Below are 288,358 nucleotides of genomic sequence, written 5' to 3' on the forward strand. Positions count from 1 at the left end.
ACTCTCTTCTGGAATCTTTTAATCCCATTCCCCATCCCTATACAGAGTAGCATGCCAGCGGTTATATACGCGCCGGCAAAATTCTCTGTTTTTCTAATAAATAGCCCTCTCTCTCTCTCTGTTTAAGAGTGAACTCGAAGATGATGAGTTGCTGGCATCCCCTTTAAAACGGAACGGCGACAATGCTCCCCTAGCCCGCTTGAATTAATCAGGTATGCTATACATGCTTTTCATTCTAGCGTTTCTCTATACATCTCCTTAATCGTTTTTTTTTCTTCCGCTAAGCGTTTGTATCTACCGTTACCTATGCCTGCACACTCTTAAGCAAAATTACACCCTTTTGCCACACAACAATGATTGTCATCTCTCTTGTCCGCATTTCCTTTCTTCAACGCGGCGAGCCCGGTACTTTCCAGTAACGAATGGCATGCGCGTTATCAGCATGACATGGCATTCCTGACAGGAAAGTAGCGGGCGCGGCGTTTTCAAGAAACGAAACGCAAGCAAGGCAGATGACGATTATTGTTGTGTGGCAGATACACCACAAAGGGTGTAACTTTGCCTAAGAGTGTAGCGGATCCTGTCGTATCTCTTCTCTGTTTTTATTGCGATTGCAATTGTATGGACACTCCAGGCACATTTCTTCCGTCGGCGTCGCCGTGAGATACTGTATAATTGCAAGGGCGACAAATTCGTTGCCGTGCGCCGTGTATGCTTTATGCTGGAGAGAAAGCACGCAAGGGTGAGCTGGTGGCGAACGCGGCTCAATCTCGTGTGCGCGAGCGAAAAAGGTGAAAGTGGGTGCCCTCTCCTATCGCACGCGAGGCACGGGAGGGGGGGAGAGGGGGGGGGGGGGCGTTCTTCTCCGGCGGCTGCTGCTTACGGCGCGGCCGGGCCGTATCTTGAAAGCGATCTGCGACGTGTCCAAAGCGCGTGCCCGCGCGGGCCTCATCTTCAACGCGATCTGCGATGTTGTTTGCAGAGCGCGCGTAGTTACCGCAGCTTCGTATGCGCTGTGCTTTCGACATTTCTTTCGCGTTGAGGCGAGAGATGAACGAAGGTCAATTCGCTCGCTGCTGCTGCCGCGATTTCTCACTTCACCGTTTTTACAGAGTGTTTCCGTGATCGTAGAGCGAGATGTGTTCATGTTTACCTGTAAGCGAGTGACACCATGCTTGTTAATTAGTAATCGAATGTTTGCAAGTTTATGCGGCCGATAAAGCTACTATCCTTACTTCGTATATCTATATACTAATTTGCTATAGCAATCGATGCTTCGCCTTTCTGGCGAAACTGCGACTTTTTTCTACCAGTACTCCAAACGTCTCTTGCTTAACTCGACTGCTGACCGGTTGATGCCTTCCAGCCACTTTAAATCCAATCCCTTCTGGAAGACGCACGTTACCTACGGGTCTCACTGGGTGGATACCTTCTGTTAGAATCGCACCGCTGGCACGAGTTGTTGGGGTCTCGGTGCTGACGCCCGTTATTGCCAATGGGTCGCAAGCCCCAAGGGTAGCGTTGGCCTGGCGGCCTGGGGCACTGGAAGCATCCGAAGGTCCCGGCAAAGCAAGAGAAGACTGGTAACAGAACAACTTGTTTATTCTAACATAGCAAAAGAGCGGCCGGTCAGTTCGACCGAAGTGGAGAGACGGGAGAGCACGTAACTCAACAGTACAAATCGGAGCCTCTCTCCTGGCGTCCGGGGGCAGCTGCTCTTATACTCTCGGCGTCGCGGTCCAAAAGGGAAGGTCACGGGATGAAGGTCACGGGATGAAGGTCACGGGACGGCGGAGCATGAGCCCACGACGGCGCGCACGGTCGAGCCGAGAGACCTGCTGAACCGAGTGCAGTGACGCATCGCCAACCCGCCCACACGACGGCGCGCACGGTTGAGCCGAGAGCCTCCAGGCTCCTCATTCGGGGAACTCCGCTCCCCGGCTGCCGCGCTTTGACAAGCGAGGGCACACACACACACACGCACACATGAAGACACGTGGCACTGAAACACGCCTGGACACGCTTGGCGGGGAAGCGTTGCGGCGGCGTCGCACGGGCCAAAATGTCCGCCGCTTTGAACGAAGCCCCGGCGTCCGTTGCATCCGCGCCGGCATTACCGCGCGTTGTAGGCGAAACGTAACAGACCGCCCCGCCGGGGGAAGGAGATCCCGATGGTCAGGGGACTGCATCCGCTGTCCGGAGGGATGTCGCTCGATGATGCTCATAACCGAAGTCGGGCGTCCTTTGGCGTTTCTTGAGCGCAGCGCACAGAGAAGGCCTCGTTCTCACGTTCAGGTGCACACAGGACACTGCAAAGTGACTTCGGGAGAGTTGACATTTTTGTTCTCGTTTCCGGCAAGCGTTAGAACTACGCCGAAAGTCAACCGCTCAGTCAGCAAGCACGGCACAACCCTCACTAAGCCCTGCCAGGCTCTTTCCCCTTTTATACTGCTGCCTAGTTCCTTACAGTAGTTTAGCAGCACTCAGAACGCGTCCACAAATCGGAAAATTGCACTAGAAAGCACATCATCCCTTTGAAACACTACACAAAAGCAATAGGTTAAAAATCCTGCCTCAGGAAGAAAAACATCAGTAACAAGCAATTTTGAGGCTGATTCCCACGTTAGGGGCTTCGACTTAAGCCATCGGCGTTACCGTTGAGACTCCCCTTTTTGTAACGCACCTCAAAGGAATATTGTTGCAAAGCGAGGCTCCAGCGCAGGAGGCGGCCATTTTTGGGAGAGATGGTCTGCAGCCATTGGAGAGGGCAGTGATCCGTTTCAATGATAAACCTCGAGCCGGCTAGGTAACATGACAATTTCTGAACGGCCCACACGATACACGCACACTCTTTCTCGGTGGCGCTATACGCCTGCTCACGACTCGTCAGCTTACGACTAGCATACAGGACGGGGTGTTCTACTTCTCCATTTTCCCGTTGGCACAGTACAACGCCCATGCCTCGCTCACTAGCATCACACTGAACAACGAACCCTTTTGTGTAGTCGGGCGATCGTAGCACAGGCTGGCTTGTTAGGGCGCTCTTTAGGGCGCTAAAAGCTCTTTCCTTCGTCTCATCCCAGACGACTGTTTGCGGCTCTGTCTTTCTTAGAGCATCCGTCAAGGGAGCCGCGATATCAGAGTACCTGGGGATGTACCTCTGATAGTAGCCGGCGACACCTAAGAACGACCGAATATCGGTCTTCGTGCGCGGTTGCGGGAAGTCTCGCACAGCGGCCACCTTTATTTCAGAGGGGCGGCGACGACCCCGACCAATCACGTGTCAGAGGTAGACAACCTCGGCTTGTGCTAACTGGCACTTGGGAGCCTTGACTGTCAAGCCCGCATCGCGCAGGCGGATTAGCACTGCCCGCAAGTGCGCCATATGCTCAGGCCAGGACGCGGAGAATATCGCTACGTCGTCTAGATACGGTAAAGCGAATTCTTGCTGTCCCCGCAACACTTTATCCATGAGGCTTGAAAAGCAGTATGGCGCGTTCTTCAAACCAAAACTCAAAACTTTAGGACGGATTGTCCCCATTGGTGAAATGAACGCCGCATACCTACTAGCCTCTTCTGTAAGTGGAACCTGCCAATAACCCCTGACGAGATCTAGGGTGGAAATAAACTGAGCGCTACTCACTCTCTCAAGGCGCTCCTCGATGTTAGGGATCGGATAAATTTGATCCTTAGTGATGGAATTAAGCCTGCGGTAGTCGACGCAAGGACGAGGTTCCTTGCCCGGTACCTCAACTAAAATCAAAGGGGAGGTATAATCACTCTCACCCGCTTCAATAACACCGAGCTGTAGCATTTTCTTTACCTCAGCCTCCATAATATCGCTCTGGCGGGGTGACACCCGGTACGCCTTGGATCGTACTGGCTCTGGGGAGGTAAGTTCTATGTCATGAGTAAGGACAGAAGTCCTACCAGGCCTCTCAGAGAACAGACCTTGAAACTCTTGTAAGAGCTGGTGTAGTTCGGTTTTCTGCTCAGGCGACAGCGATGCTTTACTTATTAAGTCACTAATGACTTGATCGGTGTCTTTCCTGTTCGTCACTGAGCCTAGTCCCGGAAGCTCGACCGGAAGCTCTTCTAACTTTCCCGCATCGGGAATTTCCTCTCCAGTATCTGGTGCCTTTAACGCTACAGGCTCAATTTTATCCCGTTCGGGCGTGCCCTGAATACCAGCTTGCTGCGCCTCTGACCCTTTTTCATCGTTCAACAACGTCGGTCCCGCAACTACCGCCTTTGCAGCGAGCTCCCGAACCTTCGATCTGGTTAAGGCCTGAACGCTAGCCTCACCAAACAAAAGCCCCTTCTCGCGCAGGAGGTGATCGGACCTGTTCGAAAATAGGTACGGGTACTGGGGGGGCAGCATAGATGACACTGCGGCCTCCGTCTCAAGTGCTCCGAAAGGTCCTTCAATAAGCACTTTTGCTACCGGCAGACACACGCTATGAGCTTCCACTGCTTGCTTGATCCATGCGCACTCGCCCGTGAACATATCGGGTTCTACGTAACAGGGGTGAACGACATCCATCGTAGCTGCGGTATCGCGAAGCACTCGGCACTCTTTCCCGTTCACGAGGAGGTCTCGCATGTAAGGCTCGAGAAGCTTCATGTTCTCGTCAGTGCTGCCTAATGAAAAAAACACGACTTTTGGTTTTGTTTCTGGGCACTGCGCCGAAAAGTGTCCCGGCTTCTGGCACGTATAACACACGCGCGCTTGCCTCGTCTCGAACCGCTTTCTGCGTTCGGCTTCGGTTGCCGCCGTCTCCTTACGTTCGGTCGGACTGCTTTCACTCGCATCCGCACTACGTGTATCCCCCTTTGCTCTCATGGGTGTGAACTTCGGCCTCTCAAACTTGGAGCCAAATTCACCCTTTTGACCGTCCTTAGCTCCGCGAGCCCGACGCGTCACAAACTCCTCGGCTAGCTCAGCGGCTCGAGCCACCGTACTAACGTCTGGCCTATCCAAGACCCAGTACCGCACGTTCTCAGGTAACCGACTATAAAACTGTTCTAGCCCGAAACACTGCAGAACTTTCTCGTGGTCACCAAACGCTTTCTCTTCTTTGAGCCACTCCTGCATGTTTGACATAAGCCTGTAGGCAAACTCTGTATATGACTCACTCTTGCCTTTCTCATTTTCCCGAAACTTCCGACGGAACGCCTCCGCTGACAGCCGGTACTTTTTTAGCAGACTCGATTTCACTTTGTCGAAATCCTCTGCCTCCTCTCTCTCCAAGCGAGCGACTACGTCGGCCGCCTCGCCGGGTAGCAAAGTGAGCAAGCGCTGTGGCCACGTTTCCCGAGAGAACCCCTGCTTCTCGCACGTTCGCTCAAAGTTAACCAGGAACAAACCAATGTCCTCTCCAAGCTTAAACGGCCGCATCAGGTCAGTCATTTTGAACAATACTCGTTCTCCTGCACCGTGTGCCTGACTTCCATTACGAGCGCGTTCCATCTCTAACTCGAGACGCTTCATTTCCAAAGCGTGTTCACGCTCTTCTTTTTCTTTCTGTTCTATTCGTTCACGCTCATCTTTCTCTTTCTGTTCTTTTCGTTCACGCTCATCTTTCTCTTTCTGTTCTTTAAGTTCACGCTCATCTTTCTCTTTCTGTTCTTTAAGTTCACGCTCCTGTCCTTTTGCCGTCTCCCTCTCCTCAATGGTCTCAAGGCATTCCGACAGCTCGTCATCCTCAGCTTCTAACTCAAGAATAGCCCTTAGCAGTTCTGGTTTTCTGAGTTTGTCTGAGACATCCAGACCCAACTCTCTCGCAAGCTCCAGCAATTTCGGTTTGCGCAACGACTTCAAATCCATGGCTGCTCCGAATGCTGCTTTCTCTACTGCCTACTATTGTCTTGCCGCAAACTAACCCGGTAGCAACGACAACCACAATTACCAGCTCTGTTTCTAACACTAACAAAAGCCTGGCAAAACTCAGAAGAAGAAAGTCCCGCACTCACCAAACCTTGCAGCCAAGACTTCAGCGCAGTCGTTCCGCTGCAGGCAACCAGTCATCACACAGGGCTCGTTGCGCTGCTCCCGGATGGTCGTTGTGCTGCTCAGCATACAGTCAACCGCATCTCTTCGCTGCTGGCCTCCGTTGTCGCGATCCCACCGCTGCCACCAGATGTTAGAATCGCACCGCTGGCACGAGTTGTTGGGGTCTCGGTGCTGACGCCCGTTATTGCCAATGGGTCGCAAGCCCCAAGGGTAGCGTTGGCCTGGCGGCCTGGGGCACTGGAAGCATCCGAAGGTCCCGGCAAAGCAAGAGAAGACTGGTAACAGAACAACTTGTTTATTCTAACATAGCAAAAGAGCGGCCGGTCAGTTCGACCGAAGTGGAGAGACGGGAGAGCACGTAACTCAACAGTACAAATCGGAGCCTCTCTCCTGGCGTCCGGGGGCAGCTGCTCTTATACTCTCGGCGTCGCGGTCCAAAAGGGAAGGTCACGGGATGAAGGTCACGGGATGAAGGTCACGGGACGGCGGAGCATGAGCCCACGACGGCGCGCACGGTCGAGCCGAGAGACCTGCTGAACCGAGTGCAGTGACGCATCGCCAACCCGCCCACACGACGGCGCGCACGGTTGAGCCGAGAGACCTCCAGGCTCCTCATTCGGGGAACTCCGCTCCCCGGCTGCCGCGCTTTGACAAGCGAGGGCACACACACACACACGCACACATGAAGACACGTGGCACTGAAACACGCCTGGACACGCTTGGCGGGGAAGCGTTGCGGCGGCGTCGCACGGGCCAAAATGTCCGCCGCTTTGAACGAAGCCCCGGCGTCCGTTGCATCCGCGCCGGCATTACCGCGCGTTGTAGGCGAAACGTAACACTTCGCATTACATTAGGGTGTGTTGAGTGGTCTACCGATTTTTGTTGCAGCAGACACATGCCTCATCTTGTTGCGAATATTTGCTCCGGCATTTGTTTGTCCTTAGTCAACCTGGGGCCCTATAACGTAAAACTATTCCAATATATTTTTATTCCAATCCCCTGACGTCAAATTTGCGTAACCGCCTACGCAAGCATCGGGCGGTGACCTGCAGTGTTGTCTGAATAGACCAATCAAACGCTCTCCTCGTTCATAGGAGCTCACTTTTGTTTGCTTGAAAAACGAATAACATTGCCTACACTGAACAGCTTGTCCTATCTAATTGGCTGACAAGAGGCGAGGAGCACGCTGAAGTGGAGAGCGATTCAATGGGTTCGAGCCACTGCACTGAAAATCGATAACCGGATGAAGAGGGTGGTGCCGGCGTCTGCGATTGGTCCGCTGTCCCTTACTTAGCTTGCGGTGGTTGGTCGAAAATCGCGGCGGCATGCAATGGAAACTTAATAATGGCGCTAAAACGGTTCCTCAGCAAAGAAAAATTGGCAGAACGAGGTCCTAAACGTGCCGAAAGTGCTCGAAAACGTTACACGGCCACACAAAATGTTTTATTATACGCAAATAAAGCCATGCTCTCCGGCAGGTGCAAGTAGCCAGTGCCTGAGCGATCGGCGGCTGCCATCTTTTATTCCTTTCGGAACGGGGCAGGCTGCGGCTATCAGAAGAAAATTCAGTTTTGTTCGCCATATTAGTGCATCTTTAACGCGTACACGTCACTTTGACGCGTGAGTTTTTGCGGTTTTGTGACGTCGCATGACAGGCATGTGAAGTGGGTGCAGCCCGAAAACTTTTGGCCAATAGCCGAGGGTTTGTGGCAAAAAGGCGTCCAATCAGAAATAACTATTCTTCTTTTGTTCGGTCAAATCATGCATAATCAGTGTGTACACGTCATATCAGATGGGGAGCTATCGCGGTTTTCGTGACGTCGCGTGACAGACAGGTGAGTGGGGGTGGTCCAAGAAAGTTTTTGACCAATCGCGGAGTGCTGATTGCAGAATTGGAATAGAAAAGTTTGGAATAGTTTTACGTTATATCGCCCCTGCTCGAGCCTCATATAGCAAGGCGCCCCCTCTGTGCACCTTTGTGTTATCGTACAGGTATTCCCTTCTAATTTATTTCTTCCCATTCTTGTATATCTCCATGATCGTTCTTGTTTCCATTCTTTGCATCCAATTCACTGTCTCTATTTCTCTCACTTTGTTTTCGATGACTCCTGGTTTGATTATTCGAGTGCTCTCGGGCGCGACGACTCCTACTGGCGATTTTCGCTACTGCTTCCGGCACCAACGCGCCATTTGACGAGTGTAATTTCACTTCGGCATCCGCTATCGCATTTCGCGTGCATTGGGGCGATGTCAACTTCAGGGATTTATGTCTATATTTACGGTTTTTGGAGCGAACTTGGGGGATTTAGCGTCTTTATGTATATAGCTATATAGGAATTTTCGAAAGAGGCTGGCATCTGTTGGCATATAGTTCCCAACAACGGATTCATGCACGTTGTACCGTATATTTTGTAATCATACGTGTTTATTGATAGGGGAGGCACTTGCACCCTCCCCCCGCCCCTTCTGTCAAAAGAGAGGGGGGGCAAACACTGTCATTCGCCCCCCCCCCCCTCACTTTTGAAAGCAGGCACTTTCGGCTGCACGAAGAAAAGTCCTACAAAACCACAGCTGAAGCTACATTTTCTTTCTTAATATAGTGGCCACGCAAATAATGTTTCTTTTATACTACGTATCCCCTTCATGGGTAACAAGGATTGTCTTTTATGCCTTCTCGGGACGCGCTGAAGCAGACGACCCGTAGGATTCGTCATACACGCTCGCATTGCGGAGAAGGCCTGGCGCTGGGCAGTTACCGTCCTAACAATGAACAGCTTGCGCTACTAGCATCATGCCCACGTTCTTGCGACCGCTATATCCGTATTTGGAAACACAAACTGCTTGCTATATTTAACCTGCAGGCGAGGGGGAGGTCTGGCTGAAGTACTGTAATCAGCCGCGCCCAACGACTGGTGTGCCTTACGGCATGAAATCGTTGGATTATCAACTGCTGGAAAACTGTTGAATCTCCGTCCAGAGATAGCCTACATAGCGTTGCAGTCTCAGTATCTTATCACCATCAAAAATGTAATCAAACTACTTGCAAGTGCAACTGCCGAATTTCATTGTATAATCACTACTGACATTGGTCAAAATCAAAATGACATTGGCCGAATATGCAGAGCCATTTCGATAACAATAGAACACTGACTTGACTTTTTCCTAAAAGGATGTGTCACTTCTGACTTTGTCGATTTGTCGATGTGTTTCTAAATAACAGCTACACTATTACTTGTTTCCTGACAGAAGCAAGAACAGCAGACATCTCATATTTTGAAAAAAATGAGAGCCACCTTCTAGTGACATGTTCAGAAAATGTGAATTATGTAGGTTTCTTCGCTCTGAAAACAGTTACTCAATACTCGCTTTCTACCAATTCTTATGGGTTATGCACGACATTTAGTTAGTTCCCCTCTGTATATCCTCGTTAATTAAACTAAGCGGGATACGCCGTTTATATTTGTTCGAAGTATACGAAGCAATGCTCTAAGTGACGAGCGATAAATGTTTATTCTGTGTAGGTTCATTAGAGTCATTGTAGAAATTTACTCCTTCCAGAGCGTTCTACGGCGTCGTACTGTCATTATTCGAAATGTTTCCCAGACTCCTAAAACAACAGCACGATATACGGACTTGAAATTCCATGAAGATAAGGATAATTTTAAGCGCAATGCGTCGCATAACTTTCACTTTCCTGCTTTAAGTGCAAGTGTTGCAGATGATTACTAAACCCTCGTTTTTTCATGTGTTTCCGTGCGTCATACAAGATTCGTAGTTTCTTTCTCCGCTGTCCTCGGTGAGCTAAACAAGGCAGCTTGTTTATATCTGGAGAAAATTAGGGGTATGCTATGGGTAATACGTAGGTAATGTTCCAAATGAGTTGGTTAAATACGCCTTTAGGGAGTAGAATACACATGCAAGTGGTCCATAGCATTATTAGTCTTCATTACGAGCGGCGTGAAACTTAGACGGCTGCGCTGGCATAATTACAACTACAACTGAGGTAATATTTTGCAAACATAGGGGTAAATTTACGCCAAGCTAATGTGCGATGGTAAATGTGTTGATCAAATCCAGCTTTAAAAAAATGTAAGCAGGTATTCGAAAGTATCACGCTGCTGTTAGTAGCATGGGTTTTGCAATGTCCCAAGAGAACTCCGCTGTTCACATACATTATACTTTGAAGAAATAGGCAGCATTTTAAGTGCAATGTGTCGAGTTGTTTCAACGTTTCTGGCTTAATTGGAAGCGTTACGAAGAATTATTGAACCCTCTTTGTTTATTTTCTTACTTTTTCATGCGTAATATATTAGATTCGCCTGACGTACTCACTGAACTAAAAGTGGCAACTTCTTTATGTTTGGTGACTGTAAGGACAAAATAATTGGTGATGTGTAGGTAAAGTTCAACATAGACGGATAATTGAGGCTTTCGCAATAAATTACGTATGCAGCCATCTAAAGTGTTATGAGCGTATCTAACGCGCGGGACAGAATTGAGCCTGCTGACTTAGCAGAATTACAAAAGCCACCAAGACCACATTTTGCGAAAATTGGTGGTACGGTGCGGAAGCTCTGTGCGAAGTTAAATGCGGTTGGATCAAACACTGCCTTTGTGTGTCAGACTGCCTGTTCAGAGAGAGAGAGAGAGGAAAGGGGAAAGGCAGGGATGTTAACCAGAGGGGAAGACCCTGTTTGCTACCCTACGCTGGGGAAAGAGGGGAGAGGGAGGTAAAGTAATAACAAAGTAGAGATAAAGAAAAAAAGGAGCATGGACATCAAATCACAGTCGGTCACTGTCGCCGCATACTGTCACCGCACAGCACAGTAGCACTTGCAGCACTATAAACATCTGTTCAGGCTACAGCGGCTTGTCCAATTCTGTTGCCCTTAAAATCTGCAACAGTGCCCTCGTCGCCCTCTGTTGCGATGGCTTGTGATGGCGGCATTTTAAGACAAGTTCCTCTGTTAGAGGTCTTCGGTCAAAGCGCGCTATCGCGATTGCGAGCGATCGTCTCCGTAAATTATAGCGAGGACAGTCACAGAGAAGGTGTTGAAGAGCCTCCTCGTTTCCACAGTCATCACACGAGGCGTCGTCGGCCCATCCGATTCGGAAAGCAAAAAGCTTGGCGAAGGCCACCCCTAGCCATTTTCGACAAAGCAGGGTAGCTTCGCGACGGCAGGCGTAGAGAAGAGTCTAGGTTGTGCAGCCGGTTGTTTTCAAAACTTCCTGCGTTCCACAAGGCGAACGTGATATCACGGTTGAGCATTCGAAGTTTTCTAGCGGCATCTGTCCTTGATAATGGTATCGGCTCCTCTTCGTCGCCTTGAAGAGCCGACCGAGCAGCGTTATCGGCGTGTTCGTTCCCTCTGACGGCGCAGTGACTTGGAAGCGACTGAAATGTCACGTGGTGTAATTTCTCAATCAAAATATGGATTAGTTCTCTAATCTCGAATACCAGTTGTTCGTGTAGTTCACGTCGCACGGCTGATAGCAAATACTGCAGTGCTGCCTTGGAGCCACTGAATCTTGACCATCTTCGAGGTTGTTCTTGGCTGACGAGACGAAGTGCAGCGCGAAGAGGTGCAAGTTCCGCAGCCATCGGTGTCGTTGGGTGACATGTCTTGAAACTGGTGGTGGTGGCTTTCACTGGGAAAACCGTGGCTCCAGAGGAAGACTGGAGAGCTGCCGATCCATCAGTATAAGTATGTACGTGGTCGGCGTACCTCTCGTGCAAAAGGAGCAGGTTTATATTTCGTGAAAATGGGAGGAAGGGTCATAGTAAGTGGAATATGCGACAAAATTTTTATTTTCCTTGTCCCAGTTAGAAGTGTTGCAAATGATTACTGGAGCGTCGTTCTCCCCGCCCCATATATTTATGCGTCATAAGACGTTCCTACTTGGTTGCGGCGATGTCCTCGGTGAACTAAACAATACATTTTGTTTGTTTGGCGAAAATAAAGGGCGCCTTATCGGCAATATGTAGGTAAACTTCAGAGAGAAGGGGCAAATTATGACATCTGCAGTAAATTACGCATGTATCTATCTTATATTTATTCGAACTACGGAGCACTGCACTGAGTATCCTGGAATGTTATCCATTCCAACTGTTTCCATTCCAACAGTCATTAAGCTCATTTTCATGAGCTTAATGACTGTGTTTTACGCACAAAGCAGAATTTACCCCGCTGCTCTGGGAGAACTGTGTACTCGACCCGTAGCAAATCTATGGGTTGAGCATATAGCATATCATATCATAACAAATGTTGTGGCAAAGTAACATTTGTGTTGATGAATTACTGGCTTCTTAAAAGAGAGAGAAATGATGCATAGAAAAGCAGGAAGGTTAACCAGGGGTAGTTCCGGTTCGCTACCATGCACAGGGGAAGGATTAAGGGGTGTAAAAAAAAGGAGAGAGAGTTGAAGGGGGAGATAGAGAGAGAGAAAGAGAGACGAGCACAAATAAACAACTATGGAGCGGTAGGGGGCGGCGTTCTTAAAGTTTATCGTGAAGCCCCGTACACCGCAGGAGCCTTAGTAGCGCAAGTAAGGCTTTCTGCGCGGATGTTCTTTGGGAGCATTGACCTAAAGCTTTCAGTTCTGATAGAGGACGATTGTCCAATTGGTCCAGTGCTCTGCACGTCACTTGTCTCTGGGCGCTATATCGCCGGCAGACACAGATAATATGTGCGAGCGTCTCATCGCTGTTGCATGTGTCGCACGGGGGGGCTGTTGGCTATTGCAAGAAGAAAAGCAAGCAGGTACCCGGGAGTTTCTTTCGGGGGGGGGGGGGGGGGGGGGGGGGAGGCAACCCAAGGTAACCTTTTTATGCAAAAGAGGGAGGGGGGGGTACCTTTACTAGTAAAAATGTGAATAATGCCCGCCGTTCACCATAAAGACGCGTAAACCCGCAAAAGGGAAATGGAATGAGTTGTATCTCAGAGGTACGCCTGTGAGATACACCTCTCCTTTACTTGGCAAACAAGGAACCGCATCAAATGTACTCGAGCAAGAAACAAATGCAGGAAGAACACTGCCAAGAACAAGTAAACAAGCAAAATTGTAAAATAACGATTTCTAATAGCGTTTTTTGAATTAGCTCTGGAAGAATTATAGAGAAATATGTATTTCCGGAACAATCACAGTTCTTATGGATCCCTAGTTTACTGCTTTACGAAGTTAAGCGCCAAAACCGACTCGTACTGTTATTTGGTAAATTGTGTAACGATGCGTGGCCGCCAGTCCCGTACGACCGCGTAGATTGCAGGACGCTGCGGTTCTAGACGTACTGCGCCCACCGCGGTAGCTTAGAAGAACACCCACATAACCACAGCAGAGAAGTGGCTACGTCAGGCGGCTCGACAGATAATTGTAGAGGCGTCATTAAAAACACACGGAATCATTCTCCACTCCCCGCGGCATCTTGCCTACTTCCTTTTTAAATGAATAGACGTTGATCCATAAATACTTTCCCAAACAACGGTTAAATTTGTTAATTTCTGCTTCTACTTCCTGTTCGCCTCGGCTCCCTCCCCTAGTACATCGCTTAACTTTTCAAATCCTTGCGACAGTTGTTTTCAGTTGCCAACTTTGCACGAAAAGTGCTGTACTATTAGGGAAATACGAGACGAGTTAACGAGTGACATTGATATTGCTTATGGGTTTAACGGTTATTGCAGGGTTTGATGATGGACGATGTTTAGCATGATTTTATTTTCCACCTTATCTAACCCATATCACGGGTATATGGTTCCGAGCATCTGCCAACGTCACGGCCAGCCGTCCCTCGAGGAAACAATGAAACAAAATGAAAAGTTAAACGTGTGTGACGTTCTCGTTCCACGAGCATACAGACCAGCTTCACACGAACTGAATCTTTATCCTGGTCCCGGGATCGGTGTAAACAAAGATGGCTGAACTAACAAAGCGCCAGCGATGAGCGTTACCGTTGCATTAGATGGTGACAACTGAACGCAGCTCGAGTTATTCACGCGGGCACCAAATCGATGAGAAAACTAGCCTTCAACCCCAGGAGATGCCGGTAACTACCGCCACCCAAAAGGAGTGAAAAAGGCAGCACAATGCCGAACAGTTGTGAAGTCTCAAGATTGATTTGGTGGCGCTTGAGGAATGTCTGTGAGGAGTGGTGGAGGAGCGGGGGGGGGGGGGGGGCGCTATGCCGCCTAATTTAGGCGGGGAGGCGCTGTCCTGTGTCTCTGTCACGTCCCTGTCTTTTTTTGAATTGCGCTAAAGGCTTTGGCATTATGAGTTAAGTGAAAGATTGTGATTACGTGTTCAAGACGGACGTCAGAGTAGCTCAAGGGAAGGATACCGAATGCCTGCCGTAGAATTCCAGCGCCGGTCATCAAGAAAGGCACTGAAGATGTGATAAAGCGGACTCATGCAGTACTGCGTAGCTGCAGAAGGAGACCTATTCGGACATGTCCACAGGCAGCAGCTGATGTTTAACGGGGCGTACTAATAAGGACACACTGAAATCCGATGTCGTTTTTGTATTTTTTGTGCAGGCATCTTGATTGCCAAATCGGTTCATTTAGAAGTGGCATATCTTCTTTCTTGAACGCATCTGTTTTGCATTTTCTTTACACGTGGGTCGCTTCTCAGTCTGTTTGTCTCGATTTTATTTCTTACCACGAAACTGTTTTGGTATAAAACCGTCACTTTAATTTGGCTTTGGTCCGAAGCAAGTATCTAGCGCGAAATGCAGCTGCGCGCGCACTCTTTCTATGTGGTGCGAGCAGAGCCGGAGTTGATGTTCGCCTCGATGTCAGTGAGGGAAACTTGAAGGTGTTGTGGATGTCGCGAAGTCACATTACAGTACGCAAGCCAGTGACGCTGATTGCAAATGGGTTAACTGTTTATTAAGATAGAATAGGCAAGCGATAGAATGGAAAGTATTTACACGGACATCAAACTACGAGTCAAATGTTAGAATTCTGGTCTTCTTTCTTAGCCGAATCTCCACCGAATCCTCTTCCAACGGCCCCGCACGTACCTCAAAGCATCCCCAGCAACCCTCTCGCCCCATCGTTCGTTCAATCACACTGCGGTACGCGCAGTGTGCACACAAGGAGGCTCCAGGGCGACACTATCCGGAGTTCCAATACGTCAAGGCCGTCGCCACACATCCTTTGCAGTGCAACGAGTCTCTTCTCTCACAAACAAGCAAGGCACACTCCCCCGCAGAAAACACTTCCACGCCCCGTTGGGGCATCTGGTCCGTTTGTGGAATGTCTCGGCATGGTGCGGTTCAGCGGCGAGGGTTTGACTTCAGAGCCAGCGCACTGCTTCCGCGAACCGACACTATGGCGGAAGCCCGACTCACAGTCAACCCGCTTACGCGCTCTTCGTGAACCGCGGGTCCCCCACCCCCGATGGCTCCGCCGCCGTCTTGGTGTCGAATCACGCGTCTCTTTTGACCACCCCGCGCGACCCTTGCATGCAGCCGTCCGCGCAAACAACGCCGAACTCCACTGCCGGGTTTTTGAAACAGGCTATGCCTATTACACTGATTTTCGCGTATTGCGCGCGGTGAGAGCGGCGCTTTGGCCGCGTTATCAAGGGGCTTTTGTTATCAATGTGATCAGTCGGTCTTGAGGGATAAATAATAAGTGTGCCATATAAGAGGAAGGAATAGCTGCGAAACGCGAGACCTGCTGTTGGTGGTCCTTCCATACCATTATCAAGGGGATGCGCTATCTCTTCGGGTTTGCAACAGGCAATGCAGTTGCTTTCAATCAGCCTATTTGAGGGCGCTGCTTTATGATGCGGGTGGGAGCGCCGTGGTATTTTCCATATATCGTGAGGTTTCTTTGCCAGTCGGAAAAAAATTGTACGCAATTAGTACGTCGCTGAAAACACCGCAGTTAGAAGTCATTTGGGTGTGTTTACAAATGCCCCATTCACACTTTCATAATTAGAACAGTCCTTCTCAAGGTAGATAATTAATTGCAATTACCGAAAACGTTCTCAGTAACACTCGAGTAACACTACTGCTCTTTTTGTAAGTCTTGGTGCATGATAGCATGCAGAACCCTGTATAATTCACTCAGGAACCGAAATGAGGCCGAGCTGGGTTCATTCGCAATCAGCATCAACAGCAGTTATGCGCAGCAGCAATTATCCTCGGACTCACAAAAAAAAAAAGAAAGAAATACAGAGAGAGGCTGCAGTTTCGCCGGAAAGACGAAGCAGTATTATAGTGATAGGCATGTATAAGACAATTACACAAAGGAAGATTACGCCACGGAGAGACGCCAGATTTTCGGTGGTGCGAGAGGACTCAGGCTGTGAAACTGAACTGTCTCCTATTATGAGGTCTTGTAAATTCTCATATTCTCCGACAAGTAACAATATATATATATATATATATATATATATATATATATATATATGTATATATATGTATATATATAAAGCTCGGTTTCTGACTGGTACGTTGAAATAAATTTACGCTTCTTTAAAGAGAAGCTGAAGGCTTTTCCAGAAAAAAATGAGTGAAGAGCTGTGCGTAATTGTTTTCAACCCTCCGAATTCGAATATTGCATCGAAATTGAGCGAAAGAAAGCGCAAACAGATTTTATTCCGACGAAAACTGCAGCCGCAGACTCGGGGCAGCTCGCGCGCCTCGTATCCGCCTGTGATTGGTCGGAAGCCTCGTGACGTCAACAATGGTGTTCGTCCGGACCGACCGCTGCGGCTACACATGAAGCACGGTGCAAGGTACTTTGGCGCTGTTGTTTTGCTGAGACGGTAATAGTAAATTTCAAGAGCTTGCGTTTCTCTGAGGAGTTCGGCGTTGCTCCCTACATGTACGAGCCGATTGCGAGGATCCGGCCTCTCCAGGAAGTAAAAGATGCTGGTAGCAAGCAGTGCTTTCGATGCGAACGAAAGCGAAGTGTTAGCATCTCCTCGTGTTAGAAATGTTCTTTGATGAGTACGTTTTCTGCAAAGCTGCATTCAGCGATGTAGTGAGTTCGTTTCCGGGCAAGCAACTGTACTGTTATGTTCCTGCATGCCTCCTCGTGGAGCGCAAGCGGGGATGCGATCGTCGGCATTTGTGCGCTGCCCCAAAGCTGTCGGCAGTCTACACAGACGGTTTACATGCGGGAAAAGTTATCCGGCTCTTGTAGCCCGTGTACTGACCTTCATCAGCGCGCCATCCGCACGCTACTCGTAACCGGAGCCGCAAAGGCGGCGAATTCCGCCGGCTACGTGAGACAGCCGGTTTCTCTCTGTGCGCGAGAGAAGGGGGAGTGCAGCGTCCTGGCGTACGCCGGCTTTCAAACAGATGCAAGCTTTACACTTGCACTGCGTTATGGTAGCTGCATGTAGGCTGTTTCACAACGCACGTGCGAATAGAAAATTACCGGCGGTTTGCGATGAAACCTGCGTCAAGGGTGGGAGGTAAACACGCACCTTCCGTTCAGCGTGCTAACACGAAGGAGCTAGCAGTAAATTAAAATCCAGGTTTGGACGAGTTCGTGTATTCATAAGGTCTTCAGGACCAGTACCATCCGTCCGGCCGCGCCCGTACCGTCTTTGTGCGTTCGTTGCCCCGACCTTTTCGAGCTGCGTTTAGAAAGCCTGCTAGCAGCAAGCCGTACCCTTACTCATTCACGCATTATTGATAAAGTCTGGTAGTAATCGTCGTCACGGAAGTGTTTCGAGCACAGCACTGTTGTTCTTGAGCGCTTGAAATTCTTTCGATTAACAGCAGCCTCCCACTTAGCTGAAAGCTTCTTGTCTTGCGGGAAGTAATGGAACATCGAAACATCGTCGCGCCCACTGGTGTTCGTGCAACCGTAGGCTGCACAGAACGCCGGCATGATCGGCCCACCACTTCAATTGATGCTGCGCACGTGAACTACCACTCTATATGCACACACACAAAGGAATGCTGGGTAGAGCGAAGCAGACTAGGACGGCATGCCATAGAATAAAGAGGCACGTACGCAGAAACAAGCACGGTCACGCACGGTCGCGTAGACTGCGAAGGAACGGAACACCAGTGTTGACGTCACTACGCCGCGGTTTCCGGTCTCCGCTGGCATCGTCAGCGTCAGCAGCAGCGCGCGGCGCTCGACGGGGGGCGGAGCGACAACGCAATTTTAGCCGACGATTACGTCGCTCCTAAGTGAAAAATCCCTCCCCCTCCCCGAATTTTACCTGCATGGTTTATAAGGTTCCCGCATCCGTATATGAACGTCTTATTGAATTCGACAGACTCTTCAGCATCCCTTTAAGTGCACCTATGCATATACATATATAGTGAGAGAGAGAGAGAGAGAGAGAGAGAGAGAGAGAGAGAGAGAGAGAGAGAGAGATGTCAGAACTTTTGCCAGTTCTGGTACGCCCCTGTTGAAGTCTGTGCAGCAGAAACTCTACCTATACGAGTGCCGATATTTCGCGTCCTAACGCCTATACGAGCGACAAGCCGCTGCAGCTTACGTTTGGAAGCGCCTGCCGAAAAATCCGCCATCGTCGTCGACGTGCTGGGGAACGGTGTAACCCAGATAGAGCGGCCTCCTCGTCGGAGCTCCGGCAGGTGGCGCTGCGTAATCTCTGGAGCTCGAGTACACGGTGCGGAAGAGAGGAGAGCGCGACGGGGGCCTGCCCAGCACGGGGTACTCCCGATCGCGGATCAGGAAGGACCAGGGCTTGCGCCGTTGCTGCTGTTCGCCTCCCGTACGATACTCGTCGGCTTTCTCGTCTCGCGCGGGCGGCGGGTGCCTCCATTCGGCCTTCGGACGCTGCGATGCACGCTGCCTCTTGCAGCAACCGCAGTGCCTCTCGCACAAGTGGTTCACGAGCAGAAAGACGTGCTCCAGGAACTCGAATATGGTGATGGCCGACACGCCGATGTAGAGGCCCAAGCATCCGCCCAGGTCGGCGAACAGCTGCGGCAGCTGCGGCAGCGAATGGCAGAGAGGCAGGCCGTTAAAGGATCGCGTTCCATACAGCTGTACTGTCGTTGCGTAAAAAATGCATATGCCGCTGCTAGAGAGATTTATAGCCTATAGCGGAGGCGCACCAGCGTAGACGCATACCAGAATGTTGACGGACGCAGACGCGAGACGATGAAGAAATTAAATAAGATCTAGCTTTGCAAGCTTATAGTAACGGGCGCTCGTGCGAAGCGCGCCATTATAATGATGATAACGAAGGTGTGTTTATTTATATATTGTTGGCTCGGAGGCCCGTTATTTGGTGGTCTGGTAATGGGGGGAGTTTTGGGATCGAGGCGCCGGAGGAATTGCGCGTCGATCCTCTTGGTGAAAACCAAGAGCGAGTCCCAAGATGGGCCTGACAGAATCCACGGATTCGTTCGCCGGCCTAATCCATGCCCCGTAGGACGAGACTAGCGTGGCTTGCAGGTGGCGCTGCCGCAGCTGAGCGTCGCTAGAGTCATGTAGCGCTAGATTGGCGCTGACACGCGCTCCCAAGAGGTCGAACATGAGTGTGCGCATCTGTTCTCCATATATTGGTGCACGAACTCTGTGCCTTTCGCGACGCGAATGCGGCCGGACGGTGCGGACGTAGGGTGCCCACGTCTCGAGGCGTTGGTCTGGTGTCAGCGACGACAATGACATCCCACGGGAAATTTCGGGCGGAACGGAGGGGAGGGAGGGGGAGGGCAAGGTTGATTTGTCCTCTCCCATGAGTAGAAGTATACTACCCTGACTTCTCCGATGAAGCACGTACGCTCGCCTGTTAGACACCTTGCTACACTTCGTTAAGTATATTTATACTTAAAAACGCAGAGCCTTTATTGCAACGACACTGCGTATTCTATTTATTCGCCGCCGCAAACGTGTAGACAGAGGCATAATAACCAAAAACAGTTTTTTTTTCTGACTTTTCAGACTATATTTATAGCCGAAAAGTTACATCACCAGAATAAAAATTTATTAAAGAGAAACAGTCGCAGTCAAAGCTACTAAGTTGCTTACACTCTAAGAACAGTTTACACCCTTTGGCGTGCCCCTTCTGCCACACAACGATAATCGTCATCTGCCTTGATGCGTTTCCTTTCTTTAACGCTGCGAGCCCGGAACTTTCCAGTAACGAACGGCACGCGCGTTATCAGAAGGGGCACTCCAAAGGGTGTAAACTGTTCTACGCTGATAACGCGCGTGCCGTTCGTTACTGGAAAGTTCCGGGCTCGCAGCGTCAAAGAAAGGAAACGCATCAAGGCAGATGACGATTATCGTTGTGTGGCAGAAGGGGCACGCCAAAAAGTGTAAACTGTTCTTAGTGTAGAAGCACTGTGCGCTGCTTCTCTCGGATACGCCCCGGTATTCTGGTATTCGCCAACGCTATAGTGCACTGCCGTTATGCTAAATCTCTCTAGGGTCGTTGCGACTTGTTAACTTTCGCCGGATTACAGTTTCGAATTCTATGTGTTTGTTCCTCTTCAGCCAGGTGGTAACCTTATAGCCACGTCTGAAGCCGGCGCTCTGCTATCGTTGCTGGCAGCCATATGGCCACCCGGCGCGTACAAATGCCGGGACTGCATGAAGCCCCTAGGGGACAAATTTAAATAAAGAAAAATGCTTTCAGCAATGCCGGCATTGTGCACCTGCGCTCCCCCACATTGCCAAACTGCTCTGCTTAATGTCACGTCATTCGTAAGGGTTGATTTTATTTTCGATAGCTGTGTTTCAGCTATCAGTTCATTTGCAGATACACAACCACCCTGAAGTATACGTCTCGGCGCTGCAAATGTCGCGCTGCTCAGCTTGCATTTTTTAACGGAATCACTAAGTGCATTTGTTCACTGCTGGCGTATGAATTTCGGCTTTAACTCTATACGCGTGTGCTTCTTAAGAAATAGGCCATGAAGGTGACTCTGCACTTATGACGCAATTAGTATTGATAGGCTTATACATTTTTTTAAATATTGTCACGTTGCCGTGATGGTATAAAATAACACACTGTGAAAAGCACGACTTCAAAACGTTAACTTTTTACTGGGCGAACGTGTGCCCAACAAAACAAGTGGCAATCAAAGCGCAACGATAGCGGCCAGGATGGTCGGCGATCGTCGAAATTTGCGCTGCGGGTCAAGCGCGTAGGCTTTTATACATGTCTATAGTCGAAGGTTCCAGCGTAATTTAATTGCATGCCTTCCAGAAAGAACAACACTGTTCGCGCCGCGCATACAGTCTCATCGCACGAGGTTCGGCGAGAATATACACAAGTAGAATCAACGATAACGTACGGGTAACTCTCCAAATCATGCAAATAGCCGTGTTTGCTTAGACGCTATGGTCGTCATCATCAGCCTATTTTATGTCCACTGCACGACGAAGGCCTCTCCCTGCGATCTCCAATTACCCCTGTCCTGCGCAAACCGATTCCGACTAGCACCCGCAAATTTCCTAATTTCGTCGCACCACATAGTCTTCCGCCGTCTTCTACTGCACTTCCCTTCTCTTGGTATATTCTGTCACCCTAATGGTCCAACGGTTATCTAATCTGCGCATTACATGACCTGCCCAGCCCCATTCTTTTCTCTTAATTTCTATTAGAATATCGTCTATACCCGTTTGCCCTCTGATCCAAACCGCTCTCTTTCTGTCTCTTAAAGTTTTGCCTTGCATTCTTCGTTCCATCGCTCTTTGCGCGGTCCTTAACTTGTTCTCAAGCTTCTTTGTCATTCTCCAAGTCTATGCCCCATATGTCAGCACTGGTAAAAGACACTGATTGTACACCTTCCTTTTCAATGATAATGCATGGAAAGCTTCCAGTCAGGAGCTGACAATGTCTGCCGTATGCAATCCAACCCATTTTCATTCTTCTTTGAATTTCTTTCTCATGATCAGGGTTTCCTGTCATTAATTGACCAATGTAAACGTACTCCTTCACAGACTCTAGAGGCTGACTGGCAATCCTGAACTCTTGTTCCTTTGGTATGGTATGGTATTCCTTATGCGATGGCGCACACCCACTGTGGGGGATTGACCAAGGTTTGGGTGAAATTAGGCACTTGGTCAAGCTAACTGGAAGAAACGTACAAAAATAAAATGTTTAAGGATTCAAGACAATCTCTTTGTAGCAATTATAAATTCCTCCAGGCTTGAGCAAATATCCCTGTGGCACTTTCCGAGAGAGGAGGCTCCTAGAGAAAGGATATTTATTATTGAAAAGCTTAAACCAAGCTGTGTAATCCTTGATTCTAAAATATTTTTTTCTTAAAGAAGTAAAACGGCTTTGCCAGGCTATTCATCATTGTCTTTGTCTTCTGCATATTAATCTTCAACCCCACTATTACCCTCTCCCTGTTAAGGTCCTCCATCATTTGGTGTAACTCGTCTGCATTGTTGCTGAATAGAACAATGTCATCGGCAAACCGAAGGTTGCTGAGATATTTGCCGTCGATGCTTACTCCTAAACATTCCCATTGTAATAGGCTGAATGCTTCTTCCAAGCACGCAGTGAATAGCATTGGAGAAGTTGTGTCTCCTTGTCTGACCCCTTTCTTTATAGGTACTTTCCTGTTTTTCTTGTGTAGAATTAAGGTGTATGTGGAATCTCTGTAGATATTTTCCAGGGTATTTACGTAAGCGGTCTGTACTCGTTGATCACGCAATGCCTATAATTTTTCAGTTCTTTAACGTCTCCCTTGTTTGTGGATTAGTATAATGTTTGTATTCGTCCAATTTTCTGGGACCCTTGCAGTCGATAGACACTTCGTATAGAGAGCCGCCAGTTTTCCTAGCATTATGTCTCCTCGATCTTTGATTAAATGGACTGTTATTCCATCCTCTCCTGCCGCTTTTCTCCGTTTCATGTGTTGCAAGGCCCTTCTGACCTCTTCTCTAGTTATAGGAGGAGTTTCTGTATACTGTTCATTATGGTTTCCAATAGAGTACTCCTGAGTCCTCTGGGTACTGTACAGGTCAGTATAGAATTCTTCCGCTGCTTTTATTATACCTTCGAGGTTGCTGATGATATTACCCTACTTATCTTTCAGTGCATGCATCTTGGTTTGTCCTATGCCAAGTTTTCCTCTCACTGATTTCAGGCTGCGTCCATTTTTTACGGCTTGTTCAGTCTTTCTCACGTTATAATTTCGAATATCACTTATTTTCGTTTTGTTGATCTGTTTAGACAGTTCCGCAAATTCTGTCTTATCTCTTGAGCTCGACACTTTCGTTCTTTATCGTTTCTTTATTAGGTCCTTTGTTACTTGGGACAGCTTGCCTACTGGTTGCCTTGGTGCCTTGCCTCCCACTTCAATTGCTGCCTCTGAAGCCAACCTCGTTACGGTTTCATTAATTACCTCTGTTTCATCATCATCATCATCTCTCTGTTCTAAGGCTGCATATTTGTTTGCAAGTACCAGCCAAAATTTGTTTGCTTTTATCCTTACTGCCTCTAAGTTCACCTGTTTTTTTTTACCAATTTTATTCTTTCTCTGCTCCAATTGAGGTGAATCCTAGCCCTTACTAACCTATGATCACTGCACTTTACCCTACCTATCACTTCTACCTCTTGCACTATGCTGCTTTCGGCAGAAAGTATGAAATCAATTTCTTGTCTTGTTTCACCATTAGAGCTTTTCCAAGTCCACTTTCTGTTGCTACGTTTCCTGAAAAAGCTGTTCATTATTCTCAGCTTATTCCTTTCTGCGAATTCTACCAGCATCTTTCCTCTAGCGTTTCTAGAATCGACGCCGTAGTTGCCAATTGCCTGTTCACCCGCCTGCTTTCTCGCCACTTTTGTATTGAAGTCACCCATTACTACCGTATACCTAGTTTACACTTTTTTCATCGCTAATTCAACATCTTTATAAAACTGATCTACTTCCTCATCGTCGTGACTGGATGTTGGAGCGTAGGCTTGTACTACCTTTAATCTATACCTCTTATTAAGTTTCATTACGACTACTGCTACCCTCTCGTTAATGCTGTAGAATTCGTCAATGTTGCCCGCTATGTCCTTATGAATTAGAAATCCTACCCCGTATTGCTTCTTATTAGGGAGGTCTCTATAGCAGAGGACATGACCATTATTTAGCAATGTGTAAGTCTCACCAGTTTTCTAATCTCACTAAGGCCGATAATATCCGAAACAATGTCTGATAGTTGCTAAAGGAGTCCTGCTAAGCTAGCCTCACTCGAGAGGGTTCGGGTATTAAACGTCGCAAAGGTCAATTTCCATTGGTGGGCTGTCCTGACCCAGAGGTTCTTAGCACCCTCTGCTGCGTTACAGGCCCGACCGCTGCCTTGGTCAGGCGCTCCGCAGCGCTGGGAACTGAGGGCCATTGGTTAAATGTAGATGTCGTCAGGCAGGTTGTTGCCGAATACTGCATGAGGGAGGCCAACTCCTGTTCTGGTGAGGGAGTGTCCTTGTTCAAGCTTAGTGAGCCTTCCTAATTTGGTTGTACCTGGATTAGTATAGCCCCACTCGCTCTCGGCAACTTTCGCCGGTGTCAGGCGTCACTCCAAGCCTGCAAGGGCTATCTATGGGGTTGGGCTGCTAAGCACCAGGTCGCGGGATCGAATCCCGGCCACGGTAGCCGCATTTCAATGGGGGCGAAATGCGAAAACACCCTTGTACTTAGATTTAGGTGCACGTTAAAAAAACCCAGGTGGTCGAAATTTCGGGAGACCCCCACTACGGCGTGCCTCATAATCAGAAAGTGGTGTTTTGGCACGTAAAACCCCATATTTTTTTTTTCAAAATCATACAGGCGCGTCTTGCTCTGAGCGATAACTTTAAACTGTTAGCGGTTCAAATGAAGTCCCCCGAAAAGGGGTAAACAAGTGTACACGTGTCAATATCGCCTTCTCCCATACGAGCTAGAATCTCTGGTACTTATAGGCGTACAGTTAGCAGTCATACCACAAGGCCTGCTGAGAGACGTTGCGAAATCTTTAATAGCCAACCCTGCTAGCGCCTCTCACAAGAAGAAGGGCTACCCGTAGAAAAATCACAATTGGAAACTATTCATTAATGAGTGAAAGTGTTTGGCACTACACAGTCATGATAGAGTGAATTGCAAAAGTTCTATTTTTGTTTAATATATTCACTATAGAAGGACGACTTGCGTATTCCAGAGAGTTGTGATCACAGATGTTTCAGAAAAAATCATAACGTTATCGTATAACTTTTGAAATGCGTTTGCATTTGCAGCGGCCATTGCCTCGCATCAGGTGTTCTCGCGCGCCTGGTCATTAAGAAACGTTTGCAGAACTACAAAGTTTCAAGGTTTCGTGTATAACGTGCCGTCGTGCCAGATATTAAGTTTCTTGGGAAAGCACGCGCCGTTAACGAAATGAATCATCGTCACTGTTCCCCGCATTTGCCACATAGGCTCAATAAGTGGAACACGCATGGTAATAGTACGTGACCGGTATATGGCGAGAAATAGCTAGATGGAACTTACAACAGATGCATTGAGGCTTGGTCTCCAAACTGAGATCCACCCACTTCCTCACACCAAGAATGCTACGCGCAGCAGGGTGTGGGTGTAGGCCAGTTGGTTATTCATGATTTTGAGAAGTTAACGCAAGCAAAACACGAGACTTGAACAAAGGGACAACACGAACCGTTTCGCGCCGTCCCTTTCGTCAAGTCTCGTGGTGTGCCTGCGGTAACTTCCCAAAATGAAGAATGCTACATTATTTCCGCACTAACAGTCAAGATTACATGATTACCTGCCTTCATCACCCATGTATAGGACACTTATTCTGCCGAGAAGATCACGAGACCTGCACCTTTTTATTTATTTTCTATTCTTCTGCCCATATTCTACAGCCTTCTTTTTTTTCTTTCGTCCTATTACCTGCAGATTAGCCAATATACACCAGCTCGGCATTGAGTTTCGATGATGATATTTCTCTTTCGTTCGAATGCCGCAATTGAAGTAGCGGGTTACATGCTGCACTTTGCATGCGAGGCATTGATACGTTGAGTGCGGGACATTTAGCAAATACATAGGGTAGTTGAGGTAGCATAATACAGTTTTGTCTTATTTGGGCAATTGGCCGAGGGGATTACGGTGAAGTGCGGCTCTTTGGTAGGCGGTCGTAGTCACGAACTTGATTAACATAGCAATGATAGTGCATATTTGTCTATGAAATGTTGCATAAGGAATGTTGACCTCGATTGAGGCATTTAAATGTAAATATTATTCTATCACTGTGCGAGGATGGAACCGCTGTGCAAGAGGCGGGAGCAACGTCAAGCTGCGGTAATGCGGCTTTTCTACTCTTCGCTTCAAACTTGGCAATAAGCCTAAACTTCAGCTGATGTTTGCAACGGGAGAGGTTCTTCCTTTTGCACACGGCGCGTCCACACGGCCGACTGTTTAACGAGATACTAAGATGCAGTGCTGCAAGGCCAATACTACATTGTGCTTTGTGAGAATGAGATGGAACTTAGATACTTATTATCTTACGGGGTATGCAGGAAGATCGCGGACGGAGAGGTAGTTCATTTCCTGGATATATATGTGCACCCTCATGAAGTTGCCCCTGTAATGACAAAAGCGGGAGAGAAACACTTCAAAATATATATAAAACATATTTATCTCACTGGTGATTCTTCGAGTCCCCATTCATGCAATCATGAAACAAATAGCCAAACTTTTAGTTCAATTGTAGGGTAGCTTCTCAAGCGATCGGAATTAATGGCGCAACGGTCTACAATGTTTGTGTGCTGTCGTCAAACAGTGCTTTTCAGAGAAAGCACGTAGCCATTTCATTAGATGCCACCATAGTGGCGTTGGCCATCCCGAAGATGGCTTTCTTTTCTTTTAAATCAGTGAGCACTTCCTGGCGCCACCCAAATGTGAGGTGTGATCTCTGACGTCGTGATTGCAACTTTCCGACAGCAAGTGCTTGGCTCGCAGCTATACCTGGCACGGCCCACCTGAGTCCCCGTTTTGTCGGGTTCTGGACAGACATCGAGCTCTTAGCAAAAAAAATCCTATATAAGTATGGAACATAGCGGAATACATTCCTTATGTGCTCGATTTGCAACATTGCGCGTTTGAGTAACTGCCAGAATGCGTGCTGTACCTTCTCTACGTGCACCCAGGAAAAAAACAACAACCTGATCATTCTCCGCTTTTCGGACCTACCAAATTTGGTGACATCGTCATTTTTTCAAAATTTGGTCCTCCACTGCGGGATATGAAGTGACGTAAGCGAAGCAACACATTCGAATGTGTGCGGTACCCAAATGAGGATGTGGACACAAACTGATTACGGCAACGTCAACCAATAAGTCATGAATATATACTTCGTCCTTCTACCAAATTTGCACAGTGCACCTCCAGTTCTTGAGTCAAAGCATGGTGTTCGAAGCAACTTCCCTGAATGGCAAATGCTCTGTCCGACTTTTCTACGCAGATTTGTGGAATTTTAGAAGAGTGTATCATCGTATACCCATACACCATACCCGTCAGTCAGTCGACTGACCTGAAGGCTAGCAGTTCGTCCAAGAAGGAGCGGTCATTGGTGGTGTTGAGCACCTCCTGCCAGCGGATGCCAGCGTCCTGCATCCTCTTGTTGAGCAGAGGCCACCTCTTGATGGCCCACGCCTGCTGCCGGAAGTTCGGCCACTCCGATTGGGAGGTCGTCAGGTCGTACCGCACCTCCCTGTAAACGAACACAGCTCCCAGCTATATATATATACATACATACATATATATATATATATATATATATATATATATATATATATATATATATATATATATATATATATATATATATATATATATATATATATATATATATATATATATATGGGAAATCTGCGCGCGGCTAGTACTTACGAACGCTCTGTGGGAATTAACTATATGTGGCGAGCGCGTGAGACGGTTACCTTACGCGGTAAATTCAAGTTCGAGCTCTATTCTAGTGCTCCTCTCGTAGACGAAACAGCCTCCGTTTGAGAGCAAGACGATAGCCTTGAACGTATCAAATCATATTGCGCTCCCGAGAAGGCGGTAGGACGGCACGAAAAAACAAAAACAAGAACGAGCCCAGGTTCGTGCTAAAATTTGGTTGTATGCCAAAGCCAGTCCTTCTTCTACCTCTGCTATTGTCTACATTGCTCGATATTATAAGAGTACACGATTCTATTGCGTGCCAGCTTTAGTACAATTCGGCTAGAACGCACCGTTTCGTGGCTTCAATTACTCAATAATTCAGTCAGACTATTCATTCCATGCTTAATGGCCGACTAATTACCAATTAGTATCAGTGCACACGGTCCTTTGCAAACACTCCAATGTTTCTTTGATATAAGTTCCTTGAATATATATATATATATATATATATATATATATATATATATATATATATATATATATATATATTCGTCAATTCCGGTATGCCAAGTCCGCATGCGTAGGCAAAATAATTCAGTCGCAACAAACTGCCGCTGCATATGGCATGCGCCGCAAGCTTGTGGATATCTGTGTCCTCGAATATATTCTAGCGCCTTGCTACTGCAATTAGGTATTTGCGAAAGAACAAACGTTCAGTGCTTTCAGCTCCTGTTTTCTGATTTTCAGCCAGTATAGAGAAGGTATAGGTGCCCATGTAGCAAACTTCCGACCGCTTCCCTCGAGAACAACAAGGGCCTCAGTTCACGAAACGTTTTGGGCACTCCCGAATAAAGATCACTTGCGACTGGACATAACGAATGCTCAACCATGTCTTATGAAACATTGCAACTGTAATGCCAGCGATCTCAATTTCCCCTTAGGAGGAAGTGGAAATGGGCGGAGGGCTTTCAACGCTTAATCTTCAAGGAGGACCCGGAGTTGTTCCAAGTGCTCGATCTTCAACTCGTGTTCTTTCACGATGCCAGTTTTCAGGTCACTTCGTGAATCGCGTTTGTACGCAGGTAAACAGACGTTCAGGTGGAACGGCTTGCGACTCCCTTCTACATTGTAGAAAAACCAGTACAACACCACCACCGCCATAGCCTGTAAACACCAAATATAGAGACAAAAAACGAGCGCAAGGATTTACTTACACGCATTCTGGAAGGCAAAGCGCCTTGCACTGCTGGCCTCCGCTGGAGGACGTGTAGGACCGCAGGTAACGTGTACGGCACCGAGCTGTAAATGGATTTGTGGCCCATTAGCTGGATTCTATGAAACATAACTCAGAATAGTGATAACACGAAACGAGATGTGGTGGCTAACGTTCTAATATTTCCTCTTTGTGGTTATCCGTCACTGTTGGCGATCTAAAACTGCCCACTTGCTCTACGTCGCGTATCAAATCCGTGTGCAAGGAGACGCAGTTACGGAACATCGCACGAATGTTTACCATGTTTGCATGTCAGTGTGTCACGCAGTCGCAACTCAAGCTGGCATTTATTGATTTTCTTAAGAAGAATTGTGGAACGTCGTGCTGCGCACGATATACGCGCTGAAAGGAAATGATTATCACCGCAGCTTACCTTGAGTGACGTTGCAAAGGTCACAAGGGGCCCGTCCGGAAGTCGAAAGTTCGTCGAGGCAACCGCATGTTCGAAGCAGTGCCGCTTCGCGGCACAGTGTCTGGCAAAACTGTAGAACAAGGAAGAACAGAAATCACAGACACTTCTGAAGAAAGAATACGCGCACAGAGCGCTAGTAAATGCGCGGAAGACAAAACGGCAGGCCTTCAGAGATGGCATGCAGCAAGCTTTTCCGCGAGTGACAAATGTGTGGAACTGTTAATCTATTTATTTTTGCTCTAAAGCCACGCACCACAACAACTTATGCGGGTTTGAAGCTGTCATCCGATGGTATATGAAGAACAAAGCGTGTGTTCGGCCAGCACAAGTAAGTTGCCTGACAATGAAATTCTGTCTCAGACAAGTGTGGTCATATTGCAAACCAGGGCACTGGTCGCACTTACTATTTCGATATCAATTATACGGACACCACATTCGGCTTACGCACCGTGTCATGCACCGTGTGTTGAAGGTCACGTGACCGACTGCAGGTGCGAGGCCACCATGGCATGGCGCATCGTGTTTATGCGTGCCCCGTGTTGGAGATCACGTGATCTGCCGAGTTTCGAAGGCGCGCACCACAGTGCGATGGTGAAGGCGCGCTGCCGACGCTTCCCATCACGCTGCGGTGCTGCCACTGCAAGTGCTCGCAGTCATCGAGTTCACTCTCTTCATGCGTGCCTTCGGGCAGGGGGCACCGTGCGTTGGTAGGCGATATCTTTACTTGCAATTTATACTGTACATAAATCTTACCCTTACTTCGTGTAATATTAAGTACCTTGCTATCGCTGTCCATTATTTGAACTGCGACATTTTTGTTTTTCGACAGTTACAGGCCTAACTAAAAGCCTGACCGAAATTTCTTGTCTCTTATTACAGTCCTTCACGATGATCGACATGCCCTTTGCGCCTCAACAGGGACATGTACGGGCCGTTCTTCTAATAACTGCCTTTGATGTCACATATGTACATCTGTGCGCCCCCTCATATCGGTCTGCACCATTGAACCTTCACAAGTGAAGCACGAAACTATCTTGACAGTGAAAAGGTGACAAAATGAAGTCCTTGTTTACGTCGAACGTGTAGATGGAGCGTTGAATCAGGTCGTCGAGGCCCACTTCGCGGAGGTACGGTGTGATCCTGCTATCGTTGAAACTCATGCTGCATCCACGATATGGTTCAGGCAGCCTCTCGATCTTGCGCTGCACACAGTTGCATGCAGTGAAAAAAAAACGAGTTACTGTTAAAGCGGCAAGTCTGAAGTTAGCCGAGGTGGAATGGCACCAGGTGGGCATTGCGGTAACATTTGATAAGTTTGGGGACTGTAGCCTATCTCAGCGGATATGTTTGTGACTGCTGAGCGCGTATCGTACTGCCCACATACATGCATTTGTTGAAGCAACGGCATGATGCAATTTAAGGGAAAATAATTTGCTCGCTAAGTGAATGTTGTATCAATAGCTCGGATAATGTGTGTGTCATTGGGTGCGGACACTTATGGTCACATGCATGACCGAATTCTGGGGTTTCACGTGCCGAAACCACGTCGTAGTGGGGGACTCCAGATTAATTTTGACCACCAGGGGATCTTTAACGTGCCCCAAATGCACGGAACACGATCGCTTTTGCATTTCGCCACCATAGAAATACGGATGCCGCGGCCGGGACTCGATCCCACGACCTCGTGCCTATAGCAGAGCAGCACCATAGCGGCGGGTTATGGTCACATTAAAGCATCTCTCTGCCCACACTACTCCCATAGAAATTGCGCGGAACTGTCGCATATCGCAAAACATATACACGCATTTTGCGACACATGGGTGAACGAGCGCTCGCTCGCTCGCTCACTTGGTATTTGCATCTTTCCAGGTATAGAGAGAGGTGTTGTGCGATTTCCGTAGTAGCAAAAAAAAAAAGAAAAAGAGAACAGAGGCGAGGCAGTGGAAGTTAGTGCGTTTTATAACAACAACCAGAAACACTTCTAGAAAAACAAACGAAATCTTTGATTGACCTGCTAGAAATCTTTGCCTTCACTCATCCAAAAGCATTATACACTACTACATTGTGCTTTAATCACCCGATATACTACTGAAGTCCAATTTCATAGTCTTGCTGGTCCCTCCGATGAATTTCAGTGGTCCACAAAGTTGCATGGATAATTAAATCAGCGGTGTCAAAAAGCTATTCGCTTATTAGGATAATCAGCTTCGATGGTTTCTGCATAATTTTTTGTTGCAGCTACACATTAACACCCTGACGAAACCGAGAGGCCCCTAGAGCCAGACAGAGGGGGATAAAGAGAAATGAAGGATAGGAATGCCATGATGGTCAACCAGACGAGCATATGGTTTCCTACCCTACACTGTGGGTAAAGGAAATTGGGAACAGAAAGAGGAAGAGAGTGAGCACCAGGCACCAGTGATCGCAAGTCGGAAAACTGCATTGGATTGGATTGGATTGCATTTAATGGCCTCACCCTTTGTAACAGGTGGGCATCGCCGTGAAAAAGTGGCGATATATATACAACGCTGGTAAGCACCCTCTTGTGACTATTTCTCTAACCAAAGCACGTTAGACACATTTTCGTGTTATATGAGTGTTCTTTTCGAAGCAAAATTAAAAAAACAAAGAAAACGGAGGGTGCGTGTTAACGAATACGTCGCTGCCGAAAATTTACACCGGAAGCTATGTATAGAATATACAGTTACTGCAATAATAACTAATCTCTCTGGTTAAATTTTGCGCCACCGGGTAGCGCCACCAACCCGACCGCTCCCGTTAACGTCTCCAGTAGCCCTGCGTTCCGCAAAGGGCGATACGTTTACGGTCAAGCTAAACCTTCCTTAGCCGTGGCGCTAAATGTTTAGCTTGACGCGGAAAAGGAACGCGAGAGTAATACCATTCTTATGCTGATGTAGCTCTTGCTCCCAGGTGTGAGTGTTATTCCTCCCCGTTCAAGGCTGGGCAGCGTGCCAAGCGGGTGAATCAGAATCCGAGCTCCAAACTCGGGCGAGATTATGTCCAGGTACTCGCTGCGCTCGATGTTCAGGGTTAAGCGCATTCCTGCAACGAACGTAACAAGAAGTCTCACATTGAGGTAAGCGTGCACACTTACTTGGGCGTCATAGGCGACACTATAAAGTCGCCTCGAAGTCTTGATACACCAGGCTTTTCCCAGAGCGGTATAAATATGTTCAGAAATCATTAGAAACGAAATATTGCAGACATTATGATAATCAACAAACTTGGATGAATATTTGCTATTATATCGAGCGAAGAACATTTGTTTTCCGCTGCCCCTTTAACCTTGTGTGTAATGAATGACTACTAGTATATGAGTTACCATATTTACCCTTGTAAGACCTGCCCTCGAGTAAGGCCCGCACCTGCGCCTTGGTGTGTGGAAAATTTTCAGGAAAACTTTCACTGAGCGTCACGCGCATACCAACGTGCCGGTTTATTTCCCCAAGCCGCTACTAGATGGCTCTAGTTCCCCTGCCAACCGTGGCATTATCGCCATGACCGAATCCCGTACGGAGGCGCTGAAGTAACTGAGGGCGAACTGAACCCAAACCGCAACTTTAGCCGTCCACTGTGATGAAGCGGTGCTTGTTAGGCCTAGCCGTCAAGTTGGGTGGACGGCAAGCCGTTGTGATAAGTTCACCGTTAAAATACTTGTTCGAGCATGAGATCACGTGCACGGGCTCGCTTGGTGGCCACGTTCGTGAAGCAGTGTTTGAGTTCGCGGGTGATCAAACAGCAACTACCGCGAACGCCTATACTAAGTTCGTGCGCACCCTCGTTGGACGGAATGGCGTAAGACCCCGGTGCGGACATAAGGCCAATAAAGTTCCAAAGTGATTTTGCGCAGCACAGCCTAAACTGACAGTGTCGTGGGACCAAAATCGTGTGCGCGGCATGCGCTATTCACATGGTGAGCCGCGACGAACATCGCGTTTGGGTGATGCGTGAATGCGAAACGCATCCGCGGGTTTCAAATTTTAAATGAATGTTATTTTAATGGAGCAGAACAGGGAGCAAAAGTTTGTAAGCAAATATTATGCTCTGCTGGCGCTCTAAAAACAATAAGATCGATTTTATCATAGCAATTAGTCTTTCTTTTTTTGAACTGCCTAGTTATTAAAACCTTGACAGGGGAACAGCGAGTGTGGGCCTTACACGAGTAAATACGGTATTTTAAAACTAAGAACCTCTCCAAGTGCCACGCGGTGCCCGTTTATGACTTGGCATGGGCATGAGTTTTGAAGAATGTCAATTTTTCAATACGCGTTGTAGATTTTGTCACAAGTTTGGCTTACGAAAATGTACAAAGTAGATGTCGCCACAGCTAACTCGTATTACGTGTGATTTCCCTTGGCGATGCTACTTTACTTGCAGTTTCTTCTAGGAAATAGTGAATGGTATACACTTGGCATGCTATAGCGCATCTGACAAAATAAAATTTGCTGCTCTTATACGCAGGGAGAGGCTCTAGACACATGCGGGTTGTGAAGTTTTGTGTCAGAATTTCAGGTGAATTAAGTTGAAGGAACTTCAATCGATTGTTTCGTTCAAGGAAACTACGGCATGTACAATTTGTCTATTCACAAAGAGGAGGCCCCACCCTGCTGTAATATTTCGTTGAACTTGAGTTTCAATTTAAAAAAATGCGTATGGCGGGGTGTTGATGAACCGAAAGCTTTTAACTTGACCCCCCGCATCCCCACCCCCACACCCTCAGTAGCGAAAAACTGATGTACAACAGCAATGCCCGCGCAAACACGACTAAGGGAAGAACATTTAATTACAGGCGTAGTAAAAAAAAGTACAGCAACATACTGTGAAACGAGTCGCTACGAAAAAAAAAAAGGAACACATTTTTAAACCTAGCCAAGGAAAGCAGTAGAAACCTATGATCAGGGCAAAATGAAATATGCATCATTCATTCAGTTGATTTTCGACTGAGGGCTATTTCATTCTGTATAGTGCTCGCCATGGCTCCTACCCAAAGTCGTCGCTGGTAACACATCAGCCTTGAGTAACAGTCATGGGGAACGCTTTAAGCCGTTTGTACAGGATAAAGTTAATCTCTCTCTCTTTCTCTCTTACCCAAAGTGGGACCCGTCTTCCGAACTTTTCGCATGGAATCATTGGCCAAGCGGATCGTCTGGCAGAGTCCGTATCGAGGTGAAGGGTATGCTTCGACACGCAGGATCGAATGGCTGCAAGTCCACACATTACACGGTCAGCAAACGACATCTGGCTTCTTGTTATTTGTTCCCAGCACCCGCCATTTTCTCGCTCGTACCCTGTGGAGCTGCACCTCTTAGCAATGCTCAAAGGAGAAAAAAAGATGCTCAGGGTAAACTTAAGGAATAATAGAGCGCCGGTTGACTGAGGGCGGCTTATCGCTTAAATGCTGTGTTAGGTACCCGCGCCAGCAAACATTCTCTAAAAGGTACGCTTTGCCGACATCGAGACTTCACTGAGGAAACGGAACGGCAACTGATAAAACAAATAGCGCACGTCATAATAAATTATAAAAACACTTCTGAATTTATCTCAATTTGTAGGAAGATAACAGCTCTTGTGCGGAATGTCGCCGGCTACAAAATGGGAAGGCGCTCATGGCATAAGCATTCCGCAGAACTTTTCAAGGTTTGTTATGAACACACAATACAAGATAACCTCTATTTGTCTTGTTCTATATGTACCAACAGTATCAGCTATACAAGCAGGGCTGGGGTTTCTGAGCTTCTATAAATATGTGCCGACTAGCGTGAGAACCAGGCACGTACCCAAGGGGGGGCCCCGGGGGGGCCCGGGCCCCCCCCCCGAAATTAAGTGGCATACCCCCCCCCCCCCCCCCCCCCCCCATCTGCCCACGCCACCACTCCTCACACACATTCATAAAGCGCCGACAAATCTATCTACTCGGCAGTCAACATTTTGCTGCCTTTTACATAAAGCAGTGTATGACTAATATCTGTAGTTTTTTTCGATATCAGTTAACAGAAAAAATCTCCATGTGGAGCCATCCTGGTCATAGTGCAAAAAGGCTCCAAAATCAATGGCACATACCCCTGCGGAATCGGGAACCTATAACGCCCCCTTCAGAATCTTTGGGATGGGCCCACGTATGCGGAGTGCTTAACGCCTGCTTCACCTCCACCGCGGCTCGGCCCGGTATTGCACTACCTTCGGGATGGATCCACGTATGGCGAGCGCTTAACGCCTGCTTCACCTCCGCCGTGGGTGGGCCCGGTATTGCAATATATTCAGGATCGGCCTACGTGTGGGGAGTTCTTAATGCCTGCTTCACCTCCGCCGGGGGTTGGCCTGATACTGCACTATCTTCGCGATCGGCCTATGTATGGGGAGTGCTTAACGCTTACTTCACCTCTGCCGAGGGTCGGCCCGTTGTTTCACTACTTTCGGGATTGGGCCACGTATGCGGGGTGCTTATCACCTGCTTCACCTCCGCCGAGGGTCGGCCCGCTGTTGCACTACTTTCGGGATTGGCCCAAATATGCGGGGTGCTTAACGTCTGCTTTACCTCCGCGGCTGGTCGGCCCGATATTGCACTATATTCAGTCCGACCCGCAGCGGAGGTGAAACACTTTGCTTTTCGTTTGAGAGCATTGACTGTCGTCAGCTTTCGCTGCCATTCCATCTCCACAGAGTGGAAAGGTTGTCAAGTTTTTCACTCCTTTTGGATGGCGGTAGTTTCACTCCTTTTGGATGGCGGTAGTTATCGGCATCTCCTGGGGTGTAGGGGCCACATTTCTCAGCGATTCGGTGCCCACGCGATAAACTCAAGATGAATTCAGTTGTCACCATCTATTGCAGCAGGCAGGGCGTAGTTTATTGTTTTAATCATAATATTTTACTTTATTTATGATGCCCAACACAATTTTTATGTCACCATCTATTCGACGATCACGCGCATCGCTGTTGCTATGTTAGTTCAACCTTCTTTGTTTAGGCTGCTCCAGGGGCCAGGAAAGGGACTCTGTTCATAGCCACCTGGTCTGTATGCTCGTGGAACGAGTTGTGGCCGGAGAAAACGCGAGTTGCGTTTAACTTTTCCTTTTGCTTCATTATTTCCTCGAGTGACGGCTCGCCGCGACGCTGGCAGATCCTCGGAACCATATATCCACGATATGGTTTAGATAAGGTGGCAAATAATGTATTGCGAAACAGCGTCCATCATCAAACCCTGCATTGACCGTTCAATCCATAAGCAATATGACATTCACCCCTTACCTCGTCTGGTTTTTCCCTAATTGTACAGCACTTCTCGTGCAAAATTGGCAACTGGAAATAAGAGTCGCAAGGAGATGAGAAATTAAGCGATCTACTAAGGGAGAAAGCTAAGGCAACAGCCAAACAGGGAGGACAAGCGAAAATGGTTTGTGAAAATATTTATGGATCAATATTTTTTTATTTAACAAGGAAGTAGAGAAAACGCCGCCGGAAGTGGATAATAATTCCGTGTGTTTTGAATGACTCTTCTACAGTTACCAATCAAGCCGCCTGACGTAGCTACGTCCCTGCTGTGCTAACGGGGGTGTTTTCACGGGGGCGCAGTACGTCTAGAACCGCAGCGTCCTGCGCTCTACGCCATTGTACGGGACTGGTGACCACGCATCGTTACGCAACTTCCCAAATAACGACACGAGTCGGTTTTGGCGCTTGGTAGAGCTGTATAGGAGGGATCCAAAAGAACTGTGATTGTTCCGCAAATATACATTTCTCTATAATTCTTCCAGAGCTAATTCAAAAAATGCTACTAGAAATCATTATTTTGCACTTTCGCTGCTTAACTTGTTCTTGGCAAGGTTCTTCCTGCACATCATTCATGCGCGAGTCCATTTCATGTGGTTCTTCTTTTGCCAAGTAAAGAAGAGGTGTATCTCACAGGCGTACCTGTGAGAAACAGGTTATTTCAATTCTCTTTTTCGGTTTTACGTGGCTTTATGGCGAATGGTAGGCATTTTTCACATTTGTACTAGTAAAAGTACCCTCCCACTCATTTGCATAGAAAAGTTACCTTGGGTTGGGCCCCCCCCGAAAAAAAATCCTGCGTACGTGCCTGGTGAGAACCCAGGTTTTGGACCAAAAAACTTCAAACATACCGCAAGGCCAGTAGATGGCAGCGCTGGGCCGGATCGAATATGGTGCCTAGATGATCTAGATTGAGCCACCCTAGGATCGGAAACGGCAAGTGCTCGAAGTATATAAGTTCCTCGTAAGCCAGCGATATGCGTGCAAGTAAAAACTGTCATCGACCTGACAGTTAATTGATTCGGTTAAATTTAAGCAACAGTGAGACTATGAGAAAGGCCGTGTATAGAGAGGAGGGTTCCGGAATAATTTCGCCCACTTGGTGTACCTTAATGGGCCCCTCACCAGGTCTGGCCATATTGAGCTGACAAGCGCAGAGCATACAATGCGCGCTAACGATCGTGTTTGCAAAGAACTGCATCACTACGCGTCGCGGAAAGGTCTAAAATTTCAACCCGAACGCCGTTTTCTCTTTCCCTCACGGCGACCGCGCCCGAAGCCGGACGGTGACGTAGTCATGTTCCTGCGCCTACGTAGTTGTGTCCGCAGTGTGACGTCGCTCGTGGTGACACGTGACCTCGAGAAATATTTAAGGCAACAACTGCTATTTGTGTGTTCTGTTGCTTGAATTGACGAATTGAAGTTTTGAGAAATAATAAAACACACAAACGGAATGTCTACGTGTTTTTTGTTTTACTTCGCACCGAATCAAGAGAGATGTACTCCCGCTTCGTCTGCTTGTTCCCACGGCCACGGAGTCACGTGTGCAGGCACCGAAACTATGCCATTTTCTACCGCGTTCCAGCACATGATCATGCTCTGCGATCCGCTTATTCTGCCTCAGTATTCGTGTAGCACTGAATCACATCCTTAGTCATGTGTCCTTGTGAACAGCGCGCAAAATCGTGCGCTGCGCGAAACGAGACATCACAACAGTTTGCGCGCAACGCTATCAGCAATAGTGCGCAGCGCCGAGAAAAAAAAGAAAAGAAAACGAGGAGAAAAAAAAATGAAGGCAGGGTCCGTGACGTGTGCTTCACGCGATCCTCGAAGTCCGGTATGGGAGAACGCAGGGAAGGAATTTCGCTTGCGGAGGCTAGACGGAGCGAGTGGAGAGAGTGTCTCGCTATGCAGTGGAGCTCGTCTTCTGAAATCATGGGATCGCGGCACTGAAACATTTCTAGCTCGGCTATTAATGAGCCGATTTGAAAATTTTTTTGCGGTAGAACGCTCCCTAGAGGACACGTAACAACTTCCAGCCTATAACCAAAATTTGCTATGGGGCCTGGTGAGGGGCCCTTTAACGCGCTCCTAGATGCAAGTGTATTAGTGTTTTCGGCTTTCATCCGTATCTAAACTGCAGCCACGCGCGCATCACGGGAACGCCATGTTTACTGATGCACCGTGGCGGGTGGCCAAGAAGGTAAAGAGTACAACTGAGGCAATCGCGCTCTATATAGTTAATTATGAATTAATATATTCAATGACACGCATTGAGAAGTCATATTATGTATAATCGCATTGTTCAGACATAATTAACAGCTTGGTCTTAGTCTACTTTTGGTAGGCCCTACACTGTTCCTGTTTGGGCTTCTTTTGTGCCAGTCGTACCATACTTCGTATAGCCGCATCTGGACACACCACTCAGTGTACTTTATTAAAACGAGCTAATGGGAAGGAAGTCACCGAAAAATGCGCTCTGAAATAAAACCAGGTTCACCTCTCGTCGAAGCAGTTGCGTGCGTTGTAGGTGCACTGCACCACGAGGTCGTTGGCCTGGTGGCCGAACTTCTGCAGCTGGTCCTTGGTGGCGATGAAGTTCATCCACATGTCGCTCAGGTCCATAGTGCGGCTGCTCTTGAGGAACTCGTCGACCGACTTGTAGCAGACCTCCTCCTCGTCGTCGTCCACGCCGTTCCCGCCACTTCCACTGCCGGAGTAGCCCTTGGACGCGGGCGAGAACATGTCCCGCGTCTTGCCGTGCGCCGTCCTCACAGCGCCGCCGCCGCCGCCGCCACCGCCGTCCGGCCCAGCGGTCGTCGTGGCAGCGTTGCTTGGGTTGCCCGCCCGGGCCGCGATGTCCTTGAGGTAGTCGTCGAAGGAGCTCTTGCGCAGCAGGTTCAGGTTGCACACGGTTATGGACGGAAAGTGGAGCTCTTCGGCGTGCACTTCTTCGGTGGCCGTCATGATCGGGTACGAGAAGTAGTTTGCGGTGAGGAAGCTGATGTGGTAGAGGAACCCACCCACCGCCACCACCACGACGGCGATCCACAGGAATCGGCGCAGGTTACGGGTGGACGCGATGCGGTTGAATCCGTGCGCGGTGCAGCGCTCGGCGAACTGACGGTTCAGCGCGCCGAAGCTGCGCTCCTGCTCGTCGTCGCCTTCGTCGTCCGTCTCCGTGCGGTCGGCCGTCGTCGTCAGGTGCGCTTTCGCCAGTTTGTCGCGTAAGCGCCGGACCGTCGACATGTCCGGGACGGCGTTCCGGGAAGCACTGGCGGTGGGGGCCGCGCCGCATTGCAGGAGGGGGTCAGCTCCGTGGCGTGCTCCAGTGCCGTGAGACTTGGGGCGCACCGTAATCGAAGTAATGCAGTCCATCTTCTAAATACCGATGACTCCGTGACGGTAAATATTTGTTGGCTCTGGACAGCGGGGTCGTCATTATTCGGTACTCAGAAATAGGAAAGATCCGCACAGGAGCATGCTGAACCGAGTAGAAGCATAACGCATGTGAGACGTTGTTAGCGTAATGGAGTTCCCCTTAGAAATCAGCGGAGCCAGTCCTGGGCCCCGAACCGGCATTCACGTGATCTACAATAACGAGAGCTTGTATGTTGCAAGCGGCGTGCACTGAAACACTTAGTAGATGCAATGAAATGCGTATAAACTGGCGCCGTCGGGAGCGCTACTATTGTTAGAATACATTTATACGTCGTGCATCATGTCGCAGCTATGCCTAATCGCCGTATGTTTCGTTCTATGTTGCGCAGCCTATACATCGATTCATAAGTAGAAAGAAGAGGTGTCCTAGAACCGCTTTTAACCAAATGAGCCATAAACGCGTATTTATTTGCTTCTTAACGTACCTGTGAATGAAGGTATTTAAATGATGGGGCAGTGATAGGCCATTTATTTATGGAATGTTTTCTTCAAGCTATACAGATTTGTTTTAGTAAGAAGGCTATGAGCGCAGCAAACATAACTTTGTTGTAGAGGTGCACATATACTCCATCTCACAGGTCGTTCGCCGCACTGCTGAAGGTACGAGGCGTACACAGCTAATACCTTTGGGCAGTGCAATATAGTTCAGGGCGCAGCTCTCTTTTCTTGGCGAGAATAAATAGTTTTATGTTTGCTTGGTACATGATGCGTAACAGCGATACGGGACATGTTAAGATCTTGGCGTATGCATGTCGTATACCACGAATTACTGTGGCGGCGAGCGGACGACACGACGCGAACAAAACATCTCGAGCTGTATTCGGCGTTCCTATAAGAAGTCCTACAACTTCCACAGTGTTGCAAATGACTCTAGAGATTGAGCACAGGCGGGGCAGACATACTTTGCCGCTAGTAACGCGAGCTTCAGAAGAATAATTACCAAAAAAATGTTAATTCCGTTTTTTTATTAGAGACTTGGGGGCAGTAGCTTACATGTCAAATTTGGATGCAGTCCCATTTTATCATCATCAGCAACATCATCAGCCTGGCTACGCCCACTGCAGGGCAAAGGCCTCTCCCATACTTCTCCAACTACCCTGGCCATGTGCTAATTGTGGCCATGTTGTCCCTGCAAACTTTTTAATCTCATCCGCCCACCTAACTTTCTGCCGCCCCTGGCTACGCTTCCCTTCTCTTGAAATCCAGTCCGTAACCCTTAATGACCATCGGTTACCTTCCTTCCTCGTTACATGTCCTGCCCATTTCTTTTTCTTGATTTCAACTAAGATGTCATTAACTCGCGTTTGTTCCCTAACCCAACCTGCTCTTTTCTTATCCCTTAACGTTACACCCATCATTCTTCTTTCCATAGCTCGTTGTGTTATCCTCAATTTAAGTAGACCCCTTTTCGTAAGCCTCCAGGTTTCTGCCCCGTAGGTGGTACTGGTAAGACACAGCTGTTATACACTCTTATCTTGAGGAATAATGGCTACCTGCTGTTCATGATCTGAGAATGCCTGCCAAAACGCACCCGAGCCCATTCTTATTCTTCTGATTATTTCAGTCTCGTGATCCGGATCCGCGGTCACTATCTAGATGTATTCCCTTACCACTTCCAGTGCCTCGCTACCTATCGTAAACTGCTGTTCTCTTCCGAGACTGCTAAACATTGGTTTTCTGTAGATCAATTTTTAGACCCACCCTTCTGCTTTGCCTGTCCAGGTCAGTGAGCATGCATTGCAATTGGTCCCACTTTTATAGCACCTCCATCTTCAAGGACCTTGAATATCGCCCCTAATTCGAGATGCTTATTATGGAATTTCAACGTTCAACCCAGCCAATATGCAAACCGAGTGCTCCGGGAATTCATACATAGCCCAGCCAGGCCGCACAAAAGAGATACGTAACCTTTTCATAGCGTTTATCCAAGACGATAAAAACGGTTTAAAGAAGATACGAATGAGAGAACTTCGTTGTGGAAACTTCGTATATGTCTGCTAATGTCCGGCTTAATTAGTTTTTGAGACGCTCTAGAACAGGTCTTTAGGACGTATTCGAAAAGCTGGTGTAGAAATAGGCTTGACAAGCGACACAAATAATCCTTTTGCCAAAGCTATTCATATCCAATTTCTAAACGTTTTTAAGACGTTATGAAAAAGATGCTCTAGAAGTGGTCTTGAAAGGTTTACGATAATCTGAAGCTAATTTTCGCGGATTCCAGGGGCGCGATCGGAGATCGCTGTTCGAAACGCGCATTCAGTTTCGCCTCACGGAAGTGGTCTAGGCTGCGCCGACGTCGGCAGCCGCGCCCGTCGGCGCGGCCTAAGCCAAGCGCGTGAGGTGAAACTGAACGCACGTTTCGAGCAAAGATCGCCGATAGCGCCCCAGATGAGTGGAAGCGTCGGTGTTGAGTGTAACGGAGCCTATGACGCAGTGCCAAGCACTGTTGCCTGAGAGGCTGGCGCATCCTATAACAAGTCACATGAAAATGAGCATGTTAGCAAAAATGAATGCGTAATACCGCCTTTAGTATACTACAACGATGCTTACAACCAAAATGGGAATTACATCCTGCAAAGAAAAAATGGGCACGTCTTGACAGGCGGCCAGGCCAAGGCCTTCATGCCGAGAGTGCATGAAATGAGAACATTATGACCAAACAACACTTTATTAAAGAGTAATGCTTATGCAAGGTTTGAGCGAGCTGTGTGAGAAATGCTAAGTAAATAGAAAAGTACATCAACAATGACGAAAGTCGCACAAAAAACTCGTAATGAACTCGAAAGTGAACAACGTTGACTAGTGCATAAACAAAATTTCTAAGTACATGTTGCTACTAGGGGTCCGAAGATGTAGGAATGTACTTTGCTCATGGAGGTGTAAGGGAACGTGAGGCTGGGCCCGATATTCGGGACGTTTGACAAACAGGTTTATATTTACATATTTACAAGAAAATTCGAAATAGTACAGAGAAAGTTCGTGAAGAAGTTGTAGCAGCTGTTCAACTCCAGGAGTCCATCGCTCCTTTTTTGCCCTGCGTGGTCATTGTTCAGTCATTTCCCCCAATACGGCGCCAGGAGACCGATGACATCAGGTCCCGCCAATTCGGACGTCTGCTGCCCTTTCCCTCCGAAGAGAGTTTGTCGGAAACGCTCGCACATCACTGGGCACAAATAGGGGAAGGGGGATCGTACACTGACTCCGCTCGTTGACTGTCTCCGATCGTGCACCGACTCTGTCCCCGGCGTGGACATGCTAATTTGGGTGGCTGACAGGTGATGGCCGTATCCTTGCACTATTTGCCCAAACCTCGCCTGACCGAGGTGCTCCCGTGCTGGCTATAAATCATCTGTTTTGAGAACCATTTTGACGAGGCCGTCGGCCCGTTCCCCATAATCGCGCTGTCCGTGACCGGAAGTTGTCGCGGTGTGAACGGCCGACAGAAGAGTACACATACAAAAATGAACGCAAAAACATGGAGCGTGCTAAAGTTTCTTATTTAGCATAGTAAATAGCACGTGCTATCAGATGAACAAGTGCTATTTAGAAGCGATATCGCAGCGAATGCAAGAAGTAGACTGAAAATGCAAGAGTTTGAATTACACGGTAACTGCCTCCAAGCAATGTTACTAATCATCTAGAAGCTTGAAAAGAACACAAAAAGAAATACCGCCGCATACCATCATAAAACAATCCTGTGACGAAAACCAAACAATGGGAACAATTCAAAATTGAAAATATGGCCTTTAGGATATGGGAAAGAATGTAATAGCGAGAGAATTAAAGAACCGTACAACCAAAAAGCAACAATGAAGTCAAATTAGTATAGAATACTCAAACGGGGGAGTCAATGTAACAAGTGAGCACCACTGTAGTACAGTGAACGATGAGAGTGAGTAATGCTGCACAAATAATCTTGGCACTCCAGAACAGGAGAAATGAATGTGTAAACCTCATATTAGAAACTTACATAAACCTGGAAATAAACTGGAATGCACTGGAAGCTGCATTCCACTAACCAAGGAAGCAATGCTCATAATAAATACTGATTGGTTTGTCTAAAAAGCCCTGTACAAGAGGCAAACACGTACCACTCTGGCAAGAACAAAGTTGCAGTGAATAATTTGTAAACCGGCGAATACATTAGTACACTGACATGTTACACTTTGCACACATCTCCAGTCTCCTAAAGTAAGGAAAAAGCACTCTGAATGACAAAAAGGTTTAACACATGTAGCTTTACCAGTTCACCCCCCTTTCACATCCAAAAATATTTGGCCCACAGTCCAGGCAGAGTTTCATCGATGAATAGCTTGAGAGCACACTACTGAAGATTCTCCAGTCCCACCGGCTGTGGTTGCTAGTGGCTATGGTCTTGGGTTGCTAAGCACGAGGTCGCGGGATCAAATCCCGGAGAAAACACCCGTGTACTTAGATTTAGGTGCACGTTAAGGATATTTAGGTGGTCTAAAAATCTCCGGAGTCCCCCACTACCGCGTGCCTCACAGTCAGAAAGTGGTTTTGGCACGTAAAACACCATAATTAAAAAAAAATTCTGCAGTCCCACTGGCAATGGAACAGTAGTACATGCTACTAGTTGAAATGGTTTCAGCGTAGACACAGTTGCTTCCTTGGACAGGTATGCCCAGATAACTGCACTGGTGCTCCATTTTGTCGAAGTGGACACGTTTCAGCACTACGCCGGTAGTTGAAATGTTTTGAATGCACTTGCAGTGGCTTCAACAGAAAGACTTGCCAACATACCACCGCTGGCATATACACTTGCTCTTCATGAGTAGAACTGAACTCGAAGTGTCCCCTCTAGGTTCGCTTGCTAGGTAAGTGGGCAGGTCTACACATTCTTTCAACTTAATGTAGTTTAATGAAACAAATAACATCACAATTAAGCTACTATGTGGAAGACATACTAAATTTTATTATGACTTATGAAAGTGGTGAGTACACAGAGTATGCAACTAAAACACTGTATCCAAATCACAAAAACAAACATAAGCAAGGCTAAATATAAAAATTCAGGGCGGGCACTTGACCTCACCTCTTTCGATACCGTGCTCGTAATGAATCATTAACAAAAAGCCCATTTGTACCAGTTCTCTTGTCTGCAACATTCTTGCTAAACGGGAGACTAAAATACCACGATGACGGCTCTATTGCAGAGATCGGCAAGCTGCGCAGAGAGAGTAATTTGCGCGCCTTTCTTCCTATTCTGCAAAATGCGACTTTCTTGCTAGTTTCGCACATAGCGGCCGATACCGATGCTAGGGACACACAAGCACTATTTCGTCCCTCTGACTTTCATCCTTGTGCTGCTCTTCACGCCTTAATTACAGCGTCTTTGAAAAGGCGCTTCACATAGCAACATGACAATGAACATGAATAGCACATTAGTGCGCTCTCAAATTGAAAACACTGCTGATTTCCAAATTAGAACCATACAAACAAATCGCACAACCCAAACTAATCACAAGATATCATTTTCTTGACAGCAAAACGCTGCAACACTTACATGACAAGGGGCAGCGTATATTGGCTATCACATTGGATAGAAACACCCGCTGACGAATAAAGTCCACGAAGTTTGAAACTGAACAACGCTGCCTGTCACGGCAGGTACTGACAGGTCACGTTTTGCCTGGCAAGCATATGTCGTGACATGCCGCAGCAGTATCTGCCGCGAGATGCCATCGGTAAAACTTTGCCACACACTTCGTCACGGGACGTTTTCGCCTGGCGTAGTAACTATGGTACGCTCAGTTTCACTATTGCCTTGATTGAGCTTTGAAATTCTATGATAAATATCTCTAATCTTGAGTGATTTTCAAGATTAAGTAAGATCTTCTCTACCTTGCGTCATTAGATGCAGAGTATGCCCGCCTCGTCCAACAGCTCCTCTACAAGAATGCCACGTTGGCTGCGCTCATATGGCCTTTACGTTAAAAAAAAAATGCTACTGATACTGATACTGAAACTGTAGCTCAAGAAGCTACTGACTAGACGCAGGAATCATCCTCTGACGAACGTCACAAGCATACGGCCTGTCGCCAACTGCTCAGAAGCCGTGTTGTCGCAGCAAGACTTATTGCCGCCGGACTTCGAACCGCATGACATACCAGAAGTTCCACACTGGACGATGGCAAAGCCAACGGTGAGACTCTCAATCCCCGGAATAACGAAGAAGTCGAAAATAACGCTTGCTGTGCTCAAGCATTTCGCGTTATCCTACATTGTGCACATGTATGGATATACCGAACATGCTTTTGCAGATGGTTCTGTGACACACACCTCTTCCGCGCTAGCTTACACGGTACATGGAATGGGGATCGCTCAACGGTTCAAGATAGGACACAGAACGTCGTCTACAGCAGCTGAGTTGACCGGAGTTGGAGAAGCAGTTCGCCGCATACCGCAACAAAGCCTCGAGAAATGGGCAGTGTTCTGTGACTCAAAACCAGCACTGCAACTCGTCAGCAATTATATGAATCACATAACCGCATATAAACGAGAAGAAAGGGGGTTATCCGAGGGGCCCGCTGACCGCATATAGTAATCTGGTTTATGATATGTCTCTACTTGCTGAGGCTTCTCAATCTGGGCTAAAGGCGCGCACCGACGGGAAGACTATAAAACTTAGTTTTTCCCGGTATGACATCAACGCCTTGCTCCATAACTCCATCAAAACCTCCGTGGCGCGACAAGGGGACGACCCCGAACATCACCAGCAGCACCTCCATAGACTTTAAGCTGGTTTGCGATTCCGGCTTCCACTTCGGTTGCGGAGAGACCAGAAAACACTCATCCGTCGATTACGGCAGGGTGTGGCGTATACACTCACCGATACCTTCACAAGATCGGACAAGACCGGGACCCTGACTGTAGCGTCTGTCACACTCCCGGGACAATAGCTCACGTACTTTGCGTGCGCCCTCTATATGCGGCAGAGCGAAGAACACTTAAGTCTAGTGTTGACTGCTTGGACTCCTGTCCCTTTTCGGAAGGAAAGGTTGTAGGCGCGTGGAGAAGAGTTGACCATGCCGAACGTGCCATAAAGTTACGCTTGAACTTTCTACGTGAGACTGGTTTAGGCGATCGCCACTAGAACCTGTGAGAAGTGCACATAGTGCGAAATGTGTTTGCGCGATAACTTTTTGTGTGGACAAGATTACTCTTGCGTGTATTGTGTCTACATCGCGCATCCACGTATTGGACAACGTGTATATAGTAGCTCATTGTACCATGCCATAATCATCCGCCACCTACCAATCCCTGTATTTCCCATTTCCCCTTACCCCAGTGAGGAGTAGCAGAGTAGAGACACGCTCTGCAGGCCGACCTCCCCTCCTTTCTCTTAATTAATATCTCCTCCTCATCCTTTAGCAAGAGGCGCGACACGTTTCGCCTAGTAGTAGTATAAAATTTATTTAGCTTAAGGGTATTGGGGGGTGGGTGGGTCCCTCAGTCTAAGGCTCCACTAGTCTCTGTGGATCGCTGGGCTTGACTGAGAAGAGCTCTCTGGCTCTCTGGATATTCGCTAGCAAGCTAAACCTCCCACTGCCTGTAACTCGGTATTTGCGCCGTAATGGGCGAATTGGAATTTGGAGGCCCTAGTGTAGACGTCCACGTGACATGGGCAAAAGTTGGCCGCTCCCCGCACCAAAGACAGGTGCGTTTCGCCTAAAGAACTTGTAACTCACAAGATTCAAAAATATAGTCACGTCCCACACCTTAGAGGAGCCTTGGCCCATTCCGATTCGCATAGTGTGTGCCTGTCTCTACCGTACGATGCACAACGTAGTCCATCGGAAAGTGCAGCACCTCTAAAAACCTTTCTTTGCCAGCTAAGATAGCGTACATTGGTGCAGGAGAAGCATTCCTTTCTCATCGCCGCTGTGCCATGCTGTGCCATGCGCGAACCAGACGACGCTGTTATTCGCGAATGATTCGACGAGGTCGTACTGCAGCTAAGCTGCTCCATTAGTCAGATCTGCGCGTTTTCGTGTTGCGTAGGATCAAACATTAGGGGAGCGGAGTAGCTACAGCACCTAGAAGTAAATATTCGCAAGAACCGAATGGAACACACGCTATACTTTTTTGATGGGGCCAGTCACGGCAGCCACGTGTTCCGAGGCTCGGCGATGCGTATATTCCACACGCAGCCGCGTTTCTGCGGCGTCTCTCCACAGCCCACCGATCACTGGGCAGCTCGGCAGTGCTGGCGGCTCTCTCTCTCTCTCTCTCTCTCTCTCTCTCTCTCTCTCTCTCTCTCTCTCTCTCTCTCTCGCTCTCTCTCTCTCTCTCTCTTTCTGCTCAGCGAAAGGTCGCGGGCTAGGTGCGCTGTCGACGAGGAAACCGGCGCGTGGGCCGAAGAAATGTTGGAAAGCCTGCAATCTATTACATTTCAGCGCCCGTTCTCAAGTGGTTCAATTTAAACGGTCAGCCATCATCCATTGACGATGGGTACACCGCCATCGGCGATGCAGCAGAAGCTGCAGCTTGACCCAGTGATGCAGGTTGTTCCCGATTCAAATATGGAGCCGTCAGATAATTGTACTGCCTACTGCCATGGCTAAACACAACTCGCGTGCGTTAAGTCAGCTACACCTTCGCGCTTTATTGAGCGTCTGCACCACACTTCGAATGGTCAGTTGCTCCCTTGATTGTCTGATTCACCGCCCGTCTTCTCGCATGGGAATAATGGCGGCATTATTTATGAACATTGCTGACATTTCTGAACATGCTGCTTCAGTTACGCCTCCGCCCCCGAAAGGTATCAACAATCACTTATTCCCCATTTACCTCATAGTCCATGACATAGACAAAAAGTGTGATATGTCTGGTTAGGCAGTATTCTAGTTGGCTCAATCGCACAAGTTCGGAAGACTTCCAGATTATCTTCAAGCATTCACCGATGCATCTGCACACAGTGACGGTCAAGACACCTCTGCAGCTTTTTTCTGACCTTCGACTCAGGTACGACTTATATTTCATATACCTCATTCAACTTCGTCAAGAACTGCGGAGCTAGCAGCGATTAATGTTGCACTGAAATACGTGCAAGAGGAGTTAACCGCATCGAAGACTGCCATATTTACGGGTTCCTGCGCTGCCCTTAGCAGATCAAAAAGCAATCAGATTGATTGTCCAGTTGTGCGCAGGATTACTGACTCTGGAAACAAAATTTCATCACGTGGGGTATCTGTCGTTGCTCAATGGATACCTTCACATTTAGGCATCGCCGGAAATGAAGAGGCTGATCCGCTGGCTTCAACTTAGGCCCATAACAACTGTGTCTGCTATGAAATTTTGTGCAAGCTTGATATGACTCTCGTCTGCTGATTCGTCGCCACCTGCTCAAAAATTAAAAATTAAATTATGGGGTTTTACGTGCCAAAACCACTTTCTGATTATGAGGCACGCCGTAGTGGAGGACTCCGGAAATTTCGACCACCTGGGGTTCTTTAACGTGCACCTAAATCTAAGTACACGGGTGTTTTCACATTTCGCCCCCATCGAAATGCGGCCGCCGTGGCCGGGATTCGATGCCGCGACCTTGTGCTCAGCAGCCTAACACCATAGCCACTGAGCAACCACGGCGGGTACCACCTGCTCAAGCAGCTAGCATCCATACCAGCGCGTCGCAAATGCAACGCTCCCGCCCAGTGTTCGCGGTCGAGGCTTGCTTCATCACGCTAGAGCGCAACTATACTCAAGCTAAGGGTTGGCTGTGTGAATGTGTGCGAAATTTTATACCGACAAGGACGTGTGGCCAGTCCATCGTGTACGTCTTGCGTTCACTGTGAGCCACTTCAGCAACTGATATTGGAGCGTCCTGCTTGAGTTGCGTTGAATGGTTGTAGGCTACTGGTGGGATTAGCCTTGCAGTTGCAACCGTAGCGACACTTAAAGTAAATAAATCACATAAATCAGTCACGGACCTCGCAATTAGAAATAGTCACTCCTAAGGTCACCATGTGGAGGAGCGTCCTGTTTTCAGTGCGCAGCGCATGTCGCTAGGGAGGGACTACAATCTTCTTGGCCTGCGGTGTACGACACTCGACGAATATCTGTACCCCAGTGGTTGTGCGTCTCTACGCGATCAGGCTCATCGCACTCTCCTTACTGTTCTAGAATTAACTTAGATTCACGTTTGTGATTCGGACACAAGATTCGGATTTCTTCTATTTAACATTTTTGAGTAGCGTGACCTGCAGTGACCGGCCTTAATGTTCGTGAACTGTACTGTGTGCTCTACTTTATTCTTTTAGATTGGTCTTTCTTTCCTCTTTCCTCCCCTCCTTCCTACATCTTTTATTTTTATGTTTCTGTCCCTTCCTTTCTGAAAAGTAGGCAGGCGTCGTGGCCCTTCTGGTGACAGTTGCCAGCCCGATTTTCGCTTTGCTTTACCGGTCAGATGTATATGGTTTTTTTTTTTAAAGTTATAATATAATAATTCCACTTTCACACGCCGACACGCCCACAAAAAAAGAAGAAAAAAGAAAGGAACCGTACGCTGAACTCTTGAGCATGTTTTATTTTTATTCAGGTTCGAGTCAGCACACAAAATGACGCAACAAAATTGCCCCACGCGAGAGCTCACGTAACATCAAGGCAGTGCCAATGACAAGATGAGTGTATATACTTTCGGACATATAATACGTAGAAAAGAAAAAAACAACAACCGTATTATGCACGTTATCGGAGGACTATGACATACGGCTCGCAGTGTATTCGTGGGTTCATGGGCTTTGGCAGTCCTTTTTTTTTTTTTTTTTCAGAACACGGACCGACGAGGGTACATGGAAAAATATATGACTCTTTTTGGCACGCGTGTCCTTGCGTTGTGCAACTCGCACGTAACGCTACGTAAGCACTCCTGCCAAATTAAAAAAAAAGAAAGAATCAAACTAGACTACACGTCGCGCCAGCTTGCTCACCACAACTGGTAGAGGTACGAGCACAAATCGTGCATTTTGCCAGAACAATGAATGGACAGGAGTAAGCGAGTCATAACTAAACTGCCGATATTTGTTTTGCGTGTGTACCGACAACACTTGGACTACTTTGTTTATTTTGAGTAAAAAAAAAGAAAACACGCTTTTAACGCAACAACGGCACGTGCCAAACAGAGCCACAGCATGCAGCATCTTTTGCGATATGGTGCGGCGCAGGAAGAATACAATTCGTCTGCAAGACTTTCCGTACACAGAAGGCACTGCGGGCTCGCGACGGGACTTACTTTAGGCACACTTGTGTTATTGTATTCGAGGAATTACAGTACATAAAACGGAGTATATTCGAGGTAGGGAGCACGACAGCCACAACATTTCTCCGGCTGCCGTGGTTCACATGTGGCTGGCTCATCGCACTGCGCCGATACAGAGCGCGCACTGATCACAACTAGCACGAGTCTTATCGAGGCACTTGGTCATTGGACACTTTTGACGCATGGGACTAGCGTGCGACTATACGTAAGCGTATAGCGTAAAAATGCCCCTCGCAGCTATATACGAACGTTTGGCAACAAGCCTGCAGAGACGTACACACAAGGCAGCACCGACTGTTTCAGCCAAGGCTTAACAACACAAGAGTTCTCAATAACACTGCACATGATAAGAGGATAAAGCTGGCTTAAGAGTCTCACTTCGAGCGTCGCTGCGATGCTGTGTTGTAAGTCTGAAAAAAATTAAAGGACAGCAAGGCACTGCTCCAATCTTAGAGCAAATTTTTGGTAATGGCGCTTTCCTACGCCATGTTGCTCGTTTTGAGCACATAACCTATTCTACTCTGATTTGCAGTTGGCACCTCTTTAATTCTTTGCTTCCCGCGGCGCGTCATGTGGCCATCACAATGTGGCTCGTGCATATATATCTTCGTCTTGGAAGAGGTTCGTAAATTATCAATGGGCGGCCGGTGGTTCTGGTTGAGCTTCGGAAACCTCTCAGTTGAAGGAAACGTAGATTGTTATTTATCCGTCATCTTGGTCACTCTCAACGCTTACCATCTGGCATAGATTCAAGCCTGATTCAAGAGGAACTACTTCAAAGCTGCAGGAAAGGAACTAAGAAGCACAAGAACGAGGTTTCCATGAATACCGAAAACACGCACTGACGCTTCAGTCGCACTGTTGAGATGCCGGTGACACTACATCTGACGGGAAGAATGATTAAGTGCGTCTACGCCTGTATCGGACCTTTACCATTACAAAAGGTGCGTAACGGTAAACAAGTGAGGGAAAAAAATGGGATCAAACTAGGATATTACGTAATGGTATAAAGTTCAAGATGTCGCCGCAGAAAATACCTTCACAAACACTGAAATTACTGGGCAGACCGCGGATGATGTGCACGTCAACTTAACACTTCTGTGACGTAGTTTCAAAGCACGTCCAGAATAGAAGCTGTCGAATTATTTTCGCAATGAATTACGTGTGCATGATGAATGATAGCGTAAGGAACGACATCCCTTCCTTGTGGCTATTCTAAAGCCAATAAAGAAAGCTTCGAACTGAACGCTTTGTCGAGCAAATAGATTACTTAAATGTAAATTGGGCTTTCGGACTTTATTGCATATAACGGCTTAACTCAAAAGCAAGTTACCCATACTAGGCCCGTTTGCATCGCGGGTTGGCTCGTTCGGGTAACTGTGGGACGTTGTGGCTGGGGAGGCTGGAGGCAGCGCGCATCTGCCTCTTCCATTTCAGTTGTTGGTGGAAATAAATACCGCTCGTAACAACACGCACCATGTTATATTGCTGCAGAAAGCCAGAAGAACACAGAAAGTATGAGTTCTTAAAACCGGCGCAATTGTTCTGGGCTGCCTTCACGCAAACAAAATATTGTTCGTAGTTTGAGCACAAAATAGACGCACGAAGCATCAGTGATTGGGTATAGTCAGGGGGTGAAGTGCTGGAGACCATGAGCCGAGCATAGTTTTCTGCTTGCGTGGCTGACTTTGGGCTCCTTAGTTCGCCGTGCTCGTAAAAACCTAGAGTTAAATGTTTGTCTTTAATCAAAACGCCAGAGTATAGGTATCACATACATAATGTACGACTGGGCTAAAAAGTTCGTGCCACAAAAAGTTACGCCGCTTTAAGCAGCCTTCGCAACTTTATCGCTTGACATCCCGCAGTCTACCGTGCGGAACCGAGTTGTTCGCTGGTCAAAAACGTAGCTAAGCTCCCGGCTCTTGCTTTTCTGTTCTGTCTCTCAATACTCAAGTACGCGCCATTTGTAAATGTGCTGTCCTTATGGCAATTTCCTAACATATTTATATTATTTTAGTGTAATTAAATAAAAAAACATATTCTAAGGACTGGTTGTTGGACTTGTTTTCTATCTTGATCCCCAGACATATGTTTCGGGAATGGGCAAATTATGATAACTTACACGAGAAGAACGATACCCGAGGAATAAAAATTGCAACGCTGCAAAGGAAGTACGGATATAGCTTTGTGAACAGGTCTATTAAAACATTTAAAATGCACCAGAACGATACACTGCACAGGATTATTGTAATTACCAGCCTTTTGCAAATAGCACTTTCGCAGACCTTCCCCAGACCAAACCAAAGAAGCGCTTTACACAACATTTATATAGTAAAAAAGTAGTTCACATTAAATGCTGCATTTGTTGCTGCTGGTAGAATTGGGAGATCTGTTCTGGTTACTGAGTTCAAAGTTGCATGCGCGCTGTTCAAATTTTCTTGTGATATTGTGTTTGTCGGGAGTTTTCGAGAAAAGAAATTTAGACCATTTATGAAAAACAATCCCTAGTATTATAATGTTTCAGTTAAGTGTCACCTACAACTTCCTTTGCATAATCGGTTAACCGGTTACCTAGATAAAGCAGGACGAATTCGCAAAGCTTTTTGTTCGTATGTGTTCTTTGCCAACGACCAGCCGCACTCACCAATAATTTGCTCAACATCGTAATTGGATGGCCACTTGCTGTTACGAACAACTTCGTCTTAAGAAATTTCTAGGGCGGGGATACAGGGCCTGATTTTGCCATGTATCCAAATGAAAGAAGAAAAGTTATAAAGCTTCTTTTTTAAAGACTGCACCCGGTCCACAGTGGCACGATGAGTGCGCTAATAGCAGTACAAATTTAACACAACGATATCTATCTAGGTGAAAATTATTCAGAGCGAGACCTGCATCGCGTTTATTGGAAACAATGACGCCGCCTAATTCGCATGTGCCCTCTGCTGACTAAGTGCGCCTGTGAGGCAAGATAAATCTTACTCTCGCTAGCGTAGCATTAATCAGAATACAGAGACTTCCTCAAAAAAGTCTATATACAGTGCAGTAAGCAACAGCTTCTCTGAGCACATGTTTCCACAAGCTTGGTGGAATAAATGTTTCTTTGATAGGCACTTGATCGCTAGCGCTCGAGATCTTTCCTGCAGAAAGGAAACACGGAGAGAAAGGTCAGCACTCGCTCCTACTGCCGCATAATACCTGTTTGTAAATGCCACTAATTCTCTAAAGCTCAGTAAGAAACACGACATATGACCATGTGATAGTATGAATTTCTAAACTCAAGTTGAGAAACTCATGCGCGTTTCATGTAAGTCAGCAGTAGTGGTCTTCCTCTGCCAATAACTGACTGCAGCGGAGGTTTAGGCACACAAATACAAGCTAGTTGTATATTTTTTCATTTTATAGAAAAAAAAAAATGAGAATACGCGCCATGTCGTTCACTGGGTACGCGTCACTGCTTGCCATTTAAGACGGCGTATATTAATATAATCACCGGATAATTCTGGGTACTGGGGCGATAATACGGTAATCTTACTTATAACTGATTATCTGGTTTGTAAAAAAAAGCGCGAACGGTATAAGTACCGTGCGTAGCGCAAGATTGAACTTCGCTTACTAAATACGAATTCTCAGAACAGTGAGCTGGATGTATGAGGCCTTTAAAGAACTTATAAAACCGGGTAACGGTGGCACCATGTGTATGACACATATCCAATCGGAAAGACGAAATTCGTTCGCATTGTCAAGCCCTGATTCTCGATTCTTGGCACACATAGCTCGTACAAGAAATAACACTAAGCCGGAAGACTTCCAATGCTTGATAGACCACAGCATGTGCGAAGCTTGAACTTTCGCCCCGCTACTGGCATACGAGAAATACAAGGAGCGTAATGAACATGATCACCCATTTCTTCGCTGTGCAGGCTCTTAGTTGTATTTACTTTTAAAAGCGACAAGCTTGAGCCTCTAGCGAACGCATTTTTTGAAAAGCATAAAACAAAAACCCTAACAAGCAAAAAGAAAGTGCCACACGCAAAAATGGAACCTTCGGTGACCAGTCAAATATAAAAATCTCGATTTGTGTCTTGGTCACGTAGCCAACACAGTGAAGCTTACACAACTTTACACAAACAACGAGCTTCACAAATACGCGGAATGCCAAAAGCATCACCTCACAAAATCAATGCAGTCTTGATAAAGTCAGGGACGAGTCGTGTTTTCTTTTTTTCTTTTCTTTAGCGACGACATCGACTAGACATTCACACATCGTTGCCCGATGTTCAATATCTCCGCTCATCTACGCGCTATCCCGTATGACGAAGGTGTAAAAAATAATCATGATTAAAAAAAAAGCAAACGTGAGCGATTCGGTATATACAAAGGGAGACGCACCACAAAACACACATAATTTCACAACAACGCATTGAGCATTCACAAACCGCCTCGCTCCGAACACGCATTCGCTGCTGTCTTCCCAGTGGTTAACCTTTCCTCCGGCGTCAGTTCCTGTCTTCGGCCGGATATGACGTTGCGCGTGCGTCCGGCACAACGCGCAGCTCAGCCCAAGCCTGGCCGAGCGATTGACCGTGGCTTGTGATGAGCACATGTTGACAACGATTTTTGAAGTCGACCTCGGCACTGGTCTACGGTTCCCACCGACACAAGCTAAGAACGTTCACAATACTCTTGGCGTGCGGGTTGTGGGGTATCCAGCAAGGAGGAACAAAGTTATGGGAATGCTGACGTATGATCACAGGCTGGGCGTGTGTGTGTAACTTGTCCGGAGGGCTTAATAAACACGCTCCTTACGATAGGAATAATGTCGAGAAGAAAGAAGAGGCCTCCTCTTGCGATCAGAGTCCGTGCGCGCGCAGTTCTTTCGTCAATGGGAACCGGTCGGCACCAATCGAACCGGTGGCCTTCTTGGGAGTGAAAAGCGGTTGGCGCTGGAAATCGTTCTTTCGAACAGCCGGCCGCTTCTGTCTCACTTGAGCACGCGCACTGGAATGTATGTAGGCTGCACCGGTTTCTGTGTGGGGGAAAAAAGCGAGGTGAAAAATGAATTAGATCAGCCAGTTATGCTTACGACATCCACCGTGATACTCCAGCTAGCTATAGCTGCAGACATCTTTGCCCATACAAAGGGCGAACCAAGCAGGCATTTGCTCTGGCTAACGTCCCCATATTTCACCTCCCATTCTGATGTATCTAGTCTAGGGTTTGGTGGACAGCCGTCCAACCAGGTAAAGCCATATAGCAATTATAAATCTTGCCACTAATAATAAAACTATGAAATTGACATTTGTCCGTACGGACACCTAAACGTCAACTTCGTCTTCTTCTTGTTCTGTTATTTATTTTTTTTTTTTTTTTGGTCAGTGGCAATATAATGATTGCTTTCGTATCTCTGTCTCCTTTCATCCACCATATATGCGGCACATATTTTATTATTTTACTTTTCTAATTTTTGTCCCAAGAACGCGGATATCTAATCTACGCATGTGCTTTTCAAGACAAAGGAAAGCGAAATCATAGCACTTTCTTTGCTTACACTAATATCACCAATGTCTAACCGTCATCTCCGCCGTAGCGGAAGCTCCTTTTATCTCCTGCAACTTCCACCACGCATAGACTTAAATCCTTCATCCTCTAATCTCCAAAATCTTTCTTAAATAGCCTGTTCTTAAGCCTTAACTTCTAGAGCACTTCAACATTGCACAATGAAAACATGGGAAAATGTACTGAAGCAAAGGAGTGAGAAATATGGATAAGATTTCTCAGCGCGCAGTTCACAGCACTTCATCAAGCATGCCTCGAGCATGCAGTTGCACGTGCACAGCATGCGCTGTCCAGCAAGTCAAACATGCGCGGAAAACAGTCAAGAGAGAAAACAAAGAGAACAGTTCTTGTTCTACATGCGCTACTGCGCAGATGCAAGCAGTGTGTTGCCATTAACACACTAAAGAAACTGATAAGAAGATTCGATAAGCGAGGATACCGGTTTTATCGATATCGTTTCCGCTGCACTCCTTCCTTTTCGCTCCTTATTCATGGTTTGTTCTACTCCTATCGGAGTGCCTCTTATATGTGGCGACATGTTGAAGAATGCGACCAACTGCGACCAACTGCGACCAATGAGCGAGGACATTAAGATGATCCATGGGACTCGATTTCTCGTTGGTTGCAGCCATATATGAAGAAAACAGACAATGAAGCCAGAGAAAGGGAAGTGAAAGTGGACGAAAAGACAACTTGCCACAAATGGCTGCCGAATTTCCTATAATGTGTACGCCGTACCAATTCGGCTAACGCGGCAGCCGTCGCCTCGTCCCAATTCTTGGGTATTTAATCTACTACATGTACGAGATTTAGCTCCTGGGGTGTCAGCCAGCGCCGCTTTGGCGGCGCCACTCGCTAACGCGGCCACGGGCTACTATTCTGGACATTGTCGAATTCCGCAATATTCTCAAACTCACCATCTTGCCAGCTCTGGTTGGCCTTGATGGCTGCTACAGCCTCTGTGATTGGCTCAAGATTCTGCCGTTGCAGAATTGGCGCTACGGCGGAATTTGGCGATGTCCTGAACGTAGTAGCTACGGTTAGCCACCGCCACGACGACGCCGTGAGCGGCGCCGGCTGACACTCCCAGTGCAGGTCTTGTACACGTAGTACATAAAGACCTGCTAGTGTGGAAGGGAGGACGGCACCGCGGTAGCTCAAATGGTAAAGCAAAGCACACGTAATACGAAAGATTGGGTTCGGATTTCGCCTAGGACAAGTTAGTCTATCCGTCCACTTCTGTTTCCCTTTACTTTACTATTTCTATACGTTGCAATTAAACGAAGCGATTAATTTCCGCCATGGTTTCTCTCGTTTCATTGCCTGTGTTCTTCATATACTGTGGCCGAAGTCCGTTCCGTGGGATAGTGAGGTGGTCCTTCCCACCCAGAGAAGCAGCAAGGTCTCGTTCGCAAACAACGACCCTTTGCCGTCTCAGACACTTCCGCTCGCTCAGTCTCGCCGGCGGCGTCGCAGACAGTGGACGCGGTCGCCTCACAGGAGTGCGCTCGGTGGCCCACGGCACATTCCGGCGTCTGCTCTCAACGCGCCTGCCGTTATTTCTGTAACGCACGCGCGGAACTTGGCACGCGACGCTGATGAACGGCGCTATGCACGCTCGGGCAGGCGTGGCGCATTAGGGCAGACGGACGAGTGCCTTCTGCCCTCTCGGCTGTCTGTCGGCGCGACGCGAACACTGAGCGTCGAGCCACAATCTACGATGTACAGAGGAGATGCGTCTCCTTTAGCATTACTGAGATATGCGCTTGCGAGCTTATCTGCTGATGCGTTGAGTTATAAGGGGACACTAAAGAAAAATATTAAGCCGAGCTGATCGACAGAGTATTTGCGTTGAAGCCGATTATCATTTTCTGCGTCAATTTCTTGCGTGGGAAGTTGCCATCGAAGGTCCCGCGGCTGCTCCACCATTTGGACCACCGGCACCATAACAGAGGACTTGACTTCGTCTCCACGTGACCGCCCTCTACGGTGGTGTTATCTCCTTTATAGGCTCTTTATTTATATCTGTATACGAAACGTACTGCTTGACGGGGGCAGATGTTCAGCTTGCGTGAACCACTCTGCGGCTCTGCTTGGGTTCAGGTTACGGTCAGTTGAGCCTCCGCGGCCGGAGCCAGCAGGTTTCTCAATTACTACACGTTGCCGCCTCGACCATTGTACACAGAGAAAAGCGATGCCGCTCGCAGTGGCGGGTCGCTTCCGCTCTATGTGAATCAGAGGTGCTTATGACACACATGAGAGGCACCACAGTCGACAACAGGTGGCACCACTTGGATTTTTTATGTTCGTAATTTTCTCGCTTAGAAAAGCTGAGTTTTCGTTACGAATGAATAATTTGTTATCACAGGAGCCCAATCTCTCAATATAGCTAGACTTAATATTTGCGTTTAGTGCCCCTTTAAGTAGCGTGACTGACGACTGGGGCGATGAGCGCGTCTGCCTTCACCGTCGCACTGCCATCAGCGTCACGGCAACGGCATCTGTCAAGAGAGGGCGTTTCCTCGCCCTTATTGTTGTGCCTTAGCTATCATTCACCGCAGCAGCCGTCACCTTCATCACAATTCATGGCCACAAAATAGCAAATGTTTAGCGTACATGACTCAATTTGGTCATGTACGACATGGCCAAAAGGAAGGGGAAAAAACGATCGGCGAAGAAAACAAGTTTTATAAAAAAGCGGACAGTCCAGTGCTAGGGAACTATACAGAGAAAAAGAGTAACGGTGACAATGACAAAAGCAGCACTGGAAGAGAAAGATTTCTGGGTACAACATTCAAGTCGAAGGTTCCAGCCAAAAGCGACTTCGAGAAGGCTCGCAGGGAGAAGATGGCTTCGCTTTTTCCATACACGACGTTGTACTTACTGATTCCCGAGTTCATACGTGAGCCATCGTGCCGCCTTCTCCGATATTCTACTTGGGCTACGAGAAAAACGGAGGAACGAGCTGCAGACAAAACAACCTCTCGCGGCGACATTTTCGGCGCCTGTATACAGAAGCTACAGCCCAGCGTCGCGTTTCCATAATGCGGTTTCCAAAAACTGCATGGGCACTGAGGGCTCGTGAAACTTGTAGTGTCAACTGGAATTCAGTCTCTACATGTGCTCACTGCGCGGTGCTATACTGTAGCACATTAGTAAACGATATGGGACGCATGCAGTAGCGTCGTGAGCGATTTCGAATCGTTATAGCGAAGGTCCCGTACTGTAGCACCGCCTTTAACGAAAATTACTGGGTGGCTAAAGGAAACCCCAACGTCACTGGGCTAGTAGCGTCATGTAACGGCTGTAATATCTGTGCGCAGGATGTTTGACTCATGCTTGCAACGATACGAGATCTCTGCGCGCTAAAAAGTGCATAAGCTTGGGAGTCGGCGAGCAAGGCGCGAATATCTGCGCAAGGATTGATCCTCGAAGGGCAATAAGTGGAGGATAACATAACTCGGACTCACACGGCGTATTAGGCGCAAGGACTATTTCTTTGTAACGTGGTGACCATCCCAAGAATGCTTCCGGAACATCCCAAAAGCGCGCTTGCCTAAGCTGCAGCCACTGTTAACCAATTCCGAGTTTCTCGGAAATCATCGTGCGCATAGCCTAACGAACAATTGTTCGATATGAAGCTGAGGCCTCATTTTTTTTTCGCAGCGCTGCATAACAGATCGTTACCTTGTAGGTTAACTAATGATTTGCGCTCGCTTGCTCACCGCTGCGGTATAGCAACCGCCAAGCCTCCACTGGACTCGTATTCTCTCTCCGTTTTCGAACGCTGTCTGCACTTGTCGTACGCAAAGATCTCTCGTCGCAAAGTGCACTTCGTTGAAGTGGATCAAAGTAATGCGAGCGAACAAAGTTGGAACCAACGTGACTGCTTACCGGCCTCTTCATGTATCGGATGGCGTACACCAGCGTCGCAAGCAGGATGATGCCGCCAATGATGACAGCGCCGAAAGCGCCAACCGTGACGTACTGCGGAAGTTCCTCCGTCACGAGACGCAACCTGGACAGCATGTCCTTGTCGGCCGACGCAAGCTGCGAATGTAAACAAAGGCTCGTTAGAAGGAAGCTTTAGCTCGGGCCTAACTCCGGCGCGGCCTATTCAGATACATGCAAAACGCAGAAACGCTTTTCTGAAATAACCCTCTGCACCGATTTTAATAAAATTTGTTACATTTGAGAGACAAAATTAAATTCTAGTGACTGTTGGAAGCGGAATTTCGATTTATGGTCTGAATATTGTTAACCTAATCTTCAAAAATTCTAAAGCGTGAAAAAAAGAATGGAACCACGAAGTTAACAAATTCATTGCTCTACATCAAGAACAGATATCGCGGTTCTGTAAACGGCATTCATTACATCATTCAAAGCGGACAAATTTGATGTGTCAATTTATATCTTACGTGAATTCGTTACATTGTGTACAAGGGTTCTCCAAAAGCTGTATTTTCACATTATTAAATTTTTGGAGATTCACGTGTAACATGTCAATTTTGTCCGCTTTAGATGTACTATTAGATGCAATTCACAATTGTGATAGCATTTTTCACTGCTGAGTTACAGAGTTGTAAACTTGATAGTTTCGTTCTCTGAAGATTTGCGATTTTCTCAAGTTTTAATAAAGAATTGACGACTTACACCAAATATTCGAAACCAACAGACACTAAAGTGTAAGCTTTTCTTTTAAATACAACGAACCCCGTCAAATTTAGCGCAATGGTTGCCGAAAAAAAAACGAATTCTCATTTTACATGTATTTAGATAGGAGCACTCGAGCTAAAGCTTCCTCTTTTAACAACCGATTGCGAGACAATAGTAGGTTTAGTGTCAATTTGACTCAACGCGGGCACGTATACTATATTCACGACAAAGTGGAAAAACTTGCGTAGTATGAAAGGCAAAGTTGTCACGATTGTCGCGGTAGAGTGATCTCCGCGAGTTAAGCCCAGGTTCGAACTCCCCCGAACGGGGACGAATCTTTCAACTATGAAGATGTGGCTAGGTGGCAATTTTCCCTTTCAAGAACCTTGCTGCACATTTCAGTTTTCCGCAGAATCGATTTGCTATACCTCCTATTCTGTGAACAAGAAGATTTCTAAAACTTTCGCGGACACAACACCGGAATGGGAGAGGGGGCTTAGCACGCGTTTTCATTTTTTTTTTTTTTTTTTAGAAGTTGCCCTGAGCCCCCACCGTATGTGGGTACAGGGTTAAAGACGCATTACATTAACCGTGAAGTGCCTTTAGACGCAGCGCACAAGTAACTGCAAGCTCGAAACAGTACAAATTGACAAGCAACGTACAGCGACTTTTTCAAGAAGACTTAGCTGTTTCCAATTTCTTTTTCTTCAGGATCTGCTTGCTCGAATCAGGCTCCCCTCTGGTGTCCTTTCACACTCAGAAAGAAGTTCTTCGAGGGTATGGCCAGTGAACAAAGGGTAAAAGCCATCGAGAATGCGTCTACATTCTCAAGCTAAACGACCAATGTGAACTTTTTCTTTACTGTTTTTGTGCGCTGCGTTTATTGGTTGTTCGTTTTTATTGCTCAGTGATAGTACCCAGCACAGGTCGGTAAAGAAATGCAGTTTTTATTTGTTCTCTTTTATATATTGAAAGATTATTCTTTTTATTCGTGGTTCTGATGGACATGCTTTTCCTGTGTTGATCTGTCCATGCGTGATTTTGGTATCTGGTTCGATCGCGTGTCACCAGTTTCTGATTGTAAGTCAGGCTGCGTGATATGGCAGTGTTCTGCGCATAAAAAGGCTGGTCTGAGCGCAATAAGAAACCATTTGTAAGTCAGCGCTCGTAATGTTTGTTTTTTTGCCTCTTGCCGTCGTCCCAGTCGCGCCGCATTTTAATCAAGTGTAAACCTGCTCGCTCAAATCAAGGTTTTACTGCAAGGTGCTTTGCTGTCGCACGCGGATAGTAGCGATCGGACTACGACAAAACGCGGTCATTGAAAAAGACGGCACAGTACAGCAACTCACGTTCTCAAACCAAAACACAGGGAAGAAACGCCGTTGGGTGATGTCTTCGAAGAATCTGCAAGAAGTGAAACAAAAGGCACTGCATTCAGAAACGCTGTAAGGACCAATGTCGGTTTACACTGTTGGGATATCTGACTATAAACGTGACGCCATTCGGGCGATTTGACAGACATGCGTGTTTTTTGACGTATCATCCACACCACGCAGGCAACGTTGTAGTCGCGTGGCACATTTCTATTGTTGGTGTCGAAGGAGTATATCCATCGTAACTTTGACTAAGTCTCACTATACTTCTATTTCAATGACTAAAGAAAAAAAAATGTCATCGAGGCGCGGCTTAAGTTATTCTGGACAAGTTTTATATTTCCCTAACCTAACGTCTTGTGGCACTAGGTGATTACGATCGATTTACATATATAGTTTGGGCACGTAACCAGAAAACTTAAAATTATCGGGACAACTCGTGCGGCTTCAACGCGACACGATCGCTCTGATTAACTCTAGAGGCGAGTGACCGCTATAGCGACCGGAAAACAGGAGGATCGCCTATATAAACAAAGCTTAAGAGAAAGTGGCAGAGCCTATATAGCTGCTTTGATAAGTCAGTTTTGATGTAGCCACCAGGATAAATTGAAACGCTGATGGCAATTAACGTCTTTTACGCCTCATTACATTTGGTAGCTGGTTTCTGTAGCATTGAATAGTGCCAAGTGTACATTTCGGAGTCCGAACTAAGCCAATGCTACAAATTCAGGTGAAGCTGGAAACGAAGGATTGCATGGGAGTAGTTTTAGAATTGTTCGCGTATGAATTTACGCCCCTTATCGCAATTCGATGATGCCTGTAAACACTTTACATTTCACATGACCTCGTGGCGCCGAGACCAGTTGTGGAAAGGCTTGCGCCGAAATGACGATACACAGAATCCTTCTAAAATTGCAGAATGAAGAAATTACCAGAGTTACATTAAGTGCTGTGACTTCAGGGTTTGACGACGAGCAATCAAGGTGCACGACAAATGCAATGGGAGGGGGGTTCAAGCGCGTGTGACGAGAACGCACTGGCTAAGGCTATATGAGACCTAAGACGATAAAATACTTTTTTTTTAGTTATACACAGGGCTCAGACTTCAGAATTTATCAAAGAACGTTAGCAGAATTTGTTCAAATTGGGAACATTCTGTAAGGGCATTGTGCTAGCTGCATATAGTTGCCTCTACTAGGTCGCCTTACACGTAACGTCATTTGGCTCCAAGACTCCTGTTCACTTTGCCTCTTTGCAAAGAGGCAAAGTGAACACTGGGTTCAATAATATTATAAAAGAGCTTCAAACTAGTAACAAAAAAAGAATTCACCGATGATTACGGCACTCCCTAATACGAAATCTGAGCGCAGCTGTATACGTGTTTTCATTTCGCGATATATTAGCTGGCGCGGAAAATCTGTCTCGTGCGACGCGTTGCAAACGGAGCAAAGTGTGGCGCGACTGCCTTGCTAATCTGTAGATCGAGAAAGCCAGCGCGCAGGTGACACGTGGGCACGATTCACAGCAGCCGCCTCAGACAGACCCCCAGACGACGCGCGCTACTCTGTCGCCATCTTGTAGCCATCGTCGCCGCACTACGCTTTTCATCTCACGTTTTCGCCATACCCTGCTCCTCTTTTCGTCTCATGGTTCCACTGCACCTTCCTCTCCGATTTCCTCCTCGCGCCTCCCTTCGCTCTCGCCACTTTTCACTTTTTCATATCTTCGTTGCGCTGGTTCGCTCGGCTACGCCGACGCCGACGCTCTCTCTCTCTCTGTTGTGATTGGTATCTTTAGCTGGGTAATCACTGACTATAAAGAATGAATGTAAAAGAAGAAAACAAAGGGGACTGACGTGCAGGAACACGTGCATTCTTTCTTCTTTTCTTTGGGGGGGGGGGGGGGACACGACGTGCAAGGACATCCCAAGGAAAACACAGGGAAGGCGGGAGATGGAAATTCAAAACGATGAGCAAAACGAGAACTAGGTGAAAGCAGGAGCCAACGTTTCGACAAGTGGACTTCTCTTCTTCACGGACATGCCAAGGAATTCATCTCTACAGTATACTGCTTTTCGTGCTCTGTGGGCGCTTCATTACTGAGTAATAGGCTGCTGCAGAGGCTCGGTGACCGTATAATAGAGTTAAGCCACAAGCAGAAGAAAACTTGGAACAGTTCTGTCTCTATTTTCTTCACTACGAGCCTTTGCTTTTTCTCTGAGGAAACCATATAAAGTTTCCTTTGTTGCAACACGTCACGTTCAGAAAAACAACTTTTTCCTAAATAATGCGGGGACTTTTTGTTCGCAGTCGATGATCAGGCACGGATGAAAAACACGGCTGCAGGGACTCACGTGTTATCATGATCATTCGCCTTATTCGCATGACGTCATCTATAGTTTTCGTACTACCCTTTGTTCAAACAAGTCGATAGACGAAGAGCTGGACAGCTGAAGACACGCAACAAGGCTGCTTCCGTCTTTGCTCAGCCGGCGACAGGCATTTTGAACAGGAAGTGCGCGCGCCATTTCCACGGGGCGCCGCGTTTTGTGGCTATTTCTGGAAGGAACCGCCAATGCGCAATTTGCAGGGGGCAGGCGGCGGCACACGTTTCTATAAGAACGGTCTTAGCCGGGCCGGTCAGGCTGTCAGTGAGGCCTTTTTATTGGTGGATTCATTTTCTTCCGAATGGGCTACCAGCGAACAAGCTCCAACACACTAACCAGCAGGGCGTTTTGCCAACGTTAGCATACCATATTTTCTAGAATCTAAGCCACTTGCTTCCGGTACATGATGATGGAAGTCCGTACGGGCTCCACGATTCAAAACAAGTAAAACAGTAAAACAGGCTGTCGACGCAAGAGTTGCCATTGCTTGTTGGTGGAGGATGAGAACGCGTCTTCCCTTATAATGCTGTTCCTGCTACGGTGCGGCATGATTTGTTTGATGACAACGTAAATGTCGGTCAACTGTGTCCGCTTGTCTGCGGCGACGTGAAAGGTTTTCAGCAGGAGTGCAGTTCAAACTTTATGAAGATCTTAAATAAGGGTCGTGAAACACAACAACCACTGAGGTAATATTTGGAGAGGCACAGCTTTACAGGACCAAAGATTCGAGGAAAGCATGTCTGGCCAGATTTCACTGATTCTATGTACATTACTGAAATAAAGTGCGGCTATTTCCGTCTGAAGGCTATTTCCACCTGTAAGAATCGTAGAATGCCGCCAATGGCGGAGCAGCGACAAGTGATGCCCAAGAGACTCCGCTACTTTGCCACAATACGCGTCACATAGCCTATAAATTTCCAAAAATGGTATTTTGCTCATCTTGGGACGCTATAATATCTTCGCACGCTCGGCCACGTCTGCTCACGCTATGCAGCACTTGAGTAGAGGATCGGATACCTGGAATTTGGCCTGGTATAATATAAGGATCAGACACGTACCCAATGGGGGGCCCCCCCCCCCCCCCCCCCGGAATTAAGACACATACCCCCCCCTCCCCGCCCACGCCACCACTTCTCACACACATTCCTAAAGCGCCGCCAAATCAATGTTGAGATTTGACAGCTATTCGGCGGTCAACATTTTGTTGCCTTTTTCACTCCTTTTGGATGGCGGTAGTTAGCGGCGTCTCCTGGGATGTGAAGGCCAGTTGCCTCATCAATTCGATGTCCGAGCGATTAACTCGAGATGCATTCAGTTGTCACCGTCTATTCAACAGTCACGCGCATCGCTGTTGCTTCGTTAGTTCAACCTTCTGCATCTAGACTGATCTAGGGGCCAGGAAAGGGATTCAGTTCGTGGTCAGCTGGTCTGTATGCGCGTGGAACGAGTTGCGGCCGGAGAAAATGCCAATTGCGCATAACTTTTCTTTTTGTTTCATTATTTCCTCGAGTGACGGCTCGCCGCGACGCTGACAGATCCTGGGAACCATATACCCGTGATATGGCTTAGATAAGGTGAAAAATGAAATAATGCAAGACAGCGTCCATCATCAAACCCTGCAATAACCCTTAAACTCATAGGCAATATAACGGTCACCCGTTAACTCGTCTGGTTTTTCCCTAATTGTACAGCACTTTTTGTGCAAAATTGGCAACTGGAAACAAGAGTCTCAAGGAGTTGAGAAATTAAGCGATCTACTAAGGGAGAGGGACGAGACAACAGCCAAACAGGAAGGAAAAGCGAAAATTAACAAATTTAGCCATTGTTTATGAAAATATTTATGGATCAACATCTCTTTATTTAAAAAGGAAACAGAGAAAACGCCGCCGGAAGTGCAGGACAATTCCGTGTGTTCTGAAAGCCACTTCTCTGCTGTGCTTATGTAGGTGGTTTTCTAACCTTCTGCGGTGGGCGCAGTACGTCTAGAACCGCAGCGTCCTGCACTCTACGTGGTTGTACGGGACTGGCGGCCACGCGTCGTTACGTAACTTCCCAAATAACAATACGAGTCGGTTGTGGCACTTAACTTCTTAGAGCAGTAAACGAGGGATCCAAAAGAACTGTGATTGTTCCGCAAATATACATTTCTGTATAATTCTTCCAGAGCCAATTCAAAAAACGCTAATATAGTCGGATGCAACTTAACTTTGCAATGAAGCCCCGTCCACGCCCTCATAACCACCAGCCACTGTTCTTCCGCAAGGTTACAAATAATTCGTACTTGAAACTTTTTCTGTTACTAAAATAAGGCGGTAACTACAAAAATAAAATTATTAGCGCGTAATTTCATACCTTTTTCCTCGCCTATTATAGCGAAATGGCGAATCCCTAATTATTCATTGAAGTGAAATAACATGCTTGCTTCGCTACAACTATTTGTTGTGAAGTTTCACTTCAGTTGGCAGTGAAGCTTCATGAGTAAAACGGGTGCAGCGGTGAAATGAACTGCACCGCAGACTTTCAAGGCTCCATCCATTTTGTCCCTGTCTGTTGCACACCTCATTGCTTCTGCCGATGAAAAGAATCTTCAAGAACAGCAGACGCTCCGGAGGTATCAGGTACGACGCCATATTAAAAAGGCCGCATGAGGACGATTTTGTTTGCTTCTGTGATTGGCTGGCGGAGTAACCTAACTCCGCGCGGTCCGTGTGCCTTTGTTGCCAACTGCTGTTTCTTTAAATTCTATTCTACCAAAGTAACCGTTATTTTACACTTGCTTCTTTACTTGTTCTTGGCAGTGTTCTTTGTGCGCTTCCTTGCTGCGCGAGTCCATTTGACGTGGTGCTTTGTTTGCCAAGTAAAGGAGAGGTGTATCGCACAGGCGTACATGTAAAATACACCTTATTTCATTTCTCTTTTGTGGGCTTGCGCGTTTTTATGGCGAATGGTGGGCGTTATTCACATATGTAATAGTAAAGGTACCCCCCCCCCCCCCCCGCATTCGCATAGAAAAGTTACCTTGGTTTGCCCCCCCCCAGAAAGAAAATCCCGGGCCTGCTAAGGATAGGATTCTTTTCGCACGATTATATTCCTTCCTTATAAAGTAGGCGGAGCGCCGCTCACACCATTGGCGAAGTGCGGGAAGGAAAAGAACTGGAATAGAATCGTTGCAACATCCCGCGGAGCTTAAGCCTCATAAATGATTTGAATAGTAGTGCTTGAGTACTTGTGTAACAACTCGATCTTTACTTTAAACCGTGTGTGGTTTTAAAACAATGTATTGTTGCCGCTGCCATGGTCAATCACAGCACGAATAATGTATCTCGCATCATTCTACTGTCAGGGGATCACAAATTGCCGATTAGCTACATGGAACAAGAGTGACGTTTTTCTTTTCTTTCTTTGTTTTATTATCTCGAGATACACTAACCGAATTAGCCATCTTCTGCACCGTAACATGTCAAATGACCGAAAAATGAAACACTGATAGCTACCCCCCTCAAAAGAAGAAAGAAGAGCTGCAATCACGCTGCTTTACCATTCCTAAAATGGCGAGCTTACTATAGTAGCCCAGGTTCTGGTCAACCAAACGTGCTGCTTCTGGTGTTGTAAATAAGGATGAGGCAAAAAACTAAAGACACTCGTGAGTAAGCCATTTGATTTTGTGGGACCGCTCGACTGTCTCGTGCCCCCTGGTGTTGTCCCTCCTTGGCTCTCGCGTCTCCTAGAATCTGGCTTCCCCGCACAGCACGTGCGGCGCCTGTAGTCGGTAGTTGCGCAGCGCTACGAGAGATGGCGCAAGCGCTCCCGTACTGACGCTACCTGACGGCGGGGATAATCGTGCGCGAGATGAACTATAACATTTTTTTTATTATTATTGACTTATCTCTGGCTGCGGGAACTCGGCGCGCGCTCGTGAGGCAATCGGCAGGACCATCCTACAGACGCCTTGCCGTTCGCTCGTATGCGCCAGCTACGTTGCTTATTACCGCGACAGCGTTAAGGGCCCTGTGTCGCCGAAAATCCGGCGTCAGCGTCCAGCGTCGGACGTCGTTTCGGCAAATATATTTTCAAACCACCCATACCCAGGCCCTGTGTGTGGCGCAAGGAAGCTACTGAAGTAATTGGATATCTCAAGCTAAAATACATAGAAAAATCGTAAAGTGCGACTTACACTCAACCTACAGACATGATAGCGTGGGATTGTAATTTGACTATACGAGAAAACATAATCCTGTTACGCGAAAACTCAAAGATACCCCTTTTCCAGCGTTTCTATCATTTATAGACCGGTCACGGCGTCCGCCATTGGCGCGCGCCGGCGCATCAGTATCTTGGAGACCACGAAGCGGCGCGCCCGGTTTCTTGCAATACCTCCAGATGGCGCACGCCTCTGCCGCATCGCGGCCCATGCAAGAGGCCGCGTTTCTACCAGAAAACCCGCCTTCGTGCATAGCGATCGCGGCCGGCGTTTCCCGCTAAACACTAGAGTTACATACGCTCCAGTTACCGGGAAGCGTGAGAAGCAGTCAGGCATCTTTGAATGCTATCGCGTTCCACTATTAAAGGCGAAGCTTAAGCGTCGTCCGTCTCTTTTTATAAAAGGTGCAATAAAGGTCTTTGGTTTGTTTCGACTACTGTGTTGTTTTTGTGCCCCAACAGCACACGTGGGACTCCACAATATTTAACGGGATTTTAAGGACAAGAACGCGGTAATTTCCTTAGGGAATATATAACAGCCCATGTTCTTTCTTTTTTTAGGACGTGGAAAGGATTCTCGTGCGAGGTTAGGCATCAAATGCAAAGCGCGAAATAAGCAACGCATTTCGGCAAACAACCATAGAGCAATAATAACATGGCGGATTGAGTCCTCGATTTAGTCGGTGGACAGCCGTGACGTGGCCCAGTAGCATCGAATGGTGTCGCGCCATAAGGGTGCAGGCAAGTGCCCACACAGATGCCCCTATGTTGTTCATTTTACAGCGAAGCTGTATAGCTCTACCGTCCAAGGAAATTTTCGTGCCGTAAGCAAAAATCTCCCCAAACGTGGGCCGATCCCGAAGATGGTGCAATGACGGGCCTACCCAGGGCGGAGGTGCAGTTCGCCATTAAGGGCCCCACATACACCTTCGCTGGTCATCCTTCTTCACAGAGTGGAAGGGCACTGATTTTTTTTTTCTGACTTTCTTTTTATTTAATTCCTTTCACTCATTTTTTTCTGCCATCTTCCCCAGCACAGGGTAGCCAACCACAGATGTCATCTACTTAGCCTTCCTGTCTTTAATTTTGTGCATGTGTCTGCTCGCGGCGCGGCTGGTGTGGCCCGGCTTAGGCGCTCTTTCGGTCGCCTTCTACGTCACAGTACATCGGAACCGCTATAGCACGGAATTTGAAGCATAACGCACGTGCGAATTACGGCACCTAATTACAAGAGGCATTGGAGGCGTCGCTTTCAGCGGATTTCTGATGACACACAAAACGTGGTAGATGTACTCAGAGAAATGGTCAACTGCATTAGTCCTCGATCGTGCCAGGGATTTCACGAACGTGAACATGCAGAAAGTGTGAGGTACAATGTGTTTGCAAAAAGACTTGATCATCAGAAAAAAAAAAGCTTCGTTCTTACGGAACATCAGGAATGTGGTCGATCCAAACGTTGACTTGAAATTTCGCCACTGCGTTCACGGTAATGCCCATTTTCTGAAAGAAATGATAGAGAACGAGAACGCTCAGCAGCGCTGAGACATTCTTCCGACGACAGCTTATATATGTTTGCGAAAAAAATCATCGCCAAAAATTTGTCGACACAGCGCCGAGGCTGGCTTTCAACCTCTTCACATTTTCATGCCTGCTCCACGCCTGTGACTGACTCAGTGGTGCGCGCTTGTGTGCGTAACAGTGGAGAGTGTGACCTTATTTCTTCCTTCTCCTCTTTCAATTCCCTTTCCCGCTTCCCCAGTGCAGGGTCTAAACAAAATCTACAGTGTATAACTTTCATTATTGTGCTTTTTTCTTGTCTTTTCTTTGTTTCCCCCCAAAAAAGGAAGAAATTGTGTTTTTTGTAACAGTGTATTTACCGAATTGTGCATTGTAGTAGGTTTTGTGTGACACATTTGTCGATTTTATATGTGTATAATATGCATTAGTAATTAGCGTTAATTATTTCGGTTTCAATTGTACGTGAGTGCTATATGTACTACATATACATTCTGTTTCACTTGAATTCATTTTACACATATATGTATATGTATGTATATATTATATATATGCATTATGTCTGTCACTCGTGTTATTGGGACTTAGGTAATTTAGCTTAATATGTAACACCTAACCCTATGCTCTGTCACTGCTTGTTAAAAGGGGCTGCGGACCTTGTCAAGCCATAAAAAGGCTTTTTGTTCGCGGTCCTCAACATTGTGGTGTTGAAATAAAGTGAATTGAATTGAAATTCAAGTTTACCAAACCTGCAATTGCATAACGTTTACACCTGGATTCAACAAACCACACTAATTTAACGTGGAATGACTACGTTTTGCCCGACTGGCTCTCACTCTTATAAAGCACATAAGAAACAAGACATGCGGCTATTCACCGCGATATCAAGCTACTGGTGGCAGCATCATCGCCGCATTATGTCGATAGGTGCTCGGCGGTACGTACGCATTGGCATGGACACGGCGGCACTTCACTGCGAACCATTTTATGGTAATGAAACACGCTCGCTGCAGTGAACTGATTGTATATGGCCCTCAAATGCCATTTTTGCACGGCATGCACGGGAACTTCTTGCTTACTTGAAAGAAGCGCAAGCTGCCATTCAAATGGGGGACTCGCGCTGAGCCGAACAATGTTTGCTTCGGCACTTCTTTGGGATTTTTGTGTGCTTGTTTCGTTGGCGTTCCGTTCGGTTAATATTGTTGTGCAACTTAAATATTACCGCATTCTCTGCGAATATTGCGCTGGTTATAAAAAAGTCAGCATCTCTGTACAGCGAAGTTACAGTAGCAAGGCAATGCACTTTACATCAACAATTTGAGGCATATGTATGCCTGTTTCTGGGTATTTCTCTCTTGCGAAATGCAAAGAGTTAACGAGTTCACTTAAACAAGCTATAGGCCACTGTGAGTGAAAATACGATAGCAGGATCGGTAGTTTGCTTCAGACGAGAATATTTTTATCGCAGTAACACTAAAACACGTAATTTAAGCACAAAGCATCCTCACCATATGCAATAATCCTCACCAATATACTATTTTAGCTTTCCTTCTCTAGCAGCTAGTCAAAGCACAAAAGCTCGCGCTTTACTTGCGGGACAAAATAAACTTACCCTTGTGGCATCAAAACCACATAGTAAAAGAAAACATCAGAGCGCGCCGCGTAATCACTAAGCGAGAGTTCTGCAATTTTCGCAGTTATCATGATGGAGTTGTAATATAAAGTCTATGACGCGATGATGAATTCGTCACATTCTCTTTGTTCTTTTTCTCCTTTTTCATTGCTGCTGTGTGATATTCACGTCGCCTTGTTAATGATGCGTGGTATCACAGAGATTACGGAACCTTCACCACAGAAACAGTTCTGTATTGCGTGTTTGTGTTCTTTTTTTTTTTTTACATCGAAGCTGTTTATGGCTAGGCTTCCGTACATTTTTGTTCTGCGTTAACAAAAACCATCGGCAATGGCTCATATCCCCCTATTTCATTCATTCATTCACAAAACGCGAGGCGGGCCGCGTCCACGTCGGCACCGCCAGGCCGAGCCTTATGGCGTCAAGGAAGCAAAAAATGCAGTGGCTCATACCTCTCGTAATGCAGGGGCGCTATATATATATATATATATATATATAGCGGGCGTAACACACAACGCGCGGCGCAATCCAAACTAACCGTGGTCCAGCCAGCGCCCGCCAGACGGTGACTCTGCTCGATCTCACAGCCAATCGGGGCGGGCGTAAAGGATGCCGGTGAGGGCGACCGTTTGAACCCTCCTCCAGCTCTGATGTTCCCGACAGGTATCCGATATCCGAGCTAGGCCAGAAGATTTCGCTACCTGAAAGCAGCACCTTATGTGTTGCACGGATAATGTGCCGTTTGTACAATAAAGTTCATCTTCCTCTTTCTTTCTTTCTCTCTCTCTCTCTCTCCCCGAGCTAACAAACAAAATCAAATTAATGTTTGGGTCGAAGTCTCTAACTTGAATGCCATGAGAAGGAACGCTGCTCACTCACCGGCTCAATGTCCAAGTACATCTGATGCTTCTTTGGGTCCGGTTTGATTCCCTCCAGGCGCATCTGGTAGATCGGATGTGCGTACAGGTAGTGCGGGAAAGTGATGATCACCGGCGCTCCTGCAGGCGCGCGACAACATTAATTTACGAGTACAACTTCCCCGAAGGCATTAGGCTTGAGGATGATGAGGCACATCAAACAGTGTTGGGCTAACTAATACAATTTTCTTATCGAAAATTCACATGGCCTGCCCCAGCCGGCGTCCATTCCTACATTTCATGCAGCTGTCTGCATTCGAGACCGTTAATCCACGACATGATCGGAGCGCAGGTGACTAACACCAGCGTTGTCCCCACAACTCTTTTGCCTGGCGCATTACATTGGCCTACTCCTGCCGTTAGTATATCGTCCTGCTTCGCCGTTGATTTTTATGCGAATCAAAGATTCTTGTGGACACCACCGCGATCTACTTCTTTCTCTATACAACACGACGATGAAAAGCTTGTATTCCCCGACCTAACCACAGTATCTCGCCTGATAAGCGCTCCTGTCCTAGTCGGCGATACGCGTACTTCCTGGATCCCTCCGGGGCTCGTCGAACCCTCAGTGGCATGGACTAGTCAGTATAGTAATACCTGAAAAGCGAAGCAAACTGAACAGTGTCATCGCCAGTGTCGACGCCGCTTGTCAACTGTCACTCCAAGTGTGCTTCTTGCCAACTAAACATCACGCGTTCGCAGCCTCTGTCACGTCGATGGGTCTTCCAACGTCGCGAAAGACTTGCAATTCTTTCAAGGCGTATGTGCGCGCCTAGATCCCGGTCACCATAATTGGCTTTCCAAGTGTCCCCGGTCATGCCGAGGGGGTACGCTCTCTCACCATCCGGCGTTTATGTAGCCTCTTTCTTTGCCCGGGCTACTTTCCCCCAAAAAAATATTTCACAATTTCCATATAGAAAACAGCTTACTGACCGACTCTCATCCGTCAGCAAGGTACCAGCCCTCCGAATGTCCTTACGTGGATAAAGGCTCATTATAGAATTCGCGTAAATGAGCTCACTGCACTAGGACATCCACGCCGTAGGGGGATGCACCAACTCTGTCCAAGTGTCCCATGTACTCTGCGCCAGTCAACGACGCCAGACCGTCTTGGAGTGTTCGTGGGACTTTGGGCGCTGCAGCGGTTTTCGCGGTGAGCGGTAGCAAGTTATTCTGTGCCGTGCGAGCTGATCCCACCATCATTCCTACCTGAATTTCGTGCGAGAGGACGGGTTTAAACAGCCATAGACAAGTATGTACTTTTCTATGCCATGCGGTGCCAGTAAAGAAACCAGCTCGTAGTTCTTGTTTGAGTCACGTGTTCAGCCTAATATGTTCGCGAGAGCTGTATTACGAAGTTGCAGAGGCCGAGTGGCAAATTATACAGTGATACCAGCAAATCACACTTCTATCACAAGAGTGCCACTTTCTCCCATTCAAGCATCGCCGTCTGCCGCCGAGTGGAGCGAATGCCAAAACAGTTGCACAAATATCACGCCCACTCCCCGACTTTAGATCCGTTCCTGGAGATAACGGGTCTTGAACTGCCGCAAGACAGGTGAACCCCTCTCGGCCTGGGATCGATGCGTCAGAAGAGTGCCAGGCCGTGAGTACAAGCGTTCGAGTCGGCCATAGTATGGCTTTATACTAGAACAAGGAAGTTCTGTGTTCGGCTACGATTTGTGATGCGGTTCTGCAGAGGCATACGACGTATACACGAACGCGTCAAAACCCCTTTGGGGACAAACCTTGCACACAAGTGCCGCCCGCATATACAAGGGAATTTACGTCCACTTACATCGTGAATCCGTCTATGCCATCCCACAGTGATGACACAGATACAAACATTGGCGAGTTTGGACATGGGTGGGACAGTTGATTCTGTACTTTTTCCTATTCAGGGCGTGCAGGGTATGTGCAGAACGCTATAAGTGTTCAGTGCCGTAACGGTCACACGTCCCTGTGCGCCTGTAAATGCTTGAAATTCCAGGGAACCGACCCATGCGCAAAGTGCTATACCTCGAAGGACCAGACAGGTAAGCGTCGCGGCAAGCTTCTCGCGTTGCATTAGCAAGCTCGAGCGAGCGGAACACGGCGGAACACTGTGCAATAACAACCCTCAACCCGGGGGAGCTTCCTGAAGGTCACAACCGCACTCACCCTTGACGCAGGCGGAGACGTTCAGGGCACCGTTGGGAAGGCACGTGCTATCGCAGAAGCAGTGGCTCTCCTGGGAGCTGTAGTTGAACATCCGGGGACTGGCGTAGTAACGACGAAGCTTCACGCCGCGAGTCTCCACGTCACCCAGAAACTCCATAACGATGGACCTGTCATGCACCGAGTTGCATCAATGTCAGTGAAGTGAAATAGTCGCTTTAATAAGAATTTCCCAAACAAGACGTCCAAAACGCGCTTGAATATAAAATGATGTCAACAAGTTATAACGCCGCGTAAGATTGAAGCGCAATGGTTCCACGCTGAATGCTTCTCGGCAGGCGTGGGGAATCGAACGATTATGGGGCACATAGCGTAATCCAAGCGCACGGGCTGAATCGCTGAACAAACACCTACTTGAAGACGGGAACACGACGGGATGCCACTGTTTTCAAGTGACGAAGTTTAAAGAATTTAACATATCCTCGCGCGCCAACAACTATGCGCCACCTTCAATCTGATAGCTGTAACGTAACTGGAGTATAACTTCAATTGTTATGAAACATTCTGTTCAACTGTACCTTTCCCGGTGTTCTTTGTAAGGTTATCGTTGTATAGAACACATAGGTGTTGGACTAATCATTTCGTTCATCTCTGAGCCTCATTTTATGCAACGACCCTGCAATCTATGCTACGCACGCGTAATTAGTCAATATTCATGTGGTTTTAGGTTTTGTATAATGGTCTTAATGTACAGTAGAAAAAGATCAAAGGTTGAAAGAGCAGCACAATGTCAGCCTTTAGAGTCAATTTATCTAGGCGCAGAGAGCAATATTCGTGGGAACAATAATGACCGTACTAGTTAAAGATCACAAAAGCCGATCTTAATTTTTCAATACACTCGCACACACTATACAAGCACCATACCATCGCTAAATACTACGGAGACCTCAAGAGCCAATTAGCGTTGAGTATGACCCCATAGCATGCTGATGTCAAGTGCAACGCCTCGAGCGCGAATGCACTGTACAGGAGATGCAATGCATGCCACGCGCATTAGACCCGAATAATCGGCCAGAGAAGTGGTTCTTGTGGGGAAGGAGAAAAGGCTAGCGCTATTTCCTGCAACCCATGCCGGAGCACGGCTCAGCGCAAGCAGGGTGGAGGGGATGGGGTTAAAAGAGAGAGAGGGTAGGAGGGAGAAAGGTAGAGGCCAGCTGCAAGGACAAAGAGCTCGTGTTTGTAAACGCGTGTGTCCCTCTTGACTAAAAGCTCTGACTTTGCAAGAGCTCACTGTATCCCGCGCGCAGCACGTAACCGACCTTCTCGGTTTTCTAATTGCCATCATCTCCATGGACTCAGGAAATATGCGATGCCGTCAGGACTCAGGCGTAACCATGTTAAACTATCTGACACTTACCTACAGAAATCGGAGACGAACAGTGTTATGTTTTCCTTGTTTTCCAAGGCAACTGGGGGCCACATGTCTCCAACTGAGAATAAATAAGAAAGAAAGAACAGGCAGTGCGTCATTATTTTACTCTGTCGTTGAAACGCTTTACTCATAAATATTTATCAATAAATTATCTCGACAAACGTTTGTTAGTATTCCTTCGAGGTTCGAGGTAAAGCGGCGTACCTGTTCCGTTGACCATGCTGCAGTAGCCGCGGTAGGCGGACGTCTCACTGGTATTGGAGGGAAAGAAAAAAAAAATCGTGAAATTAGACAAGTGCGAGGGAAAACGTAATCAGTCGTGCTTTATTCCGCCACCAGTCTAAAGATTTTCCACAAAATCCCGGACTAACAGCTGTTCACCTATCAAAACACGACGAGTTCTGCGTCGAACGAACAACTGGGGTCGAATTCACGAAACTTCACTTTCGTGAACTTTGCCATTGGCAGATCGCCTCTGCTAATAATAGGTGTTCAGCATCAGGACTGGCTAGATTTTCTCTTATGAACAATTCTAGCGTTAAGAGCTTATACAAGTTCTGGTCTTTCTTTTTTGGTCTCTTTATGTACATCTGCTCTCTTGGTGATGGTCAAGTATTACCAGCACACGACAAAATGTAAGAAACTCGCGAACACGCGCAAACTGCCTCTTGAAGAGCGTAAACAAGACGCAGCCACAATGGGGCGCATGAAATAACTTGCGCGTGTTACTAAGTGGGGAGTGGGCGCTAGGGTACAACAATGGCATCAAACAAATGCACAAGTGACTTCTCATCTCGAAAATTGCAAAGCTTGCAGCCTTAACTTACGATACAGCTAGTAGGGGCGCTACGGTTTAACCTTGCAATCATGCTCGCTCTATATTTGTAGTGGGCTCGCCGCGTGGCCAAAGGTGGTGAGCCTTCCTACACGATCCTCTTCACGCCATTTCTGGACCCTGCGCGTGTAACGCGGGGGCGCCATAGCCGGGTATACCGTCAAAATCCTGCAACGAATTGCGCGCTTGTAAGCCTTACAACTTCTTATGAGTACGCAGGCTTGAGTTTCGTGAATTACACCAGCTATGGCAGAGTGAACTCCCTCAAACGCTAAACACCACGTCCGCTCGCATCGACAAACTTACTGCCGAGCTAGTACGCCTCTCCGAATGCCGAGCGAGAGGAAACAATGCTCCGATAGTGCCATGCGTGACGCAACATCGACGAAATACTTGCACGCGACACATGCATGCTCGAGTAATGGCCTCTTTCCTCAACACAATGATACCAAAGTAAAGCGCGCGAGTGGTAGGGTTGCAACAAATATAAGCGATATTGCTATTACGTGCTCTCGTTACGTTTTGTTATGTACCTGTAACGTCACATGCTGTTTTAGCAAGACGACCCCCTATGCTGGCGAAAACCTGACCGACGTTTCACGTCGAAAACCGCGGCTTCTCACACTAGAATATTTCGCAGGAGCGAATTCCTGCCAATCCAGATGCTAAACGTATCGTCAGCGAAAGCGGCCGACCGATGGCAGATGAACTTTACGAACGAAAAGCTTTGTGAATTCGGCCGTCGAAGAACTGTTGTTCGTGGACACAGGGGCGCGCACGCACGCGCACGCATGCATGCACACACGTACGAAAACACAGAGGCATCGTAAATCACAACCTTCTTTTGAAGTTCATTGCAATTCACTTATAAAGCATGTTAAAGAGGTCCAAGGCTAATCTGAAAGGCGCGCTTACTTTAACTGCATTCTGCAAGAAAGAAAAAAAAAGGACCAGCAGGAATAACTGGTTTCCAACATTAAGCAGCTCGAGCTGTCGTTTCAGCGTCGAGCTTACCTCATACATATACAGTACTGCCGCAGATAACAGACACCGAAACCGACCGAAACACGCCTGTCCCCTTTTTTCTGACGTTCAGCCAATTTATTTTCCCGCGGTCTGTTTCCCTCCGAGTTATGGCAAAAGAATGCTCACTCTCGCCCGTTGAATTTGTCCATCGCTCCGTAGTTGTCCATTCCTTTGGCACCCGTGAAGATGGTGTACTCGCCGTCATCGGTGTCATTTTTCTGCATTAAAAATCAGAGGTTCACACATCCCATACTGAAGCAGTCGGCCCCGTATTAAGACAGACAGATTAGCTCACCAGACTTTAATCGCCGAGAATAGAAGAATTTTCCTGTTATTTTGGAGAAACTATCAATTATAAGGCAAGTGCCTGCAATGTGTATTGTAATTAAATCATACTGAACTTTTCTACGGAGCAAATTCCATCGGCAAATGTTTCCAGGTCCAACTAGACAACGTCATCTTTAATGGAACAAGTAGAAATATAACATTCTGTTGGATTGGTAGATGGCAGTTTTGACAAAACCAGATGTCTACTATAATATACTGTAAGCAAAGATGTGGCCAGAAAAAAAAAGGAAAGGGGGGGGGGAGCAGTTAGAAAGAAGAATGGCGAAATCCCCAAACCAGCACCCGGTTACGTCCCATATTTTGACAGCGTCGTCACGAAACTTGGTAAACTGCTTATTTCCGAGGCATTAGTTGCACTTGCTTCGAAACTAACCTGAACCTAAGCCTACAAGCTTTCTTTTGTGAATCTTCATCCACCAGAATGGCTCAAATATATGAGACGGTGCCACGACTTCGGCACCAAATAAAAACAACAAATAAAACAAGATGGCCACCCCTCATTTTTTCCTTTGATATCCAATTTTTTTTTTCCCGCCGAATAAACACTATTTTTTTTTTTCAGCTATAACCAATGTATGTGAATATAGTGTTCCTCTGTTTCTATTTAGTGTCAACGTGCACCTTAGAAATAACTGTGCGTACTTTGTGCAGGCCTTTCATAAGTTCAACAAAGCTGATAAGAAACCTGTACTCAGCGCCAACGGCAGATTCTCCCGCAAGGGTCATTCATCGTGATACACGACATCTCCATGGCCACTAGTGTTATTTTTCGACACGCTATAAGAGAAATCTTTACCTTGGGGGCAAACTACGATTTCCCTGTTGAAAAGTGGCAGCTTCACTAAAACGGCAATATTTTCCGACTAAGTATAACCCCCCCCCCCTTTTTTTTTGTAGTAAGGATTTCTCCTACTAGCTCTAGTCAGCGGCTGCGCTAAAGCAGAAACTTAGTAAGAAGCAGCTTTCTAATCAGACCTGCCACAACTATCATCTGCTGTTGATAATAAAGTATATCTTCCCCTTCTAAAAGAGCACCTTGTGTATACCCTTGAGCTCTGTCTCTTGGTAGAGGAAGGTCCTGATAAACGGAACTAATTTCTCTAGTCCCTTGAGGGAGTTCCGTTCAACGAGAGTCCACTGCAAACGTTATTTTTCTCCTCCTCCTCCTCCTCCTCCTCCTCCTCCTCCTCCTCCTCCTCCTCCTCCTCCTCCTCGATGTTTTCAAAATATACAGGACGTTCAGCCCTAATCTAGACGAGTTGACCGTCGTCTCAAGCGAAGATTTGTAACTGCCCGTCTGTGTTGCGCCACTGTCGCTTTGTAGCCAGACATCGTTGCCAGAAAAAACACGCGACATAACCGAGGGTGGGCCCATTCGTAAAGAAAAAGACAGAACACACCGTTGCAAAAAAAAAAAAAAAGAATTTCTGCCTTTTTTGAAATGGATAACATCATTTCATGGTACCACGTGTTGCCATTATATTCTGTCTGTTACTCAATAAACCTTTAAGTTGAGAGTCGACGCTTGTGTACGCAACGTCTTTTTTTTTCTATTTCCGCCCTATCGAAAAACCCATATACCCCATATACAATAATCTCATGCGAACATGTGGGGCTCTCATATAAGAACCCGTAAGTTCCCATAATTATATCCTATGAGGCATGTCCCATATGATCCTCATATCTAGTGCATGATCATATAAGGATATCCCATACGAAAACTCTTTATGTTCTCATATGTGCCCCCGTCTGATGATACGAAGGTCCAATGTAAAAACCCGTATGTTCTTATATATTGTACGGGGTATGTTGCCACGTGAACCTATGGTGTATGGGAACCTACTGGTTCTTATATATGATATCTCTACATGTTCGTGCGGTATTATTAGCAATGGGGCATATGGTTTCCTCTTTTCTTTTGGCAGGGCCCTTACTTTCTGCAGCGCCCTTTCAGCAGAAATTGACCCATACCAACTAGCCCAACTTTCACTTCCGCTGGAGTTATGAGGCAGCAGCCCCTGGTAAGTCCGGACGGCAGCACGCACTCACCCCGTGCAGCCAGCCGAAGCGTTCGCTGGGCACCGGGTAGCCCAGACGCTTGGCAAACTGCAAGATGCCGTCCTCGTAACCATCGAACAGCAGCTCCCGCATCGTCTTGCTCACGAACAGCTTGCTTTCCGTGTCGCTGAAGATCTCCGGCAAGGCGTCCGACAAGAAATCGTCCGGATCGTGCCGCACAGAGTGCGCCGACGACTGGAAGAGAGGGGAGCGAAATTCGCCACGTCATTGCCTCGTGACGCGGACAACGCCACACACATTTTTTTTTTCCCTAGTCGGTCGGACTAGGGAAAAAGTAGCTTGACAGTAGCTGTCAAAAGCTTGACACAAGTAGCGTCAAGCTTTTCGATAGCGCGTCATGATGGACGATTTCTGGTAAAGTAGAGCGTCGTTCTTTAGCTGGAGCCGTTTGCGCCGCGGACGTGTTTGCCAGTAACCAGCAAATTAACTACTGAATCTACGAGAAGAGAGAACAGGGAAGAACAAACTTAGATGAGCAATATTTAGAGTGCCAAACAAAGGGGGGCACTTAATGACGCATCTGAGGAGAGACGCTTACGGTGGCGGGCAAACGTTGTTGACGCGAAGCCGCGTAACGCAACGCGCAGCTCAGGCATTAGATATGGATTTCCACGAAGCAGTTACCATAAACAAAATTATCTTTTATAGATGCGAAATGTGCACTTTATGAGTTTATCTACAAAAAAAACTTATTAAAAGCCATCTTAGGTGCAAAATACCACATGTTAGGGGTGGGCGAATATTCGAAGTTTCGAATACGAATCGAATACTGCACGCTAACTGGTCGTATTTGAAAATGAACTATTCGAAATATTCCGATATAAAAGCTAACCAAATATTTCGAAACAACCGACTCATAAATTCGGATTACTAATGTCCATCTGCTAAACAAAGTATCGCAAATTATTGGAAGTGAAACAACGACAAAAACGTTTCGAAGCAATGCAGAAACAAACTTGACAACGCAAGCTTCGTTTTCGGTATTGCGACTGAAGCCTACATGGCAACTAGTGAGTTTTGCCTGTAGTCTAGCACTTAGTATTCTTTCCAGTCAAGCCATGTAGCAGTTTTACTTTTTACGCTAGAACGAGTGCCGTTTTCCTTACAACGGGCCTTTCTACAATGTCCACGGCACAGAAGTCCTTCAGCAGCTCTTTATTTTCTTTCTCCACAACTTTTGAACTTTCCTTTAAACAATAATTTATTTAGAATTTTCGGAAAGATAACCATACAGCAGCTCTTTATTTTTGGAAAGCTTTTTTGTAACCAGGCTCTAACATACTGAGAGGCTATTCGCACAATTCTTTAATAACAAGTGTTAATCTTTTATTTAAAACTGAGCCTAATTGTGCGCGACAGTTAACTGTCGCTTCTTTAATTAATCTGCACAAGCGTGGTACCTAATTATACTGAAATAAATATTCCAACTGTATACATATACGCGTATGTATTTGATTTCGATATGGCCCACACTTACTATTCGCACTCGATTCGTACACGAAAAAATTAAGAAAAAAAGAAATGCTGATATTCGCCCACCTCTACCACATATACAAAAGTACAGGAGAATTAAAAAATATATGAAACGTGACTATGCGTTCGGCCTGATGTCGAACCTGGTACGTTCTGACGTCTACAGTGTATCCTGAGCTTACAACAACGAGTCGGTATATCGGCGACGTAGTAGATTGAGACGCGTGTATCAGTAAGCACGTACAGAGATAATTTTTCCGCGAACAATTTTCAATTTTCCAGGCAGCGTACAATTTACAAATGCAGCCTCCACATAGGAGCACGACTACTGCAAGCCACCTGTATATGTGAAGCCATGTGCCTGAGAAAAGTTCGTTTTCTCAATGAAATTATGACCTCCATAATTGCGCTCACTTGTATGATAACCTCGCTGTCATACAGTAAAGCAAGACATATTTGGGCCTCCCAGTAAGGGTGCCTTTTTCCGACATTTATATGTCGCGCTCTCCAATGCGTACGGCGACGGCGACAACGAATGAAGAGGTGGTACGAGAGAAGTATCAATGTCGACCAATTACACTGATAACTTAAGGCTAAAGTCGCTGCTGAGAATAAGACAATCATGCTGACTTTGCGTTTGTTCACACTTCGTTCTGTTCAGCTGACTTTCGAGGAAAGCGCTTTTTTTTTTCCAGCCATCTAATCTACGGCTATCGGAGCGCAATCGAGAGAGGCCTGGGCAAGAAAGCATAATCACTCTATATACAAGCATGTGCGAAGTACGATTGCCAGTTACCACACCACTGCTGTCCACTTCGCCTTGCGCGCAAAGCGCCGGCACATGACGTGCCTCTTTTATTTTCCTCGCAGCTTCGTCGTTAAAATTCGCACGTTTCGAGAGTCTGCATTCTGCGAAAGACGGGAAAGGAGGAAAGATAGTGCTCACACGAGCGCCCCCAGCATAACATGACGTCAAAGACGTCGTCCCAACTTCCTGAAACCATGTGTGTGCCGCTTCATCAGCGCGGAGGAACCTGGGCTCCAGGAATTCGCCAAACGTGTGCTGTATATATCCACGCTTAAGAGGCTTAGTTGTTGCACACTCGGACCTCCCTGACTTACCAACGCAAAAAAAAGAAAACACACACACACGCACACACACAACAGCGAAATGCGCAACACTCACGAAGAACGACTGTCCCTAGCTTAAAGGTAAAAAAAAAGCACAAATGAGATGCGCGGGATGTGCACTAACTGAGCCGAGACTTCGCTCTCGCAGAAATTACAAATAGTTTACATCTGCAAACATGACTGCTCGAGCGAGTTTTAACCCTTCTACTGCCTGGACCGTAGCGACAGTAATGGCAGGAATAATCTTTCTAGACATCGCGAGTTGATTGTTTGATATAACACCCGAGCTAGCAGTGCAATAGATGCTTGGACGGAACAATTCCCAGTTGCGAGTTGATTATGTCACGAGTTGATTGTTTGATATAACACCCGAGCTAGCGGTGCAACAGATGCTTGGACGGAACAATTCCCGGTGAAGAGCGCGAGGCTAAGCCCGCTTGCGGCACCAAGAACACCCTAGAAAAAAAAATCCCTAGTGCGCAGAAGTGTGCGAAACCATCATGAATACTGACTCGCAAGAACGTGTTTGTATTGCAAGGGATGGAAGAAGTAATGGTCCGCGATACTCTCAAAGAGAACTTTCCTCGGCGACTTTCCATGGCCAAAGCTGACACACCTCATTAGGACGCTTGTACCATGCGTTTCGCTCATTTTGTGGCGAATGTGACGTACGGGCAAACAACGCTGCAACGCCGACGCTATAGTCTGGTGCAACGGCCGCGATACCTATGCACACGGCTGCATTTGCCGCGTTTCCGTCAGATCAGAGGAGATTTATGCGTGAGCCCCGCGATTTCCCCTCCGGCTGAAGAAAAAGGCAAATCACGACAATTCAGGACGGCGCGGGCCGACACAAGCGTTTTAGCCACGTCGGTGCAGACGTCTATAGCTTATTATTTATCCTTCAGCCAAATAGTCAAGGTGCATCAAGCCTTTAGCATCGGAAAATGCGAACAATATACTGTCGTTGTTTTTTATGGTGTTTTCGAAGCTGCCCGCGTGGAGCGAGATATATTAGAGTCCAACTGATAGACGAACGTTAACTATACAGGGTTCTGATAAAGAAGCAACAAACTGAGCGCTTGCTAAGCGGAAAGTGCAGAAATAGAAAACCGCGCGGCCAACAGCCGCGCTGAATTGGTGACTGCGAGAGACGGCGAAGCGATCGCAAGACAGAGGAACAAGGCCACTATAGCACCCTGCATCTGCGCGAAACCTCCGGTCACAGTAGAAGTACCAGTTTCAATCAAGTTCGGTGCCCAGCGATACCACTGCGGTTTTCAGACGCCGCTAAAACAAACGCTGACGGAGGCTTTTGCCCTTCCGAGTCCTGTCGTGGAGGCTAATGCACACGTGCGACAGATGCGCGCGGCGTAGGAAGTATGTACGAGCGAAACAAAAAAATGCTGAGAATTTCCGCCCATCCTGGAATAATCGCCCATTATAGGAGCGGACTACTATATCCATCCGAGTGCGATCGCTCACCGTTAGCGCCCTGGATACACGTTGCTGCTCCAAGGTCACAAAACATCCGTGTCTACGGCTCCCCCGAGCCATAACGCATGCAATTACACTTACGTAGATCATCAACGATGACAGCTCAGCGGGAAAAGATTCTCTGATGACAATATTATGGCGGCATGTAGCAAATACAGACTGCAAGTACCACGCCTCTCATAGTAGAGTCATAGCCGGCGCGGGCTTAGCGATATAGAGCAAAGTGAGGCCTTCATTATATGATTTTCCTCATCATTTCTGATATTACTCGCCCCCGTCATTCGCATAACGCCGCTAGATTTACACGGCGCGCTCGGCAATTAAGAAAATACGCCACAAAAAGCGGCGCACACATTATCAAGGACGTCAGGGCTGAAAAACATGGCCGTTCAACACCGACCACAACTTTTCTTCTTCTTCCTGAAACAGGGCTCACTAAGCTTCCCAGAGGAACCTAGACAAATATATATCTCATAGCTTCTGTGCAATCACTGAACTATATGCCACCGGCGTACGTCTGGTGGTTTCGAGTTAACGTTTTTTTTTTTTCTTTTTGTCAGCGTGCTATTTGCGCAGCGCTCCGTCGGTGCTACGCACTCTGTCTGCGCATTGCAGAAAGCCGTAAAAGCACTTGAGGCCACGGAACGCACCACAAACAACGATCTTAATACAGCCTAACGCTAACGATAACGATTGCCAAACGCTATTACAGCCATGTCGACGCAAAAAAAAAAAATTAAGTGTAAAAAAATACGCAAGTGGGTAAAACCAACACTTCTCTTGACACTTAGAGCCGAAGTTTCCTCAAGAGAATTGGAACCTTGGCCAAGATAACGTTACGGTTCAATTCAAATTATTTCCCTCTTCCCGCTTCGCCAGTTATCGAACCGGCGTTCCGCCTATACTCACTGTTTCTGCGAAGCCTTCGAAAAATAATTTAAAGATCGTCTGTCGAAGGTAGCACAATTCTATAGTCCGGGAGATGGATCAAGCAAAGGAGCGGACAATATTTGCACACACGAAAAGAAATGCTTAATTGACTATTTACTAATATTCACGAATTAATATTTAACTCACTATCTTAGACTCATATTTCAACTTACAGATTGTCACCGAGGAGTTTGCAAGGTGGACCCACTTAGAACGAATTCTCAGGATGACACTAGATTCGAGGCACTAATTCACGAATTTTGCGAATAAATGCACTGGCGGTCCATTTACATTTGTGCTTCAGTGCATCAAGGGGCGTTTTGAAAAAAAAAAAATTAAGTGGAACGACAGCGCATTTTTCCCGCAAGTTTGATGCTGTCATCCATAAAATTCTTTCAGAGCGGACATGCCTTGCAGACTGCAATCTCACCGGCTACAATTTGTAAATTGCGATATGTGCCGTAAGGTAATTAGCAAAGAATATAATTAGTGAATTTTAGTAATTAAGTTATTTACGCATCTCGATTTCTCGTACAAATAACGTCCGCCTCTGAGTAATAAAGCTGTAGCATTAGAATTGTGAAATCTTCCATGGGCCATTAATTTTTTTTTTTTTGCAGTATTCGCAGAAACAGCTACATCTTATAACCAGCACCGGCTGGCCGTGAGCGGTGGCTGACAAGAAAGATTATCGAGGCGAAAGGAATCCCTACATTATAGCGGCCTTCACCTCAAAATTCTAGCTAAGCTGTCAGCAGTGCTTTGATGCCGACTCATCATGGCACGAATCTAAAGCGAATACATTATAAATTAATGCTAATAAAGTAGTCATGCATGACTTGTCTGAAAAGAGCAACGCGTTGGTTCGGACTAGTTGATAAATCATACTTAATATTGTTTTATCGCTGAATTTACAAATACCACAAATGGACACGAACGGCACAGGCGCTAACTTCCAACTACCGTTTAATACCAGATGTCGTAAATATATGCATACAAACAGACAAAAAGAAAAAGAAAAGACAAGAGAGAACACAACTAATCATTTGATCGTACTAACATGTGTGAGTTGGCAAGCGCTTGTCACCAAATGCCCTCAAGAAAATTTATTTATTTGGCAGGTCATCGGAAACCAGGCACCAGGCAAGTATAACAGATAATGCTGGCAGATAACAAAAGAGACAGTGAGCTAATGCGCTCATAAACATCACTGCTCATTACCGCAGCTTCCACGATCTCACGCATGCACCGATCTTTGTCTCCTAACAACAAGACTGTAGTGCTGTCCAGATATAGCTTGCACTCGCCTCTGCAGCGTAACACAACGTGTCCCTGTCCTTCCTTTGTCGCATTCCTGTGGTGCTCCTTTAACCGCTCGTTATGGCATTGTTCCGTCTGCTCTACGTACGTTTTGCCGCACGATAGTGGTACTCGACAGACCACACCTTCGGCACATGTGAAGAATTCTTCTTTGTGCTTTACTTTGCAACCCATTGTTTTGACTTTTCACCGGCGATGCCTTCTGCACAACTTGATCGGTTCGTCCGGGCCTGACACGACGACTGTCACGCCTGCATTGTCCCCAATCTTCTTAAGACAACACGACGTCGTGTGCAAACACATAATGACGGCCACCTTCTTTCGATCAGACTTTTCATTTCCGTGCATCTGATCAGCCACGCTTATACTTGCTTCGTCTTGCGCAGAATAGCGACAGCCGCCGCAACCGTCAAGTTTGTAGGATAACCTGCTGAAGCTAGGCGCTGCATTTGTATTTCGAAGCTTTCGTTTACACGATGCGCACGTGACTTCTTAAGTGCATTACGTAGGCACATCTGAGCGATTTCCCTTTTTACCAGCTTTGTGTGAGCCGACAGAAACGGAAACAGGAGTTCCTTGCTCTGCGACTCGTCTGTCCAGAAGAGTTGCGATCTGGGTCAGTTGCTACATGTTCTTGAGATTTAAACCAGTCAAAAGACGAGCAACAAAGGAGAGACGCCTCTTAGCTTTTATCTAAGCAATGGCTCTCTTAACGAGTGATGCCCTATGTGCATAAGGTATCCCACAACGTAAAAAAAGTTGCTGTGAGGCAGGGCGTTAACGTGGTCTTTTCTGCTCCATGCAAACTTTCAAGACTTCGTTCATGCCTTACGCGTGGCAGCACTAGACCTCCTGTGTGTACGACGCTGCAAAAGAAAAAAGTTACATTACATGTACTACATGTGTGGTGCACGAGATACAGCTTAAATGTGTTTGCATCGGCCAAACAGGCCGGTATATTAATGAGAGGCTGCGTGAGCACCCCAACACTTTGAACACTTCTGATGGAGCAAATCTGCCTAGCCATTGTCGGGAATGCGGCTGCGTCCCGCTTTTTTCCAATGTTAAAATGTTTGGTAGAAGCAAGAGCAAAAGAGGAGCGTGAAATTCTCGAAGCGTATCAGATCAGCACTTGCCAAGGGGATATTTGCATCCGAGTAACTTCTATATCACTGATGCAGAAGGATCTAAGTTTCCTATTGAACTGGCGCTAGCTAGTTGGTCTATCTTGCAATCAACGTTGTTTTGTGTTTAGTTTGGCTCTTCAGCAGTGCTTGCAGTGCTTGGTCAGGAACACCTGACCATCCCATTGCACATAGGTGGACGTCATGTACAAGGATAGTGAATCAATAAACTGCTGTGGGGCCACCTTACATTTGTCTTGAAAATAAATAAATTATAAATTTGTTAAAAAAACATGTGCTAAATAAATAAATCTTGACGGCAGTTGGTGGCAAGCGCTTAGTAACGCGCACGTGTTAGTACGATCAGATTATTTGTTATGTTCTCCCTTGTCCTTTCTTTTTTTCTTTTTGTCTGTTTTTCTGTAAATATTCATGACATTTGGCATTCAACCTTAGTTGGGAATTAGCGCCTGTCCCGTTGTGTCCCTTTGTGGTTTTTGTAACCTCCGCTAAAACAGTATTAAGCATTGTCTAAAAGGGCGGCACTCTCTCTTTTTACTGCTGCGAGCAGAGGCGCTGGTTCGAAGGCCATTGAAGCACTTCTCGCTCGGGAAATTATGTATCTGCTGTCTGCACGTGCGATTAGCGGTATGGCAAGAAAAACAAAATGGGTGTGGGGGAGTGTAAGTTTACACAGCAACATTGGCGATGAACCGACGACGGGGAAAACCCTTCGCTTAAACGCTCGTTTTCTTTTCCCACCGGAATACGTACGACATCTGTCCACATTTACAATTTGATGCGCACACGCAGTGTCGTCACAACGCTGTCAACACGTCGGGCACACCTCTGAGAGAAAAAGAAAAAAAAAAGTAAAGAAAGAAAAATTGAGGAAGAGGCCGGACTGCCCGTGATGAAGGGAGAAATGAAGGCCGTCGGTTCGAAGCAAATTATAACGTGAAGAATTGCTTCCTGGTTTGGTTTCACTGATTAGATTGGTTTTCTCCCTTTATACCAAAGAGCTAGGGCCGAATTCACAAAAGGTTTTTCGTTCTTAAGCGCTTTTTTCCATTGGTCGGTAGTCTTCGCTAATAATATGTCCGGCACTAGCTAGCGTTGGCCAGAATTTATTGTTAGAAAAATTCTAGTAAGAGAGCTTTCTGTGAAAACGGGCCTTGTAGTGCTTCAATGTGCAAAGCTTCGATCGTCTCAGATTCGTGTTCCGTGCGAGTGAAGCTCACGGTTCCGTGGTTTGAGAGTTAGGGGGGTCGGAGTGGCTTGTCTTGCTTATGCAGGCGTGCAGCGCACATTGGAAAAGCAAGTATATACACATCACATTTAGTTGACAACGCATGGCCTATGGCACCACGCGATTTATGGCGACGCATTGTCTTGGCTACTTTGCAATGCATGGTAGATGGGGGATATCGTAATAGACGGCTTCAGATTTGTTTTTACAGCGAAAGCTGTATATGACTAACCTTGCGTAGTTCTTTCAGCGTCCAGCCACAGAAACAGACTTGGCGATATGTAACAAATCCATACACAATTGATTTCATTGTTTGCTTTGTGTGCCATCACGTACGGGTGCAGTGCGGTGGCGCAGATATCAAGGTGCGGAACGGATTAGAACGCTCGCCGTGAAAAATAGCGTGACGTCAAGGTTATCGCAGTATATAAGCAGGAGAGGTATCGGCGCTAAAAACGGCGGCGTTATCGATGGGGTGGACACGTACAGTTCGTACACCCGAAGAACAACATGCGTACGAGGAGCGCCGGAGGGAACGGCAACGAGAATGTAAACGGCGCCGGCCCGGAACGACTACCGACGAAGAACGTTCCCGCGATGCTGAACGAAAACGACAAACGCGAGCCCGGGCACCTCCGAACGAGCAACGACGCCAGATTCGCAACGCAAACAATGACAACCATTCCACTCCGTGAAGATGTAATGGCAGCGAAAGCACTTTGCTTTTCGTTTGAGAGCTTTGACTGTCGTCAGCTTTCGCTGCCATTCCATCTTCACAGAGTGGAATGGTTGTCATTCTTTTGCCCCTACGGAGGTGAGGGGAAGGGGAGGGGGAGGGATGCTATCAATTCCTTAACGAGCGCCCAAATCTTACCACAGGAGGGTTTGTGCATTTTTCCCCAAAGCTTAACATGCGGAAGAAACGGCTGTCAATTGAACCCGCGACCTCCATCTCAGCAGTAGAACGCCATACACACCAATCTACCCACCGCGGCGGGTGCAGGGGGCCGAATTCATAAAGAGCTCTCACGCTAAAATTGTTTGTTAGAGAAATTCCAGCCAATGCTGGTTCTGGACATACTATTAGCGAAGATCGCTAGAAAAATAGCAGAGAGCACTTACGAACGAGCGGCCCAATTCACAACGCTTTTCGTTTGTAAGTGACTTTTGACATTTATCTGGCCGGCTTCGCTAATAATATGTCCGACATCAGCATTGCCTGGAATTTCATTTTAATGAAGAATTTTGACGGAGAGAGAGAGATGAAGTGGAAAGGCAGGGAGGTTAACCAGATATCAGTCTCCGGTTTGCTACCCTACACTGGGGATCGGAGATAGGGGTTAGAAAGATGACAGGAAAACGCAAAAAAAGGAACACGCACACATGGAGACACGCACACACAAAAAGCGTTCCAGTTAAAGACGTTCGCGAAAGCCGGTAGATCACAGAAAGCGCAATAGTGCTTGCACGGCCTTCTGTGACGTTAGGTCCCTTCGGTGGTGTAAAATTCTTTTTTCCGATAGCGGTTGGTGGTGCAGTTGGTCAAGTTCATGGCGAAGGTGTTCTCTCTGTGGACTGTACTGCGGGCAAGCGCACAATATATGTTCAATTGATTCTTCACGGCCGCAGTGGTCACAGGTTGCGGTGTCGGTCATCCCTATGCGGAATGCATAGGCTTGGGTAAAGGCAACGCCCAACCCCAGTCGATACAAGAGCGTGGCGACTCCACGGCGAAGCTGTGATGGCGCTCGGAGACTTAATGTCGGATCAAGGGAGTACAGTCGAGTATTTCTTAAATGTGGCTCATTCCATTGCGACGCTGTGCACTACCGAGCAAGTAGGCTGAGCTTCCGTGTTGCGTCAGTTCTATGAAAGTGGAATTGGTACGTGGTGCTCTTCAATATGGGCTGAGCGGGCAGCTTGATCCGCCCGTTCATTGCCGATAACCCGGCAGTGACTGGAAGCCATTGGAAGGTTATTTCATGGCCTGCATCACTTATATGGTGTAACGTCTCTGTAATGCGAAATATTAGCTACTCGTGCGGTCCGCGTCGTAGAGGTGACAGTGGAGACTGCAGTGCCGCCTTCGAATCGCAGAATACCGTCCACTTGTGTGGCTGTTTATTACCAGTGTAATGAAGGGCAGTAAAGAGTGCTGCGAGCTCTGCTGCCGTCGACGTTATCGTGTGAGTCGTCTTAAATTTGATTGTTGCGGCTGTCGCTGGTATCACGGTTGCCGCTGCGGAGCTGTTTGGCAAGACAGATCCATCAGTCAGATCCACCAGACAGATCCATCATTTCGACGGAAGAGGCTTTTGCCACTACGGGCAGAGAAAATTTGTGAATTTGACCCCAGATGTGTACGCCCGTTACAGCAGAGAAGCACATGGTGTGCCCACTCTGCGATCCTAATCAGATCCGCCGGCAGGCTGGCAATATTAACTATCTTTCTTACTCGTCGATAGGCTACCACCAACAATTTCTAGTGCACTTCCATCCGTGCCCTGATCATCGCTGTTGGCATCCAATCTGGAAGATATTTAAGAACCCGTACTACGAACATGGGGCAGAATTAGCGAAATTTTTCGTTCGTAACTGACGTCTGCCATTGCCCGACCACCATCCCTAATAATGTGCCCGTCATCACGACTGGCTCGCATCTGCTTTTACGAAGAGGAGTTCCAGCTCAAGTACCTTCTTGTGTACGAACGAGCGGCCCAATTCACAATGCTTTTCATTTGTATAACTACGTTGTCCGACTCAACGTGTGCCTTCGGGACCATTTCGTTCTTCATCACGATCGGCCAAACGCCGTTCGACCGAGCGTGGCCTGTGGGTTCACGCCCCGATGACGGTTAACTCGAAACTATAGACTCTCAGAAATCAGCGCACGTTCTCTTCCACGTGTAAACTTCAAGATGAGTTAGCAGCCCTGCATCGAGCGGATGCCAATCACCGCGAGGGCGCGGCTCGCAAACTGCACGAGTCTGCGACCAACAATTCTACAAAAAGGTGTTCCTGCTGTCGAATTGGCGATCGAAAACCACTAAAGAACTGACAGGGGGGACGCGCCGACGCTGGGCTATGTCACGACGAAAATCCGTTGCGTAAATTGCAAACCGTTCGTAAATCGCAAACTGGTAAGGAAAGAGTCATTGCTTAAAACACTGCAACCGTAGCGGCGGCCCCACTGTCGCACTGCCGCAAGCGCGTGTGGGAAATGATTTCGTGCGACGCGAATGACACAGAACAGCGAGTGCAGATGACTTTCAAGGTCGACGCGCCGAACACCAGGCACACGAGCCGGAAGCAAGAAGCGTACATACTGAAGACGAGGGGAACGACTCTAAATGAAGGATACATTGAATCGGAGTGTCGACTATGCATGCGTTCTGCGAACATATTCCATCGAAATAGTTTTCTACTTCTAGTTTCAAAGATGGCACTGCATTTAATTCTCCGTCAGCAAAGAAAAACGCTCCAGTAACGAGTTTTTTTGCTAAGGTAACGCAACCCTTCGCTACCGTGTCTCGATCATAGCCATAGGATGTTAAACCACATGCACTGCAGATCACATTGCAGCGCGCATTCGGAACAGTTCTAGCTTCTTATTCTTCTTACTTTTCTTTCATATATCGCTGCCACCACTTCCAGGAGACACTCGCCACGAGAAAAGAAACGCAACAGAAACTGACATACAAAATAAAAAAACAGTAAAATCTGACGCACTTTCACATACTCGCTTGCCCTCTGCTGGATTTCTTTCGGAGACCGCGGCAGACGCGCACTTCCCCCGCGATGGGCAAAAGATGTTGAAAGTGACCGCGAAGCTTTCGGTGATGTATACAGTACAGAACCCGACGACATCTCAACGTTCTTAAAAACAGCGCTCCAACGGTAGTCCTGGTGTATTTGGCAGCCTTCCGCAATCGGGGAAGCTCGGTCGAGTGGGTCGTCAGAGCGAGGAGGGCCTTGCCGAGCACACGGACGGCTAGGCAGACATGCGCGTTTCGTACCCACGGCGAAAGCAACGACGTAACGCCCTTGACTGGCGCACGAATCCGCCGACGGCTCCTGCCTTTTTTTCCTTTCGGCTACCTTGGCGATCAAGGCTAACAACATGCACGTGCGGATACGTAAATACCGCTAAGAAATGAGAGGACGGCTGTGCAGTGACTTCCACGGGGGCCGGTATGATTCCGGCCCATGCAGTATATATAGCGTGCGGACGTCCACGAGAGACGCTCTTCGAATAATGTTTTGCCAATTTTTCAACGAGCACCCGGCTCAGCGGCTATAGCCTCTATTCGCTGAAGCTACCCGAGGTTGCGAGTTCGACTCCCGGTTCGGCGACCGCATGCCGATGCAAGCGAAATGCAAAAACGGCGGTGTATACCGTTGCATGCGCTCCGGAGAACATCGAGCGGTCAACATTACTCGGCGCCGCCTCCATAGCCCAGGTGTTGCTTCGAAACGTTAGACCCCATCCTTCCATCAATCATTTCCCGACATCTTTACACGCGCACACTGATGCGCATTTCGGCTATGAGAGTGCGTGGGCGCCGTCTACGTATACGCTCAAGGAATGCCAGTCTCCAGTTACGATAAGAAATTTCGTCGTGCATATACAGGTTGTCTCAGCTAACTTTAGCCGGAGTTTAATATATGCGAATGCCACGCAGATGCACAGAACCAAGGTAATGTTGTTTGCCGTCGCTTGGAGATACTTAAATTATTATTTTTTTCACTGCGCCTAACTGGATAATTAGTCTTCATTAATCAATCAACTTCTCGAATATTATAATTAGACGAAAAGTGTCAATCAGAAAATTGTAGAGCAACATGAAAAACTCCCGATACAGCTTTCTGTTGCTCAATACGGGCTACATAAAAGTGTTTCTCCGAGCATGAAAGAAAGCCCGCAAATGCACGCAAAATTGCCGCGCGACTGCATGCCGCTCGAGGCGCTTGCCAACCTTCCTTGCAGCTTACAGAAGCTATAGTAGCCGACCCCTTCTATGCCAGCAAACCTCACTGCATTTAATTAAAGAGCTTTCTTGCTCACCAATAGACATTGTTAGTTAAAGGACGCCGACGAATTGCGTTTTATAACCTAGCTTCAGCACCACCTGTAGCGAACCGCGCAGACACATGGCAAGAAGGTGTTTCGAGTTTCATTCCTTTACTTCGACAATCAAGGTTGAAGCCTGCGCGCGACTCCCAAAATACCTCAACCGAATACGCGGCACACTTCCTGCTGACGTCAACAGCCGCAGGTCTGACCGTGGAGCGAGTGCGTATAGAAATTGAAACAAAATAGAAAGAAAGAGAGAAAACAGCACGAGAGAGAGAGATGTGGAGCTTCGTAAGACGCGCGATGGCGCCGCTAGAGGCAAACGGCCGTCCGACATTTTTTTTTTTTCCCTTCTACCGTAATGAAGTTCTTATTTGATCTCTGAACCCTTGTTCCTACATGCCAATGTCTGTTCTTATCGCTTGATTTTTGAAGTTGCAGGTAAAGTGACCGCGGGTTGCCCGCTCGGACCACGCTTGTCCGGCGCGCGATCCAGTCGTTTTCTCGCTTCCTCGTTGGCTTTTCGTTTTCGGAAGGTGCTTTCGAGTCCACCGCCTCGTTTCACTGCAAGGCCGTGACAGGAGAAGCGAACGAACACACGCACCCGCGCGGGACGCTCCCGTCTCACCTTCTGACATTGCGCGGATATTCTAAGCCGGCGGGACACATCTAACAAATGGGAAATAAAAGAAGAACCTTTTCCACACAAATAGCCTAAAAATCGCTGCAAACGGTTCGGGGAGACTAATGGAAAAGTTCCCACGCGCCGAGCGTACTTGTTCGAGGACCACTATATAACGACAAAACGAGATAAGACGAGAGTGGGACGGAGTGCGTGCCTCTCTTCCATGATTCTGCACGAGGTCATGACCTGCTGACTGAGCTTCTTATCTTTTATTTTTCTTCCCGATTCATTTTAAAGAGCGCCCGAATCGCCCACTTGAGGGCGGAGTGCCACACTACCTGCCCGATTGCGGCATGATTCCTCAGGTGTGCAAGTTTTTCTATAGAAGGGTCATCTACATTTAGCTCTGTGCACTTTTCCCTTCCTTTTTCTTCTATACGACACGCAAGCCCCCAACGAAAGGCGAACGAAAGTGCGTATAGGTTTTCTCGTACCATCTATAAATCACAGCTTCCAAGAGAAAAAAGAAAGAAAAAGGGCAACGCTCCGTCGTAGCAACCCTCTTGCCTGTCAGGAAAACCTGTTTCATCGGGCAGAAAAAAGTACACGAGCGTTCTAAAGCAGGTCAATGTATGACTGATGTCGTGTTGTTTATGTAATGGCAAGCCTGGCAGTGGTCTTGAAGCCGCCGACTAGTTGAGAAACAGAACATCAGGGCTAATCGGCTCGTGCTTCTGTAAAGTGCCGTAATCCAAATGTTTAATGAATTTTCTGACGCTGTTGGCAAGGGCCATCGACAACAGCTGGACGCAATCCGCGTGCTGAAACCTTTACGAATTCAAACGGGAGCAGGAGTTCGAAACCAAAGACTGGCGGAAATAAAGAATTGCACTGAACGTTTCTCCATACGCCAGTTCTGTCTATCGTTTCGTCCCCCCCCCCCCGCCTTTTTTTTTTTGCGCTACTGTTTTTTCTTTTCAGTTATGAACTAACTAGCCTGAGAAAATGTTTTACTTCTCCCGTGTATATTTGCAACGCAGCGTAGCTACCTTTACTTCACACCACGAGACGTTTATGTCACTTCGCCTGGTTGCCTCGAAGACGAGAAGATGGAATGACTGCAGCAAAGATAGAGCTTACAAAAGATTGAAAGAGGAGACAGGGAGAACGAGAGAAAGAAAGCCCAAACTCTAGTGGCTGTTTCACTGCCCTAAGTTAATTACTGCTACCAGCAGTTTCCTCGATACCTACAGAAAGTCCTGTGCCGAACAAGAATAGAGATAGATGGAAAAGGAGTACATTCGTATACTCACGATCATGGGCATGTTGAGGGTGGTAATGACGTCATCGAGCGACCCCTTGGTCATGTCCGGCTGGAAGTAGTAGCGCTTCACTTGTCGGTACGAGACCGTGCCGTTCGGGTTCCACGTGATGTTCACCTTCTCTCGAGTCTCGCTGTGCAAACAAGCGTTGGCAAGGTTTAAAAGAAAACGAAATGCAAAGTTGTGGATGGAAAAACTCGAGAAGCCTCGACGACAACAGCAAATGCGAATGCCACAGAATACGGCTACGTGCACAGAGAGTTCGGACGAGTAAACACCGCTGTGGTTAGCTGCTCGTAACATGTGGGTCACAAAGCAGTCTCGCGTTAGATGAAGGTCAGTTTGCGTAAGCGCGCTTCTAGTTGAACTTAACGAAGCGAAATACTTGCCTCCTAAGCGCAAACTTTCAGAACAACCTTCCACCGTCCGTGTTGTCCTTTCAGCTGTAGGCGATGCTTTTGAGCTAAAGGTCCTTAACCAGCGGTTTCCCGTGAGAGAGGCGCAACTGAAATTCCTTCGCGAACGAATCCACTTCTGCTCCGCTGCGGGCTTCAGTGCAATTTAGCCGCACTTCGCTCAATGACCTGCAAGAAATGTCATAATTCCCCGCTCTAATGGTTTCAAAGTACGTCTCTCGTCGCACGAAACAGTGTTCCGTAACTTCTTCCTTTTTTTAACGACGGCGTCTGGTTGATAAGTACAGAATGCCGAGTGTCTTTTCCTGCAAAATCTACCACCATACGAAGCGGTAATTTGCAAAGGACTGATGAAATCGGCGTGCAAGGCTGCAAACCTCGCACTATGCTATGGACGCATGACGAGTACTGAAACATTGCAAAACACGCGACATTTCGCAAACATAGCTGCGAACTCTTGCAACAGCTGTGGCATTCAGCAGAAAAGAAACAAAATAAGTCAAGAAAGAGACGCCATACTACAGCTTTTGCTTTTGGTCGTGCACGCCCCATGGTATGTTAGTGCGCACCTGACGGCATCAGGCATGGCACTGCGCTTGTCGTCAACTTGGTCTGTACGCCGGCACCCTCTCTCCGCCGTTCCAACACTTTTCTCATTCTATACGCAGTTACGGAATCCCGTAATCCTCAACTGAGAAGTTGCGTGACTCTTAAAAAAATGTCCAAGATAATTGTTGCACACAGTGCTACAGCATGAGTGTACAAGTGTGAGCACGTTCAGGCCACATGCTATCATTGCTCACCTCGTGTGATCTCTGAAAAAAAAAAAAGAAAAAAGAAAGGAAGCACACCATATTTCGCAGTTGCCAAGTGCAACCCGCAAAACTTTCAAGCAGCGGCAGGGGAACAAACTCTTGTTTCCCGACCTGCCTGGCTATATTTCGGCGTGCTGTGAGCAGCCTTTTTTGTTGTTGTTGTTGGTTGTGGGGGAGGGGGGCGGGTGACTTGCAGTAAAAGAATCAGCAGTCTTATAAAAAATGGTTTTCTAACATTATGCCCAAGGGGTCAAATTCGCGAAGCTTTTCGTTCGTAAGTGCTCTCTGTTATTAACTGGTGGCCTTCACGAACATTATGTCGAGCATCAGGACAGGGTACCATTTTCTCTCACGCACAATTCTTGCGTAAATGCTGTTTCTGTGAATACGGCCCAACCCGTACAAAAATGAGTGTTGATTAACCATTGATATATTGTTGGGGAATTGTTGAAACAACGGACTTCAACAAATTTTCAAGAGCAATTGAGTTCACTCAATCCTTGCACAACAATATTACCATTGAGTGTTCTCAATAAACAATTTATTGGGTAATTTGTGTTGATATTTTTTGTTGTTCTTTTGTTGTGTAGCAGTTGAGTCCAGTATACAATAATTAGAAATCGCATATGAAGGCATTCCAAACATGTTTTGCGATGCGTTCCAACCTAATTCCTGTCACTTTGCGGCAGGTAGGTTCTTCTTTCGCCTCGCTTTCATTAATAGAAAATTATGTGTGACCGATGGGGTGGAATCGAACGTCGGCCGTCGAGCCCGGTACTCTAACCAATAAGCCACGAGCGCGCGCATAATCCTCTCATTCGAAAGCTAGTAAGCTCTGAAATGCTTGGCGTGTGCGCCGCGTGCCACTTCCTGGTGCTGTCGCTACAGCTGGCGCTTTGAAGCGCCTATCTCCGGGACCGCCCCACTTTCGTAGCCATTTTCGCTACGTAAAAACTGCAACGTTAGACTAGATTCATGACCGCCCAAGTTCATAACGATTTATTTCTTCGCCGGTGTACAAATGCCATCGTCGTTTTAACATACACTAGATGACATAACCATTGGTACGATCCGAAATGAGCACGTTTCGGGGAGCAGAAGAATGCGAAATTCACTTGCAAACACGGTGACTACGCGCATGTGGAGTTCCCCAAAAGTAGACACGGCGGCAGCTCGGCCGGCGATAAGACAGGTGCCGACAGGCGACGACGCTACCTTCGAGCATCGGACGCACTGTGGGAACCGTAGGATGCAAGCGCGCACACGCTACAAACATACACGGTGAGGTCTTCGAATTTCCTGCGACGTACCCTCTGTCCGTAAAGCAAATATAGTTTTTTGTCCAATGTCCGTGGTACTAGAGATCAAAGAATGAACGCGCTTTGAGATCGCAGCGCGCAGCCGCTATAACCATTGACTTCCAAGAGCTTTAGATTCAGCAACAGCCGCAACAGTATCACAGCTAATCGCTGTATCTGCGGCTGCTCCCGTTACTCGCCTTGCAAGAAGCACGCGATTTATTTGAGCCTCGCCGAACTGTCGTCTTCTCATGTTCCAAGCCTGCAGGTCTCGTATGTTCAGTTAAGAACACCACAGGGAAATGAAAGAAATACAGGTAACGGACTCTTATTGTACCTTACTTGTCACCTTGTCATCTGCAAGGATCCTTCAAACTATTTTAGAAGTTTTGTTTTTGTAAAAATAGCAAAACTAGTAGTAATGGTTATTTCTAGGTGGCGCGACAAACGTTAAGGTAGGTTCGGGTGTGTAACAACCGAGCTTCGTTTTGCGCACACTTTTGCAACAGTACACATGGTTACCGCTAGTTTCGTAGTCGCATTTTTTGGTCGTAGTATTTATTGTTTACGCTATAAATTAGGTAGTTCTTAAAACTTTATGAAGGTTAGTTGATGAAAAATTATTGCTAATCAATTAGTGGTTCTTAAGTGCCGTTATTTTGTGTTTGAAAGGTTTTTATAACTGAATACGATAGTGAAGCCATGTGAAGCTGTGAACGGCTCTCGGACTCAGTTATTCGGTTGCAGTTGTGCGGTGGTTCACGCCTCGTGCCTCTTGATGAAAGTATTTTCTTTTCGGACATCATGACGCACATTTTAGTGAAATGCTTTAACGACGATAAGTGGGACGTTTATCCGGTGAAGTGGTTGGCTCACCCAACAACTAGTCTTCTATTGATGTGCGAGCCTGACGGTTTTGATGAGTTGCGCGGCAGAGGCCATGATGCCTCTTGGAGCGAAGACACCCCGAAACAGTCGCAGCCGCACTTCTGAAGATAGGTAAGTAATCTCGTTTTCTTGGGCACGTAGCGTTCTTTTCTATTTTGACATTGACGAGCGTGACATGTTAAGCACACCGTTCACTTTCTTGAAGCAAACCGCATGCCCCGGAGCAAATGCGCGCGATACCAACTCTCGCTGCCGCCGTCACTTCGTTTGAAACAATGGTAGGCGAAGAGGCAGCGGCGCCCCATGTGCGTAAAATTGCATTGCTTCATTTGTTCCTGTCTAATAACGATTCCTTCATTTGTATGAGAGAACACAATTGGAACATAAGGATCGGCTTCTCTGCGCAGTGATAATTTTCTACAGTGGCCACGTCATCTTTCATGGGGGCTCACGTATGCCGTCTAAGCGCTTGTTATCGCGTTCCGTTACGTGAGAGGCGCGCTGCCTTTCAAGGTATATAGGCAGGCACTACGAGTTTAGGAGAACCGCGATAAATAATCGTGCAGCAGGTGTGCAGCTGTGCTACGCTTGTACCACACTCGTACCGGAAGGCAGTGTTGCACTTCACGCTTACGCATTTCGTAACTATGGCGGCCTCCGTGGCAATTTGGGGCTCGAGGTCGTGGATACGATCCCTGCAGCGGCCGCATTCCAAAGGAGCGGAATGCAAAAACGCTCGTGCATTGTGCATTGTATGCACGTAAAAATTTCCAGGAAGTCAAAATTAATACGGAGTCCCGAACTACGACGTGCCTCATAATCAGATCGTTGGTTTGGCACGTGGAACATCAGAATTATTTTTTTTCCGTAGTGGCTCATCGTATACCATACGGTTAGTGTGATCACCTTTTGTGCCGTAGCGGTTAAGCGCGCCTCGATTTAGGTTGCGGCTAATGATGCGGCGCACCGCGAAATATATTTCGCCTCTCTGGGATTTGCGGAGAACGGCCAACCGATAAGTCGCAGCTTCCGCGCGGTGACTGCACACGGATACACAGCGCAAATGAACAGAGGTGTGGTGACGACGTCGCCAAAGAACACAGACGCCGACGGGTTCTCCTTATCGCCTATCACCGCCAAAACTACCGCAGTAAGCATCTTTATCTAGCGCGGCGCGTTTCCGTTGAAGGCGTACTGTACAATTTTAATAAGCAATAACCGAAACATGCCACCGTTCTCTGCTGCCGCTTTGAGTTGGACCGATCCGAATGTGCGTTGTTTCCAGAAGCGAAAGGAGCGCCAATCGGCGCGTTGTCGCCTCGAGCTGAGCGTCGCACTCGAGCACCGTTTGCGCGGTGAAGAATGACGCGTGCATGAAGCTAGCTCACTGCGCGGACGCTACCGCGCAAAACGCGCAAGGGCGTGTACGTGACGTTCTGCACACAAATCGCGCGGGATGATCGGAGCCACGCCGGAGCGGCTAGCTTCAAAGAAGCGGTACATGTTCTCACTCGTACAGGCACGCTCACGCTCGCATCGCTCTCGGCGTATGTTTAGGTCATTCCTTCTACTGGACTTCTGCCCAAAGATTCGATATCTGTTTGGTATGGGCTATGCACTGTCGCCTGGTCTTTGGTTCTGCGAGAGAGCCGGGAATATTTTCCCCACTGTGAAACATCGCTGTGCGTGTTTTAGCTAACATTTACCGTAGCAACCCATTCCTTCCTTTTCTCGACGGCACTCGTAAAGAGTCGCAAATTTTTACTTGCCAGTATAGTGTGTAGTTCTATTTCGTGCGTAGTTATGTGCAGTGTGTGGCAGATTCTTAATCCGCGCAATATCATTTTCTGTCCACATTCCCTTCTCACAGGTTACGTATGCAGCAAATTCCCAGATGCTAAAGTGTTCTACGCCAAAAGCACCTTGGCGTCGTGCAAGAGACACCCGTTGATATGTGGCTGATTCACTAGCAAGCTCGCATCTCTGTTGCCACTCTCCATCAAGTGGGATTTTCAACTATCTTTTGTGTTGCTCTGTGGTGTACTAGCTGCCGCATGGACGCTGTGAAGGCTTACTTTCGATTTGCTCTGGCGTTTAGTAGTAAAGGATGGGCTACCTTTTGAGGGGAGGCATTTACTTTTGTTTGTGAGAATGTTTACCAGCCTAACCAAGTGATACGTGGGTACTGTAAACAGCAGCACGAACAGAGGCGGACGACGAAATAGGTAGGAGCACACACGAGCGCAAGCTCTACTAAAGGTTTGCTTTTGATGACAAAGGTATTAAACACACTGGTCAACTTGGCAAAGGTAAAAATACGTGCATGCGTGGCAGAAACAGCCACGTGCGACAAGAAAAAAATATGAAGCGATGTCATGTAGAATAAACGTGCGTGAAAAACGAGAACTATCGGTCAAATCTATTGAAAAAGCGAAAGATTTGTCCGATAAGTGATACTACCCAACGGGAAATACTCTTTTGAGAACAACTTTTTCCCACTAAGGGCAACAGATAACTTGGTTATGCAATTGTTTCGTTTGTGATCAATAAATATTGCTTCTGGAACTCCTCTGGTGTTGCGGTATAGAGCAGAAAGAACGATTGTTTCATCACAAAGACCAGAACACAAGAGGACTTATGGAAGCATTATTTATTGATCACGAAGAAATATTCATAAGCAAGATTTCTGTGACCATTAGTGGGAAAGAGTTGCTGCAGTACTTCTCGTTAATATCACTTACAGGAGAAACCTTTCAGTTTTCATGTTTTTGTTAGTTTTTGACGCACATGTTTATTCTACAGGACGTATTTAGGTCCTTTTTTGTTGTGCCGGGCTGTGTATGCTGCGCATCCATGGCTTTTTCTTTGTGAAGTTGGCCAGTGTGTTTAAAATCTTCGTCTTCACGAATAAACTTCTACTTGAGTCAGCGTTCATGTGTGTTCCTACCTTAATTCATCCTTCTCGTCTCTGTTTGGGTGGTTGTGAAATATAAATGTACACCGAATTGGCGAAGTGTCCATAGAATTGATACATGAAGTTATTTGCGCTGTTTATTTCAGGAAGAACGCTATAGGGTCTTATCTTCTCAATGTTTTTGACACTGAGTACATTTTTCTAGTTCAATTTCAAGGAGTCCCCTGAGGAAGCCAATAAGAGTGATGGTACCTTCCTTTGTGTGTAAGATTTATGAATTTCATCCATTCAAGGCATGACATGGCACATGCCTGATTGTAGGTTGCAAGCATTCGTAGTAAGATCTACTTTTCGGTTCTCATGGCGCTTCTTTGCACTGCGCTGCATTCTCCAGGCACATGAACCTTTTTATGCTCTAAGTGCATGCGTTCTTTTTCTATATGTTGGAGCGAAAATTGTAAACTTAAATATGCATATATATCATTTTCCTTGTAATCTTTTTCAACATGGGTGCTGTAGCTCCCTCTGTCTTTCAGTTACTGCTTTGTCCCAATTTTTATGCAACCTTTATGTATTTTATGCAGCAAAATTCTGGTGCTATTTTAATAACATTTTATCTGCGAAATTGAGGTAATTGGTGTTTCGTATATGCATTTATTGGCGTTTTTCACTGTCTCAGCAATCTGGCTGTCGAGTCATTGGAACCTTTTCTCATACTTTATGACTATTTCTGGGGTGCTTGATACTGAAAGTGCAGGTGACCATTTGGCTGTTTGGAATTGTGTTAGCCATGTGTTACTACCAATTTTCTGTGCTAAATAATTATTTTTTCTCTTATCGTTCAAGGTATTAGCCTTTCCTTATCTCTTTATTGACTGAGGTAGCACTTAGTTGCTGGGTATAGGAAAAAAGGCCCCAAAAAGTGCTTTAATTAGCTTTGTGCAGGTCCAGAAAGATTACCTGAAAATGAGCTCACTAAATTGAGGAAATGCCACTAAGGAACTCTTCTGTACCCCACATTAACATAATCAAATGGTGTACTGTTTGTTCTTGACTTGTGCCAGGGAGATAAGCTGCTTTCATTACACAAAAGCTTTACAAGTTTATTTCTGAAGAAAGCAATCCTGGCTTGTCAGAAACACTATTCAGGTGTTCATCATGCCCGACAACTTTCTAAATTATGTCTCGTCAAATAATAGCTAAGTTGAGTGATGTTATTTTATAAAATAATTGGGCAACATGAAAATATATATATCTCGAAGACAAAGCTCAGGCAAGTCTGCTTTGGTACTTCATTAAATTTTAATCGTGGTGAAAGACGTGTGCTAAAGGTTGTATATATTTACGTGAAGTCATTTGTTTCAAGTTGGTTATTTTGCCTTCTCACAGTCAGCCGTAGCTCTTCCTGTGATGTGTTAGTGTGCGCAACATTTTAATGTAACATATTCAGATGTCTTTTGTGTATTCACATGCAAGCAGCTCCAAGTGTTCATGTGTTCAAAGTTGGTTGTTACAAGGGTATGGTTAAGGCCTGGCTTTTGAGTCGCTTTGCCTTCTAGTCATAAACTTAAGTCGAAAGTGAAGAGCACAATGATCGTTTTGATTGGATTCAAATGTATAGGTTTTTTCAGATGTATTTACACTGCTAAAGTGCTGTAAGTACTAGCCTATGTCTCCAGGTTCGATGTAGTGGTGCCTTATGTACTGTAATAATGTTTCACGTGCACGCATCTTTAGTGTAAATAAAGGTACTTCAAGTTGATCAGTCTCTCCTTTGATTTTGTTTGTGTTTGGGAAAGTTACAAGCAGGCACCGGGGCATGCAAGTGTGAACAGCGAAGCAATTTCAATATATGAATAAAAATACACTAGCCCAACGAAACGTCAATCATATTTCAATGGCGACTTCTGAAATCTCAATGGCATCTCAAGTGTGCAACAATATGCTTTTCAATGCTGTGGCAATAATAACTCAACAACAGGTCAAGAGAACTACCACAACGTTAGTTCAACGCAGAATCAATGGTAACTCAACAACCATTCAACAAAACGAACACAACGGGCCGTCTAAGCACAATGGACTTTCAATGGTAACTTAACAATTATTCAACATTGAGGTACCCAATGGTGTTTCAATTCGATTTCAGTGGCCAATATTCAAGAGTGCTCAACACTCAACCCAACAATTCTCCAACATACTCTCAATAATTCCTCAATAAAAAACTCAACATTGACCAACAATATTTCAATGCCTTCTTAATAATTTTTTTTGTACGGGAAGGTTACCTCATGGAGATGGCACGGCACTGCCCTCACTTGATGCGTAGGCAAACAGGGAGGAGGAGGTGGCAGAGGGGAAGGGGGCCGGGTGCATAAAGGAAAGTCAGAGGCGTTGTACGTAAGGGAGCATGCGGTTTGCTACCCTGCTTCAGAGCATATATAGAGTAGGACGAAAGCTATGAGGAAGATAGAGTAGAAAACTACTTGTACCAGTCTATCGGTCTACGAATCTGACATTAGATAAGGAAGCGCGTGGATCACTGCGCTTCCCAGTTGCAAAGAACTTTCCTTTTCGGATTGATTGATCTATCTTAACTTAAAAAAAAAAATGGAAACACAAGGGTTACGAGGGCCGTCACAGTCGAGGACTGCTGTTTAATTTTGACTGCCTGGGCTTCTTTAAGGTGGTACCCCAGGTTCATGAGTGTATTGCATCCTGGCCTCATCCGAATGCGGCAGCTGTGGCCCGCTTCGCCATATCCAGTAAGCCACAAATGGCAGGTCGAATTTTGGACATCACCACGGTAACCCAGATATCTTACTTAACGTCCTGGGTCCGTATTCACAAAAAGTTCTTAAGCTTAAAGCGTTCGTGCCATCCAATAGTGATGTAGGACGTATTATTAGCGAAGGCAATCAGGCAATGAAAAACAGCACTTTCGAATAAAAAGCTTCGTGAATGGGGCTCCTGATGTTTTCTCAACCTAACAGCTAGGTCCTTTTTGTTTGTTTGTTTGTTTGTTTGCTTGTTTGTTTGTTTGCACTGCACTAAATACACAAATAAATATCATTTTCACGACTGTTATTACTGGACTTTGCGGGGACGCACACGGTAGCGGCAATTTTTTGCTTTCGTTGCTGACTGTAGTTGAGAATTAAAGATGGGTTGTCTCGAGGGCGATGCAGACCTTCAGAAAAACTGGGGAAACTCGTTAGGGCCAGCCACCACACGCCCGACATGCTACCCCACAGTAACAGCTCGCAAGTTCAATTACAGCAAAGAGCTTCGGAACCCACTGCGTGCGACCTGGCCTGTTGTCTGGCTTCGTATCGGTGTCCTTGAAAAACTTTCGTTACTCCAAATCCCCGGAGATTTAGAGGGACAATGCTCCTCCCCCTCCCGACCTTTCGAAGCGCTATAGATGCGCGACAAGCCCCCCTCTCCTCCCCCCTGCCACAAGAACAGGTGTCAAGGTCTTAATGGGTGACTTGTAAAACATGGCGTCCATGACGTGTTTACGGCTGTGAAATATTTTCCGACTCATGCAGTCAGCAAATGCATAGCCTTCGAGATTAGTCTCTGTTATTCGGAGGGATGCGTGAATTCGGGCACCAGCTCTTGCTCGCGAGGTGACTCTGAAATGGTTAACAAAGACAGCAAGCTTCTCGTTGGCACACCTTGCTAGGCACGTGAGTGAGTGAGTGAGTGAGTGAGTGAGTGAGTGAGTGAGTGAGTGAGTGAGTGAGTGAGTGAGTGAGTGGGTGAGCGCGCGCGCGTGCGTGTGTGTGTGTGGGGGGGGGGGTGTTTCTGCTCTGTTAGCAAGTGCACGGTGTGATGCTCGGCTCCAGCTGGTCACGCTGCATGGCTCAGCCGAGGTACTCACAGGAATGTGTAGGGTCCGACCTCTTGCAGGCGGGCCTTCCCCGTGCCAGCGAGAATCTCGTCCGGGTTGGTCACGTTGAAGAAGTAGTACTTGATGTAGATGGGTACAGGCGCGCGCTGCCAACTGCTGTACACTTCGCTGCTGGGTTCCAGCACAAGGTTCTGCGTAAGCACGAGAGAACGAATGACGGGTCACTATCACTTCCGCACCAAGAAACAAAAGAAAGTTCACATGCAGGCGTCGTGCAAGGGGGCGGGGGGGGGGGTCACCCGCTTTAATGACCGTTCACTTATCACCTATAAGCTCTAGTAGTAGAGAACAGATCGCTTTGGCTCCAGTCAAAAAACAATAACTGTAGTTCTCAAAGAGGCAGGCAGCGTCCTCTCTGGTGGTCATTTTGCAATTCCCTTAAAGAAGACAGGGAGATACGATATCTCCAATGCTATTCACAGCATGTTTACAGGAGGTATTCAGAGGCCTGGAGTGGGAAGAATTGGGGATAAAAGTTGATGGAGAATACCTTAGCAACTTGCGATTCGCTGATGATATTGCCTTGCTTAGTAACTCAGGAGACCAATTGCAATGCATGCTCACTGACCTGGAGAGGCAAAGCAGAAGGGTGGGTCTGAAAATTAATCTGCAGAAAACTAAAGTATTGTTTAACAGTCTCGGAAGAGAACAGCAGTTTACGATAGGTAGCGAAGCACTGGAAGTGGTAAGGGAATACATCTACTTAGGGCAGGTAGTGACCACGGATCCGGATCATGAGACTGAAATAACCAGAAGAATAAGAATGGGTTGGGGTGCGTTTGGCAGGCATTCTCAAATCATGAACAGCAGGTTGCCACTATCCCTCAAAAGGAAAGTGTACAACAGCTGTGTGTTACCAGTACTCACATATGGGGCAGAAACCTGGAGGCTTACGAAAAGGGTTCTGCTGAAATTGAGGACGACGCAACGAGCTATGGAAAGAAGAATGATGGGTGTAACGTTAAGGGATAAGAAAAGAGCAGATTGGGTGAGGCAACAAACGCGGGTAAACGACATCTTAGTTGAAATCAAGAAAAAGAAATGGGCATGGGCCGGACATGTAATGAGGAGGGAAGATAACCGATGGTCACTAAGAGTTACGGACTGGATTCCAAGGGAAGGGAAGCGTAGCAGGGGGCGGCAGAAAGTTAGGTGGGCGGATGACATTAAGACGTTTGCAGGGACAACATGGCCACAATTAGTACATGACCGGGGTAGTTGGAGAAGTATGGGAGAGGCCTTTGCCCTGCAGTGGGCGTAACTAGGCTGATGATGATGATGACGCACTATCAGTATACGCCTTCCGTACTGGCAAGTTCTGCAGCAACCTAACAACCAGGAGAGAAGCACTCTTTGAAGCAGTAATTACGCTGAAGGGCAACGCGCACACGTATTTTTGCATCCGATTAACTATCCGGAACGAAGCGCCCAATGCCGGTACGCATACATTCCTACACCCAGATGTCAAGGTGCGCTTCCTCGCAATATGTACGATTCGTGCACGCCTCCACTTCTCGTGTCGCGCTTCCTCTTGTCTCAAATCCCAAGCTCACACGTCATCAGTAGTGGCCACGCACGTAATTCCTTAAGCCCTCACTCACCGCTAGGAAGTATACAGAAATTTGACGGTCGCGCAGACGCACACGGAAGCGGGAAGCGCAAAACAAATAAAATTAAAAAGGAAAATAAGTAGAGCGATGCGCCATTAAAGTAGAGCCGGCACAATTATTGCGCTTCCGCTTGGGGTTTATCGCAGCTGAGCCACACAGCCGTAGGCTCTCGACGCCTTTGTCTTCTCGGGCGCTGTACCGTAAAGCGAGAGCGCGGTTGGCGCCGTTCCCAGGCGACCGCCCGTGCGCGACTGTATATGTTTTCTGGCTACCTGGTACGCAAACAGTTGAAAACGAATTACGGCTCGACCACTGTGCGCATCGGGGGGTATAATTGGATCGCGGACCTTGCGGCGAGTGGAGAAGAACGCGTACAGCTGTCTCGGGGCGGCTTGAGCGCATGCGCGCGGCAACAAACGTTCACACCCACCCGGCACCTCAGCACCTTTTCACTTGGTGCTTCAGAAAACGTGTGGCCGTTCTACTTAGCTCTTTATAAATTTGCGATTCACGCACGCTCGAAACCAGTAAGCACTCCCATATAGGAAAGTTAGGTACATTTTATCAGCGCACCGTTCGAGCTCCACGAGCCGAACTATAGGAACTAAAATCACGAAGACACTATATAGAAACGTTATAATTAGACGAAAAAAATCTGTGACGTACTAACTAAGTATATATTATGTAGTCAAAAGAAAGGGAGCTAGGACACGGACAAAAAAAATTTTTAAAGCGCTTTGAACGTTTTAACGGGAGCCTTGTTCACAATGAGTGAAAACCGACACAGTGCGCAGCTTTTATGCACAAGGCGCATGGCATGATTAAGGATCGAATCTTGCATACACGGGCGAAATATTGCCGTCGTATATAAGTTTATATGTATATGTATAACAGTGACACCATATATATATATATATATATATATAAACGAGAAGAAAGGGATTTAACCGAGGGCCAACCTTTGTTGGCTTCTTATGATATGACTGTATATATATATATGAAGTTCGTGTTTGTAGCGCGCGCCCACTGGCCATTTACCGCTGCCGGTAATATGATATGCTGCAGCCAAGCGTTGGCCAACCAGGACCCATCGTAACGAGCATGTATACATTTGCGGAGTTGGCCCTTAACACTAAGGCGGCGGCAACATAGCATGTATTCTCGCCGCATATACTTACTTACACCTCGCAATATTACCTCTTAAATTGGCGGACGCTATCTGTAGATTCCACAAAAAGGCTATAGGCTTTAGTGATAAAAGCTAGAAACTGAAGTACAGTTGCACAGCTGGTAGCAGTTGCCATTGTCGCGCCAAGTGGTTGGACCAGCTGCGTAAGTTCGGTCAAGGTTACCTTCATTAGAACTGTGTCACTAGCACGGAACATTTCATTTTCTTTTGTTTAAACACCAAAGTTGTATTCGCACAAATGAAATGCACAGCAGCCTTTCGAACGATGCTTTAGGTAGCGTGCCAAGGAGCAAGCCGGTCCGACTCTAAACAAGCGGTTTGATGATGACCTTGGAGACTTTGAATACTTTGTTTAGTGCAAAACAACAGACACAAGAAAGACGACAGGACAAGGCGCTTGTCTTGTCGTATTTCTTGTGTCTGTTGTTTTGCGCTAAACAAAGTATTCATGGATTCGCACCAACTAGCCCGCCAACGCATTGTGCTGACCTTGGAGACGTTTGACTTTACAAATAAATGGAAACTTTCGCGGGTGTAAAAAAGAAAAAGTTGCGACCGTTAGGCCTAACGTAAGTTAAGACAGAGAAAAAATAAAGTTGATGGATAGAGCGCTGATAAAATTTCGCTAACATTCGCTATGGCATATATAAACCCATTTAGTGATCACTGCAGACCTTGCGGTACACCAATAAAATTTCACTCTGGCAAAGACTCCAGCAACCACGCGTCACCTTATCCCATTTTGAAAGAAAGGTTGTCCTTGATTATTCCAGACAAACAACGCCCTACGGAAAGTGTGGCTGATTTCGTGCCTTATTTCTCAGATCTTCTCGGTTCGCTGCGAACGCAACAAGAGCGGCGGTGAGGCCGAGGCTTGCTCGCTTCTACCGATTATACTCTACAGCCAGAGAAGGCAAGCTGTACACGAAAGACTTGGATGAAACAAAAAAGAAAAATCGGATCGAACGCCAGCTACCGATCTTTACGGATTAAATGTCATTGGCCGCTTAGTTTCTTGTTCACTTTACTTCAACACCATTGGTGGCAAGCCCTTGATGCAGTCCGCAGCTCCGTAGCATTGTACCCGCCTTTGTTCGCCATGTTTGAACACATATACAGCACCCCTTACGATGATCAAGCAAAAGTTATGTAACGACCCTGTACCGTCACGCCGCCTCACCAGAGCTGCGGAAGGATTCGCTGGAAAACTTTGAAGCACGTTTATAGTGCAACCTTTGTCAAAAGTATACGGGGCAGCGCGCCCTTCGATGGCAGTGCTCGACAGGTTTTTGATGGGAACTCTGGGTTGACGCCTACGAAAGTCTTTACATAAACTTACAGCAACAGTCAGTCAATATCTGTAGAACTTCCCAGCATTAGCGGAGCATGCTATGCAGCTACAGCAGATGCGCCGACGAGAAGTGAAGTGGACTGCGCGCTGGCCTTCTGACACACGACGCGCATGTCTTCGGCCATTGATTACGGCATAAGCTGCCAACAAACAGCGTTGAACACTGAAACGGTGCTGCAGTGTTGAAACTTGAGCGTTGAAGAAATACTCCACTTCAGTGCGGAAATTGAAGTGCTGACTGTTTCTTCAGCACTGAAATTTGGGTGTCCAAGACGTGTCTCATTAACTGAAACATGTCCGAAATTTAAACAAAAAGCAGCGGCGAGAATGCTTAAGCGTTGCTGGCCAAGCAATGAGTAGTAGCGTAGAGATTTCAAATGGCTCTCCCCAAGGTATTGACGTCGCTGCAAGCCAGCGATGCACTAATGCGATACCACGTTGAAATTCAATACAGGCCGGCAATTGTTCTGTGGCTATAGCTTTTGCACGCACAGTTCCAAACGCCGTCGGTATTTGCATCGTGTCACTTTGCGGGCAAAGCTCTTGGCTACTTAACAACAAACACATAAGAAATGAGTGTCCCGGCATATATATATATATATATATATATATATATATATATATATATATATATATATATATATATATATATATATATATATATAACGTGCAGGTTTGGCGGCGCCGTGCACGCCCACACCAAACACGAGCGCCCGCATGCGAAAATCATAACCTCGGAGAAAGGCGCACGGTGCATCGTAATTGACGCGAGCTACAGAACTGAGCTTCTTCGAGAACTTGCTCAGCTGCGCGTTCCATGCAGCAAGTTATTTGGAAATGTAACCACCGTAGTCTCCGCTTCTGCGAGCAATTCTTAGTTTGATTCTCGGCAGCTCCCGGTGGACGCTAGTGTATACGGAGGAAGCAAGCACGCAGAAATGTCCACGTGGCGATGATGCTTTGGCAAACCACCGCGACGGCAGACAACCGCAGCGACACACCGCCGCAAGATTTTGGTGTACCCTGAAGGTTGCAAAACCAATGAATTACTTATTATATTTTCTTTTTCTTTCTTTGACGCGGACGTAGATGTGGATACTGCCGCTTCGAAACAGGTCCAGCTTGCCTCCTGGTCTTGTCGGCACACAACCACACACACACACACACACAAAGAAACGATACAATTGTCAAATACAAGGAGAACTCAAGTTGAGTACATCTTAAGTCACATGCGGAAGAGACCATAAATTAACGAATGAAATGAATGCATTTCGTATAGGGCGGGAGCGTTCAACGTCCCAAAGACACACTGCAGGGGCTATATAAGAGACGCCTTGTGTGGAGCTCCATATTAACCGAGTGAGTGAGACTTTTTTTTTTCTTCTTTTATTGGGGGGTGCTGGAGATGTGCGCCTGCAGCCATACGCCTATAATGTTACTCCAGGTGACAAGGGCGACGCATGCGAAGCATGGAATGACACACTCATACATAGTACCCAGTCTTTTCTTTCTTCTCTGCACTTATCGCTGGAGCTGCGTACCCACGTAATGTTACAAAGCCTCGTTCTATTTGTGTTCCAATGTCACGATGCACCCACTCGTAATACCTGCACAGTCACATCGCCAGATGGCGTCGCTACTTTTGCCAAACTGCTTCTTAGGAACTTACAAGGATGGTGTGCTGGGGAATACGTATTCCATCCTCGAGGCAAGCAGCGCGGTAAAATCACAGAAATGAAGACAACGCTGTGTCCGTATTCATCTCTATGATATTCAATTTTCTTTCTTTCTTTCTTTCTTTCTTTCTTTCTTTCTTTCTTTCTTTCTTTCTTTCTACGCGCTGCGTGCCTCAAGAATCGAAATATTATTTTGTGTATTAGATACAACTGCAGTGTTGAAGAGCAGAATAGCAATAAAGTACGATTCAGCGTCAACAAAATTAGTGAAGCAGATATTCAGTGAAAACAAAACAAAGAAACAAAAATAAAGAAAACGGTAAGCTCAACGCGAAAACATATCCGCTGAAAGAAGACGGTGAGATATCACTTCAAAAAAATATGTCCGTAAAAAGAGAAACGTATGTTCGGGTGTAAATAAAAACCAAAGACGTTGAACCCTATATATGTAACCAAGGCGTGCACAGACTTCAGAGTTGAATTGAGGCGCGTTAAACACGATTGAGAATGCGTTCTCGTAATTCGCCTCTGGCGCACGGTTCTCGATATTCTGTGTCGCAACGGCGGCGATTAAGTGAGGGCGCCTCACGCGATTAATCGATCCGGCGGCGTATATACCGGTGGTATACCCGGGGGTTATGGGCCGATCTCCGGCATGGTATGCAGTATAACCACACCCTCTAACAGCCGACAATTTGTGCTCGAAACGGCACGTATGTAGGAAAGAGCTTGCAAGAGTCGCTGAATGCTGGCAGCAACACGCGGCAATATCCCCCTCCAATTTTTCTGTTCTTTCTGTGAGGAAAAAAGGCAGTGGCTGCAGGCAAGCAGGGCTGTAACCACGCATTGAAGTTAAATCGAAGCTCGACTAGCATGTCATAAGTCTACGATCAGACTGCCGCAATGGAGCCGCTTTAAGACCTCGAACACAAACAATTTCTATTTTCATTTCGTTTTTTTTTTCTCCTCTATTTCTCTGTGTGCGCGATTCCACTTTCACTCAATTCAAGTTCATGGGTATAACTGAATCTAACTCTCGTATCAACCGCTGTATGAAAAGCCAAACGCGAACGGCCTAAGCGATAAAGGCTTAAATTCCCACAGAAATAAGAGAAAGAAAGAAAGAAAGAAAGAAAGAAAGAAAGAAAGAAAGAAAGAAAGAAAGAAAGGAAGAAATGATTAAGCAGGAGAAATACGACAATTAATTACTGTAATCGCTGGAGTGGAACGGGATCGAAAAAAATGCAGGGTATCAGTCAGGTACGCCTGCCACATTTAAATTACGCCGCGATCTCTTTTATATTTCATTTCCTGACCCGACGCCGACATTTAAGCACGCACTTCCATCCCTTATTGACGTCAGCCGACTGTTTACACAGGCCGAGATCGGCATGCTGGTTCGATGCAGCTGCCTGCCGTCAGTGTTGTGCCAAGGCCACAGAAGCGGGTAATGAAATGAGGAAAGAAAACGAAGCCATTAGAGAACCTGGTTTCCCGGGACACGTTTCCACGGCCTGCACGTTACAAAATGTTGCGCCATTGATTTCATCGGTTAAAATTCACCCAACAGCCTAAGAACATTTCGTTTTCTTTTGAAGACGCTTCCTTCATCTATTTGTGCCCAGTCTGTCTGCGTCACTCCAAGTATGAGTCAACCGCTCGACCGGGAAGGGAGCGACACAAATTGTTCATACGCGCATACGATGTTTACCAGGCTGCTGTGATGGATGGCGTTCCGTTTGCGGATTGCAGACGCGTCAGAGGGTGCGCTGCGAAGATCCAACAGCCATCGCGAATCCGACAGCTCTGTCAATGCCAGCGCCAATTCACTCTTACATGTTTACCTCGGAAAATATGTGAGATCAGTTCTCACCAAACCGTCCTCAAAGCCATTAAAAAAATCTAAAAAAGAATGATAACATGTTTAGTGCGGTAATTAGTTTTATACCCATGTAAAATCTCCCAGAGCAACAAAAATGTACACTAAAAGCTAATTCCCTCTTTGCATTCCTTATCTTCTTTCACAAAGCGATACTGTTAACGTTCCCTTTAAACTTGTAGTCCTACCTCAGTTCATCATCGGCCAGCCTCTTAGTGCAAGCCACAGATGGGTTCAGCTGACGGAAAGTGATGCAATGGTCAGAAATAACTCCCTTTCACGTCTGAGGAAAGAAAACGCAAGAACACCTACGCGCACTGACGCTGACACATGCAACAGCAACAAACGTGAATTACATACATACATACATACATACATACATACATACATACATACATACATACATACATACATACATACATACATACATACACACACACACACACACACATACATACATACATACATACATACATACATACATACATACATACATACATACATACATACATACATTCATACATACATACATACATACATACATATATACATACATACAGTCAACAGCAAATGTTTGCGGGATGCGGTTTCCCCTTCAAATGTGAATTCCTGCACTGTTAAGGCATGACACTTCGCATTTAATGAATCACTGTGTAGGTGGCGAAGGCTACTACATGATGGAACATTTAATTCGAGGCTGTGTGACCACGCGTTGCGAGAATTCAGTTTCTTAGCAGATCCTGCGTCCCGTAAACTTTTGCGGTTGACTGTACATACATACATACATACATACATACATACATACATACATACATACATACATACATACATACATACATAGATAGATAGATAGATAGATAGATAGATTCAATATGGCTCTCAAATATAAATAAAGTGTGAACACAAGCCCGAGGCCCCGAGCTAATCGAAAATCTGCGTTATTCGCCGCATCAGAACTGTCGTAGGACAAAGTCGTTCTCGCGCATCCGCGCCTCCCTGTTGTGCGTAAACACTCGTCCCTTGAGGTCGCTACAAGCGTGACGGCACAACAGACAACGAGGCGTATCAGAGACCGATTGCGGCGCGCCCGGGACACATCTCAAGGTTTCGATAAGTGCAGTATATGGGGACAGATGGCCGGTCGCCTCCCAGCGGCGGCCGCAGCTGCGAGCGCGGAGCGGCGGCTCCGGCTGCACGTGAGTGAGCGCGCACGTAATAGTCACGTCCCCTCCGTCTCCACGGGGGGGGGGGGGGGGGGGGGGGGATACCTCCCCCTTCTTTCCGGTGCGCGTGCACTTGAGCCACAGCATCGCTCCTGGGTGACGTTATACGCTCGCGCGAGTGCGCCTGCACCGAAGCGACCGCGCGCGCGCCGCCGGTGCACGGACGGCTGGGCAAACCCGCCGCCACCCCGGCTGCTTCGGAGTCACTCTCCGCCGCCGCCTTCCGCGACTGCCGAGCGCCGAGCGGGAAGCATCAAGAAAAGGGCGGCAGGGAAAGCGGCGGCTTCTGCGACCTCGATAGCCCGCGTGCTGCGAGTCCGCTGCCGTGTTACAGGGGGGGGGTGGGGGGGGGGGGGGGTGGAGGGGCTGGTCAGTGCAGATCGGGCGTGCTCTGCCTCGCGCGAACTCGCACGAGTGCGGACAAAAATCCGCAGAAATATCGCGCTTGTTGGAGAGACACTGAAAAGCAACGATATGTTAATCCCAAACGGTTATCTTTTCCCGGCTCTATCTGAATCAATTTGACGGAGGCGTCGGCGAAACGTGCAGAAAATGAAAGCCGAGATGTCCCCTTTTGAACCTCGTGCCTAAACAGAAACGAAGCTACTTGACGTCACACGCGTCGCCACAGTGCATTGGCGTGACGTCACGTAAATGAAGTTGCTTTCGAAAGCTGAGGAAGCTGCCGCGTAAAAACAAAAATAAAATAATAAAAGCTTACTGTATTGGGAGTTATCGCTTCCTTTGGAGCGCGATGAAATCGCTGTTTTATCGAGATAAGCAGTTCAGCATCGCCCTGCAGACCCTATAAAATTGTGACGTCATGGGAAACTGGTGCGGGACCACACAGACGGCGTCGGGAGGGGCCACTAGACTTTCGTCTTTTTGCGCCTTTTCTGAATTACCAAACCTGAGAGCGACATTGCTGGTATACTAAACGTGCAATTTATTCCAATAAATTTTAAGTTACTAATCCTCCTGCGGGTGATGGAAGGGGACATATCCTGCAGCCAACACCGCAACTGTCGCGCTGAAGACTGGCCCTTTGTTTTCTTTCCGCGATAGAACAGAGAGAAATCGATTAGCGAGGTAATTTTGCCTCAAAGTGGCACAGCATCGTATGCATAGCAAATATACAAGCGGATCAGAAGCACAGAAAGAAACGTTAAGAATGAAGGCAGAGGGGGTCGGCCTGAGGTACTACATTGGTTTAGCCAGCTAGGCTGCAGGCGTGGGAACGGAGAAGTGGCAAAGAAAGAACAAGGTGGGTGGCGGTAACGACAGAGGAAAGAGGCAAAGTACATAACGAGCACCTCCTGACCCGTGTCCTATAGTCCAAGTCTGTAGCTTTTCAAATCGTTAGACAAGGCCTGAACGGCCAGAAAGCTAGATTCATGGTCACTCCAAAGGTCCGATATAACGTCATGTGCAAACGGTTGGCTGTCGAGACGAGCAAAAGCCTCAGTCAACCTCGAACTTCCGTGTACTGAGGGCAGTGACAACGCAGACGCTGTGCGACTGCCCGTATAGTATGTATGCACGTATTCGACTGCCCGTATTCGTACGTAAAACATGAAAAACATAGTGTACGCTCGAGTGTATTGCTAAACCACACATCTCACGATGGAAATGCCTATTATATTCAGCGGGTTCATCGATGACGTTGATAACCTATGATTCAGGCGTGCGGAATGTGCCACTGGGCTTGTGGCCATTCTTGGTCAGTGCTATAGAATGGGTAGGTTCCCCTATGATAGAGGAGGTATTGAGGTCTTAACTACATTCACGTGTGCGTGATAACGTCACACACAAAGTCATTAGAGTAAACAGCTTCTTTTGTCGAGTTTTGCCATAAATCTTATGTAATATCAACTAAAAATTCCATGCCCTCTGTAATTTTTCATGTTGATTATCTTGTAAATTTTGCCTTCGACAATATTCACCCACTGGCTATGTGCCTTGCGTGAGTGGAAGAGCACAATTGTTACCGCCTAAACCGGCCTTGTGTGAGCGTACGGCCGCTTCACCTATATGTCATGGGACGTACCGGAGCGTATCGCGTGTTTGTACGTGATGTCGACGCAATCAAGCTGCACATTTGCACCACGTAGACTCTTTGCAACAGCTGAACATACATCGTATTCCCGACAAAATGAATCACCGATGGAATCATGCGATGACACGTGATTCCAAGTCACAAGTAAAATTTTGTTCACCAAACGGCCGAAATGACCGCGACGAAATGACTCACGATTTACTTTAACTGATGCTAAACTTTACTATATTGCTGCGCTGAAACGTGAAAACGCAAGTTGAATGCCGACCACGCCAGTGTTTATAAATAGAATAATATACATAGCCATCACCAATCAAGCTTCGATTCATATAGATTCCAACATGTGCGTTGGATCTGCATAACTTTTTAAAGCATTCTTGGCTATAATATACTTTGATACAAATGTCAAATGTTAGTTGTAGAAAAAAAGAAGAAAAGTGATCACAATAGGAGATATGCGAAGTTTCAAGTGCGCTTGCTCGCAACATCCCGTTTGACCGACACACGATGGCAGATGACAAACAAAAAAATGAAGATGAACGAGGTTTGCAGGAGCTGGTAGTATAACCACTATCTCTTCGTTATACTACGTACACGCTGTTTCCTAGCCTCACGACGGCTCAAAGATGCCGCGAGAGGGACGTCGGCCGTCTTGCGCACAACTACCGAATAGTGCGTAAAAATCTACTTCCAGTAGTTCGCATATATCTCCTATATCGTTACAATTGTAATGAAGTGACACAATTCGTGACTACAGAGTGCAGGCAAAAGCCGTAAAATTAAGAGGGGAAAAAAGGGGCAGGTTGTCGTGGAGTGTGCTACATGTGTTTCAGCCAACAGACCTACACGAACTGCGTTCGTTATCTGGCGCGTACAAGTAGAGGAAAAGAAAAACCTCGCACGGCGACAACTGCGTTCAGCCGCGTGGTTGCGTAAGAGAACAGAGTCGTTCCAGTTTTTCCACCAAGTAGTGCCGCCAGGAGAACTAGCTAGGCCAGAACACGTCCTTTTAACTATTTCAAGTTCCTGCTGTGCATCCGGGAGGCAACGAGAACGAACAAAGAGGCCCCGTTCTGGCATTTTGCGCGCTACTGTGGGCGCTTGGCTGCGTACAAATGTGTACAAAGGCCACGGCCATGTAGACAAGCTGTTTACACGCCGTGTCTTATCGCGAACAAGCACACCTTCCGTGAGCTGCTGCGCACGACATCGCACGTTCCTCCTACACCCTCTCTGCACCCCCCCCCCCCCACCCCCGGCGCCGCCCCCAACGCTGTTACTTTTTTCTGTAAATATACACCTAGTGATGCACCCTCCATACATTCCCTGATCTCTCCAAGACTGCGTGCAGAGAGGGAATGAGCCGCCCAGTCCAGAACCCGCTTGCGATAACTGCAGGATATGTTTGAAGAGGTGGCACCTTATCAGATAACGATAAAGGCCCAGAAAGCCACGAGTGCTGCTGACAGCGAAGGATGGCAGGAAGTGCGGAAAGGCCTGTCCAATAGTGGGACCATGTCGGGCTCGCTTCACTCGTTGCCGTGCTACTATACGCTCATAAAAGCGCACGTGATATATCTATATTTTGCTTATGTGACGAGGACTAACCCGTGTACCACGTTCTCGTGCCAACATCTCGTTATTTAGTCATGCTAACAGAAAAATCTACTTCGCAGATGTATGACCATGTGACCAACTGACACACCAAAGATAGCGAAGGTGTATGGGCGAGTTCTCACACCCTTCGGATATGCTATATAGTCGTGACAACCTAAGAATTTCAAATAAGCTCCACCCACAAAACCGCAGTGCACCTGCCTTTCATCTCTGAAGGGCAGTCGAGCCAGCTCGAATTCGCTCAAAGCTTAATCACTTTGTTCTGCTAATGTGAATTCTAGGTTAATTTGAAAATAAAAGCTAGTTGTTTCAAGCTAAAACGTTACCTTTGGCTGAGAACAGATATCGGGATCACCCATAAAACTTGCCCTAGACGTCCACATTTCATCCTTAAACCAGTGACACGAACACCAATCTGTACAGAGAAAACAGTTGCTCTGAATACGCGAAACCGCTTGGCGTAAGGTAAATCAGCAAATCTGTACGGGAAAACAGTTGTTATGAAAATACTCCAAACCGCTTGGCGTCCCGTAACTAAGCAAACCTGATCGGCTGTCGCAGCAAATTGTGTTTCAGTTGAAGAGCGTACATATTAACCTTTTAGCTCTTAGGTTGTCACCGACCATAGGGGCATGATGGATGGCTGCTCAAAGGGGTAATTTATTGCGTCCCGTAACATGTTTTCAGTTTACATACTCTTAATCTTTCGCGATGTTTTACCAAATATTAAACAATCATATGGAATCACATACGGCATTCTACAATTACACAATATTCGTAGCACACTTTTTACATATTACCATATCTTCCGTCAACTAGAGCACGACACAGTCATCACTATTGCGTTTAGCATCACAGCCCTACAAAGCTCTAGCTGGCCTCCAACGTAGAGGAAAAGAAACGCGACGTGAAAAACAAAATTTACTGATTAGAGGCTAAAAAAACCACGTAAATAAGTTGTGTATTTGAATAAGGTATGCGAAAGGCAGCTTTTATTTTATAATTATTTATAATTCCCTTTCAAAGCAACACTTTTGGATTGTGGCTGTTTCTTTTTTTCATTATTAATGCGTAAGCATTCTTAGGAGAGTACCTGATCATAATCTGTCTGTCACGCGAAAAGTGTAATGCCTTGTATCTGCACAAAAATGCGTAATTTGCGAAGTTCAGACATTTCATCGTCATAATAGTGTAAATTTAGATTATTGGTAGCTTTATAAGCGATAAGGAACAATTGAAAAAAAAAAGAAATTTGATCAGAGAGAACACCGCTCTTGTCAGGCCACCTTGAAAGCTTACTTTCCCGCATTACAGATATCTGTGCTGAGAAGCCTTGTGTGGTGCTGCTTAGTATAAAAATAAGAATAACTTATTGGTATATGTGGTGGCGTGGTACATGTGGTGTGGCGTGACAATAATAATAAATTATTGGTGGCGTTAAAGAAAATCTGGTGAAGTCGTCGTCAGTGCATAAAGGTTGTAACAAAAAAAGAAAAAATAAAATTAAAAAATGAAAAATAAACAGCTGTTGCAAAGCCGATTGTGACGGCGTTCCGGTTCATTTGATTCAATCGCTTTGAAGCGGGCCATGAAGCCTCCTGGCAACTCATCTCCACACTGCTCAGTACACCGATTTCATTTCTTTGGCAGCGGGAAAGCGATGCGTTGTTGTGCCCGTACAACCAGCCCGGATTCCGAATCTACAAGATGCAGAATTTATCCTGCGAATGCCCTTTGGACAAACCCGGGGCTGCGCCGAAAGGCACAGCACCCTGACGCTCCCTTGATAAGTCAAGATGCTGCGCCGCCAGGCAGCGGCGTCCTGTGGACGAGCATCGGCGAGCGACATGTCCAAACGTGCAACAACATGCTAGACTTCCCGGAGCCGTATTTCCTTTTCCCTGGAGTTCACCGCGCGCGGCAAAATTGAAGCGGGTGGCCAGCGCGGTCGCTGGTTGGACCTCTCGGACGATCGTCGAGTTATGGCTTTGTATTCGGCCGTTTGAGTGACAATCGTTTCTCGGGGCTTTATAAGCCCCAACGCCGCCGCCTGGAGAACGGGATCCACCGAACCACCGTGAGCCGAGTGCCGCTCTCGAGTGGAGTGAAATGTGTTACGCGTTGGAGCCTCGCCGGACGTCGCCGTGCGGGAACAGTCCCGATTGCTGTTAGCTCTCGGCCACCGTGCCGATCCGATCTTGTCCTGTATAATGACCTGTATATAGTGTATAAGTCCCTTTTGTTATTCTCACCGACGCCTGACTCGGAGTCTTCGCTACCGACTAGAGAGCTGCCAACGCTCTGTCACGAAACGGGTGACGAGCGCTACGGGACCACCTCAAGGTCGCAACAGCGTAGACATGCATAGGCTAGGAAAAGCAAGTGAGCAAAAACGAAATAACAGCCGAGCCAAATAATGCTTACGAATTAGTAGACAATTCTCAAAACTTCTGTAGCGTTTTGTACTTATTATTAAAATTTGACACCAAGCACGCCGTGGCATAAAAACGGCTGTGGTGTTAAACAGGTTCGCTGCAAAACATAACTGGGGATGCGGTGTGGAGGTGCACGCGGTTCACTGGCCTGAAGAACACACAGACGCGGATTGGCGGAGAAGCATACTCCAGGGTTTTACACGACGACATCGCGTGAAGCAAGCCTCCAGCGTTATTTCTCCATAGCTCCAACGCCATGACAGTCCTGATTAGTCGTGTACTGTAAAAGCTGTAAATAACTTTCAAACTACAACGGCTCCCTTTGCTTGCTCCTCCCTGTCACGTACACACCACTAGTACAGCACACCGGTTCTCCCATCGGCGTCACGTTCAGCAAGGACAGAAACCACGAACAGGGCGCTATCACGTAAAGCTATTCCAAATGTTTCTATACCATTTCTGCAATCAGCTCTCCACGATTGGTTATAATTTTTTCGGGCCACCGCAACTTCGCCTCTGTGTCCCGGGACCTCATGAGAACCGCGAAAACTCCACATCTGATATAACGTTTGCACACTGATTATGCACGATTAGACCAAACGAAAGAAAAATAACGCTAAGTATGGACGGCTGGGCTAGTTGGTTGTGATTAGCATTATGAAACAGAAAAATAACTATTTACAATTATCCGCCTTTATTTTTTTGCCATTAGCCCTCCGTTAATGGTGAAAAGATTTCAGGCTGCGCCCACTTCGCCTGTCTGTCACGGGGCGTCACTGAACTGCGAAAATTCACCCCGTCAACGTGACGTGCGCGCATTAAAGATTTCATTAATTTGCCGAACAAAACTGAACTTCTTTCGGAATAGCCAGAATCTGCCTCTTTCCGAAAGGAACGGAAGATGTCTGCCTACCGCTCATTCAGACACTGGCTACTCGGATTTGTCGGGGAGCATGAGTTTCTTTACGTATAATAAACACTTTGGCGTGACAGTATAACGTTGTCGAGCCCTTTGGCACGTTTACAACATCGCTAGGCTAACTCTTCATCGCTGCAGATCGGCCTTTGGCGGCATTTTTGACCTTCCCGTGCGTGCCACCGCGATTTTCGACCAGCCACCGCAAGCTAAGCAAGGGGAAGCGGGCCAATCGCAGACACCGGCACCACCATCCTCATCGGTTTATCAACTTTCACTGCGCTAACTCGGCCCCACCGAACACTCTCTACTGCTGCGTGCTCTTCGCATCTTGTAAGCTAATTAGGTAAGAAAAACTTGTCAAGATAAGCAATGTAATTCGTTTCGAAAGCAAACAAAGGTTACCTTCTATAAATGAGGAGAGTGTGCGATTGGTCGGTTCAAACAACGATACACGTCACCGCCCAATGATTGCGTCGGCGGTTCCGTAAACTTGCCGTCAGGAGATCGGAATAAAACAGATTTGGATAGTTTTACGTCTTACAGCCCCAAGTCTGTATAAAGCCGCTGGCGTCGATAACATAAGGTGCACCGGTCGGTATTTCTTAATTAAAACTAACGACCTGTATAGCATGAGAGAAGCCCCAAGTGGCGGTCTTTTGCTTCTCTGCCACCGTTTGCGCATTCCCAAATCCATTTGTCTTGCAAAATCGGCGATTTAGACAAATCATTACAAAGCAGGCGTTAGCCTCCCTCGGGGCTTCGCTCTCATTTATTACGAGCCGACTAACCTGTTTTTACTCGTGCCGTCTGGGCCCCAATGACCGCTACAGAGTAGACATTAGCGTCGCCAAGGACGCGTATTTCTCAAGGCTCGCATTAACAGACGTGCGAGGAAAATGCGCTGGGGTCCCCCTTAACTCGCTGTCTCCGCAGTTCTGCAGTTGCGTAAAGTTGTGCAAAGACGACAGCTGCGGCTGCAAAGCTCTGTTGATGATTCAATCAGGGCAAATGAGGAACTCGAGAAATCTGTTGATGTCTTTGGTTATTCGCTCCCTTGAAACGTTCGTCTAATGTCCAAGGTTCCCCATTTTCTGGGGGTTGACCGCAACCACCATGCGATTCCGTGCGGTCATTTTCAATTCCTCCATCTATCTTTCTATTCTTGAGTACCGAGAACTTTTGGCGAGCCTGGATGCTATTCAAGACCGCCATGCTGCCGTTTTGACCTGCCACGTTCGCCAAATCCGTCATGTAGGCACTCTGAGCCAATCAGAGAGGCTCACTTAAGTACTCACTTAATGCTCACGTTCCCCATTTTCTGGAAGTTGGCTGCAATCAGCATGCAACTGCGTGTGGCGCGTTTCATTTCCCCCATCTTTCCTCTTTTTTTTTTTTTCGAAGGCCTTTAGAACCCAGCACCTGCGGAACGTCTGGGCCCTTATTCTCGACACCGGCAAGTTCCACCACGTTGGCGCTTAGAGACAATCAGAGCGGCCGCAGTAGCCATATGTGAGCCAATTAGAGACGACAAGATGGGAAGTTCGACAATGTCGTGAAGTGACCACATAGTGCCCAGGGCCCGTTCTCACAAAAACGTACCTACGCTAGAGTTATTCGTAAGAGGAAGTTGCCAGCCGATCGGTATGACGGACATATCATTAGCTAAGACGGTCAGCCAACAGCATACAATTTAGAACGAAAAAGCTTTGTGAATGTGGCCCCTACAATATCACACCCCTTCTAAGCGCTTTCCGCTTGTTTTGTTTTTCTTCTTTATAGAGAGCTGTGGCCTTTCAGATTTCCTTTTTTTTTTTTTTGGCGTCAATAATTAAGTAGATGGTGCCGAGAGGTGGTGCCGGCTACGCCGCCTCACACGAAAAAACAACAACATAGAACTACTGTATCACACGAACGTCACAGAGGCATCATAAAATAGCATTATGATGATTCCTCAAAGCACGAAATGCCCCCACAGAGAAACACACCTTACAATGTTACGATTACCGCAGAATCCGTATACACTATGCAGACGGAGATGTTAGCGCTTTCAGATTCCGCCGTGCACATACTCTTCGTCGCATAGTGCGAACAAGATTATCAGCCTGCCTTCACCGGCGTTTCTTGAAAGCAAGACTATCATCACATTCCGCGTCCATACAGGAAAGAGCACGCAGCTTGCAAGCTCGTCGTCGTGTATATCCTTCATGTAATAGCCGAGCCGAAGTAATGGGGCCCCTTCGAGGGAATGGGGCTCCGTTGTCTTGTATCGGCGCTCGTCGAGCGCTCTCCAAACGGGCACGCGTGGACGCACGTGCTTGCAATGCGCGTGCGTATGCAACCTAGACCTGACAAGAATTTACGCAGTCGCCGCGGAGCCTATAATGCGGGCTATTTCTTGCTTCGGTTCTTCTTTCCTCGACGCTCTCCGATGCAGCCGCTCCTTCCTTTGGATTTATTTCCTGAATAGCTCGGCACAGGCACGCATAGACACGACCGCCGGCGCGTGGTCGAACACACACGCGCCAGATCCTGGCTGCCGTCCGGCGGAGATCTCGAGATATATCGAGCAGCTCGCGGCGATCTCGGCACCGCGTGGCACAACTATAGACGGATATGCATCGTGCACTGAAAACGATACTACAACACACGAAATATGAAACGAATGGAAGCGGTCTCCTCACGTAAACTTCCTCATGTTTATGGCACGGCATATGCCAGCTAATATATCCCGAGCAGCTTTGCTTGGCCACGTAGCTGTATACGACCCCACAGCGTGCGGAGAAAAAAAACGCGAGTGGTTAGTATTGCCGTTAGTTCCCGGAAATCGATAAGCGCGAAGTTGTAGCTTGTGGGACGCGGCAATTAGCAAGCGAAAACCGTTGCTATGAAGACTAACCCAACCCCAATTAACAGCTGCATATATAGCGATAAGTTCGCACAGCTTTTTGAGGCAAGCCTCAAACACGAAATGCTTACTTTGTTTTTAAGTATATAGTTTGTCGGGCTGCATGTGGTGCCATTTCCTTCCCTATGACAATAAACAAGCAGCGATTTCTTTCCGCATGATTATCTCGTTGATGTCGCGAGGCGCCTAGAAAGCCTCTCTCCCGACGTGCAAGTTCATCGTCAGAAAGCAATGAGCCGAACTTTTGTGTCAGTGGTTGAGTGAAGCTACGTCGCTTCAAAAGCGCATGAACGCGCACAGGCAGAGCTGAAATTACTCAGTTCATGAGTTATTTAACGTCTAGTCTAACTACCGCACCAACGACATCCCGAAACGTTGCCTGCTAGGCGACTGGTGAAGCATGACAGGAGCGCATCCCACAGCATTCCCTCATCACTGCAACCTATAGCTGGTCCCATACCCGCACGCAACGTTACTGAGTGTAAACAGTGCTAACTCATTAACGAAACTTAGCAACGGGTAAAACATTATACCATCAGTATATATATACCTAATGGAAGTAGTGTGCCCATCTACTAACCTTAAAAGATGTTGGGGAGATTCAGTCAAGGATAGCATACAACAGCGGACGAGGAAACACCGTTTATTTAAATCTTGACTTCGTGAGTGACCATGCAGAAGCATTTGTGTGTGTGTGCGCGTGTGCGTGTGTGTGCGTGTGTGCGTGCGTGTGTGCGTGCGTGTGTGCGCGTGTGTGTGTGTGTGTGTGTGTGTTTCTAGCAGACAATTCTAACGAAATTCCGATGTTCGATACGAGTCTACAGCGTCGAGGATGCATCACGCTTCCGGAACGGTCCGAAATAAGAGGCGAAGAACCGGAGACCGTGATCGACACAATGGGAATGTACGGGCGACGTAGAGACGCAGGGATATGGTGCGAATTTCCACCGAACTCATGCAGCTTATACGCATCTGGGAAGTCCGTATAGGCGAAAATGTGAGAGCACAGGACACGTATTAGATGCACGAAGCGCGCAGGGCGTCACCGCGATTCCACGGACTGTGGACATTTTGTCGAGTTGCCACGCCCTTGTTTCTATTTAGCGATGCTGTGACGCGGTATTGCAATTTCAAGTTCCACCGAGCCATCCATAGAACTTCTTTTTGTGTGTTTGTGCTATGAAAAGGCTTCATTCTGTAGTTATCTGCCGCTTGTGTAAGGCGCTATGATTTCGTCACTTATTACGCGCGTGTCGTAAGAAAAAAACCTTGGCAAATTTTCATCGACAATGTTGACACCTAAAAAAAAACTTTATAGTTACTTTGATGCACTAAATTAGTACTATTACGCGACACTCGCCGTGGTTGCTTAGTGGTCATGACGTTGCGCTGCTACGTACGAGGTCGCGGGATGGAATCCCGGCCACGGCGGCCGCTTTTCGATGGGGGCGAAATGCGAAAACACCCGTGTACTTAGATTTAGGTGCACGTTAAAGAACCCCATGTGGCCCAAGTTTCCGGAGTCCCCCACTACGACGTGCCTCGTAATCAGAAAGTGGTTTCGGCATGTAAAACCCCATAATTTAATTAATAATTTTTTTCTTTTTTACCTGACGCGGGGGAATGTCACGTCTGATCAATCCGATCCGAAACGCGTATCGGCGCTGCAGCGTACCCCGCGACTGTTGACCTTGTTGAGACGCTGTCGAAGAGCGTAAACATTCCGTGGCTCTGCACGAAACGCAGCGTGTTTCATCGAAGCGGTTGTCTTGATCAAAGCAATCGACAAGCCGATTCCACCCGCTTTCGTGACGTTCATGCTCAATGAATTGGTTGATATCAAATTGCACGTGCCACATATTTATTTATTTATTTATTTATTTATTTATTTATTTATTTATTTATTGGTCGTCTTCGCCGCAGATGCACTGTTAAATGTTTGCTTATCTTTCGTAAAGAGAATGTCAAACACGGCCTCAATGTTCATAAAGGACTAAGTGTGATTAACGACGCAAAAGTGTCAACGAATGTTTACAGAGGACCGATAAAAATGGCGAAGATCACGCCTTGCGAGAACCGCGAACTATACGCGGCACCTTGGGGTCGAGCTCACAGTCTTTCATTTATCTTTATTTTTTTCGCAAGAGCTGGCCATCTTTGACCGGCCGCATTTGTTATTATTGCGTTCGGCGTTGCTGTTGGCGGGCGCTTTGACGCAAAGCATACGCACGGCTTCATAAATGTGGCCTAACTTGGCGCTCCGCTTCCTGCGTACGTGCAGGTCTTCGCGCTGTCCTCGAACTTTCAAGCTGGCGATTACAACGCTCGGCGGAGCTCTTGCCGACAGCAATCTGTGGCACTGAATTCGCATAGATAGCAGACGCTTGAAAACGAGCCAGCGTTCGGCTTCCAAGAAAGGCGAAGGGTCCGTGACGTCACGAGGACTCGCGCATCGCCACGCGGTCTCGCACAGGTTTCCGCGTTCGACGATAAAAAGAGAGGCGCGAAATTCGGCAAGGTCAGCCGCTGTTCACGTGCCGATCGCTCGACCTAGAGCCGATGCAAACGCCGGCCTCATTATATGCGCGCAGCGGAAAAGTGGGCCGTGGTCGCTGACAGCTATCCAGCCGCGATCCACTATAAGGTTAAAGAGTTTGCAGTTGGTTTCAGGCGAGGGAAGAGATTAACAGAACGCGCACGTTGTCGAGGCATATATGCTAGATACGCCCGTATGACTTAAACGGAGAAAAAAGAGAAGCGCACGTGGAAAGATAGTTATCCTTTCTTTCCCTTCTTTTTTTAACTCGCAGGTGTCTGAAGTCGATACCGTTACAGCCCCGCGCTGGAAGCTGCACCGACGCAAGTGTGCAACTGGGCTCCCACGTATATCTACCGTGGGCGTCGGCTAAACGTTCCACTTAAGATCAGACATCTAATGCTGCGTACTCGTTGGGTTTATTATCACCACCGAGTGTACTGTAAGAATGAGTGGTTAAGGTAGGTGCGGCCTCAACCTAGATCTCCATGCGCACCAGGCGATTTGCTACAGCGCGCAATTTGTCTTTCCATAGGATACTGTTGCTTTCTTTCTTCTGTTTTTGCACGCGCGTATATCTATATAAAGTGAGAGTCTGCCGCCGGAATATATATATATATATATATATATATATATATATATATATATATATATATATATATATATATATATATATATAGAGAGAGAGAGAGAGAGAGAGAGAGAGAGAGAGAGAAAGAGAGTATATTAACACTTCTTCAGATCATCAGTTCTGCTGAAGGTGTCAAGCTATTATGGCTTGAACAAAGTAAACAACACGAACATTTCCACAATTCCATAGTTCCGCAAGAGTCGCACGTGGGCGCATCCCCCATTCGAATGCGGAACGAGTAGGCCTTCGTAAATGCCATCCTGAGCCAGAGGTGGCACAATACTGTCGTCCCAGAGCGGGAAACTTTTGATGGCCATTGTAGCTTTAAGGATGGATCAAGTCTATGAAGATGGCGCTTCGGGAGGTTGGGAGAAACCCAGTATTTGTGTGTCATAGCTTTAGCCACGGTATGAAGCTTTCTTGCAGCGTCGGTTCTTGATAAAGGTATTGGAACCGTCCGGGCTTCCAGATGGGCAGACCGGGCGGCTTCGTCGGCGAGGTGTGTTCAGGTAGCCACTTGAATATAATTTAATGCTGTTTAGCAATAGCTTGATGGTGGTCATCTCTTATTTCATATGTCATCTGCTCCTGAGTCCTGTGATATAGGGGAAAACGCAGACTCTGAAGTGCTGCCGTATACAGTTGCAAAAGATGGCCCACCTCTGAGCTGTCCGTTGCAGGAAGTATTTGACGGCAGTACGCAGGGAGGGCTCTGCCGCCGTTGATGTTGCCATGGTTGACAGTCGGTATTTCATTGTAGTTTTCGTAGCCGGAATGATAACGGCTCCTGAAGAGCTGGTAGATGAGGCCTAACCATCGGTATAAATGTGTATTCTTATGATGTGTAAATGCGAGCGCATTACTTGTCGCTGAGAGTGTCGCTGAGTTTAGTGCTGCTGCGTCATTTTTCCGAATGTAATGTTGCTGCTTATGGGGTCGCAACAGCACAAGAAAGCAAACCAGCCATATTGCGATCTCAGCTGAGTTTAATTAGCGGAGTTCTCGTTAAAGTAGTGTTTCAAGCACATTGCATTGAGAGCTCTTTCTGGATGACACCACTTTCAAGCCCGATGTTTTGCGAGCGATGACAGTACTTTCCGAAGCGGCACCATGGTTTTTACACTGCATTTCTTCATCGGGTTCGTAGGCGAACTCCACCTCATATACTTCAGTAAAACGAGTTCTTGGGCGAGTTGGTCACTTATTGCAGGCATAACAGCAGCGCCAAACACACACACACACACACACACAAAAGAAATGAACACTGACGGACACGGACAATCGCAGTGATTTTCCGTGTCTGTCAGTGTTCCTTTCTTTTGTGTGTGTTTTTTGGCGCTGCTGTTATGCCTCCACAGGCACGTACCCAGGATTTTTTTTCGGGGGGGGGGGGGGGGGGCCCACCACCTCCATCATCATCATCATCATCATCATCATCATCATCATCATCATCAGCCTGTTCTATGTCCACTGCAGGACGAAGGCCTCTCCCTGCGATCTTCAATTACCCCTGTCCTGCTCCAACCGATTCCAACTAGCGCCCGCGAATTTCCTAATTTCATCGCTCCGCCTAGTGTTTTGTCGTCCTCGATTGCGTTTCCCTTCTCTTGGTACCCATTCTGTAACCCTAATGGTCCAACGGTTATCTAACCGGCGCATTACATGACCTGCCCAGCTACATTTCTTCCTCTTGATGTCAATTAGAATATCGTCTGTACCCGTTCGCTCTCTGATCCAAACCGCTCTCTTTCTCTCTTAACGTTATGCCTAGCAATCTTCGTTCAATCGCTCTTTGCGCGGCCCTTAACTTGCTCTCAAGTCTCTGCCCCATATGTCAGCACTGGCAAAATGCACTGATTGCACACCTTACTTTCCAATAATAATGGTAAGCTTCCTGTCAGGAGCTGGCAATGTCTGCCGTATGCGATCCAACCTATTTTTATTCTTCTGTGAATTTCCTTCTCATGATCAGGGTTCCCTGTGATTAATTGACCTAGGTAAACGTACTCCTTCACAGTCTCTAGTGGCCGACTGGCGATCCTGATCTCTTGTTCCTTTGCCCGGCTATTTATCATTATCTTCAACTTCTGCATATTAATATTCAACCCCACTCTTACACTCTCTCTGTTAAGGTCTCCAATTATTTGTTGTAACTCGTCTGCATTGTTGAATAGAACAATGTCATCGGCAAACCGAAGGTTGCTGAGATATTTGCCGTCGATCTTTACTCCTAAGCCTTCCCAGTTTAATAGCTTGAATTCTTCTAAGCACGCAGTGAATCTCCCTGTCTGACCCCTTTCTCTATAGGTATCTCCCTGCTTTTCTTGTGTAAAATTAAGGTAGCTGTAGAACCTCTGTAGATATTCTTACGCGAAGGACGAGTCAGTAAGACGAGAAACTATTTACAGATTATATTTACAACAACGGTTGCAGCTCTTACCGGTTAGATTCACAGCGCGAGCCCAGTTCGTTCTTCCTCCTCTTTTCTGGAGTGATGGCGCCTACGCGCCTCGTTCAAACAAACAAATACCACACGCATGTAGCAATATTTTCCAAGCTTTTTACGTAAGCGTTCTGTACTCCTTGATTACGTAGTGCCTGTACGATTGCTGGTATCTCTACTGAATCAAATGCCTTTTCGTAATCTATATAAGCCACATAGAGAGTCTTATTGTACTCTGCAGATTTCGCGATAACCTGATTGATGACATGGATGTGATCCATTGTAGAGTATCCCTTCCTGAAGCCAGCCTGTTCCCTTGGTTGACTAAAGTCCCGTGTTTGGAGATTATTTTGGTGAATATTTTATATAATACTGGGAGTAAGCTAACGGTCCCATAATTTGTCAATTCTTTAACGTCTCCTTTTTTGTGGATTAGTATAATGTCTGCATTCTTCCAGTTTTCTGGGACCCTTGCAGTCGATAGACACTTCGTATAAAGAGCAGCCAGTTTTCCAAGCATTATGTCTCCTCCATCTTTGATTAAATCGACTGTTATTCCACCTTCTCCTCCCGCTCTTCATCGTTTCATGTCTTGCAGGGCCCTTCTGACCTCATCGCTAGTTATAGGAGAGTTTCTGTATCCTGTTCATTACTGTTTCTAAGTGAGGTATCGTGACTCCTCTGGGTACTGTATACAGGTCAGCTTAGAATTTTTCCGCTGCTTTTACTATACCTTCGAGGTTGCTGATGATATTATCCTTCTTATCTTTTAGTGCATACATCATGGTTTGTCCTATGCCAGGTTTGTTTTTTACTGATTTCAGGCTGCGTTCATTTTTTACGGCTTCTTCAGTCTTTCTCATGTTATAGTTTCGAATATCAGTTATTTTCGCCTTGTTGATCAGTTTTGACAGTTCCGCGAATTGCATAACGCTGTGCGGCCGCCAGTCCCATACAACCGCGTAGAGCCCGGGACTCTGCGATTCTAGACGTACTGCGCTCACCGCGAAAGGTGAGCGCAGTACCCACATAAGCACAGCAGAGAAGTGGCTACGTGAGACGGTTCGACCGATAACTGTAGAAGCGTCATTCAAAACAAGTAATTGTTCTCCACTTCCGGCGGCGTTTTCTCTACTTCCTTTTTAAATAAAAAGATGTTGATCCATAACTATTCTCATAAACAATGGTTAACTTTTTTATTATTCGCTTTTGCTTGCAGTTTGGTTGTTGCCTTGGCTCTCTCCCTTAGTAGATCGCTTAATTTCTCAATTCCTTGCGATTTTTGTTTCCAGTTGCCAATTTTGCACGAAAAGTGCTATACAATTAGGGAAAAACAGACGAGGTAACGGGCGACATTCATCTAGCTTATGGGCTTAAGGGTTATTGCAGGGTTTCATGATGGACGCTCTTTCACATCATTTTATTTCCCACCTTATCTAACCCATATCACGTGTATATGGTTCCTGGCATCTGCCAGCGTCGCGGCGAGCCGTAACTCAAGGAAATAATGAAGCAAAGGGATAAGTTAAACGCAATTGGCGTTTTCTCCCGCCGCAACTCGTTCCATGAGAGTACAGACCAGCTGAGTAACAGCCGCATCCCTCTCCTGGTCCCAGGATCAGCCTAAACAAAGAAGGTCGAACTAACAAAAGCAACAGCTATGCGCGCGACGGTTGAATAGATGGTGACAACTGAACGCATCTCGAGTTAATCGCGCGGGTGCGGAATCTGTGAGAAAACTGTCCTTCACATTACAAGAGATGCCGATAACTACCGCCATCTAAAAGGAGTGAAAAAGGCAGCATAATGCTGACCGATGAACAGCTGCCAAGTCTCAACATTGATCTGGCGGCGCTTTAGGAATGTGTGACGAGTGGTGGCGTGGGTGGGGAGGGGGGGGGGGGGTATGCCACTTGATTTCGGGGGGGGCCCGGGCCCCCCCGGGCCCCCCCTTGGGTACGTGCCTGTGCCTCCACCTCATACTCTGGGGGATGTCGTAGTCGTCGTCCGACGTGTACCTGAAGCGCGTTGCATCTTATTCGTTTCCGTCGTCGATGGGCTCCGGCGACGTCGTTTGCGAGCTTAAGTTGACCGACAGTAGCATGGCCTTGTGATCGGAGTAATATCGTTGCGTTGCGACGGTCGCGTACTGCGTGAGCAGTCAACTGGCGCCTCCGGCTACGCCTTGCTGTCTCGCCTAATGATGCAGACGCGAACGATTCAACTTGGGACGACGAAGACTCCATGGCGCCGTACGACGGACGCCTTGAACGCATCATGGTTTCAGAGGTAGCATGCACATGCCTTACGTAGCACAATCCGAATCCATTCTATCCGGAAGAAGCATTTAGTTCCTGAGGACCGTGCAACCGCGGCTGCGAGAAGGCGAGCTTTCTGGTTCTTTTTTTTATTTCCCCCGCACGGCCGGCGTCGCCACTGCTGCGGATGCGAGCGCCATCTGGAGGTTTTCTTTCCGTTAGATCAAGATGACGTAATTTGTGTGCCGTTTTTCTACCACGGCTTTCTGACGACGGCGGGGTCGAACAATGAGCCAACTAATGCTCTCGCATTAAAAAGTACATTGATGTTGTGGACATGCGACTGGCTTGACAAACGCTTCCTGTTTCTTATTTTTTTTTTTCGATGTGTGTGCAGGAGAAAGGCTTCTTGGTTTTACGAACACATTGTCATTGATCGGGCACCTCCAGTATAGTGTCTACTGTCGCTACTGGCAGGTATTCGTTCTTAAGAACTAATCTAGGGTAAGAACTTTTTGTGAGTACGGGCACTGTGCTTTTTGTGGCTTTCACCGTGCGATTCAATGCGCTTGCGCATGATGTCGCACCCACTTTATTTAAGTTATTGTCCTAAATAGTACAGTATAGCTTCAAAGTAGCTAGTACTGATACCCCTACTAGCTCTTGCTATAGCCATGTAACAAACATAAGAAGCGATGACGTTCGGAAGAGAACCTTATGGAATGGGGCAGGTCACAAATCGGCGAGAAAAAAACACGACCGACCGACCGACCGACTGAACGAATGACTGAATGAATGAATGAATGAATGAATGAATGAATGAATGAATGAATGAATGAATGAATGATGTAACCGAGCTTGTATGAAACTCAAGTCACAGGGTGCAGTTCCAGTAACCACCTGCCTCGAAATTGCACAGTCACCGCCTTTGAAAAGACGCGTCCAGCGTGACCTTCGAGTCGGGCGAAGGCGGAGGCGCATAGCAGGGGAGCAATTATGAGGCACTTAGCAAAGGCGTCCGCCAGCGCGATGTACCGTTGTATAAACGCGGGCATCACGGCCTCTCGGACACAGAGTGACGACGCCGTCTGCCCAGAGCATGCCTCGAGCCGGTTCCCTTACGCGAGGGTAACGCCGTGCAGCCCGATCCTTCTCATGGCCTTGACTACACTCTCGGGGAATAAATCGTGCCGTGAGACGTCGCCGGAAAAAAAAGGGAATAAGTAAACGCGTCCATACTGTTCACGGCCGCGTGGTCATGACGGCGCACGAAGGACAACTGCCGATTCTTGAGATGACTCCTAATGACGTATGCTGATGTCATAAGAAGTAATGAGGATGTGGGACCCAGCCCTCGACGAGAAGGGCGTGCAGACGCCAAGGTTGCAACGCGATCGCCCCGCGCGCGATTTACAGTTATTAATTGCAGTTATGTACTCGGGCTATAGTAGCAGTTCCTCGATAAGGAATAGAGGAAAGTGGTGCGTCGTTATCTCGGCAACTGATTACTGAGATGACTTGCTTGTTCTCTCGCAATTTCTTATCGAACGTACTTCCAATAACCTTTGATTATAAGTGGCCGATGCAATCGTGGTGTGCGTGGTTTTGTTAGCACTAATCCATCCCATCCAGCCCAGCACGTTCTTTAGAACGTGCTGGGCTGGATGGGATGGATGGATATTACGAGCGTCCTCTTTGAAACGGGGTAGTGGCAAATGCCACCAGGCTCATCCCTTTTACCTTTAATCTGCACATATTTTTCAGGGTTTTAGGATCCACTGCGTGTTAACAAATCATTGATCATAAAGGAAGCTTACTGCCTTAAAATGCTTTATCTTGCCTGACACTAGCCAACCAATACAGCAGTCTTCTTTTACTATTGTCTCACCACGGCTTCTGTAAGATTTACTTTACCACCACTAAATTCCATCGCCTTTCGCCGCCGTAAACATCGATACCACGCGTCAGTTAACGCGCTGTCGATTTCACAAGGCGGTCGCAAGCACATGTCGAACAACACAACATCCTGTGCCCCCGGTAAGCGACCGCGAATTACTTCGTCGAAGGGAACGCATTTTGCAATACCGCATGTTGAAAAGGTGGAAGAGCAACGTCGCATACCGGATCCGTGCGATCTGGCAACCGTTACCGCGGGGCTCAAAAGAACCTTGACTTCTCAGACTTTTTCTAATTATTTTTTGGCCCAATCCTGTCGTGTGATCGCCTGTTTCAAAGGGCAGCGGCTAGATCATCATCATAATCATCATCATCATCATCACGACGAACGGTGCCTCGAAACCACTTGAAGACCGGCTGCCTTATGGTGGTTTCTTCCTTCGTTGCATGATGCAACCGCTTGCTTATTGGACGCTTGACTACGGATGAATGAGAATGTGTCGCAATACAGATACATTCTCATTCATGTATTCGCACAGCCTAACCGTGCAAAGCCCCGTGTTGCCAAGCCACTTAAGGGCACGGAAACAAATGGATTCGGTCGGCGAAAGGGATCTGACTGCACTGAGCTTACTTAGTCGTGAGGGCGAAGCAAGCGGGCAGCAATAGTGAACGCGACAACCGCGCAAAAGCCTTTCATTTTACTCGCTCTTTTGAAGTGAACACTGCCACATGAAGTAGACAAAATGAGAAATTGGACTTAATAAGAAGTGGAAAAGTACTGTCGAGAGAGGTCTCAAAGCCACGAAGTGAGTGAACGACTGCAGGGCGAAATAAAAACGAAGCTATACCCATATAGCGACCATACGTATAGACTGTACTCAACGGAAATAAGGAGCAGCATCGAAAGGAGCACCGAATGCTTTCTGTAAATGGTGAACAGTGAGATGTGTGCAACTGCACGGTGGAACCTCACAGACTCACATAGATTAAGCGCGCTTCTTTGTTTGTGAGAACAGCCATGACGAACATAACGTGTACATTTCCTCCATCTTTTACACGATTCCGCGGCCACCTAACATTTTATCAGTGGAAATAACTCGAAGTATGTACAAACGCACGCGTCTTTCACACCCTGGATCCTAACTTGCAGCTTCGTCTTCCATCCGGCCTGTAACGACATGACTGCATTCTTCTCACCCCGTCCATTGCTTGAAGTAGCATATTCAAATGCGTACTCCTTTATCATCGGAATGGCCAACAGCCCACTTTTGACTTATGCGGGCGCAGCGAAACGATCTCGCACGTTCTTTGCGAGTGCCCTCGTTTCTACCAGCAAAGAGCAGCGCTATCCTCCACACCAGAGCAGCTGGACACGCGCCTGCTGAAAGAAAGCAAAATTCTTGGACAACTGGCCTAAACGCAGATAAGCGCGAGGCGCTATATGGTGTGCTGCTGCGTTACCTAGAATGCTAAACTATACGCGTGTATACACTTGCCGGCGCGCGAAAGCTCGCACCAAGCGAGGAACTGCGGTTTGAACCTACAAGACGTGCGTCATCGCGCGCTCGTTTGCCTCACTATTTTCGCCTTGCGGTAGACATCGTTTCGCATTTTTGCGAGGCAGCCAGGGCACCTATATTTGTCGGGAGAAGAGAGAGAGAGAGAGAGAGAGAGAGACGGGTACTCATTACGATAGAAAATCTGAAAGGTCGGCCTGAGTCAATGTTCTGACCCCCTACTCGGCGTTGGGGGAAGGGGAAAGGTTGTAGACAGAAAGAATAGAGAAGACGCTGATTATGAGGATGAAGATGGCGGTGAACATCTTGCACGCTCCACGACGATATCTGTGCTCGCGCCGAGCTTCGACGCGTACCATCTGTCCCGCACCACCTGCGCATGCGTACAGGCGCGCGCGGGCACGAGCTCACGCTCGCCGACAAGCGCACCCGTGGCCTTAAAGGATATACCGGATTGTGCGACAAATGTAGAGACCGTGCGACACTGTGCACGTGCGCAGTGTGACGTTGTATGCCTCGTCGGGACGTTAACAGTGCGTGTGACTACGTATGCGTCGCTTTCACAGACTGACAGCGCCCCGCACTGAGCTTTATACTGTTCACTATTCCCTTATTTTCCTCCCTCTCGTCTTTCGTGTTCATTTTGCCCTTCCTGAGTGCAAGGCGGCGAACCGGTAATGTCCCCCGATTAACCTCCTTATATTTTCTTACCTTTTACCTCTCTCTCCATCTCTCCCACGGGACTCGTCCGTATCGGATCTAGTTGAAATGCACGTCAGAATCGTCGTTCAGCCTATAAAGAGGAGACTAACAATGAGCGCGAAGTGAAGAGACAAGCCTCAACACTGCTGTATTGCGCTCGTTACACGCCGCGCTCGTGTGTTCTGTGGAACTGTGGATAAAGTGTCCACGCGTGCTTAAACTGACTACAAGCTTGTTACGAGCATAAAATTAATTTGATTTTTAAAGGATACGGGTAACTGCAGTGTTACCTGAGGTAAACTCAAGGATAGGTCACCAGAAACTAGAGACGCTATAGGGGGGGGGGGGGGGGGGGGGGGGGGCAGGGCACATATTTTGCGCAGATGTAGATGTGGAGCCTTACGTGCGCGCCTTCTGCAAAATTAAGCGGACAGAATCGTCACGGTGCCCTGCGTGCAATGCGCGATGGGACCTATAGCACACTTAATTTGCAACTACAACCTGATTGCGCTCCAAAGGGTCGTTTTAATGTACGCACTAACCGTACCTCAGGGTTCCCACCTTGAGCTACGACATGTAGTTGAACCCTGGACTATAGAGTATAGTGTCACCAGCGCGATCCGCGCTACGAAGGCGCTTTTAGCTTTTCTGGTAGACCCGGGTCCCAACGAGCTACTTTAATTTACGTGTGGTGTGCTCTGCGTGTTTCGTTTCTTGTTATGTGTCTCTCGTACCTCGCATGTCCTGCGTGTGTCATTTCATCTACCATCGCATTCACCTGGAGGCGTGCCGCCAGGCATATCTCTGCAGCTTTCACTGAGGGGCCTTTCTCTCTTACGTGCATCTTACGACGCGGGAGCGACGAACGTCGACCTCTTCTCTGGCGAGCCTCAATGCCACGCGATTCTCGGAGGACATTACTTTTCGTTTCTTAACTGGCTGCACCGTGTAGATATGCTGCGATTAAAGCGCGGGCTACACTACAAGTTTCGCACGGCACAGGGCTGGACTCGAGGCTATAGGAATGCCAATGTGTTGATCACTAACATCCTCGTATCACTGTTCTTGTCGTCATCATACGACATCCCTTATTCGTTACCCTCTTCCCCTCAGCCAGTGCAGTCCGGAATAGCAGGTTAGCTAGTAGAAGGTTAGTGGTAGTTAGCAGTAACATGTTAGTAGTATACGTTAGCGCGCACAATCTCGGTACGATCTCTCTACCTTTCTCTAATTAATATCTCTGTCCCAAGAAAGGGCAAATTATTTATTTATTTATTTAGTAGCTGCATCGCCAGTAAGGCATTACAGCAGGGGGGATTTCATTCGAAATACAATAGTTTGTAGAAGGGTACTTATACACTAGAAGCGTGGTAAAAGGCCGCAACAGATGTAATTGGCACAACATCAGGCGGTAGAAGATGCTGTCTGGACAAAAGAAGAATACCGCAAAACGACACCTTTAAAAGCAAGTTCCTTGACTTTGAAAGGGTGATCCTTTCTTAGGGATACATACGAAGGTAATGTTTCTCTTTATTCAATATACAAACACAACTTGCCCCTGACGAGTAGTAGTACAGATTTGCAAGCAGAATGAAGCGATACGCTGTTTTGTTTTACTTAGCGTTCGTTGTGAAGGTTATACAGCTGGTTACACCGCAACTATATTGTGAATAATATTCGAAAGTAAATGCCACATAAGTTCGCCATATAAAGTCCGGGATTCTGGCGAACTTATTTTGTTGGCCGTGCGGCGCATCAGTACATTCCTCAAGGGCAGAATATTCACTCTTTGCAGCACGCAAGGTAACAAGAGAGAGAGAGAGAGAGAGAGAGAGTGACTGCGCCTTATTGACTCCTTGAAATGGCTCGAACAAATCAAAACAGGAACGCTAATAAATGGCGTTGTACGCGCAAACGGCGCGGAAAAACCCCGCTGCCTCGAGCGTGGAACTAATTGGCGTTTTTCACCGTCACGCGCGTAATAAGTCGGACGGGTGTTTGTTTTCAAGCAACGCCGAAAGATACAAGATGCGCCCTCATGCCCATGCGTGGATATAACAAACAGCAGGTGCATGCTCTGCCACTTCGACAGCGGCGTCGATTATCGATCGCGCGTCGCGATCTGCCCATCAGATACGCTGCCAATGTAGGTGTGTGCATCGTTCAGGAAACTCTTGCAGCGATCTGTCTTGCAGCGACCTGGCGCGTGCAACAAGTAATGTATGAGTACTTCAGCTGGTGCCCATGAACTCAGAGTGCACCGAGGCAAGCTGGACAAGTGCCATTACTATTATTATTCAGACAGCGGCTTCGCTAAATCGTGCCCACTGATACGAACGCCTGCGTAAACTAATCCTAGTTATCCTGTATATTGCGCCAACTTTTACTCATTCTTCTTTTTTTCTCTTTTACAGTTAGGAGACGTAAACTGCGTGAAAGCGAGCCAAGCAGATAACGATAATCTTCGGCTTTTATTGCTGATACACGTCCCCACGGAGAAGGCTATAAGTTAAAGAAGTCTACGGTTTAGGGCAGATACTAAAGTATGCTGAAGGCCATGCATTTTATGCGCGATCAACCACACATCTAAAGGTAGCTGCGGCACGCTGTCACCGTTTGCGCTTTCTCAGTGTATCTGCACTCGACGACAACCTTAGAATTGAGTGCAAGCGCTGCGCCGACTAAACCGCACAGCGCCAACGTTTTCTGCATCCACACTCCGAAACGTAGTACCCGAGAGACGCCGGCAGTTTGCTTTCGCCACGACGTCAGGGAGATGGGCGAACGTAATTGCTTTGCGCATCTATAGAAATTTTCTTTGTATAGATGCGCAAAGATAAAGCGCTGTTCGACGTAAAACAGCGCTGTATTTGCCACAGCGTTCTTACGTTGCCACCGTAAGTAACACACGTTATTGGGAGTACATCGCCGTGGCCATGTTATCGTAATCAAGCCTGTCGTTACCGCGAGTGGCTCGTGCACCTAGTATGCGCGTGAACACGGGTCATTGGCCTGTATTCACGGAGAATGTATTTACGCTAAATATCTTCGTGAGCGCAGGCCTCAGCCAATCGCGATGCCGGATAGATCACCAGCAAGGCCAGCCGGCCAGTCACTTATGAACGCTTACGAACGAAAAGCTACATGCGAATTCGGCTGAGAGATTTCGTTAGGCTCATTGGTTGGCCATGATGCGATGGCGGCGCTAGGGGCAGATAAACGAGACGAAGACGACGCAATACGTTACTGAGTTGGGCTACGCCCACTTTATATAGCGCTAGTATATCACATCTTGCGAGTTCGGCCCATGGTCGCTGGGCCCGTATTCGCGAAAACCCCTTACACCATAAATGTTCGTCAGAGAAAATTTTCGCCAAACCTGGCATCGGACGCATCGCTAGTCAAGGCGCAGCTGGCCAGTGGACAAAGATCACTCACGAAAGTAAACCTTTGTGAATTCGATCCCGTGTTCTCTTAGATCGAGGGAAACGGCGGCAAAGGCCGTGGAGCTAAGAGCGGCCTCGGGACTGCCGATGCTCGCCACAGCTAGATGCAGCTGCCCGACCTTTCGCCGCCATCACCCTTTGAGGCAGATATGGCGACGCCCAAGATCCCCAGGGTATTGCCCGATAAACTACCGCACGAGACGCGGCTCGTTCTCGACTTGAAGATGTTTGGCAAGCAGGAAGCGCCCACTGTGCTCCAACCGGAGGCTTCTTGGAGGCGAGACGTGTAGCCCCAACTTTCGCCTGTTCCAACTTCCTCCCGAAGCGGCCGGCTTTCCCTTGTAAACGGCGCGTCGATAAGAAAGATACGAGGGACTCCGACACGCGGCAGAATCTCCATTCGTCCAATGCGCTCGGGCATGCCTGAACCTCGCAATTGGCAGATTTAGCTTTGCATACGGCCCAAGCATGTGCGTGTGGGCAGAAACAGTTCGCGCTTGCTGGCGTAACCTCTGGCGGGTGGCGGATGGCGGGTGGAAGTTCGACGTCAAAGGCGAAGCCAACGGATTGGCTCTAAAGGCACTACGGGATCTTGTCGTGGACGGCGGTTTGATCAATTCACTGTGCACAGCAGGATACGCGCATTTTAATTTTCTTTTTCTGTGTTTTCATTACTTGTAGCTTGTGCTGCTCTTGTACTGTTACATATATATTCTTCATGAAGTATTGGTGCATGAACTTGCTCCGTTAGTGTTTTGCTATTTCGTGTCATAAGACTTGTTGTGACATTGTGTCGTAATTTGTTCGTTTTTGTTTCATATTTATTGTTTCTTTTAGCTATGATTTCACAACAGCCGGCCCTATCTGTCGCCAAGCTTCCCATAATTGACAGCTAATTAAAAATAAGAACTACCACTATACACGACGTTTCACGAGCCACTGCGTTTCATCTTTCTCTGTGTAATTTCAGGCAGAGTGTCCAGCATGATGCCTGGCATCAGAAACTTATTGCGCACTCGTTGCAGTTCATGGGCAGTACATTGTAAGGGATTTTATCACCCGATTCTCTTCATATCCTTTATCATCCATGCCGCTGAGTGACCAATGATAAAGGTAAAGAAGGATGTAAAATGCAAAAAAACATTATCAAGAAATACGGCCCCAGTATACGCCTCGCGTGCAAATGCTTCCCTTTTAACATGCACTCAATTGGACGACGAAGGAACAGCAGATATTTGTCAATTCTGACTTCGCGTCTGTTTGTTAAAGCAATGGCAAAAGCTTGCCTATAAACTTTTTTCTTTTCGAATTTATATCGCCTAAATGTGACAAAACAGACTACCAAGCGGCGAGTCGCCGTCGAGGTTTTACAGCATTAATTTCCTTTCATCGGCAGCACAGGACTTGAACAAACTTGATGGACGCGCGGCTTAGGTAACGTACGTAAACACACGTGTCAGTGTGGCTGTGCCACCTGAGCAGCGCAACTTGCACCATCGAGTCGTGCGCCCGTCAGAGCACTTCTAAATAGGTTTGAGCTGCAGAAATGCAAATGTTTACAAACAGGCACGAACGTTCTACCAACTGACTTCTTCCTCTCGACACCTGTCGGCACCCACACAGTGTATACGCAGTGCCCGGACCGCCGCCGCTTTCTGTCGAACCCGCGTTCCAACCCTTACTCCTGTAGGCGCCACTGAGATTTGTGATCTCTCTCCACACAGTGTATACGCAGTGCCCGGACCGCCGCCGCTTTCTGTCGAAAACGCGTTCCAACCCTTACTCCTGTAGGCGCCACTGAGATTTGTGATCTCTCTACTCGTGACTCATCGTCGCAAGCCGACACTCTCGCACACGCCATGTGGTCGACTGCTACTGATTTTTCCTCGCTACAGGAGAAGCGGCCCATATATAGGAACGATCTTGACCGTTTCCTCCGTTTCAGTTTCCTGCGTTCATTTGTCCTCATTCGCTAAACCGAGCCCCGCCGCTGGGCTCGCGCCCGCCGGCAGTGGGAAGTCCCCCCGAATAAGCGCATTTAAGGGCTTATCAAAGGCTTGAATAAGCTTCGCCGCGGGTGTTTGTCCTGCAGACGGCCCGGCTTCGCGGTTGGGCATGCAGTCGTCTGCCGTCGTCGGAGCTTCGTAAACTCGGGGGCGACCGTGACACATCTAGCGCTCAAGTTTCACATCGCACGAACGCTTCTCGCTCGCGAGAAACTGAAATGCAGTATATCTAAACTGTCAAATGTCGAATCACTCGTGCAATCACGATTAATATATGATCCATAAGCCCGAGTATAGTGTGCCGAATAAAGAGAAAGAAAAGGAGAGGCAGGCAGGGGGTCAGCCAGGTTGGCACCCGGTTTGCAACCCAACACCGGCGGAGAGAGAGAAGCGGGAAGAAAGAAAAAATTAATAAAATGGAAAAGGAAAGGGGTGATGCGCGCGCGTGGACACACACAGCAGCACATTAAACAGGCCCTGGTGGATTTCTGAGCGGATGACGGTCGAGTCAATGCGGTATCTTCTCTTCCGTGAACGCTCTCTCGTCGAGTCGGCTCAGTGTAGCACGCTAAGTGTACCGCGACCCACATTATGCCGAAAGAGACGAACGGCGTAACCAGAAAGAATACGTTGTCTTGCGCTGCTTCAATAAGAGCAGGCATCGCAAACGCAGAGTCTGCAGCCTTCGGGACAACAGCGTCAACAATTTGCGAGCGTATCGACGAATACGGATGAAAGTCGATCCAAGTGCACGTGCTGCAATAGCCAGCGATAAGGAGCAAACAAAGTGGACGGGTCAAAAATTACGGGTGAACCGGCAGGCGAGAAAATGCAGCTGAAAGCAAACAGACATTCGCTGTCTTCTGCCAACTGATAGCTTTTCAAGGATATCTTCCAAGGAAATACGGAGAAGAAAAAAAAAATCTCGACACGGATGTTCACTTAAACTTTCTTTCTTTTTTATTGAAGCACTCCAGCTTTTTCTTGTCAGCTCCTCTCGACGCTCGAAACATGCGACCAGCTGAACTAACGCGGAAGCAATGTTGTTATTGCGGTAGGCTCGTAATAAGGTTAATTTCTTGCAGCGTAAGCGTGACGCACTTCAGTCACTTTCGCAACTGCGGAGATGAGGAAAGCCGTCGAGATAGACAGCCGATATTGCGGCTGCACTCCAATGCACGAGAAAACAGCCGTCATGTGCAGAGTATAACGTTGCCACAATTAAAAAAAAAGAATAGAGAGGGAGAGAGAGAGAGACGACGTCTCAGGTAGTGGAAACTTCGCATAGAAATCCAGTATACTTATATGCGTTGCTGGAAAATGTGGTGCGTAAGCACGCGTGTGTTGAGCAACGGATTTGTTTGGAAATTCAAGTCGTGCTTGGCGACGTATACGTTAGGCGTATTGCCGAGAGGACCCTTCCGTGTTGGTAATCAGGGTTGCCGTGCGGAGAGAACTGGCGCGGCTTTGCGATGAAGAGGAAAGGGCAGAGACGGGCGGGAACCGCCGTCGGCCTTGTTAAACCGATTTCACCACCGAAATGACGCGAAGTCTCCCACCGAAACTGAACGACCGCAATAATGAATGCGGATAACCTATACAGCCTGAATTCTTAGAAAAAAGCCGCGCTGCCTGCCACCACGAGCAATCCCATAGCCATCACAAGTGCAGACATTCGACAGTCTATTTCGCCGGTACCTCTATCCCACCCCCTCTACTCTTTTTTTTCTTCTTTTTTTTAAACCACCGCGAACGGCTCATGTCCCCCAGTGCGTTGCTGTAAGACAGAATACAAGTATGGTGCATCGCCATTTCAACAGTAAACTCTCAACGTGCATTAATCCGTAAATGCAACTGAGATTTTGTTTCGGTATAACTATCCTCTATTGCCCGCCGCGGCGACTCAGTGGCAATGTCGTCCTGCTGCTGAGCACGACCGAGGTAGCGTGTTCGAAGTAGCACCTCCGTCGGCAACGTTATTCCGATGGGGACGAAATGCCAAAACGATCGTGTTCCGCGCCTTGAGTATAACACGTTAAAGAACTCCACGCGGTCAAAATGAATCCGGAGTCGTCGACTATGCCTGATAGCTCGTTAGGGAGCTTCTGGACGTCGGAACCCGGCAATTTAACTGACATCCTCTATCTCTATATAGCACATACAAATAGCAGCTGTCAAGAGCTTAACCGCATAACGTTTCGAGTAAAAAAAAAAAAAAAAAAATAGGCCGCAGGCTGTGCGACTTTGACAACGCGCGCGCGGCGGCGCCGCGGCAATCGTGCGAGGCGATACGCGTCACAGGTGCGCTTACAGAACGTTCGGCCGCGCCTATCTGGCGGCCATCCGTTTGCCAGGCATTCCAGGTTCAGCATGAGTAAGCTAATATTGGCCCCGAACCCAACCGCTCTTCGCGGGCGGCGGTCAGTGACCAGCAGCCACCGAAGGCCAACTCCTCGATCCCTTTCCCTCTCCTCCGCACCGCTTAGCGCCTGCGACGGTATACACATCTGCACACCCGCTGGACATAATGACTGGTCGGACCCATTACGCGGCCTCCGCGCATGCGCCGTTCCCGCAAGACTACGCAACTCGCTTCGCTCGCTCGGCGTCACTAAAACCGTGCTGCGTTGTGGAGGCTAAAATTGCCGCTCAATTAACGATCGAGGAGCCAGTCTCCGCGGCTGAGCGTCGATTTCTGTCCGTCGCTCAGCAAGATGGAGCGAGCGAGGTATGATTCTCGGCCACCGAGGCCGTATACACACGTCCACGGGTGGCGGAATGCAAAAACAAACGTGACCGGATGTGTAGCCTTGTGTGTTGGACACCACGAGCCTGCCCGTTAACTTGGAGAGCAGAGTCGGTGTAACGCGAGGATCCCCTTCGGCCCATTCGATTCCTTTCCTATCGTCTAGCGTGCTCGTGACCAGCCGATCCTGGTGATAATTCGAGCGGAGCGCCGCGCTGACGGAAGTGCGCAAAATAAAATTATTCGAACGGAATCGTTGCAATATTCTTGTCCAGCTCATGTGCTATACCGGATAGGTCGAAGACAAACTTCGCCTATAGGTGGCTGGTCACTGACAAGCGGCTCTCACAACGAAACGCTGAGTTCAGCCTGAAATGGTCTTAATTCTGCCGGAGCCCTCCCGTCGCCCAGTTCCTCATAAGCGCTCAAGCTTGTGTGAATGGCCAATTATCAAATCGGAGCCTAAATTGAAAAAAAAAAGAAAATGTTTGCACGCGCAGAGCGGTCCATAATGATTGCACGACGTCTTGTCACGTTGTCGATGCGATTACCCCGAGTGCAGAAATCACGAAACATTAATTAAGGTGAGCGAAGCGGGCGATAGAATCGTACGCTACCACGTTTCGCTCAATCTAATGCCTCGTGATTTCCTTTCATCGAGCCCGTGAACTCGCCATTTGCTGACGCCTGGCTGCTGACCGTGTTTGGTCTTCGCGCGGTTTCACGCCCATATCACAACTCGCGGTCAGGCGCAAGAGCTTCGCGAATTTGTCTCCGTGTTTTGCAACGATTCGTTTCGCCTTCCATTCCTTTTGTCTTTCGCCATAGGCTAGCGCGAAGCCGCGCGTGTGCTATCGTCGTGATAATAAATTGATAAAATGGAAATGAAATAAAATCGTTACAAAATACGGCCGCTCCATGGCGCGGTATAATCTGGCGAATCCTGCAGCTCGATTCCATTCCTTTCCTATCAAGCACGACCAATGATACGCCGATCCACTTAGAGAAATGTCGCAATGCGAGAAAGGAAAAGAATCGCAATAGAACATTTACATCATTTCCGCCATGGTTCCGAATTCGCGAACACCTTTGCGCGTCAGACCTGACATGGCCGGCATACGGAGCATTCACGTGACATCACATACGCCACATTGTTGTCCTATTAGCAGCTTCTAGAGAGAGAGAATAATGCAGAGAAAGGCAGGGAGGTTAACCAGAGGTAGTTCCGGTTGGCTACCCTGCGCAGGGGGAAGGGTTAAGGGGGATAAAAAGAGAAACAGAGTGGAAGGGGGAGATAGAAAGAAAGGGAGACAAGCACGAACAAAGCGCGTACACTACAGAGCGGTAGGGGGCGGCATTCTTAGAGTCTGTCGTGAAGCCCCGTAGACCGCAAGAACCTTAATAGCGCGAGTAAGGCCTTCAACGTGGATGTTCTTTGGGAGCATTGGCCTAAAGCTTTTAGTTCTGAAAGTGGGCGATTGTCCAACTGGTCCAGTACTCTGCACATCACTTCACTGCACATCACTAGCAGCTTCTAGTGTGGTGCTGGAGATAAGCGAATCTTGATGACGTGTAGTTCTTTTTTTTTTTTTTTACAGTGCCGGTTGTACAATAATATGGTGGCCTTAATAAAGTTTTTCCGTCCATCCATGGCGTCCGCGCATGATTCCCACGATTTCTACGCTCGATTCTATTCTTTTATTATCATTCGCTGCTCACAACAGGCTGACCGTGGTGACAAAGTAAGCGGAGCGCATCTACAGGAACACTGATGAATCGTGAAAAGAAAACATATAGTAACTAGATTTACGAGAATTGCATTATCCAGTTACATTATCGGGATTCCCATTATCCCGACCTTGCGTTTCTTTGATCGGTTTGACATAGTGTGTGCACCATTTTTAAAGCTAGAAAGCGAGCTGCATGTTGTTGTCATGTGCGTGTAATAGACAATACTGCCCCGATTTCATTTAAGGAAACTGTAACAGAAGGATCAGCCTTCCTGTACAACATGGTATTTCCCTTCCGAACGGTCCTCATGGCATGCACAGTCGACTTGCCGAATTCGTCCTGCGATTCGTCGACGCAGGCTGAGCATCGACAATGATGCACGGTTTCAGTGAGAAAGACAGTACTCGGCGCGCGCGTTAAAGTTAGCGGACACAACAATTCGCGAACCAGAACCGAAGCAGGAGAAAGCCTTGCCCTCCTTCCTCTTGTCGACGCAGCAAAACCGGTGTTGCGAAAGCGGGCGCATGCTGTCGGTTATAGAGCGTTGTCTGTATAGTTCTCTACGCGTTCATGCTCTCGCGAAAAGAAAAGACAGAACGTGTCAAAAGGAAACGAGGTTAATATAGGGCGTCATTGCTGACTGCCGCAATTAGGCGGACTGGGGACGGCGCTCGGAAAGGCTTGTCGGCGACGCATGAACTGGCGCTCGCTGGCTGTCTCAGCGCGCGACGTCTGTTCCTGGTTGAAGGATCCAGGGCAGGTATTCACAGAAATATGCTTATACGCTAGAGCTATTCGTAAGAGCAGCTGCCAGCCGATCGTATCTACGTTGGGCATACTATTGGAGAACCGCAGGCCGTCCGATGGCCAACGGCACTTACCAACGACGAAATTTGTAAGTCCAGTCTGAGTTTATTTGGGTGCGGCGCACTGACGCTACATATAGGAGCAAAATCTATCGTGGTTGGTGTCTGTCGCCCTCTGGTTATAGTGACGCGGCGAGAGGGTGTTGCCTAGTCCGCGCAATTACCTCTGGGCACGCATTCACAAAGCTCACTTAGATCGTTCGTGAGACAAAATTTTAGCCAATCCTGACTTAAGCGAAGGCGGCTGGCCAATGGCAAAGATCACTTACGAAAGAAAAGCTTTGCGAATTCGGCCCCTGCAGCAAGAAGTGTAAACGAAAAAATAATTCCGTTTTCATCAGGAATCTCCCTTTACAATTTCAACATTCAACTGAAGCTGCCCGAGTTAAAGATAAATTTTCTGTTTTTTTTTAGATAAATATATATAGAGGAGTTGGAAATGGAAAATGGATATAAGCTCAGACGTCGCTGAAGAGAAATGATAACCTAATCGACACGAATATTCCTCGTGCAACTCTGGAATGATAAATGCTGATGTAGAACTTCCTGCTGTAACGGAGCCATCAGCGTACACACCAGTTTATAATAAGGAATTGATAAGACGAATAAGCCGCTAACTTTGACTGCGCCCTTACAGACAGACTCAAGAGACATCTCAAGGGCGAGATGCCTCTGGCGATTCAAAGACGTGTCCCCATTTCGAGGTATACGACTGCGACAAGCGTCAGCAAGAGCGGTCACAAGGTGATAAACGCGCATAGATCGGCATAAGCACCATCCACTCAACGAACGTGAGGAATTCGACGCAAGAGCACTAAAGTTTTATCTATCGCTGAAGCTACGAGGAGAGAGTGTGAATGCGACATTGAGTGGCCTCTGGCCGCATGATACTGACGCTATAGCAGGGAGTCACGGCAAGTTTGTGTCGAATTAAAGAAAGTAACAATTACGAATGGACTACCACTTCCTTAGCGCAATGACGTTGTGACCAAAGGAGCAATAGCGCGAAACGAAACGAGTAAAGAGCCAATGATCAGCGGTCTCGGCGCAACTTGTGGCGCTGAGAACGTCGCTACATTTTCCTATCGCGTCTGCGGATTGAACTGCCGATTCGCGCTAGGTGTTCTCTTTACCTACTTTTCATTTATGCCCTCAGGTGCTTACTAGCCGAGTATGACTTATACAATGCGCTTGCCGCTTGCTAACTGTCCGGAAACGAAATTACATTTATATTTATTCCAGTGACGACGCGTTATTAGAATAACGTCACTCATCATGCAGGAAATGTAGAGTAATGCACGCAAGACGTTTTTCTTCTCCCCCCCCCCCCCCCCCCCGCTGTGGCGATCACAATTATAGTTTCAGCCTCAAAAAGAAACAAAAAGCATTATTTCCACTAACGCATCGCTTTGGTCGGATCTCCCGGCATGGTGCGTATGCGCCAAATGACACCAAGTCAACAAAGAAACAGGTCACGTTACAGCGGCGAATAAGCTACATTTCCTCAAGCGCCAAGAATGTATACTGTGCAGCACCCGATGTGCCCTCTTACATTGAGCAGACAGAACGCCGCCGTCCTTCTCGTTCGCGGCTTATCTGACCCTTTGTTGCTTGCGTAAGCGCGTCAGCGCACATCGAAGCCACTTACGCGCGAGTCTGGAGGTCACGACGGGCTCTCGAACCCGGCAGGCGGGCCCACAGCGACGTGCAGAACGGAGACCAGAGAGAGAGAGAGAGAGAGAGACGAAGAGGTGGGGAAGTTAACCAAGGATGTGCCCGGTTGGCTACCCTATATTTGGGGAGGGAGAAAAGGGAAGAACAGTTAAGGAGAAAAAAAGAAAAATAATAGTCGTTCACAGTCAGTCGCAGCGGAATCTCCACTGTCTCAGGCGTTCATACAATCCGGTGTCCTTCAAGAAACGCAGAAGGGCTTTTGCGGCTTTTTGCATGCGAGAACGCGTAGGCCATGGTCCAAGGATCTTTTCTCCCGAGAGCGCTTCATTGTCTAGCAGGTTGAGTCCGTGAGCCAAGACCTATGGGGTTGGAGAAGTTTGTCATCTTCGAAGGAGGAATCTCAGCCGATTTCGCGCAGACGCTATAGCGAAACGTTGTAAGGCTGACCATACTGCGTCGGTATATAGGCCCAATTTTCGATATGCCTCCAATTGAAATGGAGTCATTCCGGATTGGCAAGCATGTGTGTAATATTTTGTTGGAGTACTGAAGTGTCCTCGTCTAGAAAAATGGGGAAATTCAAAATGAAAGGTAGGAAGGGAAGGTACCTGGGGCTGAACTCATGAAGCCTTTCTTTCGTAAGTGATCTTTGTCGCTAATAATATGTCCAACATCAGGATAGCGTGAAATTCTTTCTTATGAACGATTCTAGCGTAATAGTACTTTATGAATACGAGGCCTCGGGCCGCATTAACAAAGCTTTTCGTTCGTAATGTGTGCTTAGGGGCGTGGAGCTAAGAAGCGACTAACCTGCAGACTATATACGAACCATGGCTTAGGGACAATACATTTCATAAATCACTGTTCCAGCACGTGCATGAAATGAGCCACTGTGCTTTTCATTTCGACGTAATGTCGCGTGGCAACCCAGGCGAATAAAAAAGGAAAGTGCTCTCTGCGTTGAATGGCCGCCTTCGCTAACTATATATGTCCAGTATCAGGATTGGCTGGCATTTGCTCTTACGAACGATTCTAGCGTGAGTGCATTTTTTTTAATATAGTATGAAGATACTATGTTCATAACATAACATGAACATAACATGAACATGAACATAACATGAAGATAACATAAACATAGTTGGGCAAGCCTGCATCGAGGCCAGCGGCACGTCAAATCAGCTCTGCGGAAGCCCGGAAGGTTGAGGAAGGTTCATGAAAGGGAGAACAGTCATCCGCCCGTCTGGAGCACGATGCTACAAAGGAAACCAATAAAGGGGTTTCTCAGAAATTAATTTTTCGCTTTTGAAGAAAAAAAATCGCACCGGTCAGGGGGATCGAACCCGGGACTAACGCCTTTGTAGCCTCGTGCTGCACCGAAGTATTTGAAGCTTCGTGTTACACTCGAGTGGATGACTATTTTCCGTTTCACTAATGAACTGTTTAGCTAACTATCTTATGACCCATATTGGAATTTACAAATTCTAGCAGTGGACTTCGCAAGGCAGATCCACTTGGAACGAATTCTCAGGGCGACACCAGTTTCGCAGCATAAGTTCCCGAACTTTGCGGAGAAATGCATTGGCGTTCCAGTTACTTGTGTGCTTCAGTGCATGAAACGACGTTTTGTTAACAAATTAACTGGAACGCCAAAGCATTTCTCCGCAAAGTTGGGGAATTTATATCTCGAAACAGGCGTCATCTTGAAAATTCGTTCCAAGTGGATCCGCCTCGCGAACTCCACGGCTATAATATGTAAATTGCAATATGGACCATAATGTAATTCGTTAAAAACTTAATTCGTGCATTTTTATTACTCAATTAATTTTGCATCTCAATTTTATTATTTATTTTTTTGCGAGGACTGTCCGCCGCTTCGAGCAGACCAGCTCACGAACTAGAATTGTGATATCTAGAACAGGCAACTTTTAAAGATTGTTGAAAGTGTTCGCTGAAACACCCTGTATACTGCAGTCCCGTGACAACCTGCGATCGCCAGTCTTTGTTGCTAAAATGTACAGATCAATAGCGGAATTCAAAGCAATGACGTCTGTCCAACAGTGCCCGAAATGAGGTGGATACTCGCATATCCATTCGCCTTCCTGGCGCCCCGTGTTCAGGAAATCGAAAAAACCCCATACGCGCTCGAAATCTATATTTACCGAGTTTCGGGCGCCATATATCAGGACAGCCGTCGCAAGTGTCAGTGCCCCCTCTTTCCGCAAGGAATTAATGAAAACCGCAATAAAGGGTCGCGATGTTGTTTTACACACGTGATACATAAAACGTTTCCTCCCTCTTCTGTATTAACACTGCTCTTTTTTTATGCAGCCCTTAATTTGCGAAGCGATTAAACGCTGTGATCTATCTTGAGGCCAGTAGCGCGCAGAACTGACACGACAGAAAGAAACGAAACAGAAAAGAAAGCGGACGCTCGCTGCTTGCCTTTAGGACGAAATACCAACTCGCCAAAGAAACCGTCCTCCTGAAACGTGCCTATCAAGTTTCTTTTTTGACTTGTTATCCCTTTCCTTCTTCCATTCCTTTCTTTTTTCTGTCGGTTTCCCCTTCTTTCAATGTAAGGTAAGGACCAGGTACAACTTGAATAACCACCTTTCTTTTTCATTCTCTAGTCTTGTGTAGAAGTCAGCAAAGTGTATCTTTTTAGCTTACAGTGACGAATAATTCCAATGTGTTGCGTTCATAAGCTGCAGCTGTGGCTAAGAGAGACTCCAGAATGGAAACCGCCGAGTTAATTTAGGCCATCTGGATTCGCTTAACCGTAACCGTGCAGTTCAATCACACTCCTGGAAAGCACACGCGCGCGTGTGTGTGTGTCGTGCAATTCTCGTCAAATAGCGGCGGAGCAGCAGTGGTCGGGAATCGAACCGGGGACCCCGTGGTTGGCAGCACAACCCCCCCTAACCATACGTAACTCTTCAAATTGGGATCGCCTTTATGGTATAGCGGAGTCATCACCAACTTTGTGTTCGATACGTTCTAACATGTGGTCTTGGGACAAAAATTTGAGGCTGGTGAATCACTGTTGCCCGTTCGATTCGGGGACGTGTATTGATATTTTGGAATGTCCGCTTTGGTCGAATCGAAAGAGTATTAGTCTGTATGCAGATACAGGAGGCAATGAACTTGTGCTTGCCTGCGGGCCGCTCGAAATGTCCACGAACACTTCAGCCAGACTTGTAAGCTTGTTAGCTACTCTAGTAACTTCTCTTTACACAGCAGGACTTCATTTTCGGCTGCTGGATTCGCTGCTGCATACAGAACCAGTCACCCGACTAAAACCGCGCAAAAGCGGCGATGTTCTTGCAGAGGATGACTTTCGGTGAATCTAAAATACCTCGACCTTTTTCTTATGAGCACTTAAGTCAAACCACTTTCGGCATTCTCACGGTTTATTTCGTGCATGTTGCCGTGCAAGAATTACACGGGCACGGTGTCATGCAGTTACGTCGAGCGGAATCACATCGGCACTGATTTTCTATGCTTAATTAATAGAAAACTAACAGTACAATCGGCACACGTATGAATGCGTTTAGTTCCATTGTCATGGCCACATTTCCTTGCGCACATAAATGACTTTGTGCGTCGGAAAGGGCGTAAAACTGCGTTGTTATGTATCTCTTAGACGTCTTCATCGCTGTATTGCCTTAACGATAAGAATGTTCGATTAGATATTCAAAGGTACTGTAATCTTATATATATATATATATATTACATTCTTGGACTTTTTAACTTACAAAGTTGTATTTCCCTTTCCCTCAAAAGTTTTTTTTTAATTAAATAGAAGTGCCTCTAGCCCTCTTGCAGCAACGAGCTCCTAAACGACAATTATGTCATAGCAGATCTTGCTATGAAAAAATATGTATGGCAGTGATATACCACGTGTTATTTTCACTAGACAACTACATATCTGTACGTTTCAAACTACGTAAGTATAATGTTTACGGTGTTAACAAGACGAGGGCGAGTCGTCGACACATACGCTTCCTGTGGCATCGGCAGCGTTAAAAAAAAAAAAAAAAAAGAAAAAAAAGCAAGCATCCCCCGTTTCAACATCGCTCATGACTCGATTAAGCAAGCACGTCTCGCAGAAACCCCGCAAGAAAACGTGGCTTTGAGTTGCATCACGAGCTTCTCTTTCTACACGATTGCACCCTGACCGCTATGATGAAAACGACAGCAACAACCTTGACAGCAAGATTCGTTGTTAATGGTTTTTGTTCCGTCCTATATAGGGAGTGGAAGCCGCTACGACATCCTGACAAGGGTAATTCGCTTCTTCACAAAGACCTGACGGAAAGTGTTGTGGTTGGAATTTATTAAATCGACAGCCATGAGCATCATAATCAACGCTATATCAGTCAAAGAAGACATCTCGGGCCGACTTCAGGAAGCTTTTTTTTTTTCCCCGCATGTGAGAAATATTGCACATCTACAGCATAGCGTACTTCATGTATGAATGCACGCGTAATATGTACATGTGCGTGGATACATATATGTGCAGAGAAGTATACACATGCCGCGGACGTCTCATACGCTTGATATACTTCACGAACGCAGTACTTCTGTGTACTTTCTGTTCTACGCCTAGCTCCCTGCTGTTACTACCTGTTAGTGATGCCTTGGCACTGTCCACCTGCATTCTTAGTCTGGCCAGAGTGGTCTTCGATACTGTGCTGTGTGTACATTGTCCGAAATAAGTTCTAAAATATTATTCGTCCAGTGGCAAAAGAGTGACAGTTACACGAAACATGTTTCTTTACGTTAGTAGCACGACTACTCACTGACCCCTCTAAGATATATATGCACGATGTTTTTATCCCGCGGAAAAACTTGCAAGCGGATCAAACACCTCGTACAAGCGGCCCCTGGAACTCACCAACGTGGAGACTGTGACAACAGAATTTTCTTTTTTAAGTGTTGCAATGAACAAGTATAGGTCATAACACTGGCGCCATGTGCTCAAGGGTAAGCGCGAACAACTCACGAACTTGAGGTGAGTGTGTGCAGAGTGACCTCAGTTCATTGAGCGACGCACAGAGCCCCGAATTCTACGAACGAGCTATACGCAAGAAATGAAAAACAGAAGGCTGAAGGCCGCGCGGTTACAGCTCGCAAACACTCGTGTGCAGCAAGCGACGTTTCGCGGCAGCAACCTTGGTGTCGCAACAGCGCGGAAAGAAAAGCCCCCAGGCCCGAGTACGAATAGAGAGAGGAAGCGAAAATGCTGAATGCCAGAGAGCCCTGAAACAGGAGGAAAGGGGGCAGGCAAGGCGAGTCAAAACGCACACTCGAGCAAGCTCGAGCGCGCGGGCTCGCACACACCCCCCTACAGAACACGCTCATCAAAAAAACCAAAAACAAAATAAGAATTAAAGCACGCGAACGAGCGATCAAGTCCGGGTGTTGCTAGCGCGGCGCGGCCGCATGAGTGTTCCCGGAAGAAAGAAAGGACGCTGACGACGCGCGCGGGACGCTTTTCCAAGGCGAGAGGCATATCCTCGCCTCTGGGCGACGATCACTCGCCAAGAGTCAAAAACCTCCCCGCCTGGATCGGCATGCAGGCCGGTAGGCGCAATGCGCCCGGTAGAATTTCGCCGCGCGCGAAACCATCCCAGGTAGCACGCATCTAGATGTCATTTCAGAGTGGGAGAAGGGAGCCAGACCCACATGACAGCAGTAAAGTTACGCTGCCCCGTAAGGAAGGAATGAACCTATCGTCTTCCTTATCCATGCACCACTTTGCGTCGCTGGCGTACGCTGGAAAGAGAGAGGAAGCTTGACGGTAAGGGTAACTCACCAACTCAACCTGCGTCTTGAATATCGCAGGGAAGAAGACGTACGTGGCCAGGCCAGACAGCGCGAGGAACAGTCCGGCCAGGACACCGACGGCCGCCTTGACCAGCGCCATGTCCGGTCGCGACGCGCGCTGGCCGCAGCAACGCGTCGTCATCTTCTCGATCTCGGGCCCTGGCATCGCGAGCAGCGGCGACTGACCTGCGTATTCTCTGCGCACGCACACACGGAACCGACGCAGTCGCGCGACAGCTACACACAGCACGGGGCAGCTACGGAGACGGCTCTTGGTATGTAGCAAAGGGGGGTGGACGGACGGAGTCCCGCGATCGAGCCAGAGGGGAACAGAAGACAGCCGTCAGCGGCCCCGATCAAGGAAGAAGACGCGCACAACCAAGCCAACACCGCCAGCTGCTCGCTCGCGCGCGCACGTTGTTCCCGCACGCTCGACAACGGGACGCTTCGCGTTGTGTGTCTCGCGCGCGCTCCCGCTCGCGGTGCCTCTCAGAAGGCAGAGGGGAGGAGGCGGGCTTGCTGGGACCACGTGGTGGGCGAGAGCGCAAAGGCGGCGTGAGAGAGTGGTCACGTGGCAGGCCTTGTTGTTACCCGAGCAGCCGACTCCGTCGCCGGCTACTGCTGCTGCTCAGCTGAACTTCGGCCCTCGGGGCTGAGTTTGCAGGAAGGCGCAGAGGGCTAGTGGAGAAGAAAAAAAAGACCTGAAAGAACTGCCGCCTCCGGGCTGTTCGCAGCGAGTGCGGCAAGGCACCTCGCCTCTGTTTCTCTTTCCTTGACCATGCTCGCAAACGAGAGGAGAGCCCGGAACCGTGGCTGAGCCTTGCTTTCTTCCCCGCCCGCCTGTTTCTTGTTCATTCGTGTTGAGCGGAACAGAAGCACGTGAAAGGAGTGTCCGGTCCGCCTCAGATGAAAGAGGAAGAAAATAACGGTGCTCAGCGAGGTGCGACTGTTTTAGCGCGTTTAGAGCCAAAGTTATGGTTAAAAAAAAAAAAAAAAGGTTATGAGATTTTACGTGTCGAAACCACAATCTCATTATGAGGCACACCGTAGGGGAGGGAGGGAGGGGGTCTCGCGGATTAATTTGCGCCACTTGGGGTTCTTTAACGTGCATCTAAATTTAAGTACACGGGTGTTTTCGCATTTCGCCCCCCTCTAAAGTATTGGTACAACTTGCTTAGCGCTTGACGTTTTTGTCAGCCGAAGAAATTTGCAGTAAGGTTGTTGGCTAGTCGTAAAGAAAAGTATGCAGTGCAAAAAAAAAAAAAAAAAGAAGTCAGCTGAGCGTCGGCTTAGCGCATAATACGTGATGCACGGGCCGATTGAGAAAATAGCTCGTTGATCTCATCGCACATTTTACTGAACTGCCCTTGGTTATCGTTTTTTTTTTTACAACACAGTCATTTCTTTGCGACTTTCCGAAGCTTGACACAGTATCTTCGATGTTCATCTCGTCGCAGTAAATTATTGCAAATTGATTAAAGAAAAGAAGTCCGAAGGCCGTGGGCATCGTAACTATTTCTCTTTCCAGTGGACGCATGAACTGGCTCGCGGTCACGGAAAAAACATGGAGGGAGGAAAGCATAGAGTTAGTAGAACACCTCTAGAGGAAAAGCTGGGCCGGAAAAGTGGGAACCTCTAGGGCGCCGCCCTGTTACTACTGGTCAATGTGGCCAGCGCAATTACTATTGACAGAGCTGAAAACAGGTACAGGTCACCTTATGGTTTGTCATCTAAAAACACATACCTGATGGCTTTATGAAGATGGTGCGTTACTATTAAGTTTACAGAAAGCGATCGCTAAGTCAATGACTTATGTAAATCACGATGTACGCATTCATGCAATAAAGGATGACGCGAATTTCGGTTTCGAATCTGTTTTTTGGATGCGTAGTAGTTTCGTACAGTTTAGGTTTGACATGCGATCGCGCGTCGACATCTATGGCACACTCGTGCCTTATGTGCCACCGAAGCCCCGAAGTGCTCTGGCATATACCTTCACTTGTAAGTAAACGAATGTATCTCCTTGTTGAGAATATCACGCGAGTAGGCAGCTCTTGTGGTGCATCACAATCGTTTGAGAAGCGTCACAGTAGAGCATTTTCTACATGCGGAGCGGTGTTTTTATTTGCAGGTTTCCCTTCAGTAGGAAATCGCTGGACAGGTGGACCAGCGCACCGGAATTGTATTGGCGAAGCCACAAGCAACTCATAGAATCTGTTTAATTGTTGCACTTTGAACAATCATGCTTCTACAAAGGCCACAGCAGAAAAACAGCCTGATGCCGAGTATTTCTGTGCCACGAAGTAATCAAAAAGCGAGTGCCTAATGCGAACGAAATCGAGTGCATCGAGACTTAGAACGACAGAAAGCTGAGCTAGTTGGTAAGGATTCATTATGCAAAACAGAGGTGAGGCGTGCAGACAGGACACAAGAATACAGAAGTGGACCGCGCTTGTGTTGTCCACTTCTCTACTCTTGTGTCCTGTCTGCACGCCTCGACCTCCGTTTTGCATAACGAGTGCATCAACCCACATGTTAATAGCGTAGGCGTTTTATTAACTGTGCAATATTTTCAACACTTCCTTGCATGCCATTTCATGTGGCATATCTTTTCTGGTCACAAATTTGTGCAGCGAATCTATTTGCATGATCGACTCCGGGCCTGTGGGACCGTTCACTTGCACTTGATTGATGCTGAGTCTTTTACATGTATCCATAAACTGCAGATATGCACATCAGATCCCTGCGAGCATTCTCAAAATTCAATTATTTTATACAACAGGCACATATGCAATACTGACATAATCTCAAATACCACTAAGCAGCTGGGACACATTTTTGTTGACCATACTCGCCGGTAAAACAAGTAGATCATGTGGACAGCTCCAGCTCATTTGCCTTAAATAAGTGTGTACAAGGGGTATGCAAAAATAATTTTTTTCTCGCTCACCGATTATTTTGCTGTATAAGCAAGAGAACCCCCCACGTTAGTGTAACGTATCTTGTACATCACACTAATATGTGCTTTAATTTACCAAGTGAGATGAGTTACTTTTATGGCTCATTCAGTCAAATCACCCTGCAAGCTGCATTCATCAATCTTCAATTGGATTTTGCAAATGTTTAATGAAACATGTTTCCCTTTTATGTAGATATGCAATGGCAAGCCCTTCTGTGTGTTCCAAAGGTAAAATTTAAGCTCTAAATTAAAGAAGACATTTCTAGTCAGAAACAAGCAAGAATGATGAATGCAGAGTATCAGAAGCCCCAAGGTACAGAAATTATGAGAAGTGTCGAATGATTGTAAGAAAAGAGTCGTATTTGAAAATGCAAGACTCTTTAGTGGAGGTCAAGCAAGTCAATATAGGTAGAATACTCTGCAAAATTATGCGAGTGAGGGGATGTCAAACAATGGGTCAGGAAATGCATTGTTTTTCTGCAAAAAAAAGCTGATTGCCATTACATAAGTCACTTTAGCATCATGAGACTGCTGCTTGATAAATTCAGAAATAAACCAAAAAACAAGACACGCAAAAATAAAAAAACAATTTAATGATGCCCTCTCCACACTGGGATAAATAAAAATAAACACATCACATCTAATGTGGACATATCAGACGCCTTGTGAAACACTACAGGAAAAATTCTGTTTCGAGCTATGGCACTTGCCACATAGATGTGGGGGGCCTTGCACTAATAGTGATAGTTACCACTGCATTTAGAAATTGAAAGCATTCATGCAGACAAGGATGATTCTTTATATTTTTGGCTACCACTTCAAATGCCTCCACCAAGTGTTACAATGCTGCACGCAGCCATACTAAGGATCTCGCAGCAACACCTGCAGGTAAAAAGCAGAAGCAGTCAAAGTGCTGGTGTGTTCTGGACACTATGTTTGAAAACTTTTAGGCAAGAAGAGTGCAAGAAGCAGGCATAACAACTGCATTTATTTCCATAATTCCCCATTTGAATGGCCTTTTCTTTTTGCTTAGACAATGCCTACACCTAGCCACAGCAGCTCCGTCATACAGACTCCGCAAGCCAAGAGGCCGTGGAGGCAAATGCACGTAAGAGGCAAGAAGCAATAGCACTGGTATCGACACTCATCTAATTTCTTTCTTTTTCTTTCGTTAAGGCAGCCAGCACACCTCGAACAGCCACCTTGACTGCGGGTGTGTCACCCTAGTCGCCAAAGAAACATTTGAGGGAAAGCGACAGGCAATGTGAACAGCCACTTCTCCATGTAAACGATACTCTTTCTCTCGGATGACTCCTACGCCTCGCCTCGCCAGCACACTTGTGCACAAAGATGCTGCGGAGGCACGTGCAGGTCAGAGGCAAGAAGCAGTGGTACTGGTGTCGACATTCACCGAATTTCTTTTTCATACACTGAGGCAGCCAGCACACCTCGAACAGCCACCTTGACTGCGGGTGTGTCAGATTCCTGTTGTACATATGCTCATAATAAACTTCAGTAAACTTGAACTTGATAATAAACTTGAAGGCAAATGGGACATTGATGCATTGTTTTTTTGAACATTTATTGTACACATACGTTACACTTTGCAGTGCTACAGAGTGTATATTGAAGCTTCCCTCTAGATTTTGCACCTTTAATTACGTATGTGTTGTGTGGCCCTCAGTGCAGTTCATGTTGTAGCAGCTGCTTTGTCTGTGTATCGCACATTGGCTTAAGCTCGTGATATCCACATACTTCTCTCACATATACAAAATAAAGTTCTATGCAGTCCTCAGCGTTACAACAAAAAATGAAAGTAAACAATCCGATCGTGGAATTGCGTTTATTACAGTGATTCCTATGTCAATTACTGACAAGTTGACAACTTGAACTGGTCAATCCGTCCATAGTCTCCTCTATTTTTCAAAAATAAAGGAGGCTATGATCCGTCATGTATGTATACATAAAAAAAGGGGTATGTGTGTGTGTTTGTATGGGGGTATAGGATTAGGGCGGTACGAAAAAATGTACCAACACCGTCCTCTAGACCCATTCCGTTAAGGTAGTACCGTAATAACGCGTATTATGCATAAAGTTCATACAACCAACTCTGATATTACTATACACGCCAGGCGACGCGAGCTACATTTGCCATAACGCATTCGCGACTGCACCGGATGCCCTCCATATTATTCTCGTTAATCGTGCTCACTGCACCGAGGCAAAAGAAAGATCATGGGCGCAGGTGCCTTTCAAGTATCACGACCTTGCGAGGCACTGCTGCGCGTACCAGGGGAGCTTTCCGTGCGAACACTCCCTGGCACACACCTGCCTCGGCGGCCCCAACCTACGTACCGTTCTGCTTCGAGCTTTGGTCCCCCCACCGTCCCTTGGGTGCCCTGGAGTTCCTGCGCCGCCTGCTTTATTATAATCTCAGTTGCTCTCCTGAGACTTCCGTTTGTCGGTTACATGTGCCCTCCAGCTGGATCAGTACTTATAATAATTAAAGAAACGATCTATCGTCGCGACGATAGATCGCGAAAGCGACTTTTGCAACGTACCGCGCCCGTGCGAAGAGAATTACGGAACGCCGACGAGGAATCTGACCACAGCTTCGAGCTCGTAACCTCGTCGAGTGACACTCCTGCAACAGGCGTGACCGCTGAAAACCGCATACCGCCGGAAACTTCAACAGGATCATCCCTCGGTTGCATAACTGCCACCTGTACGGCCAACATGGACCACACCCACACCGTCCCGCAACATAGAATAAAGAACCAACTTATAAAGCCCAAACACACGGCTGCACGCACACATCACGACACTACAAGCGAGACGCCATGCTGCTACGCTGCTACGGTTGCCGGATTAAAACTGACTACTGTCACCAAGTCTAGCAAGCGTCTCAGGAGCTGGCAACCTCGGCGCGTAGCAACATGGCGGCGCTCTTGCGGTTCCCGATTTCAATGCATGGGCCCTATGGGTAGCTTGTCCTCTAGAGTCAGTATAGTAACTCTATGGAGGAAAGTGTCGGAGAGGCCCCGGCCAACACGGGCGTGTTGGAGAAAGTGTGGCGGAAGTCACTTGCTGTTTTTCGCAAAGCAGCACTGGGACTAGTACCCCAAACGTCAACGTTGCCATAGCAACCGCGCTCCTGAAGCTGTCGCTGCTGCTCTAGGCCTCTGAAAAGTGAGGAGGAGGAATAAACTTTATTTTAGGACAGCAGATTTGACACCTAGGCCTCTCTACCTAGATGACGGCCCTGGCGGCATCTTCGGCCTGTTGCATTGCCTTAACTTGGTCTTCTGGTGCACAGCTGAGCAACGCGGTCTCCCACTGCTCTCTGGTCTTGTTTATCTTATTCTGTGGGGGTGCCCGAGGACAAGCCCAAACCATATGTTGTAGGTCCGCCCTTTCTTGACAGAATCTACATCTATCCGTGTAAAGGTCCGGGTAGTAGCGGTGGTAGGCCACCGGTTTCGGATATGTATTTGTTTGTAAGAAGCGCCATGCCGTCGCTTGCCGTCTACTTAGCGAGGAGTTTGCCGGGGTGAAATGGGCCCTTCCCAATTTATAGTGTTTGGGGATCTCGTTAAAGCTGGTCATCCGGTCTCTCTCCGTTCCCAGTATCTACATGTCCCCTGCTCGGCCCGTCAGTTCTCGAGCCAGGTTGCGCGCTATTTCGTTACCGGGAAGGAAGGAGTGTGCGGGTGCCCATATAATGTGAGCGTCTTGACTTTGACGAAGGTTCGTTAAGATTTCCAGCGTTTCCGTCGACATTCTTCCCTTGGCATAGTTCTTGACGGCTGCCTTGGAGTCGCTGACTACGATGTTAGCCTCCGTGGACGCTATTGCCAGTGCTAAGGCAGCCACCTCCTCAACCTCCGCCTTCCCTGTTCTTACAGTGCCACTAACTCTAGAGCCACCCTCTAGACTCGCAGCAACTATCGACATACTCTGTCTATTTGCGTACTCCACCGCGTCCACATAGACCACGTCCCTGGCACTACGGAATCCTTTGTGGAGAGCTCTCGCTCTTGTGACTCTTCTATCTTGGTGAAACTGCGGGTGCATGCTTTTTCGGCCCATGTTTTTCTCGCGGCACATTATGTTCACTATGCAAGCTGACTTTGGAGCGTGGTGTGCAAGCTTGGCCGCTGTGTCTTGCGTCTGTGTGCGGGTGTCAACCGGTAAGAGAGACACTCAAGCAATCACGGCGCTAGTCTACGCCGTCTTTTTCAGCGTGCCACGGAAAAACACAGGAGCGCGGCTGCTTCACTAAATCTGTTGCAGAAGTTTGGTAGGCTTTCTTCTGACGCGCGATGGCAGCAAACCCTTCTTGCGGCTCGTAGGAATGCAAGTTCAAAGCTCCCGCCTATCTTCTCCCGCGAGCTGATTGGAGGCGCAAAGAAAGATGGCACACCAACATGGCTGCATTTCCGGCTTCAAAAACATGACGTCAGAGCCTCACCTATTTTGTTTCTTCCCTCCATGGAAAAAAAGATAGAAAGTAACAGGAATGATACAGAGGGACACGGAAAAGTTACAACAAATGTGGTCCTACCTTTGATGGCTTCTAACATCTACCATTAAAACTATTTCTTTTTTCTTCTGCTTCTTCTTTGAGTTTATAGAGCGACACCAGTGACCTTAATCGCCCCTTCTTTATATATTCTTGCTTTATGCGACAACATTCATCCTCTCTCTTCAGTGCCGTACTTCACTGGAAAGCCCATTATTTACTTCAATTATGTTTCATTTCTCCAGCCATGTATCGAAACCGTCCACCAGGCTAAAGACTGCACTCAGGCTTATGTAACTCCTATGTATGCTGACCAACAAGTAGTGCAAGTAAGCGCACCTATGCTATGCGTAATAATAGACAGTTTTACTATAGCGTAAAACGCTCGCGTTAGCGTTAACGTGATGCGCAACGCTAAGATAGGCTGCATCGAGCACCACAGACTAGTCTCTTCGAACAGCGGGACGGAGCAAAACGCTAATGCAAACATGTACGGTGCCCGTATCGACGTCTGCCTGAATGGATTCAAGGCGAACGCCTCCTTCACGAGGTCCATGTCATCTTCGTTCGTAAAGCGCTCACGCATCGTGTTCACAGCACCGACCACACGCCAATGAAAATGAATTCCTGCATAAAAAAAATTGAACGCATAGTGACGGCTAATAGGCATCTCTGACGCGCACCGATCGATCTCTTAGCGGAATACCGCGTTATAATAAACGGATTCCTTGATTTACTTCATCTTCCTCGATTCATCAATTCGATATGTGGGCCACTGGTTTGTGTGCCCATCCTTAGCCACTCCAGCAGAATGGGCATGGGCCACTGTGACACACGCGTTATGAGAACTACTCAAGTGTAGCTGGATATGTGTGATCGTACGTCTCTGCGCCCACCCACCTTTCATCGCCATCCTTCCCTCGGCAACTCGCCACATATCGCGTTCGTCCTTGCGACATCACTACGTACACGTCTCAGACTGTACTACATCTACCTGGTTTGGGGGTTAGCATTTTTAGCGTAGCTAGCGAACGGGTTAGCAATGAACAGGAAAAAAATTGCAAGAGATTAAGGTTGTGAGCTTCGTGGTGAATAAGTTTAAACGTTGCACGGGATTACACGTTTCAAAGGTTGAAAGTAAGAACAATTGTACGCATAGTCATTGGTTGTATAACGTTTAATTAACCGCTTTACTAACTTTACGTAGATTACAACATCTTCCTTGAATCTGCATAATATCTTCATTATGCGAAAACAAGAAACAGGGGAAAGCAGAAAGCGCTGCAGCCAATGGCAGCGTGAGATGGCCAGTTAGTTACGCAAACATTTTCAGCTGTACTTTTAATGCATAAACGCAAATCTCCTGCGCAGTCTAACGTGTAATGCGGAATAAATCAACGCTAAGAGATAAAGCCGACTTTGAGGTATGCCGGTGTTGATTAAAATACTAACTGTACACTTGCCTTCTTCCGTCGCAGTTTTTCTCGTGCTCCTGTTTCACTTGGGCTAACATTACATAAATCGCTCGAAAGATCAAAACTAGTATGCCTTATAAATCTCAGATACACATGAAACGCACCTAACATATTTCCTCGAAAGCGTTCAAAATTACTCCGAACGTCTCATTTCGTCAAATTATTTCCACACTGCAAGTGTTTCTGCAATGAAAGTTCAACTCAACCTACACCTACCAGAATTGTCATTTAGAAGGCGGGTAGCCCGTCCATGTCTTTTCCATAAGACATATTTCACAAACCCTTCGCTGGAACAAGACCTGTTCATCCCAGTTTATTGCGTCTCCTCACGCGTACGTGGCCCACCAGTTCAAAGTGCACGTGCCGAACTGCCGTACTAACATTTATTTAAAATCGTTCCATGCCGACGACAGTCGCCGAATGGAACCACCTTCCCGCCTCCGTCGTCAACGACCCTGACCACAAAACTTTCCAAGCAACCATCGCTAGTATAGGATAACGGAACTCACCCACACCTCTCTGTAACATCAATATGCATTGAGAGTATTTTAAACAAACAAACAAACAAACAAACAAACAAATAAAACGCGCCGGGGATTATAAGTAGGAATAAAGGTGTTTTATAGAAGGTAGAAAGGAAGATGTTTTATGAAATTGTCCACCTAGTGGACATGTCCATTTCGTCTGCTGCTAAAGTGCTGATTGGCTGGCAGCGTCTGTCTCATTCTGACGCGTACCCCAGCCCAGCCAATCAGAACGTCAGCAGCAGACGAAATGGACATGTCCACTAGGTGGAAACTTACAGAAGACTCTCCTCCCCACCCTCCTGCTGGTCGATTTGTTAGCTGGTCTCTCCACCACCAGAGTGTAAGAAAGTCCGGAATTCAGGCGTAAAAAATTAAACCAAATGGGAAATGCCATATTCACGTTTGGCTTTTAATCGCTCTGTGTTTATAAAGTACGCCCCTGTAGTCGGTGTTCGGTCGCTCATTTGCCACTATGACACTCTAGACGCGCCCTGACATGGGAGTAACGCCTTTACATAACTGTCTGACTCTCCTGAGCCGAATAAATCCTACTACCACCACCAACAACATTTTTCGGTTGATATTGTTACGAGTGGAAAGACACAGATGAAAGAGGCTATATACAGGCTATTTACACTGGAGCCAGACCGCCAGGCCGACACTCGCTCGCGCCAAGGGCACAGACTCTCTTCGTCGTCGTTCTCGCGGCGGCCCGTCCCTTGATGATGATGATGATGTATAGTGTTTTGTGGCGCAAGGGCCAGTCATGGCCAAAGAGCGCTGAGCATCGCTCGATGATATCGTAATGATATCATAACAAACCTAGTAACGGTACTCCTCTGTGGTGGCTCAAACTAGGCGGCAGTATAGTTCATGTGTATACGAAAAGGTGGGTGGTATAACATAAACCGGCGCGACATTTCTACAAACATCGGAGAGCTCACTGTGCGGATAACTTACGAAATCGTCCAAGCGACATCTCAAACGGCGTTATCACATACAAATTAAGTCTTAACAGTAAACTGCATATTATAATCCAGTTTAATACTTTATTTAAAACCCACAAATGGCGCACCTTTCCTTTTGATGGATTCTGTTTCACTGGCAATTCGACTGGGACCATCAGAATATTTTACCTTGAGCTTAAGAGCATTCAGCTTTTATTTCTTATTAAAAAAAATTGGACTGCGTCACCGGCATTCACAATAAAATAGGAAAGTATAAGAAATTTTCTCAGTGTCATATACGTTCGAGAACAAAAAGTGTGTTAGCGACCCTTTTTGTGAAAGTGAATTCTTGTCCGACATTTACCTCAATTTTCGAGGGCGTTCTCACACATCCCACCTTCCTCGTCCCAGTGCGACGCGTCCTCACTTGTTTGGGCGTGAGCAGCGAACTTTTTGCATCGTGTTGTCGGGGTCACGTCACAAACGACAAATACATCAGAAACAATCAATTAGTTCTGCCATGAGTAGACATGTGGACTTCCACATGCAGAAATAATTTCTTTCTTTCTTTATGCAGAAAAATGTGAAGGTATGCTTCTTTAGGACCGGTTATCGTGACATACCAATTAGCTAGGTGAGCTAGGATAATGAAGAGAAAAAAAAGCAAAGAAAAAATCTGAACACGCACTAGACAGACAAATATGTTACAAGCACACAAACAGTGTCACTATATACGCGGTCGTTTGCGCAGCTTATCTCGCACTGTACCGCTCGCAGGTGCAAGGTGACAATTGTGCAAGAAGGAAAAAAAAAAAGAAGCGATACAAAACAGAGAGAGAGAGGAGGCAGCGAAAGAACGGCTCTTCTCGCATGGTGAATGGTAAATGCATGGTAAGGATCTCCGGCAACTTGCATTCTGTTGCAAGAGGGGATAAATGAACACCTGCTTCTGGTTTTTAACGCTTCCTGGAACATCTGCAAGTATAGCTTCCATTTCACTATCGCGCCGCTCTCATACATTGTATATTTGCGCTGTTATTTTCGAGAGCGACAGTCTCTTAAAACATCCAGCTATGTGAGCGTTCAGATGTTATCCGCCCGGGACCCTGGAAGCACAAGTGAGCAGGCAGTGAGACGTGCGCGAACACTTGAAATTTCGAACACAAATAGAATTGTCGTTGCTATTTGATTCCTCTTTGTTTTCTTCGTTTTGAGAATTCAGTACTCGATGGTGTTCCCCCCCTTTTTTTTTCTTCGGATATAAGAGATAACGAAAGTTATAGCAATCTATAGAGGGAGACAGCCAGATGGAAGTGACGACGTTTCCGAATCTGACAGAGGAGCGGCGGTCACAGCGAAAAGGCACCACTTGCCGAACGAGGGCATGTGTACATTTGCCGAATAAGTACCAGTCGGTCAATTAGGATGTACCGCACCTTTAGGCAGCCACGAATTTGTTCAAACAGTTTAGGCAAAGCAATTTATTAGTTGGGCGATCTCACCGTGTTTGCCTCCATTCGAGTACATAGCACTTTGCTCCAACAAGGTCCGGTGAACTGCTGTTCCTTCGTTTCGCGGCCGTCATCGTTACGTTAGTCGTGGTAGAACTGGCACAAAACGAGACGACAAATAAGGAGTATTATACGGCAGGACAGGTGCCGCTAACGACTTAATTCTCTGAATTGGCGCTGTGCGACACTTCTGTAATATGTCTGTCGTCTTATTTGGTGCCATTTCTAGCAAGACGAACCTGCATTAACCAGCACGTCAACGGACCATATACTGAAGCATCGTTGTTATGGTGTGCCAGATACGATAAGCTTTCGGTTATTTATCATTAACAACGAGTGATACAAATACGCCCTATTCTTTCTTTCTTTCTTTCTTTCTTTCTTTCTTTCTTTCTTTCTTTCTTTCTTTCGTCACCCAGCGAATCCCAAGCAGCCTTTATATTTTGGTTCGTTCAGGAATGATAAATCATTCGATATTCGATTCGCGATGTTCGAAAGTAATGCTCAGCGGCTAATGGCGTTCTGCCGCTAAGTGCGAGGGCGCGGGTCCGACACCCGGCCCCGGCCGGCACAAAGGTCGCATTTTTTGATGGAAGTGAAATGCGAAAAACGCTTGCGAGCTTTAACTTTGTGGCACCTATAAAGCCACTCGTTCGGCCGAAATTAATCCCACTCCAATATATGCAGCGTTACGCTATGCGATATTCCACTATGCAGCGTTCCTCGTCGCCCGTGCGCTCCTTTGGAAGAGTAAACCCCCCCAAATTTGATTTTGACATTCGAAAGTCGTTTTTCCCTATTCGATTCGGAAAGGAAGTTCGTTATTCGAACACGTCTACGTTAAGTGTGCATTATGCGAACAACGCACGAATCTTCTTTCACGTCTCTGCGCAGCATTATTTGGCTTAAATATTTTGACAAGGTTGGTACTGAATTTTGTGCATAAAAGAAACAAAACGTTCTTGATTGTTTGTTTGATTTATTGATTGTATGATTGATTGAGTGATCGATCTCTAATGAACAGCAATTGTCTTTCCGTCAGTTTTTTACTAAATGCAATAACGTTCTTTTCCGCTGTAACGAATCTCTAAGCTATTTAGTCACATCCGTCGTCGGAATTCATTATCTTAATATCGTTCCGAAATTTAAAAAAAAATGGCCCTCATGAAATGCTAAGTAATTTCGATAAAAGATATACGGAGAATGTCGCAGTAATTAAGTGACCCTGGTTTTCCGCAAACAGCGTGCATCATTTCGCCTAGGGGACGACCTGGAAAAAGGCAAAACTATAATACTCATTCGCAAATGGGGAGATACAGCAACGGCTTCGAATTAGATATTCACTTTACTCACTAGAACATCATGTTGAATTGCTAAAGCACAGTAATGCGCATTACTGTCTTTCTTGAAGGCGAAGACCTGCTATCCACTAACCTGCAGCTTGGCTTCTGATTTGGCTTCTCAACAGACACCCAGTTAACAAAGGTTCTTTATGACTGCGCTAAGCGTTGATTGCCAACAGACTCAAAGAGACGGAATTTTACTCGATTTGTCGAAAGGATTCGATTTCCTGTCACGTGAAGCTAGGAAACAAATATCCACCTGTATCAAGGTCTATTTAAAAGATAGATCGCAGATCTCATTATTAGTCAAACTGACCTACTTTTACTATCATAGGGTAATGCAGGGCCTGTTTGAGCATAGACGAGTGCTGCTTTTTACGACGTTTTTAGCCGTTTTTCACCATGAGCGCAAACCAACTTTGCCAATCTTTCAGCCTTGCTACTATTACTAGATTTCAGTAAAGCAGTTGATTGTGTATATCATAATAAACTAATTACGAAAATTGCGGCTGTGATTGGAAATGGCAAGAATAATTTTTTTTTTATCTCACCAGTCGCAACTTGTCGTCATCAAGAACATATACCATCTGGTTTTGTGCCCGTTACTTCAGGAGTCCGACAGGGCTTAGTACTAGGACACCACATTTTTTTTTTATAATCAGTTATGTACATTAAGAATACCATTGATTGCAATATTCAACATTTTGTACATTACTGCATAATCTACAAAGAAACAAGTAATTACGAAGACCAGGCTGCTGTATTCAACATAACTTAATAGTGCGATAAGTGGCAAATGTTCATTATTACATAGAGTACGGTTTTCTTTTCTTTTTTTTTACAGTAACGACAAAAAAGTACCCTTCACATTTTTCAATACTTTTTCTTAATTTACTCTGGGATTTCCGTGGCTTCATCGTATGCTTTCTTCGTACGGTCATTAAAAAAAAGTCGAGCCCCCCCGTTGCCTTTATTCTTCACGCTGATTTTTACACCGTACCGGCGACGTGACAAACTGTACATCTACAAATTCAGCATAAACTAGAGTTGTAAGTTTTAGAACCGACACGCTGACACTGCTAATTCGAATCGACACTGCCTCCCTCGGACTTCAAAAGAAGCTTCTTAAAAGGCGATAGCAGAGGCAAGCCTGAAAAAAAAAATCGCTAGCGTTAAACCCCTCGGCGAGTGTCAATCCGCAAAAAAAAAAAAAAGAAAGAAAAGAAAAAGAACAGCAATACATAGGAGTTGCACCGTCAAAAACAGAAGTCAAACACTACCCAAGGTCTCTTCTTTCTTTTCATTTTTTTTTTCATTTTTCTTTTTCGCAGCTCCACGGGCAATCACGTGGCACGGAAGACTCGCAGTGCGTACCGCACAGTTCCGGACGGCGCTCGAAGTGCGCGGAATCAACAACAAAGACCGCGCGCCGTCGGCAGTGCCGTTCCGGTCGCAGCTGTGCTTCGTGCAACCAAGTGGTGGCGCGTGTCGTTAACCGCAAAGCACCGGCAGAGATCGCCGTTTCGTTGGGACGGGGTTCAAGAACCCCTGGCAATATCTGCGACGATCTCTTCCCCTCCACCTTGGGTATGACGTAAGCGCTTGCCCGCTGCTGCTGCCTGTCTGCCTGCCTGCCTGCCTCTCTGGGACCGTGTCGTTTGTAGTCGGAAAAAGCCTTGTTTCGAATGGAGAGGAGAAGTGGAGGAGAGAAGTCGGCGAGGCGACGCGCCTATGACTCGCTCCGCCGCGAAACCAGAGATCCGGCCCTCTGCGAAACTGGAGGAAGCGTGATCAATTGAAGGGGGAAAAAAAGAAAAAAGAAAAACAAAGGATGAAATGCCATACACCGTTGACGGTGCGGAACTTGTACCCAAATGAGCGTAGAAAAAGAAATTCTCTTCCGTCGGAACAAACTCAACAAAACGATATACTATATGCCCGTGGGCTCTCCCGGATTCCCTCGATTCGATGTGCTGCGAACAGCAGTAAGATGCCTCCCCGCTTCACCCCCTCTACCCCGGACTCACTCAATTGCAAGTGCTGTCCCATCCGAACACGCCCGGGCACCTTGCTCTGGGTGCACCTTAAAGAGACCCCGGGAGGTTGAAATTAATCTGGGGCCCTGCACTACACGGTCTTCCCTCACGGGGTCATAGTCAAACTGTTCGGTTTCGGGACGTTAATACCCGCAGTTTAATTTCGAGAACGCTACGCGATCGCTGCCCTATAGTATTCCAGCCAACGAAGCAACGTTTCCGCCGTCATTCCGTACGTGGCAATATCGTCGTGCCATCATCGTCATACCGCAGTCGGCGCTACTGCGTCGTCGTCCTCGTGCCTTTGTAACCGCTTTCTTAAAGTCTTTGTCTCTTGCGCGTGCCGCGTCCGAGCTACAGCGCGACTCCGAAGCGAAGTTGTGTACGACCGAGCCGTTTCCTACAGCTCGTGTAAATGCCACTCGAAGTAAAAGGATTCCGAACAAATTGTCTGCTTTCTGTTCGGGGTACCTCGTATCATTCGGTGTAGACGGCTTGTTTGCAAAGCTGTTGGAAAGCACTGCATACTCGTTGTAACGTGGTCCTTTAAGGCAATCAATTTACGGACAAGCTTCACTCTATAACGCTCCCGGACAACTTGTCGGCAAGGTGAGAATCTGTGCATGCGAGTCCTGCAGATTATGTCCGAGAAATATCGATCTGATAGCAAACATGACGTACAAAACCTGTTATTTATTTATTTATTTATTTATTTATTTATTTACCCTCAAGGTACGTACGTTATAAATTAAACTGCAATATATTATATAGGGAAGGGTAAAAAGACAAGAGATTGCAACATATAATGAAGGACGCAATATCGAAAGCGGGAATGCAGAGTCAGTGGTCTACAATAAAATAAAGACACCCATTTCGGCATTAATACATTAATACAACAAACACGTGCAATAAAAGAAATAAGTACGCGTTGTTTTCAATGTTCGCAGACGCAACTTCCCGAAGCGCCGTGAAAGACATCGTGCCGAAGAGACCTGTTTGCTTAGCATTTATAGGGCAAACTCGTTTAACGCGCGCGCGCAGAAAAAAAAAAAAGAAAGAAAAAGTCTAGGCACTCCAACTTCTTTTGCATTTCGACAGTATCGCACTTCGGCTCCTTATAAGCCGGCGGGAATCAAAACCTCTGCTCCAATACTTAGCAGAGAGATGCCATACAGGGGACGAGTCGCTGCCTCGCTGCTGGGGTAGGCGCCAAAAATGTTCGAGCTGCAAGCATCAACGCACGGCGCTTGCGACGACGGCAGGAGATGACCAAAGATTACATGAAAGAAACCCGGGCAAAAAACAAAAAAGAGAGAGACGCACGCGTAAGCGGGTAAAAAGCGAAGAGAGACATATAAAGAAGCCAAATCAAGTGCACATCAAAAAAAAAAAAAAAAGTCAAGTTGTGTCTAGCGAACACAGACCGGCCTTCGAAAGCGTTAAAGTAAAGAAAAGGGTCAGTGTGCGAGCGGATCAGCATATTAACTCCCGATTCGCTGAGCGAGCTGGTAAACTAGCGGACGCTCGATGGTGGAAAATGTGAGGTTGCTCGAGGTCTACAAAAAACGGCGTGTATACAACTCAGGTGCCGGGTGGGATGAACTCCGATAGATGCGATTACGGAAGATAAGGAAGGAGGGCCCCCATCCTGACAACATTCTTCCCGACACATACGCCTCAGCATGTACCGAGCTGCACCGAATGACCTGGCCGAGCATCCAACGACCCGTAAGTCAAGGGCGCACCCCCGCGGGCACCGGTTTTCGAGTATGTCTTCCCGCGACCTATCAACTTCAGATATCGTTTAACGATCGATTCTGAACCGGAGAGAGAAGAGAACGAGAGGGGATAGGAGGGGGGTGTCTCGAGGAGGTGCCTAGCTACGTTGCCATCTCGATCGCTTTTGGTATCCAGGTCGTGCGAAACACTTATTTTCGCAGCCAGGCTATACCGCGAATCGTCGATACAGACGCCAATCTCCGTCGGATGCGAGCCTCTGACCTCTGCTAGCCAGGTCTGTTTGTCACGTTTCAATGACCGGGTGGCATTTAAGTATCCTCTTTGTTGCTTTGTGTTGTTGCCTTCGACATATCGTCACTATACTTACAAGCGGAGTGGCATGCGGCATCGGTGTAACATTTACTGCTCTGATGGACGGTTCTCTCCTCATATAAGAGGCGTAGGTGGCGAGGGCCGTATAGTCCTCCGAATTTCTGTGCCTCCGTTACGCTCTCTGTGTGTTACAACAAAATAAATAAAATTAAAGCAAGACATTTAACGAATGCACTCTTGGTTTTCTATTACATCCACGACAAATTCAGAAGGTCGTCACCACAGATACAGGGGGTAAAGTCGCAATCGAAAAATGTGTTATTGCAGAACCCAACATGCAAGTATGGGCTGTGGTGGACTCGGCGACGAAAACAAGTTAAATTTGCGCACGCGAATGCGATGGCCGTCTCGTACACAACTTCCTCACAACACTGGTTATGACGACGGGTGCGGTTTCGATAACGCGAACCTAGTTCCGTTCCCTAGCTGGCCAGGAAACGTCTGGAAACAACACTTCGGCTATAGAAATGTCGAAAATGTAGCTGTTAGAAAGTGAGTTTTCTTTCTTTCTTTTCTGACTCTCTGTATGCGAAGTCGCACGGCATCCACTAATGTTAGCAATTTAAAGAGTAATTACTCACATTTACCTGACTACAGAGAGTATATTAACAATCACTGCGACACAATCCCATTGCTACGAAATTAAATTCCTTTCATGAACAAGAAAAAAAAAGAAGTCATTTATTTAAAAATCACGTAAAGCATTTGTTGAAATTTTACATAGCAAAACCACGATATGGTAATGAGGCACGCCCTACTGGGGGACTGCGGATTAATTTTGGCCACCCTGGGGTTCTTCATTGCGCGCCTAAATCTAAGTACACGGGCGTGTTTTTTATTTTCTATTTTTTGCGTTCCCATCGAAACGCGCCCTCTGCGACCAGGATCAAACCCACTATCCTTGAGTTCAGCTGGGAAAAACCCCAATAGCCATTGATTGGGCTATACCGCGGCGGGTCAAGCGTTTGTTGAAACGCCATGCTTGATGTCTTGCTTAGAAACGGTAACCGGGACCAATATAATAGTTATATAGTTCAGAAAGCCGGGTGCGCTTCCACGCTGCACGTTGTTTTGGCACCCGATACCTGAAACATCGCAAGCAACACCGCGCTGTCAACTGCTGCAACAGAGACGAGACGAGCAATGGCCGTATAACGATACGCACAGCCCATCGGTTGCTGACGTCCTGCGGACGAGATGCACCATCCGTGTAGAGCATCCAGTGACTGAATCTCTGGCGGAGGTGCTACTTCGAAAGAAATAGCAGCTGTGTCAAGCCCGTGAATACACGCAAAGTGCCTCGATCCGGCCAGTCACGCGGCAATCTTGCGTGCATCGGCGGGCTTCTTTCACGCTCGGAAAAACACTTTTATGTAGCACGTATTGAGCAACATAATGCTGTATTGGGAGTTTTTCGTGTTGCTCCACAATTTTCTCATTGACACTTTTCGTCTAATTATAATAATCGGGAAATTATTAAAATAATTAAGACTAATTATCTAATCAGGCAGAATGCAAGACATATAACCTGCAAGCAACGGCAAACAACATTACCTTGGTTCTGTCCGGCAACATGGCATGAGCATATTTTTCAACTTTGGCTTAAGTTACGTGGGACACCCTGTGTGTATAACACACGTGACCGAGCAGAAGCTCACGGCATCGTGTCCTGCGTATGGTGAGCCTATAGTATAGACCGCCGGTGGTTGTGGTTCAGTGACGACGATGGTTATTAAAATCTGGCAATGGCGTAACAATGACGACGACGAGACATGCACCAATATCAGCGCAAATTAAATGAGAACCTCAAAAAGAAACCGAAAAAGAATACCTGCTATGCGTGATAACATTGGAGTGCACTTCGCGATCGCTGCCGTATAGCCGATATCTAAGCACGCTGCGTGCCCTGAATCTACGTTTCGCAGCACGCATGAGGCGACTATCAGAAATGTAGGTGAATACGGAAACGAAACAGCGCATTCCAATCACTTTCGAGCCACTCTAGTATGATTTAATATGCTGATAGTATATATACATGCATGTCTGATGTATCACCCTTCAGCATGTGAAGCATCTGTCGTAAGGATAAAATTTACTGTCTGCATGAAGCACTCGTACTCTCCCATTTTCTTTTTTTTTTTTATTACGGCTATTCGCATACGCAGCAAAAGAAGTCAGTTTTACACCCACATAATCACGTGCTTCATTTTGCCAGCATGTTGACAGAACGCCCGCTCAGCAGCAGAAGCAGCAGCAAACAATTTGGAGGACGCTTAAGCTTCGCCTTTAAGAGTGGAATGCGATAGAATTCAAAGATCCCTGACTGCTTCTCACGCTTATCGGCAACTACAGCTTATGTAACCGTAATGTTTACCGGTAAACGCTAGACCGGGCGGCGAACGCTACGCACGAAGGCGAGCTTTCTGGTAGAAACGCGGCCTCGTGCGTGGGCCGCGGATTCGCGCCGGCGAGCGCCATCTGGATGGTGTTGTTGCAAGGAACCGAGCGCCTATGCCGAGCGCAGCATGCCGGCTCCATGAATGCTAGAAACGCTGGAAAAGGGGTTTATGTTCGAGTTTACGCGTAAGAGAATTACGTTTTCTGGTATATTCAAATTGCAATCCGACGCTGTCATGTCTGTATGTTGCATTTAGGTTGTACTTTACGGGTTTTCTGACGCATCTTACTTCGAGGAATTCGATTAGTTCTGTAACGCCACTGCGCCACACAGAGGGCCTACGTGGTTGTGGTTCGACAGGTCTTTTCTTTTTCGTTATACGACTTCCGGCGCAAGACGCCGACACCGGATTTTATGCGACACGGGACCCTTAACGCTACCGCGTTACTGTCCGCATCCAGAGCGGAAGGACTCGCTCACTCGAATCGACACACGGACGCGCCGCCCGTGCGGTAGTTGATTCACACCTATTTCTTAACAGGAGATTCCCGTGGTCGACGTCATTTAGGGCCGTCGTGGTTGTGAGTCAGACGCGCGCGCTCCTCGAACGGCACAGCCGCACTTTGGTCCTATAGCCTCTTGGCCGTACGTCGCTCATGCCACGCTTGTATCATATAGCTGCGTTTTTTTCCTTTCACGTCATTAAGAAAAATATTTTGCATTTGCCGCGCCGCGTTGTTCTTGGTCAAAATTTTTGAGGCAGCAAGATCACATATTATTCTTTATGTCATTCAGTACAACACTTGACACTGTTACACCTGCCTGGTACTATCATGTAAAAATTAGTTTCACCCATAACGTTACGTTTGCTACAGACAAGGACATACCCGAGTCCAGATTTTATTAACAGGATCTATCCTGAGAGGCAAACTCAAACCAATTGTAATAAGTACAATGGCATCATTAGTCTTCACCACATGTTTTGGCAGTGCCCCGCGGTCTTCACAGACTGTGACAAGGAACAAGAATGGTGGCGGCAAATTCTACGCAGTAAATCACTCTCTGACCAATTACGGGCAGTCCAGAAGGCCCGCGATGTGGCTGAAGGGCTCGGCCTGACAGTCCCAACGTGGGAGCGGCCCGCGTCAATCTAGGGTTGACCTTCAGGACCCAATAAAGTTCTTCATACCATACCCATAACGTGAAGGGTTGACACGATAATTGACGCTACAGTGTAAGTAGTGCGCAGTAAGCATTAGACTGCCTCGTGCAGTGTTTGTTGAAGTAAATATTCTCAGCGTGCGAGCGAGCAATGTCTTTTCGAAAAGTAAAAGAAGTGCACGCGAATCGTAGCCGTTCGTGGAAGTTGCGCATCCCTGTGGTGAAGCAGGAAGTACTCGGCTTTTCTTCCCGTTCTTACCTATCCGTACTTAGCCAATGGCTTCTACTAAAGCAACCCTTCAGATTCCAATTGCTTTTCTCTGGTATCAATTTGGGCTGCCCCTTTAATAGTCCTCGCGATATTCTCGAGGAAAACGAGACGACGTCAGCGCCATCCAGAGCGTGACGAGAAGCCGAGCCCTAGAAGAAGAAGACTAACGAAGACAAAGCAGACGCGCGCAATCACTGCCCACTGCCGCCCTATTCATGGCCAATCCCCCGTAGTGGGTTGTGCTATAACTACAGGCACCAAACCAAACCAGACCAAACAGTCATTACATGTAGAAGAGAAGATAATTTAGGACCGCTTCTACGACACTTCATTGTGACATGCCGCCGCTTCATTATTCAACGGAAAAGATTCGTAGAAGAACTCTTCCAAAAGTGTGGCTTGAATTTGACTCTTCCTATAATTCTTTCCTTTGGGGCTACCGTACTGGGTCACAGCCGCAGGAACGTTTGTGAAGCCCCCTGCATCATTCTGCGTGAGGCAAAATAATTGCATGCTAGAATTCCTCTTAATACTTAATATCTTCACAAATTTCTTATGCAATACTTAGATATTTGATTATTCATATCTATAACAGTAGACACTTTAAATCCCATTTGCAAGATACTCATTTCATTTCACCCGAACTTATCGGAAAAAAAATTGATAGCAGTTTTTTCACCGCCCAATTCATGGCCGATCCACCAGAGTGTATTGCGCCATTTCACTATGAAAAAAATGGCCAGGCTTAGCTTGGTTAAGCCAAGAATGCGTTGCATATTGCGCGGTCTTTTTTTTTTTTTTTTTTTTTTGAGGGCGAGGTATTGCTTGGCGGCACTCGATTTTCTCGGCAATACTTGGTTATACTTGGATTTACTCGGTAATACTTGGTTTAGCTATTTTAATTCTTGGTCATTCTGTGTGCAAGTACCAATAGTTGTCCGATGATAACATGTCAGCGCCCCTAGCGGGAGGAGCGGGAGCCAGGTGGTGGCTGCGGCCGCGCGCGACCGCGCGAGTTGGGGCCCAGCTTTTCCTCCGGCTGTCGTGACGTCACGTCACGTGGTTGCGCTAAAGGTCAATGGTGGCTGCCCGGCCGCGCCCAAGGGCTGAACTGAGTGATTGCAATATTCAACGCATAAAAACTTGGGAAGGCGACATGCTAGAACATGAAGCATGCGTGGACGCCATATCCATCCAGCATACACAGATGCGTTAGCCAATCATGGCAGTGGCCGACGTGATCGTGCTCTCCTGGATCAGTATTATCCACTACTGAAGCAGCGGCGAAGTGGTTAAGAAGTAGAATCCTGGTAAAAGACTGCGAATGTGCTCACGTGTTGAGCATGTTAACGTATTATCTTGTCCAGACACGCTCTTGTAGGTATGTGAAACCTGCACTGGCATTGCGCTGGCACACGGGCGATCACACTAACGATCTGGAGAAAGGCTGGACTGAAGCCAAGTGTACCTGAAAACAGCACCCGTTGGGTGACGGACAAAAAGTTTGCAGAGACATTGCTGCAGTTCCCGCATGGTGTAGAGCGACACTTTTGTATCTGATTTTCTTTTACCCTCCCCCCCTCCCTCATATACCTGGCGGCAAATCCTACACCGCGCACGTGCATCGACGAATTTTCGTGCACTGCGTACGGGATCCGTTGTGTACAGAAGTCGTCGGATGCGCCTGCGTCCCTTTGACCAAAAGGTACGGTCCCGTGTAAGGGCCGCATCTCGTCAAAATTGCGAAGAAGAAAAGTGCAGCCCACACGAGTCTATATAGGGTGTTTCACGTAACTTGAGCGAAACCTTAAACGATATGCAAGTGCTATATAGCTGGACAAAAAAAAAAAAAAGAAATAACCCAAGGTGATGTTGTTTTCCGTCGCTTGAAGATACTCAGATTATTTTTTGCATTCCACTTAATTAGATAGTTGGTTTAGTGAGTTAATCAACTTCTCTATTATTGTATTTAAATGAAAAGTTTCAATGAGAAATTTGTAGAGCTACAAGAGAAACTCCTTTCTGTTGCTCAATACGTGCTGCATAAAAGTATTTGCCTTAGCTTGAATCTAGCCACCGAATACCCGCGGTCTTCATTGTCCAATTTCTGTGCTTCGATGCATAAAACGACGTTTTGTTGAGAAAGTAACTGGAACGCCAATGCATTTCTTCACAAAATTCGGGAATTAATATCTCGAAACTAGTGTCATTCTAAGAATTCTTTCCAAGTGGATCCGCCTTGTGAGCTTCACGACTAGAATTTCTAAATTGGAATATGGGCCATAAGGAAATTAGTTAAAAGCTTAATCAAATATTTTGTTAATTAGTCGAATATGCATTTCAGTTTTTTGTGTAAGTAATGTTCGCCTCTTCCAGTAGACCAGCTCATGAACGAGAAGTGTGCTATTTGCCACAGGCAACCCTTAAGAAGTTCTGGAGGTGTTCGCTGAAACATCTCGTATAAGGATTGCAGTCGCTATTCAACCGACAAACAATCTCTGAAGGTTGCGCTGCATTTGTTCCGACGCTTAAGCTTGATACTGCGACACATTTTTGGCCTGTGGAGAAGCATTGGTTACGCATTGCGCGTAAAAAAAAGTTATTGATATCATTTCGAAAACTGCAGGCATTCATGATGCCTCATGAAAAGTCTCAGAGTGTGTACGTGTGGATGAATGTGCCATTTTTGTGTTTGTGTCCTTAATGCGCAAAGCATTGCTTTCCAGCCCTGAGAGCGACGTGCATCAGCCAGGCAAACACCTCCAGTTTTTCATTAAAAACATCATCTCTCTCTCTCCCTCTCACTCTCTCTCTCTACTTATACATAACAGTTCTCACCCCCGGTATCTAAACTACAGGTAAAAAAAAGAAACAATAAAAAGGCCAGCGGTCATCCCACTAATGCAATGGCTATAGTGATACGACAGGTGCAACGTCATTGCAGAGCAGAATAACAATTAACATAGAATGAACATCTAAAGCGAGTAAATAGTTTAACTAGTATTAAGAGACAACAGATATGAGTTGAACATCTTCTATGATACCGTGCACATGTAGCAGTGGCCTACCAAACTGGGTATAAAATCGTAGTCGGGGGCGTCAGAAGATTAGATATATTTGATGTGATGGTATGAGGAAGCATAAGGCTAGATAACAGAATTATAGTGGGATCGGAACGTGGGAAACAGAGACCATCTGAAAGGGGTTAGTGGGGCTGTCGGCTTAATTCTCTTATGATGAAACGACTTTCAAGGCTCCATGGTTAGGCTGATGAAAAGCACTAAGAGATGCCGCCATGCACTTTGTTTCGTTCACGGGATGACACTCAAGAAACGACGTCTCTTGTGCTTCTGACGTAATTCCGTTGTAGGTGCACAATAACTTCTTTTTTTCTTTTGCTGCACATTTAAGCCACACCATTTTTTTCACATACCCAGTACCACCAGGTTACAGGACACATTCCTAGCTGCCTCCTCGCCAATCTATCCGACCGCACGCCTGCACGAAAGACATTCGTGAAAACGCTTCATTGGTGATTCTCAACGCGACATTGTTCTGAGCAGACGACTTGGCACCCCGTATATCATTTGCGAAGCCATGGTTCTGCAGCTTCAGCCAGTGCGATATTGCCACACTCATCTTTTTTTTTTCTCAATACCTCCACACATTTAGGTCAACTTCATTTGTACTCCCATTGAGTTCAGTTTCCCCCGCATTCTTGCACATCAGTACCGAGCACACATTGATAGCTGTTTCCCCTGATCGACGATGCCCTCATTGCAGGTACCAACCGGCGCATTCACTGAGGCGTAGCCAGAGCTACTTTGCATGCATATATGATGAACTGAACGATTATTGTGACTGTGCACCCGCTGTCCGGAGAACGTTTAGTGACTAATAGTGTCATGCGTAATCATCAGGCCTGTTTATGTCCGCTGCAGGGGACATATTCTCAGACGGTCGCTTTCGGCGACGTCACTTTCAGTGCGCCCTTATTGGTCAGTTGAGCAAAACCAACCGACCTAGTGCTCGCGACCTTGTGCTCATCAGCCGAAAGCCATAGCACGATCACTAAGCTATTATGGCGGTTGTGTCAGGCGATTATCGTAGTCACCCAGCAATAAATGACTATCAGTTTGCGAATCGCGACAAGCTTACAATTCTTACGATGCAGTTTTACAATTCGTTCATTATCAGTTTCAGTTTCAGTTTATTATTCTTTCAGGATACATAATTGGTTGTCAATAGCATACAGGCGAGGGTCCCAAAGTCAAACTACTGCAGCGGGACCCTCGGTTAACAAGAAGATTGGTACATAATGATTAATTAATACAGCAGTGCAAAATTATGCAATATATAAGCAAATAAAAAGTGAACGAAGTGTAAACGCCGTATAGCGTCGTATAAACGTTTCGCCCTATCCACCTGTGTTTTTTTTTTTTAGCTCGAACAGGTTAAAAAATCTATATATCGCCTGTGACAGGTATCACTGTTCCACCACTTCATGTGGTTTTGTGGAAGAAATGGAAATAACCTGCATAGGAAACCGCCAAATCTCATTGGCTAATTAAAGAGAGCGACTAATGAACTTATCTCTTACCTTCAGGACATATATTGCAATAGCGAAATTGAAGCATCCTGTAGGGTAGCAAACCGGATGCTGTTCTGGTTGACCTCCCTGCCTTTTCTACCCTTGTTTTCTCTCTCTCTCTTGAAGCAGAACTGTATTGAAGTAGAAGAGGATCCAACCGCGTGAAAGAAGGGGAGAAGTGAAAACGACAGACACATCGCTCACTAGCAACCAGTGTTCATGGCGTGTCACCTGCCATTTATATAGGAAAATGAATCTGCGCAGATATTATAAAAACACCAATTCATCACCAGCCACTGCTGTCGGCACCAGCACCCGTCATGGCGGTTTATCGGCTATGGCGTTGCGCTGCTGAGCACGAGGTCGCGGGAACAAATCAAGGCCTCATTTCGATAGGGGCGAAATGCAAGAGCGCCTGTGTGCCGTACACTGGGTGCAGGTGAAAGATACCCAAGCAGTCAAAATTAATCTGGAGTCCCCAACTACGACATGCCTCACAATCAGATTGTGGTTCCGACACGTAAGGCTCTAGGAATCGGTTCACTGTAATTAATTGTCGGCACCAACCCCATCAACATGCGCCGACTTGTCCAGTTAAGCACACTCCAGCAGCTAACAGTTTCCCGAAAGCGTGCGTGAAGCAGTAGGGGGCGACTCTAACTAGAACATCAATGCATACCTTATCAGATTTTGATAATAGACATCTGGAAAGTGGCACTACAGTTTCAGGATTCCTGATAAACAGAGAAAGAGAGAGGAACCAAGCGGGAAAGGCAGAAAGGTTAACCAAGGACGTGCCCCATTGGCTGCTTTACACTTGGTGAGGGCTACCTTACAATTTGGGCTTGTGACTGTTAGCGAACATTATTCGCTAACAGTCACAGGCGTTCGTCGGCTGCAGTCGCCTTCATGTGTAATACACATGACATGACTTCACTATACCGGTCGGTATCGATGTCGCAGTTGGAACATGTGTTCTAAAGTGTATAATTAAAACGTTAATTTGTCAATATTCTTAGTTAGCCGCCTCGACACTGAGGTTTGTGGGGCAAGTAGCGTCCGCCTTTACAGATAGATAAACCACCTATGATCATACCGAATCGCGCTATACAAAGCATGCGAGTAAAAAAATTTTTTTTGAAGTATTACCATAGGAGCACATAAGCGGTAAGTATGATCTCCGTTCTACTAAATATGCACGGGAGTCAAGAAAAGGCGAGTCAACACCGGTTGGCATCGAAGAAAGAGAAGTTCTTCTTGGGCGCAAAAGTGTAGCATTTGGTTTGTTGTTTATAGACTGAGGTCAGGTGGGATAAACCTTGGGCGCAGCGGCAGCGCTTACACGGGGGCGAAATGCAAGAACGCCTGTGTGCCCTGCATTTGGTGCAGCTCAAAGGTACCGAGGTGGTCAAAAGTACCCCGCTACGACGTGCCTCATAATCAGAACATGGTTTTGGCACGTAAAACCGCAGAAGTTCTTTTATTATTATTATTTTTATAGACTTTCCAACCGTCGAGATTGGTCCACATTCTTAGACTGCGCAAACTCCGGGATCGGCCCAGACTTTTCGTTGAGTAATGCCGCGCTCCCGTGGTTCCGGTTTTAGGCATGCGCTGTTTCAACGCGCTCTCGGTTTCATTTCAGCCTGTTTTCACTGGTTATGCATTATTAATATACTCCGCGTAATATCTCTACGCTAACTTAGTTGGTGCGTCTTTCTCCTCCCAAGCTTCATTTTGACTTTTATCGTCGTCCTGCGTGCGCTAGACGGCCTCAAATCGTCTAATTTGACTAAACAAAACTAGCAAGATATCCCACGAACTCCACAACTATCTGAAGTATCCGAAGAACACCTTGTTTTTTCGCACGGCCGTATGTTTAGTGGAAAGTCCACCGCTTGCCAAGGCAGGCAAGTCGTCTCATGCACGATGACCCTGACAACGTTGGTCAGCTGCTCAGTTGTGCGAGGCCACTCCTTGCAACTGCTGACCTCCTTGTTTAAAGTTCAGAGTCCCGTTTTGAACTGATACTTGACAGCGATATCAGCAGCAACGGAACTGCTAAAACCAGACAAAAAAGACGCTGATTTCGTGACTGAGAACGACATAGTACATTGACGGCCGTTGATTTAAATCCATCTATATATGCCTGCCTTCGCGGTTTCCTTATCTTGTCGGGAGCCTATGTGTCTTAGGAGAAGAAATAGTTTTATACATTCGCAAAGCCTTTAACCTCGAAGCTGCGGAAGCGGCATATGAGCGCTACTGTCGTCATATGACTTGACAGTTTCTACCGATGAACTTTTCCTTCCATTGTTACCTTTGAACGTTTGAATGAAATCTGCCACTCAAACCATCCTGGCAACTTCCTTTTAACGCGCAGGCGACGTTTCTCTGTATGCTGCCTCCAAACGTTTCCTTACGAGCCATTTTCTCTATAGCCGCTTCCTCTGTTATGGACAAGATTTCCGCTCCCTTCAGGGGTCTCCGAATATTCGCGATACCTTGTACGAACCGACTGCGGTCGTTGGCTTGGAACTAACGTATACGCGATCCAAAAATTCTGTATTAGATTTCTTTGGATATGCGGCCCGACTGAAGAGCGGCGACTTGGGCAAGTTGGTTAAGGTCCATGATTAGCCGCAGCACAAAGGACAAGGACGAAGTGAGACTACAAACACGGCTCTCAACTGGCAACTGGAAGTTTATTTTTTAAAGAAGAAAAAAAAAACATATAAACATAAGTAGACAGTGCGCATGTCACACTATTTGTAACCAAAACGTCATGAGCAAGAAGTCACTGAAGCGATTTCAGTACATTATTTTTCAAAAAAAAAAAAGTAATGCAAGTAGTGGATATCAGCTGGCCACTGAGTTTCCTTCGTTAAAACGGCGTGGTCAGAAATATTCCGCTGTTCCGTCCATATTTCTTTCCTAGCGAAGTATCATTGTTCGTTACATAATGCAATGTTGCTAAGGAAAGGGAACAATTCTTGTGCGAGCTTGCGTGAACTTGTGGAGCAAATAATTTTGTTATGTTCAACACAGGTCGAACAAGGGACATATATGTCTCATACTGGAGCCAACATTGTAACAAAGGGCCTCGTCTTCGTCAGGTGTCCCTGCCTAAACGTTCGCTCCAACGTGAGACATCCCTTGTTCGACCACTATTGACTACTTCCGTATCCATACTGCAAACCTCTACCTTGCTCTCGCTTAATTCTCGCTTGGTATTTTCACAGTTGCGGTGGTTATTTCTATGGATATTATTTGATGCTCTTATGATTGTGAAGAATGTTATCATTGTTGAGGGTGATTTATCTTATTTGAAGTTATGCGCAAACCAAAAGCATTCCGATGTACACTAATCTGCAAGTAGAATGTTATCTTTCAACAGAGGAATGCATTGCACGTATTTTGTGCGCTTACAATTTCACACTGCCACCGTGTCCTGTTCCTATCGCTATCGACTCCGCTGCTCCATTCTGGTATCACTATCACCGCCCAGCATGGGTCCGTTCTCAATACCATTTTCAATGACACTGGCAGGTTCTCGAAAAATGGTCTTGAAAGTGCCGCCAGCTTGCGCCGTGCAAAGAGCTCCATATGGGAGAAAAGACAGATAAGACAGACAGAAAAGACGTAAGCTGCCACGCTGATGACGTCAATATGGAGTCACGAATGTCGTGGCATTTTTACTTATTTGCTTCTCACAAGGAAAAAAGTCCCGCAATAAATTAGATTCGCTCGTTCTCTTTTAATGAACGTTTGACTAACCTCGAGGAGGCACTGCGAAAATATATGACATCAAGATGGCATGGCCAGAAGTATCTTGTGTTTGGAGTTGCTCTTGTGTACCAACTCTTCCCTTCGCTACAGCGCTCACATATTTGCCATTCCGGAAGCGTAAGCTTTCCCATCTGTGGCGACTTAGTGTCCCTTCGAAAAAGATCTGAAAGCGAAGCGCTATATCAGCGCGGCTCTACCGGCAGAGCGGGGCACCCTCCTTAGTGTAGACTTTTCACCGAGAGCCATACCTATCAACGCCACCTGCATGCAGCCACCGTAAGGTGCAGCTTTATGGCAGTTAAATCTCTAATTAATACACCCCGAATCCGGGGCTACTTCAGCCGGATACGTCGAAGGGAAATCCCAGTATGCAAGCACAAATAACGGCGTTATCAGCATTTCTTTCATTTGCATCTAGTCGACTTCCGTGACGTGTTCCTATTAGCTATTTCTTTTTGGTGACAAGCTGACACAATGACAGGTGCTCGCGAGCGTTTTTTTTTACTATTTTTTTTATTTAAACATAATGTCTCGGGCGCCGCGTCCTTATAGATATACATACGGTGGACTTCCGTTCGCCGTACATAAGTGTACACCACGTTCTCACGTACTACCAATACGTCTTCGCTGTCACGCCTCGTCGATCCTTCAATTTCACGGTGTATACTTATTGCGCCTACAGAGGCGTACATTTGGCGCCTAATTAATGCGACCCATTGTGCTAATGGCATCACAGTGCGTGCTGGTCGAGGATGCTTGCTCGCTTGCTTGCTTGCTTGCTTGATTGCATATAACCGCTTCTGGGTATTTCCCTATCGGGTGTAAACATCCGCCACATTGTGTGGCGTCTTCACTTGGCAGGTAGAAACGTGATAGAACGTGTCGCCTACCTCGTCCTTCCATTGGGACAGCTGCTGATAAGGTATACACCTCTAGTTATCTCCGTAAACTTCTCCTCAACCACTTGTTTGCTCCGTTCGTCGCGAGGGGACGTCTATAACACCAGTAATAACGAGGCAATTAATTATTGCGAGCCAGCTGAAGGTCGACTCGTCAGCCTTCAATTCCTTCTTATTGTGTTTTACAGCCCGCATTGATTTCCTTTCCTCGTAAGCGTAGTTTCATGCAATATCCGTCATTCTTGCTCATTCTTAAGGTATTTCTTTGTCTCAAGTCGTATACAATTCTGCTTCCTGTCCCCTGAGAAACCGGAAATACACAGAATGTCGTATTTTCATATACCATACAAATGTTTAATAAAGAGTCTATGAGCGTAGCGAATAACTTCTTGCAGATAAATTATTCGGTGAGGCGGACATACTTAGCGTGCGTAGCAGAAGACTAATTAGAAGACTGATCGGAAAACTAATAATAACGTGGGTATCAGAAGACTAGTTGCCAATGAAACCTTAAACAGCGCATTTATTAGAGCCTGGGCGCAGTTGCTTAAATGACAAATTTGGAGGCGGTCGCATTTTAATGCATTTAATGACATTCATCATCGAATTTCAAAGCTCAATTTCAAGCAACATGAAAACCGAGCGCGTGCCGCAGCTACGTCAGACGGAAACGCCCCGTGACGAAGTGCGAGACGAAGCGTGAACGATGGCACGCCGCGGCAAATACTGATACAACACGTCGCCGCAGCTGCTTGCAAGCAAAACGTGCCGCATCGGTATCTGCCGCGACAGCTGGCCGCGACGTTCACTTTCAGACTTGGCCGTACTTTTTTTGTCACGGTGCGCTTCCACCTGATGCGATAGCAGGGCTGCCTTTTTATGTTTTCGATGGAAGTGCATTCAAATGCGACTGCATGCTTCCAAATTTGCGATTCGAACAACTGCCTCCGAGGTTCGAATAAAAACCCGACGTAGTTGCTTAGTCGCTGCGGTGTTGTATTGCTAAGCACGAAATCGCGGCACCACGGCGGCTGCATTTCGATGAAGGTGAAATGAAAAAAAAAAAAGAGAACGCCGTGTACTTCGATTTATGTGCGCGTTAAAGAACCCCAGGTGGTCAAAATTAATCCGGAGTCCCCCATTACGGCGCGCCTCTTAATCAGATCGTGATTCTGGCCCGTAAAACGCCATATTTCTTTGTTTTAAATTAAAAAAAGTTAATTATTCATTTCTTGTTAATTAGTATTTTGATGTTCATGTTGTTAGCGGCAAGGTATGTCCTCCTCGAGGAAGAATTTACTGGAAGAATACCACGTTCGCTACGCTCACAACCATTTTATTAAATAGATGTACGACCTAAAAAAATGAGAGAAAATCTGTAATGATGCCTATCCGAAAATCTACTGATACATATAGTACGATCAATTATAGACCCATGCTGTTTGTTTGCATATTAAATCAGTGTCATGTAACATAATGGCACGTGGGATTTCCTCTCTGTCAACTGTCACGGTGGTAAAATATACATCTCTCTCTCTCTATCTCTTTTTACGTGTAAACACAAATTTTAAATGATTGCACCTTTCTTCGAAGGCAGGGATGTAAGGCAGGGATGTTAACCAGAAATGCGTCTGGTTGGCTACTCTACTCTGGAATACGGGAAAGAGGGAATAGAAAGATGGGATAGAGAAAGGGAGGGGAGAAAAGACGCGGTGAGCTCGCGCAAGTACGCGGAGTGCATGAGCGAGTCAAAGACGTTCATATAGGCCGGTCGCCCTGGCTGTTCCAGAAGCGCATATTGCTTTACAGATTAAGGTAATATTTCTATTCAGTTTATACCTTTAAATTTGCAAAGCGCAGTTTTCAGAATAAATGCCGACATCTTTAGACATGTGCTTGGGATATCGATAATGTATGTGGGACAAAGCCACGAATAGATGTGTTCTTTTGTACGTAAGACTCTGTCCCACGTGCAAATACTTATAACACAGTTCCGTATAACATATAGCGTATTTCCGAAAAAAAAAAGGAAAAGAAAATTATTTTTACCTTGAAGTTACTAAGAGCGTAAGAACGAATTAGTGTTGTCCGCGGTAACATACTGCAGGTATGAAGTGAGAAGGCCAATCTTACCGGCCAATCTTAAATCAGAACTTTCTGATCGCGGCAATAATCAAACAGTTGCACCCGGAACTACATTCCGCTGCGCAAGGATATTGCCTGCGCACGCCTCGTAAATTCGGCGGTGCTGCAAACGACCTGTGAGATGGAGTATAGCTACGCCTCCTTTTTGTCCTCGTCCGAGGCCGCTAAGATGTTAGGCACCCGAAAGCTTCTTCACCAGCCTGCCACGACGGCGTGGATTGTGGCAGAGCCTACTCGGGTCTGTGTAGTTGATCCTTTACCGGCAACGAAGCACAGCGCTGGCTGCGAAGAGAAACTAAGGGCCGATTTACGCTCGAGCCGCCCATCGCCGCAAGCCGCACCGCACGCGTGCGGTCGCGCGAAAGATTGCACGTATCGAACACTTGTGTACAAATTTCGGTTTACAGTGTGTAAGGTACACACTGTGCACACAGTGTAAATGGTAATTTGTGCACAAGTACTGGATATGTGCAATTTTTCGCGCGACCGCAAGCGTACGGTGCGGCTTGCGCCGATGGGCAGCTCGAGCGTAAATCGGCCCCCAAGGCCAAACTTTTCTTTCTTGGAATTCGGCGGCCCACGATATGGCCTCGTATAACGCCAGTGCGACGTCGTGGTTATGAAATATTTTGTTTTAATATGTTTCGGCCGCTGTGACAGAGCAAAGGTTATCAGCCTTGATAAGTTCAGTTTTGGATCCTATAGAGTACAATGTATAGGTCATGTGAAGCGATAAAACGTTAACCATAGGCTCGATAAGGCGTCTTAAATATCCATGACACCATCAAACAATCAATTCAACTAAAGTAAAAAAAAAAAAAAAAACTGCGCACTGCTTTTTCTTCATCCCCTCGTGTAGCTACCAACCTATAGGCCTTCTCTCGTTACAGTCTCGTTGGTCAACCTCTCTTTCACCCTGCGTCAAAAGCGTGCGAAAGGCGACACGAATAACGACAAAACGAAAGTCCTCAGATCAGTTGCACCTGACCGGTGGAGAACAGAACGGCTCTTGACGCCAGCTTTTCCTGCATGGATTTCCGCGCGTACTGCAGGGAGCCTCGAAAGACTACGGTTGGCACCCATAGCAACTCCTTTATCGTTACGCCAAGGTTCCCTTTCCTTGTTTACTCCTTCTTTTCTTTTTGCCCAGCACTGGTACGTTACGTTCCTCCGGGAAACTGAGTGCGGACGTACCTTTCTCCTGGACACTCCAGCGGCGTCGGGGTCGAGCCAAACGCGTGCATATCGCGAGGGAGCACTTTCATTGTCAAGGACACGCGCTGTCGCCGCTTTGCATGGTACGCCGCCGGAGTGGTGGCGGGGATTAAGCAACGCGGTGATCGCCCTTTCGCGTGTTTGCACTGCAGGAGTGTCTGCACGTGTGCTGCTTCGCCGAAGCACGATAGGAGCGCGAAAGCGAGAGTTTGGCTTCTGCGCACACTCGAACGGTTCAGTGCTCACTCGGTGTGCACCTCGGCCGCATGCCGCGCGAGATAAGAAAGCGAGCATGCACGATGCTTCGAAGCAGGGTAGTGAAAGCGAATCGAATAGGAAACAGGAAAGGAAGCCGCGAGGAGGCGAAAATCGTGCGTCAAAATCGTGTGTGCGGAGAGCGGATCGTGATAACGACACATCTGAACATGCACACAAGGTGTAGTACTCGTAGTACTTAGTAATCGGAAGGACGCTGCGTCAATGGCAGAATGCGCGAACATGATAAACTAGTTGCTACGAGCACAGGCCCCGATCTGCCATTGCATGGCGAGCAGTGTGGTGGTACGTTGCAGATTGAAAACGTATCAATTATTGGAAAGTATTTAAAAAGTAATTCTATTGTGATTTTTTGCTCGCCAAAACTCTAAAATGATTAAGAGGCGCGCCGTAGTGGGTGACTGCAATAATTATGACCCCGTGCGGTTCCATTTAAAGGGCCCCTCACCAGGCCCCATAGCAAACTTTGGTTATACGCTGGAAGTTGTTATGTCTCCTCTAGGGAGCGTTCTGCCGCAAAAAATTTTCGAATCGGCTCATTAATAGCCGAGATAGAAATATTTCAGAGCCGCGAACCCATGATTTCGGGAGGTGAGCTCCACTGCCAAGCGCGACACTCTCTCCGCTTGCCCCGTTTAGCCTCCGCAAGCGAAATTCCTTCCCTGCGTTCCCCTCATACCGAACTTTGAGGATCGCATGACGCATATGTCACGGGCCTCGCCTTCATGTTTCTTTTTTTTTCTCCTTGCCTTTTCTTTTCTTTCCTTTCTTTCTTTTCTTTTTTTTTTTTTTCGGCGCGGCGCATTTGCGCTAACGGCGTCGCGCGCGAGCTGTTGAGATTGTCTTGGTTCGCGCAGCGCATAACTTTGCGCGCTATGCACGAAGACACCGACTAGCGGTATAAGTCAGTGCTACACGAATACTGAGGAAGACACAAGCGGATCACAGAACATGATTCCGCGCTGGAACACGGTAGAAAATGACATAGTTTCGGTGTCTGCGCGCGAGACTGCATGACGTGGGAACAAGAAGACGAAGCAGAAGTACATTTCTCTTGCTGCGGTGCGACGTAAAACAAAAACATGAAGACATTCGGTTTGTGTGTTTTATTATTTCTCTAAGCCTTAATTCGTCTATTCCAGCAACATATTACACAAATAACAGATGTTGCCTTGAATAATTCTCGAAGTCACGTGGTACCATAAGTGACGTCACAGTGCAAACACGTGCACGTAGGCACTAGTATACGTGTACGTCATCCTCCGCCTTGGGGCGCGGCGGCCGCGAGGAGAAGGGAAAACGGCGTTCGGTTTGAAATTTCAAGTCTTTGCACGGCGCGTAGAGCTGTAATACCTTGCAGAGACGATCGTTATTGCGCAATGTATGCTCTGCGCTTGTCAGCTCAATATGGCCAGACCTGGTGAGGGGCCCTTTAACGTGAACCTAAATTTAAGCACACGAGCGTTTTTGTAATTCACTCCAATTTAAGGAAATGCAGTTTTCGATCGGGGCGATTTGATTGAAGAAAATCGAGCCCCGTGCAGTAACTACATGAACACCGTATTTCTGGCGTATTTTGCACGCTCCTTCGGTACTAAATTCTTATGCCTCCTCGCACGCTAGCACTCATCGACACCACGTGCGTACTACACTGCATGCGAACGTGACACGCTCTGTCCTTTTGCTCTCGCTTTCTTTCAATTCCTCATCCGCATTCCCACCTGCAGGGTAGCCAACCGGACGTCCGTCTGGTTGAACGGACACTGAACAGAATCACTAAATCAGTTTTGATTGAGAAAAATATGTCCTTGATGAACTCTATTCCTGCTGATTTTGCGCTAATAAATTGATTATTAATTGAGTAAGAGAAGATTGAAGTTTCTTCTTCTTTTATTTCGCGCCGAGACTCCAGGCCTGATACGTCAGTGTGGTGTCACAGATTTCAAGGTATAATATTCGCGCATTTGGTTCCCTGCGGCTCAGCATAATGTTCTTGGAACTTCCTAAGTTTGGCCTTTGGCTCTTTTAGAATACAATGCAGACCATTTTAACTGATAAATAATTAACTATAGAACCGAGTATACGTCGGCAATATCAATGACGTCACGGCAAGCTAGCGCGGAAACTTCAAAGCGGCATGAATGACCGCCCGTCTTTCGTTGTTGCATCTTTACTGGCTTGCCAAGCGTCTTATCTCGCGTTAAGACTGGCTTTTTTTTATATTGTAGAAGACTAATTTTTAAAAACTGTCGGTTTAATCTGCCGACTTTTCTTGTTTCTCTCTCTCTCTCTCTCTCTCTCTCTCTCTCTCTCTCTCTCTCTCTCTCTCTCTCTCTCTCTCTCTCTCTCTCCTACGCTAGCGCTTTTTGACCGCCAGTCGACGGATATACATGGTGATAATTTTTAGGTTTTATGGAATTTTTAGAAATCGCCTGTGACAGGTAACGTTATTCTTGTCCTTAAGCAGTATTATTCGAAGAGGCAGACATTACTAGCACGAGAAATGGAAGCACGTAAACTAATTAACAGAAATTCTGTAATTAACTTCTTAATTACTTTACGGCACATGTTGCAATTTAGCAATTGCAGCCGGCGAGCTTGCAAGACGTATCCACATGAAATGAATTTCCAGGGTGGCACCAGTTCCGAGATATTATTTCCCAAAGTACTGAACGAAATGCATGGGCATTCCAGTTACTCTTGTGCTTCAACCCATAAAACAACGTTTTGCAAAAAAAAAGAAAAGAAAACTAAGGGTAACAACAGCGCATTTTATTTTCCGCAAGTTTGATGGCGCATGTCTCCGAATTGGCGTCGTTCTGTAAAATTCATTCCAAATGGATACACCTTGCAAACTCAACGGCTACAATTCGTAAATTGCAATAAGTGCCGTCAAGTATTTAATTCAAAATATGGTAAGTGGATGTACGTTAACTAGTTGATTACGTGTTTGGATTTCTCGTGCAACTAATTCTCGCCTCACTGAATAATCGAGTTCGAGGACTAGAATTATGTTATCCGCAACCGCTGGCTATTTTTTAGAAGTTCTGGAAAACTTAAGAGTGGTCACCCTAGCTCTACACGCTCCTTCCAGTAGCTACGGTGCTTTCGTTGTGGTCACTCCGAGGCTGATACCTGTAGCTCTATGATGATGATGACGACGACGACGACGACTGAACTTTACTGAGTAGACGAAGTTGTTTGGCCGCCTTTGTCCGGCTTAGTTCGTGAGCGCGCGCGCGCGCACGTGTGTGTGTATATGTATGTATGTATGTATGTATGTATGTATGTATGTATGTATGTATGTATGTATGTATGTATGTATGTATGTATGTATGTATGTATGTATGTATGTATGTATGTATTTGTGTCATATATTTTGACAGTCCTTGCCCGGGGCTGTTTATTTGTTTACGAATAATTAACAAAAACACGATTCCATAGCATTATGAAGTCATTTCAGACCATATACACGTGACTTTTGCATTTATCTATTTTGTTTATGTATTTTCTGTTGTGCTTATCCAGCAGGGTTCAAACATGAAAAAGTTCGCTGAGCTCCGAAACATAAGACGCGTTACCAGCACCAGGGTACTAGAGGTTAAACTGAAAAAAAAAAATAAACAAAAAGGAAAAAAAGAGAATATAAACTACGACATTGTTTTTCTTCGTTCATTATAAACCGTTTTCCACCGAAGAAATAGCTTCTAAACAATGACCTAAAAGTGCTTGCTTATGAAGACTTTCTGGCAACGTGAATTACTAGAAGTAAACTTCTTTCATGAAGCGAATTTGTTTCGAGTGTAATACCGGCTCGTGATCACGTAAGAAGAGAATATTGCGAAGCGTAGCCAAAGAAATGCAGCATCACGGTGGCACGATTTCAGTGGCGGATAAGAAAGTAAGGTACGGTTAAGGATGGGGCCTACGTGGAGAGCTTAGAAGCAGTACGCCTCCAGCTACACCAGTTAACTTTTATAAATAAAACTGAAAACTTGACTATAAATCAGTAAAAAAATCATACAAGAAGGGACACATTGGAAACACTGGCATATTAATCGTCCCTAATACTTCGAGCCACGCGTTCGTGCTTTAAAAAAAGAAAAGAAAATGCATTTCACTGCGCTGAAAGCTAACCGTTCAAGGCCACTAAATGCCGGGACGTGCGCCATAAATTCGCCGGTCTTTGATCAATGCTGCAAAGTAACATATATCGGACCACTCGAGAGGGGCCCGGGAATCGCACTGCTCCCTCGAGCTCAGGAATATCGGAGCTTATAGGCTGGACGACGAGCGCGATGTCTAGAGATACCAAGGCGTGTGCGGCAAAGGCGAATCTCACTTTACCTCGTTTGCAGTCAAGGACAGCGCTATTCGTCTCCGCCCGCGCACTCCACGGGCGTGCGGCGACTTCTGTATGCATTCCGAACTATTCGCTCGTGCAAGGAGTTGAAAAAATCAATCTTCCTTCCTTCCTTTCTTTCGTTATTGAGTCTGTCCGCCAACTTGATGTAAGCAACCACGACATGTTTGGGTTTCACAGTGGCCCGGCGCTGCTTCATTTATTTCATCTTTAAATTATGGGGTTTTACGTGCAAAAGAACCACGATCTGATTATGAGGCTCGCCGTAGTGGGGGACTCAGGAATAATTTGGACCACCTAGGGTTCTTTAACGAGCACCTAAATCTAAGTACACGGGTGTTTTCGCATTTCGCCCTAATTGAATCCTGGCCATGGCGGCCGGGGTTCGATCCCGCGACCTCGTGCTCGGCAGCCCAACACCACAGCCACTGAGCAACCACGGCAGGTATTTATTTCATCTTTATCTGGCGCTGCTTGTCACAGGGCGTGGAGCGGGACGTCACACGATGTCAGCGCGCCTTAACGTTCTACGCCAGTTCCGTTCCCGTCCAAGCTCCGATGCATGGCTAAACTACCGGGAATAAAAAGCAGCCGTAAAAGGTAACCGAGAGGCCAACATGTGGTCACCTCGAGATGCCGGCTTCGCCCAAAAGGTCGATAGGATCGGTCATATAGCTCTTTCTATGAATGTATTTCATCCATACGCCCTCAGGTCATGCGTACATTTATTAATGCGAAAGAATTATATGCCCCATTACGCGAACATCCGTCGGCGTAGTCAACGTGACCGAAATATGGCACCGAAAATGGCCGACGGCGCAAAGGGTAAGAACACGTCACAAAAATGATCGGATTGAAGTCAAATTTATGAGGGAGGTTCCCGCAAACAAAGTAAATTAATGGCTTTGAAAAGAAAATTTGGTAAATTTTGGTCTCGGTGGGAATCAAACCCGCGCCTTCGCTGTCCCAGACGAGCACGCTTCTCCGACACCACGGCGACCCCGAGGCTCTGGTTGACTAAAGGTGTACCTATTTTTTTATATGTGTATAAATAGTGCGTGCGTCATTGCACACGTCACATGCAATTGAACGCCGCTGGACGATCCTTCGAGTTATGAACTCCTCGCGGACAAGCGAGCGCGTTGAGACGCTTAACGAGTTTTGATTTGGCCTTACCTATAGGCGCAGTTATAAAGCAGGCGAGAGCTTGCGCGAAAAAAAAAAATAACCAAAGCGACTATAACGCCTTCGCATTCCCACACGTAAGCAGTCTTAGGTGTCCGTGCCGAAGTTGTTTTTTATTTTTATTCGGTTAGTTTTTATTAAAAACGTATCATCACTCACTCTACCTTCGTATGCGGCATAGTGCGAAACCATTTGCGGCAAGGTCACGTCGTGCTGCAACGATACAGGGCTTCTCCTCAGATCACCGAAGATAAACAGCTCGGTGGAATATTGGCAAACTAAAGGCGTCGGCTGCTCGTGGCTCTTCTTTTTCCGAAGTGCACATACAGCCTAGCCGCCAGTATATAGGCAACTTTGAGGTCCCTTCCCCACGTGGCAAGGCAAGGACCCGCACACGTTGACACCTTCCCTTCCCCAACACACCAGTTTTGTTTTGTCTGGAGCACTGCGAAATGCGAAAAAAAAAAGTAGAGTGCCATACAAGGACGATCATTTGTTCTTGTTTCCTATGAAGCACGTGGTTTCTACCCACTATGGGTGATTGCCCAAGAAGTTGCTAGACTGTTGCAATTTATAATGAATAAAAATTCTCGATTTCTACGGTTTGTTAACCCGTATGGGTGTACGTCATCGTCGTCGACGTTGTTGTTGATAGTTAGTTATGCCTAGAAGGGGACAAAAAGACAAGAAAAAGAAAAGCTACCTAATAAATAATTTAGAGAAGAACAAAAGTAAAATAACGTACTGATCCGCGAACATAGCAAGGAAATTGTTTCGGATCAAATAGAAATTACTTTACCCTTGAGCAGACATCCCTATTATAATATCCAAATAGAGGATGCTTCCAAAGGCAGAATATTACGAGTGGAAAGCTTCGATCTAACAAGCCGAACCGGTGTGTGTAAGATGACTTTCCGTGGCTCCGTGAAACGCCGGCATAATAGGAAGCACTGGTGGGCCGTTTCATCCTCATCGCATTGTGGGCGCATGGAAGAGGATGCCATAACAGCTCTTTGAAGATAAAAGCTGAAGGCAGGTACTCGATAACTCAATTTCGTGAAAACAACTTCAATTATTGGAGTACGGCAGAAAGTTCTGCTCCAACGTAATAGGAGGCTTCGGCAGTCAGATAAACTTATTCAGGAAGGTTTCAAAGAGAGTAGCACAACATCACGCGGCCTGATGATATTGCAGCAGCTATGCAAGTTTACGTAGGAAGTATCGATAAAACAAGACCACAAAGCGTTGCTCTAGCCAGGCTATCGGCTATTTCATTCATAGGTAATCCCTTATGACCAGGCAACAGGATCAATCTATAGCTTAAGCTTAAGTGAGGGGGTGCTAGAGAATTAAATGTACGTGAAAGGTGAGAACTACCATTTGCAGCAAGAGGTGAAGATAATGATTCAAAAATCCGTTTAGACTTTTCGTATTGGTCTAGAACAACCGCCGAAAATTGACCCAAAAATACAGCTATGACATCTAGTCGCAATGGCAGCGTTAATGTTTCGTATGTTTAAGTGATCTTGTGATCGACCATTTAATACATTGTAACAGAGGTGCTTTGCTTTGCGCGGAGGGACATTATGAGAGATGATCTGGAGGTAATCTTGCTCACCGAATGTAGGCTTTGTCTCACAGGTTCGTGTATCCAACGGGCCAGCAAGAGCCTGTACGAAGACCACCTGTCGCGCATGAAACCGACGCCAGAAAACTCTAAATATGACACAGGCTGAGAAATACAAATGCTTTGTAACCTTACAGGGGATTCATAGTGTTTGGAAAGTTCACCCTACGTTATCTTCCTCTATTTGTTCTTTTTTCTCTCTCTCTCTCTTTTTCTTTAATTATGCGGGTGAAAGTTTCCGCTTGGAGATGTCAGTGACGCAAGTGTTTCAAGGGCGTCGTATCGTTCTTCGAATGCACGCGAACGTTCTGAAAAATCGACGGTGCCGAAAAGTAGACTGTCTTAACGATAAGCTGTGAAGAATATTTATCGGCTCGCTTGCATGAGCCTCTTCCTATCGCTCGAGAGCCGACGGAATCCAACATTAAATAAAAGAAAAACAAAGATGAGAGTGCGATACGAACATCTGCAAGTGTCTAAGTGACGCACATCCGGCTGGCGCAGCGAGTGAACTTGAGATCTGTGTTGTGCCACCGCCAAAAAGACACGCGCACAAAACCAAATGGTGGCACGGCATGGGGAAAGGGTCGAAGGGAAGAGGGAGCCTCGTTCCAGGCGACGGCAAGAGATAGGCGTTCGTGAATCCGCCCCGCCCGTGACCTTCGCCACTCGCCGGCAGGCGAGGGTTCCCCGAGTAGTGATATGTGTCTTTGAAGGTGCAAGTACGAAGAGAGAAGAACAGTGCCGTAACTGCGCCTGCTGCTTGTCACGTGCATGGTTGGGATCAATGCAAGTTGGAAAGCGTCCCCACTCGAGTCACGACAGAGAAGAAACGGTGTGCCCACGGGGAGGAGAGGCAAGGGACGGACTTCAGACAGACTTCAAAGTCGTAGTTTACAGCGACTCTCTCGCCTCCCTCCCATCTCTCGTCTTTCCATTACTTCTTCAACAGGGGTAGCCAACCGAAGCTTTTTCCGGGCAACATCCCTACCTTCGTTTCTTCATATTATACCTCGCTCTTTCTCCAGCCGACCTGTTTTTATGCGTTCCACTCCTCTCTGCCACCTGCGCTCCAGAATATACATTCCAAGATACGCCCCAGCACGAAGTTCCACTGTGTTCGACTGAAGTGGGCACTGCTTCAACGGCTCTCCTTGGCGATACCCGAACTCACCCCTGGTAACCAGGCACCGTTACAGCCTTTTAGCATCTATGCTCCAAGGCACCACAGAACCTTTCCTAAACGGTACCGCATGTCTGCATGGTATTGAGTACAAAAATGTATATGAATAAAAGAACGCAAAGATAAAGAACTCGCTCGCTATGAAATTAGAGTCAAAGAAGGTGATTACGTTTATTAGAAACGTACGGTGCGATTTGATAAGGGAGGAATGGGAGTTAAACACGACGTGTGAGGTCACTTCCAGTGGTTAGCGCTGTTCGTAACCTTGTCTGAGCCGTCACGAGCTACTTCTTATTTTTTAATTTTTGAAGATTATTCTTTATTGAGAGTACGACGATTACATACGAAAAAAAAAACTACGAGTGAACATAAACGACCGTCGTAACAGTTTTGACAGTAACGCACCTCCGCTACGCCACATCCACGAACAGTGAGGTATACGTAAGGATGTGTGCCAGTTTGCGTGCAAGGCTTTGAACAAGGTTTTGGTTCCGGGCCACAATTGCCCGGCTTGCACATCGCGTACTTTGTCTTTTGCTTGTTGTTTTTTTCTCACTGGCATAAGTGTCTCGTTTTTCCATATGTTGGAACAGCGTATACGTACACGAGCGTGTCCACGATTCACTGTTATCGTACAGGAAAAATACAAAACAAAACAAAAAAACCCAAGGACGGCCACAGAGAAAACGAACACCGCGCTCTTCTCCGCTGGTTGTTTGCTACACCGTCTCGCGTTACGTATCTGCACTCTCTTTCACAATAATGTGGACCCGGCGTGTGACGACGACGCTGTTCGATCTGTTGTCACCTCAGCTCTGTAATTTTCCCTAAGTTTTGCTATTCATTGAGTGAGTTATTTTTATCCTGGGAAGACGGCCGCATCTTTAAGGCGGTACTGTCCCTATGGAAAGGGTACGGCTGCTACGGCGCCGACATCTTTAAAGGGACAGCGCCATCCGAAGGAAGCCAGCGTGGCGGAGGCGGCCATGGCCTCGCAAGGCGTGGAGCTGCCAGTCATCAGGGACGATCAGCAGTCCAGTACGTCATTATCGCTCAGTGGGGACGACTCCACTATCGCCGACCCTGACGAGGAAGTGGCTGATATGGCGGAAGTGGACAGCGACGGCTTCAAGGTGGTGAGTCATCGGAAGCAAAGAACGGTCGGAATCCCAGTGATAGTTTTACCAACAGAGAAAGGTGCTGATTTTAGAGAGCAGAACCCTATCAGGCTCTTCGAAGCCATTAAAGTGCTGCTGGGATCTGCTCCGATTCGCAGTCGCTTCACTACGCAAGGTGCTCTTCATCTAGATATCGCAACGGAAGAGCAAGTTGACGTTCTTCTCCGGTGCTCTCAGCTTTGTCACATAAGAGTTAAAGCCCGGTTGCCCCACTCCTACATGACGAACACATGTGTTATTAGGGGAGTACCAGTGTGGTATTCAGAAAGCGACCTTCTTGACTACTTGAAACCGCAAGGTGTATTGCACGTGAAACGTATGATGCGCCGGGTGGAAACTCAAGAAAAAGAATGGGCAGCGAAGCCTACTACCTCTGTTGTGCTAACGTTTGCTCCCAACACCGAGCGCCCAGAGAAAATTAACCTCGGTTTCACCAAGCATGCAGTCAAAGAATTCGTTGAAACTCCTCCCCGATGCTTTAAGTGCCAACGCTTTGGGCATGTAGCCAAAGTTTGCATCAAAGATCAACGTTGCAAACGATGTGGTGGCGCCCACGATTACAAAACCTGCAAGGCAGATTTTGCTTGCGCTAATTGTGGGGGCGACCATCCAGCGAGTTTCGGTGGCTGCCCCTTCCGTGTAAGCGCCTTACACCGTCGAGTGTCCTTCATTAGTGGTCCCAAACCACGACCTACTGAGAAGCCGACACCTGGAAGTGACAAGTTCCCTGCGTTAGAGTCGGAAGTTGAGTTCCCTGCGTTAGAGTCGGAAGTTCGTGGCTTGGTAACAAGCGACGTCAGTGAGCGACCTGACCCTAGCAAGACGGCAAAGTCCTCTGTGAGTGAGTCGGTTGTTCGATCTGCTTCAACCAAAACTGTCCAAGTTCCTCAGCGACCAGATCACAACCAGACTCGAAGACAAGGAGGACATTCCCTTGCCTCAAAAGAGACGAAGAAACCAGCTGCAGCGACGAAGAGTGAGTCCCAGTCCGCATCTTTTGTTGAAGTGGTGAGGCAGTGCGTTCAACAAAATAAGGAGCTCAAAAATCGGGATCTGTCCGACCTTCTGCGAGTTCTGTTTGAAGTCCTCCGCTCCTATGTTCAAGCGATGCAGGCTGGCACCCTGAAGACCTTTCTACAGCTCGTTCTTTCGTTTGAGTCCATGATTACCGCCTTCGCAGCGAACTTTGCCTTATAATATGGCTAGTTTTCTTCAACCTCGTGCAACCAAAAATCACCGAAAAGTGCCGTTTATTATGCAATGGAACTGCGCTGGGATTCTAAGTCGATTAGCAGAACTGAAATTATTTTTGAAAGAAACTTGTGTTCCAGTATTGGCGCTCTCGGAGGCTGGCCTACCAAGGGGGAGATCTTTGACTGGATATGTTGCGCACAAGAATTGCAGCATAAAGTCATTTCCCACAGGAAGTGCCGCCCTTTACGTACGAAGAGAGATTCCTCATGTGGCTGTGAACGTTACCGATCTTTGCACCGATAGCATTGAGGTAGCGGCTGTGAAGATACGGCTCGGCTTTCGAACTCTTTCAGTTGCATCCGTATACGTGTCTCCGCGGAAGAAGGTAGCAATGGATTTGTTTCTCCAGCAGCTTTGTGACCGTTGCCCAGCGCCCCGAATTATCTGCGGTGACTTCAACGCCCATCACTCGGTCTGGGGTGACAGGAACACAGACTCCCGCGGACGCGAACTGGTAGAAGTTATCGACAGTTTGGACCTGTGCGTGGCCAATGACGGAAGTCCCACTTTCTTCCGGCCTCCCGCCTCAGCCACATCTATAGACCTCACTCTGCATTCACCTGACATTCGTGTGAAGTGGTCAACTGCACCTGACCGCATGGGAAGTGATCACTACCCAATTTTTGTGTTTACTGCCGACTTCAATACGCGCGGCACTAAAAGAAGCCATGTTGTTAATTGGGACAAATACAGGGAGCAACTTGCACGTGTTTCTGGAGATGTGATAGAAAAAATGATTTATGGCAAGATGGCAGCTACCACGGCGGTCAAGTTGCCTAATCATTTTCCGACTCCAGATTTAAAACTCAGGAACCTTTGCGCAGCGCGCAGAAGGGCGGAGCGACAAATGATGCGGAAGAAGGACGACAGATCCTTGAAGACGACCTATAACAGGCTTAACTCTGCCATTCGTCGCCATACGAACAAGCTCTGTAGGTCGCAGTGGGCGTCCTTCTGCGCCAGCTTGTCTGTTTTTTCACCAATGACGAGAATTTGGCGAGTCATTGGCAGCCTTGCTGGTGATTCTCGTCCTAGTAAGCCTTTCGAAGCGCTTGCACTGCTAAAGCAGAAACCTCTCGCTTGCTTGGCAGAGGAATTTGCAGATGCATTTGTACGTGCAAGCTCAGGAATTCATCAGTGCGCTCGGCCTGCAACATCTACGTCTGTTATGGACGCCCCGTTCACACTTCGAGAGCTACAGACAGCACTCAGCAGCCTGCGGCGTCGATGTGCACCAGGTCCTGACGACATTACCAACCAGATGATGCAGAACCTACCTCTAGAACACCGGAAGATGCTCCTAAGCTTTCTCAATCGAGTATGGGAGACTGGCGACGTCCCTCCTTCATGGAAGGTGGCTTGTGTTGTCCCAGTGCTGAAACCCGGCAAAGAAATGACAGACTTGGCCTCGTATCGACCTGTATCATTGACGTCGTGTGTGGCTAAGCTCATGGAGAAGCTGGCAAGTAAGCGTTTATCATGGTGGCTTGAAGATAGAAGGGCTCTGCCAACATGCATGACTGGATTCCGCACAGGTCTAAGCGCGCAAGATAGCGTCTTGGACTTGATAAGCCACATTGAACATCAAAGAGCTTTCGGCCTCTCAACACTAGCTATTTTCCTAGACGTATCAAAGGCTTATGATAACGTACTTCAAAGTTCAGTACTAAATAGCTTGATGGACATAGGCGTACAGGGCTATCTTCTGCGCTTCATTCACTCACTTATCAGTGATCGTAAAATCCAAGTGCGGTTAGGAAGTACCATAAGCACCGAAAGGGCGGTATCGCGAGGTGTACCTCAGGGAAGTGTTCTTTCCCCGACGCTGTTTAATGTTGTAATGGCTGGTCTTCCCGCTGAAGTGCAAAAACATTGCAGGCATATCCATATGTCGATATACGCGGACGACATTTGTATTTGGTTAAGCGGATATCAACACAAGCGTTTAGCTCTGATAGCTCGACAGGCCTTACTTTCAGTTCAAAATTACCTTCAAGGTGTAGGGTTGACTCTCTCGGTGGAAAAATCTGGCTTCATCATGTTTCCAGGTAGAGGAAGACGGTATGCGCGGCTGAAGATAGACATTGATCAATCTTGCCTTCGTCAATTGAAGTACAAACGCTTTTTGGGCGTAATTATTGACTACCGTCTACAGTGGCGACGAGCTGTGGACTCTATTGTGACATCACTATCTCCGCGTCTCAATGTGATCCGTAGAGTTGCAAGTGAGCAATGGGGAAATCACCCTTCTTCAATGATCAGGCTGCACGATGCACTAGTGACGAGTCGAATAATGTACCAGCTCCCTTTAATTTCCCCCTCACTATCACAGCTGGAACGACTTGAGGTTTTGCACAGAAAGGGCCTAAGGAGGGCTCTTGGCGTTCCGCAGTCTACTCCTAATAATGCAGTACTTTATGAGTCTCTATCGAGACCTCTTAGCCTAGTCGCTTCACAAAGGCTATTGATGCAAATTGGCCGCCTCAAACAGACGATAGCCGGTCGAGCCCTTCTACAGAGCCTTCGAAAGAGATCCGAGTCCCGAGCGTACTTGGCCCTTAATACTATTGGTTACCTGGGTCTTGACGCTAGAGGTCGAACTAAGAGGTTGAATCCACCTTGGTCTTTCGCGAGCCTCGATTGTTCGTTGACAATTCCTCACGTTCGTGCTAAGCGGAGTTCTCCTTTGGCGGCAACACGTTCGCTCGTACTGGAACATCTTGAAACTGAATATGCACGTCATCTTCAAATTTTTACTGATGGCTCTGTGGACAAGGTCAGAGGATCTAGTGCAGCTGCTTTTCATATTCCCGCTTTAAAGTATGATTGGTCGGTTCGCTTCACTACAGTCGTGTCCTCCACAACGGCCGAAAGCGTTGCCATTGAGGCAGCCCTAAAAAAGCTACGGCTTTGTACGCCTCAACCCGTAGTCATTCTTACAGATTCGAAATCCGCCCTTCAAAGGTTAGAGTATGGGTTCCCTACTGATGCTTTATGTCTAAGCTCCCTACGCTCGGTGCACACTCTCCTTATCAAAGGCTTCTCCATACGATTCCAATGGGTGCCCTCGCACATAGGTATCATAGGCAACGAGATGGCGGACAGCCTTGCCCATAGAGCGCTGTCTGGGAATCCTTTGAGAAAAGTGCCTCAAGAGGACAAGAGACTCTTCAGAGAAGCGGTGTCGTGCCACTTCCACTCTTTGTGGAGCTCACCTCACAAGCCATGTGTGACTAAGGGTCTCAAAAGAAACCAAGCCACTTTACTGCTCCGCATTCGCACGGGCTCTGCTCGTACCCCTGCATGGATGTGTAAGACTGGCCTGGCGTTGTCACCATTATGTTCAACGTGTGGTGTGTGCGGTGACATAGAACATTACCTTATGTGCTGTACTCTGTATGACGCGGAAAGGAGCGTGTTATTCGGGTCCCTCAAGAGGACAGGAATTCCCCACAGTTCTATACAGGACATTGTTTTCCCGCGCGGGAACCGGTTAGATAGGAAGGAGGTTTCTCGCCTTCTTTTAAATTACCTGCAGGACACGGATTTGGCCTCCACATGGTGACCTTAGGTGTGACTATGTGTAGTGTAGTTGTGAGGTCTGTGTCTGATTTATATGATTTATGTATTTTAAGTGTCGCTACGGTGGAGCAATTGCCGGCAGCTACTGCAAGGCTAATCCCACCAGTAGCCTACAACCACTCAACTCAACTCAACTCAACTCAACTACACCAGACGTCACAGCCACTGAATGCAGGCAGAGCGTGTTCCCTATCGATCTTCAACACAGTCCCACGCGAATTATGGGGCGCCTGGGCACGCTTCGCTGTTTGTGACAGTGTCACGTTATACTGACGCTAGACGGTACGTTAAGCGTTGCCCTTAGTGTTGATGTTATTAACTTTTTGTGTAAGACTCTGTTGCCGCACTTACGCATGCACGTAATATGCAAGTTCCCCCCCCCCCCGCTTCTTTTTTAACCCTTGAAGCGCTCTAACAGTTTCATCACGTTGTATTCGCACCACCATGATTAGCCACCCACTATCGTGCATACGTGTGAGCTAAATTTAATGAGCTCGAAAATGCGCTATGCTTCACGTCGCGAAATGAATATAGCGATACGTCATACATAACGGTATGCCCGAGAGAGAACTTAAAAGAAAACCGAAAGGCTCAATTTATTGTTGCTACCATATTAAAGCCGAGGTAGCACAGTGAAAGCTAACTGCTTTTTTTTCTAATTTAGGTTAACTGCGTAATTAAATGTTACTGACGAAAACATTTACGATTACTTTCGTAATAGGAATAACGAGAAAGGTAAATGAAAGGGGAAGACAAGGCAACCTTGCCGTCGATATAGGATCCGGACCCGCAACCTCCGAACGATGCGGTGAGATGCTGTGCCATGCGAGGGAGGCGGCGTATGTCTCTCGGTTCACTTTATTCAGTATTCATGTAGCACTGGTAGCCTTAGCCCTGGGAGTGTTAGTCAGCGCCGCAAGCGGCCACGGTGACGGATGTGTAACACCTGTGGAACCTCCAGTATCACGTAGTACGTGAAGTTATGCAAAATACACCCGTGCTTGAGCCATCGCGTCACGCAGGAATTCCTAATTCCCATCAAATGCCAAAAGCCAAGGAATAATAATAATAATAATAATAATAATAATAATAATGTGGATTATCGGCGTTAAGCGTCTATTAGGTCCTCAATTGGAATGTATTTGCTTCTTTCGGCCTTCCTGCATGGGGGACGTCACCGCTCAACGGGCACTGCCAACACCTCCTATAAGTTGTGGGGTTCTCACCCATCCTCTTGGGACAAAGGAACGACAACACAGTAGTGCAAACAATCGCAAGGGCATTTATTGCATCTTTCATTGATCAATACCTGCTAGCCGAGTTGCTATCCACAAAACATGCCGATGGGCGCGCGACAAATCTAGGAAGTCCGACTCACCACGACCGGATAACGAGCGAATATGTTCGCCCCATGCTGGACACCAACGCCTGGTCGTTCGCTCGTACGGTCACGCGAACGGTGGCGCGTTCAAACGAGGTCTCGCGAGACGGTCTGCAGAAGCATGGATCGGCGCACGCGCGGAACGTCCGCGCAGCTCGCCGATACCGAACCAAAGAGGGAGAGCCTTCTCCTTTCCGCGCCCAAGTAACCCCGCCATTAGGTGGCGTTAGCAGCGCAACACTCGCGCCATCTCTCGTACTGCGCTTCAACCAGACCGACTGCCGCGGGCACCAGGCCATGCGGCGAAGCCGGATTACAGGAGACGGGAGCTATAAGGGAAAACAACATATCAGGGGACGCGTGAGAGTCGCGCTTACCCACAAAGTATATAGGAGGTGTTGGCACTGCCCCCCTGTCATCTGGCAGGGGCCGATGGAACGCGCCCTATATATGTGTGCGGGGGGGGGGGGGGGGTGAGGGGATGTCTGTGAAAGAAGCGGCTCTTCTGATCCGGTGTTTAATAATTTGAAGAAGGTACAGGCACACGTAGCAAGGCAATAAAAGTAATTGAGCTGCTCCACACTGCGAAGGGGGTGACCAGCGAAGCTGTAGCACATCACACAGGTTAGACAAGGGTAAATATATTTATGTTGATCATTTGGTAATGGCAGTGACGCTAGCTTTGTGTTTAGTGTGACATACACTAATTCAGGTTCAGTTAAAGCCCTATAGACGGAATCTTGGTCAAAGTTAAATATATACAAGACCGTTATTGAGTAGTTGAGTAACTTGGATTGGTGTGGCACTTCAAACCAAACTTTTCTTGCACAGACTGAGGGAACCTTTTCTTGTTCGATTTTGAAATGTCCAAGTTGAAGTCTCCAACAATAACCACAGGTGTATACTGTCATCACGGCAGTGCGTGTTCATGAACTTCTCGATGTCACACTTAGTTATGCCAGTCATAAAAAGCCAACAAAGACACCAATGACCATATAGGGGAAATTACTTGTACTTACTAATTGAACTAAATAAATGATAAATTAATGGAAATGAAAGTGGATGGAAAAACAACCGGCTGCAGGTGGAATTTGAACCCAAGTCTTCGCATTACGCGTGCGATGCTCTTGCCAAATCTTTCTCCGCGCTGGCCAACACGAAAGACGAGTTAGACACAGCATTTTCTGGATACCGGGACACACTGAAATTGAGGGCAACCAGAGGGCCGATAGGACCGCTCGCGAGCATACTAACCGAGCGGACCTAAATGGAGAGCCCGAGAACTTCATGACGGTGATCGCGACGTACTGCGAAATACTAGATTATCATCAAGGAACGAGGGTCAAATACTCCCCGCTCCATAACATGCTTGATCAACAGGAGGCAGTTTGCTGGCGGAAGCTGCAAACAGGAACCTTCCCAAATCTACACATACTAAGCAAAATGTTATCAAACCAATACAGAGACATATGCCCATGGTGTGGCGCAAAACCCACCCTTTATCATATCACGTGGGAATGCAGCAAAAATAAAACATTCCACAATATAGAAAATCCGAGTGCGGAGCAGTGGGAGAGTGTGCTCTCCAGCGGCAACTAATGCCTCCAAAGCGGACTGGTACACCATGCCAAACGAGCAGCCACGCTCAGTGGTGCCCTGGAATTGGGGCGCCAACCTTGCAAGACGGGAGACATCATCGACAAGAAGAAGATGGAAGTACTCGGTCTGACCGCTGAATGACTGTAAATTAGAGCAATAAAGTGTATCCTATCCTATTACCAATTGAAGTACCACACAGTGGATATCACAATTCCTCCTTTCGTTCGTACGGAGCAGACATCCATCCCCACAGTCGCTGGAATTGTCCTATTGCGAGTCAAGCAGACAAATGTACATACATTTTGACCTTTGCGTATATGGCAGCGCCTCCTGCTGGTGAGTCCATGTGCCGCAGACAAACGACTTGAACCTAACGGGGCTATGAGCCATTGCATTTTTTGCTTGCTTACGGGGCTATGAGCCATTGCTTCCGCGAGTATGAGTCATTAATGATCACAGTTTTCGAAATGCTATTCTCTATTTTGTATGCATGATTACAAAGAATGTAAGCACTGCTCGCTTCACTTTGCTGAGTGCTTGTAGCCTCTGCCTTACGGGGCTCGCTCTGAGCCATTGCGTTTTTTGCTTGCTTACGGGGGTATGAGTGCTGACGGGTTTATGGGCCATTGACGATGATAGTTTTTTGTTGACGCACACGAAAAATACACAGAACCCTAGCCATATACAGCTTCGCTGTAAAAAAAAAAAAAAAAAAAAAAAAAAAAAGAGAGAGAGAGAAACGCCTCCATTTCACACTCTCAGGCAAAGTTACATCCTTTGGGGTGTATCTCTGCCATACAACGATAATCGTCATCTGCCTAGCTTCCATTTCCTTTCTTGAAAACGCCGCGCCCGCTACTTTCCTGTCGGTAATGCTACGTCATGCTGATAACGCGCATGCCGTTCATTACTGGAAAGTACCGGGCTCGCCGCGTTAAAGAAAGGAAATGCGGACAAGACAGATGACGATTATCGTTATGTGGCAAAAGAGTGTAATTTTGTTTAATAGTGCACCCAGTGAATGTACAGCGAATCTGTCACTAAGCGCCACCACCACAAGCGACGTACGTCACGCAGGCACGCACGGGATAGGAAGTGCAGCATACATCCTCCTTCTTCTAGGCCCTCCGCCAAGCGCAAGTGCATTATTGAAGTAAATGAATGTTCAAAAGTAAATTGCGTCTGAAAATGCGCGAACTTTGACTTACACACTAGCTGCAGACATGATAGCACCGGATTGTTATTTGAAAATACAAGAAAACATAAATATGTCACGCGGAAATTGAAAAAAAAAAAAAAAGCCCTTTTCCAGCTGTTATTTGAGGTCTGTCTGAGTGGCCACCGCCGCTAGATGGCAGTACCGTCAGCGCACCATACATCCTCATCCTTTTAGGCCCTCCGCCTATAGCGCGAGTGCGTTATGGAACTAATTGAATTTCTCAAAGTAAAATGGGTCAGAAAATTCGTAAAGCACAACTCACGCACAACGTGCAGACATGATAGCATCGGACTGTAATTCGTATATGCGAGAAAACTTTATTCTGTTACGCGGAAACTCTAACCCAATACCTTCAGTTGCCGTTTGTTTTTGTAAAACAAACATTTAATTTCGACGTTTTGGCTGCGGTCGGCCTTCCACAAAAGTGTGTGTGTATATATATATATATATATATATAGAGAGAGAGAGAGAGAGAGAGAGAGTCCCGCAATGATGTAATGTCACTCGCCGTCGGCTATCTGTTGAAGCTCGCCAGGCACTGCCAAACAACGTCACGCATTAAGTATTATTATTATTATTGAATTATTGCCCTTACTTCCCTCCCGACGTAATCACGCTGACTTTCTATTTCTCTTCAAACTCCTTCACGGTATGCTCACCTGTCCCGAACCCCTCAGTTGTATTATGTTTCGTGTTGCGCGGAAGATCACCTGAGAACGTAGACCTTTCCATGTTCCTGCCTGTCATCGCCAGCACGCAACCGTCCACAGAATACAGTGTCTTTGTAACGCTTATTTTCACGATCTCGATACTTTCATAACTCGTTATCATTGCTCCCTTCCGAGCTTTGCGTTGTTGTGTCACGGTTTCATGTATTGTTCTACCGCCTTTCTCCTCGTGTTGCAGCTGTATTGATTTTGTGCTTTGTTTAACGTACACTCTTCTTTTCAAGAATGTCTTTTTTCTTATATTCCCCTGCAGCTTCTTCTTTAATATATGCGTGAGCCAGCACTTAGACCTCATGGTCGTTCCTGGGCACGGAAAGCAATTATTAATTAATTCATTCATTCATTCATTAAATTATTGATTTTTTATTATTATGTTGTTGTTGATGCTGATGTGCTTGTTCTTGTTGAGACGACTTAAATAAAAATAAAAAGGCGTCTTTTTCGCCGTATGCTGTCGATCGACGGTTACTCCAGGTCACTTAGTTAGGTCGGAGGTACACAAGTACGCACATTTCACGCAGACGCACGAACGCACTTGCTGTCGGGCAGTCAATTATGCCAGCTTTTTAAAGCACGCTCGCTGCTGTGCGATGTATACCGAACCTTCGAGAAACGTTTCTGCCGATCCCGCTTGTTGTTGTCCTGTATTTGACAGACACAAATACCTGTATTGCAAGCGCCTCGTCGCTGCGTTGCCCCTGCGCCATGCGATGAGAGGAGAACATTAATGTCTCAGACGTAAATAAACTACAACTTCGGAGAAAGGCGTCCCAAGGTCTTCGTATTCTCGCCTCTAGAGGCGAACAGAAAGAGGCGCCCATACCGACGATGCGGTGGCGTGCTGTTATTTGCCTCCACGGCACTGTTTCTGTTCTCGCTTAGGGGGATTGTGCCTCTGCCAGTGCCCGCATGCAATGTCTCACCCGTGGTAAATTGATGCCTATGCTGTTGCGGCGTTTGTACTTGAAGGCCGCGCACGCTAACGTACGCGCTCAGCGGTTTCGCAATATAGCCTCGGAGCGTGACTGCTCATCAGAAGCAGTGTATACCATTTGATTGAGCTGCGGAATGTGTGAAGTACGCGCATCAGCTTGCCTTCTTTTTTTATTTAAGTTCAATAATCTATAGAACTGTAAAGCTTGGGACAACAACAGTATCCATTTCTGTAACCTTTCTAACAGGAACTGTTATAGTAAGAGACATAAGCTTAGTGAGACGGGCGTCCGTCCACCATATATTCTATTTTATTGCGATAATCATTATACGGGCATTCGAGGCGCGCTAGCGCCATGCCATCCCGGTACCAGTGTGACCGATGGAGGATTGAAACGTTTCCAGAGATGCAAGAGACTCGCAGTGCGAATGCACTAAAAAAAAAAATAAAAATAGGCGAAGCCAAGTGGAGGCACAATCACGCTCTGCTCAATCGACTCGGTGACTGTGCCCGGACAGCGTTCCGCGTTCCGTTGCTGGCATGAAATTTGTGCGCACAAACGCTCCAGCGTTCTTGTTGTGCAGCTGTGTAGCATACCACACCATGTACCCTTACAGTGGTTCTGAGCGGAACGGACAGTAAACTTGATCGTAGGAACGCCGCTGGTCTTACCTTCTGTTTCATTGCTTAACTTTGTGAAATCCGCTGCCTCTTGCTCTCTGTAGGCCTCCAGGTCCTCTCAAGCTGACTGCGATAGCGTTTTGCCTGGGGAACCTCCAACTTGCGTGTCGGTAATAAAGTGGATTCGGATTCGGTTCTCGTGCGCCACTGATCGAGGTGCAACGCCGCTGGCTGCGCCCCTCATCACGCCAACGTTTTGAGACGCCTTGAAAGCTAGCAAGCTGGAAAGAGTGAGACGGCTAGAAAGACGCCGATCAAAAAAGAATCGCAGTTCCACCGGAAATGCGAAGCACCGATTACAATAGCAAATTAGTAGATAGCTGTACGAAGTAAGGATAGTAGTTCTAACGGCCGTATAAACTTGTAAACCTTCGCTCACTAACTAAATTAACAATGATAGAATGCGTAAGCGTCACTGAACGAGGACGTAGAAAGAAGCAAACACACGGAGACAGAGCTGCCCTTGCGTGTCTGCTTCTTTCGAAGTCCTTGTTCAGTCGCGCTTACACATTTTATCATTGATTCCAACCAACTAGCCCGTCAACGTGTTTTAAATAAATTAACCAGCACGGTGCCACGTGCGCACAGGTAAACATGAACACATCTCGTTCGATGAGCGCGGAAACTCGCCGTGAAAATTCTGGAGTGAGGAATCGCGGCAGTAGCAAGCGAATTGACCTTCATGCATGCCAAGCTTCAGCGCGAACGAAATGTCGAAAGCACAGCGCATACGAAGCTACCGGCACTACGCGCACTCCGGAAACCTCGCAGATCGCTTTGAAGGTGAGGGCACGCATCCGGGTCATGTTCCTCGCTCGCGCACGCGAGATTCAACCGCGTTCGCGGCTCACTCTCACACGCTTTCACTCATATGGAACCTCACGGCGACGGCGACGGCATAAATGCGCCTGGAGTGTCCATATAATTGCTATCGCAATAAAGAAAGCTCAGTGCCCTTCCACTCTGTCAAGAAGGATGACCAGCGAAGCCATGTGGGCCCCTTAGAGCCGATTTACGCTCGAGCCGCCCATAGCCGCAAGCCGCACCGCACGCTTGCGGTCGCGTGAAAAATTGCACGTATCCAGCACTCATGCACAAATTACCATTTACACTGTGTGCACAGTGTATACCTTACACATTGTAAACCGAAATTTGTGCACAAGTGTTTGATACGTGCAATCTTTCGCGCGACCACACGCGTGCTTAGCTCGAGTGCTCCTATCTAAATACATGTAAAGAGTGCTCCTATCTAAATACATGCAAAAGGAGAATTCGTTTTTCTCGGCAACCACTGCACCAAATTTGACGAGGTTTGTTGCATTTAAAAGACAAACTTAAGATCTAGTGACTGTTGGTGTCGAATCTTTGAGTTAGGTTGTCATTTCCTTATTAAAAATGGGCAAAAATTGAAAATTTTCAAAAAACGAAACTATCAAGTTTACAACTCTGTAACTCAACCACCAAAAATGGTAATACAATTCTGTGAATTGCATCTGATAGTACATCTAAAGCGGACAAAATTGATATGTTACACATGAATATAAAAAAATTTAATCACAGAGAAATACAACTTTTGCAAAACCGTTGTAACCAACGTAACAAATTCACGTAAGATGTAAAATGACATATTGAATTTGTCCGCTTTGAATGATCTAATGGATGCCGTCTACAGAACCGCGATATCAGTTCTTGATGCAGAGCTATAAATTTGTAAACTTCGTGCTTCTATATTTTTCAAATGGTCAAATATTTGAAAATCGTTTTAAGAATATTCAAGTCCTAAATCGACATTCCGCTTTCAACAGTCACTAGAATTTAACTTTCTCTTTCAAATGCAACAAATTTCATCAAAATCGGTCCAGGGGTTATCTCATAAAAACGTTTTTGCGTTTTACATGTGTTTGAATAGGCCGCGTCGGAGTTGGGCCCGAGCTAAAGCTTCCTCTTAATGGCAAACTGCACTTACGCTGCGGGTCGGCCCGGTATTGCACTATCTTCGGTATGGGCCCACGTATGGGGAGTGCTTAACGCCTGCTTCACCTCCGCCGCGGGCCGACCCGGTGTTTCACGACCTTGGGGATCGGCCCACGTATAAAGAATAGCTGGTCTACGCGCGAACGCGATCCGCCAGCTCGTAGTCATAAGCAGCTTCGCTGTAAAATAGAAAAAAAAAGACAAAAAAGAAAAAAAAAGGAAAGAGTCAATAATTGTCTTGCGGCGGCGAAGAATCCGTTTCTGGTCCAACCAACGTAGTAAAAAACTTATTCACATTGGTAAGGTTCTCGCCTATGTTCGCTACAATCATCAGATAACTTCGCGTTATTCATTCGTTTTCAAAACGACGAATAGTTAAGACACATGTGAGCACGGAATGCTAATTCCGTATCATACTTATTTTTATGTTAGACGTGCACTACAAGACGAACGTAATTTTTTATTTCGGCTGCGAGACTTGTTTTCTCGCTAAATCTGTATGCGAGCTATTTCTTACTTATATGTACATATATACACAGCCTTGAGTGAAAGACATTAACTATTCGGCGCAGGCTTTCGAAGCTCGTCCGGTGATGTTTTCTGCCTTTTTTTTTCTGCTTGTTCCAGAGGGCTGTAGCATTGAAGATCCTGTTCTTGACAGTGCTTTCGTGAAAAATCTGTTTCACATGCTGCGACTGGAACGACGAAAATCGATGCAGTCGCACGCGTCGCATTTCACATGATTGCGATTTCAACAATGCGACTGGGCTTGCTTGCTGCCAGATTTCGTGGCACACGCTACATAATTATTTTATTGTACGTAATGAATAAAACGTTTACATTATAATATTGTTGACTTTTCTTTATTGGGAGCAAATAACATGCGTCTTTTGTAATTTAACAGCGTGTTGAAGTTAAGATTTGTTTTGGAGTGCGCAACGGCAGTTTCTGAAGTTCAGTGCGATGAGACACGGCGAACGTAAACAGCTGTTCACAACTGGTTCAGCGCTGTGTGTTGTCTCATCTGCCTTCTATGACCCTTTCGTTCTACCTGTGAGTCCTATCGAAATGCGACTGTCATGGCTGGAAATTCGACCCCTCGACTTGTGTTAGCAGCAGAATGCTATAGCCACAGTGGCAGGTGAATAAATTGAACAATTTTGTTGTCTACAGATGTTTTTTTTTTCTTGCCTGTATGTAGGTAAAACTCGGAATAAGCTTGTCGTTGCAAAAAAAAAAAAAAAAAAAAAAAAAGCAGTTTGTGGTTCTTTATTGAATAAACCGCATATTGTGTATAGTTGAGACGCATAAATTTCTTTTAATATCCCAGGCTGATATGTTCTTGCAAGTAGCATGGTATTTCATTACTTTAAAGGTAGTAATCACAGCGCATATCGTTATATAGGTTTACACCCCAATATATGTGATCACAAACTTATTAGAAACTGTTATTTAGAAACATGTAAGGCACGGATGTTTCTGCACACTCGATCGCTGTGAACGTCCAAGAACAGTTTGTAGTTAAAAGATTCAAAGATTCGGATGCAACTGGCTGACTTCACTGCGCAGTTCTGATTTACTTTTCTTTAACGTGTCGTCTTCTACTGTTTCATTTCCACAAGAACAGGCTATTTGCCTGCTTTTCGCATTGTTGCATGAGTTTTACATGACGGTGCAGGAGGGTACGTTGTTACTGAGCCACTATAGCAAGCGAATAATTTACTTAATTTACTAACTGCAGAGTTAAGTATCGTTCAAAGCAAATGTTTATACAGGTGCAGTAAGGACACAAAGTCCGCCACATATCCAGTGTTTATGGGTTTCTGTGCAAGAAAAAACAATTCTCCAGAGAAGAGATGAAACTTAGCGTGCATGAAATATTCGAAAACAAATAAACGACGCTGTTTATTCAAGTCACGGAGTTAATGCTATCGTAGAAAATTCGTTACGATTCTTCTTCACTAAGAAGAAAATAAAGCTAGCTCCCCTCCCCGCCCCCCCCCCCCCCCCCGCGCGAAATTTTTTCGTGCTATCCATGCGCCGCCGGCCAAAACAACCCCCGGCGCCGGAAATCATGCTCGACTTTGTCTAGAATGTCCTTTTCACGCTCGAAAACAAAAGCATTTTAGCGCGAACATTGCGGAATCGGGCTGGATTTCGCGGCAACGCCCATACACCGGGAGTCACATACCGAAACGCAAGGACCTCCTTGCGAGCACAAAGTTCCAAAGGCGTGGCGGGCGGGCTCGTCGCGGCATCTCGCTGAGGCCGCGGAATCGGGAGCGCTTGGATTTCAAATCTGACACTTTATGGGTATAAAGTTCTAATATACATTTCCTGCGAAAGGTGCATTGATATTTCCAAAGTCGGGCTTTAGATTTTCAATTCTGGAACTTTGTGGGCCTAATGTTGTTACAAACATATTACGTCAAATGTGCATTGACTTTTCTAAAGTCTTAGATCGGAACATACAACGAGACAAGCCAAATCAACGCACTATCAGACAAGTTGACAAAACACGCAGCGAGATACGATGAGACAAAGCGTTGTGGTGGTTCATTTGTGCCGTCACATCGCATAAAAAAATATCAATATTTTTTTCACCTACACCAAAGATTTCATGTCAAAACACTAGAGCCAGCCAGGGTAACTACGTTCTTATTTATTTTTCTACTGTGACTTTTATTCGTGAGGATACATTGAGCCTCTTGAATTTCTTTATTCTCGCTACCCTACCTGCGGGCTGCCAGAGCCAGCCAGAGCGCATGCGTTTTTCTTGTGTTGCCCCGAAACCACCGTGCGGCGTACTTCGGTGCGCGTGTGGTTTTCTCTGGCCGAGTGAATTTTCACCTGGCAGAGTTTTCGACGCCTTCTGGCTAGCAGACGAGAAAAAGAAACAATGGTCGCTCACCGCCATCACTGTGAAGACTTGACGGATTACACCGTGTTCGCTTGAGCGCAACCTCTTCGGAAAGTCTTGTCTCGCCGGTGTGAAATACCGAGCACTATGCGTATGGTTCTCGGTGGACCAAGCATCTCACGTTTTCTTCGATATTCATTCGGTAGCCACATTAGGTGCCCAAAGTAGGCATTGGATTGTGGCCAACATACTCTCCTTTGCGTTTTTTTTTTTCATTTCGGTGCCCCCGCCTCACAAAAGGAAAAAAAAAAGATACATTGTTGCGGCGCAGCGAATTGTCGCATGGTGACAGTTTGTTACTTCTTTTGCGGAAAGTAATCGGCCACGGTACGCTTCAGTTGCCGAATACTATTATGATATTATTGTGACAGCAATTATATGAAGACTCCAGGTGCATTCCTGCTGTCGCCGTCGCCCTCATGTTTCGTATGAAGTCTCAGGGCAATAACGTCGTGACCGCGCGCCGCATGCTGTATGTGCGAGTGAAAAAGTAGGGGGGGTGGAATGGGTGAGCCTACGATGGTGGCTCAGTCTTGCATGCGCAAAGGAGAAAAGCATGGATGGAGTGGATGGAACCGGGGCGGGATCTAGGATTCTGCGAATCTGTGATTGCGCTACATGTTTATTTGCCTTGTTTGACGCATTATATACAGTGACTTTTTCTTTGCTACGTAGATTTATTGGAGACTTATACGTATAATTAAATATCTTGTAGCGAGGTTTTGTGTATACGTGAAGTAAACTTTCTTTCCAGTGACATTTTCTTGCCCTTTATCAAGCATTTGTATATTCCATTGTATCTTCGCATTTCTAATGAACGGGGGCGAGTTAAATGAAAGTGAGCCTACCTACCCTGTGCAATGGTTCGGTTCATTATCTGCGAGGCATGCGCGTAGCACACAGGCATCTTTCATTTACAAAAGTGACACGCAGATGTGAGGGTAAATGTTCTTTAATGCTCTCATACACTGAATTGAACATGGTTGCGTGACGTAATGGACACTTCAGAAGTTGAGCAGCGGGGTGCCGTGAATGTTTTGACAGCTGAAGGTGTTTCCCAAAAGGAAATTATTCGCCGTATGGCTGCCGTGTACGTTGAACATTGCATTTCATTGGCCACTGTGAAGCATTGGAGCAAACGGTCGAAAAAGGACGTGAAAGTTGCAAAGACGATCCAAGACCGGGCCAAAGCTATCGTGCAATCACCCCCAACACAAGTGCAAAAGTTGTTGAGCTGATGAGACACAAAATTTAAGAACGGAGGATAAACATCGATGAACTGGCAGAGCGTGTGAACATCAGTCGCGGTTCGGTTCACACCATAATTCGTGAACATCTCGGTCATCGGCTCTTGTGTGCGCAATGGATGCCCAAGATTTTGAACCACCGCCAGAAGAAGGTTCTGCGCTGCCTTCACTCATCTGATCCGGTATCACAATGAGGGTGACGACTTCTTTTCTGCAATTGTGACCGGGTACGAACCATGGTGCCACTACTACGAGCCTGAAACACGACGGCAAAGCTTACAGTGGAAACATTCGAATTCACCGCCCCCAAAGAAAGCAAAGGCCGTCATTTCCGCCGGAAAGGTGTTGTTTACTACTTTTTTTTCGATCGTCAGGGGCCATTACTGATAGAATTTTCTAAAGCCGGAGAGACTATCTATCGTTTCCGATATTATAAAACGCCGGATCGGCTGCGTACGTGTCGCAATCAAGAACAAACGACGTGGAAAATTGACGAATGGGGTCATCTCGTTCCACGACCTGGCTATGGTGTTGGGCTGCTGAGCACGAGGTCGCGGAATCAAATCCCGGCCACGGCGGCCGCATTTCGATGGGGGCGAAATGCGAAAACACCCGTGTACTTAGATTTAGAGAGAGAGAGAGAGCAAATGATAAATGAAAGGTAGGGAGGTTAACCAGGACTGAGCCCGGTTGGCTACCCTACACTGGGGAAAGGGAAACGGGGACGGAAAGATTAAAGAAAGAAGAGAAAGTCCACCGGGGATATCGTTCAGTCACTCAGTCCGGATCACAGACGCTGACTCAATCCTGTATCTTTCAAATATCGCAGCAGCGCTTTTGTGGCCTTTTGTAGCTGCGATATGCGAGGCCATGGCCCCAAGATCTTGTTCAAGGTGAACGGTTTTCTATCTAACTGGTTGAGAGCTGTGCAGAGTTCTTGTCTTTCATTTTCAAATGATGGGCAGTAGCACAGTAGATGGTCTATAGTTTCTTCGACACCGCAGGCATTGCACTCGGCGCTATCAGCCATTCTAATTAAAAACGTATATGCATTCGTGAATGCGACGCCCAAGCGTAAGCGGCACAGCATTGTTTCCTCATTACGCCGAAGCCCTGGTAACAGCCGCAGTTGCATAGATGGATCGAGGGAATGCAATCGATGTTGAGTGAAATCAGGTGTGTGCCACTTCTCCAATGTCATACGGTGCGCTAGCTTGCCTAAGTGTTGGGCTGCGTCAGTTCGCGATAAAGGTATAGAAACAAGGGTTGCTCCTTCATGTGCTTTCTTAGCAGCTTCGTCAGCGACGTCGTTGCCGGAGATACCGCAATGGCCAGGCAGCCACTGAAACACGACGTCGTGCCCTTTCGCAATCATGTGATGGTGCATTTCTCGTATCTCCGATACGAGTTGTTCACAGGACCCGCGACGAAGAGATGACAGAAGACATTGTAACGCCGCCTTTGAATCACAGAATATTGCCCACCGATTAGCCGGTTGGTTGTTAATATTGTTACGTAGGAAGACGCAGACGAAAAGCTATGTACAAATATATTTACAAGGAAAATACGCTGCGCTTGGCCAAGAGGCAACAGCCCGCGCTAGCTTCTAATCGTCGTCGTCGTCTTCACACTGCTGGCCTTTCGTGATCGCGCATATTGTGCCGTAGCACTACCCCCGGCTGCAAAAGCGCCGTCCCGGAGCGACTAAAGATCGGACTCGGAAGCAGTGTAGTAGGCCTTGAGCCTACTGACGTGTACGACATCACTAGATGCCACAGGAGAGGACGAGGTTGAGGCCACAGGAGCAATTTCGTAAGTCACAGGCGTCACCTGGCGCAGCACGCGGTAGGGCCCTGTGTATCGCGAAAGGAGCTTCTCTGAAAGTCCGACGTGACGAGAGGGCGACCACAGGAGCACGAGCGCACCAGGTGAAAACTGTACGTCACGATGGCGGGCGTTGTACTGACACTGCTGAGTGGTCTGTGAGGCCGTCAGTCGAGCACGGGCAAGCTGGCGTGCATGGTCAGCGAGGGCGATGGCGTCGCGCGCATACTCGCTTGTTGAGACCGCAGCAGGAGGAAGTGCCGTGTCTAGGGGCAAGGTAGGTTCGCGACCGTACAGTAGATAAAAGGGAGAAAATCCGGCGGTGTCGTGCCGGGAAGAATTGTACGCAAATGTTACGTAAGGAAGGGCAATGTCCCAGTCGTGGTGGTCCTTGGAAACGTACTTGGCCAGCATATCGGTAAGAGTACGGTTTAACCGCTCTGTCAGGCCATTGGTTTGAGGATGGTATGAAGTAGTCAGTTTGTGTTGAATGGAGCAGGAACGTACAATGTCAGCGATAACTTTCGAGAGGAAGTTTCGACCACGGTCAGTAAGCAGCTGTCGCGGGGCGCCATGAAGCAAGATAATGTCACGCAAGAGAAAGTCCGCGACGTCAGTGGCGCAGCTGGTAGGGAGAGCCCGAGTGATAGCGTATCGGGTGGCGTAATCAGTCGCGACGGCTACCCATTTGTTCCCAGAAGATGACGCGGGAAAGGGACCGAGCAGGTCTAATCCAACACGAAAGAACGGTTCCACAGGGACGGTGATCGGCTGGAGATGACCGGCAGGTAGCACCTGAGGTGTCTTCCGACGCTGGCAGGGATCACAGGCAGCAACATAGCGTCGAACGGAGCGAGCGAGACCAGGCCAATAGAAGCGGCGGCGGACGCGGTCGTACGTGCGGGTTACCCCAAGATGTCCTGAAGTGGGTGCGTCATGCATCTCAAAGAGCACAGTCTGTCGTAGCTGTTTTGGCACGACAAGAAGAAGGTCAGAGCCGTCAGGGAGGAAGTTCCTTCGATACAGAATGCCACCCTGGAGGACATATCGGCGAACGGATGCGTCGGTAGGTGTAGAGCGCAGACGCTCGATAAGTGCTCGCAGCGATAGGTCTCGGTACTGCTCATCGGCGATGTTACCGAAGGCAGAGACAGAGAAAATGCCGTTGGGGCTACTACTGTCGGCGTCGTCAGGCTCGTCGACCGGGTAGCGAGACAGGCAGTCAGCGTCCTTGTGTAGTCGGCCAGATTTATAGGTGACAGTATACGAATATTCTTGGAGGCGTAAGGCCCAGCGACCAAGTCTTCCTGTAGGATCTTTCAGTGAGCATAACCAGCAAAGCGCGTGATGGTCTGTGACAACGGAAAAGGATCGGCCATATAAGTATGGGCGGAATTTCGCAACCGCCCAAACTAGGGCCAGACACTCACGCTCAGTGATGGAATAGTTGCGCTCCGCGGGTGAGAGGAGCCTGCTGGCGTAAGCGATAACACGGTCGTGGCCACGCTGGCGTTGTGCCAGTACTGCTCCAATTCCGTGACCGCTGGCATCAGTACGGACTTCGGTAGGCGCAGAAGGATCGAAATGGGCCAAAACGGGAGGCGTTGTGAGAATGTCGATTAGATGAGAGAATGCAGAGGCCTCGTTATCGCCCCACTGGAAAGGAGCGTCTTTTTTCAAAAGGTCGGTTAGTGGTCGTGCTATGGCGGCGAAATTTCTCACGAAACGGCGGAAGTACGAACAAAGGCCGATGAAGCTGCGCACATCCTTGACACACTTCGGAACAGGGAAGTGCGTAACAGCATGGATCTTGCCTGGGTCCGGTTGCACTCCGTTCGCGTCAACGAGATGTCCAAGGACGGTAATCTGGCGACGGCCGAATTGGCACTTCGATGCGTTGAGTTGCAGACCGGCTCGCCGAAAAACGTCCAGGACTGCTGAGAGGCGCTCGAGGTGCGTAGCGAACGTTGGGGAGAATACGATAACGTCGTCCAAGTAGCACAGGCACGTGGACCACTTGAAACCGTGAAGAAGGGAGTCCATCATGCGTTCAAAAGTGGCAGGGGCGTTACATAGACCGAACGGCATCACTTTGAATTGATAAAGACCGTCGGGTGTGACAAAAGCATCTGCGTCTTCCTACGTAACATATCTGGTGGAGGTGCTGGGTAGAGCGAGATTGTCGTCGTTGGGGCGAAGGCGAACGAGAATAGGGGCGGTTCGTTGCAGGAGAATCAGTGGCGGCATTATCGGAGCGTGCGGCATAGGGACGAGAAGGGCCACCTGAGGGGCGAGAGTAGGCAGTATAAGTAGGCCGGCTCGGGGAACTCCAGCGACTACGACAGTGCCGAGAAATGTGCCCGATTCGATGGCAGTGGAAACAAATAGGCTTGTCGTCAGCAGTGCGCCATTCAGATGGGTTGCGGAAACGTGGTGGGTAAGAAGATGCGGGACGGGGCGAAATCGAAGAAGCCGGGCGGGTATTAGGGCGATGGGCCGAGCAGATGGTGTGAAGACCCATGTTTTCAAACTCCTGGCGGACAACTGCCTGGATCAGTGAGACCGTGACTGCAGATGTGTTGGTGGGACTGGAGTCGAAGGCAGCCGGATAGGCGGCCTCGATCTCACGCCGGACGATCCTGGTAACATCGGCAGTGTTGTTGGGACGAGGAGCGTCGGCACAGGAAGATGTCGCTGGGGTGTTGGGCAGACGGGCAAACTGCTGGTCAATACGTCGGCTTTTGGCGAGTTCCAGGCGGCGGCACTCTCTTATAACAGCATCCACCGTCGCTACGTTGTTGCAAACGAGCAAGTTGAAGGCGTCATCGGCAATGCCTTTGAGGATGTGGGAAACCTTGTCTGACTCAGTCATGTGGGTGTCAACTTTGCGGCACAGAGCCAAGACGTCCTGAATGTACGTGACATAGGGCTCTGTTGACGTCTGCACACGGCCGGAAAGCGCCTTCTGCGCGGCAAGTTGTTGACCGTAGGGGTTGCCGAACAAGTCTCGAAGCTGTGTCTTAAGTGAATCCCAACTGGTGAGCTCATCTTCGTGCGTGCGATACCAAACTCGAGGTGTGCCACCGAGGTAAAAGACTACGTTGGCGAGCATAATAGTAGGGTCCCACCGGTTATTGCGGCTGACGTGTTCATACAGGCTGATCCAGTCATCGACGTCTTCCCCATCTTGGCCCGAGAATACGCCAGGATCACGGGGAGCGGGGAGAGTGATGTAGGTCGTCGAAGTGGCAGCAGGTGTCGGAGCCGGCGGAGTCGGGTTGTCGTCGCCGGGAGCCATGAAGGAAGGCTCGACGTACCGTCCACTGCGAAGCTCCGTGACGAGGTACAGGGAACGTCCACCTCCACCAGATATGTTACGTAGGAAGACGCAGACGAAAAGCTATGTACAAATATATTTACAAGGAAAATACGCTGCGCTTGGCCAAGAGGCAACAGCCCGCGCTAGCTTCTAATCGTCGTCGTCGTCTTCACACTGCTGGCCTTTCGTGATCGCGCATATTGTGCCGTAGCAATATAATCTACGGCACCTCGGAGGGCAACAAGCTCCGAACCGGTAGATGTTGTCAAGTGAGAAATCTTGTATCGGATGCTTAGTGATCGTGATGGTATAACCACTGCCCCGGTGGAGCTGGTCTGGGTGGAAGAGCCATCCGTATATATGTGGACGCGGTCGAAGTAGAAAGTGTGCAAGCAATCCAGAGCTGCTTGCTTCAAGGCCAAGGTAGGCAGGTCGGTCTTCTTTCTTATCCCTGGAACCGTAAGACGCACTTGAGGTTGTTTTAAACACCACAAAGCTGAGGTTGAACGTGCTGATCGTGTGAAGCCCGATGGTAGGGAGGCACGATGCTTGCTGACCTCGTTGGAGAAGGATGCCTGTGGTCGTCGTTCTGGCAGACAGGCAAGAAAGCTTGATTGAATCCGTGAAATATGACGAACATGGGCCCTAAGCGAGTCGGTGCTGATGTAAGTCGTGATCGGATGGTCTTGAGCCATTATAATGGTTCCTGCTGTTGAGGCGCTCCGCGGAAGGCCTAGGCGAACACGTAGTGCCTGTGCTTGCACGCTCTGAAGTTCTCGAAGATTTGACGACGGAAGCCCGACATTTCTGCGAGGAACAACGTACAGCAGCTGCCTTGACTTGACTTTTGTGTCTCGTTGCCTGACTTCGAGCGTGCAGTGGTTCACCGATATTGAAACCCATGGAAGTGATCACATTCCGACCTATGTGAGAATCGATGGATTAGACGCCGCATTACCGGTTGTATCTCGCCAAATCGACTGGTCAGTCTTTCAAGCTCGTGTAGAAGAAACATGCAAGAAACGTATCGCACGCAAATTAGAAGAAATAATTGCTGACGCAATGCAAGATTGCACGCGTTGCTTCACACATTCATCAAAGCGTACAGAGAATGACATTGAGTTGGAAAGGCTTCGTGCACTACGTCGCCGAGCTGAAAGGAGGTACAGGCGCACGAAGTCAATTCTTGACCTCAGAGAAGCTCGGCGCATGCAAAAGAAGATAAAGCGGCGAATGGATAAGCTAGCGGATCAAAGATGGAAATGCTTTTGCGAGTCACTGGACCCCCGCAAGCCATTATCCCGTGTGTGGCGTACCCTACGGGGCCTTAGCTCAAGCCCCCAGCAACGACGCCCTTTCAACGCCCTTGCTCTCTATGAAAACCGCCGCGAGATAGAAGTTGCGGAGGAATTTTGTGCGAAAGTCGCCGGCGGCACAAATTTAGTCTTTGACATGACTTTAGGTGACATCCCCGGTCCACGAGATACAAGTATGGACGCTCCATTCTCTATGGAAGAGTTAGAAGCTGCTATGGTGCTCTGTAGGTGTTCATCTTCACCAGGGCCCGATGGGATAACATATAGTGCTTTGCGCCACCTAGGTCAAGAAGCACGAAGAGAACTCCTCAGCCTTTTTAACAGCTCATGGCGAGATGGAGTCGTCCCACAGGAATGGAAACGAAGCCGTCTGGTACCGCTACTAAAAACTGGAAAGTCACCGCTCGAACTGGCATCGTATCGGCCGATAGCACTTGCCAGCTGCGTCGGGAAACTCATGGAACGTATGATCCTCATGCGTCTCGAATGGTACCTTGAACTCAACAAAATTTACCCTGACTCAATGGCGGGATTTCGACGAGGCCGTTCATCGATTGATAGTGTCATCGATCTGGTATCATCTGTAGAACAACAAAAATCTCGGAAGCGATTATCAGTAGCACTCTTTCTTGACGTGAAAGGCGCCTACGACAATGTTTCCGATCAAACCATTCTAGACGCACTTCTGACAGTTGAACTAGGAGGGCGGGTATATCGATGGATCAGAAACTACTTGACACAAAGGTCCTTGTTCGTGCGTACGGAAGATGGTCCGACTACCGACCACTACATATGCCGAGGCGTTCCCCAAGGCGGTGTTCTAAGCCCTGTTCTTTTCAACCTCGCGCTTCTTGGGCTGGCTGAATCCCTACCGGAAACAGTGAGTGTTTCAATATACGCCGACGACATCTGCATCTGGACATCAGCGGTCACTCGCCTGCAGGTTCGCGCAAGGCTACAGCAAGCAGCAACACAGGCATCTGACTATCTTCAGACACAAGGGCTTACCATCTCAACAGAAAAATGTGCGTTAGTCGCTTTTACGCGAAAAGCGATGTCTGGTTATCCAGTGTACATCAATGGCCAGCCTATCTGCTACAAGAAAAATCATCGGTTTTTGGGTGTCATCGTTGACCGGGACCTCTCTTGGAGCCCTCAGGTTGCCCACTTGAAGAAGAGGCTCACATCTATTGTTCACATCTTCAAGTTCATCGCCGGCAAAACATGGGGATCATCAGTGGGCTCCATGCTACAGTTATATCGAGCACTTTTTATCGTGTACTTAGATTTAGGTGCACGTTAAAGTACCCAGCTGGTCGAAATTTCCGGAGTCCTCCACTACGGCGTGCCTCATAATCAGAAAGTGGTTTTGACACGTAAAACCCCATAATTTAATTTTAAATTTTTTCACAATGCCCGTCCCCACGTCGCTGATGTGGTTAATACAAAACTGGCAAAGTTCAAGTGGGAAACGCTGCAACATCCGTCATACAGCTAAGACCGGTCGCCTTGCGACTTCCACATTTTCGGGCAGATGAAAAAACAGCTTAAGGGAAACAGATTTGTGTCGGACCATGACGTGAAAGAATCAGTTGCAGATTTGTTGAAGCAGCAACCTAAGGAGTTTTATGACGCGGGAATCACCCGACTCGTTAGTCAATGGGATAAATGTCTAAATGCTGATGGAGACTACATTTAAATTAAGTACCCCATTTGTCATATATTTGCATTGGCTCACTTTCATTGGACTCGCCCTCGTATATTTTGCGGAACGGCTTTATATAGCGATACACGACCGGTGAAAGCTGTTCGTGCATAATACATTGGAATAAATGACAGCGTCATTGAGGATTTTTCACTGGCCGTTGCATACGTACAAAAATCTAAACAAGGTTGTTGAATGACAAAGTTTAATTAACATATTTGTCCTCAACTTGTTCATTTATGACCTTTACATTTTTCATATCAGTGGCATGCACTGCTTTGCTGGCTTCGAACTGATATAGTTCTAAGGATCGTGTGATACTTTCTTTACTTATTAAATAGACAAAAACATGGAAGCATTGATATCAGTTATTTTGAGCACAATTTCTGGCACATACGAGTATATATATCTTTTTATTAAAAAATACATATAATACTTGTTTCGACAGTGCGTAGCGTTCAGGAATTCGTTTGCAGCATCTTTGGCAATGGCAATGCAGTTATTATTCATGTATTTGATCTCCCGACAAATTGTTTAAGACGAAGCTTTAGCTCGGGCCCAACTCCGACGCGGCCTATTCAAATAAATGTAAAACGCAGAAACGCTTTTACGAAATAACCCCTGGATCACTCTTAACAGAATTTGTTGAATTTGAGAAAGTTAACTTCTAGTATCTGTTGGAAGCGGAAGTTCGATTTAGGGCCTGAATTTTGTTTAAAATATATTGAAAAATTTGAAAGTGCGAAAAAAATAGAAGGACGACGTTTACAAACTAAAAGCTCTTCATCAAAAACAGATATCGCGGTTCTTCAAATGGCATCTATTATAAGAGTCAAAGCGGACAAATTCGTTATGTCAATTTGTATCTTACGTGAATTGGTGCACAAGGGTTCTGCAAAAGCCGTATTTCGATAATGCTAAATTGTTTGAGATTCATTTGTAACATATCAATTTTGTCCGCTGTAGATGTACTATTAGATGCGATTCACAGAATTGTGATATTATTTTTCATTGTTGAGTTACAGAGTTTTAAACGTGATAGTTTCGGTTTCTGAAAATTTGAGATTTGTGCCAATTTTTAATAAAAAAGTGACACCCTAAATGAAATATTCCAAACCAGAAGACAGTAGAATTTAAGTTTTTCTTTTAAATGCAACAAACCTCATCAAATTTTGTGCAGTGGTTGCCGAGAAAAACTAATTCACCTTCTACATGTATTTAGATAGGAGCATCTGAGATAAAGCGTCCTCTTATGGAGGAGGCCAAGCTGCAACGTGAGCCCCCCCCCCGAACGAAATTTCTGGCTACGCCACTGCCACCATCTCATGTCCTCCGGAGCCCTTGCTGCATGTGACACACGTGACGAGGATCCTGCGACTTTTCTGCGTTACAACGCGTTCACTAATAGCGTCCTCGATCACCCGCACCGGTGCGCACCGGGGCGCCTTGGTGCGCACTTTCATCCTCGATCAATCGCACCGGTGCGCACTGAGCATCCTCGATCACCGGAAGCGCACCCTGTTGGAGCGGTTTTCCGTTGCCCCGTCTCGCACCGAGAAAATCGGCGGTGCGCGGAGTGCAATCCCAGCAAGCACTGCGGGACGCGCGACGTGCGCGCGTACTGCCGACTGCAGAACCGCGGACGCTCTGGCCCGATAGCTGCGGTACGTTGCAACGGAGTTGACGGAGTTAGCTAGTGGATTTGTCGGCGATGAGAAAGGAAGCGCTGCTAGTTGCCGCAATCGATGAGCATTCTTCAAGTTCGTCTGACAGCGAAGACGACATTCTGCTCGACCTCGTCCAAAAATGTGTGGTGAAGAGCGGCCGAAAGCGGACAGGTTCATTGAACGGGTCGTCAGGATTAATTATAAAATTCGTTGGTGTTTGCTTGCAACCAGGTATGTCGGAGCACGCAGTTTGACAAGGTTCGAGCGCTTGCCGCAGATGCTCAGCATCTGCAAACAATAAAATATGCGCGTGCGCGTGTTCGCGCACGTTTTGCGCGCCAGGGGCAAAGTAGCGCTGCATGCAAGCACTCTGCGCAGGGTGCAGTTTTGTCCTCGATGTTGACCCTCCGCAGTGCGGCACCACGGCGGGGCAAAGCGCACCGTACTGGTTTCGGGGCAACCCCGGGGCAAGGTGATCGAGGACGCTATAAGAGGCGTGCAAAGACGAGAATTGTCGGCACCCTCAGCAGTATACTGGAGTGCCGAAGCCCCGGCCACGATGGAAGAATACGTGGCCCCGGCCATTACGTGGTAAAGAAAAAATTGGCCTAAGATTACGCTTCTTGGTAATGCGATCTTTGAAGGCAGCTGCTTGCCTTATTTCAACAACAGGCATCCGTATACAAAACACGCAGTGCCGAACGGAGGCGGTTCTGCGTTTCGGATTGGGCAGCACACACCTCGATTCGCCGCTATCGAGCCGGCGCTCCGGCGACGCGCCATTGCGCCATCTTATAGTTGGTCACCACCGCGAAGAGGGGGGGGGGGAGATTAGCAATTATTATTTTATGTTTATTCTGAGGGGGGATGGCGAAACGAGTGGGAGAACAGGGGTATTGAGTAGAGGTCACACACTAATTCACTCAAAGACAGACCTCAATGAGCCCGCACAAGGTTGGGGTGAGAAGTAGAAGTAAGGGCATGAAACGGTATATTTGTCTTTCGAGTCACCGCAACGGCACTGCGCCAGTAAGGTGAGCTATAGGACAAGAGTGGAGACGGGAGAAGGACAGCCAGGCGCAAGCACTGCCAGAGGCGACAAATGCCACTGAGGAACGCGCCCCGCAAACGGGGATGCGAGAGACACGGCTGAGCCGTACAGCCACGCGACGCGGAGACGGAGGAGCAGAGAGCCGTGGATTACGCACATACCGTTGTCAGATGGGAAGAGGACTTGGCACCTTTGAAGGCACCGCGTCCATGAGCGTACATATCTCATCAACCCATCATCATCCGATACATTGACCCCGGTACTCCCCCACAACCCGGGCTGACTGGGTGGGGGGACTTGGTTCGGGCCAACGGTCCTTCCCGGACAAGGGGGCTGTTGTGGTGCAGCAACACAGAGTTACCGCACTCAACACACAAACAGCCATGTCGGTCTTACAGGACTTAAGCCTGAATGACCCTCGGACTGCCTCGGCGCAAAAAAGGCCAAGGCATACAACCATGCAGAGCACCAAAGCCGTCCGCGGAGCAGCGCGACCAACCAAGGGTGCGCCACCACCGGTTCTAGCTCTGGGTTCCGCTGAACCAAACAAAACCCCGTAGATCGACTGGCGCACACGGCCGAGTCGAGCGACCTTAGGAGCATGCATCATAACTTAATGGAAAGCTTTCCGCCTGACTCATCAAAAATCACCGCAGGACGGGCCCACACTTCGAGAAACTTCTTCTCGCCCAAGCGGTGCCGCTCCCGGGTGAGATGGAACCAGACCTCCTTCCGTGCTTTCGCAAGCACTTCGTGAAGTCCCGGCGCCCTCCCCCCGAAAACTGCATCGCGTCGTGCCAACCACACTTGGTAGGAGCACTCAGCGAGGAGAAGCACGAACTGGTTGACCGCCTGATTAGGCAAAGGGTGCAAAAATCGGACTGTCTGATAAGGAATGCCTGGGAGATTAAAAAGACTAGCAATCCTACAGAAAAGAGCTGCAGGAAGCAAACACTGCGTAAAGGCATGAACCGAGTCCTCACGAGCGCCACAGAACGGGCACACTCCACTAACCGGGACGGCAGTGAAGGGCCTGTAGCCCAACGGCAGGCACCCTCGCGCCAGGCGATACATAAAAGTGGCTCGCCTAGCGTCGAGGAAGCTAGCCGTGATGAGCTTCCAGTTTGGCCTGTGAATGGACAGGTCATACATTTGGCAATGCGGAGGGAGGCCTGGGGTAAGGATGTCTACTAATTCTTGGAGTGGAGTTGAAACTACGTCGATGTCGGGGCGAACCGTGCGGAGGCTTACCAAAGAGTTGGCAGCCACCGCATAAATGGTGGACGGGGTACCTGAACGAGGAACGCAGTGCGAGAAAGTGCTCTGCGAAAACAAGCGGAGTCGGGTGCTAAGGAAAAACGAGGTAAAACTTCGAGTCAGGAGCATATCCGAGTTAAGAGCGACCTGGGTCCATCTGACGTGTAGTGCGGTAGCCACGATGCCCAGGTCGGGAATTCCGAGTCCTCCCTTATCCCTGGGCAACTTGAGCACCCGCCTAGCTACACAACCATTTGTACCCTTCCAAAGGAAGCGAAAGAGGACCCTCTCCAAGATATGCTTGGTTCGGGTCGGAACAGGAGAAACACACGCCACATACGTCAGGAACGAAAACAGAAGTGAGCGCAGGATTGTCGCTCGAGCAGTCAATGGGCATGACAACGCGCTGAACTGCTGAATTGTGGTTTCAAGCTTCTCCTTAGCCTGTTGCCAGTTTTCAGGAGACAGACCATCTGGTTCGAATTGGAAGCCTAGAATGCGCAGCCGCGTTTTCACGGGGAGACCATGAACGGGCTGCGGACTGGACGGAGTGGAGTTCAAGTACATGGCTGCACTTTTCGACCTATTCAACCTTGCACCACTCGCCCTGCAGTAACTGTCCATGACCTCCAAGACGCCGCAAGCTGATGCTTCGTCAGGGACGACAATGGACAAGTCATCCGCGTAGGCAAATAGTGCAACCGGAGGGGAACCTGGTGGGAGTAGGAACCTGCCAATTCTGCTGTCACAGGACAACCTCTGCAGAAGCGCTCCAAAAGCGAGTACGTAGAGGGCAGGTGAGAGTGGGTCCCCCTGCCGTACACCACGTCCCACAATGAACGCCTCCGAGACGCGGTCCCGTATGACAACAGCAGAAGTCGGTCGAGAATACAAAGCTTGGACCATCTGCCGAAAACCCACACTAAAACCAGCCTCTTCCAAAACACGGAAAAGGTACCTATGGCTAATAATGTCGAAAGCCTTCTCCTGATCAAAGGAGCAAAGAATACCTGGAAGTTTCCTGGTGTTTGCCCACAGGAGAAGGTCCCTCACTGCTAAACCGTGAAGCTGAGTAGAGCGCCCCTGGACACTACATGCCTGGTACGGACCCAAAACAGTGCTGAGTACTGGTGTGAGTCGCGTGCACAGGCACTTTGCTATGAGCTTGTAATCGCAGTTCAGAAGCGTGATTGGACGCCATGCTCGCAGATCGGTGCTCCTCGACTCGTCCTTACAAAGGAGAGTGATTAGCCCCTCTCGTTGAGACGCTGACAAGGTCCCTTCACTGAGTAGCCGGTTCACTAGTGATGTGAACGGCTTCCCTAACAGTGTCCAAAATTTAACATAAAACTCGACTGTAAGACCATCGGATCCTGGACTGCGATTACGCTTCATAGACTTCAAGGCGGAAAATAACTCGTCCTCATCTATGGCTGAGTCGCACACTTGTGGCGGCTCAGCTGGTAGAGCAAACGGAAAAACAGCTGGAGAGGCAACTGGTTCAGCATACAAGGACATGTAAAACTGCCTCGCCAGTGCAAGAACTCCATCTGGTGAGTCGACTATGCTATTATCGCTTGGATCTATTAGGGAAGAGAGAGTTGTGCTCTTCCTTGAAAGATGTTTACGTAGGACGTTTCTGCTGCACCACGCTTCCATTTCCCACAGCTCTGCTCGGGTTGTGGCCCTCAAGCCATCCCAGCGTCGCTGCAGGAGAATCCGAAGTTCCTTTCGGAGTGAGGCCAACACCGGAGCAACTCCAGGCCCGCCGGACAGTGGCCTCGAGAGCAGGAGGATCGCATCGGAGACGATTTTTATCTCCTCACGCTCCTCGCGCGCTCGACGCTTGCCCCAAGACCTGAAGCACTCACGCACCCTGACCTTCACGTCATCCCATTCCGTACCACTAAGGTTCGCTGTGTTATGAAGCGATCGAAATAGTATGGATGATACCTCTGCGGTTGCCTGCCTATCTTTTAGGAGACGTGGATTTAAGCGCCATGGTCTCTTTGCCTTTGGTACTAAGCTAGAATCGGCAAACCGCAGAATTAGGAAGCTGTGGTCGCTAAGAGCAGAAGGAATTAACCACGAGGAATGCACACTGGGAGCCAGTGACGATGAGATGTAAAAACGGTCGATGCGGCTCTGCCCACCCCTCCCTGTCCATGTCATTCCTGACTGTCCAGAGCGAAGTACGCGCCAAGCATCGACCACTCCCAGCCCATCGACGAGCTGTCGCAGTGTAGCAATTGCACGCTTATCTTTACGTAATGGAGTCCCTCTACGCGAGAGGCGGTCAACCAGTTCTAACACACAGTTGAAGTCGCCTACTAGAACTAGTCGAGAGGGACCGACCAAATAGGGATTACGCACAAGGCGGCAAGGAGAGCCCGCCGCCGGCACCGCGGCAGTGCCGCGACAGCGGGAGAAGGGACGCTGAGGGCGGAGCGGATAGTAACGGCGAGAGTCACCGCAACGGCGCTGCGCGGAGGAAAGGAGCGAGAGGATAGGCGAGAACATGTGATCCGGCTTTGGAGGACAAGGGTAGAGCAAGACTGGCGCCGCGCGCGAGAAATAGCAGCGGGAGCGCGCGCAGCGCGCGGCTGATGACCTTGGCTACGGCGAGGCCGACGCGAAACGCGGGAACGGGCGCCAAAGAGCTGCGCTCTATAAACAATACCCTGTAAAGAAAACCTCACGGCCGTGTTAAAATTTGACAAACACTGTAACTAACACCGAGGATCGGTAAAGCGACGGCCGCATAGAACAAATCATTCAGCCTGTTTTCAGTGTGGAATCGCCTGTCATTTCCCAATGATGACCGTGATGCCATTCCGGATAGATGAACCAGGCGTTCTATGTGGTTACGATAACTCATAAGCATTTCAGCAATAACAACTGATGCGCACGATGCAAAACAAACGCGTATAGACGCCGGCTGACACGACATCGAATATGCACCTGAAATTCGCGTCATGCGGTTGCCATTCCTGCGGGAAAGGAATAAGTGAGGTAGACTTTTCCACCCAGATACTTTCACTGTGAAAAAACAAGCTTTGACGAACGGTTCTTTAGCCAGCTCCGCATTGCATGCGTGCACACATGCATGCAGAGAGATGTCTCACCACCCGTCACAACATTGTATATATTGCATCAAGTCTACGGGGCTCTTTAAGGAAACAGGGTAGGCAAATTTTCCGAAAAAATTTGATTTTTTGTTTTTGTGTAATTTAAAATCTCTATTCTTTCCTTAACATGACCCAGTGTTTCATTTGCGCGCACGCGAAATATTTACCTCAAAATCAACATTTTTCGAAACCTAGGCGGCATCCAGCCACGCCCCCTTTGACACATGCTCGGGATCTTTGCCTCTCCTAAACTGAAAAAAAAAATTTTTTTCACCGCCTATTTTTTGTCACGTTTAGTGGAATGGCTGTCACTCATCTGGCAACAGTGAAAACCTAGCTAGCATATTTCACTTAGCCAAACGAATCCTAAGACGCAGCTGGATTACTCGCAACGCGCGGCGTTTTGCTCGTGCTTTGGCGTGTTTTCCCGGACAATCGAATTTATTTATTCTTTGGTGCTGGTTATTTAGCGGTAATGCAATGACGAAGCCAAAGAAGTGCTTCAAAAAACGTATCTTCCACGGAAACCGGCATAAGTCGACCTTCAATGACGCCAACTCTCCGCAACACAATCCAGCAGTGGGCACCGCGGCCACAACGTGAGCGTCTGCATCGAAGCTTTCGCGCTCGGCGGAACGCTCGAAGCGGAACGCCGGTGTTTCAGCAGCTCTCAAAGCATGAGCTTCTCCAGAAATGTCTCCATGGAAAAACTCGCAACGCGAATGAGGCGTTCAACAACCTTGTATGGGAGCGCGTTCCGAAGAATGTCTTTCTTGGCCTCAAGACGCTGAAAATATCGACAATGGATGCTGTGCTAACTTTTAATGACCGAAGCATTGCTCGATCCGACATTTTGAGGTCATTCGGAGTTTCTCCAGGACGGTTCACAGTCCAGTGGTTGCGCGAAGTTGACCGGTGGCGACTGTACTTTGCAGAGAGGGCTACACGACTGGTAACTAAGGAGGCCTGGAAAACAAGGCAGCTAGCACAGAAAAGAAGCGTTGATGATGGAGGGGACTACCAGGCTGGTGGCTATTGAAAAAATGCGCCAGAATTTGTTTCTATAGTCCCATATTGCAATAAAGCTCTTTCTTCCACTTCAAAGCCAATTATCTCAAAACACCAAATTTTGCTGTATTTGACCCTTTTTTTCAGAAACTACAAGAGCTAGGGAGAAAATATTTTCCAGGTACTGAGCAAACATTACAGAAAGTCTACTGAACCAGGATTATAGATATCCTTGTAGGGGATTTTTGTTTACAGGCTATTTACTGCAGATTTTGGCTCTAAAATTTGGTGGGTCCAGTAAAAAAACAAAAACAAAAAAAACTAATCTTCAAAAAGAAATAATCCTGGTTCAGTAACACTGCCTAACATTGCTGATTACAACGCCACCAAGTGTAATGTTCTAACCCCAGCAGATCACGAGAAAAAGGGTCACAAACATAGCCTAAAATGCATGGCAAGAATAGGACCTACCCTGTCCCCTTAAAGTTATCCGTTTTAAGTCCAAACGCAACTGGCGTGCTATTAGAGACGTTTAGCGTGTCCGCTATTCCGGCAAACTGGGGCGGTTTGGGCGGATTACCGGATGGTCGGGGGCGTCGTCGACAAAACGTCGTTTCATGCACTGAAGCACACAAGTAACTGGAACGCCAATGCATTTCACCGCAAAGTTCGGGAATTTATATCTCGAAACTGGTGTCGTCCTGAGAATTCGTTTCAAGTGGATCCGCCTTGCGAAGTCCACTGCTAGAATTTGTAAATTGCAAATAGGTCATAAAATAATTAGCTAAAAGTTAATTAATGAATTCTTGTTAACTCGTCGATTTTGCATTTCAATTTTTTGTGCCAGTAGTGTCCGCCGCATCGAGTAGACCAGCTCATAAACTAGAATTGTTATATATGCCACAGGCAGCTATAAAAAAAGGTTTGAAAGTGCTCGTTGAAACGCCCTGTATATATGCTTGCACGACGAACGAGGCAAACCAACAATAAGTTGCGAGGAGATGAGCCGATTGTACGCGACGTGTACGACAGGCGGGTTAGTATAACGACGGACATTCGCATGCAAAGCACGTGTGGCACCAAAAAGAAAAAAAAAAACGTTGGCTTAATGGTTTCGATCCTACTGCATCTGTCATGCAGCTAGTCTGACAACGACCTCACAAATTACCCGTGCGCCCGTGGGTATGCGTGTGTGCGGTTTCAATAGACAGAGCTTCATTTTTCTTTTCCCCTCTCGCACTCGCTTTATCTCTAAATTTCGGTATTAAACAGTACGTGTATCTTCTCTTTCTCGTCTCTCTCTCTCTCTCTCCATCAGATGGCAGCCACACTATCTGTAGCGACGTTTTGCGTGCGTCCTCTTTCTGTTCCCCTTTCCCTTCCCCCCAGTCTAGGGTAGCAAACCGGACGCTCGTCTGGTTGACCTCCCTGCCTTTCCTCTCTTTGCTATCTTTCTCTCTCCTTGCGTGCGGCACGGCGCCATCGTATTTAACGACAGAAATGTAATCTCTCCCGTGTACGGAAAAAAAAATTATGGGGTTTTACGTGCCAAAACCACTTTCTGATTATGAGGCACGCCGTAGTGGTGGACTCCGGAAATTTTGAGCACCTGGGGTTCTTTAACGTGCACCTAAATCTAAGTACACGGGTGTTTTCGCATTTCGCCTCCATCGAGATGCGGCCGCCGTTGCCACTGCCTTTCTTCTCCTCCGTCTCCTTCTTCTACTCTCTACAGTTCTATCTGCGCCCCCTCTGGCCTCGCACGCTAGTAGAAAGGGGAGCGCTGGTTTCTGCAATACTTCTTAGGGGAGTCACGGATAATTACAGCTGTCAAGCGGCTAATGAGGCGATGGCCAGGGAGCTCCAGAGGGTATTGTGCACATTTGACGCGGTGGGATGAAAGCGAGTTTATCCCGTCGCCTTTCCTCTCTTACTCGCGCCTGCCATCACTCCGAACCACCCCCCGACGCGGTGTGTGGGACAGCAGCAGCCACAGCAGCAGTGGAATAGTCGAAGGAAGAGGCAAAGAAAGCTTCGCTTAAAAAGCGTGGTGTGGCGACGGTGGATACGAGATGGCACCAGAGTAGCGCGCGTCGTCTAGGAGGTCTTACGGTGGCGGCGGCTGTGGATTGCGCTCACGCGTCAATTTAGACAGTTTTAGTTTAGCGCACGCAAGTATAGCGTACGCTATACGCTATAATATAGTGTACGCTAAGCAGCGCACGTTTTTTACAGGCTTAGTCGGCCTTAGAGATCTTCGGATCTCAGAGGCGATATGCCGTCGTTGCGGCTGTCTCCCGGCTGTAGCGATAGGTGGCGCAGACATCTCGAATGTTTCTGTACATGGTGAATGTTTGATGTACATTATGAGGATGGAGAGGGCGCTAGAGGGAAGTAATATCGGGTTTAATCTCTCATGCAGACAGGCGAGTACAGTAGTAGAGCAGCATCTTCCAGGTTTATTTTATGTGGACGACATTGTGTTGCTAGCTAACAAGCAAAGTGATTTGCAACGTCTGGCTAATTAATATCTGTGGACAGGAAGGCAACCATTTAGGTTTTAAACTTAGTGTTAGAAAATCAGGTGTTATGGTATTCAATGAAAACAGTGAACAGACAGTGGCAATACAGAGCCAGGAAATACCCCGGGTAAGAGAATATAAATACCTCGGTATATGGATAAACGAAGGCAATAGATATATGGAAACACAGAAAAAAAAACAATAACAGTAAAGGGGAAGAGAACTGCAGCCATAATGAAGCACAGAGCGCTATGGGGAAAAAATAGGTACGAGGTGCTCCATTGTATGTGGAAAGGTGTAATGGTTCCAGGATACTTTTGGAAATGCGGTTGTTTGCTTGAAATCAGAGGTACAATCAGGACTCGATGGGAACCAAAGGTCAGTGGGTCGCCTCGCATTGGGCGCTCACGGGAAGGCTACAAATGAAGATGTACAGGGTGATATGGGCTAGACTAGTTTTGAAGTGAGGGAAGCTCACAGTAAAATTGATTATAAGGAACGACTGAGGAATATGGAAGAAAGTAAATGGACTGGGAGAGTGTTGAGGTATCTGTACAGGAAAAACATCGATTCACAGTGGAGGAAAAGAACTAGGAAGCTTACCAGCAAGTATGCGGCCTGTAGGGTGGGCAACACAGCAACAAAGAACGTCAACCGGAAAGTCGAAGTGCATTTTACAAAAGCAACGCCAAATTCAATTCGAAGCGGCCAGCCTGGACCGCCGCCATATTTCACGGAAACTCCGCAAACGACGTAAAGACGCTAATGCTAAATCTGAGAAATAGCGTGCGTACTCTATACGCTATGGGTCGTTTAGCGTTCTGCGCATGCGCAGTGACGACTCGCTATTTTATAACTTACGCAATGATATATAGCGTACGCTAAACTAAAACTGTCTACTCACGCTCTGGCTCTCGCGATCTCCAGGCTAGCAAGGCAGTCGCGCCGCACTTCGCTCCATTTGCAACGTGCCGCACGAGACGGATTGTCCGCGCCAGCCAATATATTGTGAAATGAAAACAAATATAGAGCTGCGCTCAAATTTAACATTAGGGAGTTACGTAATCGTCGGTGAATTTTTTATTCGCCATATGGTGTATTAGCTGCTCAATAACGCAATTCACGCTGTTCTTACTTGATCTCGTGTCCGTTCACGCTTTTTAGATATCACTGCCCTTTCTTATGTATTTGTTAATATGGTTGTTTATTTGTGCGCCTGATAATTTATTACTCTATAATCCTTTATTCCGCCGTCGGGAAATGAATGAAACCAATGCCCTAAGGAATGCTTTGACAGGTAAATAATCGATTGCCTTATGGAGTCACATTGCTTTATATGCTAATAATTTCAGTCACAAGTAGCGTTCACAAATTGTTATTTATTGTGTAATCTTTATGTATGGTATATCTTAACTTCTCAACTGACATTTCGTCAGGAAAATATTTCTTGAATGTATCTTTGTGTACTTAAACTTTCTCAAGGCGTTACTTGGCTTTATTTATTGATGTGTATTTGCGTGATGACAGTCTCTTGATGGTGCGGGGGGACTCAGGCTGTGAAATTTAACTCCCCTTCGAGTGTGAGACGGATATTAGTAGTAATGTCCGTCTCACACTCGAAAAGGGGAAAAAAAAAAGAGCTTGACGACTTGCCAAAGGGCCACTGACCAAACGAGGTGGGTTTCCCCCTCCCGGCGGCAAAGTTTAGCAAAGAAACAAACAAACAAAAAAGAAACAAAAAAACGTTCATTAGTTATTTGTCTTTCTCTTTTCCATGTTTCCTACATATTGTTTCCACCTTTTTAACGTATACCTGCCTAGTTCTTTTCGCATCCCGGACCCTCTTCAGAGAAAACTCAGTCGGTCATCTCAACCAAGGAACAACCCCACTGCAAGATAAGGCCAACCCGTCAGTGTCAACACACTTCTAGAACACATCACATTTATAAGTCAAGACCAAGACTGAAAATATTACTGTAACAACTGTATTCACTTAATAAAGCCCGCTTTGCCGTCCGTTCCCTGGCTCTGGTTTCGCCTGGTGATAGTTCTACCCCCCCCCGGTTTTTTTTTTTCTCTCTTTTTAAACCAAATTTCTGTTGGAATCCGCCCTCATAATTTATTTTACTATCGGTTTACGCCCGTTATACCTAGTGGTACCGGCTGGAGCACCTTCCTTTTATATTTTTCTTTTAGCTCCTAAATAATTTGTCTCCTACTATGAGGTCTTGTAAATACTCATAAAAGGCCGTCACTTGAAAAATTCTTCGAGGTCATACGAAGTTTCGCAAGGTGTAACTGTTGTTAAAGGTAATATATATATATATATATATATATATATATATATATATATATATATATATATATATATATATATATACTATATGACGCCCTTACATGAGTATCTACAAGACACCATAGTAGGAGACAGTATATATATATATTGTCTTCTACTATGGGGTCTTGTAGATACTCATGTAAGGGAGTCATATAGTATATATATATATATATGTGTGTGTGTGTGTGTGTGTTGAAGGGGGTAGGAATGCTGGTGGGGCCCCTGCCCCCCTCCCTCCACCCTAGGAAAATGAAAACTTTCCGCCTATACACACAGCCACCACAAACACAGATACACGCACAAAAGAACTCAATCACAGTTACAATATTGATATCCCACAGACCCCAGAAATATCAGGAGCGGTCTTCGTCGCACGTAAAGCGTTGGCGTCTTTTTTTTTTTTCCACGGGCAACTGCCGAGCTATACTGGAACTTCGTAAATGCCCGCTCTTCGTCGATCGCAAAAGGTAATGCTCTCCAGAAACACCCTTGCTCAGTCACCTTCTTTCGTCGTCACGGGCAACAGGCGAATCAGCCTTAAATAATTTTTCACATACCGTATTTACTTGTTAAACGTACGTATTATTTTCAACTAAAATCGTGAGAACGCGCGTAATTACACGAATCCGTCTTGTGGTAACACCCTATAGATATTAGGGAGTACTAGCAACTCCTTTTTGCGAGAGTAAGTGATCATCTCTTGAGAGCTCTTATAGAAAGCGATTTTCGAGATCTGCCCTGCCCGCATGATCTATACACTATGCAAATAAATATTTCCGCCCCAAATATGCGCATTTCGTTTCTTCAAACGATGCATTTCCGGTACTTCGAGGTCGCGAATGGCATGCAGGTAAAATCGTGACGTGACATTCCAGAAGGGAAAGTAGCGAGCGAAGCGTATTAAAGAAATGAAATGTACACAAGTTAGAGGGCAGTTATTGTTTCGAGGACAAGGTCGACTGTAAAATATTTTGCACCCTTAAAAGTGAAAGAGGGTGTAAATGTGTCTATTACTCCCACCCTTAGGGTGTTATTTATATAACGGACACCCTAAAGGAGTGAGTTAGAGACACATTTACACCTTTTTTCATTTTTAAGGGTGTAAATTATTTTACAGAGTAAGACCCGAAGGGAGCAGAAATTGTTCACAGCGTGGTATAGTCAGTGAAGTTACGGCATACGGAGTAAATGTGCTTCATCGAGATGTCGAAAAGCGCTCGACAAACCTCGTTAAATATGAGACAAGCGCTATATAATATAATATGAATGGCAGTGTAATATCATACCCCTCCCCCTCCAAAAGAAATGTTGCGCATTTCTTTTTAGAGCTTGCGTAGCATTCTCCTACATTGTTGTATTGACCACCGCGCAGTGACCGCAACACGGAATATATACAACTACTAATGACCCAAAAGAAAGACTAATATACGATATGGCTTTATTTGTACGCATACTAGTGAAAGCTCTCATTTTTTTAATTTCTGTCATGATTGCAATTTAACCCAATTAGTAAAAAAAAAAAACCTACGCGAGTTACTACTACCTCACCAAACGTGCTAGATTTAGTCCTTATAAGGACTAAATTGAAGTATACTTCAATCCCAGATGTATTTTCAGCATTTACATATTTGCCTGGGCTAAGCGACCATTGTATCCTTCACTTTCTTTGCAACTTTTACTTCGATTGAGCGCCACAGCACAGCAAACTCATAAGAGACTATGCTAGAGCGAATAGCACCGCTATTGACGTCGAAACGCAATCTTTTTGCGAATCGTTCCTGCGCTTTTACACGTATGATAGTGTAGAAGAGAACTGGGCAATTTATAAAGCAAGAATGCTTTCGCTTGTCGAGAAATATGTGCCTTTGCGTAAAATTTATTCCAAGTTTCGCTCTCCTTGGTTCACTCCACTGCTCGGCTGTCTACGAAAAAAAAAAAAAGAATTTACAGAAAAGCAGTATCAAGTGATAAAGCTGAGCGCTGGGCAGCTTATCAAAATTGCGTCTCTGATAACAAGCGTGAACTTGAAGCGGCCAAGCGCAATTTCTTTTCAAGCACTCTTCCTTCGCTGCTTCGAAATAAACCGCGTAAATTTTGGGAAGTGGTTAGCGGTAAACCGAAACAAGATATCCAACTATTTGATGAAACGGGGAACGTCTTACACCGTCTGATATGTGCTGTGTTGCTCTGCATAACGTACTTAAATGTTCGTTTTCTGATTATCAGTCTTTTTTATCACCCCTATTTAACAGCCCCTTGTTTCCCACGATGGATCCCGTAATCATTGACTGGGTTGGAATAAGAAAACGCATAGAGAATCTAAAGGTATCTATCTGCACCCGGCCCTGATGCAATAACTGCTCAGTTTTTTAAATGCACTGTAACCCCCTCATCCATTATTTTATCTAAACTTTTCAAGCAGTCCTTAGAATGCAGTGTGCTGACAAACGACTGGAAGGCGGGGAAGCTGGTGCCTATTCCAAAACAAGGTAACCCGGCCTTCATGCGCTATTAACTACATACCCATCTCGTTAACCAGCATTCCCGGGAAACTTCTAGAACCCATCATTTTCTCTAATCTCGTGCTTTTCCTTGAATCTAACAACTTTTTTAGTAAATATCAGCATGGTTTCCGAAAAAAATTTTCATGCGAGACACAACTAGTTATGTTTACTAATGACCTGTTCTCATATCAAGACCGAGGTTCTTGCATTGATTGTATCTTTTTAGACTTTGAAAAAGCATTTGACACAGTATGTCATCGTCTCCTTCTTCTGAAATTAAGCAGACTTAACATTGACCCCTATTTACTTAAGTGGATTAAATGCTTTCCCGACAAACGAACTCAGTTCGTATATGCTAACAATCCCGTTTCACCAACCTGTTTCGTAACTTCTGGTCTGCCACAAGGCTCAGTCCTTGGGCCTAGATCTTTTATTGCTTATTTGTATTAACGATCTGCCGGAGAAATTGACGTCTAACACCCGTCTTTATGCTGATGACTGTGTTATTTATCGTGAAATAACTCATCCAGATGATTCCTTTTTACTTCAATCTGACCTTAACACCATTTCTTCGTGGTGTAACCAGTGGTTAATGAGATTAAATGTCAACAAATGTAAAATTATGAAATTTTCTCGCGGTAGTGTTGTTTCCACATCCTCATACAAAATTAACAACTCTATTCTGTCCTCTGTCGTTCCTATAAATATTTAGGTGTTCACATTACTAACAATCTATCATGACAAACTTACATTGAATAGGTGACAAGCTCTGCCACTCGAACACTAGGTTTTTTACATTGCAATTTTTCTCGCGCGCCCTCTTCCCTAAGACTTACATTATATAAAACATTAGTAAAGTATAAACTAGAGTATGCTTCATCAATTTGGAATCCCTCTACAGCACAGCTAACATACTTACTTGAAGCCATTCAGAGCCGCTCTGCACGTTTCATTGTATACAATTATTCCCGCAGTGCCAGTGTATCCGTCATCAAAACTGGCCTTCATCTGCCAGACCTATCATCAAGAAGAAAACTCGCCCGGTTATCACTCTTTCATAAAATGTACTATACTAACCCAGAATTGAAAAATGACCTTTTTATGTCACCCCCTTATATTTCATCGCGAATCGACCACAACGCCAAGATAGAAGTACCAAGTTGCCGCACAAACTTTTTCTTTAATTCATTTCTGCCAAAGACAGAATCCGAATGGAACCACCTCCCCGCCTCGGTCGCCAGCAATCCGGTTCATTCATCCTTTCAGACTGCTATATCTAACATTGTATAATGATTCACCAGCCCTCTCTGTAACGCCATCAGGCATTGAGAGTATCTTAAATAAATAAATAAATAAATACGATTTCCTGCTGCCTTCACGGAACCTGGCCTGTTATGGCGTACACACGTACACGTCGACGCGAATTCCGTCAGGAAAACTTCAATCACAAAAATTTTCAGCTGAAAGAAAGACGTGTAGGAGAAGGGGACGTGGTGCGGGCCTTGCGCGTATTTGGATACCGTCATGAGGTCTTCATGTAACACTGGCTAGAATGGTAGCCATATGCCTGGTCCTAGTGACTTCGAGGCCATTGTATCGGGGAAGCCAACTCTTTCAGAGGAAAACAATCGTTGCCGCGCCCCGTAGGGTTGATTGCAGAAAAAGATAATCGGTGAACATCGATTGAAACGCTACAGCAGAATAATAACGCTGCAGTCAAAGTGTACGTAATTATTAGTCATCACTTACTCGCTTACACATGCTATCCGGAGGCAAACTTATTTTCTTTCGATGGTGGAGTAAAGAGCGAAGACTTAAAACCCCTAAATTTTTCAAAAGTAGCGCCATTCTTAGATCTTTCCGCCACCCTACTCACCCTGGCGCTTCCTCCTCCACGCTTCCTGTCGCCCCAGCCTCCTCCGCTCCCCCATTGGCCAATATATGTCACGTGGAAGCAGGCGCCGCGCTTTTGTATATTTTTTTCCCGCGCGGAAGCCGGCGTCGCGCTGTTGTATATTCTTTCTTTCCAGCGCGCTCCGACCTCCATTGTTGGCCCTGCGACGAAAGTACGCGTAGGCAGACTGATCGAGTGCGTTAGCGGAACAAATCGAATGTGTTAGGGACGAGAACTTGTGATGCCGTGCTGCTGCGCCTTCGGTTGCCGCAACAGAAACAGCGACGGCAAGAGGCTTTTTGCTTTACCATCCGGCGAGCGCAACGCACAAAGAAGAAAAGTGTGGATACAGAGGATCGGGCGGGCTTACTTCGAGGAAGTGGCCAAACACGCACGGCTTTGTGAAGTAAGTGCCACGACTCCTCACGACCTCTTCTTCTGAGCCTAGTTCACGCCTTCCGCTTCGAAAAAGTTTATGTGTTCATGCTGTGCGTGGTTTTTAGCTCGTTTAAGTTGACTTTTTTTCGAATGTGCTCTGTTTGGTTCAATTTTCGTCTTGCGGTGAAAGTGCGCGCATCTGCAGCTGGCCTGTGACATAAAAGCGACTTTATTCAGGCTGTGTTTTGAGCTTCACCAGAAGTTAGTACATTCTCGACGCTTTTGCAAGGTTCACTATGACTTATGGATGCAGTCTTTTAGCTTCGAATGTACGGCCGTATGTATTGATTTGGTTTGTGGTGATTGACGTTTTTAACGTCCCGAAGCGACTAAAGCTATGAGGGAGGTCGTAGTGGATGACTCCGGATTACTTTATTTAGGTAGCCAGGGGCTGTTTAACGTGCACTTTGATCGTAGAGTTGTACGTGGGCTGGTAAATTCCTCGTTTGCGTTTCGTAATTCTCTCGCGAACGCGGTAGCGCTGCGCCAGGAGTTCAGGCCTCGGCGTGATTGTATTTCTTTAATAGATTTTATTTACTAGTTGTAACAACGTGTCATTATTTCGTATTATCGACGGCGCCTCCAGGGCACCAAAGCGGCAACGGGAACACCAAAAGCTAGAACCAGGGCTGGATGGGGCTCGCCGATGCCTGTGCATGCCAAGGGGGTATAAGATCGGCTGACAGCTATCGCGGACAGCCGATCTTATACCGCACCCAACGAGGAATCTCTCCACGGGCCCCTTGCGTTTCGCCGCTATCCCGGCTGCTGCCGGACGCGTCCTCAATATTGGAGGCATAAGCAGCGGCTACTCGCACGTCTTGTGCGAGCCGAGAAAGGCCGCAAAGGACCGCAGGCCAGCTGATAAGGATTAGCATTTTTACTGCTTAACGTTAACATTTTTATGCGTCCAATTAAGTAAATGGGTATCGCATGCGTCATATGCACCGTATGTTGTCTTCCATCTCCTGCCACAAATAATTTCGTGTTTTTGATTATGGAGTGCGGACAGGGTTGCCGTGGAAGCTGCGCATAGAGATGTATAAATCCGTTTTTTTTTTTTTTAATTCAATATTGAATTTTTGTGTCTCTCTTCTCAGGATCACTTCACTGAAGATCAGTTTGAACCGCAAATCCTTCAAAAAAGCGGCATTAAAAAGTTGAAGCAGGATGCAGTGCCGAACATTTTTGTACACAATAAGCAGCCTAAATTGAGGAAGCCACCAGCCCTCTGTATGTTAATTTTTTTTCTTATGCGCCATAGGCCAATTATATTTATGCATTATGTTCAACTCTTTTCTTTTTTTTTGTGAAACTAGGTGCAGTAATTCAGCCAACTCTGCACACACTTAGTGGCACGTATCTTCAAGTTCAAGGTACTGAAGGTTCAAAATGTAAGTGCTCTTATACTGTAGAGCAAATTGGTAAATATTATGGTTCATTCGCGTCACAAGTAACTCTCTTTTTGTGCAGCTGATGCTCACCTGTCTACCGAAACTTGTCACGAACCATCATGTGTTACATCCAGTAATGGCGGTGAGTACAGCTCATGAAATCTACTGAACGATAATGCTTTCACCCCATTGCCTCCTCTCAGTATTTTTGTTTCCTTTCTTGTATTTTATAGTTGCAACACACGACCGCAACAGCTCCGTTCAAGGTGAGGTTGGCATGTACCTATGTGGCGAGTTGATGCGCATGTTTGATTCTTTTGGGTCTTAGTCCTCACAGCATGCCCTGTGCAGGGTCGGATGTCAGTGTACAGTCCGAGTTTCAGGCATGAATTTGTAGGTCAAATCGGCTGAGCAATTGTGATGTCAGTAAGTGTCATGTCGCCATGTGTACAATACGTCGATTGCACAGAAGCCCTTAACCTCGATTCACGTTTTGTGTAGAGGAGGTGCCCGTGTGCAGCCCCATTTCTGAAGTGCCTCTAAATGACACCCCCTCCACGTCCGATGGCTGTGAGTTTAGTTTCACAAACAACTTGTCGTTTCTTCCAAACACCTAAATACTCTTGTTCACCTGCTTTTATTTCACAGTTCCTACAGATGAGAGCAACATGCCTGGTTCTTCGTGGCAAAATGAGGTTGGCATTTGCCTCTATGGCGAGTTAATACATGCTTCTTTCTATTTTTGTGGTTATATGTCCTCACCTTGTGTTCTGTGCAGAAATGGAAGCCAGTGTAGAAGCGTCTGGCGTAAACCTGTTAATTGAAGCTGCTGAGCAACTGCACAGTAAGTTTTGTTGTGCGGCGAAGTTTACAAAACATAATCGCATTGCATCCTCCAACCTTGACTCATGCTTTGTGCAGATAAGGTGACCGCCTGCAGCCCCATTTCTATTGAACTGCCTCTAAACATGACAGCTTTTCATGGCTGTAAGTATGCTATTGCTTACAAATAAGTGCGTTTCTTCATAAGTATGTTTCATTGCCTATTGCTGTTTAAGTGTTTGGCAACCAGACGTGATACAGTGAATGCATCTAGGATATATCTTTCTGAACAGTGCTGAGGCAGAAGCATATAAGCACAAACTTCATAGTTGTGGCATGTCTTGTACCACATATCTTGCATTCTAACTACAGCATTTACTAACTACTATTTGGACACTCTGTTTTGCCATTCTAGCAGTTCCAGACGTGCCACTTCCTATCGCAGTGGCTGGCTATATTGAAGCAAGCCAGGCGCCCAATCAAACTGTTGCTGCTCTTCAGAAAAGGATTGCTGAGCTTGAAGCCCAACTACAGGCCTCACAGAGTTCTGCTCTTGCACATAAGCACAAGAGAAAAGCCATTAATGCAAAAACCCTCATGAAGCAGCAGTTCAGCTCTTTAATGGCTGCTGACCAACTACTACTCTTCATGGAAAAAAAGAGTATGCGTGGGACACCGTGGACACAAGCAACAATCAACAAGGCACTGAAACTTGGGCTATCATGCGGCTCTCAAGGATACAGTCTCGTGAAGGGACTAGCCGCTTCTTTGCCAGGTGAACGGACTCTACAAAGGCACCTTCAGGATCACAAATTCGCACGAGGCCTCCTACACGACATTATTCGCACTGTCTCTCAAGGTGAGTAGAATGTTTCTAAGCTAATAATTTAAAATCTTCTAAGAAGCTGTATGTTCACATTATGCGACCTGTGAGATTATTAAACTGCGCTATGAATGTTCTTCATTTAATTTGTTGTTGATAAATAGATGAAGCTCCAGCCAAGCTCGTGAATAACGGGAAAGGCAAAACCTTCATCTTTTCTAGCTCCTTCCACCCACATATTACACAAGTGATGTTAAAAAATCGTTCATGTTTTAATTATGCTTTGTTTAGCCACACTCAGTCTACAGCGAGCTATATATGAGTCTAGATGCTCAAGGGTTTTGTCATACTGTGTACAAAACTAATATAAGAATTACCATATTTACTCAAATCTAACGTGCACCTTTTTTCCGATAAAATGGGTCCAAAAATTGCATGCGTGTTAGAATCGAGTACGACCCTAAATCCATGTTACCATATCGCCATCGGCATTCGAGAAATGGCCGCCTCATACGCACTTCTAGCCTAGCTGCCGTAGCTTCCTCCATGTGAATACCTCCATGTTGTACGTGTAACCAGGCGCTGGTGTAATGTAGTCCACCGCCTGTCTTCCCGTTTTCTGTGTTTATTCAATCAGCATGGAAGCGCCGACTGCGAAGATACGCCGAGTCCACCATGATGCTGCATTTACAAGGAAAGTTATGTGCGCGGAGACGGATGGAAATCGGGCTGCATCACAGGCGTTCGGAGTTCCCGAAACTTGCATGTGGGACTGGTGCAAACAGAATATTTTCACCAGCAAAGCAACAAGGAAGGGTTTCAATGGAATGAAGCAGGGCCGCTTTGCCGAAATAGAAGAGCTGCTCGCGGAATACATGCAAGAGCAGCGAGCGGCACAGCGGCCTGTGACGACCAATCTGCTCAAAGTACGGGCGATGCAGTTATCCCTACAGAAAAGGCCAATGCGGAGCGACTTCAAAGCGAGCAGGTGCTGGCTATCAAATATTATGAAAAGAAAAGGCTTTTCTCTTCGAAGGCAGACAAAGATATGCCGAATATTGCCCGAAGAGTATGAAGAGAAATTGCAGTTTTCAGCGGTACGTTTTAAAGTTGTGCCATAGAAATGGCCACCACTTCCGACATATTGGAAATGCCGATCAAATGCTGCTCTACTTTGAGATGCCTGCCACCACAACCGTTGAAAAGAAGGGGGCGAAACAAGGGCACGTTTTGTCTTCCTGCCAAGAAAAAACTAGTCACCGCTATGCTTTGTTGCACTGTGGATGGGCACAAGCTGCCCCTGTATCTTATCTTCAAACGGAAGACGCTCCTGAAAGGAATCGTGTTTCCGAGTGGCGTGATTGTGCACGCAAATGAAAAAGGTTGGATGACCACGGTTGGTCGCTAACTGGATTGATAACATTTAGCGGAAGAGACTCGGCGGCAGTTCGGGTCTCCGTGGGATGCTTATGCCCAATGCGTTCAGGTGCCATCTTGACCAGTGCATCATGGAGAAGCTGGCTGCATGCAACACCGACCTTGCTGTGATACCCGGCGGCATGACAGCGCAGCTCCAGCCGCTTGATGTTTGTTTGAACAAGCCAGTAAAAGATAGAATTCGGACGCTCTACACCGAATGGCTTGTCAGTGGCTGCCACGAATTCATGCCTGCCAATAAAATGAAGCGTGCTTCGCTGCAGAACTTTGCTGGATGGGTGAAAGATGCATGGTGCACGATCCTGTCTGCCATGGTTAACAAGACCCTTGAAAAGTGCGGTATTTCGAATGCCATGGATGGCACCGAGAATGAAATGCTTTGGTTTGTTGATAGTGATAAGGAGCTGTCTGATAGCGACGACGAGTGATATCTATTGCTCCACGCAACTCGTACCGGCACAGTGAAAATCTTGGCGGCAAAGTGCGCCTGTTCCATTTGTGTTTTTATTCATCACAACGTTAGTGTATTGGGTGTAAATCTGTTTTTCCCAAATGAGAGAAAAAAGTATTTCTGTATGAAAGCACGAGGTGCGTGGTATTGTGCTCTTTTTTTTGGGAGGGTCATGGAAAACTGGTGTGCACTACAATCGAGGGTACGTTAGAATAGAGTAAAAACAGTATTAACCCATATAACTATTTCCTGGTGCCGAAATCCTATCATCACATTTCCTTTCTTGGGTCTTTTTTTCGTGCTAGGTTGGTGTCATGGAGTGCCATAAGAAGCATGCAGTACTGATGCTGGATGAAGTTCAGTTGACACCAGGCCTGGCATACGACCCCTCTACTCAAGTTGCAATTGGCAGGCCTTCACTTCCACTGGCTGATGGCACCTCCCCAGTAGATGCAGTAGCTACTCATGCTCTGGTATATATGTTAGGAGGAGTAACTACACGTTGGAAGCAAACGGTTGGGTACCATTTTGCAGGAAACTCATTTAGCTCTGTTGCGGTAAAGAACTTTGTTTTGTCAGTCATAGAAGAGTGAAAAAATTGGCATCAAAGTGAATGCTGTGGTCAGTGACATAGGTGGGGGAAATCAGGCGTTGTGGAAGAAGTTTGGCGTAGTCGTGGGAAAATTTCCCAGGCCTTCTGTATCTTGTGCTCACCCCTGCGAACCAAGCAGAAAGCTCTATTTCATGGCAGATGTTCCTCATTTTTACATTCCACCTGACATTGTTGAGAAGCATAATTTGCCCTCAGATGAAGTGAGCCTCGCTTACGTGAAAAAACTTGTGGAAATTGACTCGCAGCAGCAGCTAGAGATTGCGCCACACTTAAAAGAGGCATGCTTGGAGTCGGGACACTTTGAGAAGATGAACGTGGGCCTGGCGTACTCGCTGTTTAATCACGACGCTGGAGCAGCTTTGCACTACCTTGTTCAGGCGACCAAGCTTCCTAAAGAAGCCTTAACAACAGCTTGGTTCTTTAACGTAGTGTACAAGTGGTTGAAGATATTGACATCCAGAACAATTAAGCTCGCAATCAGTAAGCTGGATGAAATACGAAGACAATTATTTTTCTGCAAGATGTTATCAAGCTAGTTGAAAGAATTAAGCTTGGAGAGCGAGGAAAAACAGTATGGAAGCTGATTCAGACTGGTGTCGTGCTTGGCACAACTTCAGCCCTAGAAATTCAGGAGTACTACCTCAATGTTCCAGGTTTTTCTTTTGTGCTACTTAGCCGATTTGTGCAAGATAGCCTAGAAAACTTGTTTTCTACACTTTGTCAAGAAACCCAGTGCCAAAGCTACTTGAATTCTGTTGCGCTCTCCACGCGGCAACAATGGCCCAGTTTTTCAAACCAAGTAACAATGGTAGTTATAGCAACGACCTTGGTTTTGCTTCGACTGGCCTGGAGATTGTATCGGCAGGCTCACAAGTGCATCGTGCACTTGTGCATTGTCGTTTTTCCCGAGGACTTGTTGGATTTCAATGAATCTGAGCAAGTGTCTTTTGATTACTTAGTAGACTATGTCCTCAGCAGTGTCCAAAAGAACATGACTGCCTGTAGTCATTGTGTAGAGGCAATCACTTGCAAAGAAGCCAGCAGTCTGACGAAGCTCAAGTCGTATACTAATAATATTGTTACGGGGATGTTGGGAGTATAGAAAGAGTGTATTTACAATATATATATACAAAATGAGCCAGAGTAGTCAAGATGGCTGACCAACAACAACACGCAGCAGCCAGCGTCCCGCGATCTCTTCTTCTTTCTCTCTCTTCTTTCATCCTTCCATGACAGGACCCCCGGGTGGTGAAGCGCCATCTCGGCGCATGGTAGGTAAGGAATTGCGAGCGAAGTATGGCTTCAGCCGCGAAACGTGCACGATGTCAACAGGCGTCAGACTTGCAGATGCATCAAAGCGTAGCGGCGAAATCTCGTAATTTACATCGTTAACTTGACGTAGGAGTTCATAAGACCCTGTGTAGCGAGAGAGAAGCTTTTGGGAGAGGCCAACCCGACGACATGGTGACCAAAGGAGCACCTAAGCACCAGGCGCAAACTTAAAATCGCGATGGCACCGGTCATAACACTCTTTTTGTATATGCTGCGAAGCTAATAAACGAGATTGGGCGACTTGACGTGCTATGTGAGCGCGATCAATGACTTCACGAGCGTACTCAGTTGCAACACGTGGCACGGAAGGGAGGATGGTGTCAAACTGCAATGTAGGGTCGCGGCCATACAAAAGATAAAAGGGTGAATATCCTGCGGTGTCATGTTGGGACGAGTTGTATGCGAACGTCACGTAGGCTAGCGTGGCGTACCAGTTGCGGTGATCATTGGAGACGTACATCGACAGCATCTCTGTGATTGTTCAGTTGAGACGTTCCGTAAGGTGGTAGGTGGTGTACAGCTTGTGCTCAGTGGCACAAGAGCGGAGGAAGTGGTCGACAACTCGAGACAAGAACGAGCGGCTGCGGCCTGTAACTAACTGTCCAGGTGCACCTTGGTGGAGACTGACGTCGTGGAGGAGAAAATCGCCGACGTCTGTTGCGCAACTAGTCGGCAACGCCTTTGTTATCACGTAGCATGTCGCGTAATCAGTAGCGATGGCGATCCACTTATTCGCTGTAGTCATCGTCGGAAAAGAGCTAAGCAGGTCAAGGCATACGCGAAAGAACGGTTCAGAGGGAACTTCAATTTGATGGAGTCGTCTGACAGGTGGCTGGGGAGGTTTCTTCCGGCGCTGAGACAATTCGCAAGTTGTGTCATAACGACGCACAAAGCGGTGCATCGCAGACGACGCAGAACCTGTGTCATATGCGGTCGTATGTACGCAAAACTCCAAGGTGTCCCGCCGTTGGTGCATCGTGAAGTTGTTCGAGAGCGACGGATCGCAGATGACGAGGAAGGACAAGGAGTAACTCAGGTCCATCAGGGTTGATATTGCGACGGTAGAGGATGCCGTTGTGCAGCACGAACATGCAGCACTTGCCGTCAGTGCTGCCAGATTGCACTCCGGCGATGATGGACTGTAAGGATTCGTCGCGTTGTTCAGCGCACATGTTGGTCATGTCAGTAAAAGCCATCACGCAGGTCACTGGATCATGCGCAACAGAATCAGGGGGATCCACGGGGTGATGAGAGAGGCAGTCAGCGTCCTTGTAGAGGTGTCCAGTCTTGTAATTGACAACAAAAGAAAATTCCTGGAGCCACAAAGCCCTGTGACCAAGCCGTCCTGTCGGGTCCTGGAGGGAAGACAGCCAGCAGAGTGCGTGGTAGTCTAAAGACCAAAAACATACGGCCGTACAAATATGGCCGGCACTTGCAGACAGCCCAGACTAAAGCCAAGCACTTCCGCTCGGTGATGAAGTAATTTCTCTCGGCAGGTGACAGCAAGCGGCTGGCGTAAGCTATCACGCACTCGGTACCATTCTGCTGTTGGGCAAGAACAGCACCGATGCCATAGCCGCTTGCGTCGGTGTGGACTTCAGTCGGTGCAGATGGATCAAAGTGGGCAAGTATGGGAGGGGTGGTCAGAAATTTGATGAGCTTGCTCAAGGCCCCATGAGAACGGCGGGTTCTTTAGATCTGTCAAAGGCCCCGCAACGTCGGCGAAGTTTTTGACGAAACGGCGAAAGTAAGAACACAGGCCGATGAAGCAGCACACGTCAAAAGCAGAACGTGGCACAGAAAAACTGCTTACGACACGAACTTTTTCCGGATCTGGTTGAACACCGGATGCGTCAACGAGGTGTCCCAACACGGTAATCTGACGACGCCCGAATTGACACTTCGTGGAGTTCAGTTGGAGGCCGGCTTTTCGGAAGACTGCAAGAATGACAGCGAGTCAGGTAAGGTGGCTGCCAAACCTGGGAGAAAAAACAATAACGTTGTGAAGGTAACAGAAACAGGTGGTCCATTTGTAGCCTCGTAGAAGAGAGTCCATCATATGTTCAAATGTCGCAGGAGCATTGCATAGGCCAAAGAGCATGACTTTGAACTGATATGAGCCATCCGGCGTGGTGAATGCCGTCTTCTCGCGGTCCATTTCATCAACTGAAATCTGTCAGTAGCCGGATCAATGAACGAGAAGTATTTAGCTCCGTGCAAGCAGTCCAAGGCATCATCGATGCGTGGTAGTGGGTAGTCTTTTCGGGTGATCTTGTTTAAATGGCGATAATCGACGCAACAACGCCAGGTACCATCTTTCTTTTTCACAAGGACGACAGGCAAAGCCCAAGGGCTGGCTGATCATTCGATGACCCCTTTGCGGAGCATTTTGTCCGCTTCTGATTGGATGACTATGTTCAGCATGTGATACACAATGGGGACGCCGACGTATAGGATTCGTGTCTCCAGTGATGGTACTGTGGTGAACAACAGGTGTATGTGCTAAAGGCTTGTTGCCGAAATCAAAGATGTCACGGTACGATTCGAGGAGGAGACGTTTGTCCGTGGACTGTGCAGAGGCAAGGTCAAGTGCAATCATCTTCGCCAAGTCATCCGTTAGGGAACCAGAGCTGTAAGCTGCAATTGGCGCTAAGAAAACTCTCGGCATGCAGACTTCCAATGTCAAATTCGGAAGTATTAGAAATGCTGGCCAAGAACATGCCGGCTGGAAGCACTAGAGGGCCTAGGCTGAAATTCAGAAGTGGAAGAATGACGCTGTTATTAGTAATCGTCACCAGCGTATGCGGAAGAGCAACATTCCGGTTCAAAATCATGTCGATGATGTGGCAAAGGACTTTCACTGTCAGGAATCTGTAGCTGTGCTGTCAAAGTGACGTAAGTGACTGCCTCAGGTGACAGACGCACATCGTGAAGCGAACACAAGTGCGGTGGAGTGATGCTCGGAGCATCGCGCCTTGAGGCAGTTCCAACTGAAAAACACCGGTTGCGCAGTCGATGAGAGCAGAATGATGGGATAAAAAATCAAATTATCTGGAATATTATTGCTTATATTTTTTGTGCATATGTATTTTGAATTTGACTGCCAACTCTAATATAATGCAAAAATTGCTCTCAATGTCTTTTGCACTTGCTCGTTTACCAAGTTTGCATCCCTGTACCACTACAGGAATTATTGCATCTGCTGCAACCCGCTTTAATAATTCTTTTTTCCTTCGGATTTGATTGCCTATGCGAGCCTGACAGCTCAGTGGACTGTGTGTGTCTGTGCTGTATACTTGCCTGCAAGACTGTGGTAAGCACCTTTATTAAACCAATTTGAGGACTGTTTGGTCCTACAGCCCTATTGTTCTGTCTTGTCTCTATACCCGCCGTGGCCGCTAAGCCACTGCGATGGCTGCATTTCGATGGGGGCGATATGCAAAGACGCTCGTGTCCAGTGCATTGGGGGCGCGTTAAAGAACCCCAGCTGGTCAATATTAATCTGGAGTCCCCCATTACGGCGTGCCTTATAATGAGGTCATGGTTTTGGGACGTAAAACCCAAGAATCAATTTTTTTTATCTGTCTTGTGTGCCTTGACTGTTCCAGTTAACACTGCTTCCCTGCAAAAACTTACAACGCAAAAGAATACAGACGCACATGGTATACAGATGTAAAATTAGCACCTCAACAAAAGTGTTACTTGTGCCAATGAGGGGGAGGGGGATAATTATTTTTGGAACCTCTGTCCAGTTGTCCCATCAAGTTCGTTCGTTTTTCACTGTAGTGAATAAATAACAAATGATTTCATGTGCTGGTACGTTCAAATTATCTATACTGTCTATGTGTGACAATGTTGCTCATGGCCACTACACTCCGTGCATGAGCTACATACATCTGTAAAAGGTATGGAACAGAAGCGGCCCTGTTGCTAGGCATAGCTGGTCGCAGACAGTTGGAATCTCTCATGCGCCGGCCAAACAAAAGTATCCTGCAGGTACGTAAATGAACCTACGAAACCATGTACACATACTTAACGCTGGCAAAACCTGGAACTGTGGCAATTACGCGCGTTTGAGCACAGCACGTGCATGCGTAGTGTTTCAGCAACAGGAACTCTCAACCTGCGTGTGCTTTACGCCTTAAATAATGGTCCTTTTCTCTGTTTCTTCCGCAATTCCAACACGACATTCTTCAGGCCAGTTACCGACTGACGAAGCAAGATCTTGCTTGGAAAAAACTGCTCCGCAGGGCTCGAACGAATTTTTCCGTGGATTTCTTTCGGTAGCATGTTCGCTGCCGTCGGCTACGGCAGGGCCAGCATGGGCGGCGCCACCGTCAAGGCCGCACCGAGCAGAGGAGAAGGGAAGTGGTTGGCACTACATTTGAAGATTGAGGGGCTTTACGAAGATTTTGCTATTAGCGCACCCTACCTCTGTAATAAGTAAGATAACTGAATACTTTGTCAAAAGGTGCCACATGCCTGCCCGTAGTAGGTGGCCTATGTAGCGCTTATTGAAGGTCTTTACGATCGATAGAGCCATTTTAAGAAATAAGTTTGCCAATGGTTGAAGAATGCCAAGGCATGAAAACAGTACCGAGATTGAAATGGCATGAAATCCATGTTGACATAATGAAAGGCATGAAAACAGCCTCATGCCAAGGCATGAGACTGTTTGGAACGCCCATGGGCACATGAAGAATATTGAAGGCCACAGACTTCATTACTTGCGTTTCTTGTGCAAGCTTCTTTAAAACTATGTTGCAGGCAATTGACGGAAGTTTTTATAAATATCTTTTAGTTTTGGTTTACTGAAGCATCTCATGGCTTTTTGTGCATGTTCCGGGGTCAAAGGGCCATTTCACATTTCTTATAATTAAGTCGAAATTATGTTATTTGCACATTTGTCCCACTTTCTCCCTTCTCCCACATACGTTGCATAACGACAAAATATCTCAAGCCAAATGTAACCAGCTGCACCGAGACTTTCATAGAGACTTGCTGGCCAATAATACTCAGTTGGACTAGCATGTTTGTACATGACTGTTTTTACATGCAGTTGCCACAGCACAGATTGCTTGGAGTGAAGTCCTAGACTAAAAGTAAAAGAAAAACATTGAGCCATTTTATTCTGTGAACGTGGATGATTAGCAGAGCTGTATATATGTTGATTGAAAATAAGACATGTGCCATAATGAATTTTGTTTAACAGCATACTCGGTGCTTTCTTACTTTTTTTAACCTTCTTTTGTTGCTTTTTTGGATTTATTATTTGGTCACCAAGTTGACTATCCCTTTATGATCGCTATGATATACGACAGTGGCTTTGTGGCAACACTGGAAAGGTTCTTGGCCAATGTGAGGTATACACGACCGATGATGCATCGTGGGCGCACTGATGTTTGTGTAACATTGAATGCCAACCCTTTCCAAGAGAAATGCCACAAACCACATTCTGTCTGCCGGAGACACTTCTATGTTGACATCGCCCACAATTACGATGGGAGTGGAGTTTGTAGGAGTGCTCCAACCAAAGGTGCATACGCTTGGTGTTTGCGGGACGATCTTCGTCCGTATTACGCACCACCTGCCGTCACCGCTTTTGTTCACGACGGTGTTCTTCGTAGGTGTGCTATTATTCCACAGTCCTCACCACATGCAGCGTACCCATTGCACGTGTGGAAGGGAACTGAGATAAGATTCGTGGTTTGCTTATAGAGCCCATGATGTCAAACTGCAATCCATACTAGAGTGCCTATTCCGGTTTTACGTTACGAATTTTGTTTATCACTATGTTTTGACACTTCTCGCAATTAAACACAGCTGGGACATACCCAGGGATATGCTCTTGCTTTATGCTGAGCTCTCTTAACTCTGGGGTGGCCACCATCTTTCTTGCCTATACACACAAACCACCAGAACTTAGTGTATAACAGCTCTGCCGGAAAAAAGAATATAACTCATCAGAATGCAGATGCTGCAACACACAAGAAAGTCATCGCCCTAGGCACAGTTAGAAGATGCCACCTAGTGCTGGCAAAGCCACTCTGTGCCCCTCCGACCTGCATTTGCCCTTATCTTTTTGGTCTCTCAACATTGTCATTCCTCTGCATGCACTTTCAATTGGACTCACATGAAGCTCCCGAATAACACGGCACTTTACATTCCGAAGCGCTGATGTCACTTTTCAACCTCACAGCAGCTAAGGCCGTGGTGTTAGATTCGAGGTTGTATCTGCAGTTACCACCATTGAAGCAGCTTTCTGAATTTTGCTGACACTTGGCAGGTCAACCGCATTTTAATACTCCAGGAGCTGTGCCTATCCATGTGCTCCTTCAGGTCACACTTGTTACAAATTGGCTGATCTAGGCAAGCCCCTCTCAATTCTCAATACTGTATAAATAGTCAACTGCAGGACAAATGGACATCAAAAGAGCTGGTGATGAAGGATTATGCAGAAACCTTCCAAGCAGGCTAATCAAGCAGTAAGGCACAATGCTGACCCCATCACCATAATAATAATTACAGATATGTTCCACGCACACAATGTTAACAAATTTTCTTTATTTACAGTGATTCAGAAGTCAAAGAGGAAAGGAAGAGAGCAACATTGCATACAATATGCCAGCTGTTCCATATAAATTTCTACTCTGCAAATGTCTTTACGAACAGTGAGCCTTACGGCAGTTTCATTACACCTGTCTTTACACAAGTGAGATAACTGCCCAGCACACCAGTCAATAACGAATCAATCATATGGTCATAAAAATACGTCACATCTTCTTAATATAAGGCAATGCATTTTCTTCACCTAGAAAATTAAGCAATCAATTCAATATGTAATGTTTACATTTACTTATACTTTAATATTACTACAAATGACAATACATCGGTGTATAATACATGCAGTTGTATATATACAAGGGTGCATAACAAAGTATATACATGTAAATCTAAACGTGTATTCAAGCTTCACCATAAAAAGGGAAGAAAAATGGTCCCCATATGACAAAAAGAGCCACACTCACTAAAGAGACAGCAAAAGGGCTAACAATGCTGTTTGTTATGCCAGCATCTATGGGAAGACACTGATCATGTTCAACAGTTCATGCCTCATTTTGATGCAGCTACAAATCAGCCAAGCTATACAGGACAGCCAATACTGATTCAGAGTCAAGACGAAAGTTACTGACAAAGGATCACATGTTCAAAGAAATACTTGCTCATGTAAAAGGCGCCTGCTGGTCTTGTACAGTTTTATCAATAAATATAGAGAAACATGTTAAGGCACACAGTTAAGCATTCTGACACTAAACTGCAATTACCATCTCCTATCAGGCACTTTCACCACAATCGCATTGAGAAAATTATTTGAACATGCAAGTGCACATGAAATGGAAGACTGATTTAAATATTCCAGTTGTCGAAGCTGTTGATGGCGACTGTTTTGTCCAAGGAGTGTAGTCATTAATCTAAGGCACATAGGTTTCAGTTCTCATTGAAAAAAAGAAGTCTACAAGTTATCACAGGTACAGTGCAACAATGCACTGAAAAGATATACTATAAAGGTTCGCTCACTGAAGACACCTGCAGGTTGTGCTGGAGGCAAACCCTCATTTACACATACGTGGTAACACACAGAACGTTCATGGAAGCATCTTCTCCTAGAAGCAGCTGAAATTACCAGACTAGAACAATGCAAAGGCCCAGAGGAAGCAAGCACTCAATATCATATCTCTGAAGAGTACACATTATACCGGCGATACGATACCACACAGCAAGTGGTAGCTTGAGCGAAAAAACATGAAGCTGTACGAGAAACAAGAAAACAACCAAAAAGGCACACGCGAGATGTGAAACAATAGGCTGTACAAGAAGCAAGAAAAATGCTTGCACAATTCCCTATTGTGCCACGTTAAAGATGAAAAAAAAAAAATCTTGAGCAATCACGAAGCGCACGCCAAAATGACGATATTAAGCACTTCAGTAACAGAGGTGCATTGCTCGATGACCTTAGTGGCGTGGCACATGCAAGTGAGTGATCAGTGCACACGATTAAAAACTGTGAGGTGAAATGCATGAATCTAAGCAACCCCTATATTGTTTAGAAAGGCCCACATGACAAGATGGCTTCCAAGCAGCCCAACTATCGCATTGTAAGAGCCAGTGGAAGCCACAGTCTGCTAGGCTGAGGGACTTGGCTTAAAACGAAAAGTGAACAGATTAATGGAATGCGACTGGAAGCCCAAACACACTATCAAAGTCTTTGACAGAGGACTTTGGAGATGCAGCATGAGAATCTCAGCATGCATGACAACTGCTGCCAAATGCTCAGCTCACACTGGCACTGTAGGCAGGAGCATCATTTGGTTACAATGATAACTGCTTTAAATAAACAACACATGAAGAAGTGCACAATTTCTGCTAATTCTCAGCACTTTCTGCAGCCCCTGACAAGGCAGGCTCATTATTTGATCAGGTAACCGTTTACAAATGAAATGAGAATGATGAACATGGCCTAAGGTAGCATGAGTCTTAAAATATTGCAAGCACATCACAAATAAGAAAGCTCCTCCCTAAGGCTCAATAAATACATCCCACTGGCACCTACAGGTAGTCCCCTCTATCCCGATGTCAAGAACAAATGCCAGTCCTTTGTGAGCACACTCAAAAGAGTGTCTCCTTCCTGCACTCAAAAGAGTGTCCTTCCTGCTAGACATTGCTAGATCAAAGAGTGTTTATAGTAAGATGTTGCTTTCCAGAAACTTAAGCTTCAATTCTAATGCTGGTAAAATCATGCAGAGTTCTGTTGCATTCATTACATGCTTAACTGCAAACTTCTAGCAGAATGTTTGTACATAACAATGTGAGCACACTAATTTCATTACGTTCTTAATTCAAGCAGTGCCAAGGCTCAACTCAATGCTCTATCAACACAGGATTGAATAACCAGCATTAGTAGTCAATAATTTTAAGCACCAAAGATCGAAGTCAGCCAGACACCATGACACAAGAAACTGCAAACTCTCCTAGAGAAGTGTATATGTGATTTACACCTTTCACACGCCCTGGCATTTCCTGTGTAGAACTGTGTAGAAGTACGTTGTAAACACCAATTCAATGGCATGTCTAAACTGCAAAAACTTGGTTGGTTTAGGTGAAGCCTTACCAATATGCTTTCTCTAACTGCTGTATACATATATTATACATACGTATATGCATGTCAGCTAGTTCTCAGTCTCCAGACTAGTACCTAACCCCTTAATTTGCACTTGAAAAATGCCTATGCAGAACAATAAGGCACACTTGCATAAGTACATACACAGCTTTAACAGCTAGGATGAGCTGGATCAGATTGCTTATGTCTAGTTAAGCATGAAAAGCTTTTTCCAAATTTTCATACAGAAAAAGTAACAGCTGCACCCCACTTCAATACTTCAGGGCAGTTGAGCACAAACTTCTGCCACGGTCGAACAGGAGACCCCATAACAAATCCTCCCACATCCCCACGCCATGCAAGGGCACAAAGCATATTCACAGCGAGAGCACTGTGTAATCACGATGGGCTGCTGGGTGGACTCGAAAAGGTGTTAATAATTTCTGTGACTGTAACAAATGTCCCGGTCACAAATCCCAGCACTCCAAGTACCGAGATGAAGATGTTCTTGACCCATAGCCAGCTCCACAGGAGTTTACCCTGGTCACCCTCCCACATCGTGAAGATCTCTAATAAGGGAGGCAAGATGAGTGCCAGGCTACTGCTTGCCAATGCTCCAACCAGTGGGATGAAGAGATCCAGCCTGGGCACCGCAACGGCTAGCACGACTGCGTAGGTAAAAAAAAGAAGAAAAAAAAAAAGAGGCACATTGAGGCAAGGCAGCCCTTTCAGGACACCTCAAGGACAGCAAATAGACTGATTTCATAACAGGTTTCACTAAGCCAGTGCTACCACAAGGAATGTCAGAAATTAGTAAAGCAACTAAGTCTTTAGCTGACTGAAGGGCAACTAGGATTTACAGCTAGCTTGCTTTTACTGCAACAGCAGCTGAGAACGCAAAACTGGGTTTGCTTTGTCCTGTCCGTCCTTTCCATTATGCTGATTAGGACATTGTTGTTATTGTGTTGTCAGTCCACTTCAGGCCACCTTGCCAGTGCATTACTCACACTGAAGACACTCCAACGCCCAGCTTATTGACTTACATACACGACATTTTGAATGACAAAATTGTGCCAGTAAGTGCATTTCTGTGTAGTGTGATCAAATAATAAATCACAACATAATAACTGTACCAGATATATACAATAGAGTCGCGATAATCCAAACTTTCAGTTAATTCAAACAAATTTCAAATTTTTGGTTGGCCTGCTATGTTTTCAATGTATTTTAAAGCCACTTAATTCAAACTGCTCTATTGCAATAATTTGGTCAATTCATACTTTTTGCTTGCCTGTGCCGGAAAATGCTAAGCATAACTTTAAGAGACAGAGAGCAGTTTGGATTAGAGAGCAAACAGGTATAGACAACATTCTAATAGACATTAAGAGAAAAAAATTGCACTGGGCAGGCCATGTAATGCACAGGTTAGATAACCGTTGGACCATTAGGGTGACAGAATGGATACCAAGAGAAAGGAAGCACAGTTGAGGACGGCAGAAGACTAGGTGGTGTGACGAAATTAGGAAATTTGCGAGTGCTAGTTGGAATCGGTTGGCGCAGGACAGGGCTAATTGGAGACCACAGGCCTTCGCCCTGCAGTGGACATAAAATAGGCTGCTGCTGATGATGGTAACATTCCCAGAAAACACTACCTTTTGGCATTAACGTTCGGTACATTACCAAACTGACTGTACGATACATTTGCTGGTTGCTTGATCCTGTGTAAACAAGGCACGAGGCACATGCAACAAAAACTGTAGTTGCCTGTCAAAGCATCATCCCCGTAATACTCGCCTGCCCATCTCACGCAAAAACTTCGCCATACACTCAGTTTCTTAATCTGGTACCAGCAAACCTTCTGCACGCCATATGCATGGCTATCGCCGCGAACCCTATTGTGATAACCATCTTCACCTATCTGTTTCGCAGTGTATGGGGCCGTTGGAAATACTGCATGCTTTTCATAGTCGATAACACAAACGCACCACACTTTTCTGCTGCATGTGGCAACAAGCGAGCATCATGTTTCGCTCTGGCGGCATCGCAGACATCATATTCGAGCGTCGCCAACCAACTGAATTTCATTTCTTAGAACACTAAGCAATAGCAAAACGACAATGTGCACCTCGCTTTGCTTTGGCCCGATCAGCTTGACACGTATTGGCATCCCGTGCCACAAAGCTTTGTGCCGAGTGGGTACGTCAAAACTTCCTGCCGAAATGCACCGCTCAAGGAAGCTGAAACTTCTGACATAGCTGAATTCAAGTAGCATAAATGCATGTTTGCCAAAGCCGCAATAATGACAACACACCTCTCAGGCTGCTCAGGCCCCACCAGCTCAGTGGGCGTCAACATCTCGTGCTGCAAAGATTTGTGCAATGCTTTGCATTCTATAGATTTCAACTACAGTAGAGTCTGTCAAGTTTTTTAGCGACATTTTTAGCGACATCGTACATTTTTCCAGTTGGTAAATTTCCTCTCATGTTTTCTTCAATAACATATGAATGAGGGTGAACTGTATATGCTGCACTATAAATGAAAGCCATGTCACGGGTCACTGCCCAAAGGTAGATGTAGATCCTTAGGATATACTTGCAGGTACCCACTCTGGGGGATTGGCCAAGGATCACGAAGGTGAAAGTAAAGTACACGATAGGAGGACAAAATTTTATAATAGGTAAGTTAGAACTGAAAATAAGGGATTGGAGAGCCTGCATGATTTTATGAAAATGGAAAGTTATACGACAACCATACAAATAAAACAATTAAAATTAAATTTGGGTGAAAGGAAAGAAGGCTTAAAATTTTGTATTCAGAGTTAAAATCTTATTGATTGTAAAAGAAAATCTTGGATGGCAGTGCTAACCTTCCCGTCACTGTGCCCAAGTGTAGAGGCACCCAAAGATAGCACATATTGAACAGCTAAATCTAATCCAAGAAGGTGGAATGGTGTTTCTAAGGTTCTTTTTCTTAAGCTAATAAATCATCATCAAGAAATTAAAAAAAAAAATATTCTATGGTCTCACCTTCCCTACACATATGACAAACCGGTGATGGTGCCAGACCAACCCTGTACAAATAAAGGTTTAAAGAAGGTATGCGACAGCAAAGTCTACTAACAGTTACTGCAATTTTCCTCGAGTGGCATACAACGCTTTTTCAGGGGTACAAGTGTTTAAAATCAGAGGAATTCGTTGTAGATGGTACAGTGAATTCTCACAACATCATTTACCTCTGAAATCTCGCAGCTATGATCAACGCTGATGTAGAGAGAATTTTAATGGCTGGGCCAGCAATTGAAGCTTTCGCCAATGAATCGGCTGTTTCATTTAGAACTAGACCTGTATGCCCAGGTACCCAGTCTAAACGGACATTAGTTAAGTGTTAAGGTACTAAGGATTTGAACACTCGTAGAACCTGAGATTCCTTAGGTACTAGTACACAAGGACAAAGAGTCAATAACAATAACTACACGAGCTATTGTTGGGCTTAATTTAGGAAGGGCCAGTACTACTGCTAAAAATTCTGCAAGAAATATTGGTACGAAGTCTGGAAGCTGCAGGGAAAATGACCAATCGAGAATAGGGCTGAATATACCAATACCACATTTTTCTTGGTTCTGCGTGGCATCAGTCGCTATGACTACAATTGTTTATGATTTTATTAAATAATCCTGTAGGATTCACTTAACATTACAGTCGAAACTTGCAATAACGAAATCCCGTGGTAACGAAATATTTTTGTATCCCCGGCGAACACCCATAGAAATCAATGCATTTCGTACCTCTCGGCAATGAAATGTTGCTATACTACAATCCCGCATCAATGAACTTTGCCGGAACGCAACCCCGCATATTACCTACTTGCGCAAGGCTATCAGGCTCCAAAATGTGCTCAAGTGCTATTTCTTTGCATTAAAATTGCGTAAAACACCACTACATTACGCTTGCGTGGGTGCTGCCATTTTTTTGTTTACAAAAACAACCAAGCACCGGAAGTGACTGGATCGGAAGCGATCGCGCCAGAAACAAGTCATCGCCGCCATCTTGTTCATTGATGCCCGTTTGAAGTGGCACACATGTTGATACCGATATGTGACGGCGGTTTTTTGCACACCTAGTGCGGTGCATAGCGAGAAAAATGCACCAAGAACAAGCAAATCTATGTCCCACCTACGTGGAATTGTTTATGGCACTTGAGATGGCGGTCGCAGCGTGGAGTGCCATGCATCAGGCCGTGATTGAGCGATCGTCCAGGAGTACGCCTTCCTTGCTTCAAGAACGCTGGTTCTGGTGCCACCTGACAGCCATCACGTGAGGATTCGGCGGCGGACGTAAATTTGTGCTAAGGGGCCGTAATCTCGACTGACTTCGTTCGGGTATACGAGATACGATCACTCTCACGCTCGGCACCAGAAGCGTCCGTGCCTACGGGTGACAGCGTGTGCTGGAAAAATGCTTCTGCATGTATGGAGCGCTGTTGCTCTGCATCCGGTGCCGAGTTCCGCAACATCTTGCAAAAATGATCATATCTCGGAAAGCAATTGACCAAGAACACTGCTCCAGGGCAGTGCTGCCTCTGCTGATCGACGCATGCGGCGCACTTTGTACTGTCGGCAATGCGGTCCTATATCCTCGAGCAAGCTTGCCAAAGTAGGCTAACGAAATTTCGATTGCAAATTTTTGTTCTGCGAGGCATTGCCTATCTGTGCTGTCTCATTTTGCAACAACGAAATTCTCGCGAACGCGAATTTTTTAGCATTCCCTGCTGATCTCATTATTGCGAGGTTCAACTGTACTTGGAAAAATATCGTCAAATTGTAGGTTAAGAAAACTTTCGCCACCACAAATGGGCTTTGCCTCTCTGATCCTATCATTCAACGGATCGAGAAGAGCTTGTACAAAACTAACTTGAGGTATATGGATCCGAGGCCAATGTACATAAAAAACATACTAGGCTGAGAAATCAACACTCTTTAGCAACATGTTATTGTTGAATTGTATGCCTTTAAAAATGCTTGTACGGCAAGTACACGAAACAGAGTTAAAAGAAAAGGAATTCTTGCTTCTATATGCAAAATAGTATTTGCTAATAAATATTTAGGTAGCCCTAACACAGTCCTAATGCCTCGTTTTCCAGAAAAACAAGAGGGCGAAGCTGTAGCATAGGCAGGCGCCCTAGAGAATATAACACACACCCGAATTCCAGGACATACATATGCTATTTTGAAAACAAGGTGGCACTGCGCATCCCTGATCGACTGTTGCTCATCCTACATAATAATCCCACCATTCAAATGCCCTTTGCTGCAATGTGATTTATGTGCATTGGCCACGAAAGAGAGCTGTCTTGTGGAATCATATTGAGCTGGTACAGAGATATGTGCACTGGGTCCTCTAAAGGAAATGCTAGCAATGAGCACTTGTTCATGTTTAGAGCCAGACGAATGGTATTAAAGGGCCCCTGAAACAGTTCGGACAAATTTTGTAGATGCATAGGGTACAGCTTAAGTAGAACATTCACACCACAATTTAAGTGAAGCGTTACGTATTAATGGAGCTACAAGCGATTAGAAGTTACCCTCCTCCCTAGTCATGCTTTTCCTCCTCAACTCGTTCGCCGAGCGATCGGGGCTAAGCTCCGTCTTCACTGGTTACGCGTCACGATGCAACGTCACATCGTCCACTTCCGGTTGTTTTGGAGCCCGCCCCCGCCCGCGTGAAACCTCTCCGCTAGCCGCTTGGCCGTCGACCCCAAGCGAGAGCTATCGAAGCAGCGTGCGCTGCGAGCATTCTGTCGTAGCGCCGAACGTGTTCTGTCGTAGCGCCGAACCACAGACAAGCTGGTCATTTCGGCAAATGACTGGAGGCATAAACTCAAGCTGATGAAGGAACTTTAGCGTAGACGTACGTGCGGCCTGATCGGTTTGCACGGTCCAGCCACTTGTTGGCGCAGCGCTTAACCAGCCAAACAAAGCGCTAATATTGCTCTAACCAAGTGTAAAACATTTTAAACATTTATAAAAACAAAGTGTTGATGATTACACTCCTGCGAAAAATACACACCAGCAGCCAAAGAAGAATACACTTCGTTACTGCTACTGTGTATGGTTGAGCTCTGTGCCACCAGGTGGCTGCACCGTGCAGACCATTCGCATTTGCGATTCTGCTCATCCCATGGCTCATCCCGTTACGGCACAGTCAAGCGGCCAGACCCTGTCCCCTTGCGCTTGCATTTGCCCTAATACCGGACTTGCGAAACGCTATTGCGTTAGTAATTTTCCGGTGTAAAGTGACGGCCACAAACGCGCAAACCCTGGCGCCGATCGGATAGCGGCAGTCCGATGCGCAGCAGCCAGCTCGCTCGTATGCTGCCTTGCAGAGGGACACGATGTCGCAGCTTGACATATTGCCAGTCGCTACGTTTGCAGTCCACAAAGCAACAAAGTCGAATCATAGTGCTCGCGAAAAGACTGAGACCGACTCTGACCGCGGAGCTCTCGTCAAAATGGAGTACGTTGTAACACAAGCAGACGACACTTGCTGTGCGCCGGAAGTGCTTAATTGTATTGAAAAGTCGCTCTTGTGCATTCTCTTTATGTTACTTTCTGTTTATAAAAACAAATGAACTAACATTGCAACTATTACGAAGATCATTTGTTTACCATAAAGTTGGAAAAATTATTGATCACGCGCCCTGGTCAGCCAATCGGATAGCTCGCCCCACTGACGTCATATGGGTGATTTTCGTCATATGGGTAGGGGCGGCTTAAAATTCCGCCGAGCAGCGTGCTCCGATCGGCAGCGATGTGCATTTTTAAAATCTTATAATAAATTACACGCTTTACGCGGAGCACTTAGATGTGTCAATTAATGATCAGAAAGACCTACTCTAACGACTCAGTACGTTTGTAGAAAATCGTCAAAATCGTTTCAGGGTCCCTTTAAGAGTCTTCTAGAACAGATAAATATCTTTGCAAGTTTTCATTAAATGTGTGAATGTCCTTTGACAATGAGAGGAATGCTATGTCATCCGCATACACGTAAGTATGCATGTCCTCTTGGGATGGGATGGAGATCAATGAAGTATTAAGTAACACTGGAAATAACACTGCTCCCTGTGTGGAACTCCCTTTTTCCTGCTTATATGTACGCAATGAAAAGCCGTTCTGAAAGCACTAAAATTCTCTGCCACGTAAAGATTGCTTAATCCACACTTGTAAATATTTGGGAAAGTTAAGTTCCCGCAGGCCGGTTTACCAGTATCCCGTGCTCAGTGCTATCATATGCCTTGGTGATATCAAGCATAACAAATACCACATACTGGACTTGGTGCCATGCAAGTTGTATACAATGAGAAAAGGGCAGCTCAAAAATATTCTTTTTTTTTTGTTTGGCCCTGTTCTGACTTACCCCTGTATTGCCTTCCTTCACTCCATCAGGCTGAGCACAGTTAAAAAATTTTATTATTATTTGAGGCTTAAGGTTATGAGGCATGCCGTAGTGGGGGACTCCAGATTAATTTTGAACACCTGGGGTTTTTTCACGTGCACCCAATGCACAGCACATGGGCGTTTTTGCATTTTTGTCCCCACCAAAATGCAGCCACCACGGCGGGTTTTGAGAACAGTTGAGCTCCTTGACTGCAGAATATCCTATGCTTCTCAAGAAATGCCGCAGAGTGTCAACAAAGCGCAGTGACCACTTTTGTTCAAGGGTCATGCTACCATCCACTTTTTCGAGTAGAGGTGGAGTGTGGAGCAGAGAAACGTTCTAGAATGCAGAGATTACAGCTTGAAAAAGATGCGAGTCCAAATGTCGCAACAGAGTTACTCTAATTTTTTTTACCGGTTCCTACGTTCCTGGGAAACACGATTTTTCGGCACCAACGTTCAGTATGTCGCCAAACTGCGATCGTATGATACGTCTTCCGGCCGCTAGATTTCATGCGAATAAGAAAATGTGCGAGGCGCGCGCGATCGAAAACACTATGTAGCTGTCCGCTGCAACAGCTCCACCACAATACTCACTCGCCTGTCTCACGTGAAAATGCCCACGTGCACTCAGTTTCTCATTCTGGTATTAGCAAATCTTCTCCGGGGGCTTTGCATGCGGTGTAAGGTCACACTGTTGGAAACTGCTGGCGATTTTGCTCGGCGGGGTCGTTCGTACTGCTTTGCGCGGTGCCGTTTAAGACTGCTCAAATGGTGTTTATAATTGGATATGACATGTATTTATGCCTTAGGAATAGATGCCTTTCTTTCTCTTTATTTTATTTTATTTATTTTGAATACCGCTCGTGACTGCGCAAGCATTGCGGCCGCAGTGTGGGCTTTCACTCTACTATGTTATTGTACTATGGAGAACTATGGAAACAAATTGGAGAACAAATATTTTTGTTGTTCTTCACGCAGTATGTATCTCTTGTGTGTATTTTTGCGCATATAGTTTTTCATCAGTAGGTCTTGTGCAACGCAGACAGAAAAAAAAATATGCAAGCTTCCTGCTTGCCACTTCAAGCAAATAAAACATATCGGCCCAATTTGGCACCCTGTACTCAGACTTACGGGAAGTATTCTTATAGAAAAAGAAAACTGCAGTGCAACATACAATTCATGTTTCTGTATTCCTCGCATAACAGAACATGGAGTAATTGGCAAGCATTCTTTTATTGTGGTCAGCACTCGGGCGCCGAAGACAGTTTTAGGTAGCTATTATACATTCTACCCTTTGGCTCGTAAGCTGTGTGAAATATTTGTCCAGTCCGTGCTTAAGAACATCAACAAAAGAAAACTCAGTGCCCCTTCACACTATGAAGAAGGATGACCAGCAAAGTGGTGTATGTGGACCCCTAAATGGTGAACTGCACCTCTGACGCGGGTTGGCCCGGCATTGCACTATGCTCAGGATATTTTTCTACACGCAGACAAGATAGTGGGGAAAGTAGCCGTTAAAAACTTCGCTCTTAAGAAAAAAAAAAAGAAAGAAGGCGGCACAGTAGTTTAATTAGTGGCTGCATAGTGGATATGGCACTGCGCTCTTAAGCTCACGGGTTTAAACCAGGTGGCGGAATTCGATGGGAACAAAATGGGAAAAACACTCGTGTATTTCTGTTAAGGTGCACGTTAAAGAACCCCTGGTGGTGAGAACTTAACAGGGTGCCTCATAAGCATATTGCCAGACCTAAAATGCAAGAATATGCTTAATTAAAAAGAAAGAAAAGAAATAGAAGGTATCTGCGTCCTTTGGCTTTTTTCAAGGGGCGTAAGCAAAAGAAATTATTCTCGAGTCTGATCTCCAAGAGAAACATGTTACGCTTATCATTATATTTCATACCTTAATGTAATGCCGTTCCCGATTGTACGTCCGCTCAACTAAGCAGCTTCTGTATTATAAACGGCTGCTTTCAGTTATCTAGTGCACTATCACAAGGACAATAATGTAGCATCTAAAGGCAAGGCATGCCTCACATACACATAGAGAGATTTGTAGATCTGCGGTGTTCGTTGAAAAAGGTGGTACCACATTGGGCACCCATTTTTAATGGGTTACAGTCTTGCAGACCCCCCATGGCGAGACTCAAAAAAAAAAAAAAAAAAGTTTTCCTTGCCTGAATCAAGTTTGCAGATTTACAGGCTGTCCCGAAACAAGGTGTTTATATTGAATGACAGCTAGGAACTTGTTCAGCAGAACCGATTAGCACTCGTGCGTGAATTCTCTCAGGAACTGGTGCGCCTCTGCGCAACAGCCACTGTTCTCCAGCAGCACAATCATTCGGAATAAGAGTCCTCACTTGCACGGGCTCCTCACCTTCGAGACTTCAAAAGTGCTGTCATGCATTACATTCGAATGGAAACGGCTATTTGATAATTTTTAATAGTGAATTCTGAAGTGGAATACGATCTGAATAGCAAATACTATTCATTTAGACTACTACTTCATTTCGCCTACTGGCACGTTGAAGGATATCGCCAGACAAGCCATGGAGATTACACTGATAAAGACTTCCCGGTCTCCCCAATTCAGTATGAGTACATAGGCGATATCTTTTCCCCAACACTGTTGTTCATACAAGTACAATAATTGCCTTGATTCCTTTTCTCAAGAAGTCAATTGGTTCACCCGGGGCTGGTGCACCTTTTAAACAAACACACTCATTCCGGTCGGGAGACTTCACTTTATCAATCAGTACATTTAGAATATTTGGTAATTGTTCTCTTACATACATGTTGTAGATATATATGTCTATGTACCCTTATATTTACCTAGATGAATTGGTCATCTGCATCTCTTCACGCCACGGAGTTAATAAACCAAGTTTATTTCACTATGATATTGTTTTCCTTGATCACCGTCCCTGATCAATATTCCACCAACAAGAAGCGCATGTAAAATGACATGATATCAATAAAATTTTCGTATGTAGCTTCATGTTGCAGATAGGCGGCTTTTGTGGCAAAAATAATGTGTTACTTTTCGAAAACAGTGTTAAAAATAGCAGTTTACCTGGCTAAAACTACAATTGGTACCGGCCGACAAGAGTAGCGGGCACACCAAAACAAGTAAAACCATAAAAAATTTTACTGCACGGACTTTTTGCAAGAAAACTGAGCGTCTGCCAGCGTCCTCGCACCGCATGCGCGCTCGCTAGCAGACGACGCACTTGACAACGACAGCGAAATTGAAGACGTCAAGTTGAATAACCCATGCCTCAAATATGTATACGTAGCAAAAAGGTGTCAACATAAATTTGCAGTGAAACTAAAGCACTACTATAAGAGCATACGCACGCAATCAGTCTCAGGGCCCACAGTGAAATTATGTTTATTTAATATGCTGCAAAGCGCGTCTCCACCCCAATCTAATTGGCTCGCAGTGCCCTAGCAAAATTTTTCCACATGCGGCGCCTCAGCGAGAAAGCACCGTTTGGCCCACTTGACCATAGTCTAGTACACTCTCGTTCTGGCGTTGCTATCATTCACGTGCAATTTCTACTGATGACTATGGCGATGCGAACTCTGCCGCTTCGTTTCAGTGGGCATTAACGTCGTTCTTGCTCTTTCGCATCACACATTTGTGCCGCTCCGCATTTGCTGAGCTCCGAGAGTTGTCCGAATTGACCGATGTGCAGCCAAATACGTCCGAATTAACGAGAGTTCCATTGCATTAAATAACGCATATGCCTGCCGGGACTAAAGGGGAAGTCCGAATTATCGGATGTTCTGAATTAACCAGGGTCGAATTAACAAGGTTTTGCTGTACCAGCAAATCTGCACCCGGGTTGTCACATGCCGTGTTCACAGCTATCGCCCCCAAGCCGACTGCAATAAGCATCTTCAACTATCTGTTTTACAGCACATGGTGCATAGTGTTATTGGTAGTGTACTGCATGCTTTTAGTAGGTGGTAATCCAAATGCACCGCCGTTCCCTGTTGCAGGCGGCGCGATGTGGACATGTTTCGCTTCGGCGGAATCCGGTGGCGCCCACCAGCTCGATTCCGTTTCGGTTTCTTGTTGCCCCCTTAAAACACCAGGCAGCAGGAGAACAATAAAACGCGTTTTGTGCCGCCGGAGCACCACCAGCTTGATGCGCATCGGCGTCTCACGCCGCAACAATCCGCACGACGTTTCGCATTACGTAGACGTCAATAGATGAATCTGTCAAATTTTTTTAGTTACATCGAATCGTATGTTTCCCGGTTAGTGTGTTTTGTCTCGCGTTCTTTTTTCCAAAATGTATGAATGAGGTTCTACTGTGCATAGGAGCCTACACCATACTCCTACATAGTAAAACGTAAGCCTACAATACCACATAGTACAAGCCACCACGTGGAAAATAACAGTAAAACAGCAACAAGAAAGCAGCCCTGAATACGTACAGGTCATGGTAACCAGAGCAGTGCGTAGCAGGAATTCGAAGACCATCACAACCCGTGGGGAATGCTTTCCTTGGTCAAGGGAAAACCGCTTCACTACGGAAGGCCAGATGATCTGGACAGGCACATACATTTGCAGAGCGTATGAGAGAAAGATGGAGACTGCAAATATGAGCCGGATCACTTCGTTCAACCTGAAAACATGCAAATGAGGAAAAGAGGATATTAGCATCACCTCTTGAGGTCCATCTTCGCACACAAGAACATCACAGCACTGACAGCTTTTTTTTGTACAACATATCTGGCGCTTCAAGGAACGAGTGCATAAAAGTGCAGACGGTATCGTAGCCAGTTGTGCTCCTTTCTGCCCAAAACTGCCCATAAACTGTCCAAAGTGTCCTGTTCCCAAGTCTAAAAGCACACATTCACCACCTGCTGTGGCTATGCCCAGGAAGGAGACATACACGAGGCAAGATTCCAGAAGTTGACCTGTGGGTTTATCAAACTGAGTTACATATACACCCTTTTTTCATGGGTGCCATCATATTGCCTACGCATTGGCAGCATCTATCGGCAGTCGGCATGGATGAGCGCTCTGTCTTGTACGTCAAGTATACGCTCAGCACTGGTTTCCGGTGTTTGTTCTTGTGCTTGCACGGTCTAATTAGTGCGATGTGGTGTCTTCTGCATGGAAAGCGGCTCTGTGAGACTTACTGATATGGTTCAAGTCGGCATGGCCAGACTTTCTGTTGGCATTGAGGCGGACGGAGCACACAGTGCGATATGTGCACGCGTGTTTGTGCCTACAATCAGCCTCAGAGATCAATTGCGTATTTCTGAAAATTCCATTCACTAATGTGACTTTACAGCAGCATTCTCCTTTAGTTCTAAGCTGCGGTTTAGGAGCAATGAAACATACCCGACAATCGCAACAGCGTAGGTACCGTTCCGCTATGGTAGAAGTTGTGCTGTTATACTTTGAGAAGTGTTCAAACTGTTAGCTGTAGATTACATTGCGTGACTACTTGGTTCAGTGGGTGTGGTTTCCACTCATGAATAAAATAGTTTTGGTTAGTAATAACAGCATACCTTACAGTGTGAGTTACACTTGTCCAGCAGAGTGACTGCTCACGAACTGTGCGAGCATCCGAAGCAGTGGTAGATGCCGGATTATAGATATCTTTGCTCTATATAGTGCATGGGTACAAGCATGAGACATCAACGTTTATAGATCTATAAACGTCTTGTGGCATGACCATGCGAGGTCTTATTGCAGTGTTAGCGTCTTTTCTTTTCTTTTTCTCTTTTCTTTCTTTCTTCTTTTCTTTTTTTGAGACAAACGATGATAACCAAATTTACTTTTCGGTTTTGTTTGTTCCATTCTCTACGATGCACTCACCCATATTACAGAAACTTTGTCCTCACAAATAGCCGTCGCATTCTTCTTGTGCGATCCCTCTTAGATATTACGTCCTTACAGGGCAAAAAAAGGCAATGCTGAAGCACATAGCTTATATATGTATCGTGCTGGTTCACCAACCGCAGTGATCACTGTGCTGAGCAGTGCCATCAGCCTTATACAGGAAGCTAGCGTAGACACATCATAGTAATTTCAAGTCTACTAGACTTCAAATGCGTGAGCACGATGCCGATGCATCACAAATACATTTGATAGTGCCTCGCGCTTAGATGTTTCAGGTTGCCTTAGGTTGGCCATACATGGCTTATATGCTTTAGTTCCTATGCCAAGCGATGAGATAGTGAGCAGATTTTTCATTTCTTGGCAATATACAGACACCGTTTCTTTTTTCTCGTTGAATTAAAACCGATGCATCTAAAATAGTTCACAACACATACAACTACCGCAGCTGACGATGCGTGTCACATGTTTGCACCTCCAAGAGATAGTTCCACATACTGTAGTTACTGATGCACTGAAAGGCTACACACTGGTTCCCCGACGACCTTGTATGAATGGACATTGCTTAAATTTCACAAAGTACGAGCTAAAACATCCGCAGCACGTGACAGCAATACTTTCAAGCAGCGTCGCGCTGGATTGCACAAGCCAGAGAGGAGGAAAGGCTCGCACCTCGCCCTTCCCTCCTCGCCCGATGAAAAGGTCGATATAGCCTCATGGACGATGAGTTCTAGAAGCTACTGCTATAATTTCTGTAGGCGGCCTCATGTGCTGCTCGGCAACTTGTTCAAATTAAGGGGAAAATAATGTGGATACTCAAATATCAGCGAATTATATTGAATAGTGAATATTAAAATAATTCAATTTGTGAATCGTATATCTCCTATTCGACTTCTAGAATATTCGGTATATTCAGTGTAACACCTGGAGTAGTCAGCACCTTAATGCATGCAGCCTTTTCACAGTGCGCAGTCTCTGTCAGTACGAGGCTTGTTGGTTGGCAGGAGTGATCAAAACTGATAATGCGACGTGGACAGAGGGAATGACAACAAAACCAATGGGTGTTTCAGAAGAGGCAAAAGCATGCGTGAAGATTGGGCCGATTAGCCACTGGAAAGCATGCAGATTGTATCAGATACGCATGCTCACAGACACGTATGTAAGCAGATCAGAGCTTTCCGTCCACATGAGAGTTTAAGCGCAACGATGAACTTACAGCCTTCAGTCTATTATGCGTAATCGATGCTGCGTTGTTAAGCGTCATCAACTAAGGTTAAAGTTTAGTGTAGAATTGATGCAGATCTATTCGCAGCGGTTGCACGACATTCAGAAAACCAACAAACCAGCTCAGCTTAGCCAATGAAAGCGAATGTATGGGATGACCGTTGTTCACGACCACTATCTTTGCAAACCATTGTTTGGCAGCCCCTTGTTCCCCAAAACGCCCTTCTTCTCATAGCTTTGACCGACCCATCTCAAGACTAACTTTGGATTTACATGGTGGGCTTGAAATTGTCATGTGACTGGTGTGCTGACCACATGGCTGCAGACGCATTTACACCGATGGCATGTGGACACAAAATGGAGGGAAAGGGAGGGAGGGGGGGGAGGTGTTGCGCGAACTTCCGTGGGCCTCTTGATTTGAGAACTTACGACTGGGGCAGCAAATGACACCGAACCCGGCAGTGAAAAGGCGCCCGCTCTTTACCATCAGCGCTGACTGTGACCAACCCATGCTGCACCAATGACCACACAGGGTGCTGCCATGTATAGTCTAGTGATTTGTGGTCCTCACTTCTGTCTGTTGTGCAGATTAGCCTTAACCAGCTGACAATAACACAAAGAAACTAACTGTCATAAAGACAGAAAAGCTCTTCTGTTTTCATGCACTTGACCCGGTGAGAAAAGGGGGTGGGGGAATGTGCCTGGTGTGCCGCCCCCTTCTCCCCATGGTATAAACCAGCATCCTAATTCAATCTGAATGATGGTTAGAGCCCAGAAAAGTTGCCTGAAGAAAGAATGACATCTTGACACGTGAAAATATGAATCACGAAAAAAATTCTGCCTAAAATATATTACACGATCATTGGGCTTAGCACACACTTCATGCATTTATCCTTTAGGCAAACAAAAAGAATTATTATGATAGCTAAAATAGAACAGAAGCTATTTTCTCTCCAATATTACAAGTGTGTCAAAATTGTTTTCGGAAATCAAGGAAAACATTTCAAGGCATCTTTATTAGGACAAAACTTGAAAAATCGCATGGAAATGAATGGTCTCGGGACCTTATGGAATGAGTCTTACGGAAATGAAGGGTCTGATGAACTTTATGGAATGAATCTTATGGAAATGAAGGGTCTCGGAAATGCGAAGATGCCCTAACTGAAAATACAAGTTTTGGGCCAATTTTTGGCCTTGAAGTGCAGCTCCCTCCTGCCTTCCTCTTTAAGCAGAATATGGTAGGCCAACATCGTTAGCTATAAGTGCTCTGTGATTAAGCTCTGTGTCACAAGACGTCGATACCGGCATTATTGCTGCTGTGCGCCTATCCGGTAACCTTGTATTCTGCAAACACTTATGCATTAACGGACAAGCTCAAGGTCGTTGTTAGGTACAGTCAAGCGTTAATATAATGAATACGGATATAACGAGTTATTGGACATAATGAAGCAAACCTAAAGTGTTCCCTCGCCAATAAATAAACATGTAACGAATATTACATATAGCGAAGGTATTTTCGTGTGGGCTGGGACTGTTATAGTGAGGCTTGCTTGTACAATTTTTGGAAATGTCAACATGCATCTGCCACAATGCTGTCACACCCTTACAGAAGCACTTACGGTGTAGGTGGGAAATTGAGGGTGATGCTTCCAGCAACATGTTCGCCATACTTTAGGTAACCAAAGAAGCCGATAGCGGTGTACAAGCACACTACCATGACCATGCCCGTGTTCAGCACACCAGACACACCTCCAAAGTCCTGAGGGCTTTTCATTTCGTTTTCCAAAGGCAGCACCTGAAACAAAATGCACGGTGTTAACCAAACGAACTGTGACTGTGACTGAGTGGTTATGAGCATAATGCTGTGACCTGCAGTGCTGTGATTTCAAATTCCACAGGGCATTACTTTCTTTGTCTATTTCTTTTTTTTAACTGGCTTCACCATTAAAAAAAAAAAATTAAATGCTCCGAACACAAGGCACAGTTTGGTATGATGCTATGCTACTCACAATGCCTATGCCCTCAAAGGCATAGATGACGGTGCCAAAGTACAGGGGCAGGCGGCTCACACCCAAGTGTAAGGGCCGCTCGCTGATGCTCGGCATGTCCTGGAGCAGGTTGTAGAAGATGAGCACCATCCCTGTGATCTGCAGCAGGTTAGCAAGTGTGGATGCCACAGACAGCATTCGAAGGCTTCGAATGAAGTTGTACAGAACCATGGCAGGCAGCAGGATGGCCAGGTAGACATACACGCTCATCTCAATGCCTTGACCATGAAGTACCTGCATAAATCAGAATGCAAAGAAAGGGGGTTAACTGAGGGGTCCGATCTTTATTAATCATATCATGAGAAGCCAACAAACAAAGACACCAAGGAAAACATAGGGGAAATTACTTGTACTTACTAGTCAGATTAAAGAAAACAATAAATTAATGGCAGTGAAAGTGGATGAAAAAACAACTTGCCGCAGGTTGGGAACAATCCTGTGTTCGCATTATGCGTAATGACCAGTTGTTTTTTCATCCACTTTCCTTTCCATTAATTTATCATTTTCTTTAATTTAATTGGCAAGTACAAGTAATTTCCCCTATGTTTTCCTTGGTGTCTTTGTTTGTTGGCTTCTGCATAAAACAGGAATGACAAGAGCCAAGAGATTACTCCAAATGCCTTGCAGCAAGCTTGACCTGCTACACCTGGGTTTTCCAAGGAGTTAACTTATCTCATGCGCAGAAGTTACGGGGATACACAAGTCAACAGCATGCTGAAACGTCTTCCTGACTTGCCCATTACGAACACAGTTACCCTGTTATTCTATTAAACTATCATATTTGTTCACCAAGTGCTCTTGACTTCAACTCCTCTGTGCAACGCCATGAAATAATGCTGAAATCCTAAAGCTCTATCAAGCAATGGCCATGAGCGTACATGCGGATGTGCTGGAAAGTGTGGAGTCAATGCAACTAAACCCTTCTAAACTAATCCCGCCCCCTGTTTTTCTTTTAAGTTAGCAACGACAAGCCTTATCTTCGGCATATTGACGCAGCACTCAGTAATGTTGCAATGCTTTAACTTCTCCTCATGGGCAGCTTAAATTAGGGTAGCTCGACTTTGGGCTAGTCGGTCAAACATCTTGGAAAATTGTTGCACTGCAATAACCCACACAAAGACTTGCACAGTAACAAAGTGGCACACAAACAAATGCAAACTACCAACTGGAACACTACACACAAAATGTAGAAATACGCAAGAAGAAAAATAAAAAATAAAGAACAAAAGTAAGTGAGGTAAATGATGACAGTAGCACTGACAGCACCAATACGACAGGCAGCGACAAGCCCCCAACAGCACACCTTTTATGGACATGAAGAGCTCATTTGACATAAAGACATGGCTACTAAATAAACAAATAGTGGATGGCAAAATCGCACACATAAGTGCGAGCTGAAAAAAAAAAAAAATCAACGACGATTACAATAGTCCCTAATGCAAAATTTGAGCGCAGCCTTGTATATGTGTTCATTTCGCGATATGTTGGCTGGCGCAGACAATTTGTCTCGTGCAGCATGTTCCAAACAGAGTGAAGTGTGGTGCATCTGCCTCCCTAATTGAGAGATGAGAGGCAGCACATGGGTGACGCGTAGGTGCAATTCACAGCAGCCGCCGCAGACAGACCTCCACTCATACAGCGCTTTGTTTCGATACAGACAGTGTGCGCTACTCTGATGCCACACTGTAGCGATTGTCACTGCACAGCCTTCCTTGCATGGCACTATGCTTTTACGCTTCCGTTTCACCAACAACGAGAGTGGTCCTTCGTCACGGGGAAGCCATGCCACCAGTGTCAGCGGTGACAACACCCAAGGGAGCGTCACATTGAGCCTTACTTGTAGCTGCTCACCATCGCCCCTTGCAGGAGCAGTGATTCACTTGACACGCGCTTGTACCGAGGACTGACCTCAGCAGTTGACGCCGTGGATGAGCGTAGCCCTCTTCACCTCACAGCACCCTGGCCCCCCCCAGAAGCGCAGATGAGATTGCCCATGCGACTTTGGATGCCTAGGCCATCAGCAACATAGCGCAAGCGCAGGCCATCTCCCCTCCGCTCCTCCTCTGCTTTCCGCCTCATGGTTCCGCTGCACCCTCCTTGCACTATTGCCTTTCTTTGATCTCCAGCTGCGCTCTGTGTTCACTTTCATTCTTTGCAGCGCTCGTTCGCTCGGTTATGCCGATGCTCGCTGCAGGAACGGGTGCTTAAGAGCTGCGCACTAATATGTATCCTGGCTTGAATGAGCATGAATCTGACACTGCAACATCATCACAGAAATGATCTCGCCGTATCACGACCACAGAAACGGACAAGTAGATCTGAATTCTGCCACCAAGTATTAAATGGAAGCATTGGTTATTGCCTCCCTTCCTAGTACAGTCCCCTATTCACATTTCACACTCAAGCAGTTACATGCACCAGTCCTCAATTAGACCATACTACCAGTTCACTTCTTTTCTTCTTTATATCCTTAGCAAACTAGCAGGGCACGTCTTCATGAGATAAAAGAGGAGTACGCAAAGACCACATGCATCATATCAAAGCTTGCTAACCTTATTCTCTATACGTATTTTAGCTAGTCACAATATTTTGTGCTTCCAAAGTCGCTTCATCTTACTCAACAATAGCTTTACTGAATGCACCAGTTGCTTGCCTTAGCATCTCATATACAAACCATGCAGGGCTACCTGGCCTCTAAGCATTTACAACATAAACCTTAATCATCAATTCCAATGCCAGTATTTAGGGTAATCCTATCATACGACTAATACACCATCACTCACCTCTTTTAGACTAGTTGCAACAAAGACAAAGTAGACGCAGCAAAATCCAAACTGGGTCAGGAGTAGAAAACAGTTGACAGTTGCTCTGCAATGTAGCATAATGGAAATATTAATACCTCCATGACTAACAGCATTATCATCCCTGTCAGCATGTATGCAGTGGGGGTAAAAATAATCTCACAGTTTTCTCCAACTGCTATCTCCTCACATTAGCCACATTCATTTCTCATCTCTTAGAATGTGTTCTAGCCTCTTATACCCAGCCAGCTCTCTACATTGCAGTGGGCATGGAACCTCTGCTCATACCTATTGCTTTTTATCATCTGGTTTTTACAACAGCACTCTTAAAGCATCTGCAAAATGCCCTTCTATAATGATCATTTTCTTGTATGCACTAATTTGTACAACAATTCTATAGTTTGATGTCTGTTTTACACATGGAAGATCTTTCACTTATACTTCTAAACTGCGTGAACGTTGGGATGTTCCTTTTAAAGCAAAGCTTCCAGAATCTAGAGTCAAACGGAATAGTACTGCCCAATCACATCCAATCCATTAACCAGACGTACTGTACTGAAGACAACAAGCACCAGCCACACTTTTCCCAAGCTTCAAAGTTTGTATGTGCATTAAAATGGAAATTTAGGCTAGTGGTTTTGCATGATGGTAGATTTCATGGTACAAAAACATAGGAAAAAGAAAAGAAATGGGCATTAGAAGAGACTGAATGACACAAGTCCATGCCTTAATCTTCAAGCCATTTTTCCACCATGAATTCATACCAACTTGCTCAGCAGTCAGTCTTAGTATGACAGGTAGATCGTTTATTGGTGTGGTCGTCCCTTGTCTTATGTGCTGTGTTTTGCGTGATGTACTATTAGCATTAATTCAAACCTGAAAAGACAAAAATAATTAGACTGTCTTGTGTTCCCAGATTTGCCTACATTTGTAACTGCAGTTCAACCCTTTAAGTATAGTAAAGAAATGAAAAGAACTTGCAATAAAACAGAATTTTGTTTCCTTGCATATGATTTTGTTGCTCATAGAAAGCAAGGCTAAGTTAAAGGCTTGTCAGAAAGACGAAGTTTATTAGAAAAAAATATTAATTTTACACCGTAATGAAAGTGGGTTTAACTGCACGATCTGGTTCCTCATTTACACTTTTCAACTCAATGCACTGTTTTGCAATATCGCTCACTCGAAGAAGCTCAGCTCTCTGTATCACCTCTTTTTGTTTTCTTGCATTCATGACTTGAAACATTAACTCCTACCACAAAGGATGCCATTTTGAAAAAGACGGCTAGCAACCACAACAACAAAAAAAACAAGTCTATGTTTGCAATTTCACACTTCAGCAGGCTCCCTTGCGCTATCTGGCATTTTTTACAACAAAACCCCAGAGCAGCAGACGAGCTCAGATTGTCTTGAAGGCCACACGAAAAATAAAACAGCATTGGACGAGTTCATGGTTTGCCTTTTTTGCAAGTTCGTGCTTGACAGGCTCAGCTCTTCTTCCATACGAAAAGGGTTAACTTAGGCTTCATAACGTATGTGGGGAACTACATTACGCTTAGGAACCATTCACGTAGTGATCGCATGCCGCGCTCTGATGTAATTACACATGACAAGTGTCCTCACACAGCTTCTTTTTTTTCTTTTGTTCGGATTTCAATTTATGCTGATGGTACAAATACAGACGAAGCAATCGATACCACGGACTTACCTCGCGCCGTTGGCAAACCGTCGTAGGCAGCGCGGTCCAAACCTGAAGGAGTACTGTGCCACCCCGGCAAAGTCTAATGTTCTACACCCAACCCTGAAAAGGAACAGGAAAGTAAATCAAGTTTGTGACCACATGCACCCAACGAGGGGCTGCAGGTGTAAAGTTTTGAAATGGCCAGAAAACATAGCGATTAGAACTCACTTTTTGGACAGTATGTGGTTGCATTTCACCAATATGTGCATGCAGTGGATACAAATAATTCCCACTAACACAATGCCAACAGAGCCGACCTGAAACATGAAAAATGAAAGAAAAGAAGAAGAAAATACCAATGAACATATTAAATAACAGTTTGATGAAATCAGAATAAACCTTCACTTTTCTCACCATCAAATATGGTGTCAAACGCATAGGCGACCCCGTTTCATGACTATTTTATTACTTGAGCCTTCAAATGAATTGCACATGGAGCTGTGATAGCATCTAGTGTACAAAGCTCGCAAGCAGTCTGTCTATGCAAACACATGTCCTGTCAGTGAAGACAAGATGTTGCTGAAATGCTGTCTTTTCTTTATTTCAGTGTTTTCCTTCCTCTATGGACAACCAGTAATCCACGAGGCAAAATCACAGAGTTTTGCCCCTATTTTTTTTTAGCCAAATTACGGTTGTAAACGCGAAGTCAACATATCCATTCGCAGCGATGGACCTTTCTTGGACCGGCCTGGAATTATCTGCCGGTAGCTATACAGCGCTACTGTCAGTTGTTGAAGATGACCATTGTGCTCCACAAGTCCATGGCGTAGAAGAAATGAAGTGTGATTCGTTTTCTATGGAGCAAGGGACAAACGTCCATCGAAATCCACAGGGAAATCAGCCCACGTAAGGAGAAAGGTATCTCGCTCTGAGAAGTCCGCTGAAGAAGTTCCTGGCAGGACAGGGATTCACGTGCAACGATGAAGCCAAGACGGTCCACACGGTGGTACCACAGTCAGCCGGACTAATTCTACCACAGGGGCATCTCAAATTTAGTGCTGCGATGGGACAAATGTCTGAACTGGTTGGGGACTATGTGGAAAAATAGCATAAGGTTTGCAGAATAGTATGTATATTTGTAATTACCGATATGTATCTTATTTTGGCTTATAAAAGCTGGGGGCAAAGACTTTCTGATTTGACCTTATAAAGGGCGTTTATATAAGCGTCCTGTAAAAATCCTCCACCCTGCAGTGGAATTAAAGATAGCCTGACGGTGATGACACTGATGCAGTAAGAGCAATCTGCAGTCTTCTATAGGTGTTGAACAAACCATGTTTCATTTACCAAGCACTCATTAACAATACACTCATTTGTACCCGGAACAAATTATATATCCACCTGCCACATAGCGAAACTAATCCACTTTCTTGAAAATGCATGCTCATGTGATGCAATAGCATTTTTAAGCAGTTACTCCCACTGTCTTTTGCTCATGTATGATGATTATCACCAAAGTTGTTTCTGCAATGGCGACGTTGGGGCGAATACACCTTGTCGCCTGTAAAGTGCAATTTTTAAACACAAGGCTGGCTGCACGTCAGTGATCCGCACTGTCACAATGGCCAGGAGAACACCAACACATTTTCAATTCCATTTCTTTTTTCAATTCTCTACACGAATGCTGTATACACTAGCCATTTTTATCATGCGATACAGAATGCAATGCATTATTTACTTGTCAAGGTCCTTCTAACCACTGAATTACCTATTTACATTGCTGAGTTCTAGCCAAGCTTCTGCAGTCTCTCACAGTTCACAATAATGCAAAGCATTTTGCTGTGCACAAAAAGGCACTGGTGCATGGCAGGCATTTCACGTCTGAACTTGCTAACAGACATGAGACTAACAGCAATTTTTTATGGAACTGTGCCCGATAGAAATATCATGTCTGCTATGCTGCTTCTTTCTTTTCTTCGAAGACTCGTTGCAATTTTAGGGGTTAAGCAACGAAATTGTACAGAGATACTAGCAGCGAGCTGCATTTAGTATTACAGAACACTTCAAGCCAACTGTACCAGTCTGGTTTCCCGGCTAGCTCAGCTCGTCAAGCATCTCAGGAATGATGAGATTTACAGCAAACGTACTAACTAATGTCTACCTGCTCAACCTTCACACTTGCTAGACTTTGGCCAACCATGCTTTTGAAAGCAAATGGCTTCTGTAAGTATATGCCTCACAATGCATACATGCAGCCTGTAAATGGAACAGAATGGGAGTCAAAGATTTCAACAGCAAAAGAACCACTTGAAAGGATATGTAACAGGCAAGATGGCCAGCTTGGACACAAATGCACATGTTACGGGCACAACTGCGTTCAAAGCAGTCAATTAAAACAAAGTCAGGGAGTTAGTACCCCATCTCAAAGAGAGTAGGAAAGCAACTCACAAGGATTCCTGCATTTGCCAAGGCACTAGGCATGGCTAGTACACCCGTACCAATGTTCCCCTTGAGCAGGTGCATCATTGTTTGGCAGTTGCTGTGAAGGAAACAAAAAAGAGCAGGTGAAGCTTCAACACTTTTGACCTATGAAATGACTGAACCTGTTGGTGTTTAAAGGGGCCCTGACACAATTTTCAACATGGTAAGAAAATGTTGCCAACCTGTCGTAGAGGCTGCTGTGAACATGTGAACCAAATATTGCTGCACTGCATGCAGGAGAGAACGTACAATCTTGTGTCAAAAACGGCAAAAAATTGCTTGCTCTCACTTTTGCAATGTCGTCATGCAGCGTTGTCGAAAGCACCTGGCCCACCAATGCTATTGGCTGATTTTGTGATAGCAAATGGATACCCAGTAATACAGAATTGCTAACTTTGAGCTAAATAAATGAAAAATATAGATGTCTGGAATCTCAAAATGAGAGACAACCCATTTCATCTTTGCACTGTGTGTAGTTGTGTCAGCTGCTCATGGCCTCCGACATGGCAGCAGTATGCTGCGTGGCACAGTCTACTGTGGTCGCCACAGGGTGCTGTGACGAGCCCTTTCGCCCTTGCAAACCTGAACTTTTGGCCGGGGCTTTGCCCTCTCGGTTTCTCTGCTGTGCAGCTTCCAGTGCACTAGCAGAAACGAAAAGAGAGAGAAAGCTAGGTATCGGTGCAACAACTCCACTTATGGTTAAAAGATTCAAAAAAATTTTCTGCCACAAGATTCTTGGAATGATATCCTTTATTGGTAAGGCCATTCTATGACTAGTTATAAAAGTGTTTTAGGATTCCTTCACAAAAGATCTTGAAAAAGAACAAAACAAATTAAATCCATTTTTCATTTGTTTTTTATTTGCATATTATGGGACATCTAATGGCAAAAAAAAAAACATGGTCAAAACAACATGTCATTGAGGAAGAAAATGCCATATCTATATTTCAAAATGGTCAGTTTTGCTCATGAAGGCACTGAAAATGACCAATTTTGTGCCGTTTGCCATTCCAAACCCATATCATCTTGGTTTCGTTTTAAAGACCATGTTTCCAGCTTGCTTTCCTGTCCAAAACAATCTTTCAATGCTGCTTCAGAAAAGAGCTACCTGGTTCTGTAGCTTGAAATGTACAATCTTGCACTCTCATTAGTTTATTGCATCTTTCTAAAAAAATAATAATAATAAAAGGTTATTTTTGCAAGTCGCAAATTTTGGGAACAGTACTGTTTCTATGCTACTCATTCAATTCTCCTAATACCATTTTTTATTGCTTGAATGCTTAAAGGGTCTCAGAGTGCAGAATCACTACAGTATAGTGTTTTATGACATGGTAACATTTTGAAATCTTGTGGAAATCACCATATATAAATTCACACCTGCAATGTTGCAACTTTACAATTTCAGAATTTTGTCTCAATTTTTTAAAGATAAGTTCTGTATACAAAAATAGAAACAAAATAAAGTTGTGATAAGACCAGCACAAACTTTGCTTGCTATAACTTTATTGAAACGCTTTATATAAAATTTGGTGTGCATATAAAATTCTTAAAAAGACCAGCAGTAAAAGACTTGCTGACCATCATTTCCGTAGCCCAGGGAGGTATGAGGGCAGAACTAAACATACGTGTCCATATCGTTCACGTGGCCAAAACTGGTCGTGCCAGCTGACGCAATAAGCACCAACAGTTTGTGCCACCAAGAAGACACATAGAAAAGTAGCAGAAGTTGCATTTGAATTCATGGAGAAAGCGCGGAAGAGAAAATAAAAGGGGAAGGAAGGACAACTATGTCTTACAACTTCGAGTAACACTACAGTTTGACGACAGTGAACAGTTTTCAAGGAATTCGGAATAAATCCGCTTGCTTTAATTCAGTGATTTGCTATGTGTGAAGGCCAAACAGAGTGCTTGTGATGCATGTACCAATTTAAGAAGAACCCAAGAACTGGCATTTGGCATGCTAGCGTGGGGCCGAGCCAGCAGCTGGCACCGTGAAGACAAAAATCCCGTGCTGGTGCAAAATCAGCTAGGTAGAAACCCTACATGCACTAAAGTCTCAGTACATGAGCACTTTTGCAATAGAGCCACTGTGACTTAAAGCTCAGACCAGTGCCTTCATGCTCATCAGCAAAATACTTCAGTCACTGAGCCATCACAATGGGTTGTGCGTAATATACACTATGGTAAATGTAACTGCTGACCAGTTGCATCTGTGTGTATTCCCGTTTGTTTCGATGTTTTCTAATCAGCGGAATATCTCTGGCCATATTAACTATGGAATAAAGCTTCAGTGTCAATCTTTTCTTTATGAATTTAAAAAAAAAGAAGCTTGTGACATTAAGAAGAGTATGAAGGAGTATGGGGGAAATGATGAAGGTCGCCACAGGAAATTCCACATTCTTGGTGGACCAATGATACATATTTGGCAGTTCACAGAGTAGCAACACGAACATGCATGGCAATGAACGTAATCCTTTTTATACTGCTCTGCTGTGCCACTGCTCACTTGCATACTGCGCTTCTGCATTCGTCGTCTTCATCGCTATATGACAATCATATGGCAGCACAGTTTTGGAAGCAATATCAGCCGGGAGGTGGACCCCTCAACCCTGGACTTTCTGCAGGACGGGCTTACCACTTACTCAATATAACGAACTGCAATATAATGAAATTCTCGACATAACGAAGTATTTAAATTTTTGTAACCTCTTGTCCATAGTGCACCATGTATTTAGAACCTCAACACAAGAAAGTGTGTTTGTACGTGATTTTAATGTAACGAAATTTCACTACGGCCGTAAAGGAATACAGAGACAATAAACAGAAACTTCCACGGACGCAGATGGTCAAATGATTGAATTACAAGTGGCTGCTTGCAAATGCACTTCTTTAATTGCACTAAGCCCAGCAAGAAGACTGCCAAAGTGGAGACGCATCATGTTCTGTACAAAATCCAAGTGCGATAAGGTCCTATCCGGCCCCTCACACTTTAGCTTTAGGTGCAGGTGAAAGCTTGCGATGGTGGGACAAGAAAGATGGTGGCCTTACGAGTGCCGCTTTCCCGTGCGAGCAATGGGAAAGGAGAGGGGAGCTCACTCACGGTAACGTGATCAAGCGCGCGCTAAGGGTGGGGGGGTAAGTTGGCGCTTTGTGATTTCTGGCGCGTGTGCGTCTTGCCGCGCGTCTTGGCCGTGGCTGCGCATGGCTGTAAGCGCCGAGCGCATACGCAGCCACGCACCCTGATTTAGAGATAATCTGCCACGTGTGCAAAAAGTGGGTGTGCCGACACGGCGTGGCATCACGTTAGCTGTTTTCCCACACTTTAGTATAAGAGGTTGCGTAATCTTGAGCTTCTCGTGACTCTCTATCATGAAGGCGCTAGCCTTTCATGATAGCATGGTCGCAGTGCGGGTGACGCTATCAGATGCGAGGGCGGAGTGCACGAGAAAGCTTGGCTGGCTTTCCTAATTCGTACTGCTGATGTGAAGATATTGTCGATGCGGCATAATACCGTATCATCCGTCGCTGACTCCCGAATTCACGAAACCAAATTGTTTTCTAATTCAAATTGGCTTTTTTCTATTGCCTGATAATTTGGAAAATTTTGCGGCCCCTTTCCATGCAAGAAAAATCGACCGGTGAATGCACTTATTTGCACAAAAGGTTGAATTTCAATGCAACGAAATTTCGATATAACAAAGAAAATTACCGATTTTACCTACTTCGTTATACTGAGGTTTAACTATATAACAATATTACTGATTATTATACAGAGAGTAGCAAAACATAAGTAAACACGCATACAGAACTAACAAGGAAACAGGCTATGATCTGGAGACAAATCTAAAGTGATCCTTTCCCCAGCGCCCATCGGCTACCAAAAATCACATTCGTTGGGAATGCGAGGAAAACTCTCCTCCACAATCAATACTGTCAACTACCTCCCACGAGACATGGGAGTCACTCCTGTCGTCGACCACCTAAAGACCACCACAGACGGCTTTGTCACAAAAACACAGTCACACTCCTTCTAGCGACTGACGACAGCGACCACACATTGCAGCAGAGTATAGAATGCAGTGGTGGGAATGGCCAAGAGTGTTTTGTAGCAGGCATTGTAGCCGGAAAAAATTCATTTTGGAGTAGCTACTACCCGTTTCGCAGCAGGTCCCAGCATCCCAGAAATAAGGCTTAGAGAGAAAGAAATTATAGCCCTTTATTTGTATAATTATTGCCTATCACAAGAAATACATCAACCAGAGGACAGCAGGAAAAATCAAATTGGATATCATATGATAAACACATCCCCACAGCACTGTAAGACCTCGGGGTCTATTTTTCAGAAAATTTAACATGGAACAGACATATTGATTACTTAACCTTAAAATCATCTCGTATACTAAACCTTGTTAGACGTAATTTTTATAACGCCCCCCAGAAAGTAAAAGAACAGCTTTACATAACAAATGTTCGTCCGGTACTCGAATACGCTTGCCAGGTATGGGACCCTCAAAGCTCTAAACTTATAGAAAAGCTCGAACGCGTCCAAAACCGCGCTGCAAGATTTGTTTCTGGTAATTATAATTTCCGTAGCAGTATTACATTGCTTAAAGAGGACCTGGGTTGGAAAACACTAGCACACCGCCGATTAACTGCAAAATTAGAACTTTTTTTCCGAATCTACTTTGGTCTCACAGGAATAAACAAGAACTTGTACATTTTCCCTCCCCACTTCATCTCTAAACGATGTGATCACGAGCTGAAAGTCCTTGAAATGCGCTGTCGTACTGATGTCTACCGTAATTCATTTTTCCCGCATGTTTCCGCACACTGGA

The 288,358-nt window shown here is 46.7% G+C and overlaps 4 protein-coding genes and 3 long non-coding RNA genes across 11 annotated transcripts in view; 2 read left to right on the forward strand and 5 right to left on the reverse strand.

Annotated features, from left to right (window-relative positions):
* Positions 1–40,045, reverse strand: part of LOC126536798 (acid-sensing ion channel 4-A-like) — a 41,687-nt gene extending 1,642 nt beyond the window's left edge. The window contains exons 1-9 of the mRNA XM_050183801.2: positions 39,297–40,045; positions 34,619–34,731; positions 32,409–32,572; positions 30,583–30,711; positions 29,471–29,579; positions 29,039–29,123; positions 27,469–27,648; positions 26,445–26,520; positions 18,485–18,942 (exon numbers count right to left, since the gene is read on the reverse strand). Coding sequence (XP_050039758.1) covers positions 18,485–18,942; positions 26,445–26,520; positions 27,469–27,648; positions 29,039–29,123; positions 29,471–29,579; positions 30,583–30,711; positions 32,409–32,572; positions 34,619–34,731; positions 39,297–40,045 — 2,063 coding nt within the window. The remainder of the gene's footprint in view (positions 1–18,484; positions 18,943–26,444; positions 26,521–27,468; positions 27,649–29,038; positions 29,124–29,470; positions 29,580–30,582; positions 30,712–32,408; positions 32,573–34,618; positions 34,732–39,296) is intronic.
* Positions 40,046–50,771: 10,726 nt separating this feature from the next.
* LOC126536382 (protein croquemort-like) lies at positions 50,772–157,247 on the reverse strand. Its single transcript, XM_050183316.3, has 13 exons — positions 156,754–157,247; positions 107,591–107,751; positions 97,368–97,509; positions 81,602–81,805; positions 79,331–79,422; positions 77,548–77,594; positions 77,329–77,401; positions 75,915–76,081; positions 73,717–73,835; positions 71,116–71,189; positions 63,080–63,134; positions 60,969–61,124; positions 50,772–56,544 (listed from the first exon to the last, which is right to left on the reverse strand). Exons 1-13 carry the CDS (start codon positions 156,928–156,930, stop codon positions 56,500–56,502), a joined length of 1,512 nt encoding a protein of 503 aa, XP_050039273.1. The 5' UTR covers positions 156,931–157,247; the 3' UTR covers positions 50,772–56,499.
* LOC129386248 (uncharacterized) lies at positions 100,558–105,469 on the forward strand. The gene is made up of 2 exons (XR_008613692.2): positions 100,558–100,904; positions 102,664–105,469. It is a non-coding gene; the product is annotated as an uncharacterized lncRNA (long non-coding RNA).
* Positions 157,248–159,299: 2,052 nt separating the features above from the next.
* On the reverse strand, positions 159,300–162,732 carry LOC140217112 (uncharacterized). Its single transcript, XR_011893614.1, has 2 exons — positions 162,285–162,732; positions 159,300–159,507 (listed from the first exon to the last, which is right to left on the reverse strand). It is a non-coding gene; the product is annotated as an uncharacterized lncRNA (long non-coding RNA).
* An 8,609-nt stretch (positions 162,733–171,341) lies between these two features.
* Positions 171,342–190,812, reverse strand: LOC129386249 (uncharacterized). Its single transcript, XR_008613693.1, has 2 exons — positions 190,645–190,812; positions 171,342–171,816 (listed from the first exon to the last, which is right to left on the reverse strand). It is a non-coding gene; the product is annotated as an uncharacterized lncRNA (long non-coding RNA).
* Positions 190,813–243,627: 52,815 nt separating this feature from the next.
* Positions 243,628–249,641, forward strand: LOC126536388 (uncharacterized). The gene is made up of 11 exons (XM_055073967.2): positions 243,628–243,935; positions 245,068–245,200; positions 245,287–245,361; positions 245,441–245,503; positions 245,595–245,627; positions 245,863–245,931; positions 246,010–246,056; positions 246,140–246,205; positions 246,283–246,348; positions 246,599–247,042; positions 249,200–249,641. The coding sequence occupies exons 1-8, from the start codon at positions 243,771–243,773 to the stop codon at positions 246,155–246,157; spliced, it is 603 nt and encodes a 200-aa protein (XP_054929942.1). The 5' UTR covers positions 243,628–243,770; the 3' UTR covers positions 246,158–246,205; positions 246,283–246,348; positions 246,599–247,042; positions 249,200–249,641.
* Positions 249,642–257,384: 7,743 nt separating this feature from the next.
* The window catches only part of LOC126536383 (proton-coupled amino acid transporter 1), a 110,952-nt gene continuing 79,978 nt past the window's right edge, over positions 257,385–288,358 (reverse strand). For all 5 annotated transcript variants that reach the window (XM_072287878.1, XM_055073969.2, XM_050183318.2 and 2 more), the window contains 8 exons: positions 283,491–283,581; positions 281,271–281,359; positions 281,070–281,162; positions 279,347–279,431; positions 276,525–276,797; positions 276,135–276,310; positions 271,875–272,065; positions 257,385–260,664 (listed from right to left, as the gene is read on the reverse strand). In XM_072287878.1, the coding sequence (XP_072143979.1) occupies positions 260,396–260,664; positions 271,875–272,065; positions 276,135–276,310; positions 276,525–276,797; positions 279,347–279,431; positions 281,070–281,162; positions 281,271–281,359; positions 283,491–283,581 (1,267 nt within the window). In that variant the 3' untranslated portion in view covers positions 257,385–260,395. The remainder of the gene's footprint in view (positions 260,665–271,874; positions 272,066–276,134; positions 276,311–276,524; positions 276,798–279,346; positions 279,432–281,069; positions 281,163–281,270; positions 281,360–283,490; positions 283,582–288,358) is intronic.

The sequence above is a fragment of the Dermacentor andersoni genome, chromosome 4, assembly GCF_023375885.2.
Source record: "Dermacentor andersoni chromosome 4, qqDerAnde1_hic_scaffold, whole genome shotgun sequence".
In the NCBI taxonomy this organism is placed as follows: domain Eukaryota; kingdom Metazoa; phylum Arthropoda; class Arachnida; order Ixodida; family Ixodidae; genus Dermacentor; species Dermacentor andersoni.

Excerpts from the sequence above, each read along its gene's own strand:
- LOC126536382 (XM_050183316.3), bottom strand. The coding sequence starts at position 156,930 with ATGCCAGGGCCCGAGATCGAGAAGATGACGACGCGTTGCTGCGGCCAG. Across the intron at positions 77,595-79,330 it reads GACAAATTCAACGGGCGAGA|TGAGACGTCCGCCTACCGCG; the intron begins GTGAGCATTCTT and ends CTCCAATACCAG. Across the intron at positions 76,082-77,328 it reads TTCGTCTCCGATTTCTGTAG|GTCCATCGTTATGGAGTTTC; the intron begins GTAAGTGTCAGA and ends GGTGCATGACAG.
- LOC126536388 (XM_055073967.2), top strand. The coding sequence starts at position 243,771 with ATGCCGTGCTGCTGCGCCTTCGGTTGCCGCAACAGAAACAGCGACGGC. Across the intron at positions 245,362-245,440 it reads AGGTACTGAAGGTTCAAAAT|CTGATGCTCACCTGTCTACC; the intron begins GTAAGTGCTCTT and ends CTTTTTGTGCAG. Across the intron at positions 245,932-246,009 it reads CCCCTCCACGTCCGATGGCT|TTCCTACAGATGAGAGCAAC; the intron begins GTGAGTTTAGTT and ends TTTATTTCACAG.